A 288,358-nucleotide genomic window follows, 5' to 3' on the forward strand; every position below is an offset into this window, starting at 1 on the left:
TTGAACTAACTGTTAGCATGATAAATGCTGATTTGAGGCGTATGTATAATAGTGTATTTGACATTTATGGCACCGCGAAACACCGCCTAAAATCATGCATTTTTGTTTAGCTTCAATGACAGCCCAAACAATTTGCCCTTCAACAGCAACCACTGATCAGCAAACTGATTTCTTTTCAGGGGGATTAAACCCATGAATTTTTTCATATACCAAACCTGAAGTGATTGAACTATGATATAGAGGATAGGTAAGGAATTGGGATCACCTACCCCATGTACCTATGTTTCAAATATGGTAAGATTTTGCATTGGCACTAACCGCATTTTTTGGTCTTGTTTTTACCCCCCCTTTTCTCTCTCTTTTCTTGTACTCTATCATTATTATTTTCTCCATATTTTCTATGCAATACCTTAAAACCTCCTCCCCTTACACCTCTCCTTGTTTATCTGTGTATTGCAATTACAATTGTGTTCATCAACCAATTGTATTGGTTATATTTGTTTTTGATGTCTATGTTTTCTGTTGTTACACTCAATACTCAATGATTGTGCAATGTGGCATGATGTATTATTTTTTAGAACTATCCTTGTTCTGTTGCACTAGCCAACATTAGCCCTGATTTGAGAAAGACACTTTCATGTGTCGAAACACGTGTTATCACAGAGGGCAACGCAATAAACATTTGTTTATACTGCTCCACTTTGATATTATTTGTGGCACAGTTTCTTAGAAGTGTGGAGCATCTCTCCTTTACATGTTCCACAGAAGTTCACCTCCAATATTCCATGAGGATGGCTAGGGTTCAGGACCCACCTCTGTCTGGGATAAAATCTATTGTTATGTCACTAGTAGAATAATTTGAAATGGACTGCACTCACAATAGAGGTCCAATGACAAAGTACAACATTAATCAAAGTAGGAGTGAGAGAACACTTCCTGATAAAGGCAAAATATCCCAGGGTTTTGCACAAAAACAAACCTTCTGGAAGGGGTCCAATCCCTGTCACTATGCCAAGTGAACACTGTCCTCTTGCATCATACACAGCATGCTTTATTCCACCGGAAGATGAGGCAACAGGAAGGAAGGAGAGCCCCAGAGAAAAGCAAGATGCTGAAACCCTCCTCAGATTCCCTCTGTCCTTTCTGGCTAGTGAATCCCACCCCTTCCAGAGTGAGTCTCTGAAATCAACTTTAAGTCCATCTTTACTCCCACAAGCACCCATACCACGACCGATGCACTGGTTATCTGGTGCAACCACTGGATTCAAGAAATGTGGATGTTGCAGCATGTGTAAACATGCCCATTCCGACACGAACACCTTCACAGATATGAGAGGTACAACCATTTCAATAACAGACAGTATCAATTGTCATAGTAAATACATTGTATATGTTATCATTTGTATCTGCAAACAGATCTACATAGGGAGTACTATCCGTGAATTGAGATTTAGAATTAGAGAACATTTACATGCAATGGACAAAGTGGCCACGACTGTACCGCTGGCCCAACACTGGAGTAAGGAACACCAAATGGAAGACAAAACTCATCTCAGATTCATCGGCCTTAAACGGGCCAGTCTGGGTGAAAGAGGAGGAAATAAAGAAGTCCTCCTTCGACAACAAGAAGCCCGCCTTATTTGTCGATTCAGAGCTACGGAATTTGGATTGAATCAAGAACATGAGATGAACCATTTTCTCTAGACTATGATGTACACATCTGCTGTTGCCTCTCAATTGATTATGGGTTTTTTTGTCTCTAACTATTTGCTCATTATGTCATGTGATAAGATGGATGCCGATTTTAAGCTGAATTCTAGAATTTGATCCATGCCCAAACTTACTGATTCGTATTCACGAGGGCTCTGTTATCCCCACACACTTTGCTTTCTGGTGTTTCAGAAATTAGTGCACATAGCTTGCGAGATTCGTAGTGATCAATAGTCTTCAATTATGCATATTATGGCTTTAGTATGGTGATCTCTACTCACTCAATTCTGCCATGAATGGTAAGTATATGACAATAGATATAGGGGATCACGTATCTATAAAACAAAATTTATATATATGCATTTATATTATGCCAATTTTGACTTTTAGGTTGCTGCTGTCTGGCTTCGGCATAATTTATATAGCCATTATTATTTATAATTGCACCATAACAATGTATATTTGTTACGGATATGTACAACGGACCCATTTCAAAGATGGCGCCCGTGTTCTATTGAGACCAGTCAGGAAAAGATGACTGTAATCAAGGAAGGACTGCCGGTTGTCACAGCAACCTTTACAAACACTCTGCGAGGCTGTGAATGCGGTTTCGGACGGCAGGACATTTGACTACCTAACGTAGGTGAGGCATTCATATATTCTGATGTGCCCCTTAGCGGCGGATTTAATATTTGTCTACTCCTAATAGTATCATTCTGAATGGGGTGCTCCGAAGCGGGTCATCCCGCGGTGGCATGATTTGTGTTTTGAATATCACGGCGGCGAGATACGCGCTCGCTGCATGACATTTTGCAAATGTAGCACATGACAACGCTAAGTCACGATAATACCAATAGCTTGCTGCACTTAAATTTTGAACTAACTGTTAGCATGATAAATGTTGATTTGAGGCTTATGTATTGTAGTGTATTTGACATTTATGGCACCGCGAAACACCCCCTAAAATCATGCATTTTTGTTTAGCTCGAATGACAGCCCAAACTGCCGCGGTGGCATGATTTGTGTTTTGAATATCACGGCGGCGAGATACGCGCTCACTGCATGACATTTCGCAAATGTAGCGCATAACAACGCTAAATTACGATAATACCAATAGTTTGCTGTACTTAAATTTTGAACTAACTGTTAGCATGATAAATGCTGATTTGAGGCTTATGTGTAATAGTGTATTTGACATTTATGGCACCGCGAAACACCCCCTAAAATCATGCATTTTTGTTTAGCTTGAATGACAGCCCAAACAATTTGCCCTTCAACAGCAACCGCTGATCAGCAAACTGATTTCTTTTCAGGGGGATTAAACCCATGAATTTTTTCATATACCAAACCTGAAGTAATTGAAATATGATATAGAGGATAGGTAAGGAATTGGGTTCTCCTACCCCATGTACCTATGTTTCAAATATGGTAATATTTTGCATTGGCACTAACCAGAATTTTTGGTCTTGTTTTTACCCCCCCTTTTCTCTCTCTTTTCTTGTACTCTATTATTATTATTTTCTCCATATTTTCTATGCAATACCTTAAAACCTCCTCCCCTTACATCCCTTTTTGTTTATCTGTGTATTGCAATTACAATTGTGTTCATCAACCAATTGTATTGGTTATATTTGTTTTTGATGTCTATGTTTTCTGTTGTTACACTCAATACTCAATGACTGTACAATGTGGCATGATGTATTATTCTTTTAGAACTATCCTTGTTCTGTTGCACTAGCCAACATTAGCCCTGATTTGAGAAAGACACTTTCATGTGTCGAAACACGTGTTATCACAGAGGGCAACGCAATAAACATTTGTTTATACTTCTCCACTTTGATATTATTTGTGGCGCAGTTTCTTAGAAGAGTGGAGCATCTCTCCTTTACATGTTCCACAGAATTTCACCTCCAATATTCCATGAGGATGGCTAGGGTTCAGGACCCACCTCTGTCTGGGATAAACTCTATTGTTATGTCACTAGTAGAATAATTTGAAATGGACTGCACTCACAATAGAGGTCCAATGACAAAGTACAAAATTAATCAAAGTAGAAGTGAGAGAACACTTCCTGATAATGGGAAAATATCCCAGGGTTTTGCACAAAAACAAACCTTCTCGAAGGGGTCCAATCCCTGTCACTATGCCAAGTGAACACTGTCCTCTTGCATCATACGCAGCATGCTTTGTTCCACCGGAAGATGAGGCAACAGGAAGGAAGGAGAGCCCCAGAGAAAAGCAAGATGCTGAAACCCTCCTCAGATTCCCTCTGCCCTTTCTGGCTAGTGAATCCCTCCCCTTCCAAAGCCTGCAGCTTCAAAGGCCCTTTGGTGTGTGACTCCCTGGTGCGAAGCCGGTCTATATTGTGTGTGTTTCTCTTTGAAGTATGGTTCCAAGGAGATCTCCTGGTGAGAGCTTGTGAGATTCAGTGAAATGATTACCCTCCCTCCAAGAGAATTAAACGAGACCAGCATCCCCTCTTTTCTCACACTTCCGGAGTTGGGGACAGGCAGGCTCAGTCATGAATCTACATATCCTTCAAATAGCAGGTATGGCTTATTCTCAGAGTGTACCATGACACCAGACTAATAGGGCCACAACTATGATGTTTTGGATCAGAGACACTAAAGTTAAATTGAGCCTCTGTCTGCAGTGAAATTGGGACACAGCAGCAGTCAGAATGTGTGTTTCCTTTGAACCTGCTCAGGAACACTGAAGAGAGATGTCAGGTGACTGAGTCGGCATGGTACATATATAAACTATGATTTTTGACATGGAGATTTAGGAAGGAGGGCGACCACCCTTCTGGAACCAAATTACTTGCATAATTGTATTAATTATTAGCACCCAGGTAGAAGAGCCAGCTAATCAAATTGAATCCCAAGAACCAAGCCATTGTTCTGAGCAACCTGAAGGCTGCTCACAGCAGCCCTGTCATCTTCCCCCCACCTTCCTCTTCCCTCTGGTCTCTGCTCCCTTCACTTCCCACACCCCTACTCCACTTAACTCTTAACTTCTTCTTTTGGTATCCCTGCCTCCATGGAAATGGAAGAAGGGTTTTGGGATGGAGGCGTGCCTTCCATCTCCATGGCGGTCATCTTAGGTAAGCATTTTGATTGAATGAATGGGACATTGCGACCACATCCCATTCACTCAAACAAAATGTATTGCTCTCAGCACCCCAGGTTTTTGGATTTAAAATAGCAATAAAGTCCAATCCTGCGGGCCGGATCGGCTGGTAGCAGCATTTTGTCTCATTGTTAAAATGGACCCCTGGTTGGTATCACCCCATCCCGGCTGGAGTGGGGTTTTAATGCCATCATAACATTTATGAAAAGCTAGGGATTTCACACCATCACCAGATGGTTGTCCTTCACGCTGATTGAAACAAAATACCTAAGTGGTTTCTATGCAAAAAAGGCTAATCTCCTTCATGTTTAAAAAATGATAGACAACAAATGACTTTAATACACATAGGGCCTCACTAAGAGGTTGCTGGTAAAACCCGCCAGTAGGCGGCGGGGAACCGGCGACCCCATAACACTGTTACCGCTGCCTGACATCTCGAAGCTACCAGGATATCACAGGTGGTGGCAGTACGGTTATTTCCCATTCCCACTAGTAACTCTATGGAAATGGGAAGAATGAAGCACCAGCACCGTTATTAACAGGGCCGGTGCTTTAGTGAAAAACATGCTGCTAGGGACCTGACCCTATTGGCAAAAATATAGCTTGGGGGTCTGGAAAGGGTGCTGGTATGTTGCTACCGGAACCTTTATTACTGCACCGCCAAATTTGTAATAAGGCCCATTGCTCAATAATCACTGTGCTATTAAAAATAGAGTGGAAATATTCGGTGTCACTGCTAATCACAATATTGACCAACTATAAATTACTAAATAATTAATGCAAAACAAAAGAGGTGATAGCTGGAAAGTTTGGAATTAACCCTAATCTCTGGCACCGCTCTAGGCAACCCTCCAGAGCATTGTTCTTCACCTGCCAAGCCATTAAAAAAGGGGATAGACCTTATGCAAATCAGGCTTGGTTCCATTCCAAAAAGGGGCAGTCCAGCCAAAACCGCTTGGTCACATCCCTTTTGCACAAGACCACAAGCATCCCTAAACATGTTTCGGCCTTGTTGGACCTCATTGGTGAGGAGTAGCTTTGGCCTCTACTAAATAATTAATCCAGACCCAGGGTCAGCATGTAATATACAACATGTCAGTCACGTTCGCCGGCCACAAGATTGTCACAGTTTATTGGGAACATTGAGCAGGGATTATTTTACGGGTGGTCCCAGTATCACTTGTAAAGGGAAAAACTGTCCCATGCTGCCTGCTACCAAACTGTGAAACACTGCTCCTTACCTGTTCCTCCAGCCCTACTGAAGCATTTTCTTTTCTCTTTAATGATCACCTTCTCTAATTTGGATTAATATTTCACACAGCATCTACCAGATAAGGACACCGGTGCTGGTAATCCCTTACCACCCTATTCCGAGGTCCCTTAGCAGGTCCCTTCCTCAATGCCTGGTTTTGCCAGGCGTTATGGAAGGGACCCGTTAAGGGACTTCACAGGTAATAACGGGCCCGCTAATAGCGGGCCCGTTATTGGCTTCATCCCCATTCCCATTGAGCCCTATGAGGGCTTGAATGGGAATGGGAATGGTTCCCAGAATGGGGACTTACCGGGTCCTCCAAGGTCGGAATGACCCGGTAAAAACATCCACATTTGAGATCACTGTTAGTAAAAAAAGGATGCCTCAAGGCATAAACCTAATTGCGCCTTTCACTCCAGCACTCAGCTATTAGTACTTAGTAAATGCATCAAACGCACCTAAGTGGGTGGCAGATCTCTCCAATTTCTTGCTCCTGCTTTATGGAACAAGTTACTAATGGGCATAAGATCTGACTCCTCTTTCTTCTTTTAGGAAGAAAACGTTCCACTTCACCGAATTCTTCACGTAAATTATTCCCCAAATCAGACTGTTCCTCTACTTATTAGTTCATGTTAGTTTCTTTGCTGTCTGTCTTGTTGATTTGTTGTTTATTCCCTGTGTTTTTTCTGTCCTATGTTCCAACGCTTTGAGTTAAGTGTTATATAAAGAAATAGAAATAAAAATAATACTGTACCTTTCAGAGTGGCCACCTACCTATTTACATATCAGTCTGTCCCCCCCATGTGCGTAGACCAGCAGCAAAATACCAAAGTACCAACAGCAACCCCAGATATGTATTTCGTGTCTCTTTTGCCTCATGCTAAACACTTCAGAAATTGAACTTATCTTTCCCTCAGTTTCCAATACCATCTCAAAATCCCCTCTCCTATCTCTTTCCCACCTGATCATTTTTCTCCCTCGCCCAAGGATTGCAAAGTTGGCCAACCTTGGGGTCCTTTTTGATAGCGACCTCCGACTGCAATAATTCATCACTACCACCACCTCTGCTGCTCGTATGAATATTTTTAATTTTCAAAAAAATGTGTCCAGCTCTTACTCATCACTCTACAAAAAGTCTAATCTCCACCATAATGCTCAGCAAACCACTATGCATGTCTATTCCTTGAACTTCCATTTTACTCCCACCCTCCAGACAAAGTCCTCAACTTCACTGCTCACACTCTCTTCAACCTACCCAGGTCCTGCCCCAATTCTACCTACTGACACCACGCTGGATGGCTCTCCCCATGCAACCGGTCCCCTTTCATGTGCCATCCCCTAGTCACATATAACAAAACAGGGTTGCAGGGATGCATAGTTACAATTTATTTTGAAAGAGTGAATCCTACCTGCTCTCAATCTCACTTCATCTTTTACTATGTCAAACAGAAAGCTCTAACAACTCATCAGCAGAGGGACAATGAATATGCAGACCATATCAACAAGTCAGCTCATTTATCAAACTTAGTTGAAGCCATTCTTTATTCCATATCACTTCAATATCGCTTTATTAAACAATTCTTTTCTACCTCATGACTAAAACCTTCTCCATAATGGATAAAGTTCATGCAGTTAGTCGGAGTATTCAATGGAAAATTAGAGAAAAAAACATGAAAATGCTGAATTCGGCACGGTAGAAAAGAATGTAAAAACAAATGTTGAGTAAGGGGTGCAGGGGTTGTGAGGGTGTCCCCCGCTTGCCTTACTCAACAGTAATAGAATTCAGGGGTGGCGGGGGTGTCTCCTGCATCTATAAAAAGAAAAGCAGGGGACATATTAGTTCAGCCTCTTACAGGCCGATTCATGTAATTCCTCTCAAAAGTGTCGCATGCGGCTGGCGCACAGCGTGCCCGTGCGAATGTCTGCGCCAGCCGCGTGCGATAAAATCAATTCCCGCGCACAGCGTATTCATGGATTCTCGCCTCCAAAAGCAGACGTGGCACAGAGTGGTGCAGCGACCCTGCAGCAGCGCCAGTTATGCCCCCAAGAACGCCCTCGGACAAGGAAAAGCCATCAAGATCGCAAAACCATCGCAAAGGGCTGCGCCAACACTGTACCAGTTTACCGGACTGGCAAAAGTGGGGAACGCGTATTATGGGAGTCGGGAACACGCGTGCGCGAGAAGATTCACACGCGATCGGGCCAGGGGGAGCGTGTGCGTGTATATCAGGGGTGTGCGAGAAGTACTACAGACGAATGGCCTGGGTGCGTGTATTCCAGGGGTGCGCGGGAAGTTCCACACGTGATTGGCCTGGGCGCATGTATTTCAGGGGTGCGCGGGAACTCCCACACGCGATTGCCCTGGGCGTGTGTATTTCAGGGGTGCGCGGGAAGTTTCACACGCGATTGGGCTGCGTGTGTGTATTTCAGGGGTGCGTGGGAAGTTTCACACACGATTGGGCTGCGTGCGGGTATTTCAGGGGTACGCGGGAAGTTTCACACGCGATTGGGCTGCGTGCGTGTATTTCAGGGGTGCGCGGGACGTTTCACACGCGATTGGGCTGCGTGCGTGTATTTCAGGGGTGCGCGGGAAGTTTCACACGCGATTGGGCTGCGTGTGGGTATTTCAGGGGTGCGCGGGAAGTTTCACACGCGATTGGGCTGCGTGCGTGTATTTCAGGGGTGCGCGGGAAGTTTCACACGCGATTGGGCTGCGTGCGGGTATTTCAGGGGTGCGCGGGAAGTTTCACACGCGATTGGGCTGCGTGCGGGTATTTCAGGGGTGCGCGGGAAGTTTCACACGCGATTGGGCTGCGTGCGTGTATTTCAGGGGTGCGCGGGAAGTTTCACACGCGATTGGGCTGCGTGCGGGTATTTCAGGGGTGCGCGGGAAGTTTCACACGCGATTGGGCTCCGTGCGTGTATTTCAGGGGTGCGCGGGAAGTTTCACACGCGATTGGGCTGCGTGCGTGTATTTCAGGGGTGCGCGGGAAGTTTCACACGCGATTGGGCTGCGTGTGGGTATTTCAGGGGTGCGCGGGAAGTTTCACACGCGATTGGGCTGCGTGCGTGTATTTCAGGGGTGCGCAGGAAGTTTCACACGCGATTGGGCTGCGTGCGTGTATTTCAGGGGTGCGCGGGAAGTTTCACACGCGATTGGGCTGCGTGCGTGTATTTCAGGGGTGCGCGGGAAGTTTCACACGCTCGCCTACAACACGTATTCATGGAAACGAACGTGGCCAATCCGGAAACACGTACGCCAGCAGGAAGTAGGCGTACGTCCACCCGCACAGCATAAAAGTGCACGCAAACAACAAACAAGCTCAGACGCCAGGATGAACATACCGTTCCTAGCAGCAGTGGCCGTGGGATACCGCAGGAGGAGGAGGAGGAGGAGGAGGAGGAGGATAGTCCGGGCCAGAATTTTTACACCCAGAACCAGCCTTTTTGGGATGCCTGATGACCATGTGTATGGGAGGTACAGGTTTCCACCTCACATAATACTCGACCTGGTCAGTGAGTGGGAGGATGACCTCACATCAACCACCCTGTGCTCCCAAGCACTCAGCCCCCTGGAGAAGGTCCTCAATGTACTGCACTTCCAGGCCACTGGATCATTTCAGCAGACAAGTGCCATAGTGGGGGGGGGGGGTGTCACAGGCCACGCAGTCACGCTGCCTACACCAGGTCTTGGCCATCATCACTGCACGCCCATCAGTCTGCAAGCACATATACCTGCCCAGAACACCTGCAGAAAGGCAGGCTGTTGCCCAGGACTTGTACAGGGTGGCCCAATTCCCCAAAGTGCTAGGTACCATTGATTGCACCCATGTGGCTCTACATCCCCCCAGAGCAACTGAGCACATCTATAGAAACCGCAAGCACTGGCATTCCATCAACGCCCAGGTAGTATGTGATGCCAAGGGAATCATCACCTCAGTATACGCCAACTATCCAGGCTCCACCCACGACAATTTCATCTACAGAATGTCTACCCTAAACCGGGACATAGAAGCTGGGGGCCTTGGCAATACATGGCTGCTCGGTGAGTATAAATGCCACTGCGCATGCATGCATGTCAGATACTGAGTAATGTCACAACCCAACTGATGATACCCATCACCACCTCCCCAGGGGACAGTGCCTACCCTCTCAGCACCCACGTGATGACGCCAATTCGGAACCCCACCACGCCACCCCAGGTAAGATACAACACAGCCCACATTGCAACCCGGGACATCGTGGAGCGCACATTCGGAGTGCTCAAGTCACGCTTCCGCTCCCTTGACCCTTCTGGCGGGCAGCTGTTATACGCTCCCCCAGTAGTGTGCAGGATGATAGTGGCAGCATGTGTCCTGCACAACGTTGCAACACGCCGGGGCCTGGCCGTGGACATGGTGGTGCCCCCACATCCCCAACCACATGCATGCCCACTGCGCATGGGAGGGGAAAGGGCACGGGGTGAGGCAGCCCGTACGCAGCTCGTGGCTAATTACTTCACATAAAATCACACCCCTGTGGAGTGCACACGCCCTGGCACATACCAGCTGACAATCAATGATGATTGTTACTGACAATTATGATGTGTCAATGGACAGTCAACTGTCACAACCATACCAGCTGGAAGTGTTCCATTGTGTGCTTCCCTACCTACACAAACAGCACCAATGCTGTGTTCAAAAGACACACTTCTATGCTGCTAAAATCATTACCCCCTTGCAAGACACAACATGACAACAGTGCCATGTCACCCAACCCCTCCCCAGCACTGCCACCCAACACACCATGGCATTAAATGCCATGTGAGAGCAAACAAAGTCATCCCCCAAACATGACACATGTCACAAAGTACAGTGTCCCTAATGGAAACTGGCCACACACAATTTGCCCACATAAATGTAGAAACACCAACACACATGACCAAATACTTACCACAATACAATCGACATAGCATAAACATGACAGTACTAAGGCAAAGGATACGTAGTCTTACAACATGAGAATGCCAGCACATCCACCACCTCCAACTGTACAGTGTTGTTGCCACGCACATCTGGAATTCCACTGCTCACAACATGAGCTCCATCTCCAAAGTGGACGGCCTTGTGAAGACATGAGGAATGAACCTGCAAATTAGGAGGGAGACATGGATGCACAAGCACACATCAATACACCATGCAGTGCACAATACAACAACAATATGCACTAGAAATGTATACACAGAATTGACTACAGACTGCCCACACAGCTCATGGGAGTCCAACGTCACTGTGTAATTCACTGTCACATGGGCACACCCTTTGCAAGCCCATGGAAACAGGAAGCAGGAGGGGTGTGTGTCTCACTGACCCAAGCATCTAACCCAAACTCAGGACAAACCTGCATGTGCCCAGCCGGAATACAGTGGATGCCCACGGGAGCCACACAAGGCAACACACTGCAACAAAAAATCAAAAATCAAAAATCAAAAATGGCCATGTGTGGGCCAGGGGGGTGGGGGAGGCCACCCAGGAGGTCCGAGGACAGGGTGCCCACCAACAGCCACCTGCGTGAATGTTGCGAACAAAAAACACCTCCATGGGCTCATGGCCTGCACCGCTACTAAATAGTGGGAGATTCACTGCTGGATTCGCTCTCCTCAACCTTTGCTGCTGCTGCCACAGGAGGTGGTGGTGCCATGGGAGGCAGCCCACGCAATGCCCTAGTTTGGTCCTCCATCGCAGCAAGCATGCAGGTCTGGAAGGCCTCGTTCTGGAGGGATATGGTGCGGAGATCCCCATGCAACACCCGACGTGTTGCCCGGACCTCCGCCCGAGTTGCCTGCATCTCTGCTGAGAGCGTACGGGTGACGCGCTCCAGCAGCTGTTCCGTCCTGGTGACAGTGGAAGCCTCAAGGTCCACAAGAGTCTGCCTGAGGTGCTGGACCTCTCCCCTCAGGGCTTCCCTCTGTCCCTGGGCATCTATAGAAATTGATTCCCTCAGATTGTCCAGGGCCGCCTGTCTGTCCCTGTTGGACGCCAACATGTCCTTCCTGACTGATTGGCAAATGGAGTCTGTTGCCTGCTGTAGTAGCTCCATCTGCCTTTCCGGGGGGACAATGGAAGTGGCCACCCTTTCCATGGCTTGAGCAATCATTTCTGATGATGCTACCTGTTGGTTGGCCATACCGTAAATGGATTGCTCCCATGCGGTATTGCCTGGTGGCGGACGGCCACCGCGTTGGCGGGCACCACACTTGTCTGGGGCAAGGCGAACTGTGCCTTGCTGTGTCGGCACTGCCTGAGGCTGCAGGACTGCATTTCCCCTCTGAACTGCTGGCCCAGGAACAGGATCAGATGTTGCAGAGTGTGGCCCTGCATCCGTAACCACCACAGGCGCACCTACCAACACTGACATCCCCATAGTGGGCTCTACCCCTGGTGCAGGTGGGTCGGACAGAACAGTATCCCTTCCATGAACACATACCTGCGAATCCACATAGGCCTCATCCGAATCAACACCTGAAAAGAGTTCTGGGGAGGTGCAGCCAGGGACACCCCGGGACAGTATGGCCTGCAGCAAGAGAGGGTTCTCCCCCACCACCAAACCACGTCCCCCACTGGTGCCTGGTCGTGCTTCAGATCCCTCCTGGGCCTGCACCATCTCCTCTCCCTCAACAGCATTAGGTGCGTCATCCTCTGCAAAAACAAGAAAGACAAAAAATGGAAACAGGCATTAGCACCATGGCACGCTATTAGGCCAGACAAGCTACAGTACCAGTACTTGATTTACACATATCCCACATGACTATAACCCTCCCATGCATGCACTGTCCATGAGTTGGAAGGGGAGGAAAATGTCAGACACTGATGACACCAAGATGGGAGAGCAACACATCAGCTGCATGCTGGCTAGCAGTGCAATCACACATTGGCCTGTGAGTGGCATGTCCAATACACATACATGACACATGCCATCACACAGATGGCATGTACCATGGGCATGTCATATATGTGACAATAGGGCAGAGTGATGCGCAGTAGAACCAGGTGAATTCCTACAATCAGCCTGAATGAACACATCTAAATACGGAACAATGTGGTAGCAAGATGCCACTTCAAGGGCAACTGGCGCAATGTAGTGCAAAACGCCTACTGTGGCCAGAAGGGATACTGTAATACCCAAATCCCGGGGCGCAGAATGCATTGGATGAAGCACATGGCTGGGACAAAACACTCAGGCACACACACCCTGACCTGGCACTCAACCAGAACCCCTCCCACAAACTACATACACATGGATCACACACACATGCATGTGCACTCACCGGACAATGCCTCGTAATCTGGCAGTTCTCCCACACCTTGGATCTGCTCCTCTGTGACGTAGGTCCCAGCAACATGCTCATGTAGAGTGAGTTCTATGTCCTCTTGTGGAGACCCGCCTCCAGTCACCAGAGTTGCGGCATGACTTGAGGCCAGCTTTTTCTTTGCCCTACGCTTAAGGTCGTTCCAGCGCTTGTAGCACTCAACAGCTGTGCGCCTCATAAACCCAAGGGCACTTATGATGTCCGCGATGGACTGCCAGTGTGCCTGACGTCGAGCAGGTGTAATCCTACGCCCTGAAGTGACCAACATTTCGGCGTCATGTTCGGACACATACTGCACAAGTGCATCCAGTTCGGCATCATTGAAGCTAGGCTTCCTTGGTGTGCCGGACCGTGTAGCCGTGTCGGGGTCATCAGCCTGTACTGGACGAGCACTCTTCCTCTTTCTTTTTGTGGGTGGTGGGGATCCGGCGTGCCCTACGCCACTCTGGACACTAGAGGCAGGAGCACCGGTGGACTGTGTAATAGTAGTGTGCGATGGCACACTGACCACATGACTTTCTGCAGGCATTAGCTGAAGTGTGATGATGGCAGGGGGAACCTCAGTCTGATGTACCGGGACCAACACTGTCGTTGCTGGGGGAGTCAGAGCTGGGGTGGACGGAGCTGCAGCTGCCCCTGCAGCCTCCCCACCCCGCCTACTCGGGGCAGCAGATGACATGGCTGCCCCTGTACCACGTGGCCTGGTGACACTGGCTTGCTCCGCCACCCGTGGCCTAGACTTGGCGACCTGGAAGTCAGCCTGGGAGTCACCCTGTGCTAGGTCAGGTGCCACAACGGGCCGGTCCAACAAGGGCTGAGCAGGGATGGTGTCAGCCACGTTTCCCTCAACCATGGGGGGGGATGTGTGTCCCTGACTGGTCCTCCACACGTGGGGGGCTTGGGAGAGTCTGCAAATCCTGGCCACGTCCCCTACCGCGCCCACCACGCCCACCTCTTGAGGCTCGGCCACCTTTGCCACCCTTACCACTTGCTCGCCTCCCAGCCATGGCACTGATGGAGTTGTGCGTATGGGAGATGCAGTGGACAATTTCCTGGGCAATTGGGGGTCAAAGGGGTAGAGTACTAGATGGAATTCGTACCCAAGTGCTCTAGCAAGTCTGTATGTAACCCCTGGGGAAAGATGACGGGTCACGCAACGCACAGGCACCCCTAAAACAGAAAATGACGTGCACGCGACCCCTCGTAGACCACGTGCGTGGGAAAAGGAGCCTGCACTACGCTGTGGCATCCAGAAACACAAAAGTGAACGTATGCGTGTCACACACAGCCTACAATGACCTCTGAAGGGGTACGCTACACACGGGGCTAGCACAGTTGGTAAATATGTGCGCGACTCACCGTCTGCCTGGGAAAAGAGCGTGAAAAATACGCGCATGTGCGCGTTGGCAACACCCCCGCCAAAAGAAGAATTGTACACTGTCTGAGGAGACAGGACAAAAGGAGAAGTCAATGCTGTTTGAGGAAACAGGTCGAAGAGAAAATCAGAAAAATACTGACAGAGGTAACAGGGAGTACGAACTAGAAACGCTGTGAAGTAAATCGCGTGTGAACCGACAAGAAGTACACATTTCACCCACTCGCTCTCCACGGGAAGCACGTACAAGGAAATGACGTACTACACGCACCTTTTAAACCGCACCAGGCATACAACGTCACTTCCGCGTATACGCACTGAGGCACTATCCTCCAATCACGCGGGCTGACACTCGGACGTGCAGTTTTTGGTCTTGTAACATTCCCCCGGGTACAGGGACACGCCCGCGCGTGTCACGTCACAGACGCGCCTGCGCTGTCAGGGCCTTTTGTCCAATGGAATCGCGTACACAGGCCAATCGCGTGTGGAACTTCTCGCGCACCCCTGAAATACACGTGCCCAGGCTAATCGCGTCTGAAACTTCTCGCGCACCCCTGAAATACACGCGCCCAGGGCAATCGCGTGTGAAAACACCCGTGAGCCCCTGAAATACACGCACCCAGGCCAATCACGTGTGGAACTTCTTGCGCACCCCTGAAATACACGCGCCCAGGACAATCGCGTGTGGAAACACCTGCGAGCCCCTGAAATACACGCACCCAGGCCAATCGTGTGTGAAACTTCTTGCGCACCCCTGAAATACACGCACGTGCTCCCCCAGGCCCGATCGCGTGTGGAACTTCTCGTGCACCCCTGAAATACACACGCCCAGGACAATCGCGTGTGAAAACACCCACGAGCCCCTGAAATACACGCACCCAGGCCAATCGCGTGTGAAACTTCTCGCGCACCCCTGAAATACACGCACACGCTCCCCCAGGCCCGATCGCGTGTGGAACTTCTCGCGCACCCCTGAAATACACGCGCCCAGGACAATCGCGTGTGAAAACACCCGCGAGCCCCTGAAATACAGGCACCCAGGCCAATCGCGTGTGAGACTTCTAGCGCACCCCTGAAATACACGCACACGCTCCCCCAGACCCGATCGCGTATGGAACCTCTCGCGCACCCCTGGAATACACGCACATGCTCCACCAGGCCCGATCGCGTGTGGTACTTCTCGCGCGTGTAGAACTTTGGCACACATTTTTTTCCTGCGCAGGGACGCTACCGCCTGCTTTCTTGTGGTGGACATGTATGGGCCTGTGCGCGTCTTTGGCCATGCGCTGTTTTTCCCTATTCGATTCCATGAATACGTGTTGTAGGCGAGCGTGTGGGCGTTCTGCGCACTTGCCTCCTGTACTTCCCCCGTGACGGCCACATTTTCACGAGTTGTTCCCCATTCTGCGTGTAACGCCCCGTGTTACGCCTACTTTTGTTATGTGTGCCGCGCTATGTGCGAATTCGCTGTGGCCTTATCGCACAGCGTTCGATGACCTGTGCGCCAGCGTGCGCCAGCCACATTTTGCGCGTGCACGGACTTCCATGAATAGATGTGCAATGTTTTCTGTGCGATAATCGCACTTGCACTGCGATTTTCGCTATTTCACTGCGAATCGCACGTTTTCACACGCGTGCGCCGTTTTTTCGGCACACGTTGATTCCATGAACTGGCCTGTTAATAGGTAGGCGGAACTCACGTTACAGGGAAACAGCCGTCTAGAGGAACAGCAGGTAAGTGAGCCGCACAGGTAAGTTTGAATTATAAGGGGGGGATAGCAGGCAATGGTGATGTATGTGATTATTTCGTTACGGCCATATCAAATTCATCATTTTCCAGTTCGACATTTTCGTATAGGAAATAATCACATACATCCGTATAGGAAATAATCACATACATCCGTTAGTTAGCGCTTAACAAACATGAGAATTCATAATAACCATAATGTACAGGATGCCCGTCCCACTTGAAAATATCAATGACATGGAATCAGTTGTAAATGTTTTTCTTCAATTGCTACAATCTGCCTGATCCCTTTATGGATACAGAATCCATCTTTCTATGTTCAATGGCCCATCACATCACGTTACAAGCAATGTTGGCACCGTGTGTTTTGGCCCTTCTCTGTAGGTACAGGGAACTCCTCTATCCCACCACATCAATCAGAAATGGAGGCCTTCATCTGGACATTTTTCACACTGGTGAAATGTGCTCAAAAGAACCGCAAATGAATCAAAGAGCTAATTACAAAGCGACTCAAGACAACATACCCCTAGTGATGAATAGGGTCAGATCAATAAAACATCAAACAGAAGCATTCAAATATCTTAATGCATATTGGTTCTCCCTGTGTGCACATCCAAATACAAGCCAAACTGATTCTGTTTACTGATCCTCAAAGTGAAAAGATTATTTCCTAAAAGATTGAACAAACGTTACCCTTTAAACTTGTCTGCTACCTAGCTTAACTCAATATAATTCAGCTGTAATTTGCTATCTATTTTTATATTATACCTCTCTGTAATTGCACTAACCTACATATAGTGTTTCAGAAAACAACTGCACTGAATCTTTATCCTCACTGTCCCATTCAGTCTAGACATATAAAAGAGGAATAACATTGTCCTATCAGTCTCACTTTTTGGACAAAGGGTTTGCATCTAATTTCACACTGTTGCACTATTGGAAGTAGCTGTTATAGCTAAGTGCACTAATCACATTTTATGTACAGTTCTAACTATGTGTACTCATGAATTATGACTACTGCAGAGAACCAAACACTCAACACCACCATGCAAATGAAGAAAAAGACTCCGCAGCATTCTCCAAATTAGGATAACAAACCCAAAATTAGTTCAAACAATGATGCTTGTTTTACCGGACTGCATCGGCATGCATTGGCAGGCATCTGTTGACTTACCATCCCCCAGCAGTCTGTTCTGATATGTTGAACACTAGACTGATACTTATATTAAATGGAAACAAAACTGGGCTCCATTTTGGAAACTACTACCTGGCACAATTGGTATGCATCACTGCTGCATAGGAACCTGCTGCCCAAAATATTAAAGGCCACCCTGACTGTTGATCCCTCCAAAGCTTATCTTAATCTTCACTTGCTTGCCAAAGCGGGAGCATCCCCCTTTCCCTCTCCCCATTCTCCCTTACTTGAACCAATTACTCCCTCCATTGCTGAGTAATAATGTAATTATGTAATTTAATATGTTTGTGCAGTACTACGTTTTAGTTCAATGCACTTGAGCTGCTATGTTAATGTTGGCTTTGTATGTCACCTCTTTTTTTTTTTGTTATGTCCTTGGTCTATGTTCCATTTTGTTCACACTCTCATAAACTGGCTCTCCGTTTGTTCTTATGTTTGTGCTAATGCACAAAGATACGTTTGAGGAATGCCTCTGCAATCGGAAAATGTGTCATTGTAAGTCAATCATAAACGAAATTGACATCAACTGTTCCTCAAAATAAAACAGATACAGATACTAGTACGAGCAACTTCAGAAGGATTGGAGACTACATCATTCATGTGTGACATGTGAGTAATTCTGCCACACTTGTCTTCCCAAGATAAATCCTGTCTCTCATCAATCAATTTTCCATTTTATATCATTTCAACCTCAATGGTACACATAAACAACCCCGGAAGAATGAATGTGTGAATCATTATTTCTTGATATGTGACAGCTTCTACTCTGACCTGATGAAGCCTTTCAGAGGTAAATGCTTCTCTAGAGCAATATTATCAACAGTAGTGATACTCATGTAACTAACCACAGATGGGAGAAGTTCTGCTTATTCTATGCTTGACATATGACTGACTTTGCCGTACCTCAACAGGACAGCTTAGAAGTAAATGCCTCCCATGTACTCTATGAGTTAGATTATAACCAATCACAAGGGAAATCTTTAAAGCAAACACAACTTGACACGTCGCTGAATTTCTCCCAACCCAAGATCCTCTAATGAGTTGCCTACCATGAACTCACCTTTCTGTAATATTGCCAGCCACAATGCTTCTCATTCGGAAGCATGGACCGCTGATTCATGCACACATAACATGTGCCTGATTCTTTCTAAGAGCTATACACTCTGAAGGTGCACATGTCTGCCATTCACTCCTCACATTGTAACATTACACACACCTTAATGGTATTCCTTTCAACAGCCTCCAATGGCTGGAACCCAGTACCAGATATGTCTTATGTGTTCTTACAGTTTTGTAAAGGTCTGCCATACAAAATTACAATTATTTCATTGGATCTTATCCTATAAAAGTTAAAAATATAAGAAGCAGAGTCACTTCTACCAAGATTCAAACTTGTGACCCGCAGACTACATGTAGATCAATCTTCACAACGGTTTCAAAAACCTACTGAGATATCTTACTGCAGATTTCCATATGTTGTTTGTCATTTGTCATGCGTCATGCCAGATCCCCTATGTTACAAATGAACTAGATGTTTTGAAGGCTCACAACAGCTAATGGGCTAATGGAGGAATCTAGCCCTCTCATCTCCTGCACAAAATCCCTCTGATCCTTGATGATGGTAGCCTCATAAATTAAATACTATCTTGAAAGCAACTGAGAGGTCACAGGAGCATTGATTAAATATTATGCTTTATTGAACACCATATCATCAACACTTACTTTACGTCTGTATAGGAGGAGCCAGGTACTCCCCCTCCAACTGCCCCACCCTTATTACCTATAGAATCTGAACCAAAGTATGTGACGTATGTGGAACAATTGAATCAGCAAAGAGCAGAGCGTGGACTCTGTGCAGTACCCATAAGAGTACCGATACCTAAGAGGCAAGGTACCCATTGAGAAAACCGTACCTGCATGCAAGACAATATGATGGCCATTTGAATGAGATTCCTAAAGAAGCAGAGCAGATGAAAGGCAAGGATGAATGGTGGCGTCACACAGAAAGAGATGACGCACAGAGAAGAGATGCAGAGATCAGAGAATGCAGATATTCTATACGGCAGGAAGCAAAAAGGAAAAGTGACATCTTGGGCTCAGGGTGAAGAAGCTTATGCTGCAGAAAGAGATGAAGATATCAAGTCATTTTACAAAAGTGCTGGCGCAATTGAAAGGCAAGCAGCAAAGTAATCTTGAAAGCCTGCCTCAAGCTTTATAGTAAATAGATTGCAGCACACTGCCAATATAGACACATACATATCTATATATACCTCTGCAATACCTAAAAGATGGATATTTCCACTTCACGTTATAAATCAGTACTGACCATAAACATGGGCAAAGAAGGCCTCACTTCAGTGTGTCACAGTTAAAAGCAATTTTAATTACAACTGAATCTCAGCAGAAGGAATTGAATGAGCCAGGAAGCCAAAAGTCTTATCAAACAGGAATTGGCTGACATTGGATACAAATTGTGTGAAGGAACAAGAAGCTCCTGTTCAGGAGGCTTGAGCAAAAAAAATATGTCAGAGGACTGTTAAAAATAATGTTAAATACACGAAAAGCTTGAGTTCATGGTGTCCAGTCACGTGGAAGGAAGAAATTGGATGATCGAGGTGGTCACACCGTCGCACATGGGCAGGCTATGCCTTCACTCCTTAAAATTTCTCAGTGCACAGTACACACTCAAGGACAAAATTCAAAGCACTAATTGACACTGGACCATTGAGGTAATGATGGATTGATATAATATTTGGTGGAAAGCTAGTTTCTAGATGAGCCCACTAACACAGCCTGCATGCTGCTAAACATGACTGGAAAAGTACTGATGGGGGTTAGAAGCCAACCAATTGTAGAGGACCGTGTAATCAAGGGTCCTATAGTTTGTGTAACCAATTGTACATTGTGTATTTAGTGACTTTCATAGTGGCCATTTAGAGGGCCGGGCTTAGTTGCCCCACCTGATGTTAAGCACACTATCACTTTCTTTCACGGTTCTATACTGATATGAAAATTATATTTAGCTATTCACTTAGAGCCTATCACTTTCCTCAATAGGTTTTAGTAGTTTGCCACGTAGGTAATGACGCAGAACAACCTCAATGATGATGATTTTATGCAATTTAACCTCAGTTTCTACTAAAATGAGTCGAGTAAGAGGATTGAACGACTGCTGATGTTTGTTGTGCTCCCTGTTTTATGTACTTGTTAATAAAACAGACTCCCCTACTACCTGAGTCGGTTTTTGATTATTGATGTATGAAGAAAATCTGCATCCGCATTCATCTTCAGGGTATTGCTACTCATCTTAAAGGGCTGGGAAACCCAGTTCACTTCATAGCAGAGAGAGGAAGGTTCTTTTAAAAATCCATCGACCGTCGTATTAAGTAAACTTTAGAGTCTCGGTAATATTGCACGACCTTTGCCATTCGGCTGACAGTACATGAAGCTGCCCGTAGATAGTGATTAGTATAAAAGACAAAATTCCTTGCAAGGTGGGTGTGATGGGTCCCCTTAGTTTCAATAAGAATCCCCTCCCACTTCTATGATGAGCCGAATGGAGCACAGTTTGAAGAGGGGATAAAGGAGGTGGCGATCACGTGGGTCTGAAGAAGAAAATATGTGAATGGTGAGTAGAGTGTGGCAAATTGATTCATGCGTAGTAAAATAAAGGAGAGTAACGGAGGGAGGCGGGATAAAGGTAACAAAACAATAAGAGTGTAAACATATATATATATATATATATATATATATATATATATATATATATATATATATACGTTATCCATGAAACTGAAAGGAACGCCATGGGGCACATCCTGCGACACTATATATGTAGGGAATGGGATATTGACTTGAGAGTGGCCGACCAATGAAAATAAGTAATATCGTGTGAGAGGCCACGATAAAGAGGATTCGCCCTATACCTACATTTTAAAGAAAGTTACAAAAAATCTTAACCTAAAATCCTGTTTGTGGATGACGAAGAAAATGGGTCTGATTAAAGTCGGACCTAAAGAGAAAGATTTTAGTTCGTGAGGAGCATCTTTAAAGGGTAAGACGAGTCTTAGAGAAAAAGATCGTAGGAGCTTATGTGACTGATCAAGTTTGTCTGTTGTTTTATGATTTTGAAAGCATGATGACGTCATAGTTAAAGGAAACATGTATGATAAATGACAGAAGTGTGAAGCTGAGGAAAAGAAAGTGATTGTTTTTATTGTATTTTGATGGTTGTTTTTTAGCAAGATTAAAGTAAAAATTGTGGATAAACAGGATTGGAGCTTTTGATGATTGGTGCTCGCTCATATGGTATTATTTTTTGAAACGTGTTTTAAACCTATGATCAAAAGCAATTGAGCGTAAAATAAATTAAGAATAGATAAATTGAGAATGGAGGATGTTACTCCATAAGTGCATCTTTGCAAGCATTTGCCAAAACATGCACCTAAACTTAGACAATACAGTGAAGAGTGGGTTAAAGGAACAGCAAACAAAATGTTTATGCCGTGGCCACAAGGTGGATCACTGTCGAAGGCAGTCTTACAGCATATGACGACATATTTGCCTGCTGCGTATACTGGGAAGAAGCAAGAAAATCACCTAGCAAGCTTAGAGCTTTGGAAAATGTATCAAAAAGAGAATGATGAGGAGCCTCCTTTAGATTGGATACTTACTGTATGCAAGGAGGGGGGTGAAGAGCTATCTGCATCACCCGCCCTGTCCAAAATATAAGACGAGAATAAGAAAGAGAATGGGTTATACCCATTAAGGGAACTTAAAGCAGCAGCAGGTTATAGCAGCCCGGCTTATGAGCCACCTACGCAAATTAGTGACGAGGGCCCAGAGAAAAATATTGAGAAAGATATAATCTCTAAAGTCCAGAGGGACAAGGAGAGACGTGATAAGGAAAGAAGCAATCGAGCAAGCACATCTCTAGATATAGGAAGAGAAATGAAGAGATGGAAGGGAGAAAGAGATAGAACTTATGAGATAGCGCTCTTACCGAACAAATGGATGGGAGGTCAGACTTTGCTTAAACTCGATAGTAAAGGCATCGAGGATGTAAGACAAAGGGGAGATCAAGATGAGCAAGATGAAAAAAGATAAAGAAAGGGAAGAACGATTAAAGGACGAAGGAGCAAAAAAGAAAGATAGACAAAGACGAGAGCAGTTCTATCATGAGGAGCAAGCTAAAAAACAAGAGAAAGCACAAGAGCAAAAAAACATGAAAATAAACAAAGAACAGTTGATGAACAGGAGAGATTAGAAAGAAAATGAATGGAGGAAGAGGAACAAAAGTTCCAAAGGGATAAAAGGATCCAAAGACAAAGGGATGAGGAGATACGAAGAGCAAATGAAAGAATGCATATGAAAAAGAAAGAGGAAGACAGAGTGAGAGAGTTAGCTAGAAAGCAAAGAAAATTTGACGATGATATGGAATTCAAAAGAAGGCAGAAAGCACACAATCTTGATTACTTGGAAAGGAAGTAAGAAATCCTGATCCAAAAGCAGCATGGGAGGATATAGAGGAATTCTTCCTAGAATACGAGTCATTATCAGGTCCGTCTAGAGCAAATCTAGAAGACGAGTTTGACTCAAGGAGCGATCGATAAAATATATCATGACATGAGAGCTCAGAAAGAGAGAAACGGAAAGGGAAAAAATTACCGTCTCGAGAGCACTCAGTTGTATGACACGGAGGAAGTCTCTTGTAGTGCAAGGCATAAGGACCTGTCTTTAGACAGACTGACCCTAAATAGAGATGACGAAGAGAGAAGTTGCACGAGTTGAGCACGGGAAATGTCAGACGAAGAAAGGGAAGCCTTCAATGGGGAAGAGGGAGATAACGTATGTGGGTCTGAGCAATGCGTTTCTATTGATAAGGAAGTAAGATGGTCAGACTTAAACGTGCCTGTGTCTAAGGCATCAAAGTCATTAACACAGTCAGAGCAACCTAAGGGGCAACTCCACAGTCAGAGGGCGGAGTCACTGCCTTATGGAAGCGGGTTAAGATCACTGCCAGGTAGACGGCGATGTGGTAATATTGTCCCCGCAGTGGACAGACAAATGTTGAGAGATGAGAATGAGTTTGGGGTGTCATAGTTTCCCTTGTTAGAAAAAGGAGGGCCCAGACCACAGTATATACCATGGCCCCAGATGGACAAGGATAATCTAAGGTGTAAAGTCCTGATTTTAACTTCTGGCGCTGGAAAATGGATACATGAATTAGAGAAAATGACGGGAGGAAACACGTTGGCTGTAGGGGACATAAAGGGTCTTTTAATCTCCATACTTGGTGAGAGAACTGATGACGTGTGGACAAGGGAAGGGTACCCTGGTGTGACTACAGGCAACACTGCTCACGATGGAGCACTGTTCAATTATTGTAGAACAGCAGTCTGGAAAGCGCTCATAGTACTGTATCCGGACATGTCCGATATGGGAGCTATAATGACAAAAACGATGAAATAAGGAGATGGTTTACATTCATAATTTTCAGGAATCTTGGGTGTTGGAAACACGTGAATCTTGGGGAAAATCTATACCAGTGTTCAAACATATATCATGCCAAGGGCTGCCATAACCAGTACAGAATCATCTTAAGAAGTTAGTGGGGATAGAGGCTAAACCATGGTCAGAAATTCAGATGACCATTGCGCATTACTGCAGACTCCTGCAAGAAAAGAATCGCAAAAAAGACGATGCTCGCAAAGGCGAGGAGGCCAAGCTGGTGCAGAAAAACCTACCTAAGTACGCTTTTGAAGGGGCAATGTTGACCAGTGTAGATGGATCGAACTCACAACAGGCAGTGAACATGCCACAGGTGAATAATCAAAGGCAGTTCAACCAAAACAATAATGGATTTACTCCATGAGGAAGGGGATTTCGAGGACAAGGTTGACAAGGTTATCAAGGAAATTGGCAGAGTAATCAGGCAAAATTTCAGAATAAGCAAGGTGAGTTTCAAAATATGCACAATGGTAATCAGAGTATGGAAAATGGGCAGGTTGGGAGACCACCGCCTATATGTTGGACGTGTGGAATGACAGGGCATTTGTTTTGCACATGTAGAAGTCAAGGGTTCGTGAAAAATTGTCAGTTTTCAAGAGGGGGATGTCAAATCCACCTGCATATTCGCAGCAGAGTAGAGATGGATTTGGACAGAATCAAACGGTGCAGCAGCAAACGCCGTGAGTACAACAAGGCTTGCAACCACAGCAGGTAGCAGTTACTCTGCCACTAGGACAGTCGGAGCAATCGCCTATGCAGCCTCAGCAAACCACAAGCACAGGTCAGGTAATGACTCCTAGAATAGGGGATATCACTGCCAATAGAGGGAATCCTTTCACAGGCGATGGGATGAGGCTGTACCTGCAATAGGACAGCTCACTTGGAGACCTGATGTGTTCAATACTATCCGTGATGCCAAACCCCCATGAGGAACCAAGGGTGGACGTCAGTATAGGAGGCAAAACACTTTTGTTTCTAGTACATACAGGTGCAACACACTCATTTATACGAGAAGGAACATTTTCAATGTCTGACAATGCCATGAATACTCAGGGATTCACAGGAGCTACAAGTAGACTTCCTTTAACAGAAAAATTATCAGTTTCTATAGGAGAATGTGACATGAAAGTGCCACTGCTATATTCAAGGCAAACACCTATATTAGGACGAGATCTAATGACGAAGTTGAATATGACAATCTTGTTCACTGATGAAGGTATAGTGTGTTCAACACCAGGAATGCATTATGTAAACCTGTGCCAAATGATTATGGCATACGCAGGACAACTAGCGATGAGGGCAATTCCATTAGAAACAGAGGTTTTTCAGTATGTGGTACGCATGTTGTTGTCAGGGTTACCAGGCCTAGCAGGCAAACCAATGAGAACTCCAGATGAATTTTTGTTTAGACCAAGAATACCTATACTCGAAGAAAAGGGACAAGTTTTTCCCTTAGAGATACAAAAAGCCATAGTACGAGGGGAAATGGCTTTGCTTAATGGATATGATGATGAAGGAAAACAATGGCAAGCAGTAATCGCTATCATGGAGAGTTACAGACTAACTGATGTCACAGATGAAGATCTGTTTGGAGATCATCCATCTGATGCTGAGGTAATATTTGAGATGTGCATTACTTATTGGGTAAGAGTAATAAAAAGAGAAGTTCCTCAGAAAATGATGATAGCACAAAAACATCCCGTGTATTTTGATGAAGATACGGCGAAAGTGCCAATTTCATTAAGAACCACCGGACCCTATGACGTAGGCTTACTAAACGGGGTTGGAGAAGTGAAGATTACATTAAAACCAGGAGCAATTTTACCTCGAGCACAACAATATCCCATGTCTCGAGAGGCAGATGAAGGTATTTTTAAGACGATTTCCACCATGATGGATCAGAGTATCTTAATGACATCAGAGTCACCACGTAATACTGCGGTATATCCTATCAAAAAATGTAAGGGGGTTGCCTCTAGTCCTGAACCCGTCTACAATTCTTTGTAACATACTTGTTGACGCACAGTATTTCACAGTGATTGACTTGAAAAACACCTTTTTGCCGTTTTTCTCAATCCCATTGCATAAGGACTTGCAGGACCCCACATCTTTTGCGTTCAGACAAACTTGGCTGAAAAGCACTTGGTTACCGCAGGGGTACTGTGAGTCCCCATTGATTTTCAATAGAGTCCTTCAGAGGGACTTAAGCAATATTGCTTTGGAAAGCATTGTGTTGCAATACGTAGATGACATTCTAGTTTGCAGCACATCAGAGGAAAAGTGCAGACGCAATTCTGTCCATCTGATGATCATACTCGCTGACAAAGGATATAAGGTTGACAAGGAAAAGTTACAATACTGTTAACAAGAAGTGTTGTACATAGGCCAATTGATTTTGCATGAAGTGAAAAAGGTTGCTCCTGAAAGATCTGAGGCTATTTTGAAAACAGCCAAGCCACACACAATAAAACACATGCAGACATTTTTGGGATTATGTAACTACGTCATAGCATGGGTCTTTGACTACAGTTCATATATAAGGCCCCTATTAGAGCCCTTAAAGAAAGCAGTGGCAATGCAGGGAAAAATTGTGTGGAATGGGGAGATGGAAGACGGGTTTGACGAATTGAAAAAAGCAATTTGCACGGCGCCAGTTTTAGGGATTCCCAATTATGCAGAGGAATTCTTTTTGTTTTCACATACAGACGACAATGTTAGGACAGCAGTGCCAACAGTGGAATCTTAGACCTAGTGATGAGAGGTCATTATCCGTGCAAACAAGGTTTAGCATCCGCCGCACTCACCATAGAGAAATCTGCAAGCATAGTAATGGAATGTTCTATGATTTTATTTGTTGAGGACGCACTATTTGCCATTTTAGAGAAATCAAAAGGCACACTGACTTCTCAAAGGGCTTCTGCCTATGAGGTAGTCATATCAACCCCAGCGATTAAATTAGTTTGATTTTAAATAGCGAATCCTGCCATGTTTATAGCTGAGCCAATGACAGAGGGAGAGCCTGCACACAATTGTGCCAACTATAAAGAATTCTGCGATGAGCGCCCTAGAATAAAAGAGAATGCATTAGCAGGGGAAGAGATTGTTTTCACTGATGGTTCTTCAAGGATCGATCAAAATGATGGACAGAGAGATACAGGTGCCGCTGTGGTAAAGGTCACTGCTAATGGGGAATTCCGGGTGCTTATTAGTACTCAATTGCCATCTCATTATTCAGCACAAGCTGCAGAATTATTGGCATTGATACTTGTGAACGAGAGTCACGCAGACCAGGAAGTAACAGTGTACAGTGTCTCTGCCTATGTGACGTCAACGGTGCATGCATGGTTAGCACGTTGGAAAAGGAGAGGCTTCATCCGAGCGGACGACATGCCAGTATAACACGCCACCTTATTGGATAGGCTCATCAAGGCACTACAACTCCCAGTAGGCATTGCAGTCGGTAACTGCGCAGCCCATACTAAAGGGGCAGATTTTATCTCATGTGGAAATCAAGCAGCAGACTCTGAGGCAAGCATGTAGTGATTAAGATACAGAAATGACAAATGTTGAGACTTGTGATGTGAATGAAAAAATAATTATTATGTTAACTATATTAGAAGGGTATAACCATTTGCCAAAAATGCAGTTAGTGGAGATACAGTGGGAAGCACTTCAAGAGGAAAACAATTTGTGACCACGAAGAGGGTGTTCTTTAAACCCCTCTGAAGAATTGTGGCGACAGGACAGCACTGGTAAACCAGTGATGCCTGTAGCCTTATTAAAGGTGGCGCTAGAACAGCTACACTACCACGCACATGCAACTAGGGAAAATCTTGCTGTAACTATTACTGAGGAATGGTTTGTGCCCAATTTAATGGAGCATGTTGCATTTTGTATAGTAAACTGTATGGTGTGTCAACAATTCACAGCTGGGCATACACTGTGCACAGTTAGGGGAGTCATTCCGAGACCTAATGGCCCTTTTCAGCACTTGCACATCGACTATGTCGACATGATACAAGTATATAATGGAAATAGACACCTGATTGTAGTGGTGTGTTCCTTCTCAAGGTGGATAGAAGCAGGCCCCTCTACACACCCAGATTCCACCTGTGCAGCAATGATTTTAGTGCAGGAAGTATTTCCTAGATGGGTAGTGTGTGAAGTTATGAGGTCAGATAATGGTCCTCATTTTGTTAACACCGTTTTGAACAGATTAGCGTGTTGCTTGGTATAAAGCACACGTTTTCCTTGGCTTATAATCCGCAAGGAAATGGGCTTTGTGAGAGTCTCAATGGCTTGCTTAAAGAAAGAATAGTCAAGTTGAAAGACTATTTACTTTCAACTTTCAAGACTTAAAGTAGGGTGGTTGCATTGTCTACCACTTGCATTATATGCTTTGTGGAACCAACCAGGTTCTGACCACTATCTTACACCCCACAAAATTGTGACTGGGAGGTGAATGAGAACACCCCTAATGCCTCCATCCAGTGGTAGAAGTGATACTCAGCCAACGTCAGAACTGAACTGGAATTATGGAATTATGGATTGGAATTATGTGATTATTTGAACTGTATGACTTCCAGTATCTCTGTCATTTCAGGACAGCTGCAGAGATGAGGGTGTAGAGCAGTACAGCACACAGAAGGTGATGCTTCGACAGACCAATCTCGAGAACTTTCTGTTCCCCATATATTCCCAGGAGATGCCATTCTTATAAGCACCCACGTGAGAAAAAAGTGGGATGAACCCTGTTATTGTGGTCCTTTCATTGTGGAAGACACCACGCCGTCTGCTGTCAAAGTGCAGGGCAGGCATGCTTGGATCTTCCTGGGAGACATTAAGAGCTTTGCTGGAGAGACTCCTCTGACTGCACCCCTACACGACGAGGCAAGTACATGCATTGGGGAAGAACTACAGCACGTGCAGACAAGATCTATGATGAGGAAGAAGGACGTATGAGCTGACAAGTAGACACGGAACTCATCAGACTGTGGCTTGGTTTGGGACACTCCCTTTAAATCATTTATAAAAGGATTAAGGAAAACTGGTTGTGCTGTCATTGCAGGGTGAAAGACGATCTTAAGGTTTTAAAGCCACAACAGCTTATTGACTTTGGACTGAGGCATGCTTAAGCCTTGATAAGAAGCGAGTAATGCCAGATATTGATTGTGGACACATCAATTGGAAAACGGTACAATACCCAGATTTGTTGGACACTGAGGTCCTATTTGGATTCCCTATGGTTTTACCCAGTGATGACCTTTCTAGGAACATTCTCACCTATTTTCAGTTGGTGCTGTGCAATTACCCTTCGCTGGTGGGGAGAACCTCTCATATTTCAGCTTTTTTACAAAATCCTAAGAATTAAGAAGTTATAAGATAATTAATCATAGCCATCACTGAACAATTCTTGCAGTTACCTGAGTACAGCGAGGAGAGTACAGATGCCCCCATCAAACGAAGCAGCTCATAGACTAGCCAATGTGGTGTTCTTTTGTATTTGTATTTGTATTTATTAGGTTTATAAAGCGATTTACACCAAAGCGCCGCACATTTAACAACAACAGGATACATTTAACATAACAATATAGTAACAATAGAAGCAAATTCCAATTTTGAAGCAATTTTGAATTGGACAATCTTTTGTCTGATTGAAGAATATCCGCACCTCATTGGGAGGCACACAGACGTGCGCACCTTTCTCAGGGATTCAAGAAACACTACCAATCTGAATATGATCCTGGAAGGTATCAGCATACAAGTGAGCAGCTATTCTGAAATAAATCACAGATCGGTGTAGAAACTTTCCTTCGAGGGACAGATCGAGAGGTTGCTGATAAGAAAAGAGTTTGTTTTTCCTACTGAAAGCAATTCGACATGTCATTTGGGATGAGGCAGATTCAAGGCATAGATTGGGAGATAATCTATGTCATACAGATTGTTTACACTTACTGAGATTGTTTTTCTTCATGCTAAAGAGGCATCTACAGTTCGACTGGTGAAAGACTGATTCCAGAGATACAGAGAAAGTGTTTTCATCATCCAACAAGCAGATAACTGATCAAGGACGAATTGCTGAAAACAAGATGGCAGCTTCTAGAAGCAGTTCACAATGCTGAAATATTAAAAGTTTTTTCTTCCTTAGGTAGTTAAAATGGGTAACTTAAATAGCAACATCATTCTCCCACATGAAGAAAGGCGCTCACTTTGTCCAAGAAGTAGATGTTGTAGGTTAACGCACCACTATGTAATCTACACTTGCATTGTGTTCATAATTGTTCTGCTTTCCTTGACTGTGAGAACAACATTTTATATTGGTGCACATGGAGCTAACACTCCTGTGCATGTTTCTGAGCAAAGGGAAATGCAGTTATGGCAACTACTAGGCAGCCTAGACCTTATGTAGTTATTCCTGTCCCAAAGAAAGATGGCAAATTACCTGAGCTTGAGATGGATGTCACTAATAATCGTTCACAAATAAAAAGTATATCAGAACTTATTTGTGTCCACTAAGGACAGGTTTGATGAAACAGGCAAGGCAAGGGGTCGATGAAGGTGAGCCTACACAAATAACACATGCAAATACACCTGATCCAGGGACATTTGATCCAAAAGCTTTTTCAAAAGGAAGATCCCAGAAGGAGATTATGAGAGACATTTGCATGCCTACATGGGCTGCTGAGCAGGTGAGACATTCTGAATGTACTCCTACACAGGGAACCTGGAGGGATGTTCCTGTGATTAATTCAGTGAGAAGAAGCTACATGGGTACACTTTATGATATGATTATGGAAGCTCATATGAAAAGAATGAGATCTAAAATAAACACACAGGAAGATAATTAAGAATTAAATGATTACCTGGTGAGCACAGCACACTTGGGAAATAACATATGGTACCAACACATGAAGGAAGTTGGGAGAAGAACTTCAAAGGAGGAATGCTTTGTATTTGCACTTCTGCCATACAGCATGGGGAATTCGATCTTCATAGCTGTGGAAATAGATGTGCATACCACACATTGTCTTTCACACATAGCACTTTGCAAGACCAGAGGCCAGTTCATGGGAAGCAGTGCTTCTCTCAAATGGCCAAGTGGAGGGACAGATCCAGATGAAGATGATTATATCCAAGAAAAAAAGACATAAACAATGCAAAAACAAGGAGTATTGTGATTAGATATGAAAAACCTGGAGTAAAAGGGGATGAAATCAGAAAGGAAATGAATAAAAAATTGGAGACCGCAGGAAAATCTGCAGACGATATTCGAATATGGAAGAACAGAGGTCAGATGCAGATCTGTGGATTAGTATTATCACCAGATGGATGGGAAAAAGGAGTGGTGATCTGCAGAGTCTGGATGGTAACTAAATGTCCTGAATCCCCTATTTTAAATGTACAAGAGGTATGCAAATCATTGCGGCCAATACTTTCTAAACTATTAACATGGGTCGAGGACATAGGAGGTCCCCTGCAAATAGTGCCTTTGGAGAGCTCAAAATTGTGCTTCAGAGGGATTGATACAAGAAAAGTTGGAGAAAATCGGAAGTGTGATTGTATCTTTGATACATCAGGGATGGTGCATGGAACAGCGGTTATCATGGATCATTATTGGGCTTGTGGATCCAAGGCCTACATAAGGCTACCTAAAGACTGGGGAGGAATATGCACATTGGTGAATGTCCATTATCCAGCATTAGTGATTCCAAAAAGTGATCTGAATCTTGACAGTTTCCCAACAGTAGATGCTCACCTGAGGAAGAAGAGATCTGTGGAGCTGATAAAGAGGATGAAGAGAGAGAACTACTTTTCAGCTAAATCAATAGAAGCTTTTGACTCTATCCCATATGAACACAGACTATTCAGCCAAACTTCTTCAGTGTTACGTTGATCTTCATCCCAAGAATCCAAGTAGGAGCAAATACTAAGTGGCTTCAGATAACCAGATAGGAATTGCTGCAGACAATCAACACTTCCATAAAGGGATTCAATGCAATCAGAGAAGAGATGAGACTATGACTCTCCAGAACAGATACGTCTTGGACATGATCACAGCTATGGATGGAGGAGTTCGTTCAAAAATTGGAGAATCATGTTGCACATTCATACCTTCTCATGATGACAAGAATGGAACTTTGACAGACGCCATAGACATGCTGACGAAACTCCATGGTCAGATAATAGACGAAGTAGAAGACATTGCTGATGACAGCTGGTTTGGATCACTCTTCTCTTGGGTTCCACAATGGATGGCAGATATGTTCAAATTTCTTGGAGCCCTGATCCTGTTGTTATTGCTTGGATTGTGTGTGATCAAGATAATAATCTCACAGTGCAGGAAGACAACAAAGAAAGCCATAGGGATGAAGATTATGATTGATGTTGAACCAGGATGAAAGCCCAAGGATCTGACAGATGAAGAGATCAGAGACTTTGTGAAGGACAGTATCAATGCACCTGAGGGAACAAAGTTCCTGTACCCAAAGAACCATATGAAATATGTGGGACGATGGATCTATTGCAGTCCAAGTGGAAAGTGTGAAATCAGCAGGATGTCTGAAAGGATTCATAAAGATATGGATCACAAAGAAGCAGTTCTTCAGACCAGGATGTCTAGAGGTGAAGAAGGATGAGAGAGTGGTCAATTAATTGCCCAGAGCGGGGAGTGTAGAGGAGGAGCCAAGTACTCCCACTCCAACTGTCCCACCCTTATTACCTATAGTATGTGAAACATGCAGAACAATTGAATCTGCAAAGAGCAGAGAGTGGACTCATTGAGAAAACCGTACCTTCATGCAAGACAATATGAAGGCCATTTGAATGAGAATTCCCGAAGATTTCCAAATGTTGTGTTTGTCATTTGTCATGCGTCATGCCGGATACCCTATGTTACAAATGAACTAGATGCTCTGAAGGCTCACAACAGCTAATGGGCTAATGGTGGAATCTAGCCCTCTCATCTCATGCACCAAATCCCTCTGATCCTTGATGATGGTATCCTCAGAAAGGAAATACTATCTTGAAAGCAAATGAGAGGTCACAGAAGCATTGATTAAAGATTATGCTTTTTTGAACACCATATCATCAACACTTACTTTACGTCTGTAGAGGAGGAGCCAAGTACTCCCCCTCCAACTGCCCTGCCCTTATTAGCTATAGAATGGAAACCAAAGTATTTGAAGTATGCAGAACAATTGAATCAGCAAAGAGCAGAGCATGGACTCTGTGCAGTACCCATAAGAGTACCAGTACCTAAGAGGCAAGGTACCCATTGAGAAAACCGTACCTGCATGCAAGACAATATGATGGCCATTTCAATGAGATTCCCGAAGAAGCAGAGCAAATGAAAGGCAAGGATGAATGGTGATGTCACACAGAAAGAGATGCAGAGATCAGAGGATGCAGATATTCTAAATGCCATCAAGAAAGCAACAAGGATAAGTGACATCTTGGGCTCAGGGTGACAAAGCAGCAAAGTAATCTTGAAAGCTAGCCTCAAGCTTTATAGTAAATAGTTTGGGGCAAGCACCAGTATAGACATATATATATATATATATATATATATATATATATATATATATATATATATATAATAAAAGATGGATGTTTCCACTTCACGTTATAAAACAGTACTAAACATAAACATGGGCAAAGAAGGCCTCACTTCAGTGTGTCACAGTTAAAAACAATTTTCATTTCAAATGAATCTCAAAAGAAGGAGTTGAATGAGCCAGGAATCCAAAAGTCTTATCAAGCAGGAATTGGCTGACATTGGATACAAATTGTGTGAAGGAATAAGAGGCCAAACTTCAAAGCACTAATTGACACTGGACCATTGCGGTGATGATGGATTGATATAATAATGGTTAGAAGCTAGTTTTTAGATGAGCCCACTAATACCTGGATGTTTAGCCTGCGTGCTGCTAAACATGAGTGGAAAAGTACTGGTGGGGGTTAGAAGCCAACCAATTGTGGAGGACTGTGTAATTCGCGCTTCGAAACACTTGTGTATAGGCGCGTTATAAATGCCATATCATATCATATCATATCATAATCAAGGGTCCTATAGTTTGAGTAACCAATGGAACGTTGTGTATTAAGTGACCATTTCACGTTCATAGTAGCCATTTTTAGGGGAGGGCTTAGTTGCCCCACCTGATGTTAAGCACCCTATCACTTTCTTTCATGGTTCTATACCGATATGGAATTTATACTTAGCTGGTCACTTAGAGCCAATCACTTACCTCAAAAGGTTTTTGTATTTTGCCACGTAGGTAATGACGCAGGTCAATGTCAATGATGACGATTTTATGCAATAAATAACGTCAGTTTCTACTAAAATAAGTAAAGTAAGAGGATTGAACGACTGCTGATGTTTGTTGTACTCCCTGTTTTATATACTTGTTAATAAAACAGACTCCCCTTTTGCCAAACTATTTGAGTCGTTTTTGATTATTGGTGTATGAATAAAATCTGCATCCCCATCCATCTCCAGGGTATTGCTACTTATATTAAAGGGCTGGGCAACCTAGTTCATGTCAATCCCACACAAGTGTTCTGGACAGGGCATGAAATTTCAAATGAATGTCCCCGTATAAATTATGAAGCTACTCTAATAGACTAAAGAATCCTCTTAAAAACATACTGGAAAGATTACGGAGGATTTCCATATTATTTAAAGAAGTCTTCGCTTTTGTGAATTTTCCTCAGATAACTGCAACACTGTGTGAACTGATTCTCAGTAGCTGGAAAATCTTTTTCTCGCTTGTGCTTTTGTTTCTCTTGATTTTATAAATCCATAGGCTGCAAAGTGAATTTTGGTGAAGGGCTAGCCAACTTCAAAGAAACTCCATTTCCAAACCAACCCGAATCTCATTAAATGAATTGTGAAGATATACAAAAAATATTTTGAAAAAAAATACTCTCATAATTAATCTCGGGCCTGCTTATCAGATTAACATTACAATAATATACAAAGCAATTCTCATCAATGATGACAGAGGTCAGCATTTTCCATTCCAGAAGGGTATTTCCAGTTCACTGCCCTGTAGGTTAGAAAATGCCCATGCCACCTTTCAGAGGATGGAGAATCATGACTATATGGGTTAGAGGACTTCAGCGATGCCCATTTATATGATGTTGCTGTCTTCGGTCATACCTGGGAAGACCATATATCCTCACCTGAAACGTGTGCTTCAAGCCATGTAGAAGGTTGGCCTGACTATCAAGGCTTCCAAGTCCCAGATTGCGCACAGTACTGTTACTTACTTAGGACACCAAGTGGGTAACACTGAGAAAAAGCCTCTAGAGGCCAAAGTTCAGGCGGTGATGGACTGGGATATCTCCACTACCCAGACTCAGGTGCAGACATTTTTGGGCCTCACCAGATACTACAGCCCATTCCTTAAGGGGAGTGGGACTTTTGACCTTCCCATTAATGATGCTACCTCTAGGAAGATGCCAAAGAAGGTCACTTGGACCTGTGCCTGCCAAGTCTCCTTCCCAAGCTTGAATGTCAGATTGTCCAAGGAACCAGTTTTAAAGATTCTGGGTTTTGGGCAAGAGTCCATCATACAGATCATCAATTGTGATTTTGGAATTGGTGCAGTGTTAGCAAAGCAAAACTCTGAGAGGATTGAGCAACCTTGTAAGTACCTTAGTAGGTACTCGACCAAACGAAAGTGCAACTGGGTCACAATTGAAAAATAGTTTATTTAACAATGCATGCTTCGGAGTTATACAATCTGAAACCCTACATATTTGCGTCTCAATTTACCATCCAAACAGAGCAGAGACCTCTTAGGTGGTTTATGGCCATGCAGCGAAAGAAGCCCAGGTTGTTGCATTGTGCCATCTCCCTACAAGGATTGGACACGGACATCCAACAAAAAACAGGCTTGCAGCACTCCAATGAAAATAACATCAGTACGTATTTTCACCTGGACAATGAATCGGACCCTTAGAAGAGTGAGTGTCAACCTGATTGTGGAAGGGGGAGGCATGTGAGGCATTGCCATCTGGCATGGGCGTGGAAGCCTTGGCTTTTTTTTCTTTTTATTAACTAATACAATGATGCAGGAGATTCCATCTCTGAAAGGGTAATCTGCTCATCACATTCCCCTTTCATAAGCTCCATGACAAAAGCTTAGTATGCATATGTGTCCTGCTGCATCAGTATCATGATTTGCAACACCTGTCCTAGCAGTGGCACAGAACAGGTTTAGAGGCTACAGTAGCCCATATGCCGGCTGCAGTGACAGCCAGGTTTCTGCAGCACAGAGGCTGCATTTAAGATATGTACCCGTGTACCAAAACAATGATGATCATACATAGCTCAAGCGGGTGGCCGGATAAACTCTCAGGGAGGCCCTCAGGCCTACTGGTGAGTTGGCCAAGATCTCAGCATCATCTGTATAGAAAAGAACTGAATATTTTCCAGCACCCATTCTTGGGCAATCCTTCAATAATTCATCAATGACCTCCTGCCCTTAGATGCTGAAAAGCAGATGGGTCCACACAAATTCTATTTGCACTGAGCCTGGATGTTAAGAATAAGAGCTATTGAGTTGGTTGGTCTTAAATATGCAGGAAATGGTGGTTTATAGCAACATGATGCATTTATTTTTAGATTGCTATTTTCCTATGAATTACCGGCATCCCTCCTTTCCATTTCCTGTGTGAGGCTGTGAGATTCCTCTCCTTGCACATCTTTAATAACAGTTTTTTAAAATGTATTAATGCTTCTGCCTTGCCTAGTCAAACTTGTATCCTTTCTGGAAACTGCAATGAATTGAATTTGTTTTAATGACTTGTTGTGCACTTGAAGGTGGAAAAGTTGTTTGACTGACTGTAAACACTAACAATAACATATCCCTGAGTTAAGGCATGGTGCGTGAAACTTCTATTATCATTGCAGCCACATCCAATTCGATATCACACACGTGTCAGCTCCTGTGTGCCGGCTAAGCTGTGGAAGGTGATGTGTATTCCAGACAGACAGACACAAACTGCAAAATAACAGGACAGGAACCTGAATATCCATGCCTCTGCTTTGATCTCTTTGTGAGGGTAGGTAACACCCTCCACCAGAAACAGCCGCATAACCGGACGCTCCCCTGGACCCAGGCATCAAATGATCACACCCATTCAAAGGGAGTAGCCTCACACCAGGGTAATGCACTTCTAAAGCCCTTTAATCCTAGTGAGAAGGGAAGGGTGTGGGGTTAGAGCAGTCAGGAAGGCTCTGTACAGTGGAAGAAGACTTTTAGCATTTATTTTCCCTCTGCCTTGTTCTTTCCTTTCAGTCCCCTCCACTTCCTTTAGAGAAAAGCACTTCGGTGTGATGTCAGAAGGGCAAGGCCCACTTCTTTCAAGAACATTGGACAACTAAGGCAGGCTAGCTTTAGTCTAATCACCTACAGACATTTAACTTTAAAAGAAGGGGACTACCACCAATTCTTTGAATCATCCTTGGATTATAACTTTAAGAGGATTTTGTTGGACCCTGCTGGGATAACAGTCCTTTCTAGATTCCTCCAGTTGTCAGGTGTAGGCAGCTGTTTCAAGGCAGGGTAGAGCTCTAACCCCGAACCATCCCCAAAGACCATCAGTTTTGACCTGCTGCTCAAACAAGAACTGCCTCTCTGCCAGCTACACAGGCACCCTGGACCTCATCATGTTTCAGGGCCCCTGCAGTTGTGTGCCAGTCTCCCCTTGGTTTGGCAGCATGGGAATACGGACCCATGTTGTCCCTCAGTCCCCAGATTGGGCATCAAAGTACCTGAAAGCCAGAACAGCAAGGATCTCTGTGATTTCACCAGCAAACCACTTAAAGCCGTGATTCAAGGGTTTTCAACACTATTCAAACTAGCGGACTCAGCAGAAGCTGCCTTTGGCATTTCTTTCCGTTTCAACCAGTTTGGCTCTGTACCACGCCAGTTAAAGTGCATCATTAGCTCGACTCAATCAATAAGTACTGCTGCCACCACATTTGCTCAAACCACTTTTGAACCACTGCCTTCTTCATCGCTGCAACCACTTGTAAGTTGATTGAAACTGGTGTCACTCGAACTATGACCTTCAAGCTTCAGCATCAAACCCTGTTCCAGCTTGCCACCGTCGAACCTCAACCATCAAACCCAACCTGTGACCTCCCGATCCACATCGCTGAAGTAGCACTTCTAACCACAGCTACCGTCCCATTTGAATCCAGCTCGCCACCCACTCACCAGTGTATCACTGAGCCGGCTGCATCCTCTAATCCAACAGAACCTTCGAACTGCATCCAGAAGCCGGGCTAGATGCTGTTGAACTGCCAAATGGCCTGCAAAGGTATTATTGGCTGATATCTGCCCCCTTGGTCCATCTTTGGGCCCTGGGGACTGAATAGATCACTTTAACCCTTTTTTCAGTGCTGCATCTATTCTATCTTTACTTATTCTGTGTTCTTTCTACAGGGATGGGTTTTTACAGTTTTTTCTAGTTAGTTATTATTGTACATGGTGTGGTTCATTAAAGTATAGATGTTTATAGAACCTTGATTAGACATTCCTTTATTTTGGACTGTTATACTTTGCTGTTTGGGCTGCTACTGAACCGCATTCACACCCTTCTTAAGAGCATAGCCTTGCCTTGGCCTACATTACCACAAATGGCAAAGAAGGTATAGCTCTGAACTGTGCCTGTTTTACATTAATGATTGTGTGATTTTGTGGAAGCGTGAATGATTGTTTTAGCCTCTACCCATAAATGTCAATTTGTCAAGCCACCCACTTGAACTTAACACAGTCAGAGGAGGGAAGCGCTTAACATCTGCCATTTTCGAGATGAAATGCAATGCTATGTTGCCTAGAAATTAAAATAGGCCATACAATTCCAGCCTCTCTCCACACGATGGCAGAATGGGGGAGTACTGGGTAGTTGCACTATATTGTAAAATAGTGTGGGATGCATGAATAGGAAAAACAGTCATCTATTGGGTGCATCGAAAGTATGCAACTTAAAATACAACCCATAGCGTCCCGAATTCCAAGTGATGTCAGTCCTATATAGATTAGCATTCACATGTTACCGAGCTTATCAAATTATTAAAGCATCATTTTGGAGTAGGTTTTTTATCTGCTAATCATGTGAAAATATTGATTTGAAGTAGGCTACATACCAATGTAAACTCTGAGCTTTGAATCCGATCTTTCTCTAATAGCTGTTCCTAAAGCACACGCAGTGGTAGATTGGTACCAACGCATGGCCACTGGTACCAGTGCATGGCCACTGCAAAGACATTGACAAGAAAAGCTTTACATCCCGAAGTTATGCTTTAAAAAAAATATAGTTCCCCCCCCCGTATAACTTGAAGGCAAGCAAAATGTGTGTGTGGGATAGTCTCCGATCACACTAACCCCCCCTCCCCCCCGAGACTGCAACACAGCCTAATGTAGGTTTGTGCTAAGAAGACGCCTGCCAAAGCAACTTGAGCAGTCCCGTCTAGTCTACTGACCTACATCTGTCTGTATACGTTTGCATTTGAAGGCTGAATAATTTAAACATCCAGAGTGAGATTTACCACCGCCTCTATTTCCATGTTTTCCAGTTCCCCAAGACTGAAACACTCTCCCTTTGTACTAGTTGGAAAACACACGTGAGTGCTCTAGCACTCCAATTCCTGTGATAACCTCGTTAGTGCCCCATACAGCTGCATGCAACCACTCAGCATGACAACCTTTTCCATTTCTCTTTATGAATAATTTTGTTATACCTCATCCATTTTCCAGTGCTCTTTATTACAGCATGCTCCGACGTTTATTACAGTTCCCAGCAGAGAATTCCTCTCCTTGTTAGCCTTAATAGCGCCATGTAGTGTTCTACCCTGACGGTAAACCTGGCCCTGATCAGAACAGATTATTAGTTTACAACCCATCTTTTTTTACATTCCCAGCCAAGACTTCCTAGGTCTATGCTGAAAGCATCACTGCAAATGGCGCCTGCGGAGGACATCAGGCTGTCTCCTGCAAGTCCCAGCTTGCTACGGCTAAAGCAGACGCATAAAGACACTCCAATCTGTGTGTTTAACAATCCACTTTGAACTGTGATTGGAATTGCCTTTTTCATGCGGAAGTCTGAGGCCCACTGCATAATTATGAGCGTGCCGCTTCTCTGGCGGCAAAATATTAGAAAGCAAACAGAGTTATAGAAACACTTCAGGCAGTTTTCCTAATTTTCAGCATTGACATTTTCATGAAAAATATTACTAATGGAGTTCTGTCCTGCTTGGAGTATTGAAATGAAAGCGCTACACGGGATGTTAACAACGCTGCTGTATCGTGTATGAAAATGCAGAAAGAGGCCTGTCAAGGCAGTTCAGAGCATTATGTATTTAAGGTATGCAGTCATAAAATCTCGACAAAAATGCCGCCTTTACAAAAAATCACTGCAAAAATGCTGTGGTTTGACCCGTTTAAAGGTGTACCCCATTAAACCATTTAAGGGGAGCAGGGGTTGCGGGGTTGTCCCCCGCTCACCTTAAATGGTATAATGGTCTGGGGTTTGCAGGGGTGTCCCACGCATCCTTTACATGGATTGCGGCGGCAAAACCACAGCCTTTTTGCCGCAATGTTTTGTGTAAACGGCCATTTTTGCCGCGATTTTAACACATGGAACCGTATTCAAGGGGTGATATTGTGGCCGTCCACTATGCGCTCATTAGAACTCCATTTTAAAGCGCCAGGTGCATTTATGTCCCTTGTGTTGGGCGTTGCTAGGGGGGGCTTAGGGGGCTATAGCCCCTGATCTTTTGGTTGTAGCCCCGGATAGAATCTCAGGAGCTACAACCAAAAGACTAGCAAGCCCCCGGTCCCAACAGTTCCGACATCAGCTTAGCCCCGGGTCTTTTCCAGACCTAGCAACTCCCCTGTGTTGAAGTGACTTGCTGCCACCTCCTTTCCTTTAAAGGGAAAGGGGGTCCCTCACCTCGTTATGAGTTGATCTGTCGATTTAAAATGTTGTGGTAATCAAATTACAGGCAAGTTTACTGCTCCACCAATTTACTAGATAATGAAACTGGCGTTAATTCATCTGGAGGCAGTTCCACCGGATGCCACTGTGATAACGGCAATGTGTGTGATGGAATTAGCACTGGGTTTAACGCCATACTCATAATGAGGCCCTACTTGGTGGACGATGGGTACTTTTTTATCTCCCCTTTTTAAAGTTCAATATTGTCTGCATGTGGGAGTCAATTTTTCTTGCTTATTTAAGACAGGTAATGTGCACTACACCCTGAATACTGCATAAAATAAACACCTCATGAGCATTCATTAGGCAGATAGTATGAAACAGGAGCTTTTTGGAAATTTCATGGGGCCACTGATGATATGCCTCACCCATCCAAGTGTCTCAGTGAGCCAGTATGCTGATGACACACAACCATATCTTAAAGTACACTGTGCATGGGGTATTTTACACCTCAAGATGTGCCTTGAAAACAATCAATAGTGGATGATGATCACATATCTGAAGTGTATACTGACAAAAGTGGAACCCATTCCATAAAACATTCGATCAACCATGGCTATCTAAATGATTTACAATTTGGGGAGGGGTTCTACCTCAGCTCTGACATGAGAAGAATCACTCAATATGATCACAAACAATGATCTAACCTTTTGCTAACATACAGCATGAAAAACCCAAACCACCTGGTACAAAATAATTCGTAGTAGGCTCGAGAAGTAGTCGGGTGTGATGAGCATGGTGGTGATTGGAGCTTTTGTAGATTGGTGAGTAAGAAATAAATTAATTGTCTGAATGTTGAGAAGGATAATACCAGCAGCAGATGTGGTTGGAGTGATGATTTGTTTCCGTTGGGGGTCACTATCAAAGAGAACCCAAGTTTGTGAGCCTTGGGTGAGGGAGCAAGAAGATAAGACAGAAAGGAGATAGGAGAAGGGAGGAGAGGGGTGACATCGCATGCAAGGAGACAGCTTGGCTTCATTTTCAAAAAGTTCGAGACAAGGCACAAAAGAGTCATCCAGTGATGGATTGCAGTGAGTCATTGGAATTCAATTCGAAGTTGGATAGGGTGAAGGAGGGAAATGAGTAAAACATTTTGAATGTCCATAGCAAAGAGATTATACTGAAAGCCAAAGGATGAGATGGTATTTCTAGGGCAGAGATATAGATGGCACAAAGCAAAGAACCAAGGATTTATCCTTGGGGATCCCTCCACTGATAGGGGTGGTGTCATAGGTTTGTGACTTTTAGGAGATTTTAAAGAAGCAACCTTCCAGGTAAAAAGCAATTCAGATGAGAAATGCAAAACCCATGGTCCTAGAGAGTGAGTCAAAGAGAGGTCTGTTTGACATTGTCAAAAGTGTCAGAGAGATTCGAAAGTATACATATTGTCCAAAGTTTGGAGTGCTGAGCAGAAGAGAGAAAACTGGAGGCATGAGTACATTCTCTGTGGAATGTTTACTACAGGAGTCACATTGAAGTGCATCTCTAAGGCCATTATCCTCAAGGTACTAGGAAATCTAGTTGAAGACCACCCACCCAAGGACATTTTAATAATGGAGAAGAGGGCAAACTTGTTGATCGATCACTGGGATGTTTGGAGCAGTAGAGGGTTTCCTCGAAAGGAGCCATGGAAGAGCTCAGCAGATAGAGTTACAAATGCACAGGTAGGAGAGGGTCGGGGATTGAGACTCATTATTTGATTACTTGAGGAAGAAATGGGTTGATCGTAGCTCAAGATGGGTTCATGCTCACTGTGTCTTAGAGAGTCTCAGCTTCACCTCACTGTGGAGGCCCAACAAGGGGTTGCTGGTGGTACTCTTGTTCAGATGAGAATTGCCTAGCATTTCGGTGCTTGACTGCCCTTGTGGGTCGGACCAGACTGATATGAAAATTAATATTTCTCCTCTGTGAAGGTGAAGTGAGCTAAAACGTGGTTGCTGACACTCCTCAGTGGAAGAAATTCCATAGAACAGGGGACTTGAACCATGTTCGTTCACTGGAAAGGGTCTCCCACATTCCTCTTTAATCTTCCTGCACTAGCAGCTCTCCAGAATGCAGATAGGCATTGCAGGATAAAAAATCTTCAGCAATGCCACAGGGGTTGCCTTCCACCACCTAAGAAAAGTGTTTATCTCTAGAGCCTGCCTTCATCATTTCCGGAGGTCCCTGCGACATCACAGGGTGCTGGTGGCACCAGAACCAGCAAAATGGCTGCAAAAAGCCCTATGCGCGCTAAACCTATGAAAATTGCGCTGTGAAATCGGAAAACATGTCTGCCAATCTACTTTGCCTGTGTCAGTGGTGGAACAGGAGACCACACTGCTGAAACCGGTCACTGGGCTGCCCACAAAGTGCAAATGGAAAAGCAGTGCTTTATTGCAAGGAAACCCAGAAGAGCTCTGAAATCCTTTTTTCCTTGGTTGCTGAGATTACAAAATAATGGTTCCAAACATCAGAAAATATCCAACATCCTTGCTGGGTGTTACCCGTTACTTTATTTAAGGAATCAACATGAGCACACAATGTCAGGAAAAGCAGAATCCATCAGAATACCCACATTAAAAAGTGTGCTTGTCTGTGAAAATCTGTCAAGATATGGGCGCAATACCACTGGCCGCCTGTATGACAGCTGTCATTTCATTGTATTAGAAGCTTAAACTTGTGCAGTTAAAATCAAATGGTTGGAATTAAGTGACTTGCTATCAAAAGCAATATAGGTTGCAAATATTTAATCTCTATACTTTAAAAGACTGGAATTAGAGTTCTGTTTGCCTGTTTTGAAAATGTAAGTTTATTTCTTCAAAGAAAAATTTAAACAAAGTGATTTTTAAAGCAACCTAATGCAAGCCAAAGAACTACAAAGCCAATTCCACAGTTGGCCCCAACAAAAGGCACCTCCCTTCTGCTCTCTGGCCCAGGAACTCACATTCAGGTGTTAATGAAGAGGGGAGGGGATATGGGCAGCTGCTCCTGGGAGAGACAAAGGACTTCCTTGATTGAAAATATATGCAGATGAAAGTGTCAACAGAAGCCCCTGCCAGAGGAAAGAGGAGGGGATTGCTTCTAAGCCACCAGAAACTTTGGGGTGGGAACAGACAGTTTTGTTTATTCTCAAAGCACAGAAAAGTATATTTTTGAAAATGACTGACAAAGGACTGTGCGAATTTGTAAAAATTGTAAAATTACAGTATTGTAAATGTGAAATTTTTGGTTACGTTTTAAAAGTACTCAGAGCTCTGTGCTGTGTTCAGCAACATGACTGCAGAAATCGTGGTTTTGTAGCAATTGTATTGATACCAGAAACATGAAACTTCATATGATTATGCCCAGATATCATGCACACACATGTGTAAAATTGTGGACAAATCGGACATTGGGTACCAGACCAAAAGTGCAAAACATTGCCAAATCTAGACCCAAGCTCACACCGCGACGGGGCTTGGATGAATACTTGCTCCACAAGAGCTGTGATAGAGATATGCTATTGCTATCAAGTTTGCAAAATCGTAAATATGTCTTGTATGAAAAGTAGATTTCATGTGCAAAACAGGGGGAGGTTTCCCTGGATCATAAAACACATTGTCATGATGACACTCTGTTTTCTTCTCAAATCAAGAGAGAGGAAAGACCTTAACCAAAAGAATACCTAGGGGTGTGCGTAGTAGAAGTCAGTATACCCACCCCTTTAGGAAATACATAAATAGAGATAGCTTAGGACCTAGAAGGACACACACATTCACCCACCAACTGATTGCTGGCAGAGTACTTTGCAAGAGAAATCCATATTCCAGATTCCAGACTCCAGAACTTTGAAAGCAGAAAGGCCCAATTACAAAGCTGAACCATTCTCAGCTTGGCCTTTAAAAATCCAGAAACCAGATTTTACCCCAGACCACTAAGGGGAACAAAAGAACAGCCTGGCTGTTCTGTGCTGCTTTCTTGCTAAGAATTCTTGCAGGAATCGAAAAGATCCAACCCCATAGAGCTGAGCTCTGACCAGATAGCTGCGAATCAGGACCAGAACCCGTCAGATCCAGTCCAGTCCCACCGTGCGGTGCCCAGAGTACTTTGCTGATTGTAGAACCAGAGCGTCTTAAGTCCTGTCCGGTGTGCTAGCAGAATTCCTGTGCAGAAAGTATCCCTGCCCAGATCCCTGACGGGTCCATTCCAAACATTGATAGTGAGTATCCATAGCAAAGGATTGTCACTAGCATATGTGTTATCCATAGGTAATCCTATCCAAACCCATTCTCTTACATCCAGAACTGCATTGTTAAAATCCTTTTGTCTAGCCTGAACTCTTTCTCTTACCCTACAGTCCTTTGTAATAGTAGGGTTAAAATCATCTTTGCGCTGATATATTGTCTGAAGAAAGGCGAGTGTCTCGACAGGCCAAACCAACCAGTGATATCCTGGGCTGGTGGTTGCGCTGTAGTGTAGTTTGCATCTTCATAGTCTCCCATAGTGTCTCCTGGTCTCCACGGGGGCGTTGCTTAAAGCTGCACGAATGAAGTCTTTTCTGGCGTTGCACGGGGTGAATTAGGGTGTTTGCGCGCGCATCTTCTCCCTCACTATTACTTCCCAGGAGCTTTTGCCTAAAATGTCAAACAAGATATTAGCCAGCCGTGAGGTATGGGTTTGGATTCCACCTCCTATAACCTTCTGATGCCCCTCCCTTCTCCTGCCTCACCTTGGGTTTTTTAGTGGTGGACTCTCCGTCCTGCGATCTAGCAGGGGTGCGGTATGCTCAGTCTTCCCTGGATCAAGTTACTTCACTGATCCTGCGGGGCTGTAGCGCAGTCTTGAATAGCTGGACTCAGCAGGTAAGTCTCTATGCCAATTGGTGCTTGGTATAGTTGTTAAATGTCCTTATTGCCCAAGTTTTGACTTGTCGATCCTTTTTTTCAGGTGCGGCCTTGGGTGGTTTTCAGATAAAGATTTGCCTCTTCCTAAAAACGCAGAGCAGGATTCCTGCGGGTGAGTATTTGCGCGGATGGCGTTGAAGGCTTTTATATATGGTTTTTTTTCGTGTGCGACTAACCTGCTGTTCTTGTCTTTTTCTTCAATGCAGGTGCGGCGCGGCTCCGGAGCAGCGATCGGATGGACAGCTTCAGAGGAAGTCCCAAAAGAATGAAGACTCCGGGTGAGTATTATTTGTCCATGCAGATACCTTTCTCTCTGCAGGTGCGGCGGTCCGGAGAGCTGCAGAAAGTGCAGCCTTCTGAATGGAATGCTTCAGGTAAGGCCCCAATTGCTGTGTTAATTCCTATTCTTTTCTTTCCCTTCTTCTCAGGTGCCGATGGATCGTGATCTCTTGGACGGGCGTGGCTGTTGAAGTTCGAGTCAAGACAGACACAGTGACCGTTACGCTGCAGGAGTGCAGAATAACGCAAAGCGTGTTCTGTCTGCAGGGTGTGGTTTAAATAGCCTTGCAAGTAGGTCCAGGTAAAGTAGTCCCTTAGCCACACCCTGCCATTTCAGGTAAATTAGTCCCTCAGCCACACCCATGGTAGGCAGAAAGACTCAGCCTCACTAGGCAGAGTATGTAGTCCCATGCAGTTCAGCACATATTATGAGCCTGGCACCAACAGTGCCAGGACTGAGTCCAGGAAGTCCTAGGACACTCCTTTGGGGCTTGATAAGCCCTTATGGGTGCCAGTGACTGGGTTGGGCCCATCAGTTCCAGAGTTTTGGAAGTTTGCACCATGACAGCACTCCCCTCCAGGACCCCCCTAACAGTGAGTTCTCCTATTGGTCCTGGTTTGTTTGGGTGATTATGATGGAATCTTTTTAACAACCCTGGAGCATGAATGTGTTCACTAGGTTCCCACAATCTTTCTTGTGGTCCACATCTTTTCCATTCTATTAAGTAAAATAGTTTTGATTTGATGATTTTTTTTGAGTCCAGGATATCCTTAACTTCGAATTCAGGTTCACCGTCGACCGTGATCAGTTTCGGTGGTTTCAGTACTCGGGTCCCAGGATGCACTGGTTTCAAAAGTGAGACATGAAACACGGGAATCTTCATGTGTGGAGGCAAGTACAACTTACAGCTACCGGATTGATGATGGCCTTAATTTTGTATGGACCTAAATATCTGGGATTGAAGGTACGGGTTCCTTTCACTGGTATGTGCTTCGACGCCAGCCATACCTCATCCCCAACTTGATACCTTGAGACTTCACTTCTATGCATGTCTGCCGATTTCTTGTATCTTTCTTTAGCTTGTCTCAGATGGTATGATATGATATGATATGATATGATATGGCATTTGTAACGTGCCTATACACAGGTGTTTCAAGGCGCGACGAGGCAGGGTGGAGGGAACAAGGGGAGACAGACAACGATCCTACTAGGCCAGGTGTCATTCAGATCGCGCAAGTGCATGGGTAGGGGGGACGGGAAAAGTGCAAGGGGGAAAGGGGGAGGGGAAAGTGCAGTACAGGGTTAGTAATGAACAAGATAAATAATAAGGGCCAGCTGGTGGCAAGTGCAAGATAAGTGCAGACAAGTGCTGGGAAGGGGGGCTTTAGGGATACAGAGACAGTCCCGCAGTGCAGGGGTTGGCAGGAAGGCAGTGCAGGGGAGAGTGGCTGGACCAAGGACCGAGATTGGTGAGTGGCCCAGTTGCTGATTCAGTACAGTTTCAGTGATTTAGCAGGGGAGAGGGAGAGAGAAAGCAGAAGCAAAGAGGAAGGTTTTGAGGTGCTTCCGGAACCAGAGATGATTCTCCTCAAGTTTCAGGGAGGCAGGAAGGCTGTTCCAGAGGGAGGCCCCTGCTGCGGAGAGAGATCTCCCCCAACTCGTTGCTTGGAGAAGCGGCTGACCCTGAGGGAGTTGGAGGCGGAAGAGCGAAGTGCTCGAGAAGGAAGATATTTGGGAAGGGAGAGTTGAAGGTAATTTGGCCCCAGGCCCCAGAAGGCCTTGTGGACAATGCAGAGGGTTTTGAACTTAATCCTTGCAGCCACAGGGAGCCAGTGTAGTGATTTCAGTCCTGGAGAGATACGGTCCCTGGGCTTGAGGCCAAGGACAAGTCTCGGAGTCCTGTTCTGGATGAGTTGCAGAGGGCGGAGAGTAGAGGCAGGCAGATTTATATAGTTACAGTAGTCCAGCTTCGGGAGAACCAGGGCTCTGGAGACAGTGAGCTTCTGGGGGAAGGAGAGGAAAGGAAGGATACCTCTGAGGAGGTGCAGCTGGTAGTGTGACTTCTTAGAAACCTCAGAAATGTGAGGAGAGAAGGAGAGTGTGGATTCGAAGATGACCCCGAGGTTTTTTGCCTTGCAGGGCAGGAAGAGGGCCAAGAGAGGCCGGCCAGAGAGCTGCAGGGAAGGAGGGAGTGGGTGAACCGATGAGTAGAATCTCGGTCTTACTGGCATTAAGGCAGAGGTCGTTGGCGGCACACCATTCCTGGATAGCAGAAAGACAGTCAGAGTTGAGGGACAGAGAAGAGGAGGCCGAGGGTAGCCTGAAAATGAGCTGGGTATCATCCACATAGCACTGAAAGTGGGGGCAGAGAGCAGCGATGCGGTGGGCGAGAAGTGCCAGATACTGGTTGAACAGCAAGGGAGAGAGGTTAGAACCCTGGGGGACACCACAGGTAGAGAAAAAGATGTCAGACAGGAAAGACCCCAGTTGGACCTGGGAGGGTCGATTTGAGAGGAAAGAGGTCAGCCAAGCCAGAGCCTGACCAGTGATACCCAGGTTATCACGGAGAAGGTTTAGCAGGATGGTATGGTTAACAGTATCAAAGGCAGAAGAGAGATCAAGCAAAATGAGAACACATGGAATGTTAGAGTCAAGGTTCGAGAGCAGGTCCTCACGGATGTTCAGGAGAGCAGTTTCCGTGCTCTCCTGAACAGGATGGTCTGTCGCCTGTTTAAAGGCTTGAGTGATGGTAGTGTGCAAACTTCTTAGAGCTGGCATTTCCAGAAGTTGAGGTGGGTCAAGATTGGAGGTTCGTGAATGCATCCCATATATTGTATAGAAAGTGCTGGAGTGTAGGGAATTGTTATAGACATACTCGGTTATCCATAAAACATCTTTCCAGCTGCTTTCCGTTTCGTGTAACATACATCTGAGGTATTGCTCCAAAGTCTGGTTGGTCCTCTCAGTCTGACCATCAGTTTGGGGATGGTGGCTGGTGGAAAGTCTTACATTGATTTGAGCTAACTCACACAAATTTTTCCAGAATCATGAGAGAAATTGGCTGCCACGGTCTGTAATCAGGATGGAAGCAAATCCGTGTATTCAGACTATTTGTTCTAAGAATTCTTTAGCCAGGATTGATGCTGAGGCTAAGCCTTTCAGTGGAATGAAATGGGCCATTTTGGAAAATAAGTCCACCACCACTAAAATTGTGTTGAATCCATTACAAGGAGGAAGGTCAGTTATAAAATCAAGAGACAATGTATGCCAAGGTGTAGTCGGAATATCCAATGGTTGCAGTAAGCCTGGTGATCTCTTCTTTTGGGCCTTGTTTTGTGCGCAAACTCCACATGATAGCACAAACTGCTTGATGTCCTTACGCCATGTTGGCCACCAAAAATGCTGCTTGATCTTAGCTTCGGTCTTAGTGATTCCAGGATGACCTTCTACCAGTGAATCGTGTTAATTTGAGATGACCTTTTCCTGAAGTTCCTTGCTGGGTAGGTAGAGACGTCCCTGAAAATACGGTAATTAGTTTGAGACTGAGTGGGAGCACTTTTGCTTGGCCAATCCTTCAGAGTGTTGATATCAGTGAGATGTGCGATTTGCTCATGGATGTCATCTAGTGTTAGAGACGTTGTAATTCCTAGGATTTTTTCTCCAGGGATGAATGGCACCGGGTTGGGTTGGTGTATTCATCGTCTATCCGTATACGAGATAGGGAATCCGCCTTACCATTTCGACTACCAGGTCGGTAAGTGATTATAAAGTCGAACTCAACAAAAAATAATGCCCATCGGAGTTGGCGAGATGATTGTGCCTTCAATACCTTTAGGTACTGTAGATTGCGGTGATCAGTGATTACTGTGATGGTGTGCCTTGCTCCTAAGAGATAATGCCACCAGGCCTTGAAAGCCGCCTTGATGGCTAAAAGTTCCTTGTCTGTTATGGCGTAATTCTGTTCTGGTGCCGTGAATTTCCGTGACCAAAAGGCCACTGGGTGAAGTTGACCTGTTTCAGGGTCCCTTTGCGAGAGGACCGCTCCCATTGCCAAACTGGAAGCGTTGGTTTCAACCACGTATGGTAGGTCTGGACGAGGGTGTTTCAGGATTGGAGCTGAGATTAATTTTTGTTTTAAGTTCTGAAACGCTTTTTCTGCTTCTTCTGACCATTAAAAACGTTTATTTTTTCGCAGCAAAGAGGGATTGGGGTGCACTAGTTGCGAAAATCCTGGAATAAAGCAGCGATAGAAATTTGCAAATCCGAGCATTCTCTGAACTCCTTTGATTTATGTTGGGGAAAGCCAATTAAGGATGGCATCAACTATTCGTGAATCCATGCATACACCTTGAGGGGTTAGAACAAATCCAAGGAACTCGACCTCAGTAACATGGAAGAAACACTTTTCTAATTTTGCATACAATCTGTGTTGCCGAAGTTTGTCCAGGACAGCACCGACGTGTTTCACATGTTCGTGTTCAGAAGGGGAGTATACCAGGATGTCGTCGATGTATACTACGACACAGACATCGATCAACTCTCGCAGGACGTCATTCATGAAATATTGAAATGCCGCTGGGGCATTACAAAGGCCAAATGGCATCACCTGCCATTCAAATAGTCCACACTTGGTACAGAAGGCGGTCTTCCATTCGTCACCTTTCTTAATTCTTACCAGATGGTACGCACCTCGGAGGTCTAACTTGGTGTAAATTCGAGCATCTTTGACTTGGTCCAGTAATTCAGGAATCAGAGGCAAGGTGTAATGGTTTTTGACAGTAACTTAGTTCAATGTGCGGTAGTCAATGCAAGTCCTAAGGTCACCTTCCTTCTTAGGCATGAAGAACAAGGGTGAGGCCGCCGGAGGCTTGGACGGGTGGATACATCCATTGGCCAGGTACTGGTCTAGATACTTTTTTAAATGCAGGTTTTCAGGGTCAGTGAGCAAGTAGATTCTGCCACATGAAATCTGTGCGCCTGGTATAAGGTCGATCTGACAGTCATATGGTCTATGGGGGGAAGGGTGTTAGCTTGATCCTTCTGGAAGACGTCCTGATAATCTTGGTATACCTCGGGTAGCGGATTCATTAGACTCATGATTGTTGTTGCGTCTTTGGCCAGAGGTTCTACTGCTTGATAGCAAGTATGAGCACATTCGACTGAGAAGGTCAGCCTCTTCGCATGCCAGTCGATGCAAGGATTGTGTGACTCTAGCCACGGCATTCCCAGAATTATTTGGAATTGTGGAGCCTTGATTAAATCAAACAGAATGGCTTCCCGATGCCCATCTTGGCACAAAAGCGTAATTTCTGTCGTTGAATGTGTTACCGGTCCTGAGGAAATCTCTGTTCCATCGACAGTGGTGACTAAGTCAGTTGTTGCCTTTCCGCAAAGAGGAAGATTCATCCTTGTAGCCAAGTCTTGATCCATATAGTTCCCAATAGCTCCGCTGTCGATATATGCTCTGACTGCATGCATTTGCAATGGCTGTTGGTGACTTATGAGAAGCATTGGCAAAGCTAGGTGCGAGGTCTGGGAGTTCTACTTTTTGCTCGACAAGCGAACCTCTACGCTTGTCGGGCAGGGAAGTTTTCCGGCACTGGCTCTGCTTCGACCTTGCCGGCGACCCCTACTGCTTTCTTGGGTGGTTTTACTGGGCACTCTCGGAGGAAGTGGCCAGCTGACCCGCAATACAAGCACAACTGTTGTTGCCTTCTCTTGTCTCTTTCAGCCTTGGATAGCGGCCCTCGTACCCCTCTAATCTGCATAGGTTCGGACATGTCGGTAGTTTTGGAAGCATTTTCCTTTGGGTGCACAAATACCCGAATGTCCATTCTAGCTCGATCTGCTTTACGGTTCTGCAGTCTATGATCAAGCTGGACCACCAAGTCTATGTATTCAGCACAGTCTCTGGATGGATTGACCACTTGGGCTAAAACGTCTTTTAACTCCCCTCTCAAGCCGCGGTGAAACAGCGTTGTCCTTTTGTCGTCTGGCCAACCAGTTTCCACTACCAGTCTATTGAAGGTTGTGATGTATGTTAACAGATCTTGGTTCCCTTGACGCCTTGACGCAGAGACAAGAGTTTGTTATCCAGAGCCTGATCCTTGGGAGTGCCGGACAAACAACTTCTCCATGTCCAGTTGGAACCTCTGAAAGACTCGCAAGACATGGTCATCCCGGTTGACTAGCGGTACCGACCAGTCTGCTGCACTGCCACTGAGATACGAAAGCACAAAAGCCACCTTTGATTGGTCATTCGGAAAGGCTGCTGGCCTGCATAAGAAATGTAGACGGCACTGATTCATAAAAAACGCATTGCTTTTTGGGTCTCCTGCAAAACGTTCTGGAGGTGCCAAAGGTACAGCTCCTGGAAGGACCACCTGTACTGGATTGCTCGGTGTAGCCGTGATCATTGACCCCTATCCCGGTAGCGTTGTTTGCTCCGCCTGTGATTGTAGCAGTTGCCTGGCGAGGTCTTCTGTACGATCCTTGGCTACGATCAGTGCTCTCCTTAAGGCATTGGTTTCTTGCAGAGCTGAATGCACCTCAGCCCTGAGTTCCCCCAAAAGCTGGGCTAGGTGGTCAGTTTCTGAGGTTTCCATGACGCCCAAGTGGAGGTTTTGTGTAAGGCTTCACGTTCTATCACTTTCACCTGGTGTCCACGGGGGCGTTGCTCGAAGCTGCACAAATGAAGTCTTCTCTGGCATTGCACGGGGTGAATTAGGGTGCTTGCGCGCGCGTCTTCTCCCTCACTATCACTTCCCAAGAGCTTTTGCCTAAAATGTCAAACAAGATATTAGCCAGCTGTGAGGTATGGGTTTGGATTCCACTTCCTATAACCTTCTGATGCCCCTCCCTTCTCCTGCCTCACCTTGGGTTTTTTAATGGTCGATTCTCCATCCTGCGATCTAGCAGGGGCGCAGTATGCTCAGTCTTCCCTGGATCAAGTTACTTCACTGATCCTGCGGGGCTCTAGCGCAGTCTTGAATAGCTGGACTCAGCAGGTAAGTCTCTATGCCAATTGGTGCTTGGTATAGTTGTTAAATGTCCTTATTGCCCAAGTTTTGACTTGTCGATCCTTTTTTTCAGGTGCGGCCTTGGGTGGTTTTCAGATAAAGATTTGCCTCTTCCTAAAAACACGGAGCAGGATTCCTGCGGGTGAGTATTTGCGCGGATGGCGTTGAAGGCTTTTATATATGGTTTCTTTTCATGCGTGACTAACCTGCTGTTCTTGTCTTTTTCTTCAATGCAGGTGCAGTGCGGCTCCGGAGCAGCGATCGGATGGACCACTTCAGAGGAAGTCCCAAAAGAATGAAGACTTCGGGTGAGTATTATTTGTCCATGCAGATACCTTTCTCTCTGCAGGTGCGGTGGTCCGGAGAGCAGCAGAAAGTGCGGCCTTCTGGATGGAATGCTTCAGGTAAGGCCCCAATTGCTGTGTTAATTCCTGTTCTTTTCTTTCCCTTCTCAGGTGCCGATGGATCGTGATCTCTTGGATGGGCGTGGCTGTTGAAGTTCGAGTCAAGACAGACACAGTGATCGTTAAACTGCATGAGTGCAGAATAACGCGAAGCGTGTTCTGTCTGCAGGGTGTGGTTTAAATAGCCTTGCAAGTAGTTCCAAGTAAAGTAGTTCCTTAGCCACACCCTGCCATTTCAGGTAAAGTAGTCCCTCAGCCACACCCCTGGTAGGCAGAAAGACTCAGCCTTACTAGGCTGAGCATGTAGTCCCATGCAGTTCAGCACATATTATGAGCCTGGTGCCAACGGCACCAGGACTGAGTCCAGGAAGTCCTAGGACACTCCTCTGGGGCTTGATAAGCCCTTATGGGTGCCAGTGACTGGGGTGGGCCCATCAGTTCCAGAAATCTTGTTTGTTAATTTTAAAAAGTGCATTCTTGTTTTGCTATTTTGACTCTCTCTGAAAAAAACGACCTCCACAAAAACCTTCATAACTTCTTCACCGTGTATGCTAGAAACATCCCAACTCCTCATAGTTTTTCCGCAATCGCGCTTACCGCGCGTGGAAACATTTGCAGCAAATGTTTTCGTTTGGCTCAAATCTATCACGTGTGAAATAGCTGTTGATTGCATCAAACCTCAGAATTAAGTTTTCAGCCTGCTAGTTATTCAATAATCATTGCTAGTGTTTATGTGAAACCATACAAAGCGGCTCCCACTAGTATTGAAACCATTTCAGTGAATTAAATCCAGTTTCCGTGTTTACCATTCATTCAAAGCCACATTCAAAACCATTTTGACAAGTTTGCAATCATTCCTGTTTTTATCTGTGTTTGCTTGAGGGAAATTGGGATTGATACTATTTTTTTAATTCTGTATTCCTGAAGCCTGTTTTCTCTCCTTCCATCTCTTTATATTTCATATTGGGGGGGATTGAGTAGTGTGCAGGGGGAACGAGTAATCACATTGCATTTGATTGAACCCACACAAAGTATTATTTTATGCTGCATTATTTTTCCTATCATTACTCTGTGTGATTAAAGAGATTTATTGTGACATCACCCCATTGGTGAACATTGTATAACCATTAAAGTAGTGTGATATATATATTGTGAAATACCTAAAATAAATATTTTTAACTTTGCAAAACAGCCTGCTTCCTGGTTCAGTGTGACCGGGGGGGGATTCAAAGAGAGGGGCGTGATAAAACGGTACATCATTCAGAAATAAAAGAACTTATAGACATAAATAAATAATTAAGGATTTCAGCTGTGCATCACATGCTAGGTATTGACTTAGGTGAATGGCCGGGTTGAAATCACTTACAGTTCATAAACCCAAGGTGTGGTTTCTGAAGTCATGGAAGTAAATGGGAAGTTTTGACGTACCTTTCTACTTTTTCTAATGTCTCTCATTAGCAATATTCTTCAATATTTGCACCTGGGGAAGGGTGCTCAACCAGTCAGGTGGCTGGAACTACGGGCAAGAATACACAATCCCTGCCTGCTGTCCAGTCACCCAAGGCCATTCCCTGGGTGGCGCCATTTTTTTACTATTATTGTGGGGAGGCAATAGGAATCTTCTCCCTGTTGCCTCTCCACCCTCTCCACTTACCTGTGGGTCTGGAGCATTCCGCCCCGGTCCCAGTGCTCCTCCTGTCTGGCCACCATCATAGATATGGAAAAGGGATGTAGTCTCTGTTCCCTAAGGCGGCGGAGATCCATTTTTTTTCTCCAAAAATGGCATACGAATCAGATTATAAGATGAATCAACGATAGACACAGAAAGGAAGCAAGTTAAACCAAGCAATGGCAGAACAGTCTATCCCACTACCATGAAATGGTTCTGTGCAAGGATCCCCCCCCACCTGGGCAACCTGTAAATAAAGCGTATTTGACAAGCCCAGTCTAATTATGCTCGATATAGTCTCGAATCCTTCTAAAAGGTTCTACGACCCCAAAGTACCTGGTTTCGTAGAGTTCTTCAGTGAGTTGTCGACTGACCCCTCTTGAGTGCAGTCTCTTTAAGGTAGGAGGCACAGCTCGCCGAAAGTTGGTGAAGAAAAGGGTGAACACTGTCGTGGCAGCAGCAGCTTCGGTTCTTGCGGTGCTTGATGACAATCGGTCGAAAACGTCCTGCAAGCTGAGGCATGCATGGAACCTCAACGACGAGTGTTCGTTGCCGCAAAAAGTCAATGAAGAACTTTGGCCCAGCAAGGGTGTTGGGTCGTTGGCATCTCTGTGGTCTTCGGGTGGCCAGAAACCCACCAGCGAATTCTCCTTAGTCGTCGGCGGCCCTTGACTTTCTCCGGCAGGACGAAAGCGGTCGACGGTGATGAGAAAAGGGAGTTCTTGAATCAAATGTCTTAGGCAGAGGAGCACTGCTGTCTCAGTCTTTGTGTCACATAACAGAAACCAGACACCCATAACAAGAAGTGCATATTGGTCACACACTCCAGTCACCCAGGGCCCAGCCCAAGGGTGTACCCACAGCATACAGTTACTGGGAAGGCACGAGCCAGTCTGGCCTGGACTTCCCCACAATACCATATATGGAACTTCCAGCCAACAGCCAGTCAGGGAGAAGGGGCAGAGTCAGGGCTTCCAGGGACTTCGGGAAAACAAGGTAACAGGCAATAGAAGGCAAGAGGCCACAGGGGCCATCTTGTCTCCTATCAGGAATCAACTGATTCCAATGACAGGGCTTGGGTATCCCAAAATGGAGAACACTCAAAGCACCTGTCAAATTCAGCATGGAGCTGCCACCAGCCATACCCTGCTCTGGGGGACACACACAGGTGCCCAATAAGATACACTAGAGGCACAGGGTTGTACACCCACCCGTGGGTGCCATAATGGTATCCCAAGGGTCTGTACACCAAACCAAATATAGGAAGAGATGCACTGCCAGGAGTCCCACATGGCTTCCTTTGCAGAAAATAACACAGAACATACATGAAATAGGACTAGAGAACAAGGACAGGGAGGCCCTGTCCCTCCAATGCATTTCCAGCATCACAGTCAGGTGCTTTGATTACAACTAATCCTGTGGACAGCAAGATTAAATATTAACATCAAATGTATTCTTTCATTCAACCTTAAACATCCTTAATTATCTATTACGAAGAATTCAGTGACAATCAGGTATATATTTTGACCACTCTGGATTAAATTATTCACCTGTTAAAGGATGGGTCTTTGTCACCAATGCCACTGACAACTCTCACTTCTACCATTTCTGATCAGTTACTCTAGCATATTGGTTTTCATATCAAGATTGTCAATGGCCTGAATCATCTTCCCATGTTTGGGGGTATTGTTGGGTATTGTTTGGTGCATTTCACCATCCCTCTCATTCTCTAACCCGCAAGGTTACCCACAAAGATTTTCCTGGCACAACCAGAAGTTTTGCGATCACCAGCTACTTTAATTTGTTTTCTAGAACTGTGGAGATTGCCTAGTAAATGGCAGCCAATTTGACTACCTGAATACTGCTGGGGCCTATCCCAAGACCCAATGAACGGATTTCACCGTTTCTGGCCCACAGATTGCCAATCCCTGTAACTAATTCCTTATTGGGTCATTGTTCGCACGATACACAGCTATCCATACACGGTAGGTACATTTCTGATCATACTCAGTCAGCCAGTCAGTTATTTTCAATTTCTGGGGATACATCTATTTTCTGAAATGCACAATCATGTGACTCTGTCAATCCCTTGTCCTCAGGGCTCTTCTTATTGTGTCCATATCTCACCTCCATAGGGAATCCTTGCAATGTTAACACCAAAGAGGTTATTCTTGATTAGGATAGATCCCCTGTCAAGATCTGTTTGCTTTGCAGAAATTGCAATGGCCAATGTGCAATTTCAATAATCACATTCCCCCTAAATGATGGGGCAGAAGTGTTGTAGGAATAAAACAATAGCCAATAAGACCACTCCACCTTAATTGAATCTACCTGTGACAGACCTTGCTGGCATAAGCAATGACCTTGTTATTTGAATCATGCTTCTAATATAAAACTGCTGACATACATATGCAAATGCAATCTCAGCTAAGAAGTCCTGATCGTCCTGGCGTGAGCCAAACTTTGGGGCCTTGTCCACACTGTCTTTTTACTAAGATACAGTCTTATTTTGTTCTCCCCCATTTCCAGGGTACACCTTGTTTTAGTAGCTAAGTTAGAGGTTGAGTGATATGTGCATATTCACCAATTAACTTTCTTTTTTCTTTTCATATAAATCTTTATTACCCTTTTCTTCAAACAACAAAATAAACTTTCTTTTGTAACTCATCATATGCAACAGATGTCTTGTACTTTAGTTTTTGTATAGCCTCTGCCTCTTTCTTCTGTAGGTTCAAGTCATCGGCTGTGATGTCATGCATGGCCCAAGAAATTCTAAACATTTCTGCACAATTGTGCCTTCAACAACAGGATCTTTGCTCCATCCTTTTGTAATTCACTGAGCAAATGTCTTATCTCATGGGTAATTAGCATTTCTGTAATCACTCTTAATCAGGATATCATCTATGTATATTACCCTTCCTCTCTCTGCAGCATCAAGCACAGGCCTGTGCAGACAAATCCCAAATTCACGTCTAAGGGTATAGCCAACCATACAAGTGGACTCTATGATGTCGGCCTCATTTATATAAGTTGCATTTCGCCCCACCTCTCTGCCATACAAATGTTTGAAAATGTGGTAACGTTAATGGAAGGCAGTAAAGCTTTCTCAAGCCTGTTGCCCTTTTCATGAACATTATGCTGCCATGGAACATGAGCCCCATAGCGCATAAGCCAGTCTATTCTTTTATTGTGCATTTGATGTTGGCCTCAGTGAATGTGCCACTGGTCAAGGCTTTAAGGTTGTGCTGTACAAGCACAGATGGTGGATTCAACATAATAGCAATTCATAAAAAACATTGAGAACGCTGAAAACCTTGTAATAGCTTTTGGCCCCTGTACCTGCACAAGGTATTGGTAGATAAAGGGGAACCACCACCTTGAGATAGGAACTCCCTTGTTTAGTTCCCTTAAGTGGGCACAACATTTCCACTAGCCATTGGGCTTGGCACCCCTAATATTGGAGTGTTCAATGTGCTATTAATAGGCCTAAGTATGCCTCTTGATTTTAGCTTTTGGAAAACCTCTTCCAATGACTCCAAGCAAGCTAAAGGTAAACTGTATTGTTGAGCAAAAAGAGATTCCACTTCGTATACCTCTGGTGATGCACACTCGGTGTGCCTACAATCATATGCATCTCAAGCAAATACATCCTTGATTTTTAAAAATATTTTCCATAATCAATCGCTCTCTACGTCATTCGAACAGGAATCTGCAGCTTGAATTTGCTGTTCTGTGAGTTTTGAGAACTCTGGACAGTCTTACAAAGGGGGGATCTCTGTGCTTTTTCCCAACTGTGTGAGGGAGTCTTTCATTAGATACTTAAATATCATGAAATTTCGGCCTCCACTTCATGAGGCTGCCCTTCTTCCTCGCCTTCATCTTCCAACTGAAACAAAATGCAGTCATCATGTGGGTAACAAATGATGTCCTTAGGTTAATGTGGATTCACAGACTGCACCCTGAAGACCCCTTTTGGCCTCAAGTCAATAAACTCAGGCCAATCAGTCGGAATATCCCCCTGAATCTTACTAATGACTGGATTATTCAGATCTTTAGTATGATGGGATCTCTCAATCGCCATGCGTAATTATTGGTGTTTCTACTTCTACACAGATGTCTTGACACCTTCTGCTATCTAACAGTATCCAGATGGGATTCTCCTGAACCCGAAACTATACCTTGCTGCCTCAGGGCCTTATTTACTCACACACATGCAGGGTTGGATTATAATGTGTCCCTTTCTTGCTTTCAACATCATTACTTAAATAACGTTTCAAATGCATTCAATTTGCATATCACATTAACTAGGTATCACAAGTGTTTGACTTTTGTTTTCAAATTCTTGTGCGCAGTCTCCAGAATCATGCTTGCATAGCATAATTTCCCAGATAGAATTGAGCCTCAGTTCCATTCACTATATGCACATTTGGTGGATGCTTTTAGAGCCTACATCTATTTTCAACATGCACCTTTCAACAGAATGTGTTCATATTTGGGTTCATCCAACCCAAATATTTGCAGATTTTTGATGTGGAAAAACAGTAATTCTTTCCTGTCAGTAGCTTCTCGCTAATTAGATTCTTGTTCAAGAAGCTCCTCTTCCTCTATTGTTCCCAGATACCCATCTGTGTGAACGGGTATGTTAGGGCGGTCCCCTTTCTTTGAATTTCAACAATGCCTAATGCGTATTTTACCTGCTCTTCAATTATTTCATTGCATGTAAATAAGAGCCCTTCTTCGGGTCTAAATGAATCTCTAGTGGTTGATCTAACTCGTGGACCCCTTCCACGTTAACATGACAGTGACAATAGGGACACACATTCTGGAGATACATCTCAACTGCATCTTTATACCTGGCTATTGCGTGACATTCCCGTTGAAGCTTCAGGAGCTTCTTGGCCAAAGACCAGACAATCCCATTAACTCTATCAGACATAGGGCCTCATTCCGACTCAGGCGTTAAGGTGTTTACGGCGCCGTAAACGGCGCCGACCCTTAACGCCTGATTACAAGGTTCCCTTTGCGGGATGGCTGTTTAACGGCTGCTTTTTGCAGCCGTTAAAAGCCATGCCGCAAAGGGACCTTGGCGATAATTACGGCACTGTAATTTACGGTGCCGTAATTATCGCCTTTCCCCATTCCCATTATGCCCTATGGGGCAAAAATGGGAATGGGGAAGGGGCCATTGGTGAATGGGGAATTACCGCCCCACACACCTTGGAATGGGGCGGTAATTCCGCCATCCACCATGGCGGAATTGCAACCTTAGCGGCATGGACCATGGTGCTAATATCACCATGGTCCTCCGCCAAGGTTGTAATGAGGGCCATAGTCTGTTCAAACAATCTGTGCTTAACAAATATGATATCTCATCTATAGTGGTTGCAACTGGATGTCACAGATTATACTGTCCTACCGTAATATTGACATGAATGGGACTGTGCAAGGTATTAACTCACTATTGAAATAGTATACAGGGACTCCTACAGGCTGGCATTTTAACATGTGGTCCAGTTGTTCTCCTTGGTTTATGGTGTCTAACAATTTTCATGAAATGACAGTAGCTTGTACACCTCTGTCCATCATTGCGAACACATGGCATTGGACTTACAAGATGATAGTGGCATAGCATCAAAATACATAGGTGTCAATTGCTACTGATCTCATGAGTGACTTTTCTCAGCTCAGCCTTAATCCTTGCGGAACATAGCACCAAGTGGACTGACACCGTGCCCCCGATTTTACAGGGGTCACACTAGGTTTCATAACATTTTTATTTGTTTTTCCTTTTGCAAGCCCACCTCTAAGTTAGGTATTGATTGGCATTAATTTACTTTAGTCCCAATTATGTCTGTTGTTGTACCTAAGACCACATCTAAATGTACCGCAGTGTCATCAATGGTCACAGCCGTACCTGAGTTCTCTGATAGTCCAGGAACAATTTCCTAATGCTACAACAAAAGGTGTTTCTGACCTATCTTGTACTTCTACTTGATCTTTTATCAGCACTTCACCAAACACCTGGGTCAGGAAAAGAGCTACATTTGTAGAGACATTAATACTATTAGACCCTCTGGGCAATAGTTCACCATTGATTCATTATTCATTTGCATTGCTCTTTTCTATCTTTTCAATAAATCCCTTGTTCCCCCATTTCTTGCCAGGGTTGTGACCTGGTACAAACTACTTGTGGTATGTTAGGATGAAAAACAGCATGGTAATGCCCCAAGCCTCAGACTATTGTCAAACGGCATGTACCATGCTATGGGGATCGTACACTTCTTACTACATGGATAAGATATGTTCTACAAAAAGAAGATGTACTATAAGGTGTCTGAACCCAGGGGCACATAACAAATGGTATATCTCATAACCAAATTTCATAGATACAAAATTACAAATTTTATTAAACAATTAGAATGTAGGCACTCACAAAATGATCACATTACATAAAACTATATAAAAGACATATAAAACATATGTACCATGAAACACAAGGAATACAGAAATGTGGGTTGATTTGTCTAATGTCTTCTATCAAAAAAATGTGTGATACTTCACACTGGAATTATTTTTCTTATTTTGAAAAAGTACAAGTTTCTGTCCCTAAAACACAGACAAATGTAAAACATTCATCAGGGGTGTAGTGTTCCTTGTGTTTAAACTGGTGATAAATCTTCTCTATTGTCACTTCTTGTCTGGCATGCGTATTCAATAATGTGGACCCTGTTGGTTAAAGACACTCTTTTAGAATTCACCTATTGACACTTTTGGTCTGTTAAATAGACCTTGACAAAAATCCCTGATCCTCCTGGGGGACTAGATATGTTGTATTCTTACATACCTTATGGACTGGGAGAAAAATATCCACAGTCTAATATGCACCACAAATGGTTGTACAGGAGATTTCTTTTTCATAGGGAATATCATCCCAAACCTTTCTCCTATTCTACAAAAAACAGAGAGAAACACACTATATTGAATCCATTCTATTTCAACCCATTACAACTTCTCTATCCTATTTAGGAAACCTCTTATCTGTAAGAATTATTGGGGATATGTATCCACACTTTTAATATGCCGTCATGTTGTTGGAAGAAAAAATGTATCGGAACAGCTCTCTATGGAGACACTGGGAGACAAAAGAAAAGAAAAGGGACACACTAGGTATGCAGGTTCAAAACCCACTGTCCCTAGTATCATAATTGCCATGTTGACTATTTTCCCCTCAGAGAAAGGAAAAGAAAAGGGCATAGCATCCCTCAAGCCAATTACTTCGAGAGTGTTCACTGAGCAAGTATCCAGTTCTCAAAGTGAGGGCAAATACATAGGCCTCAAATGCACAAAATGTTCTCAAAGGAAGTAAAAATCTCCTTATGCCCACATCTAGATACAGGGAAAACCCATAATGTCCTATAAGTGGAAAGCTAATAAGGGCATCAGAGAGAAAAACGATTCCAAAACCAATCCAAAATAATTGCAAAAAATATTTTTAAATGAGCTCACCCTAAACACGCATTCTCAGGATGCAGAATGGCCAATCAGTTGTTTGTGCGATCCATTGTTGCACAAAATGGCTGTTCTAAATATTGACGTGCGCGTTCAGTGTGATGATGTCATCGCGTAATTGCATGATGACATCCTCGCGTATATTGCCGTGAATTTCAGGCTATTCATTCCTCAAAGGCAGTTGGGAAATGTATTTCCCAGATGGATCCAAATGTGTTTATTTATTTATTTATCTTTTTAAATGTCCCAAGCCTCAACGGATGGAAATATAACAACCATGTCACATGAACTGCTGGGACAAACCCATGCTTCATCTTTAATTCTGCATACACGTTAGAATTTTCTTTGGTTTGTGTTTCTTCTTCACTTCTCTTTGGGTCCTAGAACCATTCATATGCAGTCGAGAATCTCTATTCCTTGTTTGTCACTTCCCTCACACTCTTGAATAGAATCAATTGATTGATTTAGTTCTAGGTTTAACTACACTTCTTTCTTGTGCAGGATCTTATTTTCAATGGTGTCATGTTCCTTTTTTCAGATTCCAAATCAATGTGAATAGGGATGGTCATGTCTGACAACATTTCTTGTTGCCCTAGTCACACAGATACTGCAGCATCGGGATCCCCCTCATGCTGCATCTCTCTAACTGTCCTCATTCTGTACTGCCACTTGCTGTTGGTTTATCTGATTGTCCCATGCCCTCCCTGCATGCCCTGCAAGCATCCTCACTTGTGCCTCTAGGCTCTGAAACATCTCTTGTTCTCTTAAATAATTGCTTTGGAACCCGGGTTTATACTGATTTCATTCATATTGTCCAGAATTACTGTAGTTACCATGGTTACCGTCCGGTGACCACATTGTCTTGGTATTTTCCCTGAATTCCTCTGCATGCAAGGAAAGTTCTTCAGCCTGCATGAAATATTATGACCTTCGCATAAAGAATGTCAAGAGGTTGCTTAACAAACTCACTCCACAATTTCTGATGCAAAGCTTCCAAAGTTGGAGACAACCAATTTGCTAAGCCATACCATTTTGTTTTAAAGGCCTTCAAATCTGCCCTACCAATTTCAGCAATGTTTTTCCTTCCTCTCTTTATTAACAATGTTACAAGAGGATTAAAAGCCCAGTAAACGTATTACTACGTGAAAGCTAATGAAGACACGCAGCCTCACACAATGGCCTTCTGAACCGATGAATTGGACGGAACAATTTTGATAAAGGAACTTTATCATGCTTGAAAAATCACACCAGCTGAGCGATGCCTGCATTCTCCACCAAAATATATGTAAGAGGATTTCCTTGTTTACCTCGCTATCTTATATTGGAACTCACAGCTATCTACATTCAGACTTGATACCTCCTTACTTGTAGTTTTGTCCAGATTGCCTTACAACACAATATACACCTATTCTCTTTTAAGGTACGCACTCACTCATTTCATGTAATGTGATGCATTCATAATTTTCAATCAATCAAAACACATAGGGCCTCATTACACGGAAGGCGGTAAGGGTTAACGGTCACGGGTAACCTTACCGGTGACCGTTAACCCTTACCGCCTTACTACGAGGTCCCTTTGCGGGACCTGACCTTAACCGCTGGTGTAGTTGGGACCCGCAAAGGGGCCTTGGTGCTAATTACGGTACCGCAATTTGCGGTACCGTAATTAGCTCCTTCCCCATTCCCATTATGCCCTATGGGGCAAAAATGGGAATGGGGAAGGGCCATGGAGAAAGGGGGAATTACCGCCCCGCCAACCTTGGAATGGGGTGGTAATTCCCCTTTCCTAAGTGGTGGTACCGGTATGGTACCGGCGGCAACCATGGTGCTAATAGCACCATGGTTTACCGCCTACCGTGTAATGAGCCCATAGCATTGTTAACCAAACATCCATGATGCATTTGTTTACCATGCAGATAAATCAGCAGGCTACACACAGTAGTGCAACTTTCAGTCACTCAGTGATGCAATGTTGGAAAACACAGCATTGTTTGCTGATTGCATGAGAAAGACACAGGCTCATTTCAGATTAAAATAGGAGAAACATTTGCAACATATCCTCTGGCACTCGCTAGTTTATCAGGCAGCTAAAATCATAGCAAAGTACAAGAATGATGAGCCGCATTCCATGCATTGCTGAACGCTAAGATCTTTATTCCAATAACATTTCTCTGACACAAGTTTATCTACTAACAGTATGAGGAAATTAACAGAAATGCTGTGTCAATGTTAAAATTACCTTATCTGTGATAAAATATGGATACCTTGCAAAAGCAACTTAATGTTCACAATATTACTGGATGCTTTCCACTTCCTTTGTCACCAAAGTGGGCTGAAGGCAGCTCCCCTCTGCTTATAATTTACTGACTGCTCACCAGGGCACAATCACTGGTTCTCCAGACCCATGTGATAATGTGGATTTTCTTTCAGTCTCATGTCCGCATATATCATCAGCAGGTGAATTAGGACATGTAGGGCAGGACTCAGCAAGATCCCTTCAACAATGAGTTTGTTAGCCCCTTTAAAAATCCACAGACCACTCCCCCAAGGGAAACTAATAATAAAAAAACAACCAGCCCGAAAAGTAGAACAGTTAACAACACAAAAAGCCCTCCATCTTCTCTGCAGCTGTATTTAACCCCCGTTCTCATGCCACACCACAATAAATGTTTATATATCTTCACTTACCCCAATCACCTCATCACCACGTGACATTTTTGTAATTTTCCTTCTTCTCTTCCATTTCTTGTCCTGTCCTGTCTTAAAACCAGATACCGCAGATAACATGTAACGTTTTGCAACCTTCTCACATGGAAGGCGTAGGCACACTTTTCTCCTACAAGCTGTAATTCCTGTTCCTTTAGGTCCTGGGTTTTCTGCCAGAGGCTTTCATTAGCTGGCTCAGCTTCACTGGCTACCTATTCCAGTTTTCTGCCAGTTTCATTTTCTCTGTATTACTTTTAAATGTGTTATTTTTGGATTTACATTTCTACTTTGAACAACAATGACAGAGGCAAAATGGAGCATACAAGCAGCACAATAAGTACAAAAACCAACGTAATCCATAAATCCAAATAGTAGAACAACAGCCGTGGTCCATCAGGTTCAAGGCAGGTAAAACAAGTGCACGGTGGAAAAGAGAGAAGAAAAAAAAAACACTTTGTGTATCATGAGCACACAAAGATCAGATAATCTTACAGCAAGACACTACAGCAAGAACAGCACCCAAATGAAACAATTAGAACATCTTTGTTCTGTAACCATATCAGCCGCACGTATCCAGGAATGGTCCCCAAATCTGATTGAACTTGTCCAATTCTCCTTTGTTCTGTGTTCAGACAAAGTTAGCAATTCCTCCTCCATTAAAACAGAAGGTGTTGAAGGATTCAATGCACATAGGATCATTCTTTTTGCAAGCATCCAACCCTGCAACAGCCTTTATTTTTTTGCAAATTACACGTCAGTCATCAGAGTGACATCGCCAAGGATCAAAAGAGGAAGCCCATCTAGGAATGGCCCACCCCAATAAAAGGCCCAGTCTTTTAAAGACTCCTTCCCAAAAATCTCTAGTCTTGTTGCAAAACCGAGGAGGTGGCTCAGCATCCCCCTTTCCTGTCTGAATTTCCAACATTGGTCACACTCTAAAAGGTGTCTTTTAAACATTTGTTCTGGAGATCAATATGTCCTGGAGAGTAGTTTAGTCCGAGAGGCCCTCAGACCACAATCCATGCTTTTGCAGTGACCATTGCTACAACATCTAAAGCATCAGCCAGGACCGATCACTTCGGCCCAGTTCCCTGGCCCAGATATTTGCAAGCTCTGTATCCCTCTTGCGAGTGGACACAAGGACATTGTATAAGGAGGCTGCTGGAAGGGCGGCGCGGGCTCAGAGTTCCATCAGTGACCAAGCAGCACTCTGTGTGGGTTCTGGCAGTACTCAAACAATCCTTGCAGCAGCGACCCCACGCAGTTGTCTGTATTACACATAAGTGCAGTCTTGCAAGTCAAACTCTCTCCACAGTTGGGCAAAGGGAATCCATTTCTCCTTCCTTAAAAAGATCTTTGATGTAGCATATTCATCCCAGATACCAGTATTGAAAAAGAAAGACCCTCCCCTATACAGTCAATGCTGGACTCAGCCAAATGGATGCATCAGGGAATAGAAATGGGTCGCTGTTCAGATGTTGTGATATGTTACAGCAGCACTCAGGCAAGAAAACAGTAAGAGGATTCTTCGCCCGAGGGCCTCTTGAGGTCATGGATAGAAAAGCCTTGGGTTCCAGCTGTAATACACAGCTCAACTCGAATTCAATCCACAAGTCTGGATCAGTACTTATCATGTGACATAAATGCCTCACAGTAAAAGTGAGGTGGTAGTCAAACAAATATGGCAAATTCATAACACCTAGTTTCAATGGGAGCTACATGGGAGCTACATCTTCCACAGGGCAAACCCAGATAGCTTGCTGTCCCACAAGAATTTTTGCATAAGCACATCAAGCTTCTTGAAGATGCTTTTGGCATCCTGAGTGGAAGAATGGAAAGGATATAGTTAACCCTAGAGACCATATTCATCTTGATGCAGTTAGCTTTGCCCCATAGTGAACGTTTCAGGAGCGAACATCGGTCTATGTCAGTTCTAAGTTTAGCCAACATTGATTGAACGTTGCGATTCAACTACATTTCCGCCTCTGGGCCAATCCAAACCCCTAAGTATATCATCCTTTCAGTATCCAAACCCCTCAGTATCTCATCCTTTCAGGACACCACGTAAACTCCAGATGGTCAAACATGTATCCCATGCATGATCCGGTGTGTTATTGATCTTATACCAGTGTATGCCTGCATCCGGTGTGTTATTGATCTTATACCAGTGTATGCCTGCTACCTTGTTTCTTTCTACAAGCCAACTAAATCTCTTGTCTTTTCTTCTCCGTATTTACTTACTTCTCAATTTCTCCCCCCCCCCGTGCCCCTTCCGATTAGTATTGTTTCCAGCTTCTTGGCCCAAAATCTGGGAATGCTGTTCCACAGAGCATTTGGTATAGCTCCACTTTGTCTATATTTGAGAAGCATCTATATCGACATCTTTTAGACTCCTCGTTTTCCTCTTGATGTTTTAAGCCTAGCTTTTGAATGTGTGTTTTCATAATTCATATCTACCTTCTGCTCACCTTATAGCTGGCAGGTGATGTTCGTGCTTTACTATCCTATTTCTTTTTTTTTTACTGATTACTGTAGTGTGTGCAGTGCCTTGGTTAAAGATTCCATAAAAAGAACTGCAAGAACTGTTCTTTTTCAATTGTATATCTTCTACTGTTCTTTTATTTTGAGAAAATGGTTGCCGACTTCTCAAGCCAAATGCCTTGTCCATTAAGGTCACACCTGCTAGAGGTTCTGGAAGCTGAACTGATTCTGTATTGCTTTGCATCGCTAAAGACTAAACAGACGACTGAAAGGAGAAGTAACATGTGAGTTCCAGCTGAATCCTAGTGCTTTAAAAAAAATATGAAACAAGATGGTGTAGTTTTATTGAAATACGTTTTTGTTAAGAAAGGCAAACTTGATAATTAAACCTTTCACTGAAAAGCTAATATGATGATGTCACAAATGTGGGGTTTTCTAAAAATCAGAGACAATGAATATGTGATGATTTCCCAGAGTATAGTAGAAGTCTTACATATTAATAATGAGTTCCTTATAGGCCAGCCACTCCTGTGAACTGTTATGTTTACAATGTAACTTAAACGGTTCCCCCGCCACCAAAGTATCATCATTTGCATTGTGAGGTGCTAATGTAAAGAGCAAAAGGTGGCATACAATTGTGTAGCTGCCTTTTCCCTTTCACATTTGCACTCTGAGGTGCAAAGTGATGCCGGCAGTGTTTAGTTTTGTTTGTTAGCGCTGCATGGCAAGTGGCACTCTCAGATGAAATGAAACCATGCACCCATGGTAAATTGTGTTCCCATGTCGTAGAGCGTTTACTTGTAGTTGTACATACTCCCTGCTATACTTGCATGGCAGGGAGTGTGCAAAATGGATCTCGATTAGTTCTGCCTGATTTATGCTGGTGTATAAAGCAGGCAGGTCTCAGAGATCTCCAGCATTTGCAAAGGCATGAAAATGCATGGCGATGCAGATGCTGGGGCATTTGAATGGCGGAGAGGAAGGGAGCATGGAAAGGCAAGTTGCCTTCCAACCCTCCTCTCCACCATACAAATTATTGAAAATGGGGTTTAGCGTTAATGGAAAGCGTAAAAGCATTGCTCAACGCTTTCACACTTTCCATGAACATTACACCCCCTTGAAACATGAGCCCCATAGTGTGCAGAAGCTAGTGTGTTCTTTTAATGTCCTTTTGGTATTGGCCTCAGTGGATGTGACAGTGGACAGTGACTCCAGGTTGTGCTGTAGAAGCCTTGATGGTAGATTTTACATATTTTTTTTAAATTGTAAAATATAGTTTTATATCAAAAAACTTTTTTTATATCTTTCAAAAGTTCCATCCTGTCATGCATTGAACAAAATAGGAGTACAAGTTACATCAAAATCAGTGCCAAGGACAAAATCAGAATCAAAAGTCAATGTCAATATCCCGGTGAAAGTTAAAATCGGCCTCAGAAAAGAAAATCGAAGTCGAAGTCAGAATCGATCATCGCTTGTAACTTCAAACCTCAAGTCTCAGGCAGCTAACACATTGGCCCTCATTACGACCCTTGCGGAAAGGGATTTACGCCGGCGTAAAGCATGGCGTACCTTTCCGCCTGACTACGAGTTTCCGTAGCGCCATGGTGATTTTTACGCCTGCTTTTTGTAGGCGGAAAAATCCATGGCACTACGGGACTTGTTGTTAATTACGCCACCGTAATTTACGGTGGCGTAATTAACGCCTTCCCCAATCCCATTATGCCCTATGGGGCAAGAATGGGAATGGGGAAGGGCAGAATGGGGATTGGGGATTTACCGCCCCGCCAAGTTCGGGATGGGGCGGTAAGTCCGCCAACCACCATGGCGGAATTGGCAGCTTAGCGCCATGGACCATGGTGCAAATTGCACCATGGTTCTCCGCCAGGGTCGTAATGAGGGCCATTGTCTATTATGGCACAAGATAATAGACAATTGCGGCCAGACAGTAGGTACATAACAGCAATACATTAAAAAACACTGAGAACCCAAAAAGCTACAGAATCAATACGTGATGTATGGACATCTACACCTTTTCTTGTCTTACGACCAGTGGTCGAAGTGACCGGGAGCAGTTGGGAGCCGTGCTCCTCTACTTTTTTTAATTAAGTTTTACTCTTCCTATACTTTTATTTTAAAAGGAAACAGTTCCAGAATGGTTTCATTTTAAAATAAAAGTGTAAATAAAAGTGTAGGACAAAGTTTAAACTTGCTCTTTCCGTGCACTGCACTGAACGTTCCCTTAAACAGCTGACACATGTTTTCGGGGGTTTGGATTTTGTGTGGGATGAGGCATGGCGATGGGTGGGGGGGGACTGGGGGCAGGCCATAGTTCCACTACTTCTTTTCGCACACTTCGACCACCACGTACGTACAATGCTCTGATTGCCATGTGACAAGGCTCCCTCAAACTTGTTCTCCACCATCAGAATAGGTGCAGTCATAACCAGCCTTGTTTTATACCGGAAGACACAGGGTGCGGGTGGAGACAAGAAGTCTGGATTCAAGTGCTTCGGGTTTTTCTTTCTGTGAGGTTTTACGGGTATCATCTACTGATTTGCAAAGACGAACATTGGGGGAATGTGCTGTTTGGCCAAAACGTGTTAGAATATGCTAAAATGTGCCTTACATGGTGAAGCCGTAAGACTGCCAACTCCTGATTGGGTAACACAGCCACTTCTCTTTCTGAGATGCGGAATTGCCATTAGCTTCACACGCATTCAAATCACTGTACATTAAAATGTGTCACTGAGGCACCTCTATTATTAAAATGCGTGTACATCATCCACACCCCTTTGCAAAGCACTGCAATACAGTAGAGTGAAGAAATAAAGTGGGTGTCCAAATCAGAGGGATGCTACTTTTCAAAATGAAAGGACGAGACTCATTTTGGTTAGAGTCTCTATGTGAGAGTCACAGTAGGATAGGTAAGGGAAGTTCATGTTGTGACCCAAAGCAATACAATTACTACACCACAATCTACTCTGCTGATACATTGCTCTGGCATTAGCAGGCTGGGAATTTCTAGCTAGATCTCATGGTCAGAAATGTAATGCTCTCACGCTCAGTTAGTTTTCTTCCAAATACACCACAACATATTTAATGTGTTCCTTTGGTAAATCGATGAATCATCAGCAACTCGGTAGTGTGTTCACTTTTGAGAATAAACCCACAGATTCACCAGTGGGGGAACAGCTCACACCTTGTGCATATCCTAATCCACGACACCTACCCGTGGAAGGAGTCCCTTTAAAATCTGAATGAATGTAGTATGGCTGTTTTTGCCCTGGTCACACTATTTTGAAGTAGCACAAGTTAAGAAATTCCCCTGAGACCCTTAGCTGGGAAGAGGCCACAGAGACTGCAAACTCGTGACTACAGCCTTATTGAAAAAATCATCATGTTCCCCCAACCCCAAAACCTATGCCTGTCACTTTCAACTAACTGCTTTTCATCATCGTGCAGCCGTCTCACCCCCCTGTGCCCATTTCTTTAAGCAAAAGTGCGGCACCGTTTTTTTTTTTAGGAATCCACACACCACCTTCTATCTTTTCTGCTCCTCATTTCATCATGAAGAATCCCTGGCAGGGCTGCAGCATCACTCTGATATTGAGGGCATGGTACCATGTAAAAAAAAGTTGAGTTGTGGTGGCTGTAAGTAGCAGGGGATGGAATTTCATTTTGGACTGTGTGAGAAGAGTTTGGGGCTTGTGGGAGACAGCAGGGTAGACTTCTGGGCGAAACATGCAGGGATTCTGGCTCCTGACCTGACCATTCACTGGATGAATGCCTGAAAAATGCTGTGCCCTGCCCATGATGGGCAAATTTCCCATCAGGCTACTGAGCATAGCACCTGAGCCTGTTAGAGTAAGGTCAAATCTACAGTTGCCCTTCCACTGATCCTTAGGAGGTTCTTTCCTCTCATAAGCCTTGGCATGTTATGTTACTTTGCATTTATATAGCGCCTTATATACCATTGGTATGGTCTGAAGGCGCTGGTAGGTTGAACGCCCTTGGGAACCGAAGTTCAGGTCAATAGAGAGAGCAGAGAGATTCAAGGTGCGTGTGACCACCGGATATGTGTGCAGCTGGTGCGGTATTCGTGTAATAGCTGCTTCTTAGCGGTAGGTGTGGTGGTTGAGAGGTCAGGAGTATGTGTTCGTTCTGGCAGGATTTATCCAGATCGATTGTGGCTGTGTTAGGCCTGAAGAGAACGCCTGGCTGGTGCTGGGTAACCAGCAGTGTTTATTTAGAGTGAAGGGGAGAATGAGGCAGAATGTTGGTATGAGAACAGTTATACCGAATGGTGTCATAGTATCTCTGTGTTCTAGTTGGTGTAAGGAGAGAGTAAGTGTGGTGGTGTGTTATGATGTGATATAAGGTCTTTTGAACGTTCTCTGCATTCCAGACCATACTATATACATCAAGCATTTCTATCACCTTCGTGCATCCTAGTTGGCTCCACACCCTCCGGCCCGCTTGACGTGTTCATGCACTCAAGTCCACCCCATGCACTCCAGCGTGCCCCATGCATGCACTCTTGTCTGCTCCATGCATGCACTCCTGTCTGTCCCATGCATGCACTCCTGTCAGCTCCAAGCATGCACTCTGTCAGTCTCATGCAAGCACTCCTTTCCGCCACACGCACTCCTCTCCGCCACACGCAGTCAAATGCACTCTATTTACCCCGAACCGTTTTGTGTATTCCAAGTTGTTTTATGCACTCCATCCATATATTTTCATCCGTAGCATCTTCATATTTCATTCTTTCCAGCCACTTATGTTGTACGTTTGACCCATATACGTCGCTCGTTTGGTCTGTGTACGGCACCCTATCATCCGCCTATGGCATCCAATCCGTCGGTATATGGCACTCGTTCAATTCACATATGTCAGCTGTTCCATCAGCGTGCATCACCCGTTCCATTCACATCCAGCACCCGTTCAATCCGTATATGTGATCAATTCCATTCACGTATATCATTTGTTCTATCCATATAGACTCCATCTACATTCTTCACTCATTACGTCTGCTTTATGCATTCAGCATCTCTACGCGCTCATCCCCTCTACGCACTCATCCCCTCTACGCACTCATCCCATCTATGCACTCATCCCATCTACGCACTCATCCCCTCATATGCACCCCACCCATCATACGCACCCAACCCCTCATACGCACTAATCCCCTCTTACGCACCCCAACCTTCATATGCACCCAACCCCTCATACTCACTCAACCCCACTAGTGCACTCAACCCCTCCTGCGCACTCAACTCCTCCTATGCACTCAACCCCTCCTACGCAGTCATCAGTTCCCTGCACTCGTCTCTCTGCAGTCATCATCTCTCCGCACTCATCCTCTCTACGCACTCATCTGCTTTGTGTACTCATCTGCTTTATGCACTCTTGTTTTCCACTCATTCAACAGCAATAAGGTCATTCGCTGATATGCAGTAATCCTGTTCTATATATTCATCTGCTCTCTACCGTTTTTTGGGTCTATCATATTGTGGATACATATTCAGTCCCGTACTGGTGAAAGGATTCCCTCCCACTACTGTTACACACCCTATTCTAGGTGTAGGTAACCATGGTAGTATGTTTACCTCCCACTGTGCCACCATGTTCTGTTGAGCTGGTGCATGTGCATGCATTGGTGCTTGCTATGTCTGAGGTTGCATTGCTTGTTGTGTCTGCTGCATTTGTTGCGCTTGTGTCTGATACTGTATGATCTTGGGCATAATATTATGGTGGTTCTGTGCTGTACAGAGGGGGAGGTGATGGCCCCCCTCTTGGGTCTACTGGTTGCCATTTATATTACATTATAACCCTACTTCTGCCTGCATACAGGTGAAATTTGTCCCATTTTCCAACATGTTTAACACTGCTGTGGGAGTCCTCTTAATCGTGGTTGCCCTCTGTTAATCGTAGTTTCCCTCCCCCCGCCTATGCTGAGAATGGAGTCCAACCCTCTGCCTCTGGGTGCAAATCCTCAGCTGTGGGTATAATAGTTATACTCTCCTCTTGCTGCAAAATTGCCATTCATTGCTGGCTGTGCTTATGGAGCTCCTTGTGTAGTATAATCTTCTCCCCCTAGTTTTCTCTGAACCAACTTTGCTTCCTCAATCTTTCTGTCTTCATCTTTCTTTCTGTCCTTCTCTTGTTTTAATCGACATTGGTGAACAACTGTCAATTGTATTTCTGCCCATGGTTGTGTTTGCATTCCCGCCATTTTTCTCAGCTGTTTTTGCACTTCTTCAGGAAGTCCCTGACATAAAATGTGACACAAAATAGTTATGTTTTTGTCCAACAGTTCTCTAGTCTCTGGTCTCCATTTCTCTTGAATATCTTGTATATATGCAGCCGGTTCCATGTCTGCTCCCATTTTACGGATCATAGTTGCACTCATATCTGATGAGTCTGGGTACTGTACCATAAGCGCTCTCCAAATGTCAATTTGACAATTATTCAAAGGCACTCTGTCATGTTTGGTATTTTGTGCAGTCACCCCAGGATATCCTGTTTGCCTCCAAATGTCATCTGATTTCTCCCCCAATATGGTGGCAAGCAGGATTTTCATGTCGCCTATGGCTAATGTCATCCCAGCCGTCATCCTTTCCAACTCTTAAATCCATTAGCTTTCTCCTGATGTGAGTGATTGTAGCTTACACATTAAATAATTTTGATCTATGTGTGGCCATGGGATATATTGTGGCAGTCCTACCCCTTTCCCTAATAAGGGGAATTGTTTTAGCCCAGTGCCACCTCAAAGCGCGGCCGCACCCTTTGTCTTTGTCACCACATCTGTCATGCCAACTCTCTTCCACCCGGGTAGATTTCCTAGTCTATTCACATAAGGTGTTTGTTCTTCTAGACTAGTTGAGCGTACCTTCAAGCATCTTGGGTATTCATCGGGATCTGGCCTCAATACTGGTTCCTCTATCTCTGCCAACGTGACCTCTTTCCCTATCTGTGTACGCGTGGATGGAGCTTGTACTGCCTCTTCCTCACTCTCCTTGCCCTCTTTGTATTTAACATTGTATCTTGACTGTCTTCATCCTCTATAGCCTCAACATCTTGTCTTCTAAAGGGGTTTACCCAATATGTTCTACTCATTATTTCTTCCAATACATCCCTTCCTCACTTATTCTCCTTTATATTGGTGCCATCTCTCCTACCCCTGTATAACTTACTAATCATCCTTTGTATAGTTCCTTCCTCTTATCTGTTTTGAAGTGTATGTTTGTTAATAATGTCATCAATATCCTTTTGATACTTTTCCCTACTTCTTTACTCATCTCATTGTCTTTCTCTCTCCCTCTATTCTTCTTCTTTTATTTCTCTTTACCTCTCTGTATCTCTTCATTTATTTATTTTCCATTCTTTTTCTTGTCTCTTCTGCTTCTCTCTTTCTGTCACATGTCAATGTTCCTTCTACCTTTCTTCTTTGTTCCTTTTCACTTTCTTGCTCTCTTCTTCATTCTCTTTCCTCCTCCATCCTTTTCTCTTCTTCTTTCTGCTTTCGTTCTCTGACTTCCCTTACTTTCTCTTTAGAATCGTTGATGTGCTTTCCATGCCGTTTCAGCATTATTTTCCCTCCTAGCCATACATTCGGCAAAATTGCTGTCTCATCCCTATCGTCTTGCTTGCCTCACTCTCACTCTGAACCTGTTCTTCGGCTTTTGTTGAATTCATTTGCAAGCCACAGTGTTTGTCATATTCTACGTGTATGGACATTAGTTGTTTTGATTTATTCTATTTATTGGGTACTTATAATGATGCTATACACAATGTGTTCTGAGGTGCAAAAAGACAAGAGGGTGGGGGAACAGGTGGACAAACAGAAAAGGCCTCCTGACATTCGGATTGTGCAAGTGCAGCAAAGAGAAGTGCACTGGAGAGAGTAGGGGGGGGAGTGCTGGTCAGGGTTACATGGCCTGTGAGAAAAGAGAGTGCCAGGGGAGGCCAGGTGGACAGTGCAAGGGGAAAGCAGAGAGTGCAGGGTAAGGAAGGTCCATGAGCTAAATGCAAGTTAAGGGGCTGGAAAGACTACACGGGTGCAGGCTCAACCAGGCTAGTGTGGGAGTAAGGGAACCGGAAAGGGGGTTCAGGGAGACCAAGTGCAGGGATAGACTGGAAGGGAGGTCTGGTGACTGGTAAGCCCTCAAAGGAAACAGGCAGTCAGTCAAGAAGCAGACAGGGCCATTAGTAGGGGTGGGGGAGAGGAAAGGAAGAAGAGTAAAGGAAGGTCTTGAGAAGCTTCTGCAAGTTAGTGTGATCTGGCTCAAGTCTGAGAGGGCCAGTGAGGCCATAACATAAGGAGGCACCTGATCTACCCCCACTCTCTGCTTGGGGAAGAGTCTAATCTGCAGAGAGTTAGAGCTAGATGACCAAAGGGCTCTAACAGGGGAGTATTTAGGGAGAGACAGTTGGATGTAGAGGGGGTCCCAGGCCTTGTGGATGATGCAGAGGGTCTTGAACTTGATCCATGCAGTAACCGAGAGGCAGTGGAGACATCTTAGGGCTGGAGAGATGAGGTACCTGGGCTTGAGGTGAAGGTTACATTCTGCAGTCCTATTCTGGATCAGTTGAAGGGAGGAGTTTGGCAAATTAAAGAAGAGGCTTTTGCAGTAGTCCAGCCTGGAGAGGACCAGAGCTCTGGAGACATTGAGTTTCTGGGGGGAGGTGAGGAAAGGGAGAATTCCTCTGAGGAGGTGCAACTGAAAGTGGGCCTTCTTGCCAGGGTCCATGATGTGAGAAGAGAAGTAGAGTGAGGAGTCGAAGATGAGACCAAGGTTTTCTGAGTCACAGGATGGTGAGGGGAGGGGGCCCATGGAGGGCAACCAGAGTGTAGGAGGGTAGGAGGGAGCTGGGGTACCAATCAGAAGGATCTCTGTCTTATTGGCATTAAGGCAAAGATCATTAGCAGTACACCATGCCTGAATAGCAGATAGGCAGTCAGGAATGAGACCGGAAGAGGAGGAGGCAGAGGAAGGAAGCTTGAAGGAGAGCTGCATAACGCTCGAAGTTAGGAGAGAAGGTGGAGAGTGAGATGGTGGAGAGAAAAGGTCCCAGTTGAACCTGGGAAGGTCGGTCTGAGAGGAATAAGATCAACTGGTCGAGAGCCAGGTCTGTGATGTCAAGGGTATCGGAGCTGACTTAGCAGGGCGGCATGGTTGTCTGTGTCAAAGGTCAAAGGCAGGGGAAAGGTCAAGAAGGATGAGAACGGAAGGAGATCTGGAATTGAGATTAGAGGAGTTTCTGTGCCTCTGGCAGCTCTGAAGCCAGACTGGTGATCATGGAGACAGGAGTGTGGTGAACCCTTTGCATGTGTCAGAGGTGCCAGAGGAGTGGTAGGAGAGGGGAGGAAGTTGATGATGGACGGAAGATTATAAATGCCATATTATATCATATCATATCATATCAAGATGCCTATCATGAAGGAGGAGGGTGGGCTAAATGCGCAGGAGCATGACAGTACCATTTAGGCAGACATTAATGATGACCCAAGAGGACAGAAAGGATGCCAAGAGTATGTCCCAATGGGTGCCAACATTTGTAGGAGAGAAAGGAATGACAAAGAGGATGTCGGTGAAAGTCTGAATGGAAGAAGCATTGACATGGGTGTCAGCGATAGGCAGTGGTGGATTGGAGACCAAGAGATCCTTCTCGAAAAGTTTCCTTCCAGACTTCATCACATGGGTAGGATAGGTGATAGAATAGCAATTAGAGAAGATAGGTGACATTGAGAGCACCATTGGGGGAGAGTGCGGAGAGAAGGAAGGGGGGAGAGAGGGAGGTACTGCAGAGCACAACAACAACTAAAACCAACAGCAATGACACAATCTAGAGTCAAGTGTCTAGGAAGGGAAAAAGCCTAGGTTACATCATATAGCAGAAAGCATGACACCTAGAAGCGAGTTATCAGGACAGAGGGATGAACCTAGAAAAAGGGATAGTTGGAAAAGCCCTATTTTTAAATACAGCCGCAAATGTAAGAACACACTGATTGGACTTTTCTAGTCATTTTTAAAAACAGCAGCAAATGTAAGAACATGCAGATTCGACTTTCCTAGAAAACAAGGAAAAGCCCCACAGTCTAATTATGACAATTTAACAATGCTAGATAAGGATAACATACAACTGCAAAGTGCAGCAGACTGCAGAATTAGTTAGTACAAGTAATACGAGAGGGTGGACAGTTAAATAGGGAGCAGTAATGGCTGTTCCCAATGCCCGCACCTTTCTTACCTTGCCAGTCGCTGCTGGTTGACGGTTGCGCTGCATGCTCCCATGTCGAACACCAGAAAACACCCTCTGGAGCTGCAACTGTGGGAGCTGCCCTTTGCCAAGTGGCCCTTCAATGATGTGACTGCAATGGGCAGTGGGGCAACCCTGACTGCTTCATTTAATCTGGGCTAAGGCCCAGTCAGGGTTAGAGGGAGGGCTGGGGGGTGGGCAAGGAGGCAGCAATGAAGTGGAAGCCAAGGGACATTGGAGTGAGGTGCAGGAGTAACAAACACAGGCTGAATTTAGCTATGAAGGGCACACAGCAGCTATTATGCTACTTACCACAGAAGCACAAGAGAAATGTGCTCGTGGGCTCTGTGCACCAACAAGACCCTTGCTGGTGTTTTGGGCCAAGGCCCCAACAGGGTCGAAGGTCGGGCTGGGAGGCAGGCGGCAAGGCATCAAGGCAGCATGGAAGTGGAAACCAAGTAAGGGTGCTGGGAGGCACAGGATTTAAAAAACAGGTTGAATTTAGCTATGGGGGCAATTTTACCACAAAGGGTTGAGAGAAAAGTGCTCTTGGGCGCTGTGCACCAACAAGACCCTCGTCAGTGTTCTGGGCCAAGGCCAAATCAGGGTCGGGGGGAGGGCTGGGATGCGGGCGGGGAGGCAGCAAGGAAGTGGAAGTCAAGGTTGGGTGGGGGGAGGAACAGGATTGAAAAAACTGCTGAGTTTTGTTATGGAGATAAATTTGAACAAGTATGGTGAGGGACACAAAGCATCTCATAATGCCACTTACCACAGAGGCACGGGAGAAAAATGTTGTTTGCTTATTTTCTCTCCACTTATAATGTCTTCACTACTGTATGGTGGGGAGCATATGTGAGACTGGTATATCCGGCCGCTGCTGTTAATGCTTGCAATAGACATAATCTTTGTGCAGTCGAGGATGGATCACTGCTTGGGGGGAGGGCGCCATTGGCTTCATACACCCTGTGTCATGTTGGTTAAGCATTCATTCTTTCATATCTTGCTCGACCATGTCTTCACCAAACATTTTCTATAGATAGAGTATACCTAACTTATTCTGTAGCTGTTTTCCCTTAAAGGCAGCATGTATATAGGTGCACATGTGTTGCAGTACTGTCTTTGAATGAGTCCCTTCTTGTGGCCAGGGCATGAACATTTTGCCTGCAGTGTCTTGAACCCATTCCGTATGCACGTCCTACACAATTTCAAATAAAACATCTTATAACATCCTGAGGTATCTCACAACATAAGGCTGGTGCCAGCAATAATTACACCAATAAAATACAGCAGTTCTTTCAACTCACAGTGAGGTATCCTTTCTTTTAATACTGCCCTGTAACAAGGTTTATCGTGAGATCTTTCCCAACTCTTACAGGAAGATATCTCTTGTTCATTTTCTTATTTCTTCACAAAAACGGCAATATACAAGAAACGCCCTCCCTTATTTTGCCATGCCTATGTCATACTTACATCCGCAGATCTGCTGAAGGTCTTCGGCGTTGAGGCTCCCTATTAGCCTTTTGTCCTCCACACCCTATGGGGTGGCTTGCAGGGACTGGACAAGTCTTTTCTTCAAAGGAGGCTCCTGTCGATCTCTCTCTGTTGCGCATAATTCCGCTCTTCAAAGGTCCCATCCGCAGTCCTTGGGAGTCGATGGAGACTCCTCTACCGTCCGCCAACACTTAGCCGACCATCCTCTACTACAATGTGTTAAGGTGGCCCAAAAATCCCAGGCAATCCCAGAGGAAGCAGAGTCAATCCAAACCAGACTCAATGATGAGTAGACAAAGTGCACAGCAAAACCAAACTTTATTTGCATTGAAAAAAAGCTGGGACAGCATAAAATCATTTAAATCTTGTCACTCTTGCCATACTTACCCAAAACAGTTGCTTAAAGGCATGGTCTAGTAAAAAATGTTATTGTCCCTACGGGTCGGCCATGTTTTTTTAAGCCTCAGTGGCTCGATTTTAGAAAACTTTCCTATGGACCTTACCCGAGTTTTCGTCCATTAAACGCACGTGAAAACAGGCACCAGGGAGCCGCCATTTTGTGATAATCCTATCACTTGCAGCATCGCCCTGGCTGACCTGCTTCTGTGGCACTAAATCAATTCCCCCGCCCCAGAGCCTATCATCAGCAGACTTGTTCCGCCCATTTCCCAACGCCAAAGCACGTCTTGTGTCAACATTCGCTGCGCTTCAGCTAATGACGTGTCGCCATGGAAATGGCAGGACGCCACTTTCCTCAATAAGTATAAACAGACCGTTTCACAACACACAGCAGCAGATTTTCGATTCCATTCCTCTCTCTCTGCTACTTAGAGTATTTTGTGACTCGTTTCTGTGCTCTGGTCAGCTACCTTCGCCGCTTGTAGCCCGTGTGAACACCTGTACCATCTCAGTAAATTATTTTACTTTGTTTACCACACAATGGCTACAATAATGCCCTACATGTACGAGCCCGAATGTACCGAGGAAGAACTACTGGAAAGGGAAGCACGCGAAAACGATGGGGATTCGGACGGCAGTTGGCAGGACGAATCAACAGATGAAGAGCCTGGGCCTAGTCGCATGGACGGAGTCTCCACCTGGTGCACATGCAATCGGTGCGAGCTAATGCCAACCGAGGAGGAGAACTGCTGCTGCCGAGAAAACTCTGGATGCCTGGCCTACATTTCGGAAGGCGAGCCACGACCGCAATGCATCGCCGAGCTGCCAGACTTCAGGGCAGCCTGCCTCACACGGGCCGTGTTGAGAATAATGATGGTGCTTATGCACGAACTTCGCGCAACTGTTCGTGGTCGTAATCCGAGTAACGAGTAAGTATACTATATCCAAAATTACATCTACATATCATTGTAACGCATGTAAGTCGTTCAATAGTGTGCATTGTCTAGATAGCATTTGTCCGTGCAGAATGCCATTAGTTACAAGAATTGTCATTGACAACAAACGTTTATTAAACTTATCTTGGTCATTTAAAAACAGTTTGTTTCATTCCTTTTCAGAGGTGGTACAGGCTGGTGGCCTATCGTTCCTTTACCTGGTGGCTCCACGGGAGGCTTAGACACCGCGTTCGAAGAGTGATACCCGCCTGTGCCGTTCGTGCCATAAGAGAAACGTTCCCGAGTGACAGCGGTCAGTACAGGGGATTTTCTCTCGCTGTGCTGCAACCTGACCTGTATAATATTTAAAGTCTTGTATTTTTGTGTCATGAAAATAAGATACAAAATAAAACACCACATATATTTTAACAACGGTTGTTTCGATTTTTTTAAATTAATCAAGTGTGCCTCCATTCAAGGATGGACGTCAGACATCCGAATGGGTGAAGGTCTGGTCGCTGTGAAGCAGGGTGGTCACTATCTAAGCTAACATAAAATATTCTCGATAATGCATGCAGTAAATAACACTTGTTCAAAGTCTTTCAGTAGGTTATGTCTCTATGAAAGTCACACATATATCTATACTAACAATTAACATTGGATTATACAGGCCTTAGGTTAAGGGTCTTGACCACTGTAATACACCGGTTGAAGTGTGGGTCTGTGCTCACAAGCATCTCTGGTATGTGGCATTTGTTATTGATAAGCAACAATATACTGCAGTAGGGGTCTAATGTTAATTGGGGATCTGCTAGGTGGGCATCATGTCGTGGTCAGTGGTCTGGCACTTGAAGAGAATACCTTGCAGGTACACAGGGTCAAAATGGCAGTAAGTTTCCACTGGCGAGGGCGTGTGGGCAAGGACACGTTTATGGAGATGAACGAGCGATGTGCTTAGTTCAGGCTGGTTCACATGCAGGACAATGATCTCAGAGGAAGAGTCATGCTCAGTGGTCCCATCTACGTGATTGTCAACCAAAGTTATCACATAAGGGCAAGGGGTGACCCCACTACTGGAGGCACTTGGTCCGAGTTTCTACTGAGAAGTAAAGCATTAGAGGGGCCATCGAGAGGAGCCTGATGGCCCCTCGTTCCCACACACTTATCTGCACACCCACCGGCCCATCCATCCACCCCCCCATCAAAGGCAGTTCGCACCCGTGGATGAGCACTGGCATGTGGGGCTGTCTGGGTCGCGAACGGCCAAGGTGCCAAACAACATGTACACTTCTAAAGGTATCTTACGCCCAGGGGCCATCGTTCACATGGTCTCCTCAGACCCCGTGTCTCCAAGCAGGCCTCCCCCGAGGTAGGCCACCCCCCTGCAATCCACATAAGTGTGCAAGTGTGCCTCCATTCAACAGTCTTCCTGTGCCTTATCTGCACGCCCCAGGCCCATCCAGCCCACCCCCCTCTATCAAAGGCGGTTTGCGCCAGTGGATGTGCGCTGTCAGGGGCGCGAAAGGCCAAAGTGCCAAACTACATGTACACTTCAAAAGGTATTCCACGCCAAGGGGCCATCGTTCACATGGTCTCCTCAGACCCTGTGTCTCCAGGCAGGCCTCCCCCGAGGTAGGCCGCCACCCTGCAACCCACATAAGTGTGTCTCCATTCAGCAGTCTTCCTGTGCCTTATCTGCACGCCCCAGGCCCATCCAGCCCACCCCCCTCTATCAAAGGTGGTTCGTGCCAGTGGAATCGCGCTTCAGGGGCGCGAAAGGCCAAGGTGCCAAACTACATGTACACTTCAAAAGGTATCCCAAACCAAGGGGCCATCGGTCACATGGCCTCCTCAGACCCCGTGTATCCAGCCAGGCCTCCCCTTGAAGCAGGCCGCCCCCCCTAATACCAAGACATACAGACGTCATTCATTCACAAACACTCCCCTGTTTCTAATACTTTATAAACCACTTGATATGTCTCATGAGAACATCTTTGTGCTTTGCAAGTCAACTCCTGAATGTGCTACCTGGCAACCACTGAGATCTACGCTAATCTACTCGTCGTCGTGCTATCCGTGAACTTCTGTGACCGCTTAGGGCAAACCCATCAGTGTGCTAGCTGTGGCCACCCACCTATTCTCCTGCAACATACTGCTCTGCTTGCTGAATCCAACTGTTTGTTGGTCAAGGTAAGGCCATGTATCCTAGTCATATTTCGCAGATTTTAAAATTTCTATCTATTTCCGAGTAGAGTACACAATAGTGCTATGTTCATTGGTCTCATTGCTATTGACTTGAGTTTCCATTGCTATGCTATCAATAGATCTATTTATTTTCATCTTTGTCTATTGTCATCAAATTGCATCCTTCGGGGGTCCAGTCTATAATGTAAGCATGTTTCTTTCTCGTGCAAGACAGAACATCCAAGGGACGAGTCACATGTTCAGATTTTAGTCACATCATTTATACATTTCTGCAATTTATGCAAATACTTAGCCGCACATAATGAACTGGTATAGTTCCTGCGACCAAAACAAACCTTGCATTGATCATTGTATGATTCATTTACTTTTGTATCAAATCTTTATTCATGAAGATTGTATAATAATGTCGATATTTACTTTTCAGATTTATCAACAATGCCTGCCTGTTCGATTAGCGGTTGCCCTTCGAAGACCAATGCGAAATCTGAAGGCACTACAATGCATGTATTCCCAAAAACTGTTGATCGAATAAGAGAATGGGTCAGACATTGCGGATATCCACTGGATGAGCTGGAAAGTAGAGTCCAACAAGTCTTACAGGACAAGAGGGGTGATCGATACCGCATCTGCAGCCGGCACTTTTCCTTGGACATGTACACCACATCTTGGGTAACAAAGAAGAATAAACGGCGAACGACACAGAAATTGATCGAAAACGCTATTCCCACTCTATTCGTCCACATTCCGCCACTGGTGAGTCAAGTGTCCGGATTTAGCTTCAGGCCTTGCGGTAGTGTGTAGGTAGCCAAATGGATTCATTGATATTGTAGGTGTTCTATCCCTTGTAATAATTTCGATATTGATATGAGTGTATAGTTTTTTGAATAATGACATTTATCATATATTCTTTTTCGATTTCATAACCCACAAACGCAATGTATATATATATGGGAAGAGGGAACTGTGCTGTATTGAGCATTTTTCAAGTATTCTGTTGCCTTACATGGCTATTTTTAATATTGGCATTTCATTATCAATCATTAATTTACCTTTACAACTTCTTGACTATCCCTTGAATCTGAAGCAAGAACATTCTACATCCTTGACGTGGTCGCAGTTATCAACCACTTCTAGCACGTATCAGGTAATCTTACTAGGCTAATCCGCTACATACTTGTTTTATGCATGTCAAGTAATAGTTTTATTCTATCGTATAATTATTTTACCGAATGTTTGGTTAGTGCTTTCCAATTGATATACACCTTAGTTATCGTCCACTGGTGTTTGTTTTCAGTTATAATTAGTGTTATCCATGCTAATGCAAGTACTGTCTTTCAGGGAGATGCTGAAGCGTCCGCCACATCTACAACATTTCTAGATGTTCTTCATCAGCAGGAGGTATGGATACTGACAGCTCCATCGAGCGTCATCATCAGAGCTGGAATTCTTCTCATTTGATTGTTCTACACAATGTTTCATTCGTGTTTAGCCGTTGATATGTACCTGTGCTGTCGACCCCAGGTGTGTGTTATGTTTTCACTATTGTAATCCTCACTAATGCAAGTACTATGTTTCAGGCAGTTGATGGACCGTCAACCCCTGCACTTGATGCAAAGCCTGACATTCAAGTAATTCCAGGGGAAGTGGAAGCGGGACCATGCGTATACGAATCGGCGCAACAGCTTTCGGAAGTGCGCACTACGTTTGCAACATCCATAGATATTCTTCAGCAGTACGAGGTATGGATACTGACAGCTCCATCATGCGTGATCATATAACGTGATTCCATTTGCTATATTTTCTTCCCTATTAACGCAAGTGCTGTGTTTCAGGGAGACGACGAAGCTTCCACTACAATCACAACATCCAATTTAGATGATGCAGATGTAAATAAATCGGAGAAATAAGTCGATGAAATGTGATCATATTTAGATTTTCCTTGATTCTTTTAGACAATGCATCATTTCTGGTTATATCTTTATATGTACCTGTGCCGTCGACCCCAAGTGTTTGTTATGTTTCCAATATTGAAAACCATACTAATGCAAGTACTGTGTTTCAGGGAGACGACGGAGTTTCCACTACAATCACAACATCCCATTTTGATGATGCAGATGTAAAGGAATCGGAGAAATAAGTCGATGAAATCTACATACTTATATTTTCCTTGATTGTTTTAGACAATGCATCCTTTGTGGTTATCTCTTTATATGTACCTGTGCCGTCGACCCCAAGTGTGTGTTATGTTTCCAATATTGAAAACCATACTAATGCACAGTACTGTGTTTCAGGGAGATGCGGATGCCTCCTCTCCAATACAACCATTCATGGCAGTCCATGCAGAGCCAGAGGTATGGATACTGACAGCTCCATCGAAATAGATCATCACTAGTCGAATACTTGTCATTTGATTGTTGCACACAATGTTTAAATCGTGTTTGGCTATTGCGATGTACCTGTGTGTTCGTCCTCACGTGTGTTTTATGCTAACAATATTTTGATACATAGTGATGAAAGTACTAAGTTTCAGGGAGACGATGGAGCCTCATTCCGTGCTATCTATGCGGATACAGAAAATATAGTCGTTCCAAGAGGAAGGGAGGACATGCGGAAACGAATCGGAGCTACAGCGTGCAGATAGTCGAGTCGAGTCAAAAAAGTTGCAAAGAAAAAAAAACAAAAAAAGGTTAGTTACAAACAGTTCATAATTTTTTAAAAATGTTTGTGCTGGGGACTATTTTATGTTTTTTTTCCAGTCAATTGGACTACACTTTATCTTGTGTTTAAACTGAACATCCCTTTTCCAATCTCTCCTCCAGTTACCCGTGGGTGTCAGAACTATACATACACAGACAGTGAAGTGAATGAGAGATGTTGCTTGCAAGACCATGTACACTATGGAGGAACTATTAATTGAGGCGAGGCGTGTTCAGGCTCGAGATGCTCATGTCCAATGGCCAGAACATGAATTAACTGTGTTTGGAGAATACAGCAAAGTTGCATTGGACCATTGCTACAGTGCGACCACACCACCACAAGAAGATGTTATTGAATGTATTGAAGATAGCTCTGAAGTAGTTACAGATCAATTCACACAATCTACACCCGCCAAAAATTTGCCACCCAAAAACCTGTCGACATTGTTGTGTTCTCCCATCAATGTTGAAGTAATAGATGTCGAAATGACCGAGAATGAACCAGCCGCAGCATCCAAAGACGCATCAGAACTTGATATCAGCGATATTATTTTCCAATGTGTTGAAATCTTCACAACGTCACAGGCCGAAACAACGTTGACGCAGGATGACAGTCTAATGAAAGAGAGCAAATACATTGTATTCGACAGTTGTTTGATGGAAATTATAAGTATGCTGAAATGTGTGCATTCCGTTAGAGGGAAAGTATGTGGGAAGCCATTGATTAATGTGACTCGTCAAATAAAAGGCAGTAACGTCAAAATAAATGCCGCCTGTAGATTAAATCATAGGTTCTCATGGTCTGCACAAACGATGCTGGGGAAAATGCCAGCAGGCAATCTACTGTGTGCAGCTGCATCACTTTTTAGTGGCTCCAGTTTTAGAAAGTTAGAGGCTTTCTTTCAGTTTGTGGGACTCCATTTCATTTCTAAATCGCTGTACTACATATACCAACGTGATTATCTGTTTCCGGCCATTAGTGATGCTTGGAAAATGGATCAATTGTCTCTAGCAAGTACATTCAAAGGCAAACGATTCAGGCTAGCCGGCGATGGACAGTGCGACAGCCCTGGATTTTCTGCCAAGTACTGCACCTACCACTTTCAGGACCTGGATAATAAGAAAATTGTGAGTTGGGTGGTCGTGCAGGTAACACAATGTACATCGTCAGTGGCCATGGAGAAACTAGGATTTATAAAATCAGTGGAATATCTACAATCAAGGGGAATGCACATCAACCTCATAGCCACGGACAGACACGTTTCAATTGCCAAGACAATGAGAGAGCAGTTCCCACATATTAATCATCAATTTGACGTATGGCATTTTGCTAAATCAATCAGTAAGAAAATCTTGGCTGCAGGAAAAAAAAAAGATTTTGAAAGTATTTTGCAGTGGTCCCATTCTATCACCAACCATCTTTGGTGGAGCTCAAAAACTTGTGAAGGGTCAGTGGAAATACTACTTGAAAAATGGCGGTCACTGATGCACCACTGTACCAACGTTCACAGCTGGACAGCAAATCAACATTTCCACCAATGTGAACATGGCCCTTTGTCCCCAGAGGAGGCACGGAAGAAGAAGTGGTTGATTCCATCTTCACTGACACAAAGCCATTGAGAAGATTGTTTTCGACAAAACTCTATCAAGAGATTTGAGAGGACTGACAGAATTCTGTCACACAGGAGATTTGGAGGTGTTCCACAATATGTACCTAAAGTTCAGGCCAAAGTGCTTGCATTTTAGCTTTCGGGGCATGAAACATTGCACTCTACTAGTGGTCTTGGCCCATAACAGCAATGTCGGACGTGAACAATCTAGGACTAGGGGTAAAGTAAGGATGCCTCGCTACACTAAGGTGTTTTCAAAACGAAGTAAGCAATGGGTGATCAAACCAGTCTATGATGAAATGCAGTACGACTTTGTGAAAGGCCTTATTGTTGCTGTGTTAGGAAAGCACAGATATGGAATTTCGGACGTTTCTGTGCAGAGCAGTGATCCATTGCCACCGAACATTGCGACTGTGCCATGCCCACCCGAAGCACAGCTGGTTGTGAAGTACAAATCCTGGTTTAAATAATTGCAATACGATTGTCTTTTTGTAAATAAATGTTATGGTACAGTGTACCTGTAACCCTAACCCCTACCTTCACCATCATGGGTGGCGAACAAGCTGGGTGTCATCTTTGAATTCTCTCTATTCACCTCATATATGTGTATGTATATATTTTTCTCATGTCTCATTTTATGTAAATGTAAATGCTGCGCACTGTTGCGCACTGTTGCGCACTGTTAACGGAGGGGAGGCTTGCGTATTGCAAATAATAAAACAAACAAACAAACAATAAATCTCACTTTTAACTCAACTCCTGTGGTACTTTATACTTTCCCTGACCTTCCGCCAAAAATTAAATGTCTCCATTTGGGCTGCAAAGCTCGCAGACAACGGGGACAAAATTGGGGGACTTAGAATGCGCCAAGCGGGCCGTGGCATTTGGGAGAGAAGCCAGTTTGCATTTGCACATTGAGGCGCACTACATAGAGGGATTCTAAACTTCAAGTTCTCACAGATGCCTTTACTACGTGATGTTGCAACTAAAGAATGTGAAGGACAGCGGCTTTGATTTTCAGCTCGCGCCCAGATGAGGCCCACATGTCGCACTGGAAGTATAAGGGTCTATTGTTTTTTGACCTTGAGACAGGGACCATGCCGAAAGAACTACCTTTGAAGGGGGTGCGCAATAACGTAAGAGACGATAAGCCAGAAAAGATTTAATGAATGGATGCATGAATAAATGAATGAATGAAGAGCTAGGAAAAGCAAGGAAAACGTGTTCGTATTGGGCACATGGGCATGCAGGTCCACTGGTCTCACCGGTCTCGGTCCTTGGCCCAGCCACTTTTCCCTGCACTGCCTACCTGCACTACGGGACTGTCTCTGTATCCTTCAGCCCCTTCACCCGGCATTTACCTTGCACTTGCCACCAGCTGGCCCTATTATTTATCTTGTATTCGACTAACCATGTACAGCACTTTTACCCCCCTCCACCCTTCCCCATGCGCGATCAGAAAGACACCTGGCCTAGTAGGATCGTTGTCTGGCTGCCCTTGTTCCCCGCCTGCCTCGTCGCGCCTTTAAACACTTGAGTATAGGCGCGTTACAAATGCCATATCATATATCATATCATTCCTCACGCATGTAGACTAACTGTCGTTTATCATTGTGTGTTGGCCTCTATTTATTTTGTTACTTTTCGCATTGATTTTAGAGCCGAACATACTCCATTGAACTATCCTTGCAAGCAAATAGTTTCTGATCGGCTGTAATAAATAACATGAGTAATATTAATGAAGATCGGCTGGCGAGACTAATTATAATTTTTTTGTTTTCATAACAGGTATTTGCTCCCCTTCTGCTACTGCCATCGGTTTGAGACACCAGCAGACGGTTTCTTCGTGAGACACCTGCAGCTTCGTGTGAACATCTGGAGCACACTGACAATTTTATGGGACGATCGCCAAGGGGCCACATGCCCTTACGCTGTACTAGTGGCTAGAAGCAACATATCAACCTTTACAATGGACTAGTGCCTAGTTGATGGAACAGCCTTGCGGTTCACCGTGCTTCCAAAGTGCTTCTTTTAACGAAAAGCAACACCCTGTGTACCATTGCGGATACAGATAAAAGAAAATAAATGGCTTTCGGAGTTCATATGGCAATTGCTGAATATTCTCTAAACATTTAATGTCAAATAAATGTACTTTACCAAATGTACCGTGTTGCTGTTTGATTTTAAAGTACAGTTTCATATTCCGAATTGTGGCGCGCTGTGTTGTGAGATGGTCTGTGTTGGTTTCCGGGTTCTGTGTGGAGTCGCATAGAAGACGACTGGGCGAGTTTGGCTACGTAGCACAGTAACGTCACGGAGAGAGGCGGGGAATATGAATGTTTGGATAATGTCAGGCTCAGGCACGGGGGAATTGATTTAGTGCCGCAGAAGCAGGTCAGCCAGGGCGATGCGGCAAGTGATATGATTGTCACAAAATGGCGGCTCCCTGGTGCCTGTTTTCGCGTGCGTTTAATGGACGAAAACTCGGGCAAGGTCCATAGGAAAGTTTTCTAAAATCGAGCCACTTAGGCTTAAAAAAACATGGCCGACCCGGAGGGACAATACACATTTTTACTAGACCATGCCTTTAAGTACTAAAAATGTGTCATCAATGACGTCATGACATAATATCAGTTTGCAAAACCTACGGGGAACAGGGATAGGTTAGTGGGTTTGGCTACACATAGATTACATACGGGTTAAACAGTTTATTGGGTTATATATGATGGCTGCACCTGGAACCACCCCTATTTTGATAAAGGTCAAACTACTTCATCTTCATGGCAAGGGGTTTTTTGGCATACTATTTGATGGGCGGCATGTCTCTAAGGATTTTAATAGGTCGGCACATTGCTTACCAATCTTGGACACTTGGCAGGTCAGCAAGATATGAGCCAGACATAGAGTAGAGGGAGGCACATAGAGTTCGGGCAGAGTTCAGTCTGCGGCAGTCCCTGGTGGAGTGTGGTGTGAGGAGCTGCAGCGACTGTGTCTTTCCATGATCCAACCTATCCCTTTAAGGAAAAAGAAAGTCCAACTGACTATAAAAACCCATCTCGAGCGCGGAGCGCGCGCGGAGTTCGGGCAGAGTTCAGTCTGCGGCAGTCCCTGGTGGAGTGTGGTGTGAGGAGCTGCAGCGACTGTGTCTTTCCGTGATCCAACCTATCCCTTTAAGGAAAAAGAAAGTCCAACTGACTATAAAAACCCATCTCGAGCGCGGAGCGCGCGCGGAGTTCGGGCAGAGTTCAGTCTGCGGCAGTCCCTGGTGGAGTGTGGTGTGAGGAGCTGCAGCGACTGTGTCTTTCCGTGATCCAACCTATCCCTTTAAGGAAAAAGAAAGTCCAACTGACTATAAAAACCCATCTCGAGCGCGGAGCGCGCGCGGAGTTCGGGCAGAGTTCAGTCTGCGGCAGTCCCTGGTGGAGTGTGGTGTGAGGAGCTGCAGCGACTGTGTCTTTCCGTGATCCAACCTATCCCTTTAAGGAAAAAGAAAGTCCAACTGACTATAAAAACCCATCTCGAGCGCGGAGCGCGCGCGGAGTTCGGGCAGAGTTCAGCCTGCGGCAGTCCGCGGCTGAACGGAGGCTGGCTGAGGTGGGTGGCTTGGCTGACGGCCACGAGACGGTAAGTGAAGTTAATTCACTAATCCCTTATTATTTTCTTGGATGGCTGAAACCGGCCCCCTGACGCGTGCAATGGTCAGGCAAACGCTTCTCCCCAGAGCAAGGTCCGAACACATAGCCACCGCTGTATCTGCCCCTGAGGCAGCCACCGAGAGCAATAGCCACTGTGGTGAAGCCGTGCTTAACCTTGCATCGATGGACCCGGTGGTAACTGCCGGAAATATCAGCCATAGCACTACTTCACCGCCTGTGAGCTCACTAGCCGGATATGACTGGGGGACTCAGTGCAAGCAGAGCAGAGAGAGGCAAACGACGTCCGACATGGAAAACGTGTTAACGGTGACCATTCCTTCCATCCTAGCCCCGTCACACGTGCCCTGCAGTAGTGCGATAGTCTCACCTACCTTTGCATGCCCCAAGGTGATCAACTCCCCATGTAGAGGTCCTATAATGGACCATGGAAATTGTAGACCACAGACTACATCGGACCCAGGAACTTCGAGTCTAGAGCTTAGCCGGGTACAAGATGAGTGCCTCAGGAAAAGCATCCCTGAGGCACCGAGCAGCCTCAAGACAGGCTGCCCGACAGCCAAGCTCGCCCGCGCTGAACCAACCGCTGAGTCGGTGATTGAGATAAATACTGCGATGTTTCAATCGCCTTTTGACGTCACTGACTCCGAATTGATGGAACTTGAAGTGCCGTTAGAACAAAATGAGTCTAAAAAGCTTAGATTTTTTTATCCACCCGCGAAATCCGACGACTCACACACCATGGCAGAGCCGTCCAGTGAGGCAAATGATGAGGACAACTCGAAATCAGGCTATCATACAAATGCCGCGGTATCACATCAGCGGCCTCCGGTACCGGAAACTGAAGCAAATAAGATGAGACGGAGCAGCACGTCCCCATCACGAAGTGCGAATCAGAGTGCACCAAAGACGTGTACAGCAAATAGCGGACGCAAAGCTCCTGACTTCAGCAGCTCCAACTGCCAACAATCGAGGCCCAGTGAATCGGGTCATTTACTGGACCTAGCTGGACGTGAAGCAAGATTGGCTGAACGCCTGAGAGCTGACTTTGAGCAAATGAAGCAACGTCTGTCAGCCAGTTTTGCAAGATCTAACTCCGACCAGACCGACAAGTCGACCTCTAACCCAGATTCGATCGACCTGAGTGAGACGAGCATGGACCAGGAACAGGTCCATAAAAGATCAGGACTCGAGTCGAGCAAAGTGGTGCCAAAGGACATCGTCGAAGCAAATCTGCCCTGTAGTGGCTCTCTATCGACAACGGTAGCTGGCAGGTCCCACTGGCCAGCGAAATCGCCCAAAGAAAAGTCGAGACCGCTGTCAACTCACTCAACTCCAATGCATCAGGCTTTATTGTCTCATACGACAAGTAAGATGTTCGATTCCATGAGATCGGATGCAAACTCTAATAAGACGATGGAAAATCAAAACCAACAGAATGACATGGAGACAACAAAAGACATGGCGGCAGCCCTTAAGTCCAATCTATCGGCTGCAGCGGCCCTACAAATACACAACAATGTGTTAGCCGCAACATCAGTTGCCCTCATTCCCTTCACCAAATTATATGAAAATATACACGAAGCCATCCAATCGAATGGAGGGATGCTCCAGCATATCATGGAAATACTAGCCAACCAGGATCAAACTATTGCCCAGCTTCAAAACAAACTTGACACTGACAAACTTGCCTTGCAGTCAATGCAATTGCAACTACATGAAATCAGGACCAAGGACACGTCACATGTTAAAGCGTTAGTGGCAGCAGCTACGGCATGTCTAAAGCAAACCACCTCCTTGCAACAGCAGTGCAGGCACAGCGATGGCCCGACTAGCAGTCCAATGAAGGTAAAAGAACCAGAGGAGGCGATCATGAGTGAAATGGCTAAGTCAGGGCCCCCTGCCTCTGTACTTGCTATCCAGACAAACGAGGCCGAGATAGGCCGCTCCTTGTCAGTCGCTCCAGTCCTGCCCACAGCCGTGATTGCTGTTGACCCCACTGGAGGGTTATCGGCGAAGCCAGCAGAGAAGCCGTCGACATCTTCAAGTGAGGTAGAACGTCCTCCTGTTGATAACAATCCAAAAAATCTTGACCCAGTTGTATGCAATAACAAAAAAGTGACCTTTGGCATTTTTGACGGGCCTGCCCTATATCTAAACAAGGACAAAGGGATCCCGTCTAACGGACAAAAAACCCGATCGACAACGAATCACCCGAAAAAACAGACCGAAAAGCGAAAGCACTGTGCGGCGCGTCCTTAAACCAGCAGTTCAAAGAAATTTATACGCAATCTGACGACTCCACCAAAGCTGAACTTCTTCTCGAGGAACACAACGGGAACTTCCCCACAGACCTCCAAAGGTACAAAAAGGACAGACAAGGCTGTGCCAGTAGCCGCAGAAGCAAAGGCAAACCCTAACAAACGTCAAAGACTCGACTCTGACGAACTGGCAACTACAACAGGATCAGTATCAATTGACCTATGTGATTTATCCACGTATTCATATGATGACGACACAGAGCAAACACAGAAAAGTGCCTTGAATAGCACCATGAGTAGCTCTGCCTCGAACGTGAATATTTCTGATGTGGACTCGCCGTCAACAAATCCATGGGTCGCAAAGAAGATTCCTGCTCAAAATGAGATGGCTCTGGCAAATAAGAAAACCCAATTTTCCATACACGGTCACAAGTCATCAAACACGAATGCCAAGCTCCTCCACAAATCCCTGAAGGATGAAAGGCCAAGTCTGGTACATCAGGGCCGCATAAACAAAATAAGGAGTCCAAATCCAAAACTAACAGCTGGGCAGCGAGCAAACGAACAAAAAAAGGACTACAATGAGACCAAAGAGACTCGAATGGACAAAAATGCCAAAATTGCTATCATTAACATCCTCAATGACGATTCTGAGGTAAACTTGAATAGAAGAAATGTCATGCGCCTCCTACACTCGGTGCCTGCTCTAAGAACAGTGTCCTCTGATGATATAGCAATCATTGAATACATATCGGAAGATCATGAGGACCGAGTTTACTTACATATAAAGTCCAACGCTGTCCGAAAAGTCATCTTGGCAGCAAAAGACGATCTACTGCAGCTCGGCTTTGACGTCAGTGAACCTAAGCCCAAACCTGAATGGGTTGCAAGCAAAAACGAGGGAAAGTCTAGCCGTAGGCATGAACTTAGATCGCTCACATTTGAAAAGAAAAAATTCGAATTAAGAAATCACTCGAAAACAGCCCCTAATTCAAATCATTATGGAAGTCAAATCAGGCATAACGTGTCAAATCATTAGCTATCGGCCGTCAAGGAACAAACAGTGTCATCCCATATCTCATGGAACACAAGAGGATTTTGACATCTGTTTGATGAATTTCCGATTGAATTGGAAAATAATCTGATAATTTGCCTACAAGAAACGTGGCTAAGGACCCCCCCGGTGAAAGATGGCTACGTGACCCTGCTAAATCCAGCAGGAAAGAATGCATTTGGACGGCCTTTTTCAGGTCTAATAACTATGATCAAAATTGGCCACAACTGGGAGGTGAAAAAAAGTGACAACCCTAACTTATTCATCCAAAGCACGCTAATTGAACATAAAGTTCGCAGCCCACGGCAACACCAGAATATTCTAATAATTAATGTATACTGGAACCCGGTGATGATCAAGACTAAAAACTTTATAGCTGCAATAACTGCAATCCTGAACAAAAATCTGCAGGAAATAAGCAATCTTATGGTCATCATATGCGGCGATATGAATTTGTCATGGTTTGATTTGAATGGCGGTCGGTTGAATCGAATGAGTACGCTATGCCAACAAAATCAAACTAGGCGATCTCAATGGGACATCATCATGGAGATTTACGACTGCGACATGATAAATGGACAAGTGTCGGGCGACATACCACAAAATAACACGTGGCATAACTTGGGTTTTGCAAAAACACTAGACTATATCTGGGTGTCCAAACATTCATGGGACCTAATAAATGATATGCACGTAACACCAACAAAAAATAGCGATCACGAGATAATGGTGATGAATATGAATATAACCTCCGGATGCATGACGCAGCAATTAACTTCTACTCTTGAAGTAAACAACGGGAAAAACAGATTACGAATATCGTCCCGTCAGATTTCCATCATCACGAATGAATTGGAGGAAGCAAAGAATGCGTTGAGTAGCAACACAGACTATGTGTCACTTCTACCCTGCCGTCAAGATAGGGCGTTATGGAAGACAAACTCTGTTAAAACGCACACTCATACATGGAGCACAAAGCTAAATAATGAAAAAAAGAAGGCTAATAGTGAAATTCGCCAGATGAAATCGCATGGCGGCCCGAATATAGGTAACTTGATACAAAAACGACGACAAGCTTACCGCAACTGGGTGAAAGCTTTCAAGTACCAGCGGGACCAAGAACGCGGTGAAGCAATGTTGAGCCTGCTGAAATCACATAAATGTAGAGACATCTGGCAGATACTTAATAAATGTTCAACTAATCAAGCCATCAGGATGGCAAACGTGGTGACCGAAGTCGCCTGGAACCAACACTTCAACAAAGTCTTCTTAGGAAACGTTAAAATTGAACCAAATCACCTTGTATCACCGGCTGTAAAGTGGGACTGCTGTGAATCTGCAGATGACATAGCCACTGCAATTGAGAAGTTGAATAACTCGCGTGCTGCAGGACCGGACGGCATCACAAATGTGATGCTTAAAGAAAATAAATTGGCATGGTCGAAACTCATCGAGACACTATTCGCTAACATTGCAGTGACGAGAACAATTCCTGCAAATTGGACCACAGCAATAATTGTCCCAATCTTCAAGAAGGGTGATCAGGCCAATCCAGCTAATTATCGCCCCATCGCCTTGTTGGACACAATTGGCAAGGTGTTTGCAAACTTTCTTCAAAAAAAATTAACAAAGTGGTCAAATGCAACTGGAATCACAGACAACAGACAAACAGGTTTCACGAAAGGTGTGGGAACAGAAATAAATTTAACATTGCTCAACATCTTAAAAATAAATGCTCTGGCAAGAAATACGAATTTATTCCTTGCATTCATAGATCTTCAGCAGGCTTTTGACTGTATCGATCGAGAATTACTGTGGGCGAAACTAGACAACTGGAATTGTCCCCACGACATCCTGCTACCAATCATAGCACTCCATACGGCAACAACAATTCAAATAAGGCTGAACGAAGCTGGCCAGTTATCCGAAAGAATGAAATCTAAAAGAGGAGTAAAGCAGGGTTGCCCGATTGCTGCTTGTTTATTCAAGCTCTTCATTACCGACATTCCCACCGCCCTAGCCGATGTTAGATGCTTTCCTCCTAAAATAAATGGGACACAAATAAATTGCATGACATATGCAGACGATCTTGTTTTGGTCGATACTACGCAGATCGGATTGCAACGACTCCTTCAAAAGTTACATCAGTATATGTCGACCAACAACCTGAAAATAAACACTGCAAAAACAAAAATCATGAGAGTCGGGTCTCACAAAGGGGAGAAGAAACACCCATTTAGCTGGAGAGTCGGAATACATCCAATCGAAGAAGTCACAGAAATCAGATATTTGGGCATCATGGTCAATACCTCGATATGTGAGAAGAGTTGGGTCCGTGATATGGAGCTCCGGATAAAGATCCTGGCAGTACAAGGCTTGCGAATTCACAACCTTTATGGAAAATTCTCTTTGATACCGATCCGGTTGTTTTACTTGCAAAAAGTTATTCCATCTATTACTTACGGAGCCGAATCTGGATGGAACCTTGATCATAAAATCTGGGCGAAAATGGAGGGCTACTTTTGGAAAAGAGTACTAAGGCTACCAAACTGTCTTTCAATTACCGTTATAAGACAAGAACTAGCCTTGGATGACCTTTATACAACCGTGTTATGGAAATCCCTGGCACTATTGAGAAAGACGCTATTAACAAATAAAGAACCCGCATATGAAATCTTAGCAGTTAAAGACATGAGATTTGCTGGAGACGCATACAGGAAATGGTATAAGAAGGCATTTGACATTATGATAGCCGCTAAGATATCTGAAGAAATGCTGCTAAAGTGGCCACAAGTAGCCAAAAGAAAACTAAAAGAATGGTCATGGGCAGGTAACATAGCAAGACTGGAAAGCCAGACAGCTGCACCCAAACTTGGGCCGACTGCTAATAAAATGAACAAGATGCCAAAGTACCTGTCACAGTTTCCTTCGAGGCATCACCGTGATCGGTTTCTGAAAATGAGAATGAACGCGATAAGAACTAAGGAAATCCTACTAATAAGAAAAGACGCAGAGACCAGAGACAATCAGTGCCGATTCTGCAACGAGGACATCGAAACTGTAAAACACTTGTTAGTCGCCTGCCCCAAACTCCGATCCTTAAGATCTGTACACCTGATCAAATACGCCCCGAGAAATGAGAACATGGAGGATTGGTGGTACCGAATACTGAGTGGGAGCTCTATTCACCTAATATGCTCAGTGATAAACTTCCTCGATGCCATTCAACTGTAAAGATCATGTGAAGGGAGGGGCGGGCTTCTTGAGGCTGTAATGGAATTGTTTTGTAAAAGATGATGTGTCAAAACAAAAAGTTTAATAATAAACTATGTTTAAAAAAAAAAAAAAAAAAAAAAAATAGAACATTCTTCCTTCATTTAAAAGTTACCAAACCTCATTCTCAGGCCATGAGACCATGTTTGTAATAGATTTACCTCTTATTTCAGCTAATTGTAATGTCTGTGTCATGTTTTCTATTACCATTGCGGACACTCTTGTGTTAGTCTTCATTGATTTTTTTGGTTTAATATTTTGTTGCACTTGGTTGAGAAAGACTGTGTTCTTAAAAAACTTTACGTGATCTAGGAGTGTACTGCTTGCATCTTGGGAATTGCTATTTCCTGCCTTCTCTATGTCATTCTTTTCCTTTAACCTTGGCATTCGTAGCTTCCATTTTTAATAATATGTCTGCCCAAATACACTCTTGCTTCTCTGTTAACTATATTTGCATGTCGTTCATGTTGCATTCACTGTATAAATTGGTCATGCTAGTGTTCTTCATGTGTGTGGAGGCTATGTTATTTTTTTTTTCATGTCTAAATGCATATATCACCTATTGTTCATATTCTTCATGTGGAGTGCATATTTGTTTCGTGTCTAGTGCATGATTTTCTACTGTTACAATATTGGTTTGAATGCTTTTGCCCTCTTCAGCTCACAGTTCCCAAACCCCTATATCTGCGGAGTATAAGGGCGGAACAGCTGTCTCAATGAGTAACGTCTCTATCTTTGAGTTATTGGTGTAGGGGAGGGGCAGAAGCTATGGATGACATATTGATCTGCCTCTCAATGCAAGCATCAGGCCTTGTGGATATTAACGAGTTGGTACGAACAGGATGTAGCGATAGAAGCAATATGTGAGATAAAGGAAAGAGAGGTGTTGAAAGTTGACACCCAGATTATGGCAGAAGCAGATGTCAGAATAGAGGTAGGAGGAAAGGAAATAGACATGGGAGGAAGAGGAGTGGGAATCGCTGATGCAGGAAATGGATGGGTTAGGATGGAAGTAGTGAGATGGCATCCAGGCTTGGATAGACAGCAGGCAGTTAGACAGGGTAGCGTGAATGGAATACAGAGGAGAAAGAAAAAGACATGAGAATCTCATTTGCATAAAGATGATAGGTAATACTGGAAGAAGTGATAATAAGGGCGAGGGGAGTATGGTGTAGGGAAAAGAGTAGAGGACCCAAGACTGAGCCTTCATGTACTCCATGAGAGAGGGGAAGGACAAATGAAGACAAATGAAGACTGGCAAATATTTGTTTCAGGATTTTGGAACATTAACATTCTGAAAATGTAATTATCGCTAAAGGGGCATATGCACATCGCCAGCACATGGCTTATTTTTGAAGCTGACACAGCACAGGTGAGATTCCTTAAAGATGTGACAACAAATGTACACTACCAAAGTACAGTATTCATTTGTGCACATATATTGGAGGCTCTTGCTTCGTGTATGCTTGCACTGTGCACTGTCACTATTACTGCCATTTCCTCAAAGCCTACTGTCTGTACATTTAAGAGAGTATTTGTCTCTCTGACTTTATACAATGCTACTATCACAGACACACCGAGAATCATGTTGTTATCTTGAAAATGCACCAGACGCATGGCACTCGTATAGTATTGTATTCCTTCCACGATTCTGTATTAAGGGTGACTGTGCTGCATGTCACTCAGCAGCGGAATGTCCGCTGCAATAGGTTTTTTCTCAGCAGTGAGCTCTGCCGCCTTTCACTTTCTGCGCTGACAGCGTAGACAAGCTGAGAGATAGAACGACAGTAGAGGACTCCTCTCCTGTCAATCAGTTTGTCTGCATGCCAGACAGGAGGGAGGGTTATCCGGGCTCCCAGTGGCTGTGTGGGCATGTGTGTGGATGCATGCAGGCAAGGCAAGTGTTATTTTAAATAAATTGATATGTGTATTTATATAAATGTATATGTATATGTATATGTCTATGTATGTGTCCGTGTATGTTGGGGTTTCTGTTGGTGTAAATGGTGTGTTTGTTTTTAAGTATGCATGCATGAAAGAAGTTGTGTGAAGGGTGGGTGAGTGCATGGGTGAAAGTGTTGTATGTGAGTGTGCGTGCCATCCCCCACCCCTACATTTAGTGGCCCGCAGGCCACTACCTTTTGGGTGGGGGTGCTGGGGCATGGCATTATTTTTTGCTTTGCCCTTGATGCGCAGAACTATATATCCAGGATAAAGCAAACAAAAGTGTTATCACATTGTTAAAATGGACCACATTGGATTTGGGCCAGTCTAGCCAGTAATAACACTTATGGTGCACAGTAACTGTGCATTAAGGTTAAAGCAAAGATAATTGTTATTACACTTAGCATGTTTGTTTTACCGTTGATGCCAAGCAAAAAATGCAGTGCCACATTAAGAACGCCTATGCAGACTGAAAGTGGTAGCGCCAGTCTGCATAGGCTAGGTTTTCTTATGGGGTACAACATGCTTTACTTGACCTCAAGGGTAAATAAAACCCACTGAGTGATGTTAGTTACTGGCTGGGAGTCGTTATATGATAATTCTCGAATCTATTGGGGGAGCTGCATGGACATGTGGGGGAAGCGCCAGAATATGTTGTGGGCAAAGGTGGGTGAAAATGCATTGGAAAATGCTCCTGTGCACCATTGTTGGGTTTTTCCATGTGCTACGATACAAAACTGATTGCAAGCTGTATTGTATGGCTTTTTACACAATTTCTCAAAGAAATTGCTATAAAATGCACAATTTTTACCCACTGTTTCAAAAATGTTCTTGGGGTGAGAAGCCCTCTCAAACACCCCTTGATTGGTTTGGTATCCCTCACTGTGGTCTGTCTATCCCGCATATATGGCAAAAATATTTTTAGTCCCTTCAGTTAAGAAATTCACCAGCCGCCACTGAACAACATCCACCTGTTACTGTGTATGATGTGTGGTCTATCTGTATTTATGCATATGATACAGAAGTTTCTTTGCAATAAGTAGTAGAGAAATATAACTTTGCTGTTGTTGATTTTCAGTCATGATAATAAACCATATTTCGGTGTCTCCACACAAACTGAAGGGGAGATTTCTCGTGTCTCCTGTTTGCAGCGCAGTGTAAATATTCATAAGGGTCATCACCAAAAATGTTGCCCCTGGCCTCACCACACCTTGTGACAGCCCTGATCACAAAATCTTACATAATAATGGTTTGGAGGCTCCCGCATATTAATAAACACAAATTGACATGATGAAGACATGTCAGGCTACAAAGAGTAGCAAAATGTAAAGCGACACTGAATTACAAGGCACTTACAAGTTTGCCTTAGAGCAAAAAAATTGGAGCCATATCAATCAATCAATCCTTTATTTCGACCCTGGTGGATCATAAAAGTCACATACAAAAACAATATCATCGGTGCAACACAGACAAAATGTGTTTATGCACAACTCATTCAATTCAATTGAAAAGGTTGAAACCGTTAAAATATAAATATAAATGTAAAGCCACTTCAGAAAACCTTTGCACCATGACAAGTGCAAAGTTGCATGGTATACGCATGGCTGGGCCTGATTTACAAAAATGTTTTAACATGGGAACGTCCCATTGAAAACATGTTTGTAAATCAGGCCCTTTGAACAAAAAACATTGGGCCATATTAGGTACCTTTGCACAATGGTAAATACTAATTTTCAGTGTATTAGCACTAAGGTAAGGTATGCCCTTGGGCAAAAAACTATTCTCTCAGTGAATTTCTACACCAGGGCAAAGTTTGTCCTAGTGCAAAATTAAATTGAAAGTATATGTTTTTGTAAGGTTTACCCTAGTGCTAATACCATGCAAAATTGCACTAGCCATGGTCTCAGCGTTTTTTCACGTGTGCTAGTACTGTGCAAAATTGCACTTGCATAAGGACAAAGTGTCTGTAACATGGCCCCAAATCACTGTTTTAGGATTAACAGCTCCCTTAAATGTGCACCTATTTATTCTGAACACCTTCCATTTGAGCTCATGAGTCAAAATGACTGGTCTGTCGAGGAGTGGGTGGAGCTAAGGAGGAGGTTACGAGCAAGACAGTGAGAGACATTACAAAATTTAAAAGAGAAAAGTAAGGTAATGTGAAATAAGGGAACAGAGAGACAGAGAGAGTGAGGGTGGCAACATGTTAGAGTGAGAGAATGAAAGGGGGATGTTAGCAACACAGATGGAAAAGAAATACAGCCAGTGCAACAGGGGGCGGTGGTTTGAAAGAAAATAATATGTAAAGTAAAAGAATAGAAAAGGGAAAAGAATGGGTGAGAAAGAGGGTCATAAAAAGCAAAAAGGAAAGAATTAGTGAAAAGACCAGGAGAGATTTGGCAGTGAATAAGAGAAAAAGAGGGCACAAAAGCAGTCACTTCTCTTTCAACCTTAAATGCTGAGGGCCTATAGGTTCGTTCTGATGTACTTATGCAATCTTTGAAGTCCTGCCCAGCAGAGGCATCGGTATACCGTATATAAGTTTGGCAAGAGCTGTATCTAAGCACTCTGGGAATTGAGGGAAAGCATGTTCATGCTCCACCATCAGCCACTGCTTTCAAATGTCAAACACCATGTGTTAGGTATTTCCTGCCAGTGACATTGTTGTTACATGAGAAGAGGCCACAGTGGGCAAAGAATACACATATAATTAGGTACCGACCATTCAGCGCATCGAGTATATAAGAAGAGTCTTGGGGGAACACTATGGTGAAATCATAACTTTTGCTTTAGCAGGAAAGATTATTTTGGACGTTCCTTCAAATGTTAATGGCTGACTGTGTACTGGAGATGGACAAATGAGGAAAGATGATCTGGCTTAAAACCCTCTCGACTATTCGGGACTTACTTTAGTGCTTTGTAAGGTGATATAAAATAGAAGCTGTTTGCGTGTGCTCAAAATTGCTGGGATATTTTGAACAGGAGTTCCAAGCCTGCTGACAGCTTCTGAAAGATTTAGTGAGTGCCAGCAGGAGCCAGTGCCACCGAATCTGCGCCTTGAACTTTTCGAGGGAAGGGCAGCCTCCATTAGAAGCATTGGCTTTTCTCTGTAAATAAGTCTGTGTTCTATTGGTGGTCATCAACAGTGTACATCGTAAGGCGCTCGGCCTATGACTAAGCACGATACAAATAGCATGGATCCTTTATGCTGGCCGTGGCATTTCGTGTATCCGCCAAAATATAGTAAACTGCGTGCTCGAGGAAGGTATCGTTTCCTCGGGTGACATGTGTTGCCAGGTATCCATTACGGCTCGGGTTAATACAGTAAGGGTTTTTTTCTCCGTTTGGTTACAATATGATCCCAGCAAGGCGCTTTGACGGGTATGGAGCTGCTAATTTATCCTTTGGGTCTTTACGATCGTGTCGGGGCCTCATGGCTCCCCTGCCTTTCTAATCTCGCCTAATCCGCCTGAAATCCTTTGATTGTCTGTTTGGACAGGGGCCACGCGTACGGAGGGCTGTAATGGGCTCCATGGCACTTGCTGGGAAGTCATTTATGCAGCCGGGAGGCCATGGATACTTGCTTTAATAGCTATATGCTTTATGGTAAGTGAGGACTGCTATTTAATTAGCCAGAAGGGAAAGCAGTTCATGATGCAATCTTTTCCAATCATAGTGGACATTAGACATAACGTCGGCCAGCGAAATGCTCGAGCCGGCGTTTTATTTGTGGCAGCTTGTGAAAACTTTTCACCCGAAGTTAACAATGATTTACTGATCAAAAACTAAAATGAAGGAGTTTGTTGCTCTGTGAGAACAGCATTGATAGGAAGAGCCAGAGACGAAAATACGACCGAATTTTACCCTCACCCGGAAGCTGTGTGGTGGCTCCTTTGCCCCATCCGTGCACGGGAGGAATACAATGTTATGTGTGCCCGTCCAAAGTGAACTGCCCTTTTAAGATGGGTGTCCCTCCAATGTGTATTGGCCTTTTAAGATGGGCCATACCTGTGTCATTGCCCTACCTAATAAAAGGAGCCTATGCAAGCACGTGCTGCAGAACGGACGCAGACGCCAACAAAGGAACTGCTGACTCCGTCTCTCATTTCAGGTCTGCAGGCCCACACCGTGTGAGCACGGTCCTGCAGCCGCCTTAGGTCCAGCCCAGGACCCTCCATCTAGTATGATCCCAGCATGCATGGTGCCCCCGGCTCCCAGGTCATGTCCCCATGGCCTAACAGGGTCCCGCCCTGCAACCACTAAGTTCGGCTGACCCCGGCAATCCCTGGCAAAAACTCTGGGTATTAAGCTCATTATAAATAATCTATTTTTATCATATCATAACAGGGTGCTGGGGCCCCCAGCACCTGTAAGGCCGGCAGAGTGCCCACAGCCGGTGCCACAATAATGTTGGCGAGGGAGAAGAACCCTGTGGTGTGGAAAAGGAGGAGGGGGCAACCATTGCTGTGGAAAAGGAGGATGTCGCATCCACCTAACTGAAGAAGGAGGAGTGAATGCTAGGCCCAGCGTCCTGCCGGTGGATCCTTGCTGGCCACCGCTCTCTGTGAAGAGGGTGTTCGTGCGGCTAGGGTGAGCGTCTGCCCACAGCCCTGACAGCTTAAATCGAGTACATAGAGTCCATCTGCTCGCGGTGAGGGAGAAATTACCCAGCTCCATGGTCGGAGCTCGCGCCACAACAAAGAAGAGCAGCCCCTATGAGAAGGCAAAAACCCTTGGCATTCCCCTGCACCACAGGGAAGGTGAGATCCTGGCTGGTCTCATGGGAGAGGGGCCAGGCTCCCATCCCACAGACTGTGGTGCAAACCTGTTTGTTGCCGCCTTGCCGAAACCCTTGCCTGTACACGGGCTAGTCAGGCGGCAAAAATGAAGGTGCTCCATGTTGAAGCTTGAATGGTGCCCCCAGTAAGATCCCCGGGCCACTGAGTGGTGATCGGTGAGAGCCCCTGCCATCGGGGCTTTTGTGGAAGAGAAGCATGTAGTGCTCTGTATTGGAGTGAGGAAGGAAAATTCTGGCACGCCCGCATTGAGACATGCTGTGCCCCACATCGGAGCAAACGGAATTGGAGATGCTCCGGTGTTGGAGTTTGAAAAGTAGAGGCACCGCTGCTTGGAATCGTTCCCGGGTCTCTGGTAATAGAGAGCGCTGTGTTGCCACAATGGAAAAAAAAGCTGATTTGTGTTCGCTCCGATGTTAGAACTGCAGTGTGTCCCTTCTCTGAAGGTCTGAAGGTACTGGCCCACCCAGCGGTGATCACATAAAGAGCTCTGTGGCAGTGCGTGTGAAAGTTAGGAAAGAACCCGGTGATGGAGTCTTTTGAAAACAGTGACCCAGCTGCTCGTGAAAGTTCTTGGGGCGCCGGCAGTGAAAACAAAGACTAAATGCCCGCTGCCCAGAACAAATCCTGGGCTGACCAGGCAGTAATTGAAGGATACACTCCATGTCAGCACAATACCAACACCTTGCTGCCTGCCCCAACATTAAGGGACTGAGCTGTAAATGTGTTTAGATGCTGTGAGCCAGCATGTACATTATGTGTTTAAAGTGGTCCCACTGGATGTGAAGCTAAGCTCCCGTAGTTTGTAGGCATGATCTAAATGGTGCCAGCAGCTAACAATGGCGTCATTCAGTGGTTGAAGTTCCACTTACTCATGGCTGATAAAGGTTCTTGTACAATATGGTAAAACTGTCAACACACCACCAGCAGTTTGCCAACCCCAATCTGTCACCGGCTTAATATGTGTAGGGTGTTCTACGTGTGTCATATGTCTGCAACTACCTAAGTCCCTATGTATGTATCAATGGTCTATCTTACTATTTGTCTACCTTACAATTCCCAAGTGTTATAAGTATTGTCGTTCTGTAACTCAGTAACATTTGTTTTGTTTGTTATGAAAATGAGGAGTGTTATGTGTGACCCAAGTGTATTGCCCTTTTAAGATCTGTGTCCCTCCCAAGTGTCTTGCCCTTTTAAGGTGGCCCGACCTAATAAAAGAAGCCCTTGCAAGCACATGCCTCAGAGTGGCTGCAGACTCCAACAACGGAACTGCCGTCTCTAATTTCGGGCCTGCAGGCCACACCATGTGGCCACTGTCCTGCAGCCCTGGCCTGCAGGCCCACACCCTGTGATTATGGTGTCCCCAGATGTCCGGGCATGTCATCCTGTGACCGCACTCACGCGGCATAACAGAAGTATTTGCGTACAGTGTCCATACCCCCGGACAGTTTCAAACTGCATTTTTGGCCAATCTAGGGTCGTTCAAGCTGAAACTTTACCATTGCTGAGCTCCTAGACCATGCCTTATTTGATCTGGCATCTTTTTAAAACTTTTTAAGCGTCCTTTCTGGCTTGATAGTCTGCGGACTAAAGGGACCCACCGATTACTGCTCCTCATTCTCAATCTGGCTGTCCAGGAAAGAGCACCTGCTGTTTTTTCTGTGCTTGATGGAGACCACAATTGCGTCTATTATGATCACTGTAGCTTCCCCAACACCACCCCCATCATCTGGAGGGCCTGGAGAGGGGAACAGGCGTCATGATACAGAAGTGGATCAAGAGGAAGATGAAGATGAGGTACTGGAAGTCCCTCTCTCCAGCTCCCATTGTGAAAAGTGGGTGTGGCAGCTTTTTACCACAGTTGGAGGTGTACCAGAGGCTGGGGAAGGCAAGGTTTTATGCACTGAGTGCAAGGTAGTCACAGAAAACCAAGTCTGTACTCCTACAGGACCACCTCCATGCGGCGCCACCGCAGGTCCAATCACAAGGGAGCAGTGCGAAAGGTCATATCTTTCTAAGGGACGAGTAGGCTGACGCCCACTACCTCATCCTCATCCTCATCATCCGCTCCTGTCACCACAAGGGACACTCCTGTGGGGCAGAGGATCCCAGCGGAAGACTCACAGGCCATCCGTAACACAGTCAACCCTTACCTTTCAAGGATGACAGTGCTGTGCATGTACTGTGACACACTGATCTGTTTGGGGGAGCTGTTTCAGAGTGCTTTTGCGGCAGCAGTCAAGGAGCAGGAGAAACACTGTCCCTTACCTGATTAAGGCCCGCCCTACATCTTCATCTCCCCACATGCCCCTTCATCCCTGTGGTTCTTGCCCATTCTCTCCCTTTTCTCCCCTCCCTTCCTTCCCCTACCTTGTCTCTGCTGCGGAGGAAACATAGCCAAAAAATATATAAAACACAAAAAACACAAAACAATGGTTACTTTAGGAGCCACCTTTCACAGTTGAAAAATAGAAGCACCCAAAAATGTTACAGGCCCCCAGGCAGCCTGTGAAGTCCGTGGATTGCGAGGTAGTCTGTGGACACCGAAAAATGTGTGTGGTGGTGGCATCAAAAACATGTAACTCTTTTGCGTGATGTCTTTTAAAATAACCTTTTTTGTATGTTTTGTTTTGAAATGTTTTTTTTTCCAATTTTTAAAGTAAACTAAAGAACATTCTACGGAACTGAACTATTTCTTTAAAGTAGGCATTTTTTTGTTTTCCCTGTTTTTTTTTGTTGCACCTACTGGAAAATGCTTTGAATATTTACAAAAACTGCTTCAACACATTTTGAATGTTTTGCAGAAAAAGATGATTACACGCATCAGTAACATGTACTTCATCTCTACGGAAAATATTGGCAATGTCAAATGTTATATTTTCATTATGAAAAGATGTCATGCCAACATCTCCAAAAAATGCACGCACAGACTTGTTGACATTGCACCTTGCTTTCTCAATTTGTGGACAAAATGAACTTGAGCGCATCCACATCTGTCTCTGGGCAATGCAAGAAAAAAACTGTCTACAATTTGGGAACATTTCCTTCAATTTGCCAAATGTATGCTTCATTGCAAACTGCAGTGACATTTCAGTGACATACCCTAAACTGTTTCCTCCACAATGAACAATGGTAATGTCCAGATGTTGCAGTGTGACCATATTTACACAAAATGAGAGCAGGTCCAACCACTTCATGCTGTGCACTCCATACCATTGGACATGAACATCATCAATTCCAACATGTTCAGCCACTCCACAGTCCTCTGCATACACCTTCAGCCAATGGATTCACAAGCCCCCCAATATCCATACAGTCTGCCTCCTGAACAACATCGCCATAGCCATAGCCATCTGCAGTCCTCTCAGCAAACAACGCTTCTGCCAGACTCTATCCTTGTATACCACTCCCAGGAAACCTGATTGGCTAATCCCCTGTGCTACACAGTCCCTTTTCCCTGCCTAGCATCCTCAAAATACCCAGATGGGGCACGTGCCATCCGCAGATTACCACAGTGTCCGTGGACAAATCATCTAATTGAAGGGGGCGGGGAGGGAAATTAAACACAATGTAAATTATTTAATCTGTAGTGGTGGCTCTAAAAATAACCTTCTTTCAGTTTTTACTTTTGGGGGGGCTTTTCAGGTTTAGGTTTCCTACAACTACTCGCATGCAATCTACATCATTTTCACAGGAGCTTTATGAGTGAATTTTGTTATGTTTTGAAGAAAGATTGCATTACCAAAATCAGTGAAAGACATGCCAACACTGAAAAAATTATGTGCAGCATCTGGCAGAAAGTTCTCATTTGGGAAGGATGTCATCCCAACACAATTCAAAAATGAACATACCCTTTTGCTCACAATGTGCCTTCCTGCGTCTTGTTGGGGACAAAACACATTGGTGCATCTCCATACTGCCCTACAAGGTATGTGTGAAAAGATTATCTTTCCGCATGGCAATAGTTCTATTAGTGCTTTCAGCATATGTTTCTTTGCAATCTGCAAAGATATTGCACTGATGTATCCCAAACTATGTCCTCCACAATGGACCACAATGATATCTGGAAATTGGAAATGAGACATGTTTGCAATGTGCAAATAAAGTCTCCCAGTTTTGGCCAGGCACACCATACCATGACACTTCCACTACCTCCAATCCAATGTTAGCAAAAATGACACACATTTCTGTGTACCTTTTCAGCTTCATCATCCAGGAATCTCCCAGCACCCACACAGTAAGCCTTCTCATCTCAACAACCACAGCCATCTTCCCTACACACAGCAATGAAAATAACTGCTACCCTCTCTTCCTATAAGCCACAACCAGAACACCCCATTGGCTAATCCCCACAGTACCCTTTCCATGCCATGCATTCTTAAATGACCTGGATGTGGCACGCCCTGTCTGCAGTCTACTGTGCTGTCCGCGGACCCCATAACACAGAGTACCCATTTTTCCCTTTCCACTTTAATCTTTGTAGCCATCCCTCATTGGCTACTTTCAAGCAGTCACACAACCATCCACCAATCACATCCAAAAACTCTACATCTAACTCTGTCATCTTAGTTCAACACTTCAGATGTACTATTGAACTCTCAAAGTACATGTCTCCTGTTACTCACAAGCACCTGCATCAAAAACGACTATACAAATCTCCAAGATTTCTATTTGCAGATTCAACCACATCTGCATCTATCAACACAAAGTACCGGTATGCGTATATTTTTTAAATTATATTTCCAACTCTTTTACAAATGCAAATAAATAGGGTTCCTCCCACTTACCCTGCATTAACCTAGTCAACAGTCATACTCTTTTTTGTCCCACCTCCTGACATCAAGTGGCAGTTATTACAATGCTGTGTAGTTGCAAAATATTCTTTTAATTAACATTTTCATAACAGTTTAACAAATAGATATTTGCAATTTCAGCAGCACTGTCAGTGTCTTTTTTGTGAAAGAAATGAAAACAACATATATTGACAGTACACGCATACTTGCCAATGCGACCCTTTTTAATCTACAAAGTGTTATTTTTTTCTTTCATTCTGGAACTTTTAATACCACTTGTCCCACTAACAAATATTTATTTCAGCATCATTTCAAGTCAAACTAATAAATGCATATATACATTTACAACAGCACTGTGTGTAATTGTTACAAACTAAAAGAAAGAAAATGGAAACGATTTGTGCAACATTTTGAAATAACACTCAGTTTGGCAATTTTATTCACTTTGACGCACATGCATACTTGCTAACATTTCCCTTTCTAATGTGTACATGCTTATTACCTCCTAGATTTTTCTCTGCATTCTGGGATTTGTAGTGCACCTTTTATAATTCAAAAAGTGCAACCACAACTCCCACAATACAAACAATAAAATACATCATTTAATAAGCAACTTTCATGTACAGACTCCCAAAAAGGACAGCTTTTTAAACTCTAAGCATTTTACGTTTTGGTAAGTATGAAAATGGCACACTTTATTGCTGCAGCCCCGTTAGGTATACTTATCACGGGACCAACAGCCCCATTAGCAACAGTGCCAATGCCCCTGTGTCCCCTTTCCCGTAGAGTTCTATGTGACTCCATGGGAATAGGGACTAACATTTTCCAGCACCTGACTTTCCAGGCCAACAGGTCTTGTAATATCCTGGTGGCACCAGGAAGCTAGGTGCCGAAAAATTATTAAGAATCTAATCGACAGGGTTACCACCATACTCGTAATGAGGCCCAATGTTATTAACTCTTCTTCCAAACAACTCCTCATACATTCATAAATAATGTCTTCCTGTACTAAAATTACTTCACCATTACCATATATACCCACTAATTTTCTTCTTTCACAATTGCAGTGAACAACAACCTCCTGGAAGACAAAAACCTGAAGAAAACTACTCTGTACTTCCTATAAAGTAAGTGCATTAGTGTAGTAGTATTATTTCTGTTACTTATACAGTATAGTTTAGCCACATAGTAGCCTACAAAGTTCCTTTCAATTCAACATTTATTTTGCTCTTACTCATTACACCTCAACATGTACATTCTTTATTGTCACCTAAACACCATTATTATAACACCCACTATTATCCTGAAAACATTGCAATGTCCTTACTTATTCATTCACACTACCACTCTCTTACACACTAACCCAAGCCCCTCACACATCTACACACACAGCTACTTTTCAAACTTCCCAACCACAACTAGCAGCCAACTGCACAATCACACAGCCCTCTATTTATGTCTGCCATCACATTCACACTCTCATTCGCAAAACACGCAAATATATTCCACAACTTTTAAACCCACACTTTCCTTTTTTCTAACAGGCAGAGCAGAATACCTACTAAAAAGCAACTCTGTAGAAAAAGAAAAAATAGAGAAGATAAAAATAAAAGCAGGCCAAATACTCATCCACCTCTAGCAGAATGTATAGCAAATATTGAAACAAAACTGCTAATACAGTCAACAGAACTAAACCAGCAAATCTCTTCCAAAAAATAAAAAAGAATTAAAAAATGTACAAGGAAGAAGAAAAGTGTTAATAGCCCTACCACTATATCTAATAATGTTAACGTAGCTATAGTTAAGCATTCCAAAAAAATATTTTACAAATAATGTTCCACGGTAGAGTACTTCACAATCTTATGAAAACAGATGAAAAGTCACGCTCTACCATTAAAAACTCTTTCATTTTTTCGTAAGTGTCTCTCTCTGCCATTAGAAGGAGGATTCACCATACTTAGATCAGATACTTAGATCAGCCTTAGATATAGCAAAATAATTAATCCTTAAAGAGTGGAACGATATGTGCAAAGGAGTTTTGGAGGACAGAAAAAACGTTACTTGAAAACCCGTACTACGTAAAGCACAAACTATATGATCAGGACTGGATCGAAATATTGGATTTAGCATCCAAATACAAAACGTATGGTAACTGTTACACTGACCTTAGAAGCTGAGGTACAATTTTGCTCTATTTGGAAAAATTCCCCTCGGACTCTCTTCATCACCAATTTTTAAGACTGTTGGCCTCATTACGAGTGAGGCGCAATGGGTTAACGGGCTCCGCTAAAGGAGGCGGACCCGTTAAACCTGTTCCGCCTCATTACAAGCTCCCCTCGTGGGACCCGGTAAGTAACACCTGGTCAAACCAGGCGTCCTTAACGGGTCCCGCGAGGGGAAGAGGGAGCAAACAACGGGCCGCTCATAATTGGCCCGTTGTTTGCACCCTCTACCATTCCCATTTAGCCCTGTGGGGGCTCAGATGGGAATGGGGAAGGTCCAGGCCCAGTTTCCTGTAGGGTGGAATTACCGGGCCCTCCAAACTTGGAATGGCCCGATAATTCCCCATTCTGGGAACCTGGACCCGGATTCAATTTCGGCGGCAGCCACGCCGCCAATAGCGGCATGGCTACCACCAAAGTCGTAATGAGGCCTTGTGTCTTAATCTATTGTCTACAAAGGAGAGACTTGAGGTCAGGAAAAAACTAAAAATGAGAGACCATGGGCCTCATTACAAGGTTGCCTGCCGGTACCGTTGTTTCCGGACCGGCAAACTCCGATTTGTGCTCGCGGGTACCTTTCATTCCACCAGGTCTGCCATGGCGGAATGAAAGGCGCTGCGAGCACCGCAAGCCTGTAGCACTGGCACCGTTATGAACAGTGCCGGTGTTGCAGACATCCCCATTCCCATTGAGCCCTACGGGGCTGAAATGGGAATGGGGACATACCGGCACCGGCACCCGTGAAAGGTCAATTACCAGGTCCGGTGGGGCTGGAATTCCCCAGTAATTGCCCATTTGTGGGTGCCAGATTTTCATGCCAGTATGGAGGTAGCCATGCCAGTAAAACCGGCAAGGCTACCTCCAACCTCCTAATGAAGCCCTATGGGTGTAGACATTGCAAGCATAAACATGAGACCCTATATATAATAATGATTTGCCCTGGGGTAAGGGATGCCAAAATTAACCCGATAGGAAACATTTTCTGTGAGTATCAAGCTTTAACTGAGATGGACAAGTGGATCAACATGATGCAGGGAACATGCATCTCACTTACATTTGCATTACTGGAATTTGTATCAATAATCTTTTGGGAAATTGAAGGAACAAAAGTGATCTTGAATTGAGCAACAATGAACTTTAAAAAGCTTTGTGACACAGAACATTTAAATATGGTTTTGTACTCTGTTTAAAAATGTATGCTTTTTTTCTCTGGTCTTTTAAAGCAGAAAGGTTTCATTTGCAAACCATATGCCAATTATTTGTGAGATTGCTCAGGCACAAGGTATGCGCCAGAAAATGTACATCCAAGTGTTATTCTTTTTTTTATATATTTTATTCAGTACATCTTGTTAGCCCTCGTTGATGACACGTGTTTCAGCTTTTACAGTGCCTTTCTCAAATCAGGGCTTATGATTTCTTATTTTGAATTTCAAGTATAACCAGTAAATATGTTCAGTCAATGAGTATGAATGCAGACCAAATGATGAGGAAAACCTATATAGATGAGCATAACAATGTTGCGTCACATCGTTAGTTTGAAACAGAAAATGTGCATCCAAATAAGAATGTAATAACACAGAGAATGAGGGTTGGTGTAGGGGAGGATTAACTAGGATTGGTAAAATAACATAACAGACAAAAAAGTGAGGACATGATAAATACAAATTAGTTTTGTCATCTCTCTTTTTTAGCATTCCAATTCAAATTGCCATAATTCAATGTTTAGTTGGGTTGTTACCTTTTGGTTGTATTCCTAGTTGATTTCTTTCGTGGATTTGTATATTTAAAGGGGTAATCCCTGTTGAGAAATTTAAATACATCAAGATACAAAATATATATCCCAATATAGTGGACATTTATGCACTAGACAATTAAGTCATGTGTTTGAGTTGATAGTGATATTTACATTGGTATATTGTGTGATTGCGCGCTAACTCCGTTTTTAAGTGATATCCGCCAATGTTTACATATTGCCATCTGTGGGATGCATCAACCCACTCTGCTCTGCCCTGCGGCATCACTGTGTGCTGGTGGCACCAGAATCAGCAAAATGGCAGCGAAAACCCCATTTGCGCCAAAACCTAAGGAAATTGCGCTCTCCCAAGCAAAAAAGATGGCTGCCAAATCTACCTTGCCTATGTAAGTGGCGGAATGGAGACCTCACTGCTGAAACATGCCACTGGACTGCCCACCAAGTAAAAATGGAAACTGCATGAAAGGCAGTGCTTTACTGAAGAAAACACAGAAATTGTTCTTAAATCCCTTTTTCTTGGTTGCTGAAAATAGAAAATACCGGTCAAAAACACCACAAAACATCCAATATCCTTGCTGTGTGTTACCCATCACCTCCTTTAAGAAATCATTATAAACCTACAATGTCATGGAAAGCGGAATCTGTCATCAAAATATCCACAGTGAAAAGTGTGCTTGCCTGTGAAAAGCTGTCAAAATATGGGCGCAGTACCAGCGGTCGCCTGTATGACAGCTGTCATTAGTTTGCATCAGAGGTTAAAACTTGTGCAATTGAAATCTAATGTCTGGAAATGTATTGACCTGTTATTAAAAGGAACCTAGGTTGTAACTATTTAATTTCGATGGTTCAGAAGCTGGAATAAGAGTTCTAGCTGCTTGTGTGAAAATTGCAAGTTTTGTTTTAAACCAAGATAATTTTAAGAAAATGACATTGAATTTAAGCTAACTCAAAGCCACCCAACAAATTCCACAGCCTTCCCCTCAACAAAAGGCATCTCTCTCTCTCCTGTTTCCCACCAAGGCCAGGAAGTCATACCTTTGTGAGAATTAAATCAGGGGAGGAGCTATTGGGCTGCACCAGAAAGAGACAACAGACCTTCCTTGGCTGAAAGGATATGCAGATTGTGAAGTGTCAAAAGTCAAAACTGGCCTCTCCAAGAAGGAAAGGGGATGGATTGCTTTAGACCAGCCAGCAGGAAAAGGAGGCCTTGACAGACGACCACTTGTGGATTCACAAAGCACAGAAAGCATATTTTTTGAAAAAGACTGATAAAGGACTGTGCAAATTTGTAAAAATTATAAAATGAATAGCATTGTTAATATGATTTTTGGGTGCACATTTTAAAAGATGCCAGAACTCTGTGCGATGCTCTGGGAAGGCACAGTGACAATTCGTGTTTTGCAGCAAATGTATTTATGTCAGAAGCATGGAACTTCATACACTTATGCCCATAGACAATGCGCACATATGTACCAATTTCTAGACTAATTAGACATTGTGTCCCGGACAAAAAGTGTGAAAATCTGTCAAATCCAGACCCAAGATCCCACGGCAACAGGGCTTGGAAGAGAGTTTGCTCCACAAAATATTTGATCTATGTATGTTATTGGTATAACGATTGCACACATGTAAATAGGTATTATACCAAAAGTAGATTTCATGTTCAAAAGGCAAAGGGGTGGATGTTTTGCCTCATAAAACCACATCATCATGGTGACACACTGTTTTCTCCTCCAATCAAGGGAGAGAGCGGATTCCAGCCAATAGCCTACCTACGGGATGTGCCTAGGATCATTCAGCATACTCACCCCTTTATTGAATGCATAAATAGAGATAGCTAAGGTCTTAGAGACACACAGATTCACCCACTAACCGATTGCTGGCGGAGCACCCTGCCAGAGGACCTGACATCTCCCTTGCTCCAGACTCCAGAAACTTGGCAAGCAGAAATGACCATTTCCATAGCTGAACCATTCTCAGCTTGGCCTTTAAAATTCCAGAAACAAGAATTTACCCCAGACCTCTAAGGGGAACCAAAGAACAGTCTGGCTGTGCAGTAACTGCTTTCCTGCTAAGAATTATTGCCAGAATCCAAAGACCCAACCCAATAGAGCCGTGCTGTGACCAGGTAGCTGTGACCCGATAGCTGTGAACCAGAGCCATTCAAGATCCAGTCCAGTCCTACCGTGCGATGACCAGAGTGCCTTGCTGATTGCAGACCAGAGTGCCTTGCTGTCCAGTCCGGTGTGCCCAGCAGAATTCCTGTCCAGAAATCTTGACTGACCTGAATCCCTGACGGTTCTGTCCAAACTTATTTAGTGAGTATCCTTAGTATAGGACTGTCACTAGCATATGTACTGTCCATAGTCATCCCTCTCCAAACCCATCCTCTCTTATTTCCAAAACTGCATTGGTAAAATATTTTTGAACTGCCTGAACTCTCTATCTCATCCCTATTATATTCTGTACTAGTAGTGTTAAACCGATCTTTGCGGTGATATATATTTCATCTGAAGAAGGCGGGCGTCTCGGCAAGCAAAAACCATCCGGAGATGTCCTGGACTGGTGGCTGTGCTGCCGTATATTTTGTTTCTTCATAGCCATCCCTAGTGTAAGAAATCTTGTTTGTATTTTAAAAGCGTATCCTTGTTTTGAAATTTGCTTCTATCTGAAAAAAAAACGACCTCCACGAAAACGTTCGTAACTTCTTCAATATTCATGCTAGAAACGATAAGTGTCTGCTTGTAGCTAACATCCTAAGCTTTCCAGAGAACCCAAAACCGCATCCCAAATCCTTATAGTTCTCTCGCGATCACGATTACTGTGCACAGCAAAGTTTGCCGCACATTTTCCGTTTTGGCAAAATCTATAACGTGTAAAATAGCTTTTCATTGGACCCAACCTCAAATTTAAGTTTTCTCATTGCTTATTGCTCTCATATCATTGCTAGTGTTTGTCTACAACCAGATAAAGTGGCTCCCATTAGAATTTCAACAATTTCTGTTATTTAGCCCATATTTTGTTTTTTACCTCTTCCATTCAAAGCCAACTTTAAAACCATTTTGACAGTTTGCCAATTAGTTCTGTTCTCTCTTGTTTTGCTGGGGGGAAATTGGGATTGACATTGTATTTGAATTATGCATTCCTGAAACCTGTTTTCTCTCCTCCTATATCTCTATTGCATATTGGGGGGTTTAGGGGTGTGCAGGGGGAAATAGTAACCACACCGCTATACCCAAAAGTATTATTTCTGTACTGCATTGTTTTTGCTCATTATTTACTCCTTATGATTAAAGAGATTGTTTAGTGTGACATCACCCCATTGATGATTATTGCATAACCATTTCAAATAGTGTGATCATCTTGTGAAACACATAATAAATATTTTAACTTTGCAAACCAGCCTGGTTCCTGATTCAGTGTGACCGGGGGGATTCAAAGAGAGGGGCGTGATATAATTGGTGCCGGATTGAAATCACTTACAAGATTGGGGACTCGTGCCGGGATTTCTGAATTAGACATACCACTTGTGACAGTCTAATACAGTGTGCTAGCTGACGGGGTACATAAACCCTGTTGGACTACCACACTGTGCTACACTGTGAAAAGCACCCTTCAATAGGAACACTCTAAGGAATTTGGTCTGTTTGCAAAAATAAAATCACTTCTGTAAGTCATAAAGGAAATTAATATTTCCGGAATGGCGACCCTAGTCGAAAAGTCGAAATTAATATGGCAAGGGAACACCTACTGCACAAATTATTTGTCAGCGGTGAATGGACAGAACAGGAACAGAATGTGTGGTTGCAGGAAATTAAAGAACAGGCCACTGCCACAGGATTAGACACATGGAAGGATCAGGGTCCATTACACAAGGCACTTAGTGAATTATACATGGCCCGTAAGGTAAAAAAAGAGCAAAGTAAAATTGCCAAAATAGCGGCACGTCTGTACCTCCATATTGGAGCAATATAGGAAAAATATGCCAAAAACCTAGATCTGGCAAATAGGTGAGTACAATCACTAGAAAGGTCCAAACCGATCTGGACTCTGCAGAGCAAAGGCTACAAAAGAGCCTAGAATCAGAAAATGAAACCAGGCAGTACCTGATAAAAATAAATACATTTTAATGGGGCCTGCGCAGAGCAGGTAGTCACCCTACAAAACTGCCTAGACCAAGAAAAAGAAGAAAATAACACATTAATTCTTAAAGACCTTGACACCCAGACAGAATTTGATGAAGAGCGCCAGAAAGCTGCTGCACTCCAACGACAAAGGGACGACCTTTATGCACAGAGGGGTACTCTCATTCAGGAAAGGGACACCTTAGGCCAGGAGGTCAGTCATTTAAAAGCTAAGATGGAAGAAAATCACCTGGCCCTTCAGGGACTGGGTGAACTCCATAAAGACCACGGAAAACTGTTAGAACATGCCAGGAAAATGGAAGATGCTCTAGCAGGGAAGGACAAGGCCAGTAAGGACAGGTCTCAGGAGGTAGCCCTCCTGCAGCAACAATTGGCACAATATTCTAAAATTACCCAGGAAACACAGAGAGACAATGAGGCTCTCTGTGAGAAGAATGACTGGCTCCACAGACAGGTAGCTATGCAGGAACAACTAATAGAGCCTAGTAAGGCATTGATAGAAGAGCAAAAGGGATGGCAGACTTCAATCCAATGAGGAATATGGGGCTCATAGATCAGCACACCCCAGGAATGGATGGGTGGGCATCTGTGTATGGGTTCCCAAGTGCTAGGGCCATCTTTTCTGATCAGAGAGACTCCAATAGGGAAGGGTCAGAGAAATGGATCCTCAAAAACATAATTTACCCAGAGACCAGCTTGTAAAATTTAGTGGGGAACTCCATGAGAGTAGGCCCACTAAGGGCATCCTGAAAACCTCTTCCCAGCTAGGACAGTGGGGGGGGTACTCAGCCAATCCTGGGAGCAAGGAAGAATCAGAAGACTCTTCTGAGTGCCAGAGGACTCAGGAAACTAGGCCCCCACATTCTGCCAGCTAGTCCCAAGATCGCAGAATCCGGGAGAGCCTAGAAGACCAGACAGGCCCCTCTGGTAGCAGTGCCTCTGAGTCAGAAGATGAGTGGACCAGGGTCGCCCGAACTAAGAAAGCCAACAAGGTCAAGAGGGCCTTACTCAATAAAAGCCATTAGGAGCGTAATCACGCCATATCATAAGAATGCAAAATATTCAGTTTGGGAGCACCTTGAGCTGTTTGAACAAATGATGGCCACTTCTTTGCGGGGCTGGAGGATCAGAATCATTCCAGATGGTCCACCAATAGGGCGACCATACTGAAACATTTTTCTATTCACAGGAATACTCAGGAGGCTCGCAAGGCAGCCTAAAAGTTGCAATGTGGGGACGATCAGGCTCCCCAAGAATTTGTTCAAGAGTTAAAATGTGCCTTTGCGCAGACCACTAGAAGGGTGCGCACTGACAGCAAAGAATTTGTAAACACTTTCTTTCATGCTCTCCCGAAGTATATCATGACCCAGCTAGTGAGGGACTTTCACGAGAAAAGATCACTAGACTGGGTCATTGAACAAGCCTCGCGCATTTAAGAGGTGCAAAAGCCAGTGGAAAATAAAAATGATCCCAAAAGCCCCAAAACAACCAACACCATTGCTGCTGCTAAGGCAGAAGAGGTGAAGGTTGCCCCTTTTTAGATTTAGAGATGAGGGGCCTAAAAACCTGCCCGCACAGAATCAAAACAACCCCAAACCCAGAAGGACCTCGGGCCAATCACAAACAGGGAGCCAGGGAGGCAACCCCACAAATGGGACGCCTAACTCCCCTGACTACATCAGCCCACGCTACAAGGGCAATAGAGCCATCCTGGGTTATGTGTGGACTCCTCCAGCCCAAGAGGGGGGATCCAACCAGACAGCAGCTAACCCAGGGAACTTCCCTCCTCACTTCCCCCAGGAGGGCAGTAATCCCCCAAATACTGGACAGAATTTCTTCCCAAGGTACCTGCCAAATTTTATCCCCCAAAACAATCCATCCTTCTTTCCCCACTTTCCTGAGCTCAGACCACCCAATCCAGGAGAGGGGAGGCCAAGGGTGGAGGGGTACCCAAACTTCCCTAAACCAGGGTATTTTGGGAGAAGGGATAGCTACCCTTCCCAGGATCAACCCAGGGGAGACATGAGGACCCTATACCAGCCAGAGCGGGTGTCCCAACTGGAGCGCCAGGTCCAGAACATGGCACAGGATCTGGGTTGCATGCTGGGGGATCATCAGAACCCTCAGATGCGCATACCGGCGCAGATTGCCTCAAATCCAGGACCTGGTGCTCCAGAGCAATGACTGGGAAGAACCCCGACAACCCACCGGTTCCAGGGAGGAGGCACAAGGGGAAGGGTGGTGTAAAGCCTGGGAGGAAGCTTCCTTCCCCACTTGTAAAAAGCCCCTGGAAACCCAGAAACCGGAACCAAAATCTCCTGCCCCCGAAAGTCTGCAACCCAAGGAGCAGAGAGGGGGTAGGAGAAATAAAGAGCCCAAAAAGACCCATTTTGAGGAGGAGGTACAAGTCTTCCAGATTGAAGGAGAGGGATCCTCAGTGGATCCTGGGAAAAGGATCTTCTCCTTCAGAGATGGGGGAACTCCTCCCAAAGAAAAATGGGTCCCAAAGAAATCAAATCCAGACTGGGCAGATGTGGGGACTGAGCGTAACAGCAAACAGGGTAAGCTAGTGTATATACGAAAAAACAACAAAAATCACAGGCTAGCCGTTGAAATCCTTTTAACTGTTAACAGGATGAACGTGGTATCACAAAACCAACGGTTTTGTAGGGCAAAAGTGACTCAAATGTACTATAGATGAAAGAACAGGTATTCGGACCACTCGAAGCAGAGTGGAGAGTGGAGGGGAAATGGGGAAGGGGAACGTGTGGGCTGGGGGTGAACGCCCAACTCGGCGTGCCTGTCTCTAAGGAAAACACCCTGTCCTTAACTGGAGTGCCTGTCCCTTGGTGACGTGTGTGGTGGCGCCTGTCTAGCAGAGAATAGAAAGGAGGGCTGCCCCTGGACTATTCTACTGGTGGCCAACGTGTTCAACACACGATAAGGTAAGATTTTTATTGAGGCTTCAGTCTTGTAATCAAACTTCGATACTGTGGGCAGATCCAATTTCGTTTTTTGACAGCAAAGTCCAGAACGTTTATTGGATTCTGTGGCTGGCTGGGTGTAATTGGTAAGACCTGAGGGCAGGTCAACTGTGTGTCTTCCTTCTTCTGTGTTCAATAGTTTATTCTTGCCCATAGGTCGCATAGGAAGGAGCAACTAACAGTTCGATAATTGGAAAAGCCGGGAAAACAGGTAAAAGTAAAAAAGGCCAGAGGGCCTAGGGGTGTAAAAAAGGCGTACACACTTTCACCATAAGTGCGCGTGAGAGCAATTGTATAGAGCAATATCCGTTTCCTCCTATTGGGGATATTTGTGTTGGGTCATGAGAGCCCTCATGACCTCTAGGGTCGACCGGTTTCAATGGCTAGTGTGGGTGAGGCCATCTTCGTCAGGACCGTGGTTCCAAGAACGGACCAAATCCGGGAGTTCAGAATGGCTGAACTGGATCAAAACGTCTCCTGCAGGGACACAGAAGGGGAAAAACAGGAGCTAATCAGGGGAGCGTAGGCACAAACACTAGGCCTTACAGCAAAGGGATATCTCCACTCTAGAGTAGTGGGGCATGGGAAACCAACATGGTGCATGCATTACAGGAGATTAATGGTGCCTGGTCACTGGTGCTCTTAAACTCATCAAAGGGGTGGGGGTGAGAGGGGCTGGGAGAGCATGGGAAGTGGTGGGTCCTCACACCCTAGTGCAACATGCTGGTAAGAATGGCTAAATGTACCTCTGAGCCTCGTGGGGTGGTGGAGGAGGTCTGGTAAGGTGATGGCAGTCAATGCTGGTAGAGAAAAGAGGAGAGTAAACCCACTGATCTGCCATCAAAGAGTAGAAAATGTGAAAATGAGGCCACAGCATGTTGCTGTGCAAGGGCTGCACCATACCTGGTAATGTAGGTTTGCAGGAGCACCCTTCGGCGTCCCCTGGAGTTCCAGAGCGTGTGATTGCTCCAAAATGTGTAAAAACAAGCGAGCAATACGTACGAACATAAAGAGTGCCCTATCGCCTGTAGAAACAAGCGAGAAACGCGTCTGTATGACGCGGCAGCTGTCATGGTAACGCCCATGGGATGCAGTGTTGTGGTGAGGACTGCAGGGAGCCCAACCGCCTCTCGAAAAAGCGAGAGAGCGTGTGGGCCGCTTGATGTGCTGGAAAAGCACGGATGTGCTCAATCACCTCACGAAACATCGGAGGAGCGCGTGATGCCAGGAGGAGCTGTGCCGGATCTACAGAATGTGTGAAAGACACAATGGGCCTCATTACAAGTACTCCGGTCCGGAATTAACACTGCCGGTAAAACCATACCGGCACCGTTTGCATGTCCGCGCAATCATGACCCGCGGCCCCGGTAATAGCACCACCCTAAACCGCCACCGCGGAAATAGGGTTCCCCTTAATTCCGCCTGCACGGAAACCCCTCCGTTACCGGCAACACGAAACACCGTGAGCATCACAACTGGCGCGGACACGGAAATACCGGGAAAAAAATGGCGGAAATACCGTGATCACGGTGGCGGAACCGCCGCCACCGCGAACATGGCGTTATACACTGCCGGCTGAACTGAATCAGGGCACAGGTGCACCAAATCAGCCCAGCTGGACCTAGCAGGCCACTGGGAGCCTACAAAAGGGCCACACCCAGCCCAACACAACACAGAACCATGCAGGCAGCAGGGCTAGTAGCACTGGGACTGGGCCTACTCAACCAACAGGCAGTACTGCACATGGTGGCAGCAATGGCGCAGAGGAGGAGGCGTAGGCGGAGGAGGCGCAGGCGGCAACCAGCCAACCCTGCAGCTATGGCAAACCCCATTGCCCAGCCAGCCCGACCCCGCCGCCAGCCACCAATACCACGCATCAGGGCCTCACCCTGGAACCTCACCCCAGGACAGATCCACACCCTATACCGGCTGGACCGTGCAACAATCATGCACATCACCGCCATGATTGAGGACAACATCAGCAGCCTAATTGACACCCCCACCGCCATCCCCCCCCTCTTGAAGGTTGTCTCAGTTCTGCATTTCCTTGGCACTGGCACCTATCAACACACGGTTGGTGAGCTGCATGGCATATCACAACCGTGTTTCTCAAAAGTCCTGGTACAGGTACTGGATGCCCTGTTGCGCCATGTGTCGGAACACATAGCCCTACCCCGCACCCTCCCCGAGGTCATTGCCACCAAGTTGGCCTTCCATGCCATGGCAGGCATGCCAAATTGCATAGGCGCAGTTGACTGCACCCACGTCGAGCTGACAGTACCACATGCAATTGAGGCGGTGTTCCGCAATAGGAAACAGTATCACTCTTTGAATGTCCAGATGGTTTGTGATGCCATGCAACTGATTACACACTGCTGCGCACGTTTCCCAGGCTCATCACATGACTCAATGGTACTGCGGAATTCCACGTTGCCACGGTACATGGAACGCTATGCCGGACAAAGCACATGGCTATTGGGTGAGTACAGCTGACGATGCTACAACCCTGTCGGAGTGGTGTGTGTGTGTCCAGGCAATGAGCATTGTGAGTGTGCCGCTGTGACCGCACATGCATCACCCCCCTTCCATCTACCAAATACACAGCGGATGCCAAACATCATGAAGGAAGACATGACAGGGCACCACAATGTGCCCGTGCACACGCTGCCACAGCCAATCCCGTCACTGTCCCATGAACCCTGTGCCACTGCAGACACCCACCCTCAATTGAAACACTGCCCCAAAAAGCACGAGAGGCGTGCAAATGATACGACGAGTATTTACTACTTCCGTACAGTGGAGTCACTCTGCCATGTGTGGACAGCACTGCACCATGACATGCACACAATCAAATGTCACCCGCAGGGCACAGCAAACATGCAAGTTAATGTGTAGGCCCACATGCAGTCAGCGACATTCCTCGTGATGGCCAAAACATACCTCCAGACACTGCATGGTTCATATGCATGAATGAATGATGATACAAGAATGCACAGCAGCAGATGAGGACATGATGCCACAAACACTGACATGTTCCCCCATCTACATCCCATGTAGGTGATGCGGGATATGCACTCACGCCATGGTTGATGACACCTGTACGGAGACCAAGGAACAGGCATGAAGAGGCATACAATAGGGCACATATCCGCACACGTGGAATGATTGAGAGGACATTTGGACTGCTGAAGGCCCGTTTCCGCTGTCTGAGCAGATCTGGCGGATCACTGCTGTACAGCCCAGTGAAGACGGGCAAAATCACGCTGGTATGTGCCATGCTGCACAATATATGCCTGCGCAGGAACATCCCAATGCCACCAGACGCAGATGAGGAAGATGGGGATGGGGATGGGGATGGAGATGGGGATGGGGATGGGGATGGGGATGGAGATGGGGATGGAGATGGAGATGGGGATGGGATGGCACCGCCTCCCCCTGGGGGTGCACATGATGGCCAGAGAGCACGGGATGCCCTGATTCGCATTTACTTTTGAGTCACAGCACATTCACAGTAATGCACAAACATGGTGACGACAATGAATTAATAGTTGCACTGCAAAATAAATGATCAATGTCCACACATGTATGTCTTGATTTGAAATGGTGATGTATTGATGTAATCACAACAGGGAAGAAGGTGCATTGGTTAGGGAAGCTGTACACCCGGGGCCACCCACCACCCAAACGTGCCCACCCCCACCCAGAGCCCATTGTCCAAACCCCCAAAACTACCTACCCCACCACCCAGACGTGTCCACCCCTCTCACACCCTTGTAGTCCACATGTGTCCTGCACTGCCCCACACACATGCCATCACTTCCGTGTGCGCTTCTGTGCAACCTTGCCCAAGGGACCCGTTAGCCTACTCGAGCGCCTCCTTGGACTGGCAGTAGTGGAGCTGGATGGGGTGGTAGTGTTTGATTGGCCAGAATCAGGGATTGAGGGCATCCGTGCCAGATTTGCCTGTTGGCCAACCAACATGGCCTCCACAAGCCTGGAGGTGTGGTCATTGCCCTCCCGCACATGGCGTGCAAGGGTCACTATGGTGCTCGCAAAGCGTCCTATGGACCTCGACAGGCGACGCACTGAGGCGCTGTAGCTCTCCCTCTGCAGCCTGGATTCCTCTAGCTGCCTCTCCACCAGCTGGGTGAGGGTAGCCTGCTGGTCCTCCATCCGCTGCATGCGGGCATTCAGTTCGGCCATGGATGGGGTGGGCGACCTCATGGGACTCCCCAGTGAAGTGGGGCTGAACCCCAGCTCATGGAAGGAGCCCAGGTCTTCCAATGTGGGCATCTCCCCCTGTGGCCCCGTTTCCGAGTGCTCTTGCGGGGCACTGTTATCACTGCAGGCCGCCCCCTCTGCAGTGCTGCTGCCTTCGGTGTTGTGTTGGGTGGCCATGATAGGATCCTGTGGCACCTGTCTGGACTCAGCCAGTGTGGAGATGGTGGGGATGTTGGTGGTGGTGTGCTGCACATCTGTAGTGGCTGGTAATGTGGCCAGAGGTGCAGAACTGCCGGCAGCATCCTCCTGTGTGGTGGCGGTGGCTAGTGTACTTGCCGATGCTGATTGGCTGGCCTGTTGTGCAGTATCACTGTCACTTGAAACGGCTGTGGGGACACAAAGGGCATGCAATTAGTGTTGTTGTGGTGGCAGATGGGTGCATCACATGCGTCATTAATATTGTACATTGAATAGTGTTAGTCACATGCATCTGATTGCTGGTGTCTGCATTCAGTGATATTGGTTGCCATACGGATCATAATGGGTCCTTTGGCCCACACATGCACTGCCTGGGGGGGGATTGTTAATGGGTCCTTTGGCCCACACATGCACTGCCTGGGGGGGGGGGATTGTCAATGGGTCCTTTGGCCCACACATGCACTGCCTGGGGGGGGGGATTGTCAATGGGTCCTTTGGCCCACACATGCACTGCCTGGGGGGGGGGGGGATTGTTAATGGGTCCTTTGGCCCACACATGCACTGCCTGGGGGGGGGGGGATTGTTAATGGGTCCTTTGGCCCACACATGCACTGCCTGGGGGGGGGGATTGTTAATGGGTCCTTTGGCCCACACATGCACTGCCTGGGGGGGGGGGATTGTTAATGGGTCCTTTGGCCCACACATGCACTGCCTGGGGGGGGGGGGGATTGTTAATGGGTCCTTTGGCCCAGTACTCACAACTGCATATTTACATGTGGCATTCATGTTTGGGCACTTACCGGCATCTGCAGGTGGGCTCACTCCTGCCTCAGCCTGCCCAATCCCATGGATTCCCTCTAGGTGGAGGACGCTGCTGCAACGCTCCTCCCATGCTTGCAGCCTCAGTGGGGAAGGGGGTCCTCCGCCTGTCCCACTGCTGCGTTGGCGGTGCGTGGAAATGAGGTTGCGTACCCTCAGCCTCAGGTCGTCCCAACGCTTGTGGCAGTCCTTCACGCTCCTTACTGCCACGCCCACAGCGGTGCACTTGCGTGCAGCTTCGGCCCACACCTCCTTCCTCCGCTGCTGTGTGGCACGCCGTTGGTCGGCGCTGAACAGCATCTCAGCATTGTCCACAATGTGCTCCACCAAGACGGTTAGCTCCGCCTCGCTGAAGCGCTGTTTGCGCTGCCTCTGAGCAGGAATCCTGGCAGACATGCTTGTGGTCCCTTTTGGCTTCTCAGAGTCAGGATTGTGCTTGTGCTGGCTCTGGATGGCAATGGATTGTGCCTATATTTGATGGCCGCCTCTCTGTTTCCTGTTTTGGCGATCATGGTATTTCCGGTTCCGTGTCCGTGGCGGCGGAGGCGGAAACGGGTTTTGCGCCACTTGTGGCTTCGTTATTTCCATTTCCGTGGGGTATTCCGTGACGGCGGTAACAACGTTTCCGAGTCCGTGTGGTGCGCGCGACCGACAGCGTGTAATCGGGCGGTTTTTCCGCACCCTTGCGGACACGGAAACGTTTTTACCGCCATTACGGATTTTGCACGGTCCCGGACTGGCAGGTTGTAATGAGGCCCAATATGCACATGAGGGGCGGGGGGAGAGAGGGAGAGGGCAGGGCAGAGGAACCCAAGGGGGAAGCCCCTGGGGGGCAAGGGACCACCTAGGGCTCACAGGTGGTGGGTGGAAGGTGGAAAAACCCTTCAGACTCGCTCAGATCGGGGTGCCTGAGGCCAAAGGCGGGAAGGCACATTCCGCCAAGTGCCTATTGGTAGGTCAAGGCTTGGGGGAGGGGGGGCTACCAGGGGGGTGCCGAGGAAAAGTGGAAATGAAAAATATATTAATGATAAATTGATAATAATGAATCATATAGGGCCATGGAGGTGGCAACATGGCACATCAAAAAGTGGAGTAAGGAACAGATCAAGGAGAGTTGCAAGATCAAAATAAGCTCAAAAAGATCAAAAGGGTCAAAAGATCAAACAGATCAAAAAGAACAAAAAGAAGCAGCAAAGTGAGACCAAGATAGGCCTATGTGAGCATGGCTAGATCGCGCCACTGGATGTTTTCATTGAGGCCTTTGGAACAGGTGTTTAGTCCATTGCTGTTCTCGTCTAAAGAGGATGTTGTTGAAGTTGCCCCCTCTAGCAGGCGGTGTGATTCTCTCTATGATCGCCCATTTGAAGGTGTCTGCCGTATGTCCTTTGGCTGTAAAATTTTGTACTAGTGGTGCTGGCAGCTTGTTGGTACGTATGCACGAGCGATGCTCGATCATCCGTGTGCGGACTGCCCTTAATGTCATGCCTACGTATCTCAAGTTGCACGGGCATGTGATCATGTAGATGACTCCTTTGGAGTTGCATTTGGTAAATGTGGTCTGTCTCCACGGCGTCTGCCATCCGATGTCTATCTCAGTGGTTCTTGCTGTCTGGCCACACATGGAACAGTTGCTGCAGGGGGCATTGCCTATGGCAGGTGTAGTATTCCAGAGGGTACGTTGGATTGGTCCCGTGGCTGGTGTGCTCTGTGTCAAGGTTTTGACTACTTTGTCTCTTATGTTTGATCGTCTTTTTAGAGTGAACCGTGGGACCGGTATGTCCGTGTTCCTTGTGTTGAGGATAGGCCATAGTCTTTTCACTTCTCTTTTGATTTTATTCAGACGGGGCGAATAGCTGAATACTGCTGTAAGCCCTGTGATGTTATCTTGTTTCACGTTCTGTTGTAGGGTGACAGACCTGGGGATGTTCCTGGCTCTTTTGTAAGTGTCTTTGATGATCCTGGTAGGCTAGCCTCTGTCTGTCAACTGTGCTTGCAGGAGTCTGGATTGTGTGGTGTAGGCTGGAGTCTTAGTACACAACCTCCGGTATCGCAAGAACTGTCCGAACGGGAGATTGTCTCTTAGTGCTTTGGGTTGATAGCTGGAGTAGCAGAGGAGGGAGTTTCTGTCTGACTTTTCTTGTAGACACATGAGACCAATTTCCTGTTGTCGGCCGAGATGGCGAGGTCAAGGAAGTGTGTATTGCGCTTATCTTTATCCAACGTAAACTGTAGGTGGGGGTTGAGAGAATTGAGCCAATCATGGAATGCTATTAGGTCTTCTTCCGTCCCTTTGAAAATCACAAAAATATCATCTATGTATCTTTGCCATACGATCAAGCTGGTAAGGTATGGGTTGGTGTTGGGGTAGATGTGTTTCTGTTCAAACAGATCGACATAGAGGTTAGCTAGTCGGAGTGCCAGCCGTTTGTTGGTAAAAGGTATTTTCAAACAGGAAATAGTTTCTGGTGAGCGCAATTTCTGCCAGTTGATGGATGAAATCAGGAGGTACTCCGTGTAGCGGGATACCTGAATGGAGTAGGCTGTTCAACATTTCTAATGTCTCTTGTTGAGGGATCCGGGTGTACAATGACTCTATGTCTATTGTTACTAGCCATTCTGCTTCGGGATTGTATGAGAGAGTACCGAGGAAGATAAGCATGTTGGTGGAGTCCTTGATGTAGCTGGTCATTTTGGGTATTTGGTCCTTGATGAAAAAGTCTACAAACTGGGATAGGGGTTCCAGGCTGGAGCTAATTCCCGACACTATAACAATGCCCTTATGGATTTTCGGCAGGGCGTACATTGCCGGAATCTGAGGGTGTGGGGGGGGGATAGAAAGGCTGCCTCACACGCGCTAATGTATCCCTCAGCCTCCGCCTCATGGATAATGGGGGATATAATGTCTTGGATGGATGATGTAGGGTCTGCACAGAGTATTTGTAGCTGATGTTGTCGCTCAGGAGAATGTTGAGCATGGTAATATAGTTTTCTGTGTCCATGATGACGATGGCACCCCCCTTATCTGCTGGTTTGATAGTGATAGCTGAGTTTTTTGAGAGATTGGTCAATGCATCAAGTTGGGGTTTGTGCAGTTGTTGTTGATGAATGGGATGCTGGTTTCGAATTCTGAGATCTTTTTAAGTAATGCTTGTTCGAAAGTTACTGATTCAGGAGTGTTAGTACAATGAAGAGGAAAAAATTGTGATGGAGGGCATAGGCCCGTCGCATCCTTCTTCTCAATTGTTTCATTGGCAAAATATTGTTTCAGTCTTATTTTGCGCATGAATTGTGTGCATTCGACCCGTGTTTGGAAAGGGTCATACCGTGCTGTAGGGATGAAGGAAAGTCCCTTTTGTTGAATCTCTTGTTCAGCTTTTGTTAGGAGGTGTGCTGACTGGTTAATGATTAGTGAGGGAGGAGTGCTGGTATGGTTCCCTGTACTCTGCTGCGGGTGACCACTGTTGGTTGTGGGTGGTTCTGCCATCGTGCCCGGTTTTGGCCTCTCCCGTGTTGGCATAAAAAAGGAACCGCAGGAGGGGTTCCTTGGTTCGGGCCGCTAAATTGGGCTCGTCATTTTTGCCAGTTGGTGTTGCCTGAGCTGTTGCTAGAGTTACTACTGGAGCTATTCCATGAACGGTTGCTGTTGCCTCGTTGGAGGTTCTGGAAGCGTAACTGGGCCGCGCCCCGTCTGGACTGTTTTGCCTCTTCTGTGAAGTACTCCTCGCCCACATCCGGGTATACTTTCACATGGGTGAAAGCTGTAAGGTCTTTTTTGAGCTTAGTGATCTTTCTACTGAGGTTGTTGTCCTTGAACTCTTTCAGGGTGGTATCTAGGAGGCTGAGTTTTGCTGTGAAGGTATCAACGGCTATTTTGGTTTTTAATGCCTTACTCTTCTCATTTAGTTCTCTTACTAGATCATCTGTGACTGTTTTTGCTGTGTTGATAATGAGTACTAGCCAATCACGTGTGCATTTATTGGCGATGAAGGACTAGTCTATTCTGAATTTCAGATTGTCCAAAAAAATGTGTGGTTCTATTCGGATTATAAGGCCGTTGGGTGCTGCGTGTGCCCTTAGGTGCTCGGTCATAAGAGTTCCATGGAGTTCTGTGCGAATGATTTTCTTTCTTAGAATTTCGATCTCATTCCATTCATCATTGTTACTGATATTCTGGGGGGTGAGGTCAAGCCCTAGTAATGAGGGGTTTGCTAGGATCCCATCGACTAGCTCTTCTGCAAAGGCGAGAAAATGGCCGTCAGCCATTTAGCCTGGTGTGAGGGAAAGGAGGGGAAGGGGAGGGGCAAGGGGGAGATGAGAGATTGCACCTGAAGTTCTGTAAACAAGTGTTAAGAGGTAGGAAGATCCTTCCTCTAGGTACATATGAATAAATCTAACTCAGCTACTGAGGCAGTTGCGCGAAGGTAATGTAACAACAAACAGGGTCAGCTAGTGTAGATACGAAAAAACAACAAAAATCACGGGCTAGCCGCTGAAATCCTTTTAACCGTTAACAGGATGAACGTGGTTCCTTCCCCACTTGCAAAAATCCCCTGGAAACCCAGGAACCAGAACCAAAATCTCCTGCCCCCAAAAGTTTGCAACCCAAGGAGCAGAGAGGGGGTAGGAGAAATAAAGAGCCCATTTTGAGGAGGAGGTACAAGTCTTCCAGATTGAATGAGAGGGATCCTCAGAGGATCCTGGGAAAAGGATCTTCTCCTTCAGAGATGGGGGAACTCCTTCCAAAGAAAAATGGGTCCCAAAGGATCCAGATTGGGTAGATGTGGGGACTGAGTTAGCACCACCCATCATCAATCCCCCGAATCATCAGCATGAAAATCCCCTGGTTCAACCCCATCCTGGTGACTGCCTCCAAAAAGGAGGGGGGGGTGGCCCAGAACCAGAACCAGGGAAACCCAAAACTTCCCCCATATCTAGCTGTCACCTTTTTCTTTCAGATTCCCAAGACACCAAACAGAATCCTTCCCAAATCACCTTCCTGTCACTGTCCAAAACCAAGAAACTAACCCACCAGTTGTCCGAAAATGGACATTATCTTTGCTCCCTTGAGGAGAAGGAGGGAAGATTCTATGCCCCGGTCCAAAAACAGGGGCAATGTACAATTTTGGCACTGGTGGACACTGGATCCCAAGCTACCCTTCTGTCAAAAAGGGCCTTTGACCAACTGAATTCGTGAGGGGGGGGAGAAATACCAAATTCCTCCCACCCCTCTTCCTGGACAACTTCAGAACTTCGACGGGAAGGAAATTCCCGTCAAGGGGACTGTGGATTTGGACATTAAAATTGGGCGACACAAGGTGAAGCACCCGGTCATAGTTGTGACTCCAGAGGGCACACCTTGTTTACTGTGAATGACATCCTGCAAAAATTGTCACCCCTCATAGATTGTGTAAACAAGGTCCTCTGGACCCAGGCTAGTCGGCCAATAAAATTGAAACAGAGTGTCAACCATGTTAGTTTAAACGGCACATGCCACATGGTTGAACAAAAATCTGACCAAATAGAATTTCACTTCCAGAACAACCAAATCCCAGACGTGACAGTAATTGCAGTAGGACAAAACACTGGTGATGGCGGGTCCTCTCTATTTCTGAAAATCAACCTTCCTTCCAGTCTAATGTGGCATTCAACACTGGAAGGAAACACTCTGAAATTCTTTACAAATTCACAATCAGAAAATCCCACTTCTATAGTCCAGAAAGATGAAAAATCAGCTCAAATCCTGGCTGATATTCAGAAAATTGGAGAGCAGTTGTTCATCCCTATACAGTTAAATGAAGGGAAGGACTCTGTTCACGCCCGAGTGTGTGTGAACAACGGTAAGAGCTTCATCAGCAAGGCCATGTTCCGCAAACTCCCAAAAGACCCAGCCATTCCCATATTTAAACTGATAGACAAATGGGAAATGGACCTGGAAACACCCAATTCCAAACATCTCCTAACTAGCAGGTGTATGCTCAGAATTTCCATAGGCAACAAGAGCATAGTCCATAATTGTTGGGTCGTGCGAGATGTCCCTGCCGCATTTTACTTAGGCAGTGACCTGCTCAATCACTTGCCATTAGTATGGACCTAATAAACTTCAAAGCTTGGTCCCGATTAGTGGGTAATCCCATGGACTTTGATGATCCAGAGAAAGCATTTAGGTCAGCTCAACTGCTGCCTTATACAGTTGAAATTCAGATTGGAGAGGAAGTCACCATCACAGAACGGACCCGACGATTCTCACTGGAAGTGAAAGTTAAAAGAGGACAGAAACTGAAAAACCCTGACTCCAATATTCATCTAAATGCTCATTTCCAACAGCAAGGGTTGGGGGTAAACCCAACACCACCAGTCAACATAGAACACAACACCATTCCAATGGAGGTGGATAACAGCGACTTAAAGAGTATCACTCTAGCCACAGTCACCATTATTGGAAAGGCGGTTGATGACCAACATTTTTCCATAGATTTAGGTAATGAACTGTTAAGACCAATCCCCAAGGACTGTTTTGACAGTGATAGTGACAATGACACAACACCAGACAGGATCTTCACCCGGCATGGGCGGAATTTCAAGGTGTACACTTTTTGCCCTTATGGTAAAGAAGATGTGACCTGTGACTTCAGGAGGGATGAGGTGATATTCCAGGTCCATGAGGGCTGCCTTCCCCACCTGAAGCCACCAGTCCAAATCAGCACTTTGACCAGGGACTTCTCCACCCAGCTGGAGGAGGCCGCTGAGATACAAAACCGGAAGTCTTTCCAGGCTTCAGGCAGATGGTTGAAGAGAGAGTCAACCTAGTTGATGCCTGTGAGACTCTGGAGCAAAAGAAAAAATTGAAACAAGTTTTCGTAGATTTTCAAGATCTCTTTGGGGTGGACTCATATGACTGTGGTCCACACAACAACAATTCCCATGGACCCTGGCATGACTCCAGTGTTTGTGAAGCAATATCGCTTGCCTCTCGCATCAATGGAATCCCTTACTGAAATAATTAAGAACCTTGAGTCCTGTGGGATAATTCGTCCAGTCTACAGCACCTTCAATAATCCAGTGCTGTGGATTTTGAAGCCAAATGGCCAGTGGAGACTGTGTGCCGACCTAAGGGAGCTCAATAAATGGGTCCATATTTCCCGATGGCCTCTTCCCTACAATGACCAAGGGCTGACCCAGATCCAGGGGTCAAAGGTATTCACTGCCATTGACCTGACCAATGGGTACTGGACTGTACCTGTCAGTAGGGAGGACCAATACAAGCTGGCCTTTACCTTCGGGGGGCAGCAGTACACATGGACCCAGACTCCCTTCGGATATATCAACTCCGGCAATGAATTTAACATTTTTCTACACAAGGCCATGCCCGACCTGGGTGAAAGGGGTAACCTGGCCTATGCAGATGATGTTTTAATCAAAAGCTCAACTGTGGAGGAACACATAGCGGAGATCCGTTATGTTTTGACACAGTTGAGGGCTGCCGGAGCAAAACTCTCCTTTCAAAAGGCACAGTGGTGCAGAACCTGTGTCAATTTCTTGGGACATGAGATTACTCCTCAGGGTCTCTGTCCCCAGGAAAAGAAAGTGGAAGCACTCCAGAAATTAAAAGACCCATCAACCCTGCAGGAACTAAGGAGCCTCCTTGGACGGACTAATTACAGCAGAAATTTCATTGAGGACTACGCAGAGATCACAAGACCCCTGATCCATCTTTTGAAGGGGGGGTCAAGTGGGAGTGGGGTCCAGAACAAGCCGAGGCAGTAAGACAACTCAAAAGAAGCCTCTCACAAGCGCCTTGCCTAGCTTACTGTAGGGATTTGGTATTATCCTGCATCCTAATGGAACCTTTGGTCAGTGTATTGATTGACAATGGAGTGTTAAGGGTTAGAATGTTTATGTGTGACTGGGGTTCTATGTGGTCAGTTGGGAGATTTAAGCCTACCTGGGAGGATGCAGGTGTATGTTGCCCGGAACCCAGATGTACCTGACATTATATGACCATCATAATGTACTGGAACTAAATAAAGAAGTTACTGGAACTTCACCTGAGGTCATGGTCATCTGTGGGGAACAAGGAGTTCTACATTGGCGACGAGGATGCTGGCTGTGCTGGGGGGACAGCGTTGAAGATGGCACATACACCTCCCCCCAACCCAAGAAGAAGACCTCCCAGGTAGGGCGAGCGCTTAAAACTGTAGGCGCAGAAGGGCCCAGCGCATGGAACAGAGGCGCAGAAAGTAAGGGGCTGCGCCAGAGCCAGGGGGCAGCTGGCCTGTCACTAGAAGGACAGGTCAGGGAAAGAGGAAAGCAAGAGACTGAGGAGGGGCTGAGGGCCCAGAGACTGATGGCTTAAGGGGTCTGGGACCACTATCTGCAGCATGGAGGGCTTGGTGCCCATGGCAGTAGCAATTTGAAGAGGCCTGGGGTCTAGTTACGCCTGGAAATTATGAGGAAGCCATGCTGGGCAGCTGAGGGATATAGCCAAGGCAGTAGCAACAGGAGAGGCTTGGAGCCTAAGCTGCGCCTGGAAATTAAGCAATGAGGAGGCATGCTGTGCAACTGAGGACTATAAGCCCAAGGCAGTAGCAACAGGAGAGGCTTGGAGCCTAAGCTGTGCCGGGAAAAGAAACAATGAGGAGTGATGTTGTACAGCTTGAGGCCTGGAGTTGGGGCAGCAGCAATAGAAGAGGTTGGGAACCTAAGCTGCGCCTATATGTTAAATAGAAGATTGGTGCGAATGTGAAAAGCGCCTGGAGCAGAGGAGGGTCCTGGGGGGCCATTCCAGCGTTTGAGGGGGCTTGGAGCCCATACCTGCACCTAAGAGACTTGTAGCCCGTGGCTGCACCTTAGGGGCTTAGAGCCCATGTGCAGAGATGAAAGAATATTGCCCAAGACAACATGTGTAGTGCCTGGAGGGGCAAGGGCCCATTTGCAGCTGCGCTAAGGAGGTGCATTTAGGAGCTATCACTTATATGAGGTGATGAGGATCTTTGACGGCATGTTGTCAGTAGTTCCTGAGGGGCTTGGAGCCTACTTAAGAACTGAGAGATGCGGTAGGAGGCAAAGGGAGTACAATTTTTATAGCAGGTGGCTGGCAGCAATGAAAAGCAGCATTATGAACATACCAGGAAAGGAACGCTTCGGGAGGTGATATTTACAAAAGGAAGTGTGGCAGATGGATTGGTAAATCCATTTCTGTTGCGGGCGGCTGCATTTCCGCCCGTTGGAATTTTTTTTCAAATAGCTTAAGTTGTGAATGATCTTAATTGCCGGAATGAATAACAGAGGTACTTTTAAGTTAAGAGATGATGCTTTCACGAGCATAAGTAAAGGAAGCAATTTGGTCTTGCCTTCATTGAATTGGTTAAGTAGTTATAATTAGTTATTGATTCAGAATCTGTTGTCATGTGAGGCCTGAATGGCATTTGGACAGCGTGAGTGCCTGAGAGCGTGAACCTGTATGTTGTCAGGTGTAGTTTCTTGTGGGATAGGTTGTCCTGTAATAGGGGTACTTCATGGAAGTTGTTGAAGCTTAAGAGCAGAGAACAAAGTTTATAGTTTTTAGATTGGATTTAGGTCTCAAGGGTGTTTGTAATTAGTCAACAAAGGGATTAAGTGATCCAAATGTGAGGTTTTATTAAGTAGGTTAAAACTGCATATTAGTAGAAAGAGATTGAGATATGCGTAGTAATAGTGTTTTCTGAAATGCTATTTGGTATTTATGTTGTAGGTACATTGGTATGAGAGGTATCTTGCAAGTGGTAGTAAGCATGTTTGATAGGTGTGCACGGGGGGTGTGTAAAAGTCGCGGCCTCTGTTACCTCTGTCAACAAATACTTGGTAATGTTATGATGCAAAGGCAAAAAATTGTGGTACGGTCATGTTTAACTAACACGCTTTTCCTTCCACAGATGGACATTTAATGAAATATAGGTTGCATTGACAACATTGCTAGAGTTTGGTATGTGGAATCTGAAGAATAGTTATGTGCACTAATGATTTATTTCCACAGGTGTGACTTTTGTAATGCAGATGTATTAAGACCTTATTTAATGCTAAAGTTTAGAGTGCTAAGTGTCAAACAAAGTTTTTTGTTTGGTTGTTTGGTTTAGAAACCATTCAGAGTTTCATGATGATACAGCAAAGACTATAGTAGAGTGATTGATGTTGGTATGATGCTGGTGTGAATGAAGTGTGGTTTTCCCTAATAGGAGCTGTATTGTATTTAGGAATACTTTCAACATGGGCAATTTAGGGGTATTGGTGTCACAAGAAGTGAAGTATTTACCCGGGTATCTGGGATACTCAGTCTAGTTGGAGGTGGTGTGTATTTAGGTACATACCGGTTTGCATTGTTGGGTGTGAGGGAGATGTGTGTGTGTGTTCTTTTGTGGGACAATGAAGTCAAGTTTAGGAAGAGAGGTATGGGTGCCTCTATTTGTAAAAGTTTTAGTAAGGATGTTTGAGCAGTTGGGTGGCTTTTCCTCACTTGGTAGAAAGAGGAAGGGGCATTGATTGTAATTGTGTCCCACGGCTGTGTGGACTATTTTGGAATATGTAAGGAGACTAGCAGAATGTTCTCAGTTAGGAGTGATGAGGCAAGTGCATTGAATGTGGGGTTGTTTGTGTGTGTGTTGTTATTAGCCATTATGGTTAAGTTATCTACTTGTGTTTTTATGTCCCTAAGGAAGGGAGATATGTAGGGATTTGGTATTATCCTGCATCCTAATGGAACCTTTGGTCAGTGTATTGATTGACAATGGAGTGTTAAGGGTTAGAATGTTTATGTGTGACTGGGGTTCTATGTGGTCAGTTGGGAGATGTAAGCCTACCTGGGAGGATGCAGGTGTATGTTGCCCGGAACCCAGATGTACCTGACATTATATGACCATCATAATGTACTGGAACTAAATAAAGAAGTTACTGGAACTTCACCTGAGGTCATGGTCATCTGTGGGGAACAAGGAGTTCTACACTTACTCTGTAAAAAACAAGGAGTTCTTCTTGGAGACAGGGTTTTCAAATACATGCATGACTGCAATATTGTATCAGAAGCATGACAAGGTCAATAAAGTAATCTCCTATGTGAGTAAGACTTCATCGTCTGTGGAGGAAAAATTCAATGACTGTGAGAAGGAGTTCCTGGCAACGGTGTGGGCATTAAAGAATTACCGCCCGTTTATCCAGGGGGAACACATCATAGTGGAGACTCCACACCAGCCTCTGCAATATCTCCAAAGTGACAGAATCTGGCCGGAAATGTGAGTAATTCCTGAATTACTTCCTGGATTCTGTCAATGCAAGGCTTTCCTGTGGAGGTCAGATATGGCCAAAACAAGAAGAGTCACCTCGCGCAAGGTCTGGCTGACTGCATGATTGTGCCAGAGAAAACTGTCTCGAGGACGAAACTCTTAAAATCAAGGACAGCATGGAGGCATACCTTAATTCCCTACACAAAGTCTTTGAAGAAGACAAGTGTGAGGGAATGCCCACTGTCTATGAGGGTGGGTGCTCCTACCTTGTTGACAACAACAGGGAAAAAGAACTTGTGGCTGGCGTAGGGAATGCATGGATGAATGATGCAGCAGAACCCTCCACTTGGTACAAAATCGATCCCCGAAGTAGTCAGAGTTGATGGCTGTGCATCAAGCAACCAACTCCACGGTTGGTCATAATCACAGATTCGGATTATGTACGGAACAGGTTTGTGGAGCACCTGGTTAACTGAAAAAACCAGAGGCATTCTATGTGCTAATAACAAACCATTGAAACATGGGACATTAATCCAAAATATTGAAGATCTGTTCACCTCGAATGGGGTGACCATATACTAGAAAAATATCAAGGGTCATTGTAAAGTAGAAGGACCAGACAAAACTGGAAATTACCTAGCTGATCATCTGGCCAAAACCGGAGCCATCCAAGGGGATCTACTTGAGATCAAGTACCTGTTGGGGGAAATCCAGGTGATTGCTATCACTAGGTCCCAGACAAATGCTCACAATGAACTCTCATCTGCACAATGGAGTAAGGCGACCCCAGATGCTGATTTGATTACGGCTCAAAAAGGAGATCCAATCATTGGTAAGTTTTATCAACACATTGAGGACCCTGCAAACTTTCCCCTGATGGATAACGATTATATAAAGAAACAGGACCTCAGAGTGTTGATTAAATGTCCAAAAATGTTCTGAATCCAAGATGGTTTGTTGGTGAGGAGATCCATAGCTGACCATGACCATTGGGTGGTCCCCACCTCATTCCGAAGCACGATGCTAAGTCACGCCCATGATGCGGCCACATGCGGTCATTGGGGGTTTCATACGACACTTGAAATCTTAAGAGAGGTTGTATACTGCCCACACATGGGCCAGTACCTCGACCAATACTTGAAGGGGTGTCTTGTGTGTGCACAATTTCAGCCAACATCCCTCACACACTGTGTGCCTCTCCAAAAGAGGAGGATGACACTGCCTTGGTCAGATTTATTAGTCGATTTTATCAGGCCTGCGATTCGCTCTTCTGGGAGGAACAAGTACATGATATGATATGGTATTTGTTGACAGTGACATGCTTGTTCACTAAATGGATGGAATGTCTCCCAGCCCCAAACTGCAAGGCAGAAACTGCAGCTGCCCTGATGATCAATCACATCTTCTCGCGTTTTGGACTACCTCAAAGGATCGAGTCAGACCGAGGTAGCCACTTCAGTAGCGAAGTGATGACAAAGATGTGGGAGATATTTGGGGTCAAAAGGAAACTACACATTGCCTACCGGCTAGCCTCTAGTGGTGGTATTAAGAGATACAACAAGACAATTGTGAGCATATTAAAAAAGTTTGTGGCAGATTCTGGCCCCAAGTTGGGACATTCGATTACCTCGTGTCCTGATGGCCATCAAAACTACCCCTTCTTCTGCAACAAAAATTTCACTGTTTGAGCTAATGACTGGACGAAGTATGTTGTTTACCCAGCATTTGCTCTACAGAACCCAAGAGCAGACCTTGATCAATGCCTCCACAACTCATGAGTATGTTGAGAATCTGAGAAAACATCTTCAACATGCTTTTGCCTATGCTCAGTGGAATCTAGAAAGAGCTGCAGACAGTATGAAGACCCACTATGACCTTAAGGCATCTAGAAAAGAATACCAAGTAGGAGACCGGGTCTACTTGTACAATTTCCAAAGGAACCAGGCCAAACAGAGCAAATTTCTTCCTAGCTGGCGATGACCTTTTGAAATTGTAGACAGAATCTCAAGAGTCGCCCTACAAAATCCGTATCCGCAAAGGCAGTTTGGCAGAAGGGGAAGATAAGTGGGTCCACAGCTGAAGTGTTGCCATCCTTGGCACACTCTGCAGCAACTAGAGGATTCATCTGGAAACCCAGAGGGGACATCCCAGCTCCTTAGAAAATTCCTATTGTAAAAACCATTCCATCTGCAATAATTAGGAATAGGTATAAGCGGTTAGGATTGTCACGTATCTATCAAATGTATGCGTCTGCCCCACTACATGAATAGTGGTGGGGAAATGTTTACAAATATGCTCTGTTTTGTCATCCTAGGACTGAAACCATGGATCCTAAGCCCAAGGAGGACCACTCGGGGACCAGGAGGAAAGACCCAAGGGGTCCGGGGTATCGCTCCATACACTTCCATCTGGAACCGGCGAGGAGAACCTGTCGATCCACCACTGATGAGAGAAGACAACACTTTTTTTCCACTTGGACCGAAAAGAAAACTGAACATCCCAATCTCCCGACTTCCCCTTGACGGGCGGTCAAAAGTCAAGTCGCGAGGGGGGGCTTTGTGGGATGTTTTAACCCACTCTGCTCTGCCCTGCGGCATCACTGTGTGCTGGTGGCACCAGAATCATCAAAATGGCCGCGAAAACCCCATGTGTGCCAAAACCTAAGCAAATTAGCACACTGGGCTGCCCACCAAGTAAAAATGGAAACTGCGCGAAAGGCAGTGCTTTACTGAAGAAAACCCATAAATTGCTCTTAAATCCCTTTTTCTTGGTTGCTGAAAATACAAAAATACCGATCCAAATACCACAAAACATCCAATATCCTTGCTGGGTATTACCCGTCACTGCCTTTAAGAAATCATTATGAACCTACAATGTCATGGAAAGCGATATCTGTCATCAAAATATCCACAGTAAAAAGTGTGCTTGCGTGTGAAAATCTGTCAGAAATATGGGCGCAGTACCAGCGGCCGTCTGTATGATAGCTGTCATTCGTTTGCATCAGAAGTTTAAACGTGTGCAATTGAAATCAAATGTCTGGAAATTAAGTGACCTGTTATTAAGAGGAACCTAGCCTGTAACTATTTAATTTCCATGGTTTAGAAGCTGGAATAAGAGTTCTAGTTGCTTGTGTGAAAATTGCAAGTTTTGTTTTAAACCAAGAAAAATGTAAGAAAATGACAACGAAATTAAGCTAACTCAAAGCCACCCAACAAGTTCCACAGCCTCCCCCCAACAAAAGGCATCTCTCTCTCCTGCTTCCCACCAAGGCCAGGAAGTCATACCTTTGTGGGAATTAAATCAGGGGAGAAGATCTTGGGCTGCACCAGAAAGAGACAATGTACCTTCCTTGGCTGAAAGGATATGCAGGTTGTGAAGTGTCAAAAGTGGCCTCTCCCAGAAGGAAGGGGATGGATTGCTTCAGACCTGCCAGCAGGAAAAGGAGGCGGGGGACAGATGACCACTTGTGGATTCACAAAGCACAGAAAGCATATTTTTGAAAAAGACTGATAAAGGACTGTGCGTATTTGTAAAAATTATAAAATTAATACCATTGTTAATGTGATTTTTGGGTGCACATTTTAAAAGATGCCAGAACTCTGTGCAATGTTCTGGGAAGGCAAAGTGAAAATTAGGGTTTTGCAGCAAATGTATTTATGTCAGAAGCATCAAACTTCACACACTTATGCCCATAGAAAATATACAAATATGTAACAATTTTTGGACAAATTAGACATTGGGCCTCATTAGGACCCTGGCGGTAAGGGGTTTGCGCCAGCGTTAGCTGCGCCGACCCCTTACAGCCAACTACGAGTTCCCATAGCGCCATGGTCATTTTTCCGCCCGCTTTTTGCGGGCGTAAAAATCCATGGCGCTATGGGACCTTGGTGTTAATTACGCCACCGTAATTTACGGTGGCGTAATTAACTCCTTCCCCACTCCCATTATACCCTATGGGGCCGAAATGGGAATGGGGAAGGGTAAATGGGTCAATGGGGACTTACCGCCCCGCCGACCTCGGAATGGGGCGGTAAGTCCACCATCCGCCATGGCGTAAACGGACTTTACGCCATGGCCGGAAAGTCCGTCGATGGCGGAAAAAATCCGCCAGGGTCGTAATGAGGGCCATTGTGTCTCGGACAAAAAGTGTGAAAATCTGTCAAATCCAGACCCAAGATCCCACGGCAACAGGGCTTGGAAGAGGGTTTGCTCCACATAATATGTGATCTATGTATGTTATTGGCATAAAGAGTGCACACATGTAAATAGGTATTATACCAAAAGTAGATTTCATGTTCAAAAGACAAAGGGGAGGATGTTTTGCCTCATAAAACCACATCATCATGCTAACACACTGTTTTCTCCTCCTATCAAGGGAGAAAGAGGATTCCAGCCAATAGCCTACCTAGGGGATGTGCCTAAGATAATTCAGCATACTCACCCCTTTCTTAAATGCATAAATAGAGAAAGCTGAGGGCTTAGAGACACACAGATTCACCCACTAACCGTTTGCTGGCGGAGCACCCTGCCAGAGGACCTGACATCTCCCTTGCTCCAGACTCCAGAAACTTGGCAAGCAGAAAGGCCCATTTCCATAGCTGAACCATTCTCAGCTTGGCCTTTAAAATTCCAGAAACCAGAATTTACCGCAGACCTCTAAGGGGAACCAAAGAACAGCCTGGCTGTGCTGTAACTGCTTTCCTGCTAAGAATTATTGCCAGAATCCAAAGACCCAACCCAATAGAGCTTTGCTGTGACCAGATAGCTGTGACCCGATCGCTGTGAACCAGAGCCATTGCAGATTCAGTCCAGTCCTACCGTGCGGTGACCAGAGCGCCTTGCTGATTGCAGACCAGAAGCCTTGCTGTCCAGTCCAGTGTGCCCAGCAGAATTCCTGTCCAGAAATCTTGACTGACCTGAATCCCTGACGGTTCTGTCCAAACCTATGTAGTGAATATCTTTAGTATAGGACTGTCACTACCATATGTGCTGTCCATAGTCATCCCTATCCAAACCCATCCTCTCTTATATCCATAATTGTATTGGTAAAATATTTTTGATCTGCCTGAACTCTCTATCTCATCCCTATTATCTTCTGTACTAGTAGTGTTAAACCGATCTTTGTGCTGATATATATTTCATCTGAAGAAGACGGGCGTCTCGGCAGGCAAAAACCATCCAGAGACGTCCTGGTCTGGTGGCTGTGCTGTCGTGTAGTTTGTTTCTTCATAGCCATCCCTAGTGTAAGAAATCTTGTTTGTATTTTAAAAGCGCATCCTTATTTTACAATTTGCCTTTATCTGAAAAAAACAACCTCCACGAAAGCATTCATAACTTCTTCAATTTGCTAGAAACGAAATTTAAGTGTCTGTTTGTAGCTAACATCCTAAACTTTCCAGAGAACCCAAAACCGCATCACAAATCCTTATAGTTCTCCCGCGATCACGATTACCGCATGTGGAAAAGTTTGCCGCAAATTTTTCATTTTGGCAAAATCTATAATGTGTAAAATAGCTTTTCATTGCATCCGACCTCAAATTTAAGTTTTCTCATTGCTTATTGCTCTCATATCATTGCTCGTGTTTGTCTACAATCAGATAAAGTGGCTCCCATTAGAATTTCAACAATCTCTGTGATTTAGCCCATATTTAGTGTTTTACCTCTTCCATTCAAAGCCAACTTTTAAACCATTTTGACAGTTTGCCAATTAGTTCTGTTCTCTCTTGTGTTTGCTGGGGGGAAATTGGGATTGACATTGTATTTGAATTCTGCATTCCTGAAACCCGTTTTCTCTCCTCCCATATCTCTACATTGCATATTGCGGGGTTGAGGGGTGTGCCGGGGGAAATAGTAACCACACCGCTATTTGATTTGAATATATACCCAAAAGTATTATTTCTGTGCTGCATTTTTTTTGCTCATTATTTACTCCTTATGATTAAAGAGATTGTTTAGTGTGACATCACCCCATTGGTGATTTTTGCATAACCATTAAAAATAGTGTGATTATCTTGTGAAACACATAATAAATATTTTAACCAGCCTGATTCCTGGTTCAGTGTGACCGGTGGGATTCAAAGAGAGGGGCGTGATATAAGTGGTACATCATTCAGAATAAAAGAACTTATAGACACAAATAAATAATTAAGGGTTTCAGTTGTGCATCCCACGCTAGGCATTGACTTAGGTGTAGTGCCAGATTGAAATCACTTACAGATCCGAGTCTTTAGTTAGATTCAATAAAGCACACTTGAATATCAGCATTCTGTTACTCATTTGTTATTACAAGTTCCTCCTAGCTCCTCTCTCGCACTTAGTTTAAAGTTGCTATTACCATCAATCTTGCTAAAAAATAGCAACAGTCTCTTACCTATTAACGGCAGGTTAACTCGTCTCTCGCTTCGGCTGTGTTCCTGGCACGATTAGCGTCTTCTATTGAAACACGTAGCTGTTAGTTGCTACTGGCAACGCGTCCCGGGCAAGTCCCTTTTTGCTTTTTTTTCGCTTACCTTTCCCATGGGTGACTGCGATGTTTGAATATCACAAGGCACATGTTTACATTGGGTAAACAACTCAGCTAGCCTAATAATAAACGAGCTAGCTACCAATTTCATGTGCAGTATTCATTTGTCAAAGTTCTAAGGGAATCTTTTCACGGCCGTATACATACTATCTGTAAATGCTGTGTCCCGTCATTAGCTTGCATAAGCACTAATAGGGAAACCATTCCATGACGTAAGTGGGTACAGTAGTGCCCTTAATCAGTTTGTGTCTGAGATTATATTCCTGTTCGCTCTTTCCAACGTATATACAATGAATACAATAGGTATTTGTCACTTATTTTACAATATAGTTCCTATTAAAGAATGCATATGAATATGGGTCTATCCATTACAATAATAAGAATCTATATTTCTTATTTGCACATATTTAAGATAAGGTGAACACATTGTATCTTATATCTCTTATTAAGTACAGAACAAGAAAGAGAAGAGAGGGAGGAAAATATGTATATGATCCAATAGTTTCTCATATTGGTAAAGTCTGGGTGTTAGGCTCTTCAGCCTACATCTACAGCACGTGTTATAGGAAGGAAATCATTTTGTTGTCCGAATTTAGACCCGTAACTGTAGCATTCAATTTGCAAATGGTTCTTGCTTTTGCTTTTCGAAGCGCCTTCTCTGTGTTGCCACCTTTTTTTCCTATGTTGTTTGGTACTAATCAGATAAATCTAATGTCTAATTTGTTGTCCAATTGTTGAGATAATTGCCAATGCATCGCTAAAGGGAGTTTAGGATCCTGACTCCCTATTTTGCCCAAGTGTTTTCTAATTCTGATCCTTAATTCCCTAATGGTGCTTCCTATGTAGACTTTGTTACATATGCATATAATAGTATAGACCACATATTTGCTTTTGCAGATAATTGGTTCCATGATATTAATTGCTTTGCCATTGGTATCCAAAAATTTTTTAGTTGGTTCATGTGCGTATTTGCACATGGTACAATCTCATTTTCTAAAGCCTATATTTTGTGTTTGTAGCCAGGTCAATTTGGTAGTGTCCTTGATTACACCAACCCTCTTTCTCTGTGTTATTACGTTCTTATTTGGATGCACATTTTCTGTTTCAAACTAACGATGTGACGCAACATTGTTATGCTAATTTATATATGTTTTTCTCATCATATGGTCTGCATTCATATTCATTGACTGAACATATTTACTGTGTATACTTGAAATTCAAAATAAGAAATCATAAGCCCTGATTTGAGAAAGGTGCTGTAAAAAGCCGAAACACGTGTCATCAACGAGGGCTAACAAGATGTACTGAATAAAATATATAAAAAAAGAATAACACTTGGATGTACATTTTCTGGAGCATATCTTACGTCTGAGCAATCACACAAATTGTTATCTCTTGGTGATTTATCAGGCTTTTCTCACCGCAACGCACAGATAGGACGCACCAGACACAAATAATGTCGCAGAAGTACAAAAAACAGACTGTAGCTCTGTATCAACCCATGTCGCCGAACTGACCAGCTCATTAAAAGCTTACCATATGCTAATTAAAAAATGTTTTAAAAATAAATTCAGCAGAAGTCTAATCCTGGAAGCTCTAATTGACAGCACAATTCTGCTGAAATAAATAGTGTGTATGTTAATTTTAAACAGAATGAAACCACTAGCAAAATTAATCAGTAAATTACAAAAGGTATTTGAAACGTGCACAATCTCAACATAGATACCTTTTCCAACTTCTGCGAATGTGAATGGATTCACACAAAGCAGCACAGAACCATATTTCAAAAACGAGGCTTATGAACAAGAACAGAAAAACTCAATTGTGATACATAGTAATGGCCCAGGGTATGAAATGGTAGAAAACACCATTATGGCACAAGAAACACTTATCAAACAATCCCCAACAAACATTCAGTCAACTGTTCCTTTCACCCAACCAATCGTCCAGTCTACAAATGGCCATGCAGCTCAATGTGTGACATACAGAAACAATCCTTTTCAAATCTTTATGACAATTCCTCAATCACTATGTGAAAGTAAAAGACAAAATTAGAATACAAACTTTACAAACCATGGACTGCTGTCCAGTGTGCAACTACACTGGACTGCAAGGACATTCATTAGCCTGAATTTCAGGAACTGCTTGCAAAAGCACCTTCCACCACATCAAAATGTTTGGAAAACACCATTCCACTATACAGAATCTTGTGCAGACACTGAGGTATGCAAAACATCCTGCTTTACAACTGTAACATCTTAAGAACATTCTCCTACAAGGAACAGCCTAAAGACTCCTTCAACAAATAGAACACATCCAATATTTTGGAAGTGGGGATGACTTAGATAATTCAGTAACTTTAGACAACATTAGCAAAAACCTTACACACACCAATAGTCTAACAAACACATACGAAAAGAAATATCAAAGTTTAAAAGCACATCTGCTGAAGTACCAAACCAAGTATGTGTGTGTTGTTGCAGAACTTTTTATAAAAGAGCACAAAAATTGTAGATATAACTTACCAAATAGAGGACAATGAGGAATCAATATGGTTCCAATTAGCTTTATATCTTATAACAGAAAATAAAAACAAAATAAGTGACCCCTAAATACTTTGCACATACTGCAATTCAAAGCTTGATAATAACCAAATGCCATGACGTGCTGTCACTAGTACCTTGCAAACATTCCCAATTTAAAAAACCTCTTCAACAGCTTAATTTGTTTGATAGCATTAAATTCTAAACAGTACACCCATTTCGAGCTATAATATGTCTTCAACATAAAACAGGCATGTGACGGCTTGAATTCGGAGGAAGGGGCTGTGAGAAAGGAGGAGGTGGACTCCGAGGTGGAGATGTGGTGGGGTGCCGACTGCGGCCGGCTCGCTTCCCAGTTTGAACCAAAGCTGGCTGCAGGTGACTGCACCGTTGGTTGCTTACAGAGGAGAGAGGTGACTGGAATCAAGAGCGCGGGTGTGGTCAGGACCCAGGAGAACAAGGAGAGAGAAGGCCAGAGCCTGACCTGTCCTACGCGACAAGAGAGAGACCCACGTTTCGTGGTGTTGGCATGCAGCCCCTGAGAGGAATATGACCACCGGCTCCGCACGCAGCAGAGAAAGGAAGGTCTGGGTGCTAACAAGACGGCACGCCAACACACAACCATGGCTCGAGAAAGGGCGGAGAACCCATATGAATTGCCACAAGAAAGACAATTAAAAGTCAAGTATAACACTCCCCAAAACAAGGAACAACAAAGCCCCACTACACACCACAAACCTTACCTCATGGCCTGCGTGTGGAGTGCATCATGGCGAACGGCCTCAAGGAAGGAAGGGGACGGGGCTTGGGGGGATTTATCAACACTTAGCTGGGTAAAGGACTCTGATTGGACCAGAAGTATCCAGCCCCTATATAAACCAGAGAGAGATGTAGGACTAACAGTGAATTCTCCACTTCTTTGCAGAACCAACTGGAAAGCGAAACAGCAGGAGCCTCTTACCGTTGGGTTTACGAGGACTAAGCGCAGATATAGTCCATATTCCAGAAGGAAGCTTACAAGGACTGCCTCCCAGGCACTAAGAAGGAATACTTGGAAGCCTGACTGAAAAGATTAATGTCTTTATTTTTTTTTTCTTCCTGCTATAACTTGAAGCTGTTAAAAAATCAATAAAGACTAACATTTTGGTTGTATCAGCTCCCTTGTCGGAGTGAACCCTTACACATTTTGGTGGCAGCGGTCGGATCGGAGAACGCCATGGAGGCAATCATAAAAGCTCTCACAGATGGACAGCAACAGCTTCAACAATTAATGCAAGTTCAGTCCCATCAAGCACAGACTGACAGACAGACTCTACAGCATGCATTGCAACTACAGGCGTCAATCCAAGATGCCATCAAACAGATAATGGAAACGATGGCAGCAACCAGGGGTACTTCCATAGCCCCTGCCAATGTGTTACAAAAATTCCAGCAAGGAGAAGACCCAGGGTACTTTTTTACAAACTTCGAAAGGGTGGCGAGAAATTCACAATGGCCAGTGGACAAATGGGGCCATTTCATAGCTCCCCTACTAACAGGCCCCATGCAAGGGGCGTATCAGGCTGCTAACCCTGCAGGCGATGCTACATATGCAGAAATAAAGAAAACCATTCTAGAAAGGATGGGTGTTGATGAAGAAGCCTACAGAACCAGGTTACGGGAATACAGACTACGCAGTGGTGAAACGCCCAGACAATTATATTATAGAATCCATGATCTTAGTGACAAATGGTTAAAGCCAGCCTCAAGTTCAGTGCAAGAAATAATGGACAAAATCAAACTTGAACAGTTTGTAAAATAGGCCCTGCCAACGGCAATGCAACGCTGGGTAAGGCAACACCACCGTCCAACACTCGCTGAAGCCATTGACATTGCATCCGCTTTTCAAAAAGCTGGACCAAGCCGCCTGATACCCACAGACTTTCAGAAACCGATAACCCGAGGTTCTGTAACCACAGAGAACAAGAGTGGTCGCACCGAAGCAAAAAGCCCAACATGGCCCACTTCTAACAGGCAGCCTCAATGTTTCGACTGCAGAGAATGGGGGCACATAGCCCGATTTTGCCCGAGGAAGCCAAAAGTTGAACCGATGGAAATCGGATGTGTCCAGTCCAGAGACTTCAGACGGAGAAGAGATCCCTATCTTGTAGACGTACGAGTAGACGGAACACCCAGACAAGGTCTTCTTGATTCCGGAAGTGAACAGACCACCATAAAACCGGAAGTAAGTGATCTTAAAGAGGCAGGGAAATATCCTATACAAATTAAGTGTGTACATGGGGACACAAAAATGTATCCTTGGAAGTAGATCTGGGGGTCAAGGGGGTTAACACCAGAATGAGGGTCGCCATAATGCCACACTTGCCAGCCCAGGTGTTGTTGGGGACAGATTTACCTTCGTTTGGGGAGTGTGTTAATGAAGCAGAATGGTTAAAAGGTACACCTTATGCACAGAGCGAGAATGACCCCTGTACCAGTAACCACCTAAAGAAAACAAGAAGGGAAGTGAGAGAGGCAAAGAAACAATGGGGAGAAAGAAGCCAGTTACTAGGGGTAATTGATTGGATACTGGAAGATGGCATGAAAACATTTCGGAGTGAACTATTGAGTGACCCATCATTGAAAATGGCCAGAGAACAAGCCAAGCCAGATAAAGGCACAGGAACCACATACCCCTGGTTCAAATAAAAAAAAGGGCTCATTTATAGGATAACAATGGAACCGAATAGAGGGGAGATAGAACAATTGCTAGTTCCACTGAGATACAGGACAACAGTGTTAAGATTGGCCCATGATGATGTAGTGGGGGGCCACCTTGGTAAAGAAAAAAACTCAACATAAGTTGTTAAAAAGGTTCTTCTGGCCAGGAGTGTACAGGGAAGTGGCTAAATACTGTGAGGAGGGCCCGATCTGTCAGAAAACCAACCCACAAAACCACAAAATGCTCTGTTATGTCCAATGCCTCTAATAAAAGAACCTTTCTCTAGAATTGGTATGGACTTGGTTGGCCCTTTGGAACTGAATAGTCACGGACATAAGTACATACTGGTTGTGGTAGATTATGCCACTAGGTATCCAGAGGCATTCCCTATGAGGGGAATAAGTGCCCAACAGGTGTGTCAAAAATTGGTTCCATTTTTTTCCAGAGTTGGCTTGCCTAATGAAATAGTGACAGAACAAGGTCGCAATTTTGTATCAGGAATAATGCAGAAGGTATGCCAACAGTTACATATTAAACACCTACGAACTTCAATCTACCACCCACAGACCGATGGACTAGTGGAGAGGTATAATAAAACAATCAAAGCCATGCTCAAAAAAATAACAGACCCTTCAGAAAATGATTGGGACTGTGTACTTCCGTGGGTCTTAATGGTCCTGAGGGACACACCACAGTCGTCAACGGGGTTTTCTCCATTTGAACTGTTGTTCGGACATAAACCCAAAACAATACTGGATATTGCAAAAACGGAGTGGGAAGAACAAGAGGAAGAAACCAATCTAACAGATTACGTAATCGAAATGAAAGAACACCTCTCAAGGTTGAGAGACTTGGCCAGAGAGAACTTAGGGAGAGCTCAGTTATCTCAAGCAAAGTATTACAATCAGAACGCAAGGGCGAGATCCTTCAAAGTTGGTGATAAGGTCTTGGTTTTATTACCTGACTCATCCAACAAAATGCTGGCTCAGTGGAGGGGGCCATATACCATCACAGCTATAGATGGTCCAGTGAACTACCAGGTGGAACAACCAGAAAGGAAGGAGAAACAACAGATCTATCACATCAACCATCTTAAAAAATGGAGAGAAGCCGACTTGGACAAGCGGGAGATGAATCACATACAGGTTACAAGTACATATACAGCCTTCCAGGCTGTCAACTGGGGATCTCAACTCAGCCAAGAAGAAAGACAAGAGTTGAGAAAAGTCCTAGAGCCCCTGGCCCATGTGTTCTCATTCTATCCAGGGAAGACGACTCTTGTGGAACACAAGATCAACACAGAGCCAAATCAAACAGTAAGAATAAGACCTTACAGAATTCCAGAGTCAAAAAGAACAGCCATACAAGCCGAAGTCGAAGAGATGATGCGTCTAGGGGTGATTGAACCATCCAACAGTCACTGGTCCTCACCAATAGTGTTAGTCCCTAAACCTGATGGGACCACCAGGTTCTGTATGGATTCAGAAAACTCAACAGCATATCCACCTTTCAAGCATACCCCATGCCAAGAATTGATGAGCTAATAGAACAACTCAGCACAGTACATCAGTACTATAGATTTAACGAAGGGCTACTGGCAGATTCCGTTGCGTGAAGAAGATAAATTAAAAACAGCTTTTTCCACGCCAACTGGTTTATACCAGTTCACAGTTTTGCCTTTTGGTCTACATGGTGCCCCAGCAACCTTTCAGGCGTTGATGAACAAAGTATTGGCTCCACACACACAATACAGTTCGGCATATCTGGACGATATTATTGTATTCAGCAGAAAATGGGAGGAGCACCTGGAACATTTAGTGAAAGTAATCACCTCCCTAAGACAGCAGGGTTACACATTAACCCAAAGAAAACCATCCTTGTGGCCAGAGAAACTAAATATCTGGGATACATGGTTGGAGGTGGGGTCATCAAACCTCAAATAGACAAGGTGGAGGCCATTATGCGGTTGCCTATGCCCATCAACAGGAAACAAATGAGAGCGTTCTTGGGGTTCGTAGGATACTACAGAAGATTCATTCCTATGTTTTCTGCCATTGCAGGACCCTTAATCGAGGCCCTAAAATCCAGTTATAAGGGTAACATGCTACAAGACATTTCAGCCATAGAGGCCTTCAAAACCCTGAAAATCCTAATATCAACGCTACCGGTGTTAAAGTGTCCAGACTTCGAAAAACAATTTTTTGTACAAACAGATGCATCTGGAACAGGACTAGGCACTGTATTATCTCAAGGAACAGAAGGGGACCTAGTACCAGTATCCTTTATTAGTAGAAAACTTCTACCACACGAGATGGCGTATTCCACTTTGGAAAAGGAGTGTCTGGCCATCAAATGGGCCATTGAAACCCTAAAATACTATCTATTAGGAAGGTCCTTCACGGTTTTCACTGACCACGCTCCTCTACAATGGCTGGCCACTCATAAAGATTCTAATCAAAGAGTCCTCCGATGTTTCCTCACACTACAGGCATTCTCATTTAAGACAGTACATAAGCCTTCCTCATTTCAGATTGTACCTGACTATCTGTCCCGCAGCATGGATCGGCCCGAGCGGCTCGATTCCTCAGGGGGTGTATGTGACGGCTTGAAGTCGGAGGAAGGGGCCTTGAGAAAGGAGAAGGTGGACTCCGAGGTGGAGACGTGGTGGGGTTCTGACTGTGGCCGGCTCGCTTCCCAGTTCGAACCAAAGCCGGCTGCAGGTGACTGCACCGTTGGTTGCGCACAGAGGAGGGAGGTGACTGGAATCAAGAGCGCGGCTGTGGTCAGGACCCAGGAGAACAAGGAGAGAGAAGGCCAGAGCCTGGCCTGTTCTACGCGACAAGAGAGAAACCCACGTTTCGTGATGTCGGCATGAAGCCCCTTGGAGGAATATGACCACCGGCTCCGCACGCGGCATAGAAAGGAAGGTCTGGGTGCTATCAAGACGGCACGCCGACACACAACCATGGCTCGAGAAAGGGCAGAGAACCCATATGAATTGCCACAAGAAAGACAATTAAAAGTCAAGTATATCACTCCCCAAAACAAGGAACAACAAAGCCCCAATACACACCACAAACCTTACCTCATGGCCTGCGGGTGGAATGCATCATGGCGAACGGCCTCAAGGAAGGAAGGGGACGGGACTTGGGGGCGTTTATCAAGACTTAGCTGGGTAAAGGACTCTGATTGGACCAGAAGTATCCAGCCCCTATATAAACCAGAGAGAGATGTAGGACTAACAGTGAATTCTCCACTTCTTTGCAGAACCAACTGGAAAGCGAAGCAGCAGGAGCCTCTTACCGTTGGGCTTATGAGGACTAAGCCCAGATATAGTCCATATTCCAGAAGGAAGCTTACAAGGACTGCCTCCCAGGCACTAGGAAGGAATACTTGGAAGCCTGACTGAAAAGATTAATTTCTTTATTTTTTTTCTTCCTGCTATAACTTGAAGCTGTTAAAAAGTCAATAAAGACTAACATTTTGGTTGTATCAGCTGCCTTGTCGGAGTGATCCCTTACAAGGCAAATTGCCTCCTTCTGAATTATTAAAAGGCTTTTGTGGCAAAGTAGTGTATTTGCCATTCGAGCTTAACGAAAATGGGAGTGCAATGGCCAATAGATCAATATTTGATTATCCTAGTTAATGGTGTACCAACAAAAGACAAATAAATGTGCCAACAACTGGTAGACTTAAAAGTCAGAAAAGCCCTACAATATCTAAAGGAAAACAATGAGTACTACAAAGATATAATCATTGAATAGAACTTAAGAGAAATTACCCAAATAATCCAGGATTCATCACCAACTGGCCAATTCGAACATGTAGATCCTGTTACTGCAGCCAGTATTTTGGCCCAGTATATAATTCACCCACTACACTCCGAAGACACCATACACGATGCATTAGAAACATATCAAATAGGTCAAGCCAAAGGATCTTCAATCAGCATATGGGAGAAAAGTGAAGAAGCATGTTCCTTTCCTCAACTCTTTCCTAAAGAAACAGGAGGAATATATGATGAAAGATCCACACAAATAAAAGCATCAGAATATTGTTCTTTACAAATGTATTCTTAAGACCCCAGATTCAGACAAAATGTAGAATAAATATTCCACTTCCTGTTCGAAAGTGTACTAGCCACTCTATGTTCCGGAGTAGCACACACATTAAAAATAGGCTCTAATTTTTTTAGCATGTCTTCTACCCAACTGCTTCAAAAGATGAAAGACAAAGATGAAGTTTTGCAGTCAAGTATCACAAATCTCTTGGCAAACGTGTCGTACCAAAGAATACTGGTTCCAACATCACACTGATGTACGTTGTATGCTAAGGAACCTTGGCCCTCCCACATGGTTTGTTACTTTAAGTTGTGTAGGATATGCATGGGATGATTTGCATGCATAGGAATCCAAAATAAAGAAGGAATAGACATAAAAACACCAGGAGAACTCTGTTCTCTTGACCCTGTAAATGTATCAAGATACTTTGACCACCACTTTATGCCATTCTTCACTTCATCTGTAGTAAAATTATGCCTACCCTCAGAGAAGTGGAACACTTCTTTTGGAGAAAAGAATATGGTATGTAGTCTTTATAGCAAAACTTGTATGCAGACATGCACATATAACAAAACTTTTATAACGAAACATATAAGAAAAATGTATGTGGGGTAATGGGTTAAATATTGTTGGGGTGGATTTATAGGGATGGGAAATGAGGGTTTCAGTTTTTGTTGTAACATTTTTGGTATATGTGCATTCTACATAAAATGTGTAATTATAAAGACTTGTAAACAATAATTTCAATCCAAAGAAGCACCACACATCCACATGCCTTTGTGGATAAAAGGTGCCCCTAAATTTGGTCATGACAGTGATGCCACTGCTTTGCAGTTTATTCACAAATGCATGCCCTGGGACATCCCTTCAGAAACCACACCTACTGAGATACATACACACATTTTATGATTCCAAAAACAGAAGTGTTGCAAATACTTCCGACGCAGGTACAAAAACAAAGGTAAATACTACACCAAATGCCGCTTTGGTTTCTCTAGACCAGTTTCAACAAACGGATGAGTAAACAGCTTGATGTCTTCTGTTAGACACAGTGTGAAAAGCAAATCACCTAAAAACACATACAGCATTAAAAGAAACAAAGCTTCAAAGTACATCAATGATTACAATGCAATCACTGCTCTCTTGTGGAATGCAAACATAGATATAGAATATATGTCACAGCCTAGCTCACCAAAGCTGAGAAAATAGAGCTAAAAGACATCTGGGGTGACATATCATCTGACAAAACGCTGTCACAAAATGTTTACAGCTTTATCATAAAAATGCTGTCCCATAGATAGTGTAGATGCAGACCATTTAACAGGCACAGTCTTATATGGCAAATCTGAACACATAGGGCCTCATTACGAGTTTGCAGATAGCCATCCCCTTAATAAGGGCATGGCTACCCCCAAACTTGGGTCCGGGTCCAGGTTCCCTGAATGGGGAAATACCAGGCCATTTTGACCTTGGAGGGCCCAGTATTTCCCCATTCAGGGAACACGGACCTGGTCCATCCCCATTCCCATTTGAGCCCCTGTAGGGCTCAATGGGAATGGGGAGCATGCTAACGGGACACTCTAAGGATGTCTGGTGAAACCAGGCATCCTGAGTTGGTTCCGCGAGTGGACCTCGTAATAGGGCAGTAAGTGGTTAACGGCTCTGGCACCTTTACTGGTGCCATTAACCCCTTACCGCTCTCCTCGTAATGAAGCCCATAGTCTGGCTAAGCCTTAGTCCAGCTGCATCCAGAAAAATACTGCTGAAATCCTACCAAGACATAGGGCCTCATTCCGAGTAGGTTGGTAAGGGTTAACGGTCACCGGTAACGAGACCAGTGCCGTTAAACCCTTACCGTCCTATTACGAGTTCCCTTTGCGGGTCCTTCCTTAACACCTGCTTTTAGCCTGCGTTAAGGACGGGACCCGCAAAGGGACTCGGGGGTCAATAACGGTACTGTAATTTATGGTACCGTTATTGCCACCTTCCCATTGAGCCCTATGGGGGCTCAAATGGGAATGGGGAATGGCCCTGGTAAATGGGGAATTACCGGTCCCTCCGACCTCAGAATGGACCAGTAATTACTACATTCACCAGGCCGGAGTTTGGACGAGTTTGGAGGCAGCCATGCCGCAAATAGCGGCGTGGTTACCTCCGAACTCGGAATGAGGCCCATAGAAACAATAGCAAGAAATTATCCCAATGGCCAGGACATTTTAAAAGACAATGTATTAGACACATACTACCCAAACAGAAGTACTGCTTTGGAAAACATGCACCTGTACCACATAGGCCAAAACTTCTCCTACAAAAATAATGTGAAATCAGATGAACAAAGTGGAAAATATGTGGTCTCACCTTGTGAAGGAAAACAAACTCATCAAACTTACCAAACCCAGCATAATTCATATAAAATTATCATTTAAAACTCCTCAACATAGATAGCTTTACTACATGGCCCTACTGCAACCTTTTAAACCACAGATAAAAGAAGAGGATTTATTAGGTAGCCATGACTCATTTGAAGCTGCATTCAATGCAAATGAATGCAGGAAAACAAGTGTCAATTCCAAACAATACAAAAACATGTTGGACAACAAAACCCACCAAGAGGAAGTTCAAGCACAACTAAATGAAGGCAGTCCTGATGGCAGTCAACCTTCTCTTACTGGAAGCCAAGAACCACTTGGAGAGCCACTTATTCTAAATGTGGGAGAATTAGCCATGACTGAAGTAGAAAATATCATGTATCAATATGAACAATCAGAAGAAATCTTGTCAGTGCTGAAATCACACCTAAATTATGTGCAACTTAGCATTTACCTCGAACTGACTGAGGAAATTGAACATGGTTTGAAGCATGGAAGCAAAACTTGTAGTTGTCAAACTTATAAACCTCTACTCCTCTATGTAAGCGGTGAAGCTGTTTCTGGAAAAACATTCTTAATTAAAATCATCAGCAAATTCCTCCAGAACTTAACTGTCATGATGCCTACCCCCGGAGCACCAGGCCAGGCCCAGCACCCCCGGGAGCAGGCATCATGCCCCCGGGTAAAAGCCCAGCGGCCCCTTATAGGGGCTCTTTGGACTCTGTCCTGGCACGGTTGGCGCAAGGCTCATGTTGGACATCATTCCTGGCGCGATAGGCGCCAGGCTCATAAAGGAAGGTGTTTTGTGCACTTACCTGATGCAGACCATGCTGCAAGATTCAGGCCTCCCTGAGACCTGAAAGGGACTATTTTTTCATTGGGACTATTTTGCCACTCGGGCGTGGCCAGGGAAGGATACTTACCTGGAACTATTTTGGGGGCTATTTAAGCCACACCCAGACAGTAGCTCACGCTTCGCGTTGTTCTGCATCCAAGCAGCTGAACGCTCACCATGTCTGCTCCTGCATCTGGTCTCCAGCCACGCCCGCCTCGATCCTGGAACACCTGTAAGGAAAAAAGAGAAGAGAAAGGTGAAAACCAAGAATTTTATCAAACTTCTTACCTGCATCCGGAACCTTCACGCCAGCGTTCCTGAGAAAAGACTTTCATTTAAAAGCACCGCGTTGCTCGCTGCAGCGCCGCGCTTCACTCACCTGTCCTCGGGAGTTCTTCTGGCTCCACCGCGACTGTCTGCTCCGGTCGCCACATCTCTGCGCCTAGGGGAGAGAAGAAGAGACAAAAGGTGAGCAGAAGGAACATATGAGGAAAGCCTAATTTTCCGCCATAACACTTACCGGTCTTCTGTTGGTGGACCATTCCTCATTTCGGGTCGGCGCCGCTTCGTTGGCAGGTACCGCACCCCGACCCCTATGGGGAAAGGACAAAAGACATTACTGGAGGAATATAAAGACATTAAGATGGGTCGCCCCCAGCGCTAACTCACCTGAGTTTACCATCGGCAATTCAATCCCTCAACGCATCGCCTTCATTCTGCACCTGAAATAAAGGACAGATCACAGGTTAGGAAGGCAACAGAAAAGGAGGCTCAACACTTGCACTTTTGTAATCTTCATACTTACGGCGTTCCGCTCGGAAAAGTCAAGTGGATTTTGCCAGCGCCATTCTGAAAACCAGTGAAGTAACTTTACAAACACGCTCCCCTGCACCAGAAGCAGGATGGACAGTTCATCCTTTCAAACCATAAGGTGAGCTTCAACCGGGGATTTCGGAGGAAGTTAGAGAAGAACGAAGGGGGGAAGGGGGGAGCAAGCACACTATTCTGCAGACTGTTAAACCCCTTTCTCATCTGCAGAAGGATATTCCTACGGGCCAGACAAGCAAGATTTGAGAGTCCTGTTCAGTCGGTGTTCCGAGTTCTGCGCATCAAGCTCGAAGAGGCCACAGCAACCCAGACTAGACCAGCGCCTCCGTGGGAGTCAGGTGAGCGTTACATTAACAAACAATAACCTTTCAGCCATTGTAACAGCCCCCACACGTTTAGCTGCCTACAACATAGGGGGTGTTACTTTACACCAACTACTGCTCCATCCAGTAGAACCCAAAACAAATTGGAGTACTCCAAACTATCAGCAGAAGCTGCTACTGAAGTACGCAGAATTCTGAAACAAATGAAAATGCACCTGAAAGACGAGGTAAGCATGGTTTCCAACCTAATTTTGGCTTTAATTCACCGCTGATTATAAGAAATCCTTAAAACGGAATATGAAGAACTCTTTGGAGGAAAACACAGTATTGTTTTTGGAGATCTCCTACAATTAACACCAGTGAAAGGTGAACCTATTTTTAAAACCTTAGGACACAAACAGTTCCGCAGCACACTAGGCAGCATAGGAAATGTAAATATCTGACAACATTTCAAATACAGAGAACTAACTTAAAACATGTGTCGGTCTGCAGACCTCACCTATGCTAACATTTTGAAAAGCATTAGAACTGGTCTTCTTTCGAAAGATGCACAATCCATCTTAAATAGTAGACTCATCCATGAGCTATATGGGCGTAACACATCTGCTCCTGATGTCATGGAACAATTAGCACACAAAACTGTAAAATGCATGTCCTTAATGCCAACCCTAGCAAGCTGTACTCAATTCAGTGAGACAATGTTAAAAAATGAAATGCAACCAATAGTGCATATTAACTCTACAGACAATCTGGAAGTGTGCGGCATGACACTCCCTATGTGTCAACAGGCAACAGCCTGATTAAATAGCTAGAAAAACCAGCTGGTTTGGAGAAAATATTAATGTTGTGTTTAAACTGCCGAGTAATTCTAAAACGTAACATTGACGTGGAGCAAGGTTTAGTCAATGGAGCTATTGGTATAGTTGTTGGCTTCCAGAAGTATCCGCATGCCAACAAAATTCAGATTGTCAACATCTACTTTCACAAGCTTTCAGAAGTTGAAAGGATAGAAGGCTCAACAGTATGATTCCTTCTTTTCAAAGTAATGTGTGTACTCAGGGAGCAATTCTCTTTGCATATGCCGTCACTATTCACAAATCGCAAGGTCTAACCCTAGATCAGGCATTGATTGACATTGGCAGCACAGTCTTTAAAGAAGGTATGAGTTATGTAGCACTTTCACATCTATGTACACTTGAAGGAATATTTCTTGTCAATGTTGATGCAAACAAATTCAAGGCTGACATTCCTTAAATCCTAGAGTACAACAGACTACGTGCACTCTACACACCCCATCTAGATATGTACTCTGTTCTTCAAAAAGGTACAGTTTTACAAATAACATGAATGCAAATAAAACTTATAAGAGATCTCCCAACAGTACCACCAAAGAACCAAAAAACAACTGATACTCCATCAAGCAGTATAACCACAAAACCATCTTGTGAAAACACAACTGCACATCCATCAGCACATATAAAGAGAAATGGTTCTTCTAAAAAAAAAAACAAGTGGAGCTCCAGCAAATGACACAGAGACAGAACTCTCTGGTCCATTTAAATTGTCCAACACAACTGGTGTATATTGCTATGCACATTTATCAATCAATCTTCTGTTGCAACTGCCACCAATTGTTCAAAATATTTACTTGAACGGCATACACCAGTTGTGTTTGCAAATGCTCCTCCTTTGTTGAAATGCCACAAATAATCCTGACAACACTTACAGTGTCTCAGGAATAAAGCAAGAATTGTACTATTGTGCAGGAGTGGTAAAATTCACCACAAACACTCAGGAAGATCACATTATGTGTTAATGTACTTACTGCAAGTACTGGAAACCAAAAACATACCTATGAATGAAATCATCCAGATTTCATACAAATGGAAACATACATGCACTCTCTGCAACCATGTTTCACAAGAGCACATACCTAATGAACGATTTGTGAATGTATCTATGCCGTATTGGGAATCCATTCCAGTTCATCAGCTGGTGCAAAATGCAAATCATGCCATATTATGCACTTTTTGCAATTCAGACAATTGTTCCACCTTGTAGATAAACTCACATAGCCAATATCTGAAAGTAATGCATTTACGGTACAAAGCAGATGGTACCAAAAACAACTGCAAGCTTACTAGCTTCACACACAGCAAGTATCTCTTGGCAAGAAAACCTTCACAACAGTGGGCATAATCTATCACACTGGTGCCACAACCACTGCAGGCCACTATATTGCATACATTAAAAAGGATGTGGTTGGTTTGAATGCAGCATCACTTCACTTACTGTAAAAAAGAGATTACCAGCAAATCTTACAAATGCCTACTGAATGTTCCTTAAACCTATATGTAGTCACTGACTTGTGAAACTATCAGTAGTTTGTGCACTTTAAGCATTCCCTTAAGCACTGCACACTTCAAACAAACATACTCTGGAAGGTAAACTCATATAGATGTAGTATGTATTTTAAAATTCTGTATAGATCTTTTTTCCAATGACCCAAAGATTATTCAAACAAAAGCACGAATGTGCAGAACACACAGTCATGTTATTTCAAACATAGTACTTACATTTTACTGATTATGAGGTGACACTTTAGTCACTGACCTGTAGAACTATCAACAGTTAGAATACACCAACTCATATCTAACCACATCCATAATACTACAAGGCTACTTTTGAAGTGCAAAATAGTTAGAATACTCCAACAGGCGCACAATATACACTTCAAAATTGTGAAGCTATGAACAGTTAGAATACGTAAGGCTGTTTCTAACTGCATCTAAAACACTAAAATGCTACTTTTAACTAGCTAAATAGTGAGAATACACCAACAGGTATCAAAGTGCTTCAAAAAATACCCTTCAAAACTATCAAACTATCAACAGTTAGAATACATCAAGTGGTGTCTAACTGCATCCATAATAGTGAAAAGCCACTTTTGAATACCGAAATAGTTAGAATACACCAACAGGTATCTAAGTGCTTCAGAAAATACCCTTCAGAACTACAAAACTATGAACAGTTAGAATACACCAATAGGTATCTAACTACTACAAAAATATCCTTCATTACACCTCATTGCAAAAAACACATTACGATTCATTCTACGGTGACCAGGCCCAAAACACATACACTGAGTGGCCCTTTGGGTCCCATCTTTGCAGAATGCCCGCCTGCTCGTTGGAGTGGGGTGCAGCCCCAAGGCGAGGCCCTGGCCTGTTGTGGATCCCCTGTGATGGAGGCCTTCTGAAGAATGTGAACATGTGAGTATAGCCTGCAAGGGATAGCAAAGTAGGGTAGGGTGAATGGAGCAGTGTGAATAGGGTGAACACGCAGTGATAGAAAGTGAGAGTGTGCTTGGTTTGACGGTTTTTGCCATTTTTTTATAGACTTTTTTTAGAATATTAAGTGTAAGCAAAAAGCAATACAGGAGCCACCTTGAGTAAGAAGGGAGGATGGCACCACATGCGACCAGTGCAGAAGAAAAATATAAGGAGAAATATAGGAGCTCGGTGTAATTAGAGAGCTCGGAAGAAGTAGTAGTTGTTACTTTAGCTTGTTATTTTAGTTTGTTTTGTTGGTGTATTTTAACGTGTGCAAAGGATGCCAGGAGGGGCATGTGTGACATGTGTGAGCAAGTGTAAGGAGTGTATGAAGAGGCTCTAGTGGGGAAACATGAGAGAGGGAAATGCTAACTGATGATTCTGTTTTATGAATTATTTGACAGTATTGACATGTATTAGAAAAATAACAAAGTTGTATATGTTTTAACTGGAATATACAAATTCCATTCTGACTGTGGTGCAGTAGTATAGGCGCAGCCCCAACCTAAGACATCCGTCCAACACAACCATGGGGACAGACACACCCCTAGACCATGTATGTAAGGCTTTGCCCCTGTATGGTGAGAAAATATAAAAGTACTGCAACCAGTGAGGTGACTGAGACTAAAGTGGTCGGAATGCTGCACTCCTGGCCCGAACAAGGCACAAACAAGGGCCTTTTGACAGGTGCGCTCTGGAACATATATCCATATACTTGACTGCAAGGTATAAGGGGAGACCATTGCAGTATAGAAGGGAAGTATTGGACCTCTGGAGAATGTTGCCCCACCATACATCTCACACCCAGGGGGATCGGGCCACACTGGGGTGAATGTGAGAGATTTAGAGGTAGCACTAGCCTCAACGTGCACTGAAATAGCAAGATTACGGGCTGCGTGTTAGCCAACAAGGGTGCCAGAGACCCCCATACTGCCCACGAGGTACCTCAACCACCACTCGGGGATGAATGGAAGTCAGTGCATCCATAAGAACCGCTCACGTAGAGCGGAATGGAGAAACAGACAGTTAGGGGTACAAAAATGTAGGGTCCTGGAGAGGGCACCATGAATGCTAGAGTGACTTTGACGACACAGAAGAAGAAGGAGGGGCTGAGCAGGCACCCCTAACCACATTGAGGTTAGAGAGCCTATGGGATGGAAGGTTAAGGGAAAGTTTTGGCAGAATAACATTAGCACAGACAAAGGGAAGTGCAACTAAGGGCAGGAAAGGAAAGGCAAAGCTGCAAATAACCTTGATACACAAGGGTTCGGGACTGCCCCACTATGTACCCTGTGCACAAATGGATACAAATAACCTCCTCAAGGCCCTCCTACCACTCACAGTGGTGGCGGGGAAATGGATTTACGCATTTGAGAAAAACACAGCTGTGGTACCCTTAACCATAAGGGACATTAACCGTTTGTTGGTAGCAACAGTGGGAGAACAGGCAGAGACTGTGTGGATTAAAGCTGGGTACCCAGGAGTAACAATACATAATGTTGGCCATGATAGAGCATCATCAACAAGATCAGAGCGTGATTATAGGATGCACTGCGACGCACGGTCCCAGAAGTAGAAGCACTATCAACAGAGCCACCCCAGAGCAGGCAGGAGATGAGGGTGTGCTTTCATTGCAACCCAGGCAAGGATAGCAGAAGTTTGGGTTGAAGGGGTCTGACTGCCTAACTTCCATTCAAGATTGGTGTGCCGCCAATGATCTTTGCCTGAATGCCAGCAAGACGGAGATCCTCCTCACCGGCACACCATCTCCATCCTTTTCCCTCACTCTCTGGCCGGCCTCCCTTGGCCCTCCTCCTACCCCTACCTGTGAGGATAAGAACCTTGGGTCATCTTTGACTCCATACTTTCCTTCTCGGCCCATATCTCTGAGGTTTCTAAAAAGTCAAACTTCCTACTGCACCTCCTCAGAGGTATTCTTCCTTTCCTCTCCTTACCTCAGAAGCTCACTGTCTCCAAAGCTTCGGTTCTCTCTAGGTTGGACTATTGTAACAGCCTCTTTCTAAATCTACCTGCCTCTACTCTCCACCCTCTATAACCTATCCAGAACAGGACTGCGAGACTTGTCCTTGGCTTCAAGCCCTGGGATCGTTTCTCTCCAGCTCTGAAATCTCTCCCTTGGCTCCCAGTGGATGCAAGGATTACATTCAAAACCCTCTGCATTGTCCACAAGGCTTTCTGGGGCCTGGGTCTGAAATACCTTCAGCTATCCCTCCGCAAATACCTCCCCTCTCGAGCTCTTTGCTCCTCTACCTCTAACTCCCTCCAGGTCAATCGTTTTTCAAAGAAACGAGCTGGGGGTAGATCTCTATCTTCAGTTGGGGCCTCCCTCTGGAACAGCCTCCCTGCCACTCTAAAACTTGAGGAGAACCATCTCCGGTTCCGGAAGCACCTTAAAACCTTCCTCTTTGCTTCTGCATCTCCAGTTCCGTAAGCACCTTAAAACCTTCCTCTGTGCTTCTCCCTTCGCTCCCCTTCTTCCCTGCTTATCTGCTCTCTCTTGGCACTGTACACCTGGCCACCCTCTGTCCCCTGGGCCCAGGTACCTGCTCACCCTGCCACCTTCCTGCACTGCCTCCTGGCCACCCCTTGCACTGGGGACTGTATCTGTACCCAGACAGCCCCCCATTTTTCTTCTTCTTCTGCACTTATTCACACTTACTCAGTCTGCTGCCTTAAACACAGCACTTGCCACTTGCTGGATGCACTTTATTGCCTCCATTTTCTATTTATTTTTATTTATTTTATTTATATGCGCTCCTCAGCTCCACACTTTCCACTCTCCCCCTTCCATGCACTTTTTCCTTTTTCCCTTTCCCATGCACTTGCGCGTTCTCAATGTCACTGGGCCTAGTAAGATCGTTTTTATGCTGTGCTCTGTTCTCCCCTATTCCCCTCCCTTGCCTAGTTGCGCTCTGAAACACTTGTGTTCGAGCGTGATACAAATAAAATATCATATCCTATCAAGGTGGGCAAGCACAGTAGGGAGGAAACCAGCACTTTTTGGGCACTGGGGGCAAAGAGGACAGCAGCAAGGATTAGGTGGGTTCCGAGGGCAAAAAGAAGGTAGATTTGGAGGTCCAGGACCAAGGGGTGGCATGCCTGGACAGTGCTGGGCATGTGGGATGTGGGGCCACTTTTCAAGGGAGTGCCGCAGCAGACAGAAAGCCGCAGCAGACAGAAAGGGAATTATAATTACAATCAGCAACAATATGAGTACCTTTACCTGGGTAGCTCCCAAGAGTGCACTCCCAAATGACTTTGATACTGTACAAGATTCACCAGGCCTATACGCAGTTACCCAATCAGACCCCCGGCCTATACCACCCACCACACCAATAACAAGAAATGCAACCACACCAGCCCCACCCTAACCAGCAGCACGTAGAGAACCAACACCATTTTGGTACTGCTCCCAATGGCGCAGCAGTCCCATACCAAGGAGCTACAGTAGTAGCAGGAAACCCTTTCTCGTTCCCTTGGACAGACACTTCCCCCGATTAGGACACCCAACAGAGGGTACTTCTGTGTCAAGTCCTCTCAATGACCCTAAGTCCAGAAGAGGAACCACTGGTGGAGGCAGAGATAGGAAATAAACAATTCATCTTTATGGTGGACTCAGGAGTGGAGAAGTTATGCATCAGTGTAGGTGACTTCCCGCCATCAGGAAAAACTCTTGACACACATGGATTCTCTGGGGCTGTTTTGATGGGTCCTTTCACAAAAGATCTAGATGTCAAGGTGGGAGGGAATGTTGTACGGGCACCCCTCCTCTACTCTGAGAGTTCTCCTGTCAGAAGGGATCTGCTCAGCAAGTTGAACTTGACAGTTTCATTTATAGGCAGAGGAATCGTCTGTGCCACACCTTGCATGTGCTCCCTTAGAGCAATACTGGTGATACATGCAGTGGCAAGTGAAGTGCCAGGAAGAGATATCCAAGTCAATCCGTACATGTTTGTAAATGGCAACAAGGTGCTTGCCCATGCAGTTCCCCAGATTACCAGAAAAGAGTGGAGAGTACCCACTGACTTCATTTTTCGACGCAAAGTACTCCCCAAGTTGGTTGAAGGCTCTATCATATTATTGGATCTGGAAGGCCTAGTGGTATCAGCAAAGTAATGCTGGGTACTGATCCTCAGGGGTGCCAATGGTGCACTGTGCTTTGTATTGACCCAAATGTGCCCTTACGACAATTGTCCAATGAAGAACTCTTTCCGGATGGTAATAATGATGGGGAAATCATCCTCGAGATCTGTATAGCCTGTAAAATCCTGGTGCAATATAGACAATTTCAGAGCCCCCTAATGGCTGCTGTCACACCACCTCCATTCAGCCAGGCCGATTTCCAATATGTCCCCACACATGTATGGGCCACAAACCCCCATGATGTAGGGATGCTGAAACAGGTAGCCCATATGAGAATTACCCTTAAGCAGGAGCGGTACTCCCAAGAGTGAAACAGTACCACTGTCCAGGGAGGCAAAAGAAGCGATTCAGGAAACATTGCAGGCCCTGTTGCACAAAGGGATCATAGTGCCCTCCACCTCACCATGAAATATGGCTATATACCCCATTAAAAAAGGCAACAGGGCAGTTGGAGGATTATCCAGGATTTGAGACCCCTCAATGACATAGGGCCTCATTTCGAGTCCGGTGGTAACCAGGCGGTTTTACCGCCTCGGTTACCGCCGGACTCGTATTACCATTACGCCTCTGCGACTCCCGGAAATACCAGGGCATTACGACCCTGGTGTCCCGGGAATTCCGGAGGCGGAATTCGGTAAATCTGCATTCCTATTGAGTCCCATAGGACTCAATGGGAATGGGAAGTGGAAGCACCGGCACCATCTCGTGATGGTGCTGGTGTTTCCACGTCTGCCTGCAGGCGGGCGGTGTTAAACCCGCCAGGTCAGACCTGGTGGGAACATCACCTCCCACCTGCAGGAGTCGGGATCGGGCGGTCCGGAATTAACAGTGGCGGCGAGATTACCGGCCACTGTTATTTCCGGACCGCCCGACCTGTAATGAGGCCCATAGTACAGAAGAATGCCCAACTGTCCCAATCTCTGTAACCATTTTGTGCAGTATCCCTAAGGAAGCTTTCCATTTCACTGTGGTAGATTTGAACAATGCCTTCTTCTCAGTTCCCCTGCCTCCAGACTCACAATACCTCATAGCCTTTGCCCTGGGCGGTAAGCACTATGAACACTCTCATTTTCCCCAGGGTTACTGCGAGAGCCCCAGCATCTTTAACAGGATACTACATGAAGACCTAGGGAACATCCAAGTACCCAACATGATACTTCAATATGTAGATGACCTACTGGTCTGCAGCAACAGCGAGCAAGGCTGTCAAAGGGACTCTATCGCTTTACTACAATTGCAAGCAAGAAAAGGGTACAAAGTGGATAAGGTGAAAATCAAATACTGCCAACTAGAGGTGATTTACCTAGGGCAGCTAATTTCCAAAGACAGAAAAAGAATAATTCCTGACAGGGCAGCAACAGTATGTGCCACTCCCAAACCACTCACAGTGAAAGACATGCCCCCTTCATAAACGCCCTAATCAACTCCTCCTTCAAAACTAGTTCAGTACCAAGCAGCCTCAAGGAGGCATTGGTCATGCCCCTACTAAAAATAAACACTCTGAACCCAAACAACCCCACTAACTGTAGAACGATCACTACTGTCCCCTACATCCTTAAGATCTTAGTCAGAGTGGCCTATCTACAAATACAAAAACACTTGGAAGATAACAATCTCCTGGGCATCAGGCTTCAGGCCCAGGCACGGCACAGAAACTGCCCTCCTGGACCTCAAAATTCAGATGGACGAAGCGAAAGATAATGGCAAACTAGCCATACTTCTGCTGCTCAACCTATCGGCAGCGTTCAACCTCGTTGACCACCAGATCCTCACTGAGCACCTGGTATCAGCAGCCGCCTTTTCTAGTGAGGCCACAACCTGGGTACAATTCTTTGTGTCTAGACAAACCACAAGGGTCTTCTCACCTTCAGCCTCAGCGGACCCTATCCCTATCTACTGCAGAGTCCCTCAAGGCTCATGCATATCACCACACCTATACAATATCTTTACAAAGCTCCTGTTCAACCGCCTTGACAATCTGGGTGTCACATATACAAATTATGCTGATGATACCCAGATACTCATCACGTTGTCAGGATGCTACGAAAAGGACTCCAAACCGATTAATGACATTTACCTTCAAATCCAGGCATGGATGGGCAAACACAGCCTCTGCCTCAATGACGAGAAAACTGAGCTTCTCCTAGTCGGCTCCTAATCTCGCCTTAACAAAATTGACCCGCGCTTTACCTCCATCAACATCGATGGAAACTTGATCAAAGTGGCAAAGAGATCAAAACACTGGGGTTATACCTTGACTCTACCCTATCCCTATAAAAACAAGTGAACGCCACTGCCTCATCCACAGCCTACACAAACAAGCTTATCAATGCTTGCAAAGCATTCCTCTCACTGACAAGTTGCATCACTCTAGCCAGGGCACTTGTATTTATCAAAAATTGACTATTGTAATACCCTCTTCCTAGGCACCTCAGAGCACAACTTAAACAAACTCCAGGTGTTGCAAGACAATGCCCTCAGAGTGGCTCTAAGCATTCCACGGCAGGCTCACATATCGAGTTTCAGACAGGATGCCCACTGGCTCCCAGTTCGGGACAAAATCACCTTGACATCACTCGTCACCATCCACAAATGCCTATCGAACACTGCCCCCAAGTACTTGGCAGACAAATTCAACTTACGGCTTTCAAATAGACCAACCCGGTCAATGTACACGCACTGCCTCACCATCCCTAAATTCAACCTAAAAAAAGCAGGGGGCTCCAGCTTCCCATTTCTAGCGGCCAAACAATGGAATGCTATGCCACCAACCCTTAGAATTGAACCGTTTTTCTGGATCTTTAAAGCTAAAACGAAGTCTTGGCTTGCTAGCAAGAATTGCTCACGTGTCTGACCAATCTCTGTATTTTACCTATATTATATGCGCACATGTACCTTCTCTGCGACCATCCTGTAACTTGGTCACATGCACTTATCGCTGCTATCCATGCCTGCATAATATGTAACTTCTTGTAACCTGTTGTCTTGTCTAAGTCTCTGGCACCCAGTTACCTCAGGGTTCGGTGCATGGTATAAAGAAACTAAACTAAACTAAAAGTGGGGGAGTCTGCTTGCCCCAAAGCATTCTAATTTTTCGGTCTAACTTCCCAACACAAACCAAAGCAAGTCCATCTGAAAAACAAACCGATAAATCACCCTGTGTTTATGTTAAACCAAAAGTGTGGGAAAAATGATCATTACTAATCTTGAAATCCTAATGCTAGCCTTTTAAGCCTGCAGGAAAATTAAATTTGCACAACATTACACAATAATTGCCTTTGTGGCTGATCAGTGTAATTATTTAGTGAATTGAAATTTGCAGAAAGGGAAGCATTTTGATTGTGTTCTTTTAATTTCACTTTTGTGATTTATTTATGCTGAGAGAAGTTGATTGGGTTATGCCATGGATGAAGTGGTGTTTCACATTTTCGTGTAATTTCTATTACTTTTATTTAAATAATTACCAATATATTTCCCATACAGCGGCCTGGTTCTTGGCTAATTATTAGCTCAGGGGAAAGGGATCTAAGGGGCATGATATGTGTCTGAGATAAAGCTAAAAAAGTAACTGTTAAACAGTTTGTTGAATAACCACATGAGTGGGCAGGGAATGAAATCCCCATAGTGAGAGTGACTTCTCAATAAACCATTACAGGAGTAGGGAGGATGGTTTGCAGTTTTTTAAGGGTGTAGGGTTTCCTTATTGGGGACCTCACGCAGATTTGCAGGGGTGCAGTCGTTACTTATGAGGGACCATGCACAGTATCACAGGTGTGCAGCCCTTACTTATGGGGACCTCACACAGAATTGCAGGCGTGCAGCCATTACTTGAGGGAGCCTCATGTAGTATTGGAGGGGTGCAGTCCTTACTAACAGCAGACCTCATGCAGAATTGCAGGGGTGCAGCCATTACTTATGTGGGACCGCTACAGCATCAAAAGGTTGCAGCTCTTACTTACGGGAGACCTTGTGCAGTTTAGCTGGGGTGCAGCCTTACTCATGGGGGACCTTGCGAGGTGTCACTGACGTGCTGGATGTTGTGTTAGAGGTGGACGCAGAGATTTGCAGAAAGGTTGGTCTATGGCTATGTCTTTGGATTGTGTGGGGGTGTGTTGCGGGTGTTCATCATGAAGCTTAGTTTTCTTTGCGGGTCGGTTGCTTTGCGATTTGGGTTCCATGAATATGCAGACTGTGCACTAGAAACTTTGCACGTAAGGACCCACAGAGTCATTTTCGGCATGGTGCCTTTGCGCGATCAATGGAGACTTTTCTGTTAATCAGGCCCTAAGAATAACGACACCTATAGGAGGAAGCCCACTGAGAAGCAGTGGAGATCATCATCTTAACTCTGTGAAGAATCATCCCCAAAATAAGGAGTAACTAAAAGGCAAGTGTACACAGTCAGCCACAGACAGTGACATCCCATTTAAAGACTGTGACCAACACCTTGCAGACGTGGGGTAACACCAGTCCTGTTGCCTAGCAACTAGGCGAGGAGAGATGCCCCTGACAGGCAGAATTCCACAAACCTGGTCAGTTAAGGGGATGAACCAGAATCCATAAAACAGACTGAATTCCCCCCATCACCATACTAGATCGTCCAGGTCCTCGGCCAGTCTGAGCTAAACATCACATGCTTAAACCCCAGGGTGCTACCAGGGGTAATCCTAGCACAGAGACACCTGCTGAGAGGAGCCTTCAACCAACACCTGAAAGCAGGTATGGGAGATGGAGAAAGCAATCATAGAAATTAGACTATCAGGGAGCCATCCTCCCTAGAAGGTAAAAGCAGTAGAAGACAACAAGATCCAACTTCAGAAATCAGGCTACAAGAGGGGGCACAGATCTGATTCCAAAACAACCAACCACTCACTCAGAAGGCCTGATGCTAGCATCCCTATACTAAGGGAATCCTCCCTACATTGCATTAGCCCCAAGTACTACACAAGGCAAATACCAACCAATCCCCAAATGACACCAGGATCAAGAGTGGGGCTTTCCAAAGAAAGAACAGAAAAGCCCCCTTAGCTGTCACACAAGTCACAGCGTCACTCTTTGAAGCACTTCACATGTGTATAAGTGGTTTATAAATAAACAATTACAATTACAAGTAACCACACAATTCGGTTGGATGTCTTTTTGACAAGACTTTATTAACCCACCATAACTTTGCTGCAGTTTGACAAAGAATATACAAAAGGCCACCAATTCTGCAAGGGAGACTCCAAACCCCAAACCAACAAGTACCATTTTTACGACTGAAACCAATAAATGCCAACATATTCATGCTTCACCAGACATGAATGGGCATTTCAGGATGGTATGAAACCTGGTATCTCATCGCTATCCGTGGTCCAAAATCCCAGAAACAGATCAAGGGCAGGACTGAGCATGAAAAACAGGTGAGACTTCAACCCGCTACTTGTCCTGCCCAGTGTGACCCAGAAGCCCACTGGGCCATGCTGAAAATACAGTAACTGTGTATAGTGCACATATATGTAGTACTGGCTACCAACATTTTCCTGCTTCACAGCAGCATTCATTATACAAGCCAATGTCGTGGTACACAAGACTTCCACAAAGATGAAGCCACTTGTGCTGTGTGAGAACCTAAATCGGAGCAGAAGACAGACATTTCTTGCCGATGTGGAGCAGAACCAGCCATCTGTTACCCGAGATGACTGTACGCGGGAGGAGATGCAGCAATAGGTGTGATAGGAACTAAATTTCGGATGGTGATGCTTTTTTTTTGTTTCACTTCAGTCGAGGCAACAATAGCTTGAAGGGTTAGAAGGTGATGTGATTTCCCAGAGCAAGACAGATACAACTGGCTGGGGACTAAACCTGGAGTCTTCAATGTCAAATCCAGCAGGCAAATACCCACTGTCTGTATTGCCAATGAACCCTCAAGCTAGCCAACAACTGCCAACCTATGCTGGCCATGGACAATCAAGGAATCCTGCCTTTACACAGAGTAGGGAGATCTCAATACAAATCATGCACTTAGCAGTACTCAGCCATCTTAATAAAGGGGGCGGTGCAATCCCATTTAATGAATCCTTCCAGTCCCACAAATGTGTACACCTTCATTGCATGAAGTGCAAATAATCACACCTGTTAATGTCAGGCCTTCTGTATGGGAGGAAGGGTGGCTAACATGTCCCCAGCAGGTAATCTGTGAATGTCTACTCTACAAAACTAATAATTCACACAGAGTAGGGTGTCTGAAGCAACACTGTCAGCTTTAAGTGAATTGTCCAAGAGGAGATTCCACAGTGGGTGTTCGTGACCAATGAAGCGTAACTAAATTATCTCTAATGAATCATTACCAAGAGGATGAGTCTGCCAATGCTATCCCGGATAGTACTGTAACTACTAATAGTATCATTTAATTTCTACATATGCCAAGAGGCCCACCCTGAACCTGTAGGTAACTGCATACAGAAAAGGCTGGGTGAGTACAGGACACATAACCCAGGAAAGGCAGGGGAAGACGCAGTGAATGCTGTCTCTTGAAGCTACCCCGGCAACTACCACTCAGTAGAACTCTAACCATGGGCTGGTCAGCCACCCACCAAGCTGCTTCTCGTGCAGGATGAACATTGTGCTGGGACTGACCATGTCTTAGAAACTGTGAGCCACAAAGGTGTGGGTCTGCACAACCCTGATACATGTATACTTGATGCAAGTCAAGGTTAATTGGTATTGTTCATATGTAAAGTGCTTATACACAAAGTCAAATTTATTTGGCGATCAATCCATCGGCAGCACACTGTAAAAAAAAAGAGGCTAGGGATAAAAGAGCAGGTACAGCCATTTTGAACGCATGTGCACTTCAGGCCAACACCACACCCACTGTGTCCAAAAAGTGTGTCTTATGTACAATGACGAATTCAACTATATAGCTCACTGTGGTTATTCGCCGAGATAAGTCACCAAATGGGGGAACTCAAATAAGTGACATTTAGTGTTGCTGTGCTGATTTGGTACACCAGTGAAGCCGCCTTCAATTAAAACGTGTCCTTTATGTTAATTATTGGAGAAATCTCTTTGGACTGAGAAAACCCCAGTGCTGCCCGATCATCCCAGATACAATTAGTCCCACTTCTAATTCCTCCACTCAAGTTTACTACACCGAGTGGGAAGAATCAGCATACCCACCCCGCCCCTATGGCCATGTCTTTTACGTCAACATCAGATCGACCGACGCACGTTTTTGCTCTTCTATCTATCGTTGTACTTTTACACGATAACTCTCTACTAAGACACTCTATCCCGTTCATTTGAATTATCCTGATCCCTCTGCTATAATCTATTACTTATATCACTGGGTAAGCTAAGTGACTCTAGATTTCCTATTATTGAAATAGGACATCGTCTGGTCTGAGTTTAGAATATCCCACAGAGTTCCTTAAAATTAGAGGATATCCTCATAGTTTCAGACTACATTGTCCTTATCACAATGAGCTATGTTTCTGCACAACTGTTCAAGGTTAGCAATTGACATGATTGCTCAACTGCCTTTCAGCAATCTGCTATTTTTTTACTGAATATCTCGGGATGGGTTATAACATACATCAATTTGTTTCTTTTTCCTTGTATGTGACTTCGATCAACAGTCCAATTAGGCTCCTTTTGAAGAAGAGGGTTCACCCCGAAACGCATCCGTCATTAACATTGGACATCTTGATATGTTTTGCCTACAATACTTATTTGTTTGATTGATTAAATAATTGTTTTTACGAATATTGTGTATGCACTGGGTTTGTTACACTGAATATTGTGTTAAAGTCTATATTACTTGGGAATACTTTAAATATTTATCGCCCGCTGGGCATTAGTAGATAGTTTGTTTATTTATTTATAGCCCGCGCCAGAACCGAGGGTATCCGGGCGCGTGTTCAAGAATACTTTAAGCTTACATGTTACAGTTACACATTTCAGGAAGGTTACAGGGTGCATTGACAGTAAATGATGACAATATACATGGTTACATGCACAGGTGATTGTACACAGGGGTGTATACAAAGTATACATAGAATGTCAAGGAGCAAGGTGGATTAAGCGGGGGTGATGAACAAGGCGGTGTGCATTCAGCCGCAGATTAACAGGTGGGTCAGACGTTGGTAGTCCTAGTGTAGTCGGTTATAGGTCATTTTCTTTGAGCCATTTGATGCAATTAAGTCTGAAATGTGGATAAGATTGGTCAGACCTTAAGGATGATGGGAGAGAGTTCCACAGCTGGGCCGCTTTGACAGGGAAGCTGGTGCCTCCGGTTGGGCTCAACTTAAATGGGGGCACAGCAAGTTGGTTGGTGTATGCTTCTCTGGTAGGTCTGTTAGAAATTCTTCTTTTGAATCTTTCTTTTAGGTATTTGGGGGCTAGGTCATTAATACTTTTGAAAGTCAATGATGTGGTATTGAGTTTAATTTTGTCAGCTGTGGATAGCCAGTTAGATTGTCTTCTGACGTCTGAAATATGCTCTCTTCTTGGGATTCCTAGGGCAGCTCTAAGGGCATTGTTCTGCAGGGTTTGGATTTTTTGCAGCGTGTGTTTATTGGACCCTATGTATAGTGCATTGCAATAGTCCAATTTGGATAATACCAGGGCTCTTGATAGGGTGAGGCAGCTGGCGGTGGATAGATATGGTTTAGCTGCTCTAATCAGCTTACAGGTGTAAGCGGTGCTAGAGGCCATCACATTCACCTGCTTTGTTAGAGAGAGGCAAGAGTCGAGGTAAAAACCTATTGTTTTTACTTCTTTCGCTACTTTAATGGTGTTGCCGTCTATGACAAATGATGAGAGTCATCGTTCAGTCTTTTTATATTTTGTGTGTTCCCCAGTATGATGAGTTCTGTTTTGTCATCATTCAGGCATAGACCATAACGGGCCATCCATGCCTGGATGATGAGGTATATTCGGTTCACCAATGCCAAATCCTGTTCATAATCCCCCGAAAGTGGGATGAGAATCTGAGTGTCATCTGCATAGTTTGTGTAGGTGACACCCAGAAGGTCCAGATCATGGAACAGGGGCTTCATGAAGATGTTATACATTGTCGGAGAGACACAGGATCCCTGGGGGACGCCACATGTGATAGGTACTGGGTCAGTCGCTGCCGAGGTGGAGAAAACCCTCATGGTTCTGCCGCTTAGGAACAACCTGATCCATGCAATGGCACATGTGGAGAAGTGTGCCACGGTTTCTAAATGGGTACAGAGCACATCATGATCCACCAAGTCAAATGCCGCTGAGAGGTCCAGTAGGAGGAGTAGGGCAGTTTTTCCAAGATCTCTCAGCTCATCGACTTGGGTTTTGAGATCGATAAGCGCAGTTTCCGTACCATGTTGAGGCCTGAAGCCTGACTGTCTGGTACCTAATAGTTGGTGCATCTCCAAATATTTTTGGATCATTAGGTAGGCCACTCTGTCTAGGATTTTTAGCAGAAATAGTACCGTAGTGATTGGCCTGTAGTTAGTCAGGATGGCGGGGTCCAAGGTTTGCTTTTTAAGGAGGGGGAGGACCCATGATTGTTTAAGATTGTCTGGTATAGTGCCTGATGCAAAGGAAGCATTAATACGTTTGGAGATGAATGGGGATAGGTCTCTGGCCGCGTCTTTTTTCAGTTGTACTGGGCATATGTCGCCTCGACGGTTGGTTTGAGCGAAAGTATTATTTTTTCAATCTCTAGGATGGTTACTTTGGTAAAGTTGAATTTATGTTCTGGTTTGGTAGAAGTAGGTGGTTTACCACTTTGATTGGTTGAAGGGGGTATATTTTGTTTCTTTTTCTCAATTATGGTTTGGAGTGTGCCAATTTTGTTGTTTAGAGCTTTTTCGATGATAGAGCACCACGTTTTATTTTTGTCACAGTTGTCTGGAACAGGGATAGGGTTTTCCAGTTCCTTTAGTATAATGAATAGCTCTTTGGTTCCAGATTTAGCCTGTAGTATTCTGTTGTTAAAGTTCTCTTTTTTGGCCCTCCTTATTTAATTTTTGTAGATCTTAGAGGCATTGATGAGGGCTACTTTGTTAGGTTCTGATGGAGTTAGTCGCCAGGCGGATTCACATTTGTATTTTTCAATTCTTGGGGATTTGAGGTGAGGGGTGAACCAAGTGTTTAAGTGTGCTTTGGGCTTGCTTTTTGTCATTTTCAACGGGGCAATAGTGTCCAAGGCTATTGCCATGGTTGAGTTGAATTTGTTCACTAGGGCTGTTGGGTTTAGTGATGCAGATAAGGAATTTAGAGTTGGGAGGATAAGTGGTAGCAGTTTGTTCGTAGTTATGTTTTTTTTTATTTCTGGTTGGTAGGGGGGGCAATATATTTTCCTTGGGTTGGGTGGTGTTTTCATTTATGAGGAAGGTTATTAGTGCATGATCTGTCCAGATTTGTGGGCAGACATCGGTAATTGTTACATTACATTTGTGGTTGGCTACCCAGTTGAGTGTTCGACCTTTTTCGTGGGTAGGTTGTGAGATTCTTTGGGTAAATCCCAGCTCTGTGAGGACATTGGCGATGTTAGTCGCTTGCAAGTCTTTGTGGTCGTTGAAACCTAAGTTCATGTCTAAGTTCATGTCTCCCAGGACAATGGATTGCGATTAGTTTTTTAGATTGTTTGAGAGGATCATAGAGATGTCCTCCTCAAAGGTTCCAATGGGCCCTGGTGGCCTATAGATGAGGTGTATGTTGATAGATTGGGAAGGAGATGTTGAGAGTTTGGCGGTTAAGGATTCACAGGATTTGGTGATTGAGGGCGTTTCTATTTTTATGGTGAGATTTAGTGATGATGGCTAGGCCGCCTCCTCGTGAGTTGGTTCTGTCCTCTCTGAGAATGTTGTAGTTAGGGGGCAGGGCAAGCATCAGAGTGGGTCCTGCTGCTTGGTGAAGCCAAGTTTCCGTTATGGCTAGGAGGTCATAATCACCTATTTGGATGAGATCAGCAATTTCGGTGGCATGTGCTAATAATGATCTAGCATTAATAAGGGCACCCTTCAGAGGTATGTTTGTTTTTGGGTGTCGTAGGGGTGACATGGCTTTTCTTTTTTGTGGGTTTGTTGCTTGATTTGCGGTAGTTGTTAATGGGACTATTAGCGTTGGAATCTCTTTTGGTGGGGAGGTGTCTAGTTTCGGGCATTGCGTTGGTGATCTCTTGTATTGCTAGGTTTGGTGGCTAGTTTGGCTGGGGGTTCATAGATTTTAGGTAGTCTTGACTGTAGCTTGGCATTTCTACTTAAGGTATCGCAAGGGATATTTGTTATGGGGTGGTGGGGGATAGGTATCTTTATAGGCTGTGGGTTAGTGTCTGGGGTGCTGGTCGGTCGGGGCTCGTCATCAGAGTTTGATGTTGCAGTAGACATAGATTGCAGTGGGTGGTTTGCTGTTGTCATTGTGGAGCAAAGGGTGATCAGGAAGATGAAGGTGGGGATCATTCTAAAGAACATGCAATGGCTGTCAGCACAGTGGCTAAGTATAGGCAGTGGTAGCATAATGGCTAGGTATAGGCAGCACACTGGTTAGGTGTGGACAACGCAATGGCTAGATTTGGGCATCACAATGTGTACACAATGGCTGGGTAATGGCAACACAATGGCTACACAATGGCTAGGTGTGGTCATCACAATGGATACACAATGGCTGTGCAATGGCTAGGGCAACACAATGGCTACACAATGGCTAGGGCAGCACAATGGCTAGATATGAGCATCACAATGGCTACGCAGTGGCTAGGGCATCACAATGGCTACACAATGGCTAGGGCAACACAATGGCTACACAGTGGCTGGATCTGGGCATCACAATGGCTACACAATGGCTAGGGCAACACAATGGCTATGCAGTGGCTAGGGCAACACAATGGCTAGATGTGGGCATCACAATGGCTACACAATGGCTAGGGCAACACAATGGCTACACAGTGGCTGGATTTGGACATCACAATGGCTACACAATGGCTAGGGCAACGCAATGGCTACGCAGTGGCTAGGACAACACAATGGCTATGCAGTGGCTAGGGCAACACAATGGCTAGATGTGGGCATCGCAATGGCTACGCAGTGGCTAGGGCAGCACAATGGCTACACAATGACTGGATGTGGGCATCACAATGGCTACACAATGGCTAGGGCAACACAATGGCTACACAGTGGCTGGATTTGGGCATCACAATGGCTACACAATGGCTAGGGCAACACAGTGGCTAGATGTGGGCATCGCAATGGCTACGCAGTGGCTAGGGCAGCACAATGGCTACACAATGACTGGATGTGGGCATCACAATGGCTACACAATGGCTAGGGCAACACAATGGCTACACAGTGGCTAGATTTGGGCATCACAATGGCTACACAATGGCTAGGGCAACACAGTGGCTATGCAGTGGCTAGGGCAACACAATGGCTATGCAGTGGCAAGGGCATCACGATGGCTACACAGTAGCTGGATGTGGCATCACAATGGCTACACAATGGCTAGGGCAACACAATGGCTACACAGTGGATGGATTTGGGCATCACAATGGCTACACAATGGCTAGGGCAACACAATGGTTACGCAGTGGCTAGGGCAACACAATGGCTAGATGTGGGCATCACAATGGCTACACAATGGCTAGGGCAACACAATGGCTACACAGTGGCTAGATTTGGACATCACAATGGCTGGGGCAACACAATGGCTATGCAGTGGCTAGGGCAACACAATGGCTAGATGTGGGAATCACAATGGCCACTCAGTGGCTAGGGCAGCACAATGGCTACACAATGGCTGGATGTGGGCATCAAAATGGCTACACAATGGCTAGGGCAACACAATGGCTACACAGTGGCTACAGGGTGGATGGATTTGGGCATCACAATGGCTACACAATGGCTACAGGGTGGCTGGATTTGGGCATCACAATGGCTACACAATGGCTACACAGTGACTGGATGTGGGAATCACAATGGCTACACAGTGTGGCTATGCAATGGCTAGGGCAACACAATGGCTAGATGTGGGCATCACAATGGCTACACAATGGCTGGGGCAAAACAATGCTACACAGTGGCTGGATTTGGGCATCACAATGGCTACGCAGTGGCTAGGGCAACACAATGGCTATGCAGTGGTTAGGTGATGGCAACGCAGGACTACACTAGCTGAATTGTTTGTCAAGTGTGCTCACTGTGATAGTGCACATTATGAGGCACGTGAGCGTGCACAGGGTACTATGTAGCAAGCGTATTTCGGATCTTTAAGTCTGGAAGCCAGTAAAGGCAAAGTCAGTGGCTGAGTGCTGGTCTGAGGTAGGTAGGGGTGGAGAGTTACCTCATAGAGATGACAACAAGATACGGCGAATGGAGAGAGTTATTGTTATGCTTCTTTGTGCCCTGTGGCGAACAGGGGGCAAACAGGGCCTTAACTCCCGTGGGCCTTCGCTCACGGGGCCGGCTTCCGCCTGCCAGCGGATGTTCAGCGTGCTTTGTACGCTCAGACTCTTGTTGCCAGGCAACCGTAAACAGGACTAATCCGCCATTTTAAACAGGAATCACCGTTGCGGGCAGGATGGTACGGTGCAGGGGAGACAAAGAGGGCTATTGGGGCCTCAGATGGTGCTCCGGGACATTGATGAAGGCAAAATACGTTCCCTATGGTACCCAGCACAGCTCACCTGCTCAGAGCTCGGTGAAGGCAGATGGGTGGTATGGAACGGGTCAAAGCGAGTCGTATCACGTGGTATGTCTTCTTGCTGCAGCCGCAGCGCGTGCATCAGATGGATGTGAGATGAAGGTGAGGGCTCCTGCCCTTCCAGGCGCTCTTCCCTGCAGATAGTGTGCAGGGGACGGGAGGACTCCTAACTTGGATCCTTTTGCTCTCTTCTGTGTAGTAAGGCTTTGTGCCAAGGCCTGTTTCCTCCCCCGCACCTCTAATTTCCTGTAACCAGCTGATGCTGGAATATTAAGAAATGTTATTTGTTTTCTTCAAAAAAGGTTGCGCACCCCTTATTCCAATTGCTGGTCAGCCACCCACGAAGCTGCTTCTCATGGAAGATGAACATTGTGCTGGGGCTGACCATGTGTTAGAGAATGTGAACCACAAAGGTGTAGGTCTGCACAACCCTGATACATGTACACATAAGGCAAGTCAAGGTTAATTGGTATTGTTCATTTGTAAAGCGCTTATACCAAAGTCAGAGTTAATTGCCGATCAATCCATTCGCAGCACACTGAAAAAAAAAAGTCTAGGCATAAAAGAGCAGGTTCAGCCATTTTGAACACATGTACACTTCAGGCCAACACCACACTGACTGTGTCCAAAAAGTGTGTCTTATGTACAATGACCAATTCAATTATATAGCTCACTGTGGTTATTCGCCGAGATAAGTCACCAAATGGGGGAACTCAAATAAGTGACATTTAGTGTTGCTGTGCTGATTTAGTACACCAGAAAACCCACCTTCAATTAAAACATGTCCTTCATGTTAATTCTTGGAGAAATCCCATTGGACTGAGAAAACCCCAGTGCTGCAGGATCATCCCAGAGACAATTAGTCCCACTTCTAATTCCCCCACTCAAGTTCACCACACCGCATGGGAAGAATCAGCATACCCACCCCACGTTTCCCGCCCCCAGACCTTCTCAGGGAAATCAGGATCGAAATATGAATGCAGGCACATTAGAGAACTCTGTCCACCATACAGGACACCCAAAGCCATTTCTGTGTGGAGAGCAGATGAGCATGGGAGCCTGTTACAGGATCCAGCCAGTCACACCAGCATTACCTCCACATGGGCACCTTTTCCATATCCTCCCTCAACTATTGAGAAAACATGAAAATAAGGCCGCATCACAGTGTGTTGATAAACATAAAAATGGATTGGGATCATTAAATATAAACTTTATACGTGATGTGCTAATGCTCAGTAAAATAGTTCATAACAAGTCTTTGTTATTAGCCGTTTCAAAAGACATCACTTTGGCATGGAACATAAGAGATGGTTGTATGTCACATGGATCTTAACGTTGAAGAAATTGACATTATTGTAAAGTATTCAATTTTATTATTATTAGTATGGTGGAATTGTGTCTTTTAACCCTCTGTTGTAATAAATGTATGGTGGAGTAACAATTTGAGTGATAGAAACATTTTAAGAAATACGTGGCTAATTGCCGCCATAAAGCTTAAATGATGATGTACATAACAAGCAAAAAGGTTACGGACACCGAGGTCTGATTCATGGAACTTTTAGCGCGGTCAGCAAACACCCTGATTCACAGAGTGGTGTAAAGTGTATTTCTGCAGTGCAAAGTGACTTTGCACGGTGCAAAAGTGGTGCAAAGTCACTTTGCACTGCAAAATTACACTTTGCACCGCTCTGTGAATCTGGGTGTTTGTTGGCAGTGCAAAGTCACTGTGCACCATGATAAAGATTCCATGAATCGGGACCCGGGTCTGTTTCTTCAACCCGCTCTGAAAGTATGGCCTCATGCACTTGACGCGCTCTGGGCCAGAACTGGCAGAAAGAGTATGCTGACCCTGCCCTCTTGCACACACACAGCATGTAGCCACCATGCCCCTGTGCAAGTTTAGTGACATGTTACATGCTTCAGTGAAGGAAATAGATAGACAGTGCATGTCATTGTTCCTTCAATGTCTGTGTACTCACTTCCCATCCAAATCTCTCGAGGGGAGTGCCAGTGATCCTTCCACCGATATGCAGCGATGTCTCCATTCTTCATGGTCTTAGCATGGGTCAAATGGTCACTCGTTCACAGATCTCTTCTCCTGCTCAATCCCTGTGACTCAGCCAGTTGTACACCTGTGAGAGTTTCATGCATTCCGCTAAAGGACTGGGCATCTCTGGCACTCTGCCCAACTAGATGTGTGCCACCTTCATACCAGGCCCAGGGCTGCCCTCCCTCTTCCAATTCCTGGCCAGGCAGGGATTGCTGGGGGGAAACAAGCAGCATTCTTGACCTGTGTTCACTGGTTGGAATGACTGAGCGCAAAACAGAAGGATTATCAGACTGGTCGGGTGCTTCATAGCCTGGATAGGAGGGAGACTAGCTATGAAAGAAAACATACATTTTGGGAAATGTTTCTGTCGGAGGTAGATTACTTTCATGTGTTAGTGCTGAGACGAGGAAGAGGGATATGGAGGAAATGGGTTAAGCCATGAATTTGGAAATTAGTTACCTTACAACTATGGCCTGATGTTATTGTATGCAAGGTATACCCTCTCTTGTTAGCAGCCAGGTTCATGCAGTTATTTTCTTAAAAAAGGATCTTGCTCCTAATTATATTTTGCTTAAAACATGTCATTACTTAAAATGTTGTAGCTATAGACACACAATGAAGTAAAATCTGAATTTCTCAATTGCGTATTTCTCTAGATTGTGTTTCTGATGTCAGTAGGTAACATAAAAATCCATGTAGAGAAAGGAAATGAGTGGAATGGACTAGGTTTTGTGTTAGACATACAAGGGAGCATTACATTTGATTTATCAAACAATCAACCCTCATGTGCAGCGTCGCCCACTCAGTGAGTTCTAAATGTACCTTTTATCTATTAGTGCATGTCTGTGTTTATAGATGGGTGTTGGTGCTCGCATCTGCTCCCCCACTCACTGTCACACCCCTTCTCCTGCCCTCTGTTGCAGACCTCCCCTAAGACTCCTCCTATTCTTAACATGCCCATACCAGCTAACACGATGTTCTTAACTGAAGTGCCAACACGATTCCTCCTGCCCGCCTTCACGTCTTCATTTTCTCTTTCATCAATAAATGTTCACTTCCAAACAAGCTCCCTTTCAGTTTTTGTTGCTGCAATCTTTAAGCGTTGTTTTTCTTTTTGAGGAGGAGGTTGTCACGCATTGGGCAGAATCTATCCTCAAAAAGAAATACCATAGCCCGAGGGTGCAAATGGCAATACCGACAGATGTGACATGTGGTACTTGCATCCCTGAGGTGTATTAAAGAGGGTGATGTGTCATTACCAGCGACAACGTCTGATAAAGTTGCTAGTATTGCCCAATTGGTTTCAACAAGACAACGTGCAACCCTTTAACAAGAACAGAACATATGAATGGACAACCTGCATAAGGCGAAACATCAGTTATTTCTTTTAATTAGAGACATACCAATTTCTAAAATGAATATTAATATGCAAAATATAATTGTTCAACAAAAAACAAACAAAAAGTGCCTCCAAATGCACTGTAAGCCCTATAGGTTAATATCAAAGGGAATTATTAGAGTGAACAATAATGAAATGATTTAGCTGTGTGGCTATTTAGCCGTATTGATTCCTCATTTCAAAGACTTCCACTGTGAAGTAATTAGGCAAATAGACCTCACGACCAACCTAGAGTTCACATAAAGCAACCAAGTGTGTGGATTCAATTATCTCTCGTGAGGAACCCACATGTTATGTTCAGACTTCTTATATTGCGCACGGTTGCCTGAAGGCATCATGGCGCTGGAGAGGAGAAGAAGACCCATAGAGTGGCCATTAACCATCAACCAGAGAGGTTAGAAAAGACGTGTTTTAAGAGCCTTCCTAAAGGCCAGGTGGTTAGATTTTTTTTTCAAACCAACAGGTAGCTTGTTCCGAAGCTGTGCCACAGCAATAGAAAAAACATCGCCCCTAATCCAGGAGTGACGGAAAGGCGGTACACAGAGCAGACCAGCTGACTCAGATCTCACGGAACACTTTGGAAAGTAGCGTGAACATTTGATACAAAGGTACTCTGCCCCCTGATCATGCAGTACACAATGCACAATACAGAGTGCCTTAAATTCAATGCGTTGGGCAACTGGCAGCCAATGCAAACGGTGCAGGACCAGAGAAATACATGCACCATAGTGTGATCCTGTCACCACATGTGCTGCAAAGTTCTGAAGGCATTACAATCGGCGTGCCAGGCCCTTAGACTGTGCAAGATACAGAGAATTACAATAGTCTAACCAACTAGATATCAATGCAGAAGAGTAGTTGGCTCTAGATTTGGAAATGCCCTTGCTAGGCTCTGTATTCTTGGTGCGTCGGGGTGAAAAGGCAGGTTGCAAGATCACAGGTAACCTGTTTGAGGTTTAGCCAAGCACCTCATTTCTTGGGTAGGTGAAAAGGGGGGTTTGTTCCTGGCTATCTTGCTTAATGGTTTTGAAAGAATTGTTCTTACCAATTGTTAACTGCGATGTAATTTCGCTTTTATTTGTGCAAGTGGTTGGTTTACGTTGTCATATACATATGGTACATTGGGGGGTTCTTGAATCCCCTTGTTGTCAGCCGGCACATGTTTCGACCTGAGGGTCTTTAGTAAGGCTGATTCATTATTCAAAACCATGTGTTGTGAAAATCCGTGACAAGGTTGTGACATACATCATAAGTGTACAGGTAAGGTGAGTGGTTTTTGGTGATAGTGAAGTTTAAGAAAATCATATTACAGTATCATAACATCAATACATTGTATGCAATACAATAGGAGCCAGTGTGGCGGCAGAGGGAAAGAAGACAAGGGAGGAAGGAGAGACAAGTTAAGTCAAAAGTCTTGGGGGGTCCTTCTATGTATTGGGTTGGATAGTTATGTCTTCTTACCTATTGTTACTGGCTTGTAGCCCACTGTGGGGTCCTGGTTGAAGTGTCTTGTGTTTGCGCTGCGGTTGCAGTGGCTCCAGTTGGGCCCTGAAACAAAAGAAGTTCGGGTTGAGACCGGGTGAAGCTGTGGGGTGTGCCAGTGGCTGGTTGGTGGTGGGTCCTTGAAGGGGCCTTGCAAGGAGCAGGGGGTTGTCCCGTGTTGTCTGAGGGGCAGTGCTGAGCAACCCAAGTGGGAGTTGAAGCAGAGTTGGTGTGGCGCCTGGTGGCTGTCCCAAGGGTGGGCAGCTGGGAGAGCTGGCAGGGGCAGAAAGTTGGGGTTAATGATGGACCCTAATTGAGGCATGGTGTTAGATTGGGTGTGGACCCATATGGTCTGGGAGCCACGCTGGGCATCCTAGATGGGAAACCATGGGGTTGAGGTTAGGGTGTTGCCTGGTGGTTGTGGCATAGATGGGCTGCTGGGAGAGCTGGTGGGGACAAAGCAAGAACGGAGAGAGTGGGGGCAGTGGTGTGCCTGTTGCGCCTATTGGGTATGGCAATTGTGGGGGTGGGGAGATCGGCATGGGATTAACTTTGAGGCAGGTGAATCTACCTGTTGGGATATCAAGGTGCTGGGTGGTGCCAGTGGCTGGGCTGGTTTGGGGCTGATGGGATATCAGGGGGTAGCAGACCCGTGTCCGTAGGGTTGCGTGATCTGGGCCCCGTGATATTCTGGTGCGCTTGGAGCGTGGCAGCTAAGAAAAGTCAAGGGTAACGTGCAGCGGGCTACCGTGCGTTGTCGGAATTGGCCCAGGAGTGCTGGAGGGTCTGCATGTATAATGCACGTAAATATGAGGCAAATTGAAACTTACTTGTGGTGCCCGCAACGGGCTTCCTGTGATGTCCGTGCTGCTGGGTGGACCTAAACACCAGGGTTTATATGTGCGCATGTGTCCTGCTTAGTCACAGTGGCTAGTCTCTGCGCATGTGCGCAGAGAGTAGTGGAATGCATCTAGTGGCGCGCATGCTCCTGTGTGTAGTGGTGGGTCCCTCTGCACATGTGCCTGGGGGAGTAGGGATGTTGCCTGTGTGGTGGGCTGGGCAGTGGCCAGCTCTTGGAGCTGAAGGCATGATTAAGGAATACCATTGTGCAATTGCCGTGTGGAGGGGCCTGGGGGAGTACTTTAATTAAAGGTGTCTGTTTGGCTGACCAATATATTAAAAATTGTCAATTGAGCTATTGTCATGTTGATGGCACTGGGGGAGTAGTTAGAGGTGCCAGTTGGTTCACCAATATAGAAGGGTGGCGTGTATATGAGTTGGTAATGACCACAAAAAAGGGGCGGGGGTTGTAGGCCAATATAGGCCTGTTCATGAACTGGTTTCGGGGCGTGATACAGGCATGGGTTATGGCTGGGATGCCTGCTGCTTCGAAGGGTGCCAGGTGGCAGCTGAAAGCTGATAATTTGTGCCAGCAAAGCCTGGAAGGATGGGCATGTGCCCTGGGCATCCCATGGATATGTGGATGCGGGTGTTGGAGTATGAAGGCCTGTGGCATCTTGGATGATGGTCCGCTGGAAAAGTGTGGCGGGGATACTGGGCCCTGGGTGGGTTGGGCTGGTGAGCCCTTGCTATGAGTGGTGTGTAGCAGATTCACAGGTATGACTGGATGGATGGCAGCTAGAGCACGTGGATTGGTGGACAGTCCCCCAACCATATCCCTGAGATTATGGATGCGGGTGGTGGCGACTGATTGACCCTGTAAGTTTGTGATGAAAGTGGTGGTTAATTTGTTGGGTGGACGCTGGAGAGGAGCGCATGGAGGGGAGGGGGGGGCCTGGTGGGCTGTGGTGAGCCGTAGTCCAACAGAGTATAATCAGAAACACATTGTAATCATGATCAGTGTTAGGGCTGACGTGGGTCAACTGGAAAAACACTTTTTACAGAAACACATTGAAATCATGATCCATGTTTAGGCCATTCTCTACATATCTATAGCGGCAGATGAGTCTTGCTTCTTCTTGACAAAGTCTTTGTACTCTGTTGTCTCCTCCTGCTCCCATCTTGACCGTTTTGAGTCCAATATATCGAATCTGGCTTTTGTCTTCTATCTGGTGGTTCTTTTGCCAATGGTTGGCTAACGGTAGTTTTGGATCCTGGAGTGAATGCTGTTAAGGTGTTCTCTTATCCGAGTGCGTACTTCTCGGATGGTACTCCCTAAGTAAATTTTGTCACACACACAGACAACTGCATAGATTACATATTTTGTTTTACAGTTTATGTGTTCCATGATTTTGAATTGTGGACAGCCTTTGAATTTAGCACATTTGGTTTCCATCACGTATTTGCACATGGAACAAGTTCTGCATTTGGTGAAGCCAATTGGTGTTGAGTTGCTGAGCCAGTCTTTAGCCGAGATTCTTTTCTCAAATAGGAAGGATGGACTGAGTATACTCCTGAGTGTGGGATCTCTACTGAATGAGAGACTGGGGTATGTTTTCAACCTGAGTCTGATATGTTCATCCATTAATAGCAGGTCCCAGTGTTTCACTAGTATCTTTTGTAGGTCATAACTGTCCTTGTTGTATCTGGTTATGAATCTGATGACTGGTTCCGTGGTCGACTTCTTTACTTTGGGAGTCAGTAATGTCTCCCTGTTGACGTTGGTGGCTATCTTTCTTGGATCCGTCAGGTTTTTGTCAGAGGAGCCTCTGCTTTTAAATCTTTGGTCCAGAAGTTCACACTCTTCAGAGAATGCAGCCACAACCAGTGGGCTCAAGGGAAGAGGTATCATATGAAGAACCTGTCTCAGAATTTTCAGGTGGAAAAAAACAGTCTGACAGACCGATGATATCTGAGCATCCATAGACAAGATAGCAGTCATCATTACTCACAAATTCTTGACCTTTGACATAGGAACGGAAAGAAAACCTAAGGAAGTTGGCTAGAAAGTCGAGATCCAAAGTGAAGGGTCAGGGAAGTACCCACGACCAGCACCTCTGTCTTGTCCCCATTCAACTTCAACCAATTTAGGCCCATCCATCCCCCAAGGCTGTCAGGCACTGGTGGAGGCATGACGACACCTCAGCCCGATCAAGATCTAAGCGGATCATGATCTGGGTGTCGTCGGCGTACGAATAGCACCTGACGCCGAAGGAGCGGATAAGGCGCACTAAGGCCCAGATGTAAATATTATAGAGAATGGGGGACAACGCAGAGCCTTGAGGAACACCACAAGTGAGAAGTCATGAATTAGAGAAAAAAAGTGGAAAGCAGGAGAGATTGAGATCTATCTGCCAGAAAAGAGAACTATGCTAATACTGGGCCGGATATACCAACTTGGGCCAGGCAGGATAGCAGGGTGGGATGGTCTACTGTGTTGAAAGTCGCTGAGAGGTCTAATGAAACCAGAGCTCCGACATCCCTAGATCCACCAGCCTGGCCATGTCAACCTGGACGGAGACCAGGATGCTCTCAGTGTCCCTGCCTGGCCGAAAGCCAGACTGGGCTGGGTCAAGACAGCCAGATAGTTCAATAAAAGAAGACAGAAGAGGAGAGACCAGTGATTCCAAGAGTTTCATAAGAGAAGGTAAAGAGAGATAGGCTGGAAATTAGAAGGCAGGGAGGGGTCTAACAAAGGTTTTTTTTAAGAGAGGGATAACTGTTGAGGCTTTTAACTCTGGTGGAATAAACCCTGATTGACAAGAGGCATTAACAGCGTACGTGATCACCCCAGGAGGTATAATGAAATCTCTTTCATGCACCCCTTAAAGGCGTTACGGATCACAGAAGATCTTTTAGGAGAACACCACAAAGTACAGCGTGCATGAAATGCAGAATAACTACTTTGGACAGTCAGTTGAGTAAGCAGGGTATAGGGATCTTTAGCTGTTCCTTTATTTGCCAATATCCTGTATAGCTCCTAAAATCCCTGAATTCACAATCCGTAATACTGTAAATTTCGATTTACAATGCACTCAAAACTGAATAGGCTAACATTTCTTTTACGAGGTCTGAAAGAGCCAACTCCAGTACCATACCCACCTCATATTTGCAATTACGAATAGTTAATTGATCAAACAACATTCATTCAAAGGAAAGCCGACTGAGGGAGCCTGAAAGAAGTTCCTTTTCATATAGACACTGGGCGCACCTTGCATTGGATTTACATGAGTCTTGTGGGTAAAGAACCTGGCGAATAGGAACTATAGCCAAAGTTCCAGAAGATGAATGTTATCCTAAACATAGGCAACAGTTCCTCAGCTCTTTCACATTATGGAGCGGACTGCTCAGATTTTCAAGTTGACTCCAGCACAAACTATTCACCTTTTATGTGTGGTGAATTAAAAACCTTTTTGCAGGAAATGATTCAATTCAGCCCTGATGAAACCCTGTCAAAGGTTGACACACGTGTTGGCTTTTTTCTTTTGTGTGCACAGTTAGAAAGAAAGGAGTTTGCATGTGTATGTTCAGTAGAAAAACATTTTATGAGTGTTGGTTTATTAAAACCTTACCTATAAAAACTTCATTAAAATTGGCACTGAATACTGATTGGGTTAGTATCACAGAATTGTTGTTTGATCTATTAACTATTCGTAATTGAACATATTAGGTGGGTCTGGCGCTGGAGCTGGATCTTTAAGACCTCTTGTAACTTTTTCCAGACTCTGAGGTTGAGTCTTGGTTTGATCCTTTGTGCTTTCTAGTTGCCAACCACACTGATCTAAAATTGTAGATTCACACATAATAACAGGTGGTGCATTTCAGACTTCAATGTAACCTCCCCTTTGGCACAATTAACTTTTCTTTCACACCAATAACTTTAACTTGGGGTGGGAGTTGGGGTGATCGAAGGTACACTTTTCCACATTGCCGCTTACACTCCAGAAAAGCCTCTCTAATTTTGGGGTGCTTTTGGCATTGCAAACATTTAAAAACTGCCTTCTAATTTGATATCACACCTATGACTTTTAGAATATGTTACTGTGTCATACGTGTGTTGTATGTTTAGCAGGTAATCAAAGCGGTGGTGCTCTTTTGCATGAATCTTAACCTTCAGCCAGAGGCCAATATTCGGGATTCATGCAACAGACTGTTGATTTTAGCTGATAAATGACATACAAAGGATTATCTTGATTACAAGAACATCGTCTTGTTTTGAATTATCTACTGAATTAAATGCAAAACAATACTTCTTGCTCAATAGAGAACGCCGAGCCCGTGATAGGGCTTGTGGGCGTTGATGTGCATTATACTTCATAAACAGGCCTTGTTAGTGTGTCGTTGCAAAGCTGCTGCTAAGGGCCTGCCTTCAAGCTCCACATCATCGCCTGTCAAAGTCTCCTGGAACATTATCTCGGGGAATATAATAATCATTAAATGGATGTAGGCAACATTAAAAAGTTACTGACAAGCGCCCGCATTTAACCCACCGGAAATGGTGATTCCTCGACTCTGCTGGATATCCCTCTCCTCGCTCCACCCCAGATGTTGACCTCACATCATAATTACAGCTGCCCCAGTCCTGCTTTCTTCACTTTCCGTGCTTCTTACCCATTTCTGGAGCCCCCCTAATTGTTGTTTTGCTATATCATTTGATAATGAATTCAGACAGGCTTACACAGTGTATAATGAGGCTTAGCGCCAGTGCTCCTTAAACAATTGTGTAAGTGTCAGGTGACAGTTGATGCTTTCTTTCACATAAACATCATATTTATGGAAACCAGGGAAAGGAGAGAAAGACAATTATCAGTTTAATGGAAGCAGGATCTCTTCCTGTAATTGCATGTGTTCACACAAGGGTGGGTATTTTTAGCTAATGCATCCATTTAAGAATTCCATTAGACGCACAATATGAAAGGAATATACTTACCGTGCACCCGGGGGAACGCATGACACTAACTCCCTTAGCTCTATTAACTTCATAGATGCTCTTGCTTAAAGCGTGCTGGTAAATAACTGTGCCCTGTCTATACAAACAAGCATTGGCAATGCCAATAGTTTTTGCCTGTACTGCTGCTCTTTACATTTATAGGCACCAGGGTGCAAGGAGGAAAGTGCAAAGTTTCAAAAGAGGGTGCAGTAAGGAATGCAGGTGTGCAAGAGAATGAGAAGGCGATAAAGGAAGGGAATTGATAGTGGGTGCCATCAGTGATGAGCAAGAGGAAATATGAGCGAGAAAGGATGTGAGTGAAAGGGTAAGAAATTAAGTGTGAAAGTTAAAGGAAGGATGAGAGGGGATAGGGAGAGGGGCTAGGGTGAGTGGGTGTGAGAATAGAGGGGATATGATGGGTTTTGAATAAGGGGTGTTGGGTGGAAGGGGCTCGAGGGAGGGGGTAGGGTTGAGCAGAGAGAGAGGGGGTAGGCTGGGTGGCAGTAGAGAGAGGGGTAGGGTGGGTGGGGATAGAGAGAGAGAGTGGGTAGGGTGGGTTGATGGGGTAGAAAGAGAGGGTGTGGGGATAAGAGGGTTGGTGGGGGTAGAGATGATGAGGGTAGGGTGGGTTTGTTAGGGAGATTTCTCACACAAGTGCTAAATTCCCTCTACCTTAGAGCCCTCCAGCTCTTTTGCTATATTTTGGGGCTTTGGACTTTTCATTTTCAATGTGTTTTACTTTTGTGTTCTTTGGTTATGGAGTTTTAAAACAACTCCATAGACATCATCTTTTTCTGTGTTTCACACAGCACCTTCAGTGCAGTGGCACAGGGATGTCTTTCAGACTTCCCAAGGTTTAAATACTTTCTCTGGGACTGACTACTGTCTCCCAGAGCATGTAAAGTTAAATTGACTGTACTAGTCTCTTTAAATGTACAGACCCAGCAAACACTATCTTCCTATAGAGAGCTGGAGTGGTAGCATAGCTTCCCTTGAGTCAAACCACTCATGTAACAGTCAAATGTTACCCTTTCGTACTTTAAATGGCCAGTGGCAGTGGTTTAGCCAGTCAGCCATGTTTTTCAATATGGCACCCAAGACCTATCTGTAAAAACAGACTCCTGTCGACTTTTTTCACCATTTCTTTTAGGAAAGGTCCTTCTTATGTTTGTGTGCACCAAACCAGGTTTGGTCCCTTTGTTTGTTGGCCTTTGGCGGGCTTCAGTGCTGAAGCCCTCCTCCGGCACCAGGGTGTCTGTGGTGGACAGCATGTGAGGGAGATGCCCGAAACTCCCTGTGCTTAATCTCCTAGGAGACCTGAATGCACTCTGGTGTGATTGGCCGGCTGGCTGTCTGGCAAGGATAGCCACCCTGCTGTGTGAGTGACAGCCAGGCTGTAATGAATGGGGGAAAACTGTTTAAAAGCAGGTCTCTGGGACTTGGAAAGCAGAGTCGACCACTGGAACGAAAGAACCGAAGACGAGCAGAAGAAAGAGGACTGTTGCAACTCCTGGTGACCGGTGAGCCCTGCTGCATGTCCGAATTGCCTGAAACTCCATCAACGGAGAAGCCCTTCAAGGTTAACTTCTTCCCTTGAACAACCAACTCGCAAGCCACCTGGACACCGAGTGCTGTTGAAAACCAGATAGCCAGAGGGAAGGAAACCAGCTTGTGGACTTTAAGGCACTCACACCTTAAACCAACATCTTGCTTAAGATTTTCGCCTCATCCCTGGGCAGTGCAGCAACCCCCAGACGTACCCCTTCTTGTCCCCACGACTGAAGCTCAGGAACAGCGAGATCTGCTCGAACTGCCACGAACAACTGCCTCAGCTACAGCTCTTCTTCACTTTCAAGGTACTGTGCAAACGTGGTCAGGAAATCTTTTTGGCCATTGCGAAAGTTTGTGGAAACTTTCTCAACTTCGAAGGCTTGTCCTTCCCTAAACATTTGTCTAACTTTTGGCTTAGCCAACTTCTTCTAAACTCTGTGGCAAAGACCTAACTTTTTACTACCAGAACTGGCTATCCTATACAAAGACTCTGAACCATTGACTTTGGACCAGGCCTATGAACTGAATTGTTGGTTGTAGTTTACTGAAACCCGTTGCCCTGCCTAAGTAAGTATTTGTGCTGTGTAGTCTTATAACCTTGTCTGTTTACCTCTTTTTAAAGTATCTCCCCACTTCAGGGGAGCTAAACTTGTTCATTTACTTATCGGTTGGATATTTGTGTTTTATTAGTGTGTGATATTGAGCTGATCATGCTAGTGTAATGCTTTCAAACTGATGTATATTCGTTTACCAAGAAACATTGAGTAAGTGTATATTTGAATCACTGTAATTGTTGGTCCTTTGTGTAACTTGTTCTACTGCTCACATTACTCTTGAGATAAGTCTGGCTGCTCAGCCATCACTAACACTTTACTGTGTAGTACAGGCTTGTACCAAAGGTGAAATTGTACTTACACTTGTAGTCTTAATTGTGTGTAGTGTTCCCAAAGGGTACTGCACATGATTCTGCCTAACAGGGTTGCAGGGGATAGAGAGCGCTGGTAGGGTGGGTGGGGGAAGAGGGAGGGGGAGGGTTGAGCAGAGAGGGAGAGGTAGGGTAGGTGGCGATAGAAAGAGGGAGGTAGGGTAGGTGGGGATAAAGATAGAGAGTGGGTGGGTTGAGATGATGGGGTAGAAAGAGAGGGAGTGAGTTGGGTGGGGATAAGAGAGGGTTTGTGGGGATAGGGAGAGTTGGAAGGCTGGGTGGGTGGGGAAAGAGAGAGTTGGTTGGATGGGTGGGTAGGCTAGAGAGATTTGGTAGGGTGGGTGGGGTAGAGAGAGTTTGTTTTTTATGGAGAGAGTTGGTTGGGCTAGGGTGGGTGGGTGATTGTACAGAGAGTGGGATCGAGTGGGTGAGTAGCAGTAGAGAGAGTGGGGCTAGGGTGGGTGTGTGGGGGTTGGGTAGATGTGGTAGAGAGAGTGAGGGTTGGGTTGGTGAGGGTAGAAGGAATGGGGGTAGGGAGATTGGGGTAGAGAGAGTGTGGGTATGGTGGGTGGGAATTGAGAGGGTATGTAGAGAGAGTGGTGGTGAGTGAGGGTAAAGAGGGGGTATTTAGACAGAGTGGGGTGGTTGGAGTAGAAAGAGTAGGGTAGAGAGAGTGGGGGTAGAGAGAGTGCAGATATTTATATTTTATGTTATTTGTTTTGACATTTATAAAGCGCACCATAACCTTGGGGTATCAAGGCGCTATGTCCTAAGAATATGGTTATGGTACAATTACATTAAGTGCTGTAGGTTGCAATATATACAGAAGATTGGTGGGAAAGTATATGGTGCCAGCCACATGTTACACGGCGGAAGCTACACACTGTTGTATGGGCAAAATCAGTAGGCAAATACATAGTGCCAGCCGCATGTTACACGGCGGCAGCTACACACATTTGCATAGTCAAAGTCAATAGGCAAATACATGGTGCCAGTCACATGTTGCCAGGCGGCAGCTACACGCAGATACAAGGTCAGAATCAGTAGACAAGTGCATGGTGCCAGCCACAAAATACACAGAGGCAAGCTACCCATCGATGCATGGTTAATATCAGCAAAGAGCAGCATGGTGCCAGCCCCATGTTGCAGGATGGCAGGTACATACTGATACATTGGTTAAGATCAACATGTAGTAACATGATGCCAGTCTCCAGTTAAGGGTGGCAGCTACACACACTTACGGAGACAAACCGATGGGGGAACACACAATGCCACACATGAGACCAACGGGGGTGGGCAGACATACCAGCTCACATGCGACCAACGGGGGGTGGGCAGACATACAGCACATATGTGACCAGTGGAGGGTGGGCAGACATACCAGCACACTTGCAACCAACGCGGGGTGGGCAGACATACCAGCACATATGAGTCCAACGGGAGGGTGGGCAGACATACCAGCACACATGCGACCAATGGGGGGACACTCATCTCACAATCTGGAAAACGAACAGGGAAACAAACAGGGTCCTTAGAAGGTGAGCCTTGGGGAGGAGGGCCAGCGTCCACCTGCTGGCGTCAGGATTGGCCCTTAAGAGAATCACAGAGACCAATCACGCTAAAGCAGGAGCTGTGGCAGGTAGGGACAAAGGTGGTTGGGTGGGGGTAGAGAGAGTGGGGTTAGCGTGGATGCGTGGGGGTTTAGCCAATGGGGGTAGGGAGAGTAAGTGGGGTAGGGTGGGTGAGTGTGGGTAGGATGGGTTGAGTAGAGAGAGTGGGGGTAGGTTGGGTTGCTGAGCGTAGAGACACTGGGGATAGAGAGAGTGGGGTTAAGGTGGGTGAGTGGTGGTAGAGAGATTTGAACTAGGATGGGTGGGACTAGGTAGAGAGTGGGGGTAGGTTGGGTGGGTGTAGAGGGAGTGCGGGTAGGGTAGGTGGGAGTAGGGCGATTGGGGGTAGATAATGTGGTGGTAAGGTGGGTGAGCTAGCATAGAGAGAGGCAGGATATTGTTGTAGAGACAGTGGGGGTAGGCTGGGTAGGGTGGGTAGGGTGGGGAGATTGGGGTATTGTGGGTGGGGGGCAAGAGCATGGGACAGAGTGGGGGTTGGCAGAATATGGGTAGGGTGGAAGATTGGGTAGAGGGCGTGTGGGTAGGGTGGGTGGTGATTGAGGGAATATGTAGAGAGAGTGGTGGTTGGTGAAGGTAGAGTGGGGATATGTAGAGAGAGTGGGGGTGGATGGGAGTATAGAGAGTGGGTTAGAGAGAGTGGGGGTAGAGAGAGTGCAGATATGGTGGTTGGGTGAGGGTAGAGAGAGTGGAGGTAGTGTGGATGAGTCGGGGTAGAGACAATGAGGGTAGGTAAGTAAGTGGGTTAGGGTGGGTGAGTGTGGGTAGGTTGGGTGGAGTAGAGATAGTGGGGGTAGTTTGGGTGTGTAAGAGTAGAGAGGCTGGGGATTGAGAGAGTGGGGTTAAGGTGTGTGAGTGGTGGTAGAGAGAGTTGAGCTAGATTGGGTGGGAGTGGGTAGGGAGTGGTGGGAGGTTGGGTGGATGTAGAGGGAGTGGGGGTAGGGTAGGTGGGGTCAGGGTGAGTGGGGGTAGATAATATGTGCATAAGGTGGGTGGGTTAGCATAGAGAGAGGCAGGATATGGTTATAGGGAGAGTGGGGGTAAACTGGTTGGGGTAGAGATTGGAAGTATGGTGGGTGGGGGTAGAGAGAGTGGGGGTTGAGAGAATATGGTTAGGGTGGGTCAGATTAGGGTGGGAGATTGGGGTAGAGAAAGTGGTGGTAGGATGGGTGGAGGTAGAGAGAGTGTGGGTAGGCTGGGTGAGGTTAGAGAGAGTGGGGGTAGTTTGGGGTAGAGAGAGTGGGGGCAGGGTGGATAGGGGATGGGGAGTAGGGTGGGGTGGGGGTTTAAGAGTGAGAGAAGGGGCTAGTGTGGGTGGGTGAAGGTAGAAAGAGTGGGGTTTGGGTGGGCGGGGGTAGAGAAAGTGGGAATTGGGTGGGGGTGGAGAGAGTGGAGGCGTGGGGTGGCTGAGTGGTGGTGGTTGGTTGGGGGCAGGAAACATCAGACAACATGCCAAAATATAAAAGAAATCTCTGGGCTGCCATCAATGAATTATTTGCAGATTTCTTTCAATCACACTGCCATATGCCAAGTATAGCTGCAGGGAAGGAGATGGGACCCCTTTCTGTGGCTTTCAGCTAACAGGCACAAAGGGGTTGAGCATACTACATTAACAAGCAATATGAATGCCAGGTTCACCCAGGTGCAACGATCAATTTGAAAACTAACCTGAACAATGGGAATGAGTTCATAAAGGGGCAGCTCACAGCGTAATGGGTTGCTTTGTAATTTGATTACCTTTCAGATAAACCAATGCAGAAGGCTGTATTCATGATGTGCTAAATCAGCCAATAAATAAACTTTTTAAATGTTTTATAATGCGCAACATTCAGGCAAGACACTGTCATACTGGACATAAAACAGAATATGCAGTGTTGGCAGGCCGATGGCTATGTCATCTAAAGCTAGTGTTCCTCCCCCAGCTCAATATTGCATAGGTGAGAAGAGCTACCCACTAGGGCAAACGTACCGCCCATATACTAGGCAAGTAAAACAGGAAATGGACACAATCTAAGCTAAAGATGGCAAGAATAAATGAACTGACAATGAAACAATACTTGTGCATGCATTAGACATAAAGCAAATGTGCACTCAACACAAAAGACACAAACACTAGCTAATATAAGCATTTATACATGAAGGATATTAACATGGCATCCGTAAAGACATGAAGATTACTCACATAAGCAATGTATACACTGAATGCGATATGAACGATAAGCAAATATAGCTCACTAACATAGAAACACAAGAGATATGGACAGACATCTTTTCCAAAATGTAAGCTTCAGCACACATCTTTCATGATAACTCAAAATGCTGAAATTACAGAAATATAGATCAGTGCAGAACTTAGACCATTGCTAGCAACCAGAGCCAAGGTTACTGAGAAATTAGGGAGCGTGTGAACTTTGCAGTGAAAGCACGAGATAGCAATTCCCAGAGAAGAATGCTCCCCATTTAATTAAAGTTTTATAAGAGAACAACCAATCTTTGTAAGTCAAGTGCAGGGCAATTATAAGGCCAAATACTCTAGGGGGAATAGCTCAAGTGTCTCCCCAGTGGTAAAAGGGAACCATAACACTCACACCAATATTAGCTAAAATTCAAATAAATACAAGGTGAAATAATTCCAAATGCGTTCTTACCACAAGTAACCCATAATTGAAGAACACTGTCTATTCATTAGCAGCGGACACAGATCGGACACTTGCCTCACTCCTTACACACATTTCTAGACATGAGACGGCATACAAGGCCAACTACAAAGAGATCTGCCTGGCTCATGGCCTTGGAATGAGGGTTGGTATCTTATTTTGTTGAAAGGAAAGCGGTCCATGGACCTCTCTCCCCTTACTCCTGTCTGGTTCATGACTTGACGCCCTATCAGTTGCCCAAGGTTGGTCATCAGAAAGCGAATCAATCAAAACCATCAATGCTAGGCTAGCCAGTACATATTATGCCAACCAATGATCTATTGTAGAAATTATGTCTTTTTACTATTATTAATTTAGAGGTGGTCTCAGGGGGAGCCATCCAATTGTTGTAACCCAATCAGAAGTTTAAAATGTATATGTAGTCAACCCCTTTAACCAATCGCTGTAACCCACTAGGTTTTGTAAACTCATATTATGTTATGACATTGTTGATGGCACATTCGTAGTATTAAAACTGCTGTTTTTGAAAAGCACACTGAGATTGACAACATTATATGCTTTTATGGTGCCCCTGCTTTATTTGGATGTTAATAAAGCTGGGGTTGGTCTTTCACTTTGTCTATTTCAATTATTGAGTCCGGGTTTGCTAGATTCCTTGGATTGTAAAGGGTTCCCTGCCGTGCCCCAAAGACTACGGGGGTGACCTGTGGACAGTGGTATTACATCCCCGCAGGATGCATTGTAGAGTGGACAGCCTCTGGCAGTTGAGGAAAGACCCTCAGCGGATCCACAGATTTAAGCATGATATAGACCTGGCAAAACGGGGGAGGGGCTTGTTTTGTATATTGGGGGAATGGAATGAGATAGAGTGATAAGAGATATCTACTGACAAGGATCAGGAAAGATCACATGGTATGCCTCTTTATGGGGTAATAATAAGAGAAGGTTAACCTCATCTGGAGTTGAGGAGATGGCCTTAGTCTATTTATTTGTGTAGTAGTTGCTGGCGCCGGCCTCATGTTGTAAGGCAGTCTAAGTTTTGTAAAAAGTAAATTTTTTGTGAATTTTGGCATATATTGAAGAGCACATGAAGTTGTGGAGTGGACCGAGGAGTGTGGTCTGGTGTGGGAGCAGTGAGGTGGGGCTGCTCAGAGCATGAGTGGTGATTGTGGTGCCGCTCTGAAGCATTTGGCAGGAGGCATGGTCTTGAAGGGATATGCAAAAGTATTAGGAGCAAGAGAAGTATTGTGGAAAGGTGTGAGGGGGATCGAAAAGAAAGTGAGTGAGAATTGAAATAAAATATGATAAGTATTGGTAAGTTGAACCATGACTTGCTATCATGGGAGACACTGTCATCATTCAACATTACCCGAGTACAAGGACACAATCTTTAAGTACCACACCCAGTAGGTGCAGGACACTGTGGGCAAAATGTTTATGCCCTGACCACAGTAAGGCATTAATTCAAAGGCAGTACTGCAGCATATTTGCACATATTTACATGCTGTGCATAAAGGAACACAGTTACAGAATCGACTAGCCATTCTGCAATTGTGGAGAATGTATGGGGCAGATATAGTGGAGCCACCGCGAAATAATGGATGCTTAATCAGCATGATGAAGGGTGCACACCCCACATGGCTCCTTCTCCTCCCTAGAGTAGTGTTCCATCTTCGGAAGCAGAGTGATTATCTCCATTAGGAGCATTAAAAGCAGTGGCAGGGTTCAATAATCACACTTATGGGCCTTCTGCATACAGTAGTGAAGACATTATAAGTTGTGAAAAAATAAACAAGCAAAGACCAGTGTCCACACATGTTGAATATGATGAGTACTGCAATTTACAGTCACAGGTAACAGAATCTGAGGGGGCACTCCAGACAGAGAGAGGAAGGCAGGGCAAAAATGATGAGGCACCGATTGTGCCAAATTAATGGTTAGGAGGACAGATAATTAGAAGGAAAAGGCATGGATATTTTAAAGTAAATGAAAGGGAAATTAGAGAAAGGCAGGAGAAAGATGAATAAAAAAGAAACAGGAGGAAAGAGAAAGAGAGCAGAAAAGAGAGAGAAAGAAAGAAGTAATGAAGAAGAATGAGAAAGAGAAAAGAAGCAAGAGGCATATAGAGAAAGGGAGAAGAGACAAGAAGAAGAAAGAGAGGGGAAGAGATAAAGAAATGCAGGCAGCAAAAGAGAAAGGCAAATGGAGGAAGAGAAGGGCAGAGAAAGACAACAAGAGATAGAAAGACGCAAGGAAAGGAGAAGGAAAGAATATGATTATATTATTAGAGGACGTACGCCCCCAACCAGAAAGAGAGATCGGAGACAAGAACAGAGAGAAAGAAAGAGGAGCTTAGAACAACACTGCAAGGAAGTTGATGAGATTCTAAAAAAGCATACTCTTACAGATGAAGGAGAGGAAGGGGCCATACAAAGGAAGGTGAGTAACCTGTAAAGGAGCTGAAGGGATTTTATTTTAATTTTATTTATTTTATATTGCATGTGTAAGAAACCTATACAGCAAGATATTGTGTTTCAAAGCGCCCACAGGGTAGCGAACATGGGACAAAGGCAATAGAATAGAATAATAAACAGATGGAGGTGGTCCTACTAGGCCTTGTGAGCATTTGCACTGTGCAAGTGCAGAGAGAGAGAAGGGACAGGGGAAGTAGGGTAAGTGCTAGGAAATTCTGCATAGGGGGAAGTGTCAGGGAGTATGTTGCTGTGAAACTGGTAAGTGCTTGGTAGAGGTCACATAGTAAAGAGTGGTCGTCAGTGGATACAATAAGTGCAGTCCCTGCAGTCCCTGCGCTTGAGGCCAGGGATTTGTCTTGCAGCCCTCTTCTGGATAAGCAGGAGGGGGTGGAGAGAGGAAGAGGATAGATTAAGGAAGAGGCTGTTGCAATAGTCCAGTCTAGAAAGTACCAGGGCTCTAGAGACATTGAGCTTCTGCAGAAAGGTGAGGAATGGATGGATGCCTCTGAGGAGGTGTCATTGGAAGTGGGCATTCTTGAGTATGTCCATGAGGTGAGGGAGGAATGAAAGGGACGGGTCAAAGATGACTCAGAGGTTTCTAGCTTCAGAAGAAGGAGGGCAGGTGCTCATAGAGGGTGGCCGGAGAGAAGGGAGGAAAGTGGGAGCAGGAATCCCGATAGGAAAGATCACAGTCTTGCTAGCATTGAAGTACAGATCATTAGAGGCACATCAGGACTGGATAGCAGAAAGGCAGTCAGGAATGGTGGAGGAAGTAGCAAGAGGGTCAGAGGGAAATTTGACGAAGAGTTGGGTGTCATCTGCATAACACTGAAAGTGGAAGTAGAAAGTGGAAATAAGATGTACCATGGTGAGAGGGTGGAGCCCTCGGGGATGCCACAGGTAGAGATAGAGGTGGGAGAGGAGAAAGAACCCAATATAAGCTGGGATGGATGGTCAGTGATTAAGGAGGTCGCTTTATGAGGATGGAGGGTGGAGTGGTTGACCGTATCAAATGCAGAGGAGAGATCGAGTAGAATGAGAATGGAGGGAGAGTTAGAGTCCAGAGATGTGAGCAGTTCTTCATGGGTGTTCGGGAGAGCAGTTTCTGTGCCTTTGGATGCTCGTAATCCAGATTTATGGTTGTGTAGGCAACCAACCAGTTCAATTGCTGAGTCAGTTGTCTGAGGACCAATTCCTCCAGGAGTTCCCCAAGGAAGGGGTTGATAAAGATGGGTTGATAGTATCCTTGACACATAGGATCAGCATAATTTTGTATTAGGAGAGGGCACACAAATGAGTGCTTTAGGGAAGAGGGGAAATACCCTATAGCAAGAGAGTGAGTGCAGAAATCAGCAAGTGCAGGGGTTAGGGAGTCAATGTTGTCCTTAAGAGTTCTGGAAGGATAGGGGGACCTGTTTGGGGGATGGTACCAGCAGCATGATGGGGAGTAAAAAATGGGGTTGCCACAAGATGGAGGGAGGAATGTATTGGAGGAAGTCATGAGTGTAACAGATAGGATGAGTCCCCTTGGGTGATAAGACCTTGAAGATGATAAAGGGGTTGAAAATGATGACACTATGTTTGAAGTTGAAGAGAGAGAGGAAAGCGGAAAGGACAAGGCTGCACAAGCCCCATCTACAGGCATGGGGATAGATAAGGAGATAGCATGGTTAGATTTGGAAGAACCAGTGAGAAGGCCCCAACGTGTTGAATATGCCAAATGCCTGAAGGGGTGATCAAGTAGTTTAGAAGAGAAAACGCTGTCAGTATACAGACTAAGAGATCTACCAGGATGGGAGAAAATACGTATGACAGATGCAGTGACAAAAATGAAGGGTACAGCTGCACTCGGACAGGGCGCTGGGTTTACACACTTCCCCTTATTGGAGAAGGGGGGGAGCTGCCGTAATATATTCCGTGGACACAAATGAACAAAAATAATTTGATTCTGTAAATTGCTTCCACTGACCTCAGGGGTAGGTAAATGGATCAATGCATGCAAGAGAATGCCAACTGGGATGACCTTAACAGTAGGTGACATACAAAGTCTGCTTGCTCCTATATTATGAGAGCAATCATATGACATTTGGGAGCAGGTGGGCTATTCTGGAGCTGACTGAAAAAAATACTGACCATGACGCAGCACCCTTTAATAACTGTTGAGCTAATGTATAGAGGGCGCTTAGGGATCAGTACCCAGATTCATCAGACATGAGCACCCTTATGACTCAAAATGAGAGCGGTAGAAGGTCCAACGGTTTATATTCAGGATATTCAAGAGAAGTGTAGGTTAGAAACCAGAGAGTCATTGGAAAAAAACATAACTATATTCTATCACATTTTATGCCAGGGACTTCCAAAGGAAGTGCAAAGACAATTGAAAAAGATTGTGGGAATGGAAGCAAAGCCACTGGTGGAGCTTCAACTGATGATGGTTCACCATTGTCGGTTAAAGCAAGAGAAAGTCAGAAAGAAAATCAAGGACAGGAAGATTGAGGAAGCAAGATTGGTTCATAATTTCTTTTAGACATTTTCCGTGGAAGGAGCAGTGTAGGCAAGTGGAGGAGAATGTTTTAACACACAAGGGGCACATCAGGTACAGCGAGCAGTGAATGGACAATTTGCAGGAAGGGGAGAGTATAATTAATACCCACAAGGATGAGGGTTCACACCCAGGGACAAAAGGGTTGGATTTCAAACCCCTCCAGTTGGAGGGTTTAATGGGGGCAACTGAGATTTGGGGGACAAATACAACAATGTTGGGCATGTGGAAAGATAGGGCACATTTAACACCCATGCAGGAGAGGGATGCAACAGAATTAGCAAGCAGCTGATCCAAGAGGTGGGACAGCGTACCTAACACCGTATAGCGCAGAGCCACGTGAATAGTATGCCCAAGATCACATGCAATTGCAGAAATACAGCCAATGCAGCAAGGGATACCACCACAACCACCACAAGCACCAATGCATACACAGCAAGCCCTGATGCAGATTTAAAAAGTACCAATACAGACACAGGCACCAGCACAACAGAATGCAGTGGCACTAAGGAACTGCAAACATACTGCCACATGCACCTACACCTAGAATAGGGTATCTGACAGTAATGGGAAGACATCCTTTTCACTGGACATATACCCAGAATAGGACAGCCTACAGAAAGAGTTGATGCTTTCCATTCTATCGATCACACCAGATTCACAAGAGGAACCGATGATCAGGGTGACCATAGGTGACAACATATTATCTTTCATAGTAGATACTGGGATGACTCGATCCTGTGTTAAAGAAGGGAAGTTTCCAATGTCAGACATTGTCATGAATGCACAAGGATTTTCTGAGGTGACAACTATGGTTCCTTTTACAGACTTTTTACCTATTACCATTGGAGAACACAACGTGTCCATGCCATTATTGTATTCAAGCCTGACACCAGTTAACATATTGGGGAGAGATTTGATGAGCAAGTTAAACATGACAATATCATTTACTGACCAAGGGATTAAAATGTTCTACACCAGGGATTCATTAAGGAAATACACAAGAATTAATAACAGCATTTTAGGGCCAGGAAGCACAGATAGGGGTAAACCCAGAAGTATTTCTTTACAGAGTACAAATATTTTTAGCATGGCTTCCAAGAAAACAAAACAGACTGTTGAGTTTATCTACAGAATTCTTGTTTTGACCAAAAGTACCCACGGACATGGAGGTAGGTCAGATAATTACAACTGAATTAGAAGCAGCAATTGTGAGGCAAGACAGACTGCCTCATCACAAGTTTGCTGGTAACCCTTAAATGCGGTGGTAAAGCTATTACCACCGCATTTAAGGGTACGCCAAACCACGGGTTTAGCAGATTTACCCCCAGCTCTGAGCGGAGGGAAAAAATCTGCCACGATTTTGCAGATTTTCAGTGCTATTACCACCAGTGGTAATACCACCATCGGTTATAGCGCCGAAGTTTCAACATTGGGCCCAATGGGGAATGGGGACTTACCGTTCCACCAAACCCAGGATCCGGTGCTAATAGCGCCGGGGGGGTTGGTCGTAGGGCTAATAGCCCCAGCGCCCAACTCGTGATGAGGCCCTTTTTACACAGAGTTGATGAGGAAGGGGCAAACTGGAGAACAATGATGGCTCTTCTCGAAGGGCACAGATTTGCTGACTTAAAAGATGAAGACTTGTTTACAGATGACTACTCAGATGACAAAATGATGTTTAATATAAATCTCATTAATCATTTGGAAATAGGGAGATACCACTAGTAAAAAAGGTGCTGTTCCGGAGACAGTGAAAGGATTACAGCCATTTCTAGGTGTTTGCAATTACTGCAGGGCATAGTTTTTCAACTACAGTACATATGCCAGACCACTTTTAAAAGGCCTCAAGGAGGCACACTGAGAAAACAGTGGTATGGCCTGGACAGTCGAAATGATAGATGCCTTTGATGAATTGAAGAAAGCAATTATCACAGCTCCCATGTTAGGTATCCCTGATTACATTGAAGAATTCTTATTTTCCCATTCAAACAGAGTAGTGATTATGGCTGTTCCCGCACATACAACTATCATGGGACACAAGCCACTAGCATTCTACAGTGGGATCGTAGATTCAGTAATAAGAGGACATTATCCTTGCATGCAAGGATTGGTAGCAGCAGCCTTTGTGATTGAGAATTCCACCAGCATATCTATGGGATGCACAGTTACATTATATGTTGAGCATGCCCTATTTGCTATCCTTGAAAAGCCCAAAAGCATATTGACCACACAGAAAGCCATTCGTTATGAAGTAATTACATCCAACCAATCAATTAAAATTGTCAGGTGTTGAATGGTGAATCCAGCTAGATTAATAGCAGAACTAGTGAAGGAATGTGACAACATGCATGATTGTACAGAGTACACTGAATACTATGATGAGATACCACATGTCAAAAAAATGATAGGCAGAAGAATTGGTAGCATTGATCGCGGCACTTGAAACGCCTGAAAAAAAAAGCTTGTAACAGTGTATTCCAACTCTGCCTATGTGATGTCAACCGTACACAGAGGATTGAAATGTCTTCTTATGCACAGACGGAATATCAGTGCAGCATGTGCTGCTATTCAACAGTCTCATAGATGCACTCCAACTCTCATCGGCCATTGCAATGGTGAAGTGTGCAGCGCACACCAGAGGTGCCGATTTGAGTTCTCATAGCTATGAAGCCGCTGCACTTGAAGCAAAAAGAGCAGCATATTTTCCCAAAATATCAGACATTGCAACTGCACCAAATAAATACACACAATCACGCAACATGGTGATAAAGGAGGGTTTTAATATACTACCCAAAGCACAGATAACTGAATTATAGAAAGAGCACCATCAGAAGAAACAAAGGGGGTGCTTATTTTCCCCCACAGATGCAATGTGGTGACAGGACAGCACCATGAAACCAGCCATGCCTCTAGGGCTGCTTAAAGCAGCATTAGACCAATTGAATCACCCATCGCTAACATCAAGAGAGTATCTTGAAGTACTGATTTCCGAAGAGGGGTCTGTCCCAACTTAGGCAGAACACATCTAAGATTCTATTGTAAATTGCTTGATGTGCCAGGCATTTAATGTGGCCATAACTTGTGAACAGTGAGAGGAGCAAAACACCATCCTAATGGGCCATTTCAGCATTTGCATATTGACTATGTACTTATGCTCCAAATTTGTAATGGCTACAAATACATGTTATCAGTTGTCTGTTCCTTTTACCGATGGACCGTAGCAGGTCCATGCACACATCCGGATGCTGCATGTGCAGTTCCTTGTACATGAGGTTTTTCCAAGGTTGGGAGTGTGCGAAGTGTTCCAGTCTGACAACGGACCACATTTAGTAAATAAGGTATTTTAGCACATCTCTATCCTGTTGGGTATTAAGCATAGATTTGCATCTGCTTACTACCCACAATCAAACAGTACCTGTGAGTGCCTCAACGGCCTCCCAATGGAGTGGATTGGAACACTAAAAGTGACACTGGAAAAAAGGTTGGCTCCATTGCCTTCCTCTAGCTCTATTTGCATTACACAATCATCCCGGCTCCGACCATCACCTGACTCCACATGAGCTGGTGATGGGATGCTGAATGCACACACCCCTTGCTCCTCCCACCCAAGCTCACACTGATGCCAAGAATGTAGCTACTGTGTTTGAGCAAGAATTGCATGATTATTTGATGGCTATAACGGAGTCTATTAAATGTATGTCTCGACAGCTTTGAGTGCAGCAGGGGGAATCGAAGAAGATTGATGAAGCAAATGAACAAGTTGATCTTGAAGCCCTGCACAAACCACAAGTTCTTTTCTGAGCAGACAGTGCAGACAGTGTAAAAATGTCACCCGATGGTGGTACAAGCACCGTTTTAAAGGATCATTTATCATGGAGGCAGTTATCCAGATGGATGTGAAAGTTCAAGGAAGGAGCGCCTGGCTACAACGCAGCGATTTCAAACTCTACAAAGGTGAGTTCCCCAGCCTACTAAAACCGAGCACAAAGGTGATGAAAACAACATGAGCCATAATAAGACAGATATTGAGGGCCAATCAGCAGCAAGAAGAATACAAAAATAATATTTCTTTATTGATATACAGACAAGACAGTTCAACATCTTTTCAATGATGCTTACCTGAAATAAAGCAATAATACTTCCACAATAAAAGGAAACTAACACATGCTTCTTATAACAATGATATTTTTCTTGGTTTTATCCTATTTGATGAACCCTATCCCTTTTTAAGGAGTAAGTAACATTTCTTTTGCTGTCGTATTGTTTAATGTAAAAGCCTATTTTATTTTTGAAAGAAGCTTTCTTGCCATACTAATGCAATTTCTCTTGTGAATATTTATTTCTCAAAGAGAATAAAAAGAACTTTCTGATGGTGAAAACAATGGCAAATTTCAATTCTGTTAGATATTTGCTTTTAGCACTAAAATGGAATAACACTTCCACATTTTTTGAAAAATGTCGACACTTTAGCAATTATGCTGATGGTAAAAAGAACTTAACAATTTGTAGCATTTATTTCCTTATTCTTATGGCATTAAGAGAATTGGTCCTTTACAATGTAGCTAGATCAATGAACAGAAATATAACTATTGTTACAGTGACAAGTGAAATGGCAACACATGAATTAATGTTCATTTCACACAGATGAAAAGAATGAAAAGAAGTGCGCTAGATGACTCTATGCACCTGAGCAACTATATGATATGATATCATGTTTTATTTGTATCGCGCTCGTACACAAGTGTTTCAGAGTGCGACAAGGCAAGGGAGGGGACACAGGGGAGAACAAAACAACGATTTTACTAGTGACATTGAGAACATGCAAGTGCATGGGAAAGGGAAAGGGGAAAAGTGCATGGAAGGGGGAGAGTGGAAAGTGCAGAGCAGAGGAGAATAGATAAATAGTAATAAATAAATAGATAATGGAGAAATAAACAGGGGTAGTGCAGTCAGCAAGTGGCAAGAGCTGTGTTTACGCCAGCAGAACTGGGTTAGTCTGATAAGTGCATGAAAGAAGAGAATGGGGCGTGAGGGGCTGTAGGGTTTACAGATACAGTCCCCAGTGTGCGGGGTGGCCAGGAGGCAGTGCAGAAGGGTGGTAGTGTGAGCAGGTACCTGGGCGCAGGGGACAGAGGGTGGTCAGGTGCACAGTGCCAAGAGAGCAGATCAGCAGGGCAGAGGGGGAGTAAAGGCAGATGCAAAGAGAAAGGTCTTGAGGTGCTTCCGGAACCGGAGATGGTTCTCCTCAAGGTTTAGAGTGGCAGTGAGGCTATTCAGAGGGAGGACCCAGCTGAAGACAGAGATCTCCCCCCAGCTTGTCTCTTTGAAAAACGACTGACCTTGAGGGAGTTAGAGGTAGAGGAGCGAAGGGCTCGAGAGGGGAGGTATTTGCGGAGGGATAGCTGAGGGTATTTTGGGCCCAGGCCCCAGAAGGTCTTGTGGACAATGCAGAGGGTTTTAAATTTAATCCTTGCATCCAATGGGAGCCAAGGGCAAGATTTCAGAGCTGGAGAGATACCATCCGACGGCTTGAGGCCAAGGACAAGCCTCACAGTCCTGTTCTGGATTAGTTGCAAGGGCGAAGATTAGAGGCAGGTAAATTTAGAAAGAGGCTGTTACAATAGTCCAACCTACAGAGAACCAGAGCTTGGGAGACTTTGAGCTTCTGGGGGAAGGTGAGAAAATTAAGAGTACCTTTGAGGAGGTGCAGTAGGAATTTTGACTATTTAGAGACCTCCGAGTAGTGTGGAGTCAAAGATGACCCCGAGGTTTTTAGCCTTGCAGGTGGGGTTGGGAGGAGGGCCAAGCGAAGCGGGCCAGAGAGAGAGGGGAAAGGATGGAGAAGGTGTGTCGATGAGGAGGATCTCAGTCTTGCTGGCAATCAGGCAAAAGATCATTGGCGGCACACCAATCTTGAATGGCAGTTAGGCTATCCAAGATGATAGAGAGAGAGGAGGTGGCCGAGGGCAGCCTGTAAATGAGTCGAGAGAAGTTGTTTTTTAGTTTCTACTCATTCGGCGCGTGTGCTGTCTTGTATTTAAAGGTTTCCTCCTTTGTTTCCAGCTCAGGTGCATGAAGAATATAGGTCCACAAGGATCATGGTTTCATTTTCTGATTTTATTCTCATGAATTCATCAATTGATGGAATAACAAGTGGTGCTGACGCGTGTTTCGACCTTACAGGTTTTTTTCTAGGCTACCAATTTAGTTTTATGGGGTACATGACAATGTATATGATTACATAATATGAGTTGTGCATAGTGCATGGTGAGTGTAACCACCCGTGTAGAGTATTCAAACCATTGTAATCATTTTAACAAGTTGTCATTATTCAACCCCATGATGTGAGTGTAGGGCCATTCCAAGTGAGGTGACATGGTGTTCGATATAACGAAGTTTACAAAATTTAGCTATAATCATCATATATCCAGTTACATTTTTGCATAACATAAAGGAGAGAAAATATTTGTGCAAGACTGTTAGTATTGTCCTAGAAATGCATAGGTTGTAGGTTGGCGGTGTGTAAATGTGCAAGGCTCACCTGGTGGGTGAGAGGCAAGGGTAAGACTTCATCTATGCTTGGTGCGTAAGTGTCTGATTAGCCGGTTAGCCCAGTTCGTCCTGGGCTGCTGGAGGTAGTGGGGCTAAGTCCACCCTGTTCTTGAGTAAGCTGAGGTCAGTGCCTGAATGGTTAAAGAATGAAGATTGTTGGCGAGGGCTGGTGCCCGGTTGGTTTGGATGAGATACACAACAGTGCGTTGGTTTGGACTATCTGACAGTGCCCTCAGTGCCTCCCTGAGGGTGCTACCCCCGTGAGAGTCTTAGTGCTTTGAGGCAGTGCCTTTTTAATACATACAACATATAAGATGGCCTGTGTGTTATGGGTGAGCATAATATTACAACTGTTTCAGTGCTCGGTGGTCTGCCGCATATTGTGTATCACGGTTCTTAAAACATGCATGGTGGATAAATATTCATACCATGGTGAGATGTACCACCCTCTGTTCTAGTTCTCACATGCTGTGTGCTGCGCCTAGTTGCCCATTGTGCAGGAGTCCAAATGTTCAAGGGGAAGACGCTCTGAGATTGGAGTGGGTGCCTGGTGGCGGTTCCGTGAAGTGAGGGCACAGGTGCCCGGGGACCCTTCTCTCAGTTGGCCCTTAGGGGGATGGGAGAAGGGTCTACGGCTATTGGCGGTGTGAGTGTGTGCTTAATCAATAGCCTTAGTTAGTTTATGGTGCGTTAGGGTGGTTTTCCCAATTGCTAATTTTAGAAGACGTCTCAAGCATGGAGTGTGTGCCGCATGGTGGTTGAGTTTAGTGCGTGTTCAGGTGCACAGAGCCCCTTCTCAATAGGAGGACGCTCTGAGTTGTGAGCTGGTGCCTGGTGGCGTTTCCGTGCAGTGAGGGCACAGGCGCCCGGGGACCCTTCTCTCAGTAGGCCCCTAGGGGGATGGGAGAAGGGTCTATGGCTATTTGCGGTGTGAGCGTGTTCTTGAATAATAACCTTAATTTGGTTATGGTGCGTTCGGTTTGTTGTCCAATTTCTATTTTAGAAGACATGGATCATGCACGGGGTGGCGGTTGAGTTTAGTGAGTGCTCAGGTGCCCGGAGACCCTTCTCTTCGTGGATCCATAGGGGAAAGGGAGAAGGGTCTGTTGCTGTGTGTGATGTCAACATAGTTCTCCATGAGTAAACATGGGGTTGGAATGGATTTAAAAGTCGGTGGTTGCCGTGGTTTAAAGGGACATCTTACCTCTTGTTAGCAGTCCGTCTATGGCTTCGGATCAAGCTACACTCGAGTGGCTTGTCCAAAGGTGTTAAATGGCAGAGAGGCTGTCTTTGATTGGCCCGGTTGATTCAATTCCATTGGACAAAGGTTCAGGGTTCCTGATTGGTCCTTGTCCCCAGCTGAATGTAGCTGTGGCGTGCTTGCGAGTCATGTGTACTATCTGAGAGGCTAAAAGAGGCAGAGGTGTGCCCATTAGCCAAGGAGATGTTGCTAAATTGCACATGAGGTCAAGCTAGAGTCATGTAATGGCAGATGCGTGACCTATTGCCAGAATGGAGGAGTGCAGTGGCTTGTGTGGTATTGATTGTGTCAGGAGTGTGATAATGTCTATTTGATGTGGGTGTTCCCCTGAGTTGGAGGTTTGTGTTGATCCTTGTATTGGAGGTCTGGGTTGTGCATCACTGGGGGGATGTACACTGGGGGAGTCACATTGGATGGTCAGCTGGTCTCTGATGGTAGTTGGGAGGGATGGACCCTCTTTTTGATAGAGTGAATGGTGTGGGTGGTCCCCTGGGTGAGGGCAAACAGTGGGTCTGGTCAATCCACAGTTGGGCAGGTCTCTGGTTAGGGATGTAGTTGGGTGAATGGTGGGGTCCCCAGTGGTGAGGATGGCGGGCTGGCTAGGGTATGAACCAAGGTTCTGAAGTTTGCGTCATAGCCCGATGTGCTATTACAGTTGAATTTTACAAGAAAACATTTAACTCATGTTCAGTATTAAGGCTGAGCTCCATGTTTCTAGTCCTGCAAATCAGTCTTGCCTCATTTTGTCGAAGTCTCAGGGCTCTGTTGCTTCCTTGGGTATCTGGCTTGATCGTCTCCAAGCCAACAAATCTGATGTCTTTTTGACTGACCATGAAAATAATTTTAGTGTCATCAGCGTAGCACTGGAAATTTGAGCATGCAGTGGGTGAGAGTTGCCAGGTATTGGTTGAAACTATATGGCTGGTTCTGCCTATGTCACTAATAATATGTGGTACCAGCACATGAGCAGAGTGTAGAGAGAGAAGTCTGATGAGAGCTGTTTTTTGCTCACTTATCCCATATGCCATTACTTCATCTAGAGTATTAATACCGCAAGAAGTACCTGAATCCAGAGCCCATTGCTTGTTACATCATGCCCTGTACCTGACAAAAGGATCATTTGAAGGACAATCAGCTGTTATAAAATATGTGACATCAGCAGACTTCCCATGCATAGATAATCATAAAAGGAGAAACACAGGATGAATAATGTTGAAGCACATTTGATAGAAAAAGCACCTCTTAGCAAGGTGCTAAAATATATCCAGACAGGTTCCAAACACAGGAGAGGTCAAGATAGTGCCTCATGAAATGTTAAAATGCAGGGATGCCCGGGGAAAGCAGATACGTTATTGTTATGTCATGTTATGTAACTTTGCATTTATATAGCTCCTTATGTACCATTTGTATGATCTCAAGGCGCTGGTAGGTTGAACGCCCTCAGGAACCGAAGTTCAAGTCAGTAGAGAGAGAAGAGAGAGAGTCATAAGGTACGTGTGAGCACCGGATATGTGTGCAGCAGGTGTGGCATTCGTGTGATAGCTGCTTCTTAGCGGTAGGTGTGGGGTAGGTGTGGTGGTTGGGAGATCAAGAGTATGTGGTTGTTATCCAGACCGATTCTGGCTGTGTTAGGCCTGAGGAGAATGCCTAGGCTGGAGGGTGTGTAACGAGCTGTGTTTAGTTAGGGTGATGGAGAGTATGAGGCAAATGATGGTATGAGAACAGCTATACCGAATGGTCTCATAGTCTCGCTGTGTTCTAGTTGAGTGGTGGTGTAACAGGCCGTAATTGCATATAATTGGAAAAGTATTCTCCTCTGGAGAATGGGTAGACAGAGTAATGGGATGTAGAGCAGAGGCAGTGGTTTCTGCATTCATATATGCGATGAAAAACGCAGATAAAGTTTGCAGTGAAGAATGGACACAAACTGCAAAACTTTTAACATGGGTGGAAAATGAAGCAGGACCACTACCCATAACGAAAATGCAAGAGCCAAAGTTATGTTTTAGAAATATTGGCTGATTGAAAGTTGGTGAAATGAGGGGTGATATGCATTATGGATTTAACAGGTATAAATAATGGTGCAGCAGTGCTCATGGACCACTATTGGGCCTGTGGTTCAAATGCCCATATGCAGCCCCCTCCAAATTGGGGAGGGTTGTGCTCTCTGGTGGTCATAAATTCACCCCCTTTATTAGTACCTCAGAGTGAAGTACAGAAAGGTGACTTCTCCCGAATGAATGCACACTTGAAAAACAAAAGGTCCCTTATTGATTAGTATAAATTGTTCTTTACATCCTTCTTTACTTCTAGTTTGCAAGCATACACAAATGCAAAATGGTTGCCCATAACCAGATGGGAGTTGATGCAAACAATCAATTCAACCGTGAAAGGCTTTAATGCCATAAGAGAGGAGGTAAGGGCAGTAATACTTATGACCATCCAGAACAGGTATGTTCTCAATCACATAACGGCAATTGAGGGGGGCATGGGTGGAATAATTGGGCCTTCTTGCTGTACACATATACACCCGCCCACAATGGAGAGAATGGAAATCTGCCAGAGGCCATAACACCTTCACAGAGGTGGAAGATATTGAAAATGATGACTGGTTTAGCTATCTGTTCTCCTGAATACCCACCTGGCTAGCACATGCATTCAAAATATTAATAGCCATAGTAGTACTGCTACTACTGGCTTTTTGTGTTCTAAGAATAACAATAAAAGGTTGCTTAAAAGCTGACAAAAAAGCAGTTGGAATGAAATATTAATACATATGGGTGCTTACATGCCTAAGTATACCCAAACAGATGATACCCCTCTGCCCAAGCAATGGAAAAGACTACATTGTCCCTCCAGGATCAATGTTTACTTGTCCTCAGGATCCTCACATGAGCACTGGCAATATTTTGATTCCAATGGGGAATATTGCTATATGACCTGGAGCAGAGATGAACATGTTAGGCAAATAGGTGCCCTGAGCAGGGTGGCTAAAATATGGATACCCAAAGAGCCCCATTTAAGGGAGGGCAAGGAAGAGGGTATGGTTGTGGACTCAACCAGAGGGTGGAATGTTGGGAGGCAGATAGTTATGTCATCTATACCTATTGCCGCTCCTCTGGCCCAATACCACATAGGTGAGAAGCGTTACCCACGAAGGCAACTGTACCACTCTTATCCTAGGCAGGTACAACCGGAAATGAACACAATCTAAGCTAAAAATTGAACAAATAAACACACCCCAACAATGTAACAACAGATATGCATGCATTAGACATGAAGCAAATGTGCACGCAACATGAAGGACACAAACACTAGGTAATATATGCATTTATATATGGAGAATATTAACATGTCACCCATAAAGACATGAAGAATACTAACAAGAGCAATGTATAAGCTGAATACAACATGAACGATACGTAAATATAGCTCACTAACATAAAACACGAGAGTAATAGGCATCTTTTCCAAAATGGAAGCCGCAGGACACATCTACGTAAATTAAAGGCCCTAAGACTTCATGATAACTCAAAATGCTGAATTACAGAAATACAGATCAGTACAGAGCTTAGACAGTAGCTAGCAACCAGAGCTAAGCTTACTGAGAAATTATAGAGGGTTTTAACTTTGTAGTGAAAGCCTGAGATAACAATTCTCAGGACTCGAGAAAGATACTCCCCAAATAATTAAAGTTTTATAAGAGAACAACCAGTATTTGTAAGCCAGGTGCAGGGCAATTATAAGCCTAAAGACTCTACGGGAAAAATTCAAGAGTGTCCCCAGTGATAAAGGGCACCACAACACTTGCACCAATTTTAGCTATAATTCTGATAAATGCAAGGTGAAATTATTCCAAATGCAGTCTTACCACACGTAACCCAATATTCATCGTACACCTGCCTCACTCTGTGCACACATTTTTAGGCATGTACAGGGCCAACTACAGAGAGATCTCGCAGGCTCATGGCATAGGAATATGGGATGGTATCTTCTTTAATTTAAAGGAAAACACTCCATGGACCTTTCTCCAACTACTGTCTGGACCATGTCTTGATGACCTGTCGGTTGCCAAATGTTGGTCAGGGGAAAGCCAACCAATCAAAACCCTCAATGTTAAGCAACCCAGTACGTATTATCCCAACCAGTGATCTATCGTAGAAATTATGTCTTTTTACTATTGTCAATTTAGAGGTGGTGTCAGATGGAGGCATCTGATTGTTGTTACCAATCAGATGTTTAACCCCAATTGAATGTATATGTTTCGAATCGCCTTAATCAATCGCCTTAACCCATAGGTTTTGTAAACTGATATCATGTTATGATGTTGTTGAAGACACATTCATAGTATACAAACTGCTGTTTTTGATAAGCACGCTGAGAGCAACAACATCGCATGTTAGTATGCTGTCCCTGATTTATTTGGATGTTAATAAAGCTGCATTTTTCCTTTCACTTTGTCTATTTCCGTTATTGAGTCTGGGTTTTCTTGGCTCATGATCCTCTGGGTAATTCTCGGGTTCCCCGGCTGTCTTAACATCAGTATTCGCCAATATCACAAGCCTGTGCTGCAATGCCTCTATTTCTCAGAGGGGCTGACTTCTCTGAGCCTATACTGTTTGACTCAGACCAAATCTTGCATTGCAACCTCTAACTGCCATTGCTGATTGCTAGCTTGCTGAACACCAAGACAACTTTACAGAGAATCATTGTGGAATGCTGGATAAAAAACAAAAAGTTAAGGGATTGCAATTCCTGCTCACTGCAACCTAACAAATCACACAAATTCACCTACAATTGGGTCTCATGGCCTAAAGGTCAACAGGTAGTGGCACACATCCATAAGTGTAATTGCCAAGTATCCCAATGTCATGTGTTACATATGCAGTCAGTACTTGCTTTTCAGCCATCATTTTGCATTATGGGTTTTATAGTGCCATTTTTGACATACGTACACATTCAATAGTCCAAGAATGCAAAATGTTATTGGCTAAAAATCCCAGAATGGCTGATGGTGACACCCAACATGGAATGGGGCCTTTGGGTAATTATGTGCCCAAACAATAGCCCAGTGTTGGTGTCTGGTGTGGCTTGACAATCTGTGACATGTCAATTATGTTTCCGCAAGGTCTGCTCTTCCAGCTGTCAGCCTTCTTCCTTGCAGTAGAGCGAGGACTTGAGTGAGGTTTGTGGGAGCAGTCGTACCGTGCAGATGCCCGTTTCGGACAGAAGCAACCAGAGAGACCTGTCCCATGAGCCCAGGGAGTGGAGTTCTATCCCTCGGTGTCCCGGGCACCTTGCAATTGGGGGACATAGTGCTACAGAACGGAATGGTTCTACGGTAAGGGGATGAATTCGTAGAACCTGTATAACTTTTTCAGAGCCAATCTGCACGCTCTGAGCTAAATTCCCTGTCCCTTACTGAATACAGGTCTCTGCTTTCCCAAAGAAGTGTTGCACAGGGATTTTGAGGGCTCACCCAGATTGAGGTGGTTGCTTTGAGTTGTGGCACTTGAAGGGGGTTTCATATCAATGGGTAATTGTGTGCTGGCCTGACGGTGACTGTGGGGAATCGATCCCTTTGAACCACCTGTGGCTTCCTGAATTCTTGGCCCCATAAATCTGTTAGGGGATGAGGAAAGGCTGCGCCTAGGCCTTTGTAGACTGGATGGCATCCCCCTCAATTAAGGGTCTCACTGGACCAGTTGGCCCAACCCCCTGTGGTCCCTCATGCTTCTCCGGCCGTTGGTGTCCTGTCTCACAGGGTAGTCTGTTATTATAATACCCCACAGTGGATATTCGTTGCCTCCCTTGCCCCAGAGTCTCCCTCATGACGAACTCTAGAAAAGCTAGACATGGCCTACGTAGCTCCAGCATCTTGAGAGGAAAATCCAGGCGCAGTCCGGCACTCTTGACCCGCAGAAAGAATACTCTCCCCAGCTCAAAAAAAGGAAAAAGAGACTTAAATGGTACAGTCCGGCAAACCAATATTATGGGTTTTTTCAATAAAGCATTGATGATAGAGAATTCAGAACTGGGGCCGTCTGACCTTCTGGCACTGGCTTCTACCTTGGTCAACTCCTTCACTATTGACAATAACAGGTCCCTCTTAAATCTTGTTGGATACTTTAGAAGGAATTCCTTGGGACCAGCCATCTTGACACGGGGGGAGATGCCAGCGACTAACTGATCAGCTACCCCAGACCTTGGCAAATTCGCCTCTATGCCCCCTATCTCGGAAAAGGAAGAAGGGACTTGGATGGAATGACAGTGGACAGCAATGATATTGACTCTGCAAGCTTTGGGGAGGAGGGATATGGTTCACTGCAAGCAATTCACTCGATAGAGGCAAAATTGGAAGTATTACCTATGTTGGTCACCAAATTAGCAGTAAATAAATCCAATACTACTTTGCTCGTTTCTTAACAAGGCAGGTCGTTCTGTGAAATTCGGCCCCAAACCTTTCAAAATCAAGCGGGATACTGTAATCACTGTTCCCTGGCCACGGTCGCGCCTGTAGATAAGGAAATTATCAAAAAAGTGGTTAATGAACAGGATATTGTTAACATTGTAGCCTCTTCCCAGGACCACAAATTGGAAGCGCTATGCGCAGAAATGTCGAGGTTGCACAGTCCGACAGCGCTGGCCCCTGGCAAAGCTGACAGCCATCTTCAACTTCGGCATAGATTAAAAACATACCTCGATCCCTTGAACCTAAAGTCAATTCCAATCAGGCTTCTGGCTACTATACCATTACAAATCAGTTGCGGGAAGGTATGGTAAGGCAGGTGCACCTATGGGGCGCCCGTGATGGGTGGGTTACAGCTGCCAGTCGTAAGCGGTTGGTGCAGCGATTGATGCAGGAGGAGGCCTCCATGGAGTTTAGTCATGGTGCGATGGATGATGATTAAGAAAGCTGTAGCACTCATACTAGTATCATCTTACCCATTATTCCAACTAAGCGCAAATTAGCCGATAAGTGCATTAATAGTAAGGCCATTGATAAAAGATCTTGCAAGAGGCTTGTCTCTGTTGAGGAGCAAAACTATCGGCCTGCTAGTCAATGTCCACAGTAGGCAACATTGGTACAGGTCACAGAAAGGATTGACCTGACCCGTCAAAGGTTGGATCCATCGAAGCAGGAAAGCGCACAGAAATCCATCCATATTGGCGATCAAAACAATCTGCCATCTTGGCTCAGCTTTGTGGAATCAACACAACAGCGTAAAGACCACCTAGGGGAAGGCCAGGACAATGGTAGACACTCTATGGGCGCTGAGTACATTAAAATTGTTAAAAGATGCTTGACTGACTCAAGCCTCTTTTTAAATCGAACCTGGCTATTCCAACTCCTTAGCTTAATCACAGCTCTAAACAAATTGACCAGCTCAGATATTTTTTCTCTCGAATTGCCTCGTGCTGGTAGCCTTACCAATTGGGGTCTGGGGATGATGGCCTCCAGCAAAGCGGCAGAGATGATCTGCCAACATATTAATTACTTTATTGAGCTTGGTTTTGAGATGGCCATATTTAGACCTTTTAAGTCACTGAATGCTGAATACGATCTGCAACCAGAGGGCCTCTGGAGTGCCCTCCATATTGCCACCACTAAAAAGCCACAGTGTAGGAATGAGGATTGTGTTGCCGGCACTTGGTTAAACACTTCTTCCAACTTGCATTCACATAAGTCTTCCTCTGCTACCCCAATACGTATGATTACTTGGAACTCTCAAGACCATCGCTCCTTCCTGTTAAACAGTGAGGGCCAGGCACATTTGAAGCGAGTTTGAACTTCATGGCTTCACTTTGCTTTTTAGCCTGACTAAGATTCCTCTTGTAGGGTGCCCTAAGATCGGCCTCTGCATGCGTATTAGGTCCGCTTATAATTTGAAACCTTTACCGGCAGCTGGTCTCTTAGAAATCATCTCTGTGGGGTTATGCACAATCCTCCTTTTGATAAACGTCCTTCATTATTGATGACCATTTATGATCCGCCTGATGGTAGTTGTACCTCTTCTCTAAAAGCAGTGGTGAAGAATATTTTCAGGGATTGGCACGCCATCCCCCACAAGGCCTCTATCATCCTAGCGGGGGATTTTAAGGTTGATTGCCTGGCCAACTTAGTGCCTGAATTGGGGAGGGACCCCAAGTTACAACAGGGGAAATTGCGTGGGAATTGGTGCGATATATTTCCTGAATTTGATATGCATGTGTTGCTTTCCAAGGAGGGGGGTTATAGACCTACATGGTCTATTGGTCCCTATGAAAGCCGAAATAATTTTGTTTTTATTACCGACATTATTCAGAATTGCAACCCGGTCCTTGAGGTGTGCCCTACTAAACTTAGTGAGCATGCTATCCTCTTCATGGAAATATCTTGTGTTGTCAAGTCTCAGGCCAAATTGATCATTAACCCTGAGGTTAATTTACAAAGCATTTGCCTCCTCTGGACGGCCTCTAGCATCAGAAAGTTTAATAGTACGGTCGCTGATAATAATAAACCCCATTTGGAGAGGCTGGAGGCCCACAACTGGCAATTAAATAGCCTGGTGAGAATGTTTAGCTGTCTCCCAGGAAGACCTCTTCTACGCAGTAGTTGTATCCACGCTTCTGTCACGTCCTAAAATGCGGAAATTGACAAAATGAAGAGGGAAATAAATAAAGCCCTGACAGTGACAGCAGAAATGGCTTCTTAAATGTGGCAGAGAGAAACAAAGAGATGCATAAAATCAGATTGCAATATAAGCAGTGGTTTTGTAACTATCGACATAGCACCACCAATGCGAATTGGATTTACATGAAAACATTGATTTTGACTAATGACTCCAAACGTCCTGCCACGCAATCCTCTTTGCCTTGGAAGGAATCAGGTATGGCAGCAATGTAAAGAAACAGACTATGTGCCACTCATTGGTAAAATGAAATCCTCTGGGCAGTAGAGCCGGATGGCATGAGCAACCTTGTCAGTAAGTCGGACCCTGGACTCTGGGCTAAATTAGTCTATTTCCTCTTTGTTCACGTTTGTGAAACAGGTTTAATACCCGAGACCTGGGCCTATTCTATTTTTGGTTCTGGTCCAAAAAGCAAGCCCTCGTGAGATCACATGAATTATCGTATGCTCGCATGTTGGATAGTTCATCAAAAATGTTTGCAAGCATATTGTTGGAACGCCTGTCTTTCTGGCTTGTGGAGAAGGGTCTTTTCCACTTCTCCCAAATGAGTTTTAGAAAGAACTACAACACTTCCCACTCAATTTGGTTATTACAGACGCTCATTTCAGATACTTGGCAATAGCCGTTTTCCCAATTTTATGTACGTTTTGTGGATTATTCGAGGGCCTTCAACAGTGTCATTCATAGCAGACAGTTGGGGCATTAACCCCTCCCTGCTCTACTTTCTTATACTAAAATCAGAATTCGCCATTCTCAGGCGGGTAAATTATCCAAACTGTATTCAACCAATAAAGGGCTAAAACAGGGTTGCGCTTTGGCTCTGCTGTTGTATAACCTATATGTATCAGACTTCCATAAACACCTTGAACAGGTCAGTAATAACCACCCCCGAAAAATGGGAATATTAGTGTAACTTGTCTCACCTATGCAGATGAAACAGCGATATTGGCTAGAACTCCAGTTGGCCTCCAACGATCTTTAAATGGCCTCTAACAGTATGCCAAGATAAACAGTCTTGTGCTCAACAGCCATAAAACCAAGATTGTTCTTTTTGGAAGAATGTCTTAATAAAAAAAAATTACTTGGCGAGTGAGTGACTGTCCAATTGATTGCACTAGTGAGTACAAATACCTGGCCGTGGATATCTGTGAAATAATCGTTCACCCCTACATTTGGCTAATAGCATCTTGTCCAGAGCCTGGAAAAAGTGGTTGGGCTTGAGGAGGATTATAAATAGGATCGGGGGCGGCTCGATAGAGGCGAAGATCTGCGCATATAGGATTTCCATTGTACCTACTATTATTTACACCATGGAGTTTTTCCCGTAACGCTCCATTATGTGGCTGGTGCCTCTAGAGGTCACCATTTTATGATCTCTTCTTGGCTTACCTTGTGCTACTCCAGTGGAGGTCATCAGATTGGAGTTGGGCCTAACATCTATAATCGCTTGCTGGAAACTTGCTGTGTGTAGGCTTTGGGCCAGCATCACATACTCCGAGGTGTCCAGTAACCCATTGTTGAATCTAGTTATGGCCCACCAGGTAAGACAAGCCTATAGCTGCTGGTTTACCGAGTCTGACCGTATGGTTAGGAACCATCTTCTTGAAATTGGGGTGGCCAACCTCCCGCTGACCCTCATTGAGTTTCATTTGCCTGGTCAAGTTAAAAAGACAATGGAATGGGACCGAATACAGTCACTTACTTATCGTGCAGGAAAAGTATGAGAAATACACCTGCCAATGGCAATTTTCGAGATTAACCTCATAGTTATATTTTTAAGTGCTACTCCCCTTCATTAATAAGTTTTATTCTATACCTGCAATGTGAACTATTACCAGTCTATGTTAACACTGGTGCCTGTTCAGGTGTACCTAGGGAGGATCTCTTATGTACATTGTACAAACGAGACATTGAAACTGCCAGACATGTGCTCACTAATTGTAGCCCCTTGACTCATTTGTATATCAAAGGCTATGTGGAATTCAGGGATTACGGCTCAGACCAATTTATTCCACCGAATCCTTGGTGATTATTGCGGCTGCCTTCCATATTTGGAACCGGGTCAAGGACAGGTTAACTTGATTAAGTTATCCACTGTTTTAAATAACCTTTCAGTCAGTCCTCGTTTCCTTGATGTACTTCTTTTGTTGTATCTTATATTTTGTGTTTGAATAACCATCCCTTTTTATAACACTGTATCTTAACCTTGTTGTTTTTATTTTCTGCTTTTATTTTCATGTATACAAGCAGCTAGGTTTTATTAATGATTGAGACTGTACTTTGTGGATATTGATGTTTGCTCTTTTATGAATTTTGTCTAGTGATCATTAAAAATGTATGGGTGTAAAAGGTTATATTACCAAATGCAGAAAAAAGAAACAAAATAACCCAATGGAAGTGATGCGTTCGAAATTCCAAAAACAAAACAAACTTATCTCGCGTTCTTTGGATGTATGGACTCCAGCTGGGCTTCCCAGAGCCAAAAGGCTGGAAGCAGCCCCAACAGCACCAGAATATGATTGCTTCAAAATGCCACGCCCACTTCATTGTCCCTTCAAAATTCCCTTTGGTCGCTCATCTGCTGTCTTTTCCTGTTTACTTGAGTGGGGTGTCTGTACTCCTGGTCTCTATATGGCAGAGGAGAGGCATAGAGGACCCCAGCCAAGATTCTCTATTATTGGTATTGTGGCAAGCAATCAAGGCTGGGGTTGTCCATCCCAATGGACATTGGGGTTGTCCATTGGGATGGACAACCCCAATGTACATGGGGTTATCCCATGTACATTGGGGTTGTCCATCTACAACCCCAATGTACATGGAATAGCAGAGCTCGACGTCGGGTCGTCGATGGATCCTTCTTGAGCGGCTTTGGCCAAACAAGGGTGTCAAGTCGTCAGCGTCTCTGTGGTCTTCGGGTGGTGGGAAACCCACAGGCGGATTCTCGTCATCGTCAGCTGCTTTGACTTTCTCTGGCAGGACGAAAGCGGTCGACGAGGATGAGGAAGGGAGTCCTTGTTTCAAATTTTTTTTAGGCAAAGGAACACTGCGACTCTGGTCAGTGACGGCAGTCGTCGATGGTGGACGGCTGTCCGGTGCTTCTCTTCGTGATTCCGCAGCGGTCCCCGTCTCTGGTCGGCAGCCTTTCGAGGGTCCGGCTACCTGGGAGCTTTGGCCAAGATCAGCTGGTGCACGGTGGCCCCTCGTAGCTCGGGGAGAGGTCTCCTAGCCAGGTCCTCTCTTGGATCAGTTCCTTGAAGGCACAGCAGCTTGAAGATTAGCGAAGGACAGCAGCAGCGGTTCTTCTTCTTCCAGTGGGCTTCAAAGTTAAGCATCAGTTCTAACTTTAGCTTCTGAACGCGTCAGTTTCGATTTCTGTTTCTACTTCAGCTTCTGAACGATTTCTAGCAGTAAGAGGCCCCCAGAAATACTGTTGATTTCCCATTCACTCTGCTGGGTCACACTCAGGCAACCAATCATTCAGAAGAGCATTCAGGTATCAGGCAGCCAATCAGGTGCACAGTGCATTCAGACCATTCTTCTCCATCCAGACACTCACAAAACAGAATGTGGATTCGGACAAGCACCACACCATTCAACACTACAAACTGCATTCATACCAGTTTCGGGCAGGGCTGTCTTAGTCATTGTGTCAAACAACAGATACTAGACACCTTAACTCAGAATGCATATTCGTCACACACACCATTCACCCAGGTCCCACCTCACGGGTGTACCCACAACATACAGTCATTGGGAAGGCTCCAGCCAGTCTGGCATGGACTTCCCCACAACACCATATATGGAACTTCCACCCAACAGCTAGTCAGGGGGAAGGGACAGAGTCAGAGCTTCCTGGGACTTCGGGAAAAGTAAGGTAACAGGTGATAGAAAGCAAGAGGCCACAGGGGCCATCTTCTTTCCTATCAGGAATCCAATGATTCCAATGACAGGGCCTGGGCATCTCAAAAGAGAGGATGCGTAGGGCACAGGTCAATACAGCACAGAACTTGCACCAGCCCATACCCTGCTCTGTGGGCCACACACATGTGCCCAAAAACATACACTAGGAGTACAGGGTCGTACTTCCAACCAGTGGTGCCATAAGGCTATCCCAAGGGTCTGTTCACCAAACCAAGTACAGGAAAAGCCACACCACCAGGAGTCCCACATGAACTCCTGCGTGGAAAACAAGTCAGAACATACATGATAAAGCAATAAAGGACAAGGATATGGAGGCCCTGTCTCTCCAATGCATATCCAGCGTCACAGTCATGTCATTAGTTCTGTAAAAGGGCTGCTTCAAAACATGGCTCCCAGCTAAGTGAAAATAATACCTCAGCAAAAGAGACACCAAGACATTCAACAAACGGGGTGAGGGAGCAACACAACTTTCTTTGTGAAGAACAGAAAGAAAAACCATCACTGCTGAAAGTAGCCCATAAATAACCCACAAGGGCAAAACATGACGCAGTTGGGAAATGGACTTGCGTTTTACAAAGCTGTTCATTGGAGAAAGTCTTGTTAGGGAGCTCCTCATTTGGTAACACAGCAGAGTAGTTTGGGCATTTTAGTGACTTGGCCATATCATTCCGTGGCATTGCTGGTTGCTACACAAACCAGATATTCTCAGTTCAGAACCCTATTTCCATCTCTCTATCTTTTATAACAATGGTTTTGGGAAATGTGTGGCTTGTGCCACAAATTGTCACCAAAACCAAAAAAGGATTAGAGCTCAACCCTGTGAAGGATTGTCTGCCATGGTATCCTCATCATACACGTGTGTAAATTATGCGTTGACCACTTAGCATGTTCCATGTATTGTATGACCTCGGATGTCTGTTTACACTGGTGCCTGAAATGCAAGCTTAAGCACATACAGTTAGTATGCAAACAGTTTTCAAAGTTGCACTCGAGGTTTCAGATAAGATTTTGAAGTGGGAGTACTTTCAACCCTGTTATTTGAAGTTCTACATAGCATCCTTTTTAGGGAGTGGAAAAGTAAGCCCCTCACCAATGGGGGTATGACTAATTGATTAACTTTAAAATAGTGGTGGGGAGGTTAAAATCCATACTACCTTGTACCTTGTATGGGAGGCAAGCTGAAGGATGCACTTTTACTTTACAGTTCGTTTTAAGATCAGATGTCTTTTTTAATTGAGCTCCGTCATTTGGTACTCTTCTGCTGGTACCACTGAACAGGATACTTCCATGGAGTTGTAAGTGCAGAATAAGGGGGCTGTCTAATCTTTTCCATTGTTTCCTACTTTTAGTTGGATGTGTAAGTGGCTGATGTGAAACTACTCTTTAGGACTGCTGAAACTTTGTACAGACTTGGTGCAAGCAATGTGTACTAGTTGCAGGAAACAGCATCACACCTCATATCAGTGGTGTTGCTAGGGAGGAGCAGGGTGGGGGTAAAGACCCAGGTCTTTTGGTTGTAGCACTGGATAGAAGCTCAGGGGCTACAACCAAATGGTTAGCTAGCCCCGAATCCCGACAGTCCCAAAATTAGCATAGCCCAGGATCTTTTCCAAACCCAGCAACGCCCCTGCCTCATCTTGCAGTTTTGCTGGATCATTTGAAGCCCAATCCACATGTTGCAGAAATACATTCTGTACCATGTTTGTCCTCATATGTGTAGAGTATCCTAGTTCACTTGCATGTGAAGTTTTTCCCTGGGAAACTCACTGAGAGCAGACATTATGCAGGTTCATTGTAACTCTACACATTTGCACCATATCTAAGACTCCCAGAGCATTGGATACCTACCTTGGTGATACACTTGTCTGAATCCCCAGTTCTGTTCATCACCAAAACATGTGCCTCGCCACCTTGCTTTTCCATACATCACCTGTTCCTGCCCAGAACACACTCGTCCCTGTCCTGTGTCTATCTCATCAGAAAGGTTGCCTTCTTGCTCACCCCTGTGTTTGCTCTGCCATATCCTGGCACTCCTCTGTGGAAACGCTTTCACTGCTAGTTCCCTGCTCCTGCAGCTGAAAGCCTGTAGCTGCTTTTCTTCCGCCTTTCACTACCCCTATACCTCAAGACTAGACAAGGACATTACTAGGGAAAGGAAGAATTCTCATGTCAAGAGTCCACAGTTCAGATTGATTGAAGGAGGAGGTTTATTTCTTCAGGTACCTCCAGATGCTGACTTCACCATGAGTTCGGACCAGTGAGCCTCTGCCCCCAAACTCTAGATAATTAAAACAAGCTTTGGCAAAGGTTATGTTTATTTTTTAATGTTGTTGTCTGTACTAAAAAAATGAAGCTTACCTTTTGTGTGTTACTTGTATTTATGCATGTTAATGCAAGAGATTTATGTTGGGGCATGGGTGGTTCATGTGGCATTTGTGCCATTTTTACACCCGTATTCAGCAGACAAACTTAGCTTCTATAGCAAACACAGTTAAGACAGAGGAGGAACTTTTCTACTCTAATTCTTTTACTCCTTGTTTTCTAAATTGCAGATAATGTGTTAACGTTATTCAAGCCTAATACACGCCAGCCGTGGCAAACTTATTCATGGGGCATTTTGAGGAAGAACATGTATATGTGGAGCCATGCTTTAAGGAACATTTCGTCATGTGGCGGAGATACATGGATGACGTGCTAGTTGTTTGGAAGGGAAAACACAAGGATCTGGAAAGACTAGTTACACGGCTCAATGGGAACAGCTTTGGTAAAAGCTTTACAATTTATAGCAATAAGCAGAGCATAGATGTTTTGGACTTCACAATTTCTGTGGACGGCGGGAGTCTCAAAACATGCACTTATACGAAGGAAAGAGAAGTTACCTCCACACTACACGCTACAAATTGCTACTGGAAATCTGTAATCAATAATATAATGAAGGGAGAAATCATTAGAGATAGGCGTAACTGCAAGGACCAGGTAAGATTTGACATGGAAACGAACCTGCTCAACAGAAGAATCTTAACAAGAGGATACTCTTTGAACAGTATTGAAAAAGCGCAAAATAAAGCTCAATGCATCCCAGGGTAGACGACTTTGAATCCCAAGCAACGAAGAAATGAACAGAATCAATAGACTGTAAGATTTGTGACAAAATATTGTAAAGACCATAATGATATTACACTGATTTTTAAGGAACATTGGCATATTTTACAATTGGATAAGGCTATCAAAAGTCATCTGGATGATAGACCAAGAATCATCTATACCAGAGCCCGAACTCTTAAAAACAAGTTGAGCCCATTGTTCCTATCATGCTTGGACACAGTGCCAAATGTCAGTTGGTTGCAACCAATGAAGAATGGCTTAACTAGATGTGGCACATGCACAATGTGCCAATACGTACACAGAACAACATAAGAAACTACTACTATACAAGGAGACAAGGTCAAGCTTGAGGGTGTAATCAACTGCAGATCAAAATTTGTTGTTTATGAAATTATATGTACATGCAAGTAGATCTATATAGACAGCACAATCAGGGAGTTGAGAATTTGGATCTGAGAACACGTGTCAACTATAGGAAGCCAGGACAAGAAATTTCCATTAGCCGCTCACTGGCAAGCTGTATACCAATTGGACAATAAGAAGGATCTTACATTTATTGGACTAAGTAAAATCACCCTCAGTAAATGAGGGGAAGATCAGGAGCTGAAATTAAGACCAATGGAGGGGAGGATAAGTAAAATGTGGACCAAAGGAATTGGTCTAAACACAGATGACGAGATGAGTGTATTCTTGTGAACTGCTTATGAACTGCATGGGAAATCGACAACTATTTCAATGTCTAAGAACACAATGTTTTTTTAATATAAGGATGGTAGAAAGAATGAATAGTGTATTGTTGTTGTGATGTAACTGAAATAATAGCCAGACACCGACTGAGGAAGTATGTATTAACATGAGACTTAGGATCAGAATGTCATGTGTAGGCAATATAGCCCAAAAAGAAAAAAAGAAAAAAAGAAAAAAAGAAAAAAAGAAAAAAATGAAATAGCGAAAAAGGATAATTTTAGATTGAAGTACATGCGATGCGAGGTATCAATATTTCCTAAATGAACATATTACATGCTTATGTGATTAAAATCCTTAGCATATATGTAACAGAAGTATTTTGTATTTAGTTAACTAATTCTCTAGGTTAAATGGATAGTCAAATATAAACTATAAATGCACTCACAGGTCGAAGAAAACTGTACAATATGATATTAAGAGCAATAGATTCTAACCAAATAATGAAAATGTTAGCAAATGTTAGTAGAAATTGTAAATTTACCTATTGGTCAAGCAAAGTTGTGCCACACTACATTTAGAAGAATGGAAGCGCTTAATATTGAATAAGTGTTAGTAAACAAATAGATTTGGTGACTCCGCAAAATAGCAGCGGAAAATGTGTGACATCACACGCACCATGTTGACATCACAACGTAAACATTGCCATCTATATAAAAAAGCACAATTCAAGATGCGCCCAGGATCAGGACACACAGGACGCCGATGGAGTTTGCCCTTCAGTAAAACGTGGGGAACTCTAGATAAGAAATACACCTTTAGGCAACACCTACCTGTAATTGATATATAGCACTTAGCTGTAACGGATGGATTGACTTAATGGGTGGGATACATTTCAGGATATGGAATGGATTATATGGACACATGACAATAGACATGGAATGCATATTTAAGATATTGTTGAGTTTTGGTAAATATAAAAGGTAACATAGAAGTATGCCTAACTTACAATTCAGCCTTACAGGATAAAATTAAGAATCACTCTAACAGTAAATAAAGGGACTGTGCGAAAGAAATGAAATCTGTGGAGAAAGGTCCATGCTTGAAAAAACTCAAAGGTGAGCAATCTTGTAGCATATAAATACAACAATTGACACGCTATTAGGTGAATATAAGGTATAATGGCCACGGTTTAGGAGCATCGCACAATTTATAGATGATGGATGCTGTTACCAACATATTGAATAGTGGGAGACATACCAATAGAATGGAAGTCATAAACTATAATGGGAGAACTACCTGAAATAAACACAAGGAATAGTCATATCACTATGGTGACATGTGATAGAAGTAGATGAAGGGCAAGCCTACCATCACGTAGCACGTCTAAGGTGACAGTGATATATATCAGCTGGGTTGCCAGTCATTTGGTCGAAAACAATTGGTCGACTGAACAACTGGTCGAATCAATTTGGTCGAAAAACAAATGGTCGAATTTTTTTATTTTCACCCCTTTTTTGTTTTTTTTCCCCAACCCCCTTTTTTTTCTTTCTTTTTTTTTCTACACGAAAACCCACAAAACACATATATAAATAAAAAAAAAATAATTCGACCAAAATGACGTCGACCAAATTGCAGTCGACCAGTTTGTAGTCGACCAAATGACTGGACAGCTATCAGCTGATCATTATTAATGCAAATGTATGTGTCTTTTGTCTCTCTCTCTCTCCAACCAATCCTCCCCTTACCAACCGCTGACTTTCTGTTTCTTTATTTAAATTACACATCTGGTTATGATGATGCAATGTTGGCATAATTATTATAACCCATCACATATTATTCTTTGTGTACTTGTTCATGGAAATAATTGAGATGTGATCAATGTTGTATAGGACCTATGCATCACTAGCCAAGATTTAAGGAAGACTAAATTGTCGGAACATGTGTCAACAGAAGAGCAATATAAATAAAACTCTATTGAAGAGACACAATATCAATCGAAGTCAATGTATTAACTATCCAGATTGGGATAGGGGCCAGGTGCTTGCAAGGAATAGCATACTCAGGAATGCTTTGAAAAATAAGGTATGGCGATAAATTAGCTCACCCTGTGACGCAGCAGCCCAATGACCATAACGCATTGGAATGGTAGGTGCAGAAGTGTCGTCATAAACCCCAACCGCTACTCAAGCCTAATAGAATACCGCACGAGAAAGGGTGATCATTCAGCACCTCATAAAAAAATATATATATAAAGAATGTTGTTAACTCACCAGGCCACACATTCAAACTCAGTGGCATTAATTCCTTCTAACCTGCTTTCATCCTTCCGGGAGGTTGTCAGAAATGTGGTACTCGGGCTCTGGAGAAAGTGCATCTCATGAAAAAGCACGTGTCTGCACTATTCCTCCCTTAGTGGGGGGACAGCGGTGGCTCTTTGGCAGGGTTTCCCGAGGACATTGTATTATAGTGCTTGTCAGCTATAACCTTTTGAATTGGCATACATGCCAGGTAGTATACACACCAAATGTGATGGCCCTGTGCGACCTACACATTGGCCACAGATCACAGCAGTAGGTGTTCCACTGACCAAAACTATATGACAAACTAATGGCTGCCACCCTGAGAGTGGTTCATAGCTTAAACATGCTTGATCCTGAAAGCTAGCAGCCTGAAAACCACATAACAGATTTTAGAAGGGGAGCTGTGCCAAACTTGTCACGTGGCACAAAGTTGAGTCAGGGGAGCTGCATGTCAGAAAATCCTACATGAGAACATTTAATGTCAGACCTTTTTAATTCAAACCAAAATCTCAACTGTGATAAAGCATATTGTGTACAAGGTGGCCTGGAAGCAAATCCTCACTTCCTAGATCAAGGTGCAGACACATCTTCCTCTGCTATGGGACAAGGACAATGAAAACCTGCTGACAAGTACACACATGATGTGTTATGGACAGGAAGCCCGACAACATGATCCAGCTCACCTTGACCCAGGAGCCATGAGTTGGCCATTCAAGCATCTGCACCTTACTGGGGGAACGATTTGCTTCCTCCTGCACATAATCTTGAATAACATTTTACTTTATTTTGCAGCTACTTACAATTTGTTAATTTATTTCTGTCCTTACTAATTACGTTTTTCACACACACACACACACACTCTCTCTCTCTCTCTCTCTCTCTCTCTCTCTCTCTCTCTCTCTCTCTCTCTCTCTCTCTCCTGACAGTGAGACATGCACACACTCCTGACAGTGAGACATGCGCAGGTCCAGAGTGAATAAACAATCTCCTCCTCCTGCATAGATTAAATGCAGAAAAATATAGAGAAATTCCACAAAGAATCGCATTTTCAAAAAACTATATAATATTAAATGGGGAAAGTCTCTTTCAGTTGTGATGTAGTCTGTTTTGACCATGTTCCTCCCTTCTTTATAAACATACGGGATTATCTGTAATTGTGTATAGCCAGTTATGTTTTTTTTTTTTATCTTACCCTGTCTGTTACCACAATTGCCCACAGTGTCACAATTTAATTTTCAATCGGCTATTGGCAAGAGAAAATGTATAAATGGTGGGCTTCCAAGCAATATGTCCACTTCCTCTAGGAGCTCCCGCTCCGCCTTGAATAGTCTGTATAATTGTATGCATTAACTTGTGACATAACAACTGCTTTCTCATCTCTTTTGAGCCCACTCCCTCCCTGTCATCCGATAAGCTGCTGAACACCTCCACAGCACTGAACAGCAAAGAATAGTGGCTATGCGGTCTCCCCTTGGCCTAGCGGAAGTGAAGAGGATACGTGGCGCAGCTGTGGAGTCACTACCCAGGGATGGGCCGAGAAGCAGACATAGACCCCTACCTTGAGCATTCTGTATATTGCAAGATTAACCTGGTGGCCTGGGGTGTCAAGATGAACTGAGGTGGCAGCCTATGTCCCCTTGTATAATAGTGGACAAACGGGCTGCTGTGAGAATCACACGTCAGAGGCCTGCTGACCACCACTGCATGCATAGAGGTTGGTGAATGACCTGAGATGCTGGAGCCTTGGTGCAGATTAGGAGGGGGTTCAGTGGTTGCCTCTGCCACCACCATCTGGAGGATCTGCAGGCTGGTCTTGGTGTGCCGGGGAGGCATGCTTTGACATGAAGCCACTACCAAGCCCATGCATTGGATGTTGGGAGCTACACAAGCCCCCACTGCTGTATATGCTGAAGCTTGAAAGGTGGGCCTAGGTGGTGGACTTTGAACTTGGATCCGTGCATACCCAGCCCCAATACCCCTAAGAGTTTGGAAAATGGAATTCATCTTTCTCCATGTGTCTAAATCTCTGTAACTCCCAGATTTAAGGAATATCTTTGGAATGCTGAGACTTCCTTTTGACTCTTATTAGCTGTGCCAGAGGATCAGATATTTCTTTTTACCCATTTAGGAGGCCTTTAAGTACACAGGTGCTGTATTTGAGCAACCCATATTTGTTGTGCAGCTATTCCTGTGCGCCCCGAATCCCTGCGCAGGGCTGTCTGCATTCTTGTACACTTGTACCATCTAACCTTTTTTTGTGTGCATTTATTTCAGTGCACAAAACCCTCAGGTATCAAGGCAGTAGTTACAGGAAGTGCATGGTACATATAGGAAAATGCAGGTACGTATTAGTTACATGATGCATTGGAGAGCCTCGTCTCATGGTATGAGGGGCTACTAAAGGTGTGCCCAATAACAAGCATGACAAAAATGGTAAGTGTGCACAATTCTGGGAAAGCCATGCCTCATGGAACGGAGGGCTACTTCAGGTATGCACGATAAAATGCATGACAAAATTGGTAAGGTGGGTGCATCAACTATTATGTACGCCTAAAACTCAAATTAAATGCAGGCATGGGAGTTCAGTATAAGTCTGTGAATAAGTGGTTTTGATGCACAGCGAAGAACACATTACAAAACGTGCAGACATTACACAAGAGAGGCACAGTTAGAACAATGCAGCATAAAACCGTGACATGTAGTTAGGGATAGCTGTGAATAAAGAAGAGTAATGTAGTCCCATCTAGATACGAAAGTCCACGTGTTCGCAAAAAAGTATTGTTTCACATTGGCCATCTGTTTTAGTGGCACGTTGATGAGAACAGCAAAGAGGGCAGTTAGTGGGGGACAGAATGGATGGGATCAGGGTTGCAGGGGGAGCAGCCTTTGGTAGTGCAAGGCTGAGATCAACTTTCTCAGCAAAACACAGAGATGGGGCGGGAACAGTAGGAGATAGTATCACATAGGGCCCCATACTGGGTAGCAGTGAGGGGAAAGAACACCAAAGTAAATAGAGAAGAGTGAGTGGAACACACCTCCTTGTCTCGGGAGGATAGCTCAGCGGCAAAGTGCTCGCCTTGGAAGCAAGACAACACGGAGCAACACAGTTTCGATCCCCGGGTCCGCGCTTAGAAAGCTCTGGGTATTAAGCCCGTTATAAATAACCTATCACATATCACATCACATCACACACGTTGGTGCTCTTACCTTTAGAGGCACAAAGAAAGATTGAAAAGATTGATCTCGCAACATTGGATTTGGAACCCCTCCAGAGCCTGGGCAGGCCAAGACAGGCACAGATGAGACTCTTTTTGTAGATCATTGATGTAAGGCTGGCTCTGTGTTCTGGCTCCGGAACTGATTCTTGTGTAACAGTATGCAGGAAAACAATCAAACATCAATAAGCAAGCTAAGCTTCACAGCTCCTCTAGGAAATTATCTGAACATGCCGGGGCAGCAAATAACTTTGGACCTGCTGGATTTCCTGCAAATGAAGATCACTCTGGGTTGATTACTAAAATGAGGCTGTAATTGCAGGAACATATGCGCAGAATTGATGAAAACCTTTACCCACTCAATGCTAAACTTCAGATAACTAACAATAAAATTGACAATTATACACAAGGATAAGAAAAGGCAGATCAAAGGATTGATTTGTTGGAAACATCTAACCAACTGATGGAATTGGAGAAAGCACAACTGCAAAAAGATGTTGCCGCTGCCCAATCCAAATGTGATGACCTTGAAAATAGGTTCAGGTGGAATAATATCTGTGTGTTTGGTCTACCAGAATTTACAGATACTGGCCCACTCAAGCTATTTCTAGAGAATATACTGCCGGATCTACTTTGGAAACCTGTTTTCTCAATCCACCTTCAGATTGAGAAAGCTCATTGATCCTTAGGACCTAGACCTTCTTCTGGCATGTTCCCAAGACCCATTATTGCCAGAATCTTTAATTATAGAGACAAAGACTGTTTACTCAAGGCTTCTTGGGCAAAAGGTGATCTACAGTATTAACTCCAGATTTTGACCTGAGTGTAGCCTTGCTGAACCAACCTCTCGATGGAAATTTGATAAGGTTTGCAAGGCTGTCTGCACTCTACATGTCCAATACTCTATGCTATTTCTAGCCAGATTTAAAATCCTGCATAACAATAAAGTTACTTTCTATACTTACCCTAATGAAGCCATGCAATATATTACCAACAGTATCAAGAAAGTCGTTCACCATAGTTGCACCATGGTTTATCATGAGTTGTGCCTAATCCATTCTTTTTCTTCAGGTTTTGAACAGTTGGCTTGCCCCAGTTGCACATATTGTATTTTGGCCCAAGGACTCACCAGGTACTTCATACCCCTGGCCATTTTATGGGATACAACTGGTTGTTGTGTTTGTACCAGGCAGTGTGGGTGGGGATCAATGCTGGTACAAGGGGTTGTTTAAAGTTGTAAAAGCGTTGGTGACATTCTTGATACACAATTCATCATATAGTAACCTGGTTCTTTTTGGTGTCCCTTTCAGCAAGTGGGGGGAGGGGTGAGTCCAAATTGCCACTTCAATGAATAACATTGACACATCATTTGGCTTATCCATTCATCAATATGATTGCCTGCACATACATGACCTGAATTACCTGTGTGCCTTGAAACCTTCGGAGTCTTAATAATCCTATCAAGTTACATGCCATGTTAGCATATCTGGTAAGACACTATACTGCATTGAGTATCCACAGTGAATTGGGGCCCTAACAAATGATATGCAAACTATTCAGTGTATTCTAGAGGTGTTACAATATGAATACACCATAAATTATGTTTTCTCTATGAACATAGTGTGATTTACCGTGAAGGAAGGTATGTTTTTGTTTCTGGTAAAATTGAAGGTCTCAACATTACATTGGTCTGCATATATGCTCCTAATACTGATACCCCAGAATTCTTTCACAACATCCTCATTAAATGCAGGTATTGTGTATGGTGACATGTACTTGTAGGGGGTTATATTAATTCAATACTGAACCCTTTGATTGTTAGATCCTCTCCTGGTGCACAAGCAACCTTTCGATCAGTGAGGGTCCCTACTGACCATATGGCTGGCCTCTCTTTAAATGTATGCCGGAAATACATGCCACTGAATGCGACCGCTACTCAGTACATGATTGCACTCCAGGTTAGACCTTTGGCTGAGTTTAGTTTCTCTCACATGCTTAACAACTGATTGTTCTATATTACCCAGTACTTAATCTGATCATTTCCCTGTGATAATCAATTTGAGCTCACACTTAGTATGCACCAGGATGAGTAGATAGTGTTTCACATCCTCTTCTCTCACTGACCCCCCTCATCAAACAAAACCTCCAACTTGTGATTAAAACCCCGAATCTGGAAAGCATGCACATTCCTATATATGAGGATTCTGTATTTCTCTGTAATATGGAATCATTCTGACTCTTTCAAACTAATTGAACTTTCTTGAATGCTCACTGACATTCCTGGAAGCTAAATATACTAAGAAAGCACTGGGGTTCTATCTCTTCAAATGCATGACACCCTATCCACAGATTGAGATATTGTAGAAAGGGAAACTACATTTTGAGTGAATCAGGCCACAGCTCGCCGCTATGCTGAAAGTGACCACCCTGCTAGACTACTTGCCTAGCTTGTCAAGGTGACCCGTGGTAATGCTGATATTGAATCTATAGTTACGCCTGATAGCCCCACTGTTAACAGTCTTGAATCCATATCCATTAATCAGATATTAATTGATTACTCATTATTGTACACCTCTAATAATCATGAGACTGTTTAACAAATGTAACATTCCTTGATTGTGCTGAGCTGGTGTGCCTTTATGATGACTAGCGAATCCCACTGAATGCTCTGATCACTGTGGAAGAAATTGCCAATACAATAATAGACCTGAACCATAGAGAACCTAGTCCCGATGGCCTATCCGCTCAGTTATTCAAAGAGTTTGTGGTAGTACTTGCTCCAAAGTCTTGCAAGGATGTCAGGAAGCATTGAATCAAGGGATCTTACCTAGTACCAATAGGGAGGGACTTATAACTGTTCTATGTAATCTGAAAAAAGAAAAACATTATATAGTATAAAGCATATCTGCCATTGTCAATGTTAAATCTTGATAACAAGATGCTTCCTAAAATCCAATCCCACAAGTTATACGTTTTGATCCCTTCAATGGTTCTTCCAGAACAATCAGACTTTCTCCCCGGCAGGTCTACAACCAGTAATTTGTGAAGATTATTTAATGTATTGGCCTTGATTAATCCCAAATTGAATTCTGTTGCTACACTCTTCGATGCTGAAATGGCATTCGACTCCCTTGAGTGGATCTTTATGTTTACTGTCCTGCAAAGAATGGGCATGGGATCTTACTTTCTTGTGCTTTTATCTTTTCTATATGTCTGTTGCAAGAGTAAGCAAAACAAAAGATGGGTAAACCTCTACTTCGCTGACAAAGAGGAAATAACAAATGTAGTGAACAGAGAGTGTGTCAGCGGAAACAAAATTCAAGTTAAAGTGGTGACCGGTAATGGGTTGGGGAGAGAGGGGGCCCCCGAAATTCGGAATCACAGATCAGGCCATATAAACCAAACAATAATTGAAAAACATGAATATTTTATTTAAATTTCATTTGTTTAAAACATACATATTAAATTTTAAATTTTGTTACGAGCTCATCTCTAAATAGCAGCATATTGTTGTAGAAAAAAGTGCATAGTGAAACAAAGTGCCAATATAAAACCAGACTGAAAATTCAGTCAGTATTAACTTCATGTTGCCAAGCTGTCTGAACCTCAAGTCGGCTGAAGAGGGTCACCCGGCTGGTGGTCAGAGGCTATGGCCACATTTAACAATGTAGAGAAAACCACAAAAATATATGGACAAGGCAATAGTAGTTCCTAATTAGAAAAAGGGGTGCCATACGTTGACTACTGTACTGTCATGACCTACTATATACACTAGGTCTGACATATACACAGGAAGTAGTTTCGATGGTGCGGAGCATCTAAGCTGTTTCACGGTTGATGCCCATCTTCTTCAGGACGGCGCACTCCCGTTGGAATATTTGCCACTTGAAGGTTTTAATGTAGCAATAAGGAAATAATACATACAGGAATACAGAATTATGCAAACTGAATCCATAATTTTACCTAAAAGAACCAAACAAAAAAGAGGGAAAAACAAATAATAAACAGTAAATACATAATCAAAACAACACCGAGGATACATTGTGTATCGACCTGCAAAACTAAATCAAATCAAGAAAACAGAGGGCATAATGATTAAAACATGCAAGAGTATACACTAATGGAGTGGTGTTTGCACTATTTCCTGTGTTTAGAGGGACCAGACAAATCTGCCCTTTATCCCCTGTCCTTTACGCCCTAGCTGTCATGATGCCTACCCCTGGGGATCCAGACCAGGTCCAGCAACCCCAGAAGCAGGCTAGGGGCTGTTTGGGTGCGGTCCTGGCGCCTATGCCGCCAGGCTCATATGGAGAGTCAGTCCTGGCGCCATAGGCGCCAGGCTCATAGAGTAGAACTTACCTGATGCAGACCATGCTGCAAGAGCTCCAAGCCAAATGAGGGTTGGAAGGGACTATTTTACCTAGGGACTATTTTTTACTCGGGCGGGGCTGGGGAGGAATACTTACCTGGGACTACTTTGGAAGCTATTTAAACCACACCCAAAGAGCAGCACATGCTTCGTGTTATTCTGCATCCAGCAGCGTAACGCTCACCGTGCCTGCAAGTCTGCATCCAGCCTTCTGCCACACCCGCCTCGAGTTTGGAGCTCCTAGAAAAAGGGAGAAAGAAGGAGAAAAGGTTAAAACAAGAGCAATACCTTTGATCCTTACCTGAATTCCCGATCCATCGTGCCTTCGAGCTGGAAGAAAGAAGTTATTTTATGGGCATCGCCTCGCCTGCTGCAGCACCGCGCTGAACTCACCGCCTTCGCAGCATCTTCACATTCCACCGCATCCTCCTGCATGTTCCGAACGCATTCCGGCAACTAAGGAGTAGACAAGAACATCAAGGTGAGCCAAGGGAATACACAGAGGAATATTAGTAACCACCCCATTGACTTACCTGATTTTACCACCGGGGGTGCTATTCCTGTTCACAGGTTGGCGCAGCTTCCACTGCATCTTCGCCGAACCCCGGCCCCTAAGGGGAAACAAAAGGACAGCAAGGTGAAACAAAGGGACTATCAAGGGGAACCCTCCTCACCACATTAGACTTACCTGATTTTACAGCCGGAGGTATTATTCCCCGAGACTTCATACTTTCTCTCAGTGCCTGAATAAGGGAGAAACAACAGGTTACATATTGACATTATTTATCGAACTGTGTTGGAAATACAAATCCTTACCAGAATATTACCGGTTGCCACGAGGAACTCTTCACTAGGGTCAAGCTGCAATCTGCAAGGAATCGGACAAGAGTGAAAGTCAGGCATTTGAACTCTTACGAACTACATACTTTTCGGAGTCAATATTGTTCTGGAACTCACCAATTCCTTCGAGCCAGTGAAGCAACTGGTTATCAACGCGCCCATGTGCTAAATGCAGGATGGAGAGCTCATCTTTTCAAACCATCAGGTGAGACTATAAGAGGGGACATCAAAGGTGATCCGTGGGAAGAACAGCAGGGGGGCTGGGGGGATTTACACTCAACTCCACGGGTGGTTAATTCCCTTTCTCCATTTGCAGAAGAATATTCCTATAGGCCAAGCAAACAAAGCTAGGTGGGCCAGTCCAGTCCGTCATCTCGGCCCTACGCGTCCCATTGGTGGAGACCGCAGCTGTCCAGTTCAAATCGACGCCTCTGTGGGAGCCAGGTGAGCGTAACACTAGCCTTGAAGCCCCTAGCATCTATCCCTCATGAATTCCATGCCAGTAGAGGCCTGTTTTTTTTATTGACAAACAACTCTCATCTCACTTTAGGCTGATGACCTCTTACTTTTTTTTTTTTTAATTATTGTAAAATTGGTTTAGTTGATACATCAACTTTTTCAATTATAGAGTTTGCGTTCACAATTTACAGATACTTATACATATATTTCCTTGGATATACATTACAGAAATAATGAGAAAATACAGTTTCGAATAAAATTATAATGACACATTGCTGCAATTTACGACCATAAAACACTATTTTGATTAGTTAATACACAATAGATTACATTTAAAATGTGTTGTTTAAAAGCCTAAAACAAAATAATTTAATATCTAGCATTAGTTAGAATATCATCTAAAATCTCAAAATAGTGGATGTTACATCCAGCATTACAACTCTTTAGCTATACATAAGAGAGGACTAGCAATTGGAATTGTTATATTTCGATTATTAACTCTTTGAAAGAGCTCCACAAAGTGTTAGGAATTAGAGATTCAAATGCATAAAAAAAGTATCTGTTTCAATGATGAGAGATGTCTTCGTGCCATTAAACATTTCAGACTCCATTTGATCCTTAGTTAAAATCTCTCTCAGCTTAACATGATTATAAAAATACTTTTTCCTTAAATCTGCCAATAATTTACATTCTGTAAGTAGGTGCTTGATAGTCTCATAATTTCCCTCTAATACACAGTATCTACAGTTTTTACTTATAAGAGGATCCTTAGAATAAGTAGCAATTTTGACTTTTGTTGGTAGCAAATTCAAACGAAATAGCAGGAACATATCAGCGTATGCTCGATCTGGGAATATCATAATGTAAGCAGGTATCTCATTCAGTGCTTTAATTTGAAATGGTCTCAATCTAAATGCAGAATACGAAGTACAGAGATCTGATCTAACAATCCAGCCTTGTCTATAAAGTTTGATGTTTGCTTTATCTGGAAATTCTAATAATAGGATTATTGGAATGTCTGCCTCTTGCAGAATTTGATTACAAGTTTGTTTCCAATTGTCAAGCAGGCCTGCATGCTGTTTTATTATCAAGTTTTTAAGTGCTGGAAATAAGTTCTTTGTCTCATTTGTAGAGATCAAGCACTTCCTAAACAAGGTCAGCATTAACCATGAGACTGAAGTAGCAAGAGATGTTAGGCCAAAATCAAAGCGTATTAAAGCTATTAGGATATTTGAAGGTACTTTTACGAAGGATAGAAATTAACATTTACTCCCAAGTATTTGGATATTTGAGTCAGGGATTCCTTAGCTAATATCCAATTAAAATTGTGTTTTTTCTTCCGCGTATTGTGATGAAATGTTAGAATGCTTGATTTATCTGTATTTATCTCTAGTTTGTTTGTTTCAGCATAAAGAGTCACAGCTGCAAGCTTTCTTTGCAAGCCAATAGGAGTTCTGTCTAAAATGACCAAATCATCAGCATAAAATAAGTATGATATTTGATGAGTTCCTAAACGAGGTGGAAATGAGCGAAAAGAGTTAAAAGTATTATAAATATCATTGATATAAAAATTAAAAAGTATTGAAGCAAACGGACAGCCTTGTTTTAAGACTAAATTTGTTTCAATTGATTTGGACAAAAGGCCGTCAGAAGTAAGTTTGATTTTAATCAATGTGTTTGAATAGTATTGGTAAATCAGATAGCTAATATAAGTGGACAGTTTCCTCTAAAAAGTTTATTTCATTGAATGTTCTGCGATACAGAGTCAAATGCTTGTTTAAAATCTACTAAGTCAAGATAAACTGGTTACTTGGTTTGAATAGCTTGAGTTTTAATGGCAGAAAGTATTAAAAGATTTAGGGTCGTACCGATTCCCGGAACAAATCCAGATTGATTGGTATCCATACATCTAAAAGAGCAATGGGGCGATAGTTGCCTGGGTTAGATCTATCACCTTTTTAAAAAATTGGAATCAATATAGTCTCCTGCCAAGAAGGTGGTATTTTTTTTGTGCTCAAAATGCTTTTAAATAGTATATTGAAACAATCAGCCCAGGTCTTGGGGTTCGCTTTAATAATAGCATTAGTTAATTCATCCGGGCCAGGTGCTCTAGACGAGCTGAGTTTTTGATTATGATTAATATGTCAAATTATGTCAAATTTAAAATTATTCAGATTAGATATCGCATTCATTTGATTAGTTGTAGGAATTTCAGTTTTCATGAGTAACATTTGGAAATGCGTAGTCCAGATTGTTTCATCTATATCGTTTATCTGCATGGATCTGTGGGAATTCCTTGGAGTATTATTGATTACCCGCCAAATTTAATTTCGCAGAAGATTTGATTAGTAATGCTTTGAGCATCAATTCTGCATCGTTTTATTTTTGTAAAAGTATTAGTTGTTTAATGTTATTTCTGTATTTAGTCTTCAATATAACCCTTATTTCTCTCTTTGTTCTAGGGGGAGATTACATATTGTTAAGTTCCAAGGGTATTTATGAATATAAATTGTTTTAGTCCCACCAGTAGTTATTTGTTTTATCATTTGAATATTTTCATTATGGAACACTTGAGTTGTTCTATCATCATTTGTGGAATTTTGAATAAGTTTCTGTTGTAAGGTTAGTATGAGTTTAGGGTTCCATTTGAGTTGATTTCTCGCAATATTTAAGTCTAAATTGCCTTTGTAAAAATGTTGAGAGTTTCCTCTACTACGAGGAGTCCATCGGGTTTCAACCAAATTAAGATCACTTGCTGAAGAAATAGTGATTTGAAATGATGCTACTAACTTGTTAGAATTATTTGAAATACATACGTAATCAAGAATAGAATGACTAGAGCCTCTGGAGCATGAATAGCATGGATTGTTAGTAAATATGCCATTTAACATACAGAAGTTTCTTATTTTCATCACAACAAGCCATTTTGAGGCTCTAGTATTAGTATTAGTTGTGGTGAAGAGAGGAAATTCATATTGAAATCCCCGGCAATAAAAGTTGTCATAATATTTGGATCTTATAGGTTCTGGTCAAGAATAAACTCAATCTTATCAATACACTGGTTCTGATGGTGAAGCAGGATTCCAATACATATTTATCAGTACTGTAGTTGGATATAAAGGGTGATTTGTATTAGTTGTGTGTATTTTTGCTGCTTGTATTCCAGGGTCAGGTGACAACCAAGCTTCAAACATTAGTTCAGAGTCAATTCTAGTAACTATCAAAGGGCCAGCAGCCGGCTGACCTCTTGCCACTTTAGAGGCTGATATTTATAATGTTTAATGATCGGGCCACACAGGTATACTCATCATCCACGTTTCCTGGAGCAAAACCAAAAAAAAGTTGTTCAGTAAAGTTGTTTTTGTTGACAGTAAGTGGGAAAATCCTCTTGTATTCCATGAGACAAGTGAACACCCATGGACAGAAATGACATCACTGGGCTATTGTCCATTTGATGCATTGTCTCTAAGATTTGCAGCCCAGTTCTATTTCGAGTCAGGGGCATGCAGGGGTTTTTGAGAGATTGGTTTGCAACAACAAGCATGAGAGGTTGCAGTTAAGTTATTGCTACATTTAATATCTGAATGGCACTGCTGATTATTTGGATTTAGTGAATCTGGCTCCATAAGGCCTGGTGGTAAGATAACTTCAAGTAATAAGCCTTTCTGCTGCAACAGGTGTCTCTTTTGCCGGAGAAGATTCTTGACGGATAGAGATGGAATGATTATTTCTATAATATCTTGTTGGGCAGGTTTAGGGTAACTTACTGCAGTGATGTCCACAGAGTTTATGTATTTTAGTGAGGGGATAGCATGAAATACAATCAGCAGGGTTATTCGACTCGAATACGGATCAGAATAAACCCTATTTATCATGGTGATATGTAGAATTTCATCTTGTAAATTCTCTAGGCCATTAGTTGTGTTATTAGAAAGATGAATGTTTAATATTTGTAGATCTCCAGCTACCTCCAGTACTTTAGGAATGGAGGACTTTATTTCATGATGACCAGAATCCCTTATTACCATGGTAGTGGGATTATCCATTTTACAGTTTTTCAGACCTGGATGCTGCATAATCACTTGTTGATGGTAACACTTGCTTGGGTGGTGGACCCTTCAACAAGGGTACACGACAGAGCACTTTGTTATGTTTCTGCTCGAGAGTTTTAAATATAGATGGGTCAGAATTTAAATTAACGCAGAAGGTTGGGCTTTGGATAGGGTGCAAAATATTATCATCATGTAGACTGTGATGGATAGTTTCTACAACTGAAGTATTATTATGCAAATAAACTGAAAGATTAAGCAATTCTTCTGGGGTGATGGTCTTTTTTACAGAATTACTGTTGATAGTACAAACATCAATGTTATGTGCATTGGCCACAACAGCTTTAGCGTATGTCTTACCTTTGGTTGATGTCAAACCAGCACTGAGAGAGCTCGAGCCATCCATGGTAAGAGGCTTTTCATTGGCTTGTTTGAGTGGTGATTTCTCCACAACCTGCTGCTCTTGAGTCGATATATTTGCCACAAATGCCTTGGTCTGAGACTTAGTTTTAAAAAAAATGTTTTTGGTTTGGTAAATTTTTTGTCTTTTTATTAATTTTTTTTTTTGTTGAACTACTGTAGTGTTCATATCAGGGCCAATTTGCGAGGTGCGCTTTCTATTTCTATTTCTTTTCCTTCTCTTGTTTTGTGAAGGACGATAGAACACATTGTACAATGGTAGTGCCCTATTGGGAAGTTCAGATGATTGAGCGATTTTGCACTCTTCTTCATTGTCTACAGGAGAGCAAGAAAGTATTTGCACATCCAACTGAATTTGATGACGGTCAGGAGTCAAGTTATTATCGATCATTGCTCTCTAAGTGAGTGACATTCCCATCGTTATGACGGCAGGTGATTCAGAATGTGCACATTTAGGCTCAACATTAGATGCAGCGTTCTTATGAAATTGGACACATCAGAGATCTTCCCAATAACAGGTTTGGTGATTGGACCAAAGGATGTGGGAGGTCACAAAACTAAATCAGTTTCATACCTGGGAATTAAGGTAGCCAAAACTTCCTAGCTTCTGCAGGCTCTAAACTTCAGACCACTTTTATCCAGCAGTCTACATGAACTAGAATAAATGGTGCAAGCTGCCTCTCTTTATGCCAGTGAGAATACCATTGATTAAATTAGAATAATTCTCAAGTACTTGGGGTGGGAAGCAGGCACAGTTTGCCTGGAACATACTTACACTTCCTTACGTACATGGATGACTCAGTGTTCCTGATATTAAGGCATATGCACTAGCCGCTACACAACACTCTTGTACCTGGTATGACCCTTATCAGTCTAATGCTATTGTAAGCATACCCAAATGCACTGGAAACGTTGCTGCTAACGTCCCCTACTCATGAGATGCTCTAGATGAAAATCATTCATGCAACACAGCATGCCGTTAATAGACTCCATAACACATATAAACATCCTTCCTTACCTGGCAACAATTTACTTGAGCACATCAGAGGGTCTGTTTTTATCACTACATACATTTGAGGAACTGGATGCCACCTCCTTTACGCATTTATTATTGTATCTAAGAATGAATGATGAGATGGCTGCTATGTTCCTTACATTGCCAAAGGCCCTACACCACGCCCTATCGTTGACTGTATCACAAAGACAAACTCACATCGACACACTTTCTCTGCAACTTATAAACTGTTATCCATCTTTAGATAGAATGATACCATAACATCTAGAAGGCGGTCAGGGTAAGCACTTGGCAAAACCATGGAGGACAAAGAATGGCAGGAGGCATGCACTCCAACTAAATAGCCTTACATCATAAATACTGTTTATGTTTTTACAGCAAATGTACTATACCCCTATCAAGATTTGGAAATTGGAACCCTTAACCAGTGGTAAATGCCCAAAATGGACGGGATGATGCTGATATTTTACGCCTTGTCTGGTTATGTCATTTTGGTCCAAAGTTGTAACCACGGTATCCCAAATAGTATATTCAAAAGGTCCAGGTGACCCATTACTCTGCTTCCTTGGCATATCCATACCTATCAGTAAATCCCTTTGTAAACTGGCAATTTTAGTCCTTCAAATAGACAGGAAAAATATTTCTTTAACATGGTGAGATATATCCCCCATTCTAAACCTGCTTGGTTTAAGGAAACACTGTAGGTCAATAACTGCAAGGAAACTTACAGGCAATTATCCAACCCAATTTGCCTGCTCAAGGACATTTGGTAACCTTTTGCACACTATCTACATACTTTTGCCGAGTGACTCAAGATGTAGACCCATAGGATTTGTTGATTAATGTTTCAATCTCCCTATTCCCAGTTATTCTAAATATGCACGTTGTTTTTGTGTCTCTTTCATCTCCTTTTAAATACAAATACTGCTGTGGTAAGATGTATTTGTTATTGCATTGATATCTAGCAAATGTTCAAGAAACAGCTTCATAAAAAAATGATTCTGTTAGCAATGCTGAATTAAGGTGTTAGCTTAAATTTTCTGTTGCATTTTGGGTAAGCTTCTTTCCCCTAATGAGTTGTACTTGGCTTGCTTTTTCATTTAGATCAATCATGAAAAGGATATTTTGGGCCTCATTACGAGACCGCCGCTCCGAACTTAACGTTTCCGCTTTATCCATACCGGCACCGTTTAACGGATTGGTGAATTCTAACCAGCAAACCCGGAAATACCACCACCAGAAACTGCCACCGCAGAGTCAATGCAGCCAAAAACTGCGTTGGCAAAGAAACCCCCCCATTACCGGCAATACATAACACTGTGCGCATTACAAGTAGCACGGACATGGAAACTCCACCATAAATATGGCAGAAATTCCGTGGACATGGTGGCGGTATTGGCGCTAACACGGATATGACGTTAAACAGTGCCTGGTGAGCTGAATCAGTCCACAGGTGCACCAAATGAGCCCAGCTGGACCCCGCAGGCCATTGGGAGCCTACAAAAGGGCCACACCCACACCCAGGCGAACTCCAAACACAACTATGCAGGCAGCTGTAGTACCAGCATTGGGACTGGGGCTATTGAACCTACAGGCAGCACAGCACATGGTGGCAGTAATGGTGCAGAGGAGGAGGAGGCGGAGGCGGAGGCGGAGGAGGCGCAGGCGGCAGTTAGAAAACCCTGCACCCATGCCAAACCCAATTGAGCAGGCAGCACGACCCTGCAGGCAGCCTGCAATACCCCGCATCAGGGCCTCACCCTGGAACCTGACTCCAGGACAGATCCACACATTATACCGGCTGGACCGTCCAAAAATCATGTACATCACCACCATGATTGAGGACGACATCAGCAGCCGCATTGGCATTTTGACCGCAATCCCCCCCTTCTGAAGGTGGTGTTGGTGCTGCATTTTCTTGGCACTGTAACGTATCAGCACACTGTTGGTGAGCTGCATGGGCTCTCACAACCCTGTTTTTCAAGAATACTGGGCCAGGTACTGGATGCCCTGCTGCACCCTGTGTCAGAATATATCGCCCTACCCCGTACCCTTGCCTAGGTCATTGCCACCAAGTTGGCCTTCCATGCCATTGCCGCCATGCCAAATTGCATTGGTGCAGTAGACTGCACCCACATAGAGCTCACAGTACCCGTGCAATGGAGATGGTGTACCGCAATAGGAAACTGTACCACTCACTGAATGTACAGATGGTATGTGACGCTGGACAAGTGATAACACATTGCTGCGCACGTTTCCCGGGGTCAACACATGACTCAATGCTCCTGCGGAATTCAACATTTCCACGGTACATGGAACGCTATGCTGGACAAAGCACATGGCTATTGGGTGAGTACAACTGCCAATGCACGGGCCCTGTGAAAGGAGGGGTGCCCAGGGCACTGACGTGTGAGTGGTCTGCTACAACTGCAAATGCATCACCCCCTGTTCCATGTAATGGACAGGCACCACAACCCACAAGTCACAAAGCTACACATGACAGGTGGCCACAGTGTGCCAATACACGCCCTAGCAAAGGAGATGCAGAACCAAGACTAGTACAACCTCATGCAACTTGAGCCACTTGATTAAGCCACCCACACTATGTATGCAGCACTGCCCCCAATGCACATGATGTGTACACATGAGACATACTGCATCTACCACTTCATCACAGTCTATTGAGTGACTCCTCCATGTGCGTACATCACGCACAATGCCATACTCGCCACCCACTACTGGGCGCAAGGGCAACTCCATATGCACAACAAGTTGTTGGGAAAGTCCAAAAGCCAATGTCGACAACAATGAACCAAGAATGGTAATCACCCACTGGTCAGACCACTGCCTGACCCATATGGATGATTGACTAATGACACATGATTGCACTGCATTTGATGAAGACATGTATACCACAAACACTGACATGTCCCCTCCATTTACATCCCATGTAGGTGATGCAGGATATGCACACACACCATGGCTAATTACGCCCGCACGGAGGCCAAGGAACAGGCATGAGGAGGAGTACAACAGGGCACACGTCCGCACATGTGGCATGATTGAGAGAACATTTGGCCTACTGAAGGCCAGGTTCCGCTGCTTGAGCAGATCTGGCGGATCACTGCTGTACAACCCAGCGAAGATGGGTAAAATAGTGCTCGTGTGTGCCATGCTGCACAATCTGTGCATGCGCAGGAACATTCTGCTGCCCCCAGACACAGAGGATAATGATGGAGTTGATGATGAAGATGGGGATGGGGATGGGAATGGGATTGCTGCACTCCCTTGTGGGGGTGCACAAGATGGACAACATGCATGGGATACACTCATTCGCATTTACTTTTGAGAGACTGCACATGAACAGCATATATGAAGATGCAGGTAAATACATGGATTGATTGCAAATGAAATTACGGATGTCCACTCAAGAAAATGTTTTCAAAGGTGATTTATTCTTAACAAAGCACGAAAGAAGGTGTATTGATAGGAAAGCCTTACACCCGTTCGCACCCACCACTCAAACGTACCCACCCCCAACCAGGCCCCAAAACACTAACCCCATAATGGACCTCCCCCACCACACAAACGTACCCACCCCCAACCAGGCCCCAAAACACTAACCCCATAATGCACCTCCCCCACCACCTAAACGTACCCACCCCCATACACCCATTGTGTACCTGAATGTTTTCTGGACAGACATTCCCACATGGCACTATTTCCAGGGGTGCTTGTGCGCATGAGCGTCCTTGCCTTAGGGTCCAGTCAGCTGACTAGAGCGCCTCCGTGGGCTGGCAGTGGTGGAGCTTGATGGGGTGGTGCTGGCAGATGGCACAGCTGGTGCTACTGTTGACACATGTCCAAGATACGTCTGCTGGGCAACCAACATGGACTCTGCAATGGTGGATGTGACACTGTTGCCTTCCCGGACATGGCGTGCCAAGGTGACGGTGGTGGCAAAACGGCCAATGGTCCTGCGGAGCCGACACACCAATGTGGCATTGCTCTCCTGCTGCAGCCTGGTCTCCTCCCGCTGCAGCCTCGCCTCCTCCCGCTGCTGCCTCACCTCCTCCCGCTGCAGCCTGAACTCCTCCAGCTGCCTTTCCACAAGCTGCGTTAGGGTAGCATGCTGATACTCCATCCGCTGCATGCAGGCACTCAGCTCTGCCATGGAGGGCGTTGATGACCTCATGGGACTATGCATTGAGGGGGGGCTGAACTGTAGGTTGTGGAGGGATGACAGGTCATCCATGTTGTTCCCCTCCCTCTGTCCACCTAGTTCAGCCTGCATGGCTGGGGCACTGTCGTCACTGCATGCAGCCTCCGCAGTGCAGATGGTCTCCAGGATGGGATCTGTGGCCATGGTGGGTGTGTGTCCCACTTGTGTGGCGGTAGGCAGCATGGGGATGGTGGTGTCAGCTGGTGCATATGTGCCAGATGCAGCTGGTGCCTGTTTTCCGGAGCAGCTTGCCTCGTCCTCCTGGGCAGGGGTGCTGCATTGGCTACATGCAGGTGGACGTTGCCTCACCTATTGGGCATTGTCGCTGTCACTTGACATGGCTGTGGGGATACAGAGGGCATGCTGTTAGTTGTGTGCTGGTACTTGATGGGTCCATCACATGCATCAAACTGGACGATCAGTGTGCACTTGCATGTACTCACATATGACTGTTGATGCACTCAGGTGTATGTGTCTCTGCTTGTACTCAGTCACGCACTGTGTGCATGTCCAGGGGCCATGTATTGGGGTGTGTTGCTTCTCATCTGGGTTATCAGTGGGTCCTTTGGGTCACTCCTGCCCTGACTGGGGGGGAGGGGCTTATCAGTGTGTCCATTGGGTCACTCCTGCCCTGACTGGGGGGGGTTATCAGTGGGTCCATTGGGCCATTCCTGCCCTGACTGGGGGGTTTATCAGTGTGTCCATTGGGTCACTCCTGGCCTGACTGGGGGGGTTATCAGTGGGTCCATTGGGTCACACCTGCTCTGACTGGGGGCGGGGTTATCAGTGGGTCCATTGGGTCACTCCTGGGGTCCATTCGCACTCATGGCTTTGTACTCTGTGTGCTTACCAGAATCTACAGGTGGGCTCACTCCTGCCTTTGCATCGCCAATGCTGTGTGTGCCCTCAAGGTGGAGGACACTGCTGTAGCGCTCCTCCCATGACTGCAGCTTCAGTGGGGATGCAGGGCCTCCACCAGTGCCAGTTCTGTGCTGCCGTTGTGCAGCAATGAGGTTGCGCACTCTGAGCCTGAGGTCATGCCACCTCTTGTGGCAGTCCTTTACGCTGTGTGTGGTCACCCTGACTGCTGTGCACTTGCGTGCTGCTTCAGCCCACACCTCCTTACGGCGTTGCTGGGTGGCGCGCCGCTGGTCTGCGCTGAAAAGCATTTCTGCATGCTGCACTATATGGTCCACAAGCACTGTCAGCTCTGCCTCACTGAAGTGCTGCTTTCGCTGTCTTCGTGCTGGGATCCAGGATGCCATGGTGGTGGATGTTTTTTTCTGCTCAGGGAGGTTATCTGGCCTGTGGTGTCAGAGGATAGCAGTGGATTGTGGTTTAAATAATGGCCGCCTATCTGTCTCCGGTTTTCACGGTCATGGTATTTCCAGTGATTCTTTGTCTGCTTTTTGTGGTGGAATGTCCATTTGCGTGGGTATTTACGTGCAATGGTGACACCGTTTCCACATTAGTGTGGTGCACACGACTGACAAGCCCTAATCGGCTGCTCATTCCGCAACCTTGCGGACTCGGAAACTGTGTCCCCGTTGTCACGAAATCACTGCATTCCGGACAGGCGGGCTCATAATGAGGCCCTTTGTCTTCTTTTCATAACCACTTTTAGAAAGCAACAGACATGCACCGTAACTGCTGTAAGAGGATTCAATTCAGCACTACAGCCAAATTAACACCTAGTCTATAATACTGAATGAAAACCCTTATTGATATATCTTTAGGTCCAGTTCATGCGTTCTGGATGACTACCCTTGTATGACACCCCTCTCTTGGAATCCCCCTGACCCCACTGAGCCAAGAAGTAATTCTGTTTTGCAAGTTTAAAAGGTTTATTTGATAAATTAAAATATATATCACACTTTTTAATAAATCAATAATTGAATATCACACTTAATCTGATATGGTAAATATTAACAACGGAGAATCTGGCACTAGCACACTTCTTATAATCACTAATGAGTTGATATGAAATGGATAAGGTAGCACACTGGTAAATAGGAACAAAAGTATAATGTGGTAGAGGTCGCTTTATGTAAGCTCAGGTGGATGCAATATTCAATGAATGCAGTACAGAAAATACGCAATATGATTTCAACCAAACAATGTAATCACTTTTCTCTGGCTATTCACTCCCCCCCTCTTTATGCAATGCAAGGAAATGGGAGGAAGCACACAGTTCTCAGAAATGCAATCAAGGTAATCAGTTCAATCCAGCAAGCTTACAGAAAACAGATAGGAGTTTTGAAAACACAGGCAAATGCTTTGATAGGTGCTAGCAATGAATGAGAAATATGCTGGAAACTCTCTTTAATTCCCTTTCAGAGGTTCAGGGTGAGTGGTATCTAGTTAATATTAGTCCAGGCTCACACTAGCAATGATGCAGGGATAGTTAGCAGGTTAAACGAATTTCTGACAATTGGAAAGCAAACAGCAGCAGTTTTTACATGTGAAGAAATTGCAAATCGCGGTAAAATTCGCGGATGCGTGTTCCGCGATTGCGGTAAAACTATAAGGGGTAGGAATGCGGTTCTAGGTTCGTAGGAAAGCCACGATTCTAACCTTTCAGATGAAAGTTATTGCAAGTCTCTAGCACAAACGGTTGCGGAGATATGAGCGATTAAATAAAGGTCGTTTTTCAGATTTGAAATTTTAAAGTTTCAAAAAGACAAGTGCAGCTTTTTGCAGCTAGAATGACAGGTGACAGATTTGGAGCTATCAAGCAGTTCTACTTGGGTTAAATAGATTGAATTAGATGAATTTAAACTAAAAGCTTGGTTCTACACAGTTTGCTATGTACTCACACTATATTCTTGAGTGAAATGGGCCTCGCCATGGATCTGGTCAGGGTTTTGGACTGGGCTCTGGTCTGGTCTGGTCTGGCCTCTGCACTTCACAGTGATCTGGGTCACTCTCTCTGCTGGTCTGGGTCTCTCTGGTCTGGATAGATTGAAGTCTCTAGTTTGGCTTTCTGGAGTTTGATGGAGGTAAGTATGGATTTTTCCGGCAGGGCTTCCAGCGGCAGATGGATTTTGAAGGTCTCTATGTGTCCTGACTGTCTGCTTTTATGTGTTTAGAATGTGGGTGTGTTCTAGCATCACTGACCCTACCTCTCTCTCAGCTTCTAATTGGTCAAACTTCCATTTCTTACTTGATTGGGGGAATGAAATGAAGTGTCATCATGATGAGGTCTGTTTATGATACAGAGAACCCACCCCTGTCAACTTTACACACAATCTATATCTGACCTAAAAACATATTTGCACAGGTACACATTTGTTTAAAATTACATATACATGGTGTGGCTGAATTTAGCCATGTCTATGTCCAAATCTGCTCATTCTCGGAGCTTGCATTCAAAGAGTGTACATAATTGACTTTTTAACTGCTTTTCCAATTTCCGACATGGACCCAACTTTACATACATGTGTGCAGGGGGTAGGGACATTAACTGATGAAGTTTCAGATTTTTAACATGCACACATTTAGAGTAATATCCACTTTTCCGCTAAAACCCCCCTGAACATACCACCGGTTCCTACCACGTCTTAAACTGTGGGCAGAAAAATCACAAGAATTATGGTATCATTTATAAAATTTTCACATGTCCGCTCTATGAATTATCCCCCTTTTTATAAAACCATATCCTTGCTGCAGGGGTGTGTCTTTTCAGGTCACATGGTACAGAAACCAGTCTTTCCAGTTTCTGCCAAGCCAGCTTGCTTCTCACAGGCAGTGCTCCTCCCAGCTTCTCCAGGAGGAAGCCACTTTTTACGACGTCTGTAATAAAAAACCTTTGCCTGAGTGGAGAGGGCTTTGTTCACTCTCTGGCAGAGCACAGGAAATTCAATTATCAGATAGATGGCATATCCTTAGCCTGGGCAGCAAAAGGAAGGTTGGCCTGGGAACACAGTGGTGACTCAAGTTTCACTGCTGATGGGTAGTTGCTAGGCAAAATCAAGTTCCTTAAGCCAGACCTTCAGCTAACTTTTTGTTGCTTTTAAAATAACTTGTAATTTTACACATGCAGCTAGAATGCTGATTCTAAGCGCAAAACTATGACATTTCAACAGTTACAAAGGCATGTGACACCAAACATAGGTCACTCATTTAATTTAACATTTTCGATTTTGGTGGTTTTAAATCCAGTTGTAGTTAGGCTTAAGCTGCTGACTCCATAGCATTTTTGTTATAAGCATTGTTTTTGGGCTCTTCATTTCCCAGATTTTGTAGGCACACAAAACTCCATTCTGCCAAATGTCTGCTGGTGTTCAGTGAATATTTTGCACATGTTGCAAGGTTTGAAATAGGCATTTTGCTTGCCTTCAGAAAAACACACAGAGTGGTTTTAAAACGCCGGCTTTTGGATAGTGGTGAGTACTGGTACTGCACCCATTTTTGGGATTTAAGAAATGAATTCCCCACAATTCTAGGTTGCATTTGGCAATCAGCATTGCCATTCCCAATGGTTTCAGACTACTGTGCGGGTAGTCCAATGGTGGTTTTAAAGCGCTTTGAAGCTAACCGGCGCTACTGTTTTTCCTTTGGCAACCCATTTCCCTCATGGCAACCCGGCCTTTCATTCTCGCACTGGTGGGTGGCAAGTGAGGCAACCATTTTGGTGGGCGCACAAACTGCGCAGCTTTCCTGGATTTCGGCGCACATGTGGGTTTTCCGCCATCTTGAATTTCCTAAGCCCACAGCACCAAATGTTGTAGCAGGATAGCTTAAACGTGGGTCAGGACACCCAACAAGTCCCCCCCACGCGACTGCACTTTGAATTTGAGTCGATGGGGAGTCGCGTGCACAAGGGTTTTGACCCATGCACCGGTCTGTCCGCATAATCTTCTTCCTCTTCTGTAGATGGCACAGTTCATCATCTTCTTCTCCATCCGGTACTGATCGATCGGTTCTCCTCGCCAGTCCTGATGGGAGTATTGGGCGGTACCCCGAGCCCGTTGCGTCTCAGCTCCCGGTCTCCGGATCGTCCTCCTTGGCCCGTCTTCAGGTTTTCTTTCTCCTAGGACGACAAAGGAAGAGCGGCAATACCTACTCATAGACTTTTTCCACCACTGTTGAGATAGTGGGGCAGCATATGCATTTCATCATGACGAAACATTACATTCTTATTTTGATAAAAAACAGTATAACTAAGAGACAGTTTCATGCAAATCACAATATGTTAGAGACTAGATGTGGTATGTTTTATGATTGGAACTGAATTAGTCTGATACAGTACCCGCTAGGATTCCAGAGGATTCCTCCAGTTGTTGCAGAGTGTGCCTGGGATGGCAACATTTCAACTGGTTTATGTGGACCCACTTGTCTTCCCCCTCTGCCAAAGGACCTTTGGGGATGTGGATTTTGTAGGCCACAGGGGAGATCTTATCGACGATCTCAAAGGGTCCCTTCCATGTAGGCAAAAATTTGCGCTGCTTGGCCTGGTTCCTTTGGAAGTTGTATAGATAGACCCGGTCTCCCACCTGATATTCCTTCCTGGAAGTTTTCAGGTCATAATGGGTCTTCATGCTATCAGTCGATCTTTCTAGATTCCGCTGAGCATAAGCAAAAGCATGTTGGAGGTGTTTCCTTAAATTCTCTACATACTCATGAGTAGTGGAGGCATTTATCAGTGTCTGCTCTTGGGTCCTGTAGAGCAAATGCTGCGGAAGCACCATCTTGCGCCCAGTCATCAACTCAAATGGTGACATTTTGGTTGCAGATGAAGGGGTAGATCTGATGGCCATTAGGACCAGAGGTAATCGGATATCCCAACTTGGCCCAGAATCTGCCACAAACTTCTTTAATATGCTCACAATTGTCCGGTTATATCTCTCTACTGCCCCAGAAGAAGCTGGTCTATAAGCAATATGCAGCTTTCTCTTGACCCCCAGTATCTCCCACATCTTTGTCATTACTTCACTGGTGAAGTGGCTACCTCTGTCTGACTCAATCCTTTGAGGTAGACCAAAACGGGAAAAGATGTGGTTAATCATCAAGGCCGCTGCAGTTTCTGCCTTGCAATTTGGGGCTGGGAGACATTCCACCCACTTGGTAAACAAGCATGTCACGGTCAACATGTACTTATTCCCCCTAGCCGAGCGAATCACAGGGCCTACAAAGTCGATTTGTAAATCTGACCATGGCAGTGTCATTCCCCTCTTTTGTAAAGGCGCCCGGTGCGTGAGGGATGATGGCTGAAATTGTGCACACACAAGACACCCCTTCAAGTATTGGTCGAGGTCCTGCCCCATGTGTGGCCAGTAGGCAACCTCTCTTAAGATTTCCAATGTTGTGTGAAACCCCCTGTGACCGGCCGTGGCCGCATCATGGGCGTGACTTAACATCAGGCTTCGGAATGAGGTAGGAACCACCCACTGATCGTGGCCAGCTTTGGATTTCCTTACCAGCAAACCGTCTTGGATTCGGAACATTTTTGGACATTTCATCAACACTCTTAGGTCCTCTTTCCCAATGTAATCGGTATCCGTCAGGGGAAAGTTCTCAGGGTCCTCAAGGTGCTGGTAAAATTTACCAATTATTGGATCCCCCTTCTGAGCAGTAATCAAATCAGCATCAGGGGTCTCCTTACTCCATTGTGCAATTGAGAGGTCGTTGTGAGCATTTGTCTGGGACCTAGTGATGGCAGTGACCTGGATTTCCCCCAACAGGGACTCAATCTCAATTTGATCCCCTTGGATGGCCCCGGTTTTGGCCAGCTGATCAGCTAAGTCATTTCCAGTTTTGTCTGGTCCCTCTACTTTGGAATGACCCTTGATCTTCTTCCAATAGAGGGTCATCCCATTCGAGGTGACCAGATCATCAATGTTTTGGATCAACTTCCCATGTTTCAAGGGTTTGTTGTTAGCACATACCATGCCTCTGGTCTTCCAATTAACCAGGTGCTCCACGAACCCGTTCCGTACATAATCCGAATCTGTGATTATGACCAGTTCGTGGAGTTGATGCTGGACAGCAGTGAGGATGGCCTGATGCACAGCCATCAATTCTGCCACCTGACTACTTCGGGGACCAATTTTGTATCCAGCGGAGGGTTCTGGGGACTCATTCACCCATGCATTCCCTACGCCGGCCACCAGTTCTTTCTCCCCGTTGTTGTCGACATGGTAAGAGCATCCATCCACATACACAGTGGGCATTCCCTCACACTGGTCTTCTTCAAAGACTTTGTGGGGGGAATTAAGGTATGCCTCCATGTTGTCCTTTATTTTTAGACTTTCGTCCTCGAGACAGTTTTCTCTGGCACAATCATGCAAGTCAGCCAGACCTTGCGCGAGGGGACTCTTCTTGTTTTGGCCATATCTGACCTCCACAGGAAAGCCTTGCATTGACAGAATCCAGGAAGTAATTCGGGAATTACTCACATTTCCGGCCCGGATTCTGTCACTTTGGAGATATTGCAGAGGCTGGTGTGGAGTCTCCACTATGATGTGTTCCCCCTGGATAAACGGGCGGTAATTCTTCAATGCCCACACCGTTGCCAGGAGTGCCTTCTCACAATCGTTGAATTTTTCCTCCACAGAGGATAAAGTTTTGCTCGCATAGGAGATTACTTTATTGACCTTGTCATGCTTTTGATATAATACTGCCGTCAAGCACGTATTAGAGAACCCCGTCTCCAGGAAGAACTCCTTGTTTCTAACAGGGTAAGCTAGGCAAGGCGCTTGTGAGAGGCTTCTTTTGAGTTGTTTTACTGCCTCGGCTTGTTCTGGACCCCATTCCCACTTGACCCCCCCCTTCAGGAGATGAATCAGGGGTCTGGTGATCTCTGCGTAGCCCTCAATGAACTTTCTGCTGTAATTAGTCAGTCCAAGGAGGCTCCTTAGTTCCCGCAGAGTTGTGGGGTCTTTCAGTTTCTGAAGTGCTTCCACTTTCTTTTCCTGGGGACAGAGACCCTGAGGAGTAATCTCATGCCCCAAGAAATTAACACGGGTTCTACACCACTGTGCTTTCTGAAAGGAAAGTTTTGCTCCGGCGGCCCTCAACTGTGTCAGAACATAACGGATCTCTGCTATGTGTTCCTCCACAGATGAACTTTTGATGAGGACATCATCTACATAAGCCAGGTTACCCCTCGTACCCAGGTCGGGCATGGCCTTATGTAGGAAAATATTGAACTCATTACCGGAGTTAAGGTATCCGAAGGGAGTCCGGGTCCATGTGTACTGCTGGCCCCCAAAGGTAAAAGCCAGCTTGTATTGGTCCTCCCTACTGACAGGCACGGTCCAGTATCCATTGGTCAGGTCTATTGCAGTGAATACCTGTGACCCCTGAATCTGGGCCAGCCCTTGGTCAATGTAGGGAAGAGGCCATCGGGAAGTGTGGACCCGTTTGTTGAGCTCCCTGAGGTCAGCGCAGAGTCTCCACTGGCCGTTTGGCTTCAATATTCCCAGCACCGGATTATTGAAGGTGCTGTGGACTGGACGGATTATTCCCCGGGACTCAAGGTTCTTAATTATTTCAGTAAGGGACTCCATTGATGCGAGAGGCAAGCGATATTGCTTCACAAACACTGGAGTCATGCCAGGGTCCGTGGGGATTGTTGTGGTGTGGATGTCGGTGCGACCACAGTCATATGAGTCTACCGCAAAGAGATCTTGGAAATCCAAGAAAACTTGTTTCAACTTTTGCTTTTGTTCCAGAGTCACACAGGCATCAGCTAGGTTGACTCTCTCTTCCACCATCTGCCTGAAGCCTGGAAAGACTTCTGGTTTGGCTATCTCCGCGGCCTCCTCCAGCTGGGTGGAGAAGTCCCTGGTCAGAGTGCTGATTTGGACCGGAGGCTTCAGGTGGGAAAGGCAGCCCTCATGGACCTGGAAAATCACCTCATCCCTCCTGAAGTCACAGGTCACATCTTCCTTACCATAGGGGCAGGAAGTGTACACCAGGAAGTTCCCCCCATGCCGGGTAAAAATCCTGTCTGGTGTTGTATGGTCCTCACTGTCACTGTCAAAACAGTCCTTGGGGATGGGTCCTAACAGTTCATTTACAAGATCAATGGAGAAATGTCGGTCATCAACCGCCATTCCAATAATGGTGCCTGCGGCTAGAGTAATACTCTTTAAGTCGCTGTTATCCACCTCTATTAGAATGGGGTCATGTTCTATGTTGACTAATGGAGTCGGGTTTACCCCCAACCCTTGCTGTTGGAGAGAAGCATTTAGATGTATGTAAGCATCAGGGTTTTTCAACTCTTGTCCCCTTTTAACTTTCACTTCCAGGGAGAATTGTCGGGTCCTTTCTGGGATGGTGACTTCCTCTTTAACCTGAATTTCAACTGCATAAGGTAGCAATTGAGCTGACCTAAATGCTTTTTCTGGATCATCAAAGCCCATGGGATTATCCGCTAATCGGGACCAAGCTTTGAAGTTTATTAGGTCCAAACTAATGGCAAAGCGATTGAGAATGTCACTGCCTAAGTAAAAGGCGGCAGTGACGTCTCGCACGACCCAACAATTATGGACTATGCTCTTGTTGCCAATGGAGATTTTGAGCATACACCTGCTTGGCAGGAGATGTTTGGAATTAGGTGCTTCCAGGTCCATTTCCCATTTGTCTATCAGTTTGAAGGTGGGAATGGCTGGATCTTTTGGGAGTTGGCGAAACATGGCTTCGCTGATGAAGCTCTTACCGTTGTTCACACACACTCGAGCGAGAACAGAGTCCTTCCCATCATTTAACTGAACAGGGATGAACAACTGCTCTCCAATTTGCTGAATATCAGCCAGGCTTTGAGCTGATTTCACATCTTTCTGGACTATAGGAGTGGGAGTTTCTGATTGTGGATTAGTATAGAATTTCAGAGTGTTTCCTTCCAGCGTGGAATACCACTTTAGACTGGAAGGAAGGTTGATTTTCAGAAATAGAGAGGACCCCCCATCACCAGTCTGTTGTCCTACTGCTATTACCGTCACGTCTGGAATTTGGTTGTTCTGGAAGTGAAATTCTACTTGGTCAGATTTTTGTTCAACCATGTGGCATGTGCCGTTTAAACTAACATGGTTGACACTCTGTTTTAATTTTATGGGTCGGCTAGTCTGAGTCCAGAGGACCTTGTTTACGCAATCTATTAGGGGTGACAACCTTCTCAGGAGGTCATTCCCTAGTAAACAAGGGGTGCCCTCTGGGGTCACAACTATGACCGGGTGTTTCAACTTATGTCGCCCGATCTTAATGTCCAAGTCTGCCGTCCCCTCGACGGGAATTTCCTTCCCGTCAAAGTTCTGCAATTGTCCAGGAAGAGAGGTGAGAGGAATTTGGTAATTCTCTCCCCTTCCTGCATTCAGTTCGTCAAAGGCCCTTCTGGACAGAAGGGTAGCTTGAGATCCAGTGTCCACCAGTGCTGAGATTGTACCCTGCCCCTGTACTTGTACCGGGGCATAATATCTTCCCTCCTTCTCCTCAAGGGGGCACAGATAATGTACATTTTTGGACAACTGGTGGGCTAATTTTCTGGTTTTGGACATCGCGAGAAAAGAATTTTGGGCAGAATTCTGTGGAGAGCCTTGGGAATCTGAAAGAAAGAGTTGGCAACTGGAGATCAGAGCCATTGTGGGTTCCCCTGGCTCCGGTTCCGGGCCGCCCCCCCCTTTTTGGAGGCAGTCACCAGGATGGGTTTGAACCAGGGGATTTTCTTGCTGTTGGTTCTGGGATGAGATGGTGGGCGGCGGTAGCTCAGTCTCCACATCTCCCCAGTCTGGATTTGCATCCCTAGGGACCCATTTTTCTTTGGGAGGAGTTCCCCCCTCTCTGAAGGAGAAGATCCTTTTCCCAGGATCCTCTGAGGATCCCTCTCCCTCAAATTGGAAGATCTGTACCTCCTCCTCAAACTGAGTCTGTTTGGGTCTTTTGTTTCTCCTAATCCCCCTCTGCTCCTTAGGAGGCAGACTTTCAGGGGCAAGAGATTTTGTTTCCGGTTCCTGGGTTTCCAGGGGCTGTTTACAAGTGAGGAAGGAAGCTTCCTCCAAGGCTTTACACCCCCCTTCCCTTTGTGCCTCCTCCCTGGGAACCGGTGATTTATCGGGGTGCTGCCCCCGTCATTGTTCTGGAGCACCAGGTCCAGAGTTGGGTGCGTTCTGCGCCGGCATGCTGATCTGAGGGTTCTGCTGTGCCCTCAGTATGTGACCCATATCCCGCGCCATGTTTTGAACCTGGCGCTCCAACTGGGAAACCCGCTCAGGCTGATACGGGGCCCTGTTTTCTCCCCTGGGCTGATCCCGGGAAGGGTAGCTGTCCCTCCTCTGGTAATACCCCGGGTTGGGAAGATTTGGGTACCCCTCCACCCTTGGCCTCCCCTCTCCCGGATTCAGTGGTCTGGGCTCAGGGAATTGGGGAAAGAAGGATGGATGGTTTTGGGGCTGAAAGTCGGGTGGATATCTGGGGAAAAAGTTCTGCCCAGGGTTTGGTAAATTTCTGCCCTCCTGTGGGAAGTTTGGAGCGAAGTTCCCTGGGTTAGGTGCTTGGCTGGATCCCCCCCCTTGGGCTGGAGGAGTCCACACATAACCCAGGATGGGTCTGTTACCTTTGTAGCGAGGACTTACATAGTCAGGAGAGCGAGGGACCCCATTTGTGGGGCTGCCTCCCTGGCTCCCTGTCTGCGACTGGCCCGAGGACCTTCTGGGCCTAGCATTATTAGGTGCAGGTAGGTTTTTAGGCCCCCCCATCTCCAAATCCAAAACGGGGGTGACCTTTACCTCTGCCACCTTGGCAGCAGCAGGGGTGCTGTTGGCTTTGGGGTTTTTCTGGGCATTGCTTTTATTTTCTATGGGCTTCTGCACCTCATAGATGCGGGTAGCCTGTTCAATGACCCAGTCTAAAGATCTTTTCTCGTGAAAATCCCTCACGAGCTGGGTCATGATATATTTGGGCAAGGCATGGAAAAACGTGTTTATAAATTCACGGCTATCCGTGCGCACCCTTCTTGTGGTCTGTGCAAAAGCCCGCTTTAACTCCTGCACAAATTCTTGTGGGGCCTGATCCTCCCCACATTGCAAATTGTAGGCTGCCTTGCGAGCCTCTTGAGGATTTCTGTGAACAGAAAAATGTTTCAGGATGGCCGCCTTATAGGTGGACCATCTTAAATGATTTTGGTCCTCCAGCCCCGCAAAGAAACTGGAGTATTCCGGGGAGAAGGTCCACTTTACATATTGAATGCAGCTTTGGCTGTCCTTCAAATGGAAAGTCTCCATCATTTGTTCAAACAACTCTAAGTGCTCCCAAACAGAATACTTAGCGTTCTTATGGTAAGGCGTGATGACGCTCCTGATCGCCTTAATCTGCTTTAAGGGGTCCTTGAGCAAGGCCCTTTTTGCCTTATTGGCCTTTTTGGTTCGGGTAACCCTTGTCCATTCTTCGTCGGACTCAGAGGCACTGCTCCCAGAGGTTCCCGTCTGTTCTTCCAGGTTTTCCCGGATTCTGCGAGCCTGGGAATGGCTGGCAGAATGTGGGGACCTGGTCTCCTGTGTCCTGCGCAGTTCAGAGGAGTCTTCAGATTCCTCCTTGCTGTCAGGATTTGATGGGTACCCCCTCCACTGACCTAACTGGGCAGAGGTTTTCAGGATGCCCTTAATGGGCCTACTCTCCTGGGGTTCCCCACTGAACTGTATTGTACTTGGGTGCCCATACCCGGATGCCCAACCCTCCATTCCTGGATGGTACTGGCCTATGAGCCCCATGCTTCTGGCTGGATAGTAATCTGCCATCCCTGCGGCCCTGTGCTCATGTGCGCCAGGGGACATGGGGGTGGCAGAGTCCAGGGACTGGGGGAAATGAAGGCCCCTGGGGTTAGGGCTCCTGCGGTTATGGTCAGGAGTCTCTCTTTCCCAGCGGACCTCATCTCTATCCGCCCCTGCTCCCTGTTGCAATGCAAGAGCCTGCATTTGTGCCTTCAGTCCCTCTGTTAAGGCCTTACTCGACTCTATCAGTTTCTCCTGCATCGCTACCTGCTGTTGGAGCCTATCATTGTGTTGACAGAGGGCCTCATTTTCCCTCTGTGCTTCCTGGTTGGTCCTGGAGAACTGGGCCAGTCTTTGCTGCAGGAGGGTTACCTCCTGAGCTGTGTCCCTATTGGCCTGCTCCTTTCTTGCTAGAGCATCCTCCACCCTCCTGGTGTGCTCTAGCAAGTTCTGGTTTTCTTTTTGGAGGTCACCCCGTCCCTGGTGGGCCAGGTGATTTTCTTCAATTTCCTTTTTTAAGTGGCAGACTTCCTGGCCTATGGCGTCTCTTTCCTGACTAAGAGCCTGCATTTGTGCCGCCAGGTCGTCCCTTTGCCTTTGGAAGGCACCAGCTTTCTGGCGCTCCTGATCAAACTCTGCCTGGGTATCCAGGTCTTTCAGGATCAGTTTATTGCTCTCCTCTTTCTCTCTGTCTAGTTGGATTTGCAGGGTGGCTACCTGCTCTGTACATGCCCTGTTGAAATTGATCTGTTGCTCCAGCTTTTTCTGGCTCTGCAGTAGGGAGTTCAAACTGTCTTGGTGCTCCTTCTGCAAGGCCAGAAATCTAGTATCCTGTTCTACCTTTTCCTTTTGCAGCACATCCATATCCTCCTTTATTTTAGTGATGTACAGTCTGCTGTCATTATCTGATTCCTGGCTCCTCTGCAGCCTCTGCTCAGAAGAGACCAGGTCAGATTGGACCTTCTCTAACACCATCTGTTGCCTATTTGCCAGATTTTGGCTTTCAGCACATCTATCCTGCATGTCTCCCATATATAGGTACAGGTATGCTGCTATCCTGGCGATCTTGTTGTGTTCCTCTTTGGCTTTAGGAGCCATATATAGTTCACTCAGGGCCACATGTAAGGGACCCTGATCTCTATATATATCTGACCCTGTTTCGGTGACCTGTTGTGTGATGGCCTGCAACCACACATCCTGGCCCTGTTCGGTCCATTCGCCTCTCACAAATAGCTTATGCAAGAGGTGCTCTCTGGCTATTTTCATGTCTACTAAGGTCGTCATTCTAGAGATTGGTCTCTGTCCTGACTTACAGAAGTTAGTATTTTATTTTTGCAGAACAGAACTTTTCTTGGAGTGTCCCTTTTGAGGAATGCTTCACAGCGTAATGCAGCGTGGTGATCCGACCGGGTGTATGTATCCCGTCAGTTAGCACACCGTATTAAGCTGCACAAGTGGTATTCTAACCCAGAATCCCGGATACGAGCCCCCACTTTGTAAGAGGATTCAATTCAGCACTACAGCCAAATTAACACCTAGTCTATAATACTGAATGAAAACCCTTATTGATATATCTTTAGGTCCAGTTCATGCGTTCTGGATGACTACCCTTGTATGACACCCCTCTCTTGGAATCCCCCTGACCCCACTGAGCCAAGAAGTAATTCTGTTTTGCAAGTTTAAAAGGTTTATTTGATAAATTAAAATATATATCACACTTTTTAATAAATCAATAATTGAATATCACACTTAATCTGATATGGTAAATATTAACAACGGAGAATCTGGCACTAGCACACTTCTTATAATCACTAATGAGTTGATATGAAATGGATAAGGTAGCACACTGGTAAATAGGAACAAAAGTATAATGTGGTAGAGGTCGCTTTATGTAAGCTCAGGTGGATGCAATATTCAATGAATGCAGTACAGAAAATACGCAATATGATTTCAACCAAACAATGTAATCACTTTTCTCTGGCTATTCACTCCCCCCCTCTTTATGCAATGCAAGGAAATGGGAGGAAGCACACAGTTCTCAGAAATGCAATCAAGGTAATCAGTTCAATCCAGCAAGCTTACAGAAAACAGATAGGAGTTTTGAAAACACAGGCAAATGCTTTGATAGGTGCTAGCAATGAATGAGAAATATGCTGGAAACTCTCTTTAATTCCCTTTCAGAGGTTCAGGGTGAGTGGTATCTAGTTAATATTAGTCCAGGCTCACACTAGCAATGATGCAGGGATAGTTAGCAGGTTAAACGAATTTCTGACAATTGGAAAGCAAACAGCAGCAGTTTTTACATGTGAAGAAATTGCAAATCGCGGTAAAATTCGCGGATGCGTGTTCCGCGATTGCGGTAAAACTATAAGGGGTAGGAATGCGGTTCTAGGTTCGTAGGAAAGCCACGATTCTAACCTTTCAGATGAAAGTTATTGCAAGTCTCTAGCACAAACGGTTGCGGAGATATGAGCGATTAAATAAAGGTCGTTTTTCAGATTTGAAATTTTAAAGTTTCAAAAAGACAAGTGCAGCTTTTTGCAGCTAGAATGACAGGTGACAGATTTGGAGCTATCAAGCAGTTCTACTTGGGTTAAATAGATTGAATTAGATGAATTTAAACTAAAAGCTTGGTTCTACACAGTTTGCTATGTACTCACACTATATTCTTGAGTGAAATGGGCCTCGCCATGGATCTGGTCAGGGTTTTGGACTGGGCTCTGGTCTGGTCTGGTCTGGCCTCTGCACTTCACAGTGATCTGGGTCACTCTCTCTGCTGGTCTGGGTCTCTCTGGTCTGGATAGATTGAAGTCTCTAGTTTGGCTTTCTGGAGTTTGATGGAGGTAAGTATGGATTTTTCCGGCAGGGCTTCCAGCGGCAGATGGATTTTGAAGGTCTCTATGTGTCCTGACTGTCTGCTTTTATGTGTTTAGAATGTGGGTGTGTTCTAGCATCACTGACCCTACCTCTCTCTCAGCTTCTAATTGGTCAAACTTCCATTTCTTACTTGATTGGGGGAATGAAATGAAGTGTCATCATGATGAGGTCTGTTTATGATACAGAGAACCCACCCCTGTCAACTTTACACACAATCTATATCTGACCTAAAAACATATTTGCACAGGTACACATTTGTTTAAAATTACATATACATGGTGTGGCTGAATTTAGCCATGTCTATGTCCAAATCTGCTCATTCTCGGAGCTTGCATTCAAAGAGTGTACATAATTGACTTTTTAACTGCTTTTCCAATTTCCGACATGGACCCAACTTTACATACATGTGTGCAGGGGGTAGGGACATTAACTGATGAAGTTTCAGATTTTTAACATGCACACATTTAGAGTAATATCCACTTTTCCGCTAAAACCCCCCTGAACATACCACCGGTTCCTACCACGTCTTAAACTGTGGGCAGAAAAATCACAAGAATTATGGTATCATTTATAAAATTTTCACATGTCCGCTCTATGAATTATCCCCCTTTTTATAAAACCATATCCTTGCTGCAGGGGTGTGTCTTTTCAGGTCACATGGTACAGAAACCAGTCTTTCCAGTTTCTGCCAAGCCAGCTTGCTTCTCACAGGCAGTGCTCCTCCCAGCTTCTCCAGGAGGAAGCCACTTTTTACGACGTCTGTAATAAAAAACCTTTGCCTGAGTGGAGAGGGCTTTGTTCACTCTCTGGCAGAGCACAGGAAATTCAATTATCAGATAGATGGCATATCCTTAGCCTGGGCAGCAAAAGGAAGGTTGGCCTGGGAACACAGTGGTGACTCAAGTTTCACTGCTGATGGGTAGTTGCTAGGCAAAATCAAGTTCCTTAAGCCAGACCTTCAGCTAACTTTTTGTTGCTTTTAAAATAACTTGTAATTTTACACATGCAGCTAGAATGCTGATTCTAAGCGCAAAACTATGACATTTCAACAGTTACAAAGGCATGTGACACCAAACATAGGTCACTCATTTAATTTAACATTTTCGATTTTGGTGGTTTTAAATCCAGTTGTAGTTAGGCTTAAGCTGCTGACTCCATAGCATTTTTGTTATAAGCATTGTTTTTGGGCTCTTCATTTCCCAGATTTTGTAGGCACACAAAACTCCATTCTGCCAAATGTCTGCTGGTGTTCAGTGAATATTTTGCACATGTTGCAAGGTTTGAAATAGGCATTTTGCTTGCCTTCAGAAAAACACACAGAGTGGTTTTAAAACGCCGGCTTTTGGATAGTGGTGAGTACTGGTACTGCACCCATTTTTGGGATTTAAGAAATGAATTCCCCACAATTCTAGGTTGCATTTGGCAATCAGCATTGCCATTCCCAATGGTTTCAGACTACTGTGCGGGTAGTCCAATGGTGGTTTTAAAGCGCTTTGAAGCTAACCGGCGCTACTGTTTTTCCTTTGGCAACCCATTTCCCTCATGGCAACCCGGCCTTTCATTCTCGCACTGGTGGGTGGCAAGTGAGGCAACCATTTTGGTGGGCGCACAAACTGCGCAGCTTTCCTGGATTTCGGCGCACATGTGGGTTTTCCGCCATCTTGAATTTCCTAAGCCCACAGCACCAAATGTTGTAGCAGGATAGCTTAAACGTGGGTCAGGACACCCAACACTGCAGGAGTGGAACTAGGCAGGACAAATGCAATGGCCTGCTCGATGTTACAGTTGCCCTCTGATCTTACCCTTGGCAGAATAGGTCTTCTTCCAAGATTGCTATAATGGTGGCAGGATAACCATGAATTGATCAAATCCGAAATGTCAGACGGAGAAAAAACAAAAGTTATTTGACCAAAAATAACTTTTGGTTTTCTCTCCCGCAGTCAAATCGGACAACCTGCTCCCTCCACCACCTTACTTACTTTTGGCGGCACAGTTGGCTGTGTGCCACCACCTCCGTCATCCATCTGCGATGCTGGTTCCCTTCACTTGCGTGCATGGGTAATGGTGCTGCAGGCTCCTTTTGTTTCTTTTTTTTTAAAACTTTAATATGTGGGTCATGGGTTATGCCCCAGCAACCCCATATCTGATTGCAGTGAACAAGGGTGCCTGGGACATCCCTACATCCTCCGCTCCCCTTCGTCTCTGTAATTAAACCGAATGGTAGATGTTTTTGAAATATTCGAATGTACATAATTTTCATGCGGCCAAAATTCGAATATTTCTACCATTACGTTTTTTTATTTTCAGTATTTTATAGGAATAGTAGGAGAAAATACATTTGTGATTCTTTGCATAAACTGCTTCAGCCAAGTGGGGCAGAGTTTTCTTTCCTAATCATTGTTCCATTTTGTATGAGGCCGCCATACCTCCATGAATACAAAATATGTTCTACTGTGATTTGATCATCTTGAAATTAGCACTTTCTTCCTTTCTTCCAGAGCTTGGTTTCACCAGAGGTATTGCTTTTCTTGATGGCTTTCCTCAAAGGTTTTATACTGAGTTTGCTTTCTACTTTCATGGATAACCTTCTTAGTTGTGCTTCTATTCTTGCTGGAAGTATAACTTGTGCTTAAGAAAGTATCACTATATTTTGCTCTGACGACTTCTAAAGAGTTCATAAATAATTACTTTGTTGTCATGAATATCATAAAATTCCTATCTGAACGTTGCTTGCAAACTATGTAAAGGCGTGCAGCAGACACTTGTTTGCAGACACATAAACATGTTGCAATGTTACAGTGAAAGATTGTGTTGAACACTGATATGAATGTATGTGTACTGCTTTGCAAATTATGATTTGTTATGATTTTGTGTTGAGCAGCAAGGCTTTCGCTAAATGCATTAGGTGGAACTGTAAGCATCGTGTTTCAAAAAGCAAAGACATCCAGTATTCATATTATTAACTTGTCATAAAGTGTGCATTCAAAAATGTCATGCAGAAGACATAATGTTAAAATAAGGCCGTGTTTATACCCATCAATTCAAAAGATAAAAGCATTTTTTTTTCACTTGAAAATTTGCTAGATGGTAGCTCCATGGATGCCGAAAATAATAGGTAACAATGAACAATAAGAAACAATAGAAGTCATGAAGTCTACACAGTGTTTTTATTGCATGTCCTTGAATACTGTAGACACATCCTCCATTTGTTGGGCCTTTAACAATGAACTGTCATAAGACTGCATGGAGATATTATTCATCTTTTTCAATTGCATATGGAGAAAAGTATAGGAAGTTAACTGTTCAAATAGACACATTATTGTTTCCTTTGAATGACACAAATGTCAACAATTACTGATTTATTTAAATAATCCAGTATAAAGGGGCAACCAATATTGTTAAGGTTTCGTTGGAAGTAGTTGACTCCAACAGAAAACATTAAGATTGCACAAGGGCACTGCAGGTAAGGATTTCCAAATTCTGATTTTATTCTTGCTTCCATATGTTGGGGCTGCATTAGCATTTGTAGACTATATTTCACATATTGTTTCTGTCTTGTTCATTGAAAACCAATGGTGGCCATAAGGTATTTATGTGAGGTTAGCCTTTAACTACTTATTGGTTTTTGGGGAGTACTGAGATGAGGGACGTGTATGGGCAACATCATTTCAAAATATTTGTTCACTCTTGTATTTTATCTGGCGATGATAACAAGACCCATACATGCATTGGTGGATGAAAGAGAGGACCCCAGGAGCTGGATTGCTACAATTCAACTTGTATTTGTAAGCAGGGTGTTATGTTGCTTTGCATTTTAAGTCCTTCCATTTAATGTGGTTACAGTGGCTGGAACAACTTCTCATGACTACTGGCTTGCTAATCCTAACATAACTAATTTTAGTATATCATTAGGTTGTTCCATATTTGAGATTGCTGTGCACATTATACTAATTGGCAGTAGTTGGCTTTAGATTTCTAGAAGTGGGTAGGATGCTAGGACTATATTCTAGTATAATGTTAATATTGGGAACGTGGATTGTTTGACTTTAATTTGTGATGCTCATATATAGTCTGTACAAGAGAATACATTTACATAAATGCTAGACCAACACGTGGGAGCATAATCAATATGTTCCCAGTTTACAATTATAAAAGAGGCAAACTTTTGCAATTGTAAATGTTTGTTGTTGTAATGACAACTGTTTCATAGATATTGTGGGGGTGGGAAAATGAAACTGTTGCTGTCCAATAGTAAACCTGTCTTGTGCTCAGAAGCAGGGGGTTCCATGAGCACAGAGATCCAAGACTCTCCAGAGTCTTGCATTGCATATGACAATATTCTCTGCCATACAACTTGCCATAAAACCTGAAATTAAAAATACCAGAGCTACAGGTGGGAATGTATGCCACCTCTGGAGTTTTCATTAGGCTCTTTCAAGTGACACTTGAAGAAAATCATGACATGGCTGTGTACTGTAGTCCTAGTCTTTGCATGATTGCATCCATCATATGTGAGCCTTTTGCTGGTGACCATTTAAGGAAATATCTTGACTGTGCAGTTTGGATATCTTCAGAGATTGGATGTGGGATCAGGTCAAGTTCCAGTGTTGTTGTCATGATGCATCCTAGTAAGTTCAAGATGGACTTGCTGAAGAATATTCAGTACCTTATAAGGTCCCCACATTTCCTCAAGAGTTGTTTTATCTCTTCGACTGCTAACTCTGTCTTTTTTGTAATGGCTTATGCCAAATATGTTTTGATATGATTATCCTTAAGTATGGAGTATCTTTGACCTTTTCCTAGCGGTACATTGCTATTTTGGAGCTGGATGCATTTTTCTTTTTTATTGCCATTGCCAAAGACAGTCACCTTCAAATTCCTGATGTGGAATTTTAAGTTGTGCATGGGCAGAGTAACTGTGCTAAATGTGATTATAAAAACCATTACTGCTCTGGCCAGGATGAATGAATCATTTGCATTCAGCAACATTGCCACACCCCTGTCATTGACATGTGAAATTTCCCTTGTTGTGTTTCTCACTTCTTTTGGGAAGTTGTTTATTTGAAGTGAGCAAAGATTGTGAGCCAGTAGGAAACCTTGCTTCACACGTCTTTTTTTTATACTTAGTCTGGTAAACTAAGAGTTTCTAATTTCAGCTGCTTCTCCTGAGACGAGTGATTGAATCATACTTAGAACTTTTGGCCCCTTATTTATTTGTTCCAATTTGGGCAACAATTTTGACAAGTTGGCTTAGGAAAATGTGATCCTGAGATCTAGAAACGCAACATAGCGCAGCATTTATTCAGCTGTTCAGCATTGTTGTATGGTATTCAAAAGGCAAAAGACATGATCTATCATGACAGGCCTGATTGAAATTGGTACTGAGCACAAATTCAATCACATTTGAAACAAGCTTGAAATCCATGACAATTTAGTCTGCGGGTCATCATAAGTTTGGATATGCAGTTGATCATATTTTATGATGAGATACCAACACAGTATTTTCTCGGGTTGGTTGGGAATGTAGCCATGAAGACCTGGAAGCTATGTTTTAGAATGGGAGCCCATTTCTGAAGGAATTACTTAAGTAGCTCTGAACGATATTTGGAATGGTGTCTTCACTGGTATATTATTTTCTATGGGCTCAGAGAGACCTAATTCTGTGGATTTGATTTGAACTCACCATAGCTTCTCCTGCTATTATATAAATATGCAGTTATGGTATTTCCCGATTTACCATTACTGAATATTACTGAAAAAATGTCTTCAAAGTGGCTTACCCAGGTAATCACTGTAATGTTGCCTTTAATTTTAATTTTCATCTGGCCTTGATCTCAGGCAGGTCTGTGCTAACATGATACGGCATGCCTTAAGGCAGCTGCTAATGCAATGCCAATCCATTTGTGAATTAGATATGTTTCTTTTTACTGTGTTCTACTCGGTTTTTATAAACTTTTCTTGTATTTTGGAGTCCAAAGTAGTTTGGGTCCGTTTGACTTTAAATGTTTCTCCATTTCCTTGAAGTCTGTATCTAAATAAGTCCAATTTTCACTAGTTCTTCCCATGTTGTTAAAGTTACTTACTACGCACAAGTCCATGGGAGTCACTGTAAGTAATAATTCACTATATATTTCATTTCTGGCTTCCAGTCCAGAATTCTCTCCTGGTTTATCACCATAGTTTAGTTCCACTGCGTGCAAAAATAATTGGCCTACTTTGTCCAGTGTTGTTTGTTCTTCACTCTAGTTATCAATGTCATGTTTTTAATTAGAACTCCATTTGCCCTGATTTTACTTGATATGTTCTATTCCTCAATAAGATCCTTTGGTTGTAAATTATGTATTTCCATATTTCCTTTTCTGGAGACTATCAGGCCATTGTGCTCTTTTTCAATTCTATGTTTAAATCTAAATGTCCATACGAAAATTCAATGCTTTCTGCGTACTGCAATATAACAGAATTTTTAACAATACCAATGAGTTGGGGTAATGGGTATCATTGAATAAAAAAAAAACATGGGTGTTTTGATCATTCAATTTCAAGTGCAAAACTATATGGTCCACAAGCACTGTCAGCTCTGCCTCACTGAAGTGCTGCTTTCGCTGTCTTCGTGCTGGGATCCAGGATGCCATGGTGGTGGATGTTTTTTTCTGCTCAGGGAGGTTATCTGGCCTGTGGTGTCAGAGGATAGCAGTGGATTGTGGTTTAAATAATGGCCGCCTCTCTGTCTCCGGTTTTCACGGTCATGGTATTTCCACTTCCAGTGATTCTTTGTCCGTGATGGCCGGGGACGTCACGGTTTTGCACTGCTTTTTGTGGTGGAATGTCCGTTTGCGTGGGTATTTACGTGCAATGGTGACACCGTTTCCACGTTAGTGTGGTGCACACGACTGACAAGCCGTAATCGGCTGCTCATTCCGCAACCTTGTGGACTCGGAAACTGTGTCCCCGTTGTCACGAAATCACTGCATTCCGGACAGGCGGGCTCATAATGAGGCCCTTTGTCTTCTTTTCATAACCACTTTTAGAAAGCAACAGACATGCACCGTAACTGCAGGAGTGGAACTAGGCAGGACAAATGCAATGGCCTGCTCGATGTTACAGATGCCCTCTGATCTTACCCTTGGCAGAATAGGTCTTCTTCCAAGATTGCTTTAATGGTGGCAGGATAACCGTGAATTGATCAAATCCGAAATGTCAGACGGAGAAAAAACAAAAGTTATTTGACCAAAAATAACTTTTGGTTTTCTCTCCCGCAGTCGAATCGGACAACCTGCTCCCCCCACCCCCTTACTTACCTTTGGCGGCACAGTTGGCTGTGTGCCACCACCTCCGTCATCCATCTGCGATGCTGGTTCCCTTCACTTGCGTGCATGGGTAATGGTGCTGCAGGCTCCTTTTGTTTCTTTTTTTTTAAAAACTTTAATATGTGGGTCATGGGTTATGCCCCAGCAACCCCATATCTGATTGCAGTGAACAAGGGTGCCTGGGACATCCCTACATCCTCCGCTCCCCTTCGTCTCTGTAATTAAACCGAATGGTAGATGTTTTTGAAATATTCAAATGTACATAATTTTCATACGGCCAAAATTCGAATATTTCTACCATTCGGTTTTTTTATTTTCAGTATTTTATAGGAATAGTAGGAGAATATACATTTGTGATTCTTTGCATGAACTGCTTCAGCCAAGTGGGGCAGAGTTTTCTTTCCTAATCATTGTTCCATTTTGTATGAGGCCGTCATACCTCCATTAATACAAAATATGTTCTACAGTGATTTGATCATCTTGAAATTAGCACTTTCTTCCTTTCTTCCAGAGCTTGGTTTCACCAGAGGTATTGCTTTTCTTGATGGCTTTCCTCAAAGGTTTTATACTGAGTTTGCTTTCTACTTTCATGGATAACCTTCTTAGTTGTACTTCTATTCTTGCTGGAAGTATAACTTGTGCTTAAGAAAGTATCACTATATTTTGCTCTGACGACTTCTAAAGAGTTCATAAATAATTACTTTGTTGTCATGAATATCATAAAATTCCTATCTGAACGTTGCTTGCAAACTATGTAAAGGCGTGCAGCAGACACTTGTTTGCAGACACATAAACATGTTGCAATGTTACAGTGAAAGATTGTGTTGAACACTGATATGAATGTATGTGTACTGCTTTGCAAATTATGATTTGTTATGATTTTGTGTTGAGCAGCAAGACTTTCGCTAAATGCATTAGGTGGAACTGTAAGCATCGTGTTTCAAAAAGCAAAGACATCCAGTATTCATATTATTAACTTGTTATAAAGTGTGCATTAAAAAATGTCATGCAGAAGACATAATGTTAAAATAAGGCCGTGTTTATACCCATCAATTCAAAAGATAAAAGCATTTTTTTTCACTTGAAAATTTGCTAGATGGTAGCTCCATGGATGCAGAAAATAATAGTTAACAATGAACAATAAGAAACAATAGAAGTCATGAAGTCTACATAGTGTTTATATTGCATGTCCTTGAATACTGTAGACACATCCTCCATGTGTTGGGCCTTTAACAATAAACTGTCATAAGACTGCATGGGGATATTATTCATCTTTTTCAATTGCATATGGAAAAAAGTATAGGAAGTTAACTGTTCAAATAGACACATTATTGTTTCCTTTGAATGACACAAATGTCAACAATTACTGATTTATTTAAATAATCCAGTATAAAGGGGCAACCAATATTGTTAAGGTTTCGTTGGAAGTAGTTGACTCCAACAGAAAACATTAAGATTGCACAAGGGCACTGCAGGTAAGGATTTCCAAATTCTGATTTTATTCTTGCTTCCATATGTTGGGGCTGTATTAGCATTTGTAGACTATATTTCACATATTGTTTCTGTCTTGTTCATTGAAAACCAATGGTGGCCATAAGGTATTTATGTGAGGTTAGCCTTTAACTACTCATTGGTTTTTGGGGAGTACTGAGATGAGGGACGTGTATGGGCAACATAATTTCAAAATATTTGTTCACTCTTGTATTTTATCTGGCGATGATAACAAGACCCATACATGCATTGGTGGATGAAAGAGAGGACCCCAGGAGCTGGATTGCTACAATTCAACTTGTATTTGTAAGCAGGGTGTTATATTGCTTTGCATTTTAAGTCCTTCGATTTAATGTGGTTACAGTGGCTGGAACAACTTCACATGACTACTGGCTTGCTAATCCTAACATAACTAATTTTAGTATATCATTAGGTTGTTCTATATTTGAGATTGCTGTGCACATTATACTAATTGGCAGTAGTTGGCTTTAGATTTCTAGAAGTGGGTAGGATGCTAGGACTATATTCTAGTATAATGTTAATATTGGGAACGTGGATTGTTTGACTTTAATTTGTGATGCTCATATATAGTCTGTACAAGAGAATACATTTACATAAATGCTAGACCAACACGTGGGAGCATAATCAATATGTTCCCAGTTTACAATTATAAAAGAGGCAAACATTTGCAATTGTAAGTGTTTGTTGTTGTAATGACAACTGTTTCATAGATATTGTGGGGGTGGGAAAATGAAACTATTGCTGTCCAATAGTAAACCTGTCTTGTGCTAAGAAGCAGGGGGTTCCATGAGCACAGAGATCCAAGACTCTCCAGAGTCTTGCATTGCATATGGCAATATTCTCTGCCATACAACTTGCCATAAAACCTGAAATTAAAAATACCAGAGCTACAGGTGGGAATGTATGCCACCTCTGGAGTTTTCATTAGGCTCTTTCAAGTGACACTTGAAGAAAATCATGACATGGCTGTGTACTGTAGTCCTAGTCTTTGCATGATTGCATAAATCATATGTGAGCCTTTTGCTGGTGACCATTTAAGGAAATATCTAGACTGTGCAGTTTGGATATCTTCAGAGATTGGATGTGGGATCAGGTCAAGTTCCAGTGTTGTTGTCATGATGCATCCTAGTAAGTTCAAGATGGACTTGCTCAAGAATATTCAGTACCTTATAAGGTCCCCACATTTCCTCAAGAATTGTTTTATCTCTTCGACTGCTAACTCTGTCTTTTTTGTAATGGCTTATGCCAAATATGTTTTGATATGATTATCCTTAAGTATGGAGTATCTTTGACCTTTTCCTAGCGGTACATTGCTATTTTGGAGCTGGATGCATTTTTCTTTTTTATTGCCATTGCCAAAGACAGTCACCTTCAAATTCCTGATGTGGAATTTTAAGTTGTGCATGGGCAGACTAACTGTGCTAAATGTGATTATAAAAACCATTGCTGCTCTGGCCAGGATGAATGAATCATTTGCATTCAGCAACATTGCCACACCCCTGTCATTGACATGTGAAATTTCCCTTGTTGTGTTTCTCACTTCTTTTGGGAAGTTGTTTATTTGAAGTGAGCAATGATTGTGAGCCAGTAGAAAACCTTGCTTCACACGTCTTTTTTTATACTTAGTCTGGTAAACTAAGAGTTTCTAATTTCAGCTGCTTCTCCTGAGACGAGTGATTGAATCATACTTAGAACTTTTGGCCCCTTATTTATTTGTTCCAATTTGGGCAACAATTTTGACAAGTTGGCTTAGTCAAATGTGCTCCTGAGATCTAGAAACGCAACATAGTGCAGCATTTATTCAGCTGTTCAGCATTTTTGTATGGTATTCAAAAGGCAAAAGACATGATCTATCATGACAGGCCTGATTGAAATTGGTAATGAGCACAAATTCAATCACATTTGAAACAAGCTTGAAATCCATGACAATTTAGTCTGCGGGTCATCATAAGTTTGGATATGCAGTTGATCATATTTTATGATGAGACACCAACACGGTATTTTCTCGGGTTGGTTGGGAATGTAGCCATGAAGACCTGGAAGCTATGTTTTAGAATGGGAGCCCATTTCTGAAGGAATTACTTAAGTAGCTCTGAACGATATTTGGAATGGTGTCTTCACTGGTATATTATTTTCTATGGGCTCAGAGAGACCTAATTCTGTGGATTTTATTTGAACTCACCATAGCTTCTCCTGCTATTATATAAATATGCAGTTATGGTATTTCCCGATTTACCATTACTGAATATTACTGAAAATGTCTTCAAAGTGGCTTACCCAGGTAATCACTGTAATGTTGCCTTTAATTTTAATTTTCATCTGGCCTTGATCTCAGGCAGGTCTGTGCTAACATGATTTGGCATGCCTTAAGGCAGCTGCTAATGCAATGCCAATCCATTTGTGAATTAGATATGTTTCTTTTTACTGTGTTCTACTCGGTTTTTATAAACTTTTCTTGTATTTTGGAGTCCAAAGTAGTTTGGGGCCTTTTAATGTTTCTCCATTTCCTTGAAGTCTGTATCTAAATAAGTCCAATTTTCACAAGTTCTTCCCATGTTGTTAAAGTTACTTACTACGCACAAGTCCATGGGAGTCACTGTAAGTAATAATTCACTATATATTTCATTTCTGGCTTCCAGTCCAGAATTCTCTCCTGGTTTATCATCATAGTTTAGTTCCACTGCGTGCAAATATAATTGGCCTACTTTGTCCAGTGTTGTTTGTTCTTCACTCTAGTTATCAATGTCATGTTTCTAATTAGAACTCCATTTGCCTTGATTTTACTTGATATGTTCTATTCCTCAATAAGATCCTTTGGTTGTAAATTATGTATTTCCATATTTCCTTTTCTGGAGACTATCAGGCCATTGTGCTCTTTTTCAATTCTATGTTTAAATCTAAATGTCCATACGAAAATTCAATGCTTTCTGCGTACCGCAATATAACAGAATTTTTAACAATACCAATGAGTTGGGGTAATGGGTATCATTGAATAAAAAAAAAACATGGGTGTTTTGTTCATTCAATTTCAAGTGCAAAACTATATGGTCCACAAGCACTGTCAGCTCTGCCTCACTGAAGTGCTGCTTTCGCTGTCTTCGTGCTGGGATCCAGGATGCCATAGTGGTGGATGTTTTTTTCTGCTCAGGGAGGTTATCTGGCCTGTGGTGTCAGAGGATAGCAGTGGATTGTGGTTTAAATAATGGCCGCCTCTCTGTCTCCGGTTTTCACGGTCATGATATTTCCACTTCCAGTGATTCTTTGTCCGTTATGGCCGGGGCCGTCACGGTTTTGCACTGCTTTTTATGGTGGAATGTCCGTTTGCGTGGGTATTTACGTGCAATGGTGACACCGTTTCCACGTTAGTGTGGTGCACACGACTGACAAGCCGTAATCGGCTGCTCATTCCGCAACCTTGTGGACTCTGAAACTGTGTCCCCGTTGTCACGAAATCACTGCATTCCGGACAGACGGGCTCATAATGAGTCCCTTTGTCTTCTTTTCATAACCACTTTTAGAAAGCAACAGACATGCACCGTAACTGCAGGAGTGGAACTAGGCAGGACAAATGCAATGGCCTGCTCGATGTTACAGATGCCCTCTGATCTTACCCTTGGCAGAATAGGTCTTCTTCCAAGATTGCTATAATGGTGGCAGGATAACCGTGAATTGATCAAATCCGAAATGACAGACGGAGAAAAAACAAAAGTTATTTGACCAAAAATAACTTTTGGTTTTCTCTCCCGTAGTCAAATCGGACAACCTGCTCCCCCCACCCCCTTACTTACCTTTGGTGGCACAGTTGGCTGTGTGCCACCACCTCCGTCATCAATCTGCGATGCTGGTTCCCTTCACTTGCGTGCATGGGTAATGGTGCTGCAGGCTCCTTTTGTTTCTTTTTTTTTTTAAACTTTAATATGTGGGTCATGGGTTATGCCCCAGCAACCCCATATCTGATTGCAGTGAACAAGGGTGCCTGGGACATCCCTACATCCTCCGCTCCCCTTCGTCTCTGTAATTAAACCGAATGGTAGATGTTTTTGAAATATTCGAATGTACATAATTTTCATACGGCCAAAATTCGAATATTTCTACCATTCCGTTTTTTTATTTTCAGTATTTTATAGGAATAGTAGGAGAAAATACATGTGTGATTCTTTGCATGAACTGCTTCAGCCAAGTGGGGCAGAGTTTTCTTTCCTAATCATTGTTCCATTTTGTATGAGGCCGCCATACCTCCATGAATACAAAATATGTTCTACTGTGATTTGATCATCTTGAAATTAGCACTTTCTTCCTTTCTTCCAGAGCTTGGTTTCACCAGAGGTATTGCTTTTCTTGATGGCTTTCCTCAAAGGTTTTATACTGAGTTTGCTTTCTACTTTCATGGATAACCTTCTTAGTTGTACTTCTATTCTTGCTGGAAGTATAACTTGTGCTTAAGAAAGTATCACTATATTTTGCTCTGACGACTTCTAAAGAGTTCATAAATAATTACTTTGTTGTCATGAATATCATAAAATTCCTATCTGAACGTTGCTTGCAAACTATGTAAAGGATTTCAGCAGACACTTGTTTGCAGACACATAAACATGTTGCAATGTTACAGTGAAAGATTGTGTTGAACACTGATATGAATGTATGTGTACTGCTTTGCAAATTATGATTTGTTGTGATTTTGTGTTGAGCAGCAAGGCTTTCGCTAAATGCATTAGGTGGAACTGTAAGCATCGTGTTTCAAAAAGCAAAGACATCCAGTATTCATATTATTAACTTGTTAAAAAGTGTGCATTCAAAAATGTCATGCAGAAGACATAATGTTAAAATAAGGCTGTGTTTATACCCATCAATTCAAAAGATAAAAGCATTTTTTTTTCACTTGAAAATTTGCTAGATGGTAGCTCCATGGATGCAGAAAATAATAGTTAACAATGAACAATAAGAAACAATAAAAGTCATGAAGTCTACACAGTGTTTATATTGCATGTCCTTGAATACTGTAGACACATCCTCCATGTGTTGGGCCTTTAACAATGAACTGTCATAAGACTGCATGGAGATATTATTCATATTTTTCAATTGCATATGGAGAAAAGTATAGGAAGTTAACTGTTCAAATAGACACATTATTGTTTCCTTTGAATGACACAAATGTCAACAATTACTGATTTATTTAAATAATCCAGTATAAAGGGGCAACCAATATTGTTAAGGTTTCGTTGGAAGTAGTTGACTCCAACAGAAAACATTAACATTGCACAAGGGCACTGCAGGTAAGGATTTCCAAATTCTGATTTTATTCTTGCTTCCATATGTTGGGGCTGCATTAGCATTTGTAGACTATATTTCACATATTGTTTCTGTCTTGTCCATTGAAAACCAATGGTGGCCATAAGGTATTTATGTGAGGTTAGCCTTTAACTACTCACTGGTTTTTGGGGAGTACTGAGATGAGGGACGTGTATGGGCAACATCATTTCAAAATATTTGATCACTCTTGTACTTTATCTGGCGATGATAACAAGACCCATACATGCATTGGTGGATGAAAGAGAGGACCCCAGGAGCTGGATTGCTACAATTCAACTTGTATTTGTAAGCAGGGTGTTATATTGCTTTGCATTTTAAGTCCTTCCATTTAATGGTGTTACAGTGGCTGGAACAACTTCACATGACTACTGGCTTGCTAATCCTAACATAACTAATTTTAGTATATCATTAGGTTGTTCCATATTTGAGATTGCTGTGCACATTATACTAATTGGCAGTAGTTGGCTTTAGATTTCTAGAAGTGGGTAGGATGCTAGGACTATATTCTAGTATAATGTTAATATTGGGAACGTGGATTGTTTGACTTTAATTTGTGATGCTCATATATAGTCTGTACAAGAGAATACATTTACATAAATGCTAGACCAACACATGGGAGCATAATCAATATGTTCCCAGTTTACAATAATAAAAGAGGCAAACTTTTGCAATTGTAAATGTTTGTTGTTGTAATGACAACTGTTTCATAGATATTGTGGGGGTGGGAAAATGAAACTGTTGCTGTCCAATAGTAAACCTGTCTTGTGCTCAGAAGCAGGGGGTTCCATGAGCACAGAGATCCAAGACTCTCCAGAGTCTTGCATTGCGTATGGCAATATTCTCTGCCATACAACTTGCCATAAAACCTGAAATTAAAAATACCAGAGCTACAGGTGGGAATCTATGCCACCTCTGGAGTTTTCATTAGGCTCTTTCAAGTGACACTTGAAGAAAATCATGACATGGCTGTGTACTGTAGTCCTAGTCTTTGCATGATTGCATCCATCATATGTGAGCCTTTTGCTGGTGATCATTTAAGGAAATATCTTGACTGTTGTAATGACAACTGTTTCATAGATATTGTGGGGGTGGGAAAATGAAACTGTTGCTGTCCAATAGTAAACCTGTCTTGTGCTCAGAAGCAGGGGGTTCCATGAGCACAGAGATCCAAGACTCTCCAGAGTCTTGCATTGCGTATAGCAATATTCTCTGCCATACAACTTGCCATAAAACCTGAAATTAAAAATACCAGAGCTACAGGTGGGAATGTATGCCACCTCTGGAGTTTTCATTAGGCTCTTTCAAGTGACACTTGAAGAAAATCATGACATGGCTGTGTACTGTAGTCCTAGTCTTTGCATGATTGCATCCATCATATGTGAGCCTTTTGCTGGTGATCATTTAAGGAAATATCTTGACTGTGCAGTTTGGATATCTTCAGAGATTGGATGTGGGATCAGGTCAAGTTCCAGTGTTGTTGTCATGATGCATCCTAGTAAGTTCAAGATGGACTTGCTCAAGAATATTCAGTACCTTATAAGGTCCCCACATTTCCTCAAGAGTTGTTTTATCTCTTCGCCTGCTAACTCTGTCTTTTTTGTAATGGCTTATGCCAAATATGTTTTGATATGATTATCCTTAAGTATGGAATATCTTTGACCTATTTCTAGCGTTACATTGCTATTTTGGAGCTGTATGCATTTTTCTTTTTTATTGCCATTGCCAAAGACAGTCACCTTCAAATTCCTGATGTGGAATTTTAAGTTGTGCATGGGCAGAGTAACTGTGCTAAATGTGATTATAAAAACCATTGCTGCTCTGGCCAGGATGAATGAATCATTTGCATTCAGCAACATTGCCACACCCCTGTCATTGACATGTGAAATTTCCCTTGTTGTGTTTCTCACTTCTTTTGGGAAGTTGTTTATTTGAAGTGAGCAAAGATTGTGAGCCAGTAGGAAACCTTGCTTCACACGTCTTTTTTTATACTTAGTCTGGTAAACTAAGAGTTTCTAATTTCAGCTGCTTCTCCTGAGACGAGTGATTGAATTATACTTAGAACTTTTGGCCCCTTATTTATTTGTTCCAATTTGGGCAACAATTTTGACAAGTTGGCTTAGGAAAATGTGATCCTGAGATCTAGAAACGCAACATAGCGCAGCATTTATTCAGCTGTTCAGCATTGTTGTATGGTATTCAAAAGGCAAAAGACATGATCTATCATGACAGGCCTGATTGAAATTGGTACTGAGCACAAATTCAATCACATTTGAAACAAGCTTGAAATCCATGACAATTTAGTCTGCGGGTCATCATAAGTTTGGATATGCAGTTGATCATATTTTATGATGAGATACCAACACAGTATTTTCTCGGGTTGGTTGGGAATGTAGCCATGAAGACCTGGAAGCTATGTTTTAGAATGGGAGCCCATTTCTGAAGGAATTACTTAAGTAGCTCTGAACGATATTTGGAATGGTGTCTTCACTGGTATATTATTTTCTATGGGCTCAGAGAGACCTAATTCTGTGGATTTGATTTGAACTCACCATAGCTTCTCCTGCTATTATATAAATATGCAGTTATGGTATTTCCCGATTTACCATTATTGAATATTACTGAAAATGTCTTCAAAGTGGCTTACACAGGTAATCACTGTAATGTTGCCTTGAATTTTAATTTTCATCTGGCCTTGATCTGAGGCAGGTCTGTGCCAACATGATTTGGCATGCCTTAAGGCAGCTGCTAATGCAATGCCAATCCATTTGTGAATTAGATATGTTTCTTTTTACTGTGTTCTACTCGGTTTTTATAAACTTTTCTTGTATTTTGGAGTCCAAAGTAGTTTGGGGCCTTTTGACTTTAAATGTTTCTCCATTTCCTTGAAGTCTGTATCTAAATAAGTCCAATTTTCACAAGTTCTTCCCATGTTGTTAAAGTTACTTACTACACACAAGTCCATGGGAGTCACTGTAAGTAATAATTCACTATATATTTCATTTCTGGCTTCCAGTCCAGAATTCTCTCCTGGTTTATCACCATAGTTTAGTTCCACTGCGTGCAAAAATAATTGGCCTACTTTGTCCAGTGTTGTTTGTTCTTTACTCTAGTTATCAATGTCATATTTTTAATTAGAACTCCATTTGCCCTGATTTTACTTGATATGTTCTATTCCTCAATAAGATCCTTTGGTTGTAAATTATGTATTTCCATATTTCCTTTTCTGGAGACTATCAGGCCATTGTGCTCTTTTTCCATTCTATGTTTAAATCTAAATGTCCATACGAAAATTCAATGCTTTCTGCGTACCGCAATATAACAGAATTTTTAACAATACCAATGAGTTGGAGTAATGGGTATCATTGAATCCAAAAAGAACATGGGTGTTTTGTTCATTCAATTTCAAGTGCAAAACCATTGAAGTGTTTTTACTCATTATTTCATTGTTGGTGGCTTAAAATTGATGTTCTGTGGGCAGATTTTAGGTCTCTTAAAACTTCCTTCTATCCCCATGCCACAACCTTTGTTGTTTAAATCCAATCAAAATGGAAAATTCTATATTATCTTGATTTCCATTTCGTAATTGTTGCACTGTGATAGAAAGGAGAATTTCAAAGATGTTCAATGTTGATGATGGTACTCATGTGTAAATCAAATCTATCCTCTGTTCTGAAGAAGCAACATCTCCAAGGTGAGTCTATATTGGTTAGCTGACTTATATTCCAATGCCTCCGGGCATATATCTGTACTGCAGGTGATTAGTGCACATCCTGACTTTTGTACTTTGGGGTTAGAATTGTCTGATTGGAAATAGAAGTAAGACCTTGGAACTTTCCAGATTCACACAACTAATTCTATTGCAATAGAAATATATCATAGTTTTAGATGAAATATAGGTCATCTTGTTTATGAAACAGGCCCAACTTGTACATACAGAAGGTACAGGCAGGCAGATTTGCATAAGAGGTGAAGTGTATGTGCCCAATGTGAAGCTCAAATGTAATTGTAATGCCCTGCCCAGTTTTCAAGTATGCTTGAATTCCCTTACTGACGAATGAATTGGGGCGTATAATGGGGATTGCAGATGATGCTTTTGTGGGACCAAAAAGGAAGCGATGGAATGATGAAAAATGCCCAGGTTGGTTTGGAAGCGAGCATAGGTCTCCTAAGCAGTCAACGTTTTACAGCAATGAAGCACCCAATTAGATGCAGCAGGGTAATTATAGCAACTAGGTTAACCCATAAAAATGCAATTATGAAAGGGAAAGCTGCATGGGCTGCAAATAGATAGAAGGGTTTTGAAGCAGCGGTTCTCTCTGGTGACTTGATGTTATATTGGAGAATGGTTGCTTTGGGCTTATGCAATAATTTGAGTAAAGACAGATTGGGAACCTGTGAGATTTCAGCAACGATATGGTTTGAACATTACTCAAGATTGTGTGATCCCAGTGATCATTCATCATCCATGGCAAGAAGGTTGCTCCCAAATTTAATCACTGTGGCAGCACATAACCCTGGACTAGATGATTATCCTAGTTTCTCCATAAACTGTGCTTGGGCCCATTAAAGTTACATAAACAATGACCCCATAGCCATGGACAATTTTTCCAAACATATGGGACAAGTTCACAATTTGATCAGCTGTCCCCAAGCCTTTAATGGAGGCGGCATGCCAAGAAATGTCAAATATGTCCACAACTTCTCATGGTTTATTATTACTACTGCAAACTAGTTGGGCGGGGGGGGTTCAAGTAATCAAGATTTTGATCAAAGCCTTTTTAAATTAAAACAAATTGAAAGAGAGGCTTGTGAATCCCGTTAAAAAAGTATCCTGGGTTATCTTTGTAGGAAGGAAGACTTGGGCCCATCAAGTTATGTGTCTTGGTTCAATGAACCGAGAAGGAAGGCAGACTTCCTTCGCTTGAGGTCCAACTTACTCTTCATGAAAGGTACTCTGCTGGACAAAAGAATGGAAAGTTTGAAAAGCTGCCTCTCTAGCCGGCTTGATGAGGATGATTTGCTGTACATTTTGCTCATATGTCCTTTATATGCGAAGTTGCGACGTAAATATATGTGTCCACTGTTTAGAGATGGGGAGCTAAGAAGTTCACATGCATTTTTTAACATGATCTTATCCCCTCCAAGTGTCAATCATGCACTAAAAACCTATATTTCTGTTGAGCATGCTTTGGAACTCAGAGCGTTCTTACTGTAGCATGTGTAATTGTATTGCAGTATTTTATATGATTGCATCGAATGTATTGAGATACGTAACATTAGTGTTGTTGTGGTTTTTGCTGTACTTTTATGGGCAAATACCCCAAATTAAGTTTTATCTATAACTGCATGTATCATTTACGAAGCCGCCTTGATCCGAACAGTATGATACTCTGTGGCTAAACGCCACACGAATGGAGGATCTGGGACCTCAAAACTATACACAATGTGGAGCCTGAGTTAGTCCATAAGGAGAAGATTCAGCAGCAGTCCTTCATCTGCCATGCCTCAACCATCTGGAACTATATTCTGGTAGAGACTCAAAATGCCTCCACCATCCTTCAGTTCGGCAAAATGCTAAAAACCTTACTTTTGCAACAATGCCTGCCAGATTATCCTTCCCTCCACCAACAGTGTTGTGCTACTCTATTAAATGTCAACTTCAATGATGGCTGCTGATCTCGAGCTAGCTTTGCACTTTCACCAATAAAATAAATGAAAAAAATAGCTTGGCTATAGTCTTCAGTTACCATCTCTAGAAGTCGTCCATTCTTTAAACCATTAGTTATCCACTCGTTGCCAACGATTCTCAGCAGCTAAGATGTTAAAAGTATCAGTAACTGTAATGTGCTCCTTGCTACAGAGGAATAGGTGCTATTGGTATTTTTACGAAGCTGAATTGAATGCATAGATTTTCTGGATGCAGCAGGACCTAATAATTTCAAATGTTTACATTTTGGTGTATTACTTCATCATTTCGATTGGCTTTCATTCGTACACATTAATAAGCACCTGATGACACTGCATATAGTGACCAAAAGGTTTTCTCACCGTCATTACTCTGTAGGCAGGTGTCTGATGTATGTCCCATTGTATAGACGCCTACCCAACATTCACCAATGGCTTTTGATGCTTACAGTTCATCTCTCAGTTTGTTAATTTCATTCCATATCTCAAACATCACATTACACAGGATAAAAATGTCAACATGCATCACCATGAACTGAATCGACGGGTCAACCCATATTTGACTTTGTTTCTCCTCTTTTCCACATGCCGTTGCGTTGCTATGAGGAGCCTCCTCCTGCGCAGACTCTTTTGGCCACTCAGTAAGACATGAACACACCTTAACCAGAAGCATCATTTCAGCATGTCATGAAGCACTTTTTTAGACTCTACTATTGTAGCCTCCTTCTTGTACATGTTTTCAGAAGCTGTAGTTCTTCCCCCATGGGTATTCCTCCTCAAGAACATTATGTTTATTATCCTTTGCTGAAGGCATCGCTTCAAAATAGTATCATTTTCTTTCAATGTTATTTGTCTACTTCTGCCATGGCCATGAAACCAAGGTGTGTACGGGGAGATCCGAAATATAATGGCCATGCTAAATTCACATTTTCAAAGTGGGGTAGTGATTGATCTGTGAGCAGAATGCAGGTGGAACTTGGAGACATTCTGCTATTCTACTCCAACTCTGTAGCTGACTCCCAGTTTCCATGCTCTCACACGAGGCGGCACTGCTCTCTGTTAGTATATCATCTACATTTTCTGTGTCCATATTTACTGCTTCTGTATGACTTTCTTTAGTTCCCATGTTGGCTCCAGGAATTTCGCTAGTTCACCTTTTAAGTCATATGAGTTAAGTGTAAGCAAAAGGGTCTGACAATCAACAATTAATAACAATTGATGTTTCTGTGGATCCCTCATTCATATTTACTTCTGGGCTAGGCCAGTTGCTTCTGCGTATGCCTTTTTCTCCTTATTTATTCCAGATATCACCAGTGCAGTGGGCAGCCGCACTGTGTGGATATATGGTTTAGTTTTACCACCTGCCTGCTCTCATGTATCGGAATACATGCTGCAATGCCCAGGACATCTGTTTCTTTTCTGGCAGACCCCATAATCCTCCAGATACATAGTTTAATGTGAATATTTTAGGGCTCAAGGCCCGAGTATTGTACTCATGTTCCAGGAGAAGGGAGAAGAAAGAGAATTGATAATGGCAAAGGAATGCAAACGAAATGGCAAAGATAGAAGGAATCGTCGTCTTTGCAGTAAGTGCTGTCAAACCCAATGTCAAATCGCTTAGATTATCAAAGTGGCTGCTTTACAGGCTTGCAACCTTCCAGCCGTCCTTCTTTGTGTTCATCTTTCCATGTGCTGCCTCCATGCTCAACTTCCATCAACCCATCTCGTGTTCACGTGTGTGCATGCACTATTATGTACGCTGTATCTGTTCTGTGGAGACTGCTTATAAATGTAGTATCATTGTAGTGCAATGTCTTTGTGAGTAATTTGTTTTTTTAGCACAATTAGGCAGATAAACTGAACAGAACTCCCCCCCCACATGCTGTGTTCCACATATGCCATGCTGTTCAGATTTGTGTCCCGCTTGGTTACCTACTGCATGTTAGCTGCTTTTTCCCAGCAGTTGCAGACAGAACCCAGTAAAGAAGAGCAACTGGTGGCCAACACACCACTTTCAAGGTAATATTCAGGGACGCCAAGTTGACAGAGTCAGTGGACCTCATTACACGGTAGGCGGAGGACCAAGGTGCTATTAGCACCTTGGTCCATGCCGGTAAAATACCGGCACCGCCTTGGAGGAAAGGGGAATTATCGCCCTATTCCAAGGTTGGCGGGGCGGTAATTCCCCCTTCCCCCATTGCCCTTCCCCATTCCCATTTTTGCCCCATAGGGCTCTATGGGAATGGGGAAGGCGCTAATTACGGTGCCGCAAATTGCGGTACCGTAATTAGCACCCTGGTCCCTTTGCGGGTTGGTTTTTAATGCCTGCTAAACAGCAGGTGTTAAAGTACCAACCCGCAAAGGGACCTCGTAGTAAGGCGGTAAGGGTTAACCGGTACCGGTGCCCTTACCGGTACTGGTAAACCCTTACCGCCGTCCGTGTAATGAGGCCCAGTGACCTTAAGAATAGGCCAGTGAGTTTCACCTTGACTGCGGTTTAATGAACTGGGAAATACTGCAGCCCATATCGAAGTTATACAGCAGCAACACTGTTCATGTGCATTCTGAACCTGGGTGCTTGTGGTGCTTCACCGTCCACCAATGAGTTAGGGCTTGTTAATTGCCTGTGTGTTCAGATTGGAGATTGTGAAAATAGATTGCAACACTTTTTCATCTGGAGATGAGTAGGTTGAACATGCATAAATGTGCAACACACATTTGTGCATGTGCAAATGTGCTATGATGCTGCACTGGGTTTGTCTCACATACACATCGGAATTCTAGAAATGACCATAGCCTGTGTGTGTTTTTTTGTGTGACATAATTTCACTTGCACTTCTTTTCTGCATTGATAGATTTTTGATTGTGCTGTCTGAAGGCAAAGGTAAGCTTGCATGTCAAAACATGAGTAAACTGAATAAAAGAATAAAAGGCATTCCCTAATGAATGTAGGAGTTAATAACAAGATACAGTGCATATCGCATCTCTTGCAAAAAAACAATGTTTCCATGGCTATGGCTGTCAAGCTTACTGTACTTTTTTAAGATGCATTTTCTGGAAGAATCTTAAATCACCTGAATTGTGGGTGATTCAATCAAGTCAAAATTCAGTGACACATTTGAAGAAGTTTGACTGAATCCGACTTCACACATTTTGAAGGAATAGGTATGGCTGGGGCTCATTTTCAGCTACCATAGGCAGGAGGTTGTTGCTAGTGTAAGAGACACACCTGAGTAATTCATATGACATTCAGGGTGTGGAGGAATAAAACTCAGTGTCCATCTCTTGAAGTGAGTGAACAATCCATGTGCTATTGTGTAAGGAACAGAGAATGACTGGGGCAGCTTTTGTGAGACTCATCCAATTTTTGTGGGAGAAATTAGCCGAGGTTTAGGAAGATGGGAGATAACACTCAGTGTCTGCCTCTTGATGTGAGCAAGTGAGAGATGTGTCATCATGTGGTACTTGTGAGGAAAAGCAGGAGAAGAGAATCTATGAAGGCAGATTGTGTGAGACTAACAGTCACATTATTTGTATACAAGAAAATAGCAGCAATTCAGGGAAGTAGGAGACACACATCAGTGTCCATCATTTGAAGTGAGTGGACAAGAGACATGTAATTGGCTGGTGTTTGGGTGGAAGAGAAGGAGGTGCAGAGCATCCCTAAGGGCAGCTTGAGTGAGACCCTTACCTACCTGACATTTGGGGGAGAATGTAGCAGGAATTCAGAGAGGCCACTGCTTTATTGGTAACATGTCTCAAGAAATAAAATGAGCAAGCGGCAGGGGTAGATGTGCTGCCTGTGGGCTCTATTAAAATCTAAAGCAAACCTTTCTGTTTGCACAGGTGATTCCAGAAAGTGTCAATGTCAATTGGAGGCGTGTGTCACATGTACCAGTAACAACATTCAAAATCGACAGAGGAGTTTGCACTTTCAATGACATCCACTACCTCATTGACATATGGGCGAGAGGTGCAGAGCATTTCCACTGAGGTTCAGGAAAAACAACACCTGGTGTAGTTGAACTGTGAGAAGAGTTTGAAAAGTCCAGGTTTCTAGCTCTATCACCCCATGCACTGATAAGAAAAACAACAAGGATAATGATGAGGAAATTGATGATGAGCAGTACTAGTAATCCATAGGAGAACAGGCAGGTATGTTTCTGTTACAAATCTTTGCTACTGCGGAGGATAAAAATGACACCACAGATCCAGAAGCTATAGTAGGAATAGAAACATGCTCCCATCTGTGTAGAGTTTCTTAAAGAAACAGACTTGCTATCCACGAGCATGCAAGCCTGTCAGGGGCGGTAAATTGTAATTGTAAACACAGCTTGGCATGGCAAGCAATCTCACAATGAAAAGTCAACACTGACTGGCATGCAAGCATGCCAGACAGCGTTAACTCACTTTGCACTGCCGCGTGCTGATGTGATGGGTAAAAGATGGCATACATGTTTGTACACCACCTTTTGACCTTCACATTTGCACCCAGCAGTGCAAATGATGAACATTTGGTGATGGGTAGATGCCTACGTTAAAGTGTAAATGTAGCGGCTCCGCTCTGTCAAATTGTGTTCTGGAGCAAAATGAACTCCAGCCTGTCAATAAAGTCAGCCGGATATAGAAAACATTCTGTAAAGCTGGTGAGTTTCTGTTTAGAGAATTGTAATAGGTTATTTATCTCACGCTTAATACCCAGAGGTTTCTAAGTGCGGACCCGGGGATCAAACCTTTGTTGCCGGGCGTTGTCTTGTTTCCAAGGCGAGCGTGTTGCCCCTGAGCTATCCTCCTGTGAAGACTGTTGTTCAATGGGTCATAATATCATCAGCTTTGCGCTACAGCAATGGGCACACTGTTTGCACTGTCTATTCATATCTATTCACAAGAGGAGGAAGTATTGCAATCAGACAATCATCTAGTTCACATGGATAGGATTGTCCTGTGCAGTAGGTATATAATTTATCTGTTCATTTGATGGGAAGATGAAGTGCAAAAATGATAAGACTTTGTAAACAAACTGAATATGAATGTAATCAATATCAGGTTTACTGAACAACACACTAGAAAATAAATGATATATCTAGATCAAAACATCTCAACAGTTGACATTAACATAAAGATTTTATTGCATAGCAAAGACATTAATTGGAATGCTGCATTACATGTTGATAGCTACAACCATATGAATCATTTGAGTAAAGAATAACTGCTGACATGCATCCGACTGTCTAGAACTATTGCTCCAAACTGCCACAAGATTTAGGGATATGTAATTTATGCTTCATATGAAAAGGCTGCTGCATAAAAAGAGGGAAGAACAATAGGTAAATAGTGTTGATAAGAATATTGACCAACAGAAAAATATCAGATTAATTACAATATTCAATGTTAAACCAAGCCTGCTAAAATGTTAAATGAGCATTGGAAGATATTAAACAAATGACAAAAATCTAAATTATTGTTTTGGTCAGAAAGTATCAATGGCTTATAGGAAACTCCTTCATTAAGAACTTTGTTATGCCTAGCCTTTTCAAAAAAGCAAAGATCAGTGAACGATCCAACTGGTTAACAAATAAACAGACTGATGTACCTATTGTTTGTAATATAACATAATAGTAGTGGGGCAGGGTGACAAGGAAGAGTGGGGTGGTGGTAGTCGGGTACTGTGAGGAGGTATAGTGAGTTATTTACTGTGATGAGATGGAGTGAATTGGGTGTAGTGGGGTACTGTGATGAGGAAGATTGATGTGGTTGTGGTAGGGGACTGTGAAGAGGAAGGGTGAGTTGGTGGCAGTGGGGGACTGTTGAGGAAAAGGAGGTGGCAGTAGTGGGGTCCTTTGATGAGGAAGAGTGACATGTGGTAGTGTGGGACTGTAACAAGGAAGAGTAAGATGGTAGTAGTGTGATTCCGTAACAAGGAAACGTGATGTGGTGGTTGTGTATAATGTGTCGAGGAAGAGTGAGTTGGTGGGAGTGGGGTACTGTGATGAGGAAGAGTGACATGGAGGTAGTGGGGGACTGTGACAAGGAAGTGCGAGTTGGTGGTAGTGTGGAACTGGGATGAGGAAGAGTGACATGGAGTGGTATGAAGGTCAAAGATAGTTTTCACTTTCCCATTGCAGAAAAGATTGCTTTAGAGAGACTGCACTCAGAGCGGTCAGAACGGTCATTCTAAAGCGAACTGTCACGCTCCTGCCACACACAAGTGCACACATGCTGACATGCATGGCAGGGCCTGGAAGAGGAGTCGTGAGTGTCCCAGGTGAGTTGTTTTGTCAGTGCTGCTGTTTGTATGTGTGTGTATGTGTGTGTGTACATGTCAGTATGTTTGCCTTGTGTGGTGGGGGAGAAGGGGAAAGTTCGACATGTGAGTGCAGGTAAATGTGACTGCATGTTTGTGTTTTTGTGTGTGTGGTGTGTGTTTAAGGTGGAATTATTGGCGTGGAGGGAGGTGGGGGATGCAGGACTGATGCAAAGGGGGGTTTGGAGAGTAAAACCCCCCTACTTTGAAGATATCCTGACTTGCGTGGGAGAGGGTGGGGGAGGTGGGCGAGAAGGGGTATGGCATGACTGGAAGGTTGGGCAGGTGAAATGTGGTATTTCTGCTTTTTGAGGGCCAGCCAAACTCGGCCAAAATAAATCAGTCTTTTTAGTATGTGACCTTCAAAAAGTGGGAATAAAACATAGAACCCATGGAGGTAGTGGGGCACTGTGAGGAGAAATAGAGAGTTTGGGGTTGTGGGGGACTGTGACTAAGAACAATGAGCTGGGGGTAGTGTGTGCCTTGATGAGGAAGACTGAGGTGGGGT

This window comes from Ambystoma mexicanum, chromosome 1q (genome assembly GCF_040938575.1).
Source record: "Ambystoma mexicanum isolate Mex_15411 chromosome 1q, UKY_AmexF1_1, whole genome shotgun sequence".
Lineage (NCBI taxonomy): Eukaryota > Metazoa > Chordata > Amphibia > Caudata > Ambystomatidae > Ambystoma > Ambystoma mexicanum.